Here is a 288358-nt window from a genome sequence, read left to right as displayed (position 1 = left end):
TCCCCTCTCCAGTCCACCATTTGTGGGAATTTAGACAGATCTTCTGTTAAGTCTTAATAATGATGGTCACAGCAAGGGAAACACTGTGCAGCTACTCAGTAAAATCTTTGCCCATATAAATATTTAGCTCCATATATAAAAGCTGATTTTAACAAGCCATCTAGAAAAATGGAGGCCTCACCTGCCAAAGAGATGCTTTGCATCTCTGAATCATAATCCCCTGCAGGGTATAAATATAACCACAAAGGAATTAGAACAAAAACAGTGTTGCCACAAGAATTGGCACAAATTGGTCTTTAATACATTTTGGCTGAAATCGTGTAAGATTGTTAAAAATGTTGCCTGCTTAGTTTCTGACAGGTGTTATGTGGTGTGATTGCCTCCAGCAGCAGCACAGTCCTGCCCTATCTATTCGGCACACCCTGGGGACAGAGCACGTACCCCGTGTGCAGTGAAGGGATGAAGGGGTCTCACTATGCAGTGATCTCACTTCTGCACTGGCATTTGGTCACAGTAACTGCTGTGAGTTGTGGAAAACTAAAAACCTCCAAGTTCAGAAGGGGATTTTCTGTAAGTCTTCATGACTGAGCTGGAATTTAGCAACCCTGATAAAGTCCTGTTAGTAACTTTCAATTTATATAATCCTGAAGCACTTTGTGTTCTGATATTTAACATACTTGATATCATTTTAGGTTTTAGGTTTGCACTTCTAGCGTGGGATATCACCTTCTTTTGCCTTTTTCATTAGTCACAGGATATTATTTTTTATTATTGAACTTTTTTTTTTCAGAAAGACATCAGAAAAATGTGAGGGGTCAACAGATACCGTTTTGATTCCTTCTCCCTACTGTCACACTCTTTCAGAAATGGCTGCAAATGTTTGTGTCAAAATAACATCTGGATTAACTGAATAAAAGTACAAAATAGTTTTAGTTTATGTTGAATGACCCACAGCATGAAAGGATGCATTTTCTAGGCTATGAGAAAGTTAACTGCTACTGTGTAAATGTTGGCCTTACTTCTGGAAGCTCTGTTGTCTTCAAAAATATCATCTCATGCTGAGAACTGCCTTTAAATGACAATTTTCTTGCATGGAGCAGACTGTCTTTTCTCATCCTTTCTAGTTTTGTCCTTGTGGTTTCAGAAGCAGGAAATCTCTATGTTCTTTATGTATGTCTATTTTTCCTTCTAATTTTACTAAACCACTTTTAAAAATAACATTCTAAAACAGGGAGATGGTTTTGTTATTTGCATGAATAGTATATTAAGCTCACTATTCTTTATCTGGTGCCTTTTAATTATTTTTCATTCTTTAAATTTTGGAAAGACTACATTGCTTTCTGGCTATTGTTATTTTTCATTCTTTAAATTTTGGAAAGACTACATTGCTTTCTGGCTATTGTTATTTTTAATTCTGATGCCCTAGTTCCTTTTACTTTCCAAACAAAATAGTCATAGCATATTTAATCTTTCCTCATATTGAGGTCTCTCCAGTTCCCATGACTTTAATTATTTTTGTTATTTTTCCTTTGGATATAATCTGCGTATTAGGCTTAAACTCTGAAAAATCAACCATTGCCTCACTAACCTCTACTAAGTTTCCAGTCCTTCTGTAGATGTTTTCTCACACTTCAATAGCCTAAATCTGGACGCACAAACTTCAGAGGAAGATTCTCCAAGCAGAGCTTTTCTTTTTTTCATATTGACCTTTTTTTCTACAGCTGAGCAACATACTCCGTACTCATATATCTATTCCTCCAACCCACCCTGTTCCCTTCTTTATCTCTGCATTCCACTCTTACTCAGCAATGTACAGGCAGCACTGCTATTTTTAGCTCACTAATACATCATTTAACATTTTCTCACATTGAAACTCATCAACCTTTTCTTCAGCCATTCCCTTAATGTGTTTAAATATCACATAGAACAATCTATACCACTTAAAGTATTAATGTTACTTTAGATTTTGCTTTCATCAGCAAAGTTTGTCAGTGTATAGAAAGATCATTAGTATCTGCTGACACCTCTTCCCTGACTTAATACAGAAGTGATGGGCTCAGAAATGTATTAACAAGAGATATCTGATTTATAAAACTAAAAAAGAACAATTAGCTCTATCATGAGAAACAAATGCATCAAAAATTTATTATAGCCACAAAAGCAAGATGGAAATACCTCCAGTTCTATCTAGCTTTATAATTGCATTCAACAAAGTTTCTCAGCAGGTTATTGGGACACAAGCAGAACTAACTCTGGTTTGTTTGTTGACCAAAAGGATTAAAGCTGTATCCAGCTGCATGTAAAACAGGAGCATAGGAAGTTAATGTTCTGTAGGCAAAATCTGAATTAAAGGATAGTGTGTGTGATATACAAATATCTACATGTACACAAAGTAACTTTTATTTTTCCTATCCTAGAACTCTACACACTGCTGACTGAGGAGACTCCTTCATTTGTTTTGTGTAAAGCAGTTTCTTGCAGAGAGTATGCACAAACACAGTTGTCTCTTGTCAGTGTTACATAAGTGCATCTTTCTTTTCGTCCTTTAGAAGTGGATGCAGAATCTCACATAGGTGATGCAACACTGAATGCCTTGTGCTTGCTCCAGAGCACCTGCTCCCAGATGTGTTCCAGCTGTCTGTTCAGGTGATGAATTTTCAGAGGAGACAGACACCTGTCGTTGTTATGAGCAGGCACTAAATTAGAGCAAGCTTTGAGAAGCATTTTAAATCTCACCCTCTTCCAACATGATTTGCCCTCTACATGGGATCCTGGTGCAAAATCTTCTCCCAAAGGTGACTTCTTACTTGCCTTAAAGTCAAATGGAACAATGTAATAGTTATTCTGAAAACTGATCAGGTGAAAGAAAAGAGATGGACACAGCTCACAGTTAATATTCTAGCTATGAAGACATCATGCATGGTGTGAGTGGTCCAGATGCCTGGATCCACCCTTCTCAGCTCTCTCTCTCTCACCTCTCTGAAAAGTTTCCTGGACCCAGAGGGTATTCTGGAGCTCATCTCTCGTTTCTTCCAGCCAGTGCATAGAAAATACTGAAGGGGGCCAGAACAAACTTGTAAGAGAAAGAGTACATGATCTGCTAAGAAGAGTGGAAAGTATCAGAATGCCAGACTTTTTATAAGGTTGTTTTATTTCCAATAGAGATTTAACATGAAATCAGAAATAATCCCCAAATAGTTGTAGGAGAAGTAGACCCAGAACCAGGGCTTCTCTACTATGCACATTCTGAGTGACCTAACCTCTAAGTTGTGAGGTCAGAGAGATCTCTCTGCTTTAAGGCAGATCTCCTTGTCTCTATACAATTTTTTATGGATGAGGAATATCATTTATGCCCACTTATGTATTCCTACAAGATATGCAGTGACCTCATGTCTAAGGTTCCTTCTGTTGAAGCTTGGATTTTTACATTATTGAAGATAACAGAATTTGGGTGACTGGTCTGGACGTTAGTTGTTTAAGCCCAAAAACAGTACAGAGGAAAACTGATTCCTTCTCAGTTAACCTCTGTTAAAAAAAAAAACAAAACCAAAAACAAACAAAAAACCCAAACAAACCAGTAACTGCTAAGATAATTCCTGCAAAACTTTCATTTATTAAATATGCTTAGAAAACTCTTACTGGCTTGTCTTCTTGAAGGGAGTTAAGCAGATAAGCTCCTTGTGTATAAATACCTACCAAGTGTCAGTAAGTAATTGGAGTGGTGATAACTGAGGAGGTTTTGAGCATTAGAGTGAGAACATGAAGAACTTGAGGTGCCTGCAGAGCTGTGATGAGTCTTTATGGTCTCCCATCCAGATTTATCTTCAACACAATTTACAAGATCAACTGATGTACTTCTCCTGCATTAACAGCTTTACATTAATAAATACAAATCTGTTTTCCAAACAGTGAGCAAAATTACCGGACTTTCCCATGCAATTCACACAGAATTCAGTGTGAATTCACCGTGGATTCAGTGCTGACTATTGCAAATTGATTAGTAGACTCTTAATGGCTATTAAGTTATGAACAAAGCACGTATTGATTTAAACAGCAGCTTGAATTTTGAAGGCTGCATGCATGAAAACAAATACAGTATGCCATGATGCAGAGAAGCAGGGCAATTAATAACGTGACCTGGGAGAGTAAAATCTACCTTGAAACAGCTAAACACATAAGCACTATTAAATCAAGGCCTTTATTTTACTGCCTTTATCTTTCCAATGTTTAGTTTCACAGTAAATGAAAGGGGCTATTTGAAGTGAGGGAGAGGAGAAGACAGGTCTGTGACCTCCAGATAGACTGTGGAGATCAAAGGCAGTCTCCATATGTGTTAGATATTATCTTTTTGAGGCAAGTGGGCATGATGTTTTGTGATGCAGCAGTGTGGAAACACACAAATAACCTGGCTAGTGACCGCTGAGAGAAGAATGATTGACATTGTGCTGGAGAAGCAGTAGTAAAACCATGAAAAAGAGATTTAGTTCAGTTTGCAGGAGAGTTCTTCAAAGCTCTGTAGTGCTCAAATACTGGTTTAATAAAAAATTTCTGAGCTTACAGAAATACTGTAACTTACATGTGAAAAAGAACAGGTTGCAAAAAGTAACAACCTCTGAAAGTCAATGCCCTATATAAAACTGTTAATTTAAGGTATGTATGAAATTACTGTTTCAGCACATATATCTTTTTGTCAGTTCATTTTTTCCTTTTAAATATATGCATGATTTAGACTGCCTTGATTACTTGAGTGCAGTTTAATCGTTGCATTGCAAAAGGAACACTTTTAGTAGAAAATTACAGAACTACAGGGGAAAATGTGACTTTTATGGTCAGAACAGTGTATCAACACAGCAAAATCCCTCCTGTTCCATTGCTGTCAACACAGCAAAGCATTTTAGCAGGGACGTCATGTTAGGCACATGTGTCTTACTGCATAGAGAAGTGAGCATGGTAAGGGCTTTACCTGCATAAGGCTCTAGCTCAAACAAATGACCAATATATTTAACTTATCTCTATTGAGGTTTCCTCTCTGTTTAGGGATACATAGCAATAGTATTCTCTTGGAAAGACCATGAAAATTCCTTTGCATAAGCTCCCAAGTCTTGATTGAAAGGAGAGAATTAAAAGTGAAAATGATTACTTCTCAGGATATTATATTAGACTGAAAACATCAACACCAGCCCAGGAAGCCATGCTGTAAAAAAAACACTTTGGTTTTGTTCTGATTGCCAAACATGTAGGCAGGAGAATGTTGTCAAATAGCTGAATATCATCAAAATCAGCTTAAGAAGCCTTAATGTCCCTCTGTCTGCCTAATGTCAATCATCAGTCTGCTCTTTTGAAGTTCTCAATTTAAAGAGCAAACATAAGCAAAGGTGAATATGGTTACAGCTCCAAAGCTGAACTTGACCTTTAAGTAACTCTTTCACTTTTCCCCACTTTCCAATTTATCATTCACTTGGCAAAGCTGAAAAATGTATTTGTTCCTTTTATTATTGCAAAGTTTTTTCCTGTTAATATCTTTTTTGTTTGTGCTGTACTTAACTTGCATTTTATCATTTTATTTTTCTTTAAAATACATATATTTTTAATTCATAACACCAGACAGGTTTAGTTGATTATCCAATTTATTATTTTCTTAAGTATACTCAAGCTGCCCAAACACCTGCAAATTCCTTTGCTGTAATACCAGAGAATTCTGAGGTCTTTTTTACATTGTATTACAATACCTGGAAAGTATATTTCTTCTTAGTATTTCTCAAAATGAACATTGAGGTCCTCTTAATAACTTACAGTGAGATGGAAAACACAGAACACTGAAACCATGACTTACGTAGCATGCAACACATTCTTTAGTAAAACCAAATATAAATAAGAACAGTTCCTAATCTTTTTACACTGAGGCATGTCCAGTACTTTGCTGCTTTTGTTGACCTGAGCTTTAAAAGGCTGCAGCATCCGCATTTTGCAATGTTCAGCCAAAATTTATGTGTAGAACATGCCTACAGAATATGCTTGGCTATACATCAACTCCTTTTTCTGTTATGCACTTTGGCCAAGGTCAGGACCATCTGCAAGCAAAAATCACATGCCTGTACAAACCTGTCTAACCCACAGAGGGGAAGTATGTTCCCTCCCTAAAGACTATGTGGATGGAAAATAATAGAGTAAGCCATGCAGAAACTCAGCCTGTACTCAGACGCTCACTTGCAGAAGAGCAGTAGCCTTTTAAGAGGTTGCTGCCTCTCTTCAGTTCATTATAATCCTTCACATGAGATGAATTGCATGTCCCCACGACAGCTCTTTGTCTATGTCAGCACAGAGTAAAAAAGATTACATTAATTCATTGCTGAAAGAGATTTGAGCTGACTGATACTGTTTCCACTGAAACAGAGACAGGTTGTACTTTGTTGGAAGAGTGTTAATTAACAAATAAAGAATGTAAAAGCCTTCATCAGTGACATGGTTTTGTGGAGAACTTGGCAATCCCAGGGTAAGAGTTGAACTTGATCTTAAAGATATTGTCCAGCCTAGCTGATTCTATGATTCTATAATCTGACAGACCTTTAGTACCGAAATCTTGATTCTTGAAATCTTGGTTTTATGGGAAGTGACAGTAGCTCTTGTGAGAAATGACAGTGCTCAATTTATTCTTTGTGGGACCAGGGGTGTCCCCTGAGAGAGTTTCAAATACAAATACAAATGGACATCGGCAAGTCAGGCCTTGGTAGCAGTCCAAAGTTTAAATAACAGTGAAGATATGATCTTGGTTGCATCCTCTGATTAAAAATACACAACAGAAAGACTGGGAGGGAGAATGGCCATGTACTCCAGCACTAAGCATTGTAACTAATGCATGGGAAATCATCATTCTGCCAGCTGTTCACTAGAGGTACAGATATTTCCTAGCTTACATTGTTCAAAAACGTTGTTGCCAGTTGATTAATGAGACACATCAACAAATTCTCAAGGGAGGGAGCTCAACCAGCGCTTAGCAACCACAAGGATGATTGTCACAATATAGAAATGTTAGAACTGAAAAACAGAGTAAACTATGTTCCCATCAGTGAGAAAATAACTTTATAGATACACATATATATATACACCTACTTCAGTATTGAGCTTCATTCTGTGCAATATCTTTCTAAAGTATGGATAGAACACAGAATTGTTTTAATTAGATGTCAAAAAGGACTATTTTACTTTCTGTGAAAATATTTACATTATATCCATTCAGTCTTTACAAGCAACAATAAATAGCTCACAGAACAGCAACATGTGAATAAACACTTCAGCTGGTCTTTAGAACCATAGAGAAATAGACTTCTCTGAGTTAGATATACAGGAAAGACTACAGTAAATTAGAAACAGTCCCTAGGTACTGCAAAGTTTCTTTTTTTCAGCAGAAGCAACTGGGGATTTTCTAACCAGGAGCATGATGCTTCAAATTCATTAGTAGAGTCAGTCTCACACTTAACAATAAAATTGAAATACAGCCTACCAGCAAGGAGGTCAATAATAAATTTGCAGAGAATATTCTCTTGCCATACGCAGAAATAATCCATCCTTTTCCCATCATGTTACAATTTTACAGAATGACAGCTATGCTCCAAACCATTAAATCACCTTCATTTAAACACCTGAAGATATCTTGCTTGTTGCTGCATATTCAGCATATTCACAAGAACTATGTTCTATTGCTGTATATCCTGAATAACTGCACCGAAATCAGTGGATTAATTCACATTTATGTTTAGGTGAGTGTGAATATCTTTAATATAAAGTGTCTAATATCTCTAGGCAAGATGTCTTTGACAGTTGATCTTATAAAAGATGCTTGGATTGAGGCAAAGAGAGAAACAGCTACCAAACTTCCCACTTTACTAAAGCACCTAGCTAAATGTCATCAAAGAAATTATGGGGAATAGGGAAAATCCCAAGCAATTCAAGTAAGCAGTTTAAGAATAAGACAGAGGGTGAATGAGTTTTATGTTCTACAATTTGACATAAATCCTTAATTAACATGCAAAGGAAAATATCTGGGTGCAGAAATTAAGGAACTGGTGAGAATGGGTTTCAAATTTCCACATTGTCAGTTGAAAGACTGCTTAATAATTTGGTGTGATCATCTCTCTGATGACATTGATTATGTTTTGGTCCTTCTGTACTTGTAGTTATTTTAGGGAGTTCATGCAGGGCAATTCTGACAGAGGGCATACCACAACCTGTCTCTAAGCTGAATTGCTATGGGGAGTTGTGGCCTTAGCCCTTTGCTGCCACAGAGAAAAATCTTCTGACACAGATTTGGTAGCCCTCTAACCCCTCCAAGGAAGAGGGATTGTGAAGCTGGTTGCACTCAGCACAGGCTGTAGCCAACATGTTTGCAATGAGCATGCAAAATAAGGCAGTCGGAGTTCACAATCCCCCTGTTCCCATACTAGAGTCCATAACTCTACTAGTAAGAGTGATTCACCCTTGTTCTGTAGCCCACTAGAGATTAAAATAACCAAATATAATTCCTACTGTATAAAAAATCAATGTAAAAAAGGTATTTAAAAGAGGACAACCTATTCCTGCAAAGAATCCTTACAGCTGTAACAGGCTTCCCCTCCTCCACCTAATTTGCTTCCCTCATGTCTCTATTTTTCAGTCCTTTGGTCACACTGGAATACCTTTTTCTCTATGCTGTTGGGGTGCATTAAGGGGTTGTGTGGGCTTTTTTCATAAATATGTCTGCTGTGGGAAGAATTCAGTCTCTCCAAATAAATGGTTATTCATCAAAGCAGGTGTGATAGTCCTCTCTCTGTATCTAAGATATCCCAGTAGTTCATAAACAAGGTAAATGTGCCCAGAGCATCAGTATATGAAGAGATGGAAATCTGCTCTAGCTACAATAAACTCTTACTTGTAAATAGCTTCTCCCTCTGAGTCTTCTTTCACAGGTTCTCTCCTATGAAAACACTGCAGTTTGGCAAACCTGCATTCTTGGACAAGCCCTTAATTAACAGAGAGTTAGGCATGTCCTTTCCCAAAGCCTGGAATGTGGTATTATTGGCCTGCCGCAAAAAATAGCCACATAACTTAATGAGCCATTGGCACTTTAATTTTATAACACACTTCCCCAATTAAGCTCTCTAGACCCCAGACTTAAACAGCTGTCCACAGCTGTTGGAGAGTGATTTATCACTGTCAGCATTCACAGCCAAAACATTCAAAGGTGCAAGTTTTCAATATCACTCAGCAGATAAACATTTGTCTGTTTTCATCCAGTTTAATGCTGTTTCAATAAACCGAAAAGTTATGTGCATCAATTTGTACAGCTATTTGTACCTATTCTACAGTATGAAGATTTATGTTAATTCTGCATTCTCTTCAAGTGTGCTCAATGGACTGGTCAGGGAATACAGAAAAAAAACTTTCTGACACTTTCCTGTTACTGTGAAAGACATAAATGTGAACAGAAATCCTCCAAAACACTCTGTTTGGTTGTTCATACTAAGAAATGTACTCTTAAATGTGTTAAGAGTACACAAACATTGTGGCTCTAAAGTTATACAAATGAAGTTAGGCTTTAAAGTATACTTGCCTGACCCTTCCTTTTTAAAGGAATTTTCAAGCTGTGTGACACTCTTACACAGTGGGTTGTAGAGCCTCATGAAGAACAAACCTAATAAATGGACTTAAGAATCCCAACAGCAGAATTCACAGCTGAAATATTCAAAGGGGCAAGTTTCCTGGATAATTGATAAGACAAACATTCAACTCATCTTGTCCATTTCAATACCATTTCAGTGAACAGAAACTTTATGAGCATTTACCTCACATTTTTATTCATACATATCTTACCTTTCAACTTCAAACAGTATCTTTTATTTTGTATTCTTGCACACTCTACTTTGGTATAATTGGTGAATTGATTTAGAATCATAAACTACACCTTACTTTAGGGTAAAGTAGTAGTAACTTTGGTTGGAGCAGGAGATAAGTAAAAGAGACTATTTTATCTGGCTGCCAGAGATTAACACAAACATTAAAAAAAAAAAGACTTGTGTTGATTTTAGCAGGAAACTTTATTGGAGATAGTATTGATTGTTCTATAACTTAATTTGCTCCTCCAATACAGGTGCCAATACGTTGATGGTGAGGAGTCACATTATCTTACTCTATTCCACTTATGTGACTTTCCTTAAATGCCTATTGCCTTCAAATTCAGAAACAACAAAACATATACACCTGTAGAAGGAGAAAATCCTTACACTCAGCACTGCCAATACAGCTGAAAGCATTAGTAAAAAATGCTTTGAATATCTGCAGAGAGAAACAAGGCTTCTTATTTGCATGTCTCTGTCAGTCACTCAGTGGCCTATGTGGAATTAGTGGATGATCTTGTCTCAGTTCTAGCTAATCATTTACCAGGGCCAGATTACAGAGGATGTTCATAAATGAAAGGTTTTATTTCAACTCATTTACAGTAGAATTTCTAAAACAGTACCTGGAGACAGAGATTACTTATACTCTTACATTCCTTACTGTGAGGGACATAGTTGACAAATCAGTGTTTAAAATGTAGCAGCAGTAGAGTTTTTTCCCTATGGAAAGACACATTCAATTCAGTCAGAGGGGGTGAGGTCAAAAAGAGAGATTTAATGCAGTGAAGTTTACCAGCAAAATGGCACAAGCAAATCAAAATCTGGTTCAACCATATTTTCGTTCTGCAAAAAAAAAACCCCACATAGAACAAGCCAAGCAGAACCAAAAACTTCAGGTCCCACAAGCCTGAGCTGTCACAAAAGCATTGCTTGCCTTCAGGGGTGGTACAGCCTTGGAAAGTGGGAAGGGGTTGTCTTATTCCCCATCCACTTTTCAACCAAGAAACCTGGGGAGAGGTCTTAATTTCTTTCTCTCTGATATCTATTTGTCATTAGGAGGATGCTCTGCCTTCCAGATGATCTGGAATAAATTCATTGCTGCAAGAGGTTTCAATCATGGTTTATGATCTTGTGAGTTCAAGGATGGATCATTTAATCCATCTATGATCACAAAGGATTAGAGAGTTTGTTTAAAGCAGCTCTCTGTGCTACTCTTTAAATTGAGGACTGAGCAACATAAACTTCTCCTTTCATTTGCATATGGTTATAGCCCCTTCTCTGCTAATTTATAGGTCTGTGCTAGGGCTATGTGAATCATGCGCTAATTAAAACCAAATGCAGAACTCTAGAGTACAGCTTTCAAGCAACAATAGCTGATATAAGCACATCAGGTTTGTTTAATGCTTTCCAGAGTGCCTTCCATATGCAAAAAAATAGGACACATCAAGAAAAATAACCAGTCAGAAGTTTTAAAAGAAGCAATTTCAAAAGTAACTTTTTGTACTCAATTACCTCAGAACATAATAAGTATCAAAAATACGTACTGCTTAATAAGAAGACGGAACGAATATACATCAACAGAAGTCTGACAACAGTTACTAAGCAGAGCAACGCAGGTTCAACTTTCAGCTCAGGAAGTTCCCAAGTAGTAAATTGCCAGGAGCCATAAGAGACAGCATGATACTTCTGAAGTAGCACTTTATACCTGTGCCATTCCTAAGCATTCAGCTCTTGATATTTTCTGGAAAGCTAGAGGACCCAGCAGCCACAGCCACTAGTAAATTTGACATATCTTTGGTGTGACCCTGTACAGACATTAAGTTCCCACAGACAACAGAAAACCACAGATATTAATTGGTTCAAATGTTCAGCACATATCTTTAAGGTTTTGAGTAGGCTTGTTTCCCCATATCTCAAGCACTGCTTCACAAAAGATAGTTACCAGTACAGCTACACCTCAGAACTACATAATTTCCTACATAGGTGTAAAACTTGTCTGCAGGGAGAAAAAAAATCCTTCCAAGACTACAAACTAAGGTTCTGTACTACTCTCCTTACCTGCAATGCAAGTTCCTTCAACCTTGCCACCATTAACATCAGACAGTCTTGTGCACATTGAAACAGATAAAACTATACCCGCAAAACTCTTCTGTGCCCAAACTTACTTTCTTGGGGAAAAGCTGAGAAGGCAAAGCGAACATAATGAAAGTCAGTCAGGGCACACAGCACACTGCTGGGAACCATTTTGTTTACTGCTGGAATGACTTGATCAGTGAACTTTGTTGAACAGTTGTGTTCCAAGTAAGGAAAAAGCCCTGGTTTGAGCAAGGTTTTTTGTCCTGTCTCCAAGAAAGATACAATCCATTGGTCCATCAGCTAAAGTGTGGAAGCCTCATTCCTAAAAGGGGGGAAGATTTGTTCTGGAAAGTTTCAATAGACAGCACTTACAATGTTTAATGTCATAAGGGTCGTGATCTCATGTGCTAGAAGGGGATACAGTGTGGTGTTCTACTAAAAAGAGTATTGCTTTAAATATACCTCTAACCCAAAGACTACGAGAGTGAGGGTCAGACTGCATTGAATTTGGTGCCTTTTCAGTGTGCCTCACTGTAAAGTCACCGTGAAAAGAATGGACCTTGGTAGACAAAACTAAAATAAATCTGCTATGTTTTTCCAGTTTTAAAAACAGCCTGTCCAACAAAATTTTACTCTGCTGGAGCATTAAAAGGAATCGTAACAACATTTTATCGTACATACTTCCTTGCATGTAAAATTTAACATGCTCCACCAGGAGTAGCAGAATAATATAAAAATTTAATTTTCAGTTCTACTCTGTGCTTTATGAGATGTTATCCTTTTTCTTCTTTACTCAGCTGGCACCTCTGAATGACATTTTCCCACTGAACTATTTTTAACTGAAGCAAAATCAATATTAGTTTGAAAGACTGGGAAAGGAAAAAAAGACTTCTGCAGTTACAATTAGCAGATGATAGAGAGATAGGGGGAAAGTTTCTTGCTAACAAAGTGTTTTTCAAGGATAAGCAATGATTTAATAACAATTTGACCTAAAGTATGTTCTGCTTAGGCATTCAGAGTATCTGAGGTGAGACACTGTGATCAAGTATTTGTGACTACCCTGGGCAGGAGGAACCTCACTGCAGACCTGCATTCAGTTTTCTACAGCTTTAGCCTGGCTTTTCATGGAGACAAAGTTTGAAAGCTCTCAACAGTGACTGAGTGGATGAATGGCTAACGCAGGAGCATAGCTGCTAAACTTGTCTTGAGCTGGAGGTGGTCACACAGCTAGATACTACAGAAGCACAGCCCTGTAGTATCTGAGCCCTTACATCCTCTTAAATCTGGTACGTAACCTTCATCTAACATGGCTACCATAGATTTAATTGCTTTGCTTTTTTTTTTTTTTATTTTTCACTTGGGAAGAAGGATGTAATAACAGGATCCAGTGCTTTCTGTTCACTTCCAAAGAGTAAGTAAAATCCCTTATCCTTGCAGGCAAGAGCCAAAGAGAAAAGGTTTTTTTTTGCAGGAAACTGTACTTTTTGAACCATCATCTAACTGAAAAACTCCCTCTTCAAACTTTTCCTCATTTGCAGGGCTTAATCCAGTTTTCTCTCCTGGCCTCACAAGTTTCTCTTCTCTTTCACACACAAAATGCTACCGAACTAATATACACACATGCTGCCTATACCCTCTTTGTTTTTTACTTAGAATTCAGTGGAATTTATCAATATAAAAATGTGTTTTAATCATTATATTACAATTCTTTGCACATTTGTAAAGAAGTGTGGAAAGGGCTGCTGCAATAGTCAGGCACTGATGGGGTAAGACTGTATTAATCTAAATTAGAAAATTATTAACCAACATTTCTGTATCCTGAATCTAGACTGGAACAGCTCAAAACTTCTTACAGCCTGACGCAAAAGGAATAAAATAAAAAGGCATTTTGAATTCATGCGAATTGTCCAAAATTTAGGAATGATATATCAAGTCCTTTATATTAAATAAAGGCTCTACACTAGTTATTGCATTAATGAATATTTAACTACACTTGATCAAATTAAATATGTTAATAATGTAAAATATTGCAACATGTGAGACTTTTCTTGATTTGCAGAGTGATGTGCATAAGCATGTAAACAACTTTATGCATGGGTTATATTCTTCTGCGTAAATACTCACTTGCATGAACGTTTGTGGTATTTGAGCTTTTCCTTGTAGATTTTGGCTATTCATGAAATCCATAAACTGGGATTCCAATAATGCAAACACTTGCATATCTGACTTAACACTGTGCATACGAATAATGTAATTGAACTCATATGCACAAAATTATTCACATATGTTTGTAGGATTGTGGCCAAAAGAATATTGATTACTATGACATATATTTATTCATTTCACTTCATTTCAGATGAGCCTGAGCCACAAAGTGCTGGCCTAACGCTGCATCTTCTTGAAGTGTGGGAGTGTTCTGAGCAAGATCTTGGTCCCAGTCCATTTCTCGCACAATTAACCTTTTATATATTTCATTTGATTGTCTATTCGTATTTCATTCATCAGACCAAAATGTTGGACTCCAATCACTAAACAATACCTGGATTATTCATCTCATCTCACTATGGTTAAAGAAAACATGAATGTACATACCCCAATATAATAGGAAGCTCAATTTAGTAACTTACTACCTTAATGTAATGACCCTTTTCCTCTGAGAACTGGCTTTGACTCCAACCCAAACTAAGGCAGAGGAAACTCATTTTGACTGTAATGGCTACAAGCATAATGAGATTAGCCTGACAAAATCCTGTTCTCTCTTTGCAACCCAAAGGTATTAAATTCAAAACCTCCTTTGCTTGGAGGTGGAAGGTGCTAATACTGGACCTGCTGGCCACTTACCAGCCTCCCCAAAACATACTTCTATTTTACTTTATCAAGCTGACTTCTGTAATGAAAAGTACTGTACAAAACATGATATCTAATGCTATATCTCTAGATAAAGTTGTCTCCTTACCAAATAAACTCTGACAAGCCCTCGAAGAAACCACAAAGAACATGCTGTTGTATGGCATATGAAATTAGGGTCATAATCTTTCATTTCCCAGCATTCATGTATGCTTAATTAACTTATTAATTTGGTAGTTTCTACCTACCCCAGCTAACGTGAACATAAGAAGAAAAGGTTTTCCCTTTAAGATTGGAGAGAGAGTACCTACCTTTCAAAGGAGCCACCATAAGCAGGATGTAACATTTTAAGCTTCTGCAAACTGCTTTAGGGAAGGGAGTTGAAGAGATGCTGGTAAGTAGCACAGCAGCCAGGCATTGTGCTGATACACAGGATAAAACTCTCCCTTTTGCACTGTCCCTGCCTAATGTTTTGTTCCCCTCTAAAAAACAACACATTTTGAGACAAGAGGGACCCATTTTTGAATTTCAATTCTACTCTTTCACCTATTTTTTTTTTTTTTTTGCTCTAAAACCATCCTTCTAGTTTTAGTGACAGCCTCACTTTCTGAAAGACAATTTACCCCTCAATTAAAACTCCTGTACTGATGAATCAGCCATGCTTTGAGAGAGGTTGTTTTAATTCCTCCACTTTGAAAAATAAGATGCATCTTTTTGACTCAACTATTAGAAATAATTGGGCCTTTTCTGTGAGATTAAATAGCTATCTGTAGGAGATATGTTTTCGACATCAATATGTGTACATTGTTGCCAAGCACTGTATGTGAGGACCTGTGAACCGGTATAGCAGCAAACCAGTGAACCGGTACAGTGGTCAGTGCATCTCTTGGGACAAAGGCTGACTGTCACACACTACTGGAATGGACTTTTCAACTTTAGGACCAGCTATTTTAGCAGATTGCTATTACATCCCTTATAGTATTTAACTAACATAATTTTTTTCAGTGGTTTTAACGTATTTAAAAAACACTCATCAGAAAAGCGTGTACTCTTTCTGCATGAAAATGGTTTTGTTATTTCAGTGGAAGGCAGAGCATTTCTATGAACTTAAAATAATAACTACACATTTTCAGAAGGAAAAAAATGCGACAAATTAAAGGACTACAAGCTTCCATAATTTCTTTCAGGAAGTACCATGCACAACATTTGCCTAATTTGTCTGTGAAACAAATAGGAGTATTGTTCCACGTAGAAATTCTCCAAGCACTAAATCCATCAGACAGAGCTTATTATTCACAGGTTCATATTTAACATGTCATGAATCTCCTTATACTTCCTAACATTTTTGTTTCTGATCTCCTGTGATCCGTGCTGCTTATTAACATGGCCTGTGGCGCACCACAGACACTATTACAAACCTGCTGTTAAATCAATCACTGGGTGGCACCCAAGAGCCAGCTAAGAGATGTATTGAATTGCAGACACTCTCTAATACACATATTTTAACAATTTCCTCCGTCTTCAGTGAAATTATGCTAATATTTTAGTTGAGTTTCCTTAAGTCTGGAACTCAAATTAAGTCTGTCTGTTTCGTTTTTATGATAGTGCTTGAAATCACTTGCAGACAAGGGGTTGTTGGACCATGAGATTTATAGTGGCAATGCCACAAAGGTGAAACACATCCTGAGGAAGAGGAAAGCAATCTGTATAGTCAGTGTTTTCACTGCAATAAAGTTTATAGCAGTATTAAGGGAATAGTTACAAATCAGTTTGATGGTGTTGATTTCATTGAGAATAAGTGTATTTACACTTGCAAGCTTTCTCTTAATAATTTTCAGTATGTTTTACACAATGGGATTAGTGAAGGTTGAATCTGAGCATATTTCGTGAGTGACAAAATCTGTTTTTCTTTTTCCCACCCATCCTTCTACTTTATTTTGCAAAAATGGTTTTATAACAACTCCTAAGGGGCCGAGTCAAGGTTCAGCTATTTTACTGAGGCTTGCTGATGTGTCTGAAGATGCTGCAGAATCTTTTATGTTCAGATGCTTTTGGTTATGATGTAGACCTGTGGGAAGTAAAATACAGTGTATGAGTACCAAAAACCATTCACTTCCTCCACTGGCTCTATACTGCCAGTTAATTACCTGGAAGGCTGGGGTTAGAGTATATGATTTCCAAATATAAAGCTTTATAAACCATGCAGGTTATAATAATTTTTCTTCCCCGCTGGCAATTGAACTGTTCACACTTCATTGTGCCTCTCTGGTGTGTGAACTTATCACCTGTGGAAAATCCCAAAATTCAGCCACCTCGGGGCTGGGGGAGGAACCCTTAAAACATAAATAGGCAACAGATTTGCAAGTGTTCTTGGGGGCAATTATATGAGGTAAGGATGATAAACCAGCTGTCTTCTTCAGATAATATTACAGTTGAGAGATCATATTTCTTGAAGGACACTTGGGTTGGAAAACCTTTTCTAGAGTGAATGGAGGGAGAGAAGCAGCAAAACCTGAACCAGAGAGAAAAAGAAGAAAAGATAGACTCTTGGAGGGAGTTTATGAGTATTTCCAGTGCTGGCAAGAGAAGGATGATAATGGTGAATTAAGCAAAAACAGCTGCATCCAGAACAAATAGGCAACTGGAGAATGGTGCTGGGATGCTGGTCAGTAGACAGAAAAAAGGGAGCAGGGATGATCTATCAGGTACCCATTTCAAAGGTGTTTTATCTAAAAACACAGTAGAGGGTGGGAGCTTGTGTGATCTGATCCATGATGAACATAAGCCCATTCTCTCTCTCCTTCTTCTCTCTTCAAACCTATCCGGAATTGTTCTGCACCCAAACATTTTGCACTGTCAGCCCTTCAAAAATTTGGTTAAATGTTGTTAAATGTGTTGTCCTAGCTCATCATGTTCTAAGTCCGTCCTCACCACAGCCCTGAACAGCACAGACATTACACTCGGAGTTTCTCACTAACCTGCCTACCCCCACTGGCTTTCCCTTTCACTTTTCTTTCTGCTTCCTTCACATACACCCAATTTTTGTGTCTTTCCTTTTCTAACTAAAACAGGCTTCCAATTAATGTTTGCTTTTGGGATGGCGTACCCTCCACAGTGCGGAGCAAGGCAGGGTCAGAGACCTCACTTCCTTCCTTAAACTAAGTAAGTGCAATTGTACAGGCCACACAAAGAGGACTGTCCTTGTTCCTCCCTGCCTTTGTTCATCCATGTAAAAAATTCCTACAATCCAGCCCTAAAGTAATAAAGCAAACTCTAGCTATACAGCTGAAAATATGACAAACTCATCTTTGACACTCCTGAAAGCTTTGCTTTAAGATGTAAGCCATCACATGCCTGACTTCTGTCCCCAAATAATGTATAATAAAAGCTAATAAGCCTGCTTGTACATACCCAGTCTGTTGGAGTATATGAAACAGAGCATCAATACTTGAGAAATGAGAATTCTCTAGAGATGAAAAGTTTAAGTCTTTTCATATGACAAATTAAGCTCCTATATAATTCTTGAGCTTTTTTATTTCAAGAGGCAGGAAAATGGTCTAGTTTTGTCAATTAAAATAGTTTAAGTTAAATCCTCACAGTGATTTTCTTTATAATGAAAAAAAAATTTTACTTTTATAGACAGCAATGAATAGCTATGATAGTTACTTTTTGCTCTCATTTTAAACAATAGGTCTATTCAATAAATGTGGGGTTTTTCTTTTTAGTGAGTACTTTAAATTTTCTAGTTTCCAGTTTCCTTAGTATAATGTTTGCTCATTCTTTGGAGTAGGAAATTAATATAAATCACTTATACCAATGCCACAATTTGGGGTATTTTTTTCCTCAGATAATCTTTTAAGAGCAGAGCAATCATAATGTCTTCATATGGAAGAGATTTCTTCCTGTCCCAGTTCTTAGAAAAATATATTTCATAATAGCATGATATATGTCAGCCTCTATAACTTCCATGCCTCTGTGCAATGCACACCTGAGGCTGGGTTCCTATTGGTAAAACTGTACTGAAATAAGACATAAAACATAGTAGTAAATTTCTAGAAAACGTGTTTGAACCTCAGGGATATGAATGTCAATTTGCATGCTTGTCTGAGGAAAAGTAACCTTGCTCTTATCCTCGTAGAACCGTGTACTGTGTTTGGGTTTATTTCTGTTTTATACCCTTGTGAGTGAGACCAGAGCCAGTACAAGTAACTTCAGAAGTGAATTGGAACAAGGATAGCAGAGCCTGATTATAGCCTATCAGTTCTCCATCATACATGTGTTGTGTGACAATGTGTGCTGGTGTGCAGGTCACCTCTTCCCTCCCAGTGAAATCATGAACGCATCCAGGTCTGCATATAGCTCCCAGCTAAACTGCAGCTAATGGAACTCCTCTCACTGAGGTTGCTCTCAGTAGTTCACACAGCAATTCAAAAAGTCCTCTTGCAGATTTTTCTTATTGGCATGTTGCAAATGATTCTTTTTTACATTAGTGATATTTCAGTGTAAAACTATAATTTGAGATTAACCTGATACCCTCACTACACAGTCTTGGTGGCCAATTAACATTAGGGATTCAGAAATATGAAGGACCCATTGTCCTTCAAATGCTTAACTTGAGTGTGTAAATGCTCCTTATCAAGGCATGATAATACCAATTTGCTCATATATGGACTCTGCAGACAGAAGTTGAATGCCATTACATTTTTCTACATGATTAACTTCAATTTTGATGCTGGTCACAGTAGATATGTATCCCTAATTCAAGTATCAGAATGTAACAGTTTTCTGCAGCTGAGAAACTCGTTTGTTTCCCCCAAATACACGCTTGCAATGTGACAGAGTGGTGAATAATGTATAAATGACATAAAAGTCTGTTATACTGCTTTAGTTTAACTTATATTAGCCATTGGCCTAAAGTTATCATGATTTCTGAACCTAAGTAAGTTCTTTGCTTGAAATGACTACTGTGATAGCTTAAAGAGTTGGAAGTCAAATGGACAAAAATGCAAGGATTAATTTTTTGAAAGCTTACAAGAAATTTTTAACCTGACTTTAATGCAGTATAAAAAAAATTACTGAAATCAAAAGAGAGGGTTTCGGGGTTTTTATGTTCTTTTTTTGAGTTGTTGGGTTTTTTGAGCTTTTGTTTTGTTTGGGGGTGGTTTTTGGTTTTGGTTTTGTTTTGGGGGGGGGTGGTTTTTTGTTAGACTACAAGCTTTTAAGCACAGGAGCTCAATGTGTTAGTTCAAATGCAGTGCAAGTAAATATCCCAATGACCAAACAAACTGCAACCTCATCCATAGGTCCAGCTGCCTTTTCAGCACATTAACAGAACCCTCAGACCTTCTCTCCAACTCTGCTTCATTCTGCACTAGATACAGCATTAGCTTTGATCTTTTCCTCTTTTAAGTAGGTGGGCATTTTTCTTATCTCATTTCTGTCTATTTGAAGAGTCTGGCAGAAGCATAAAGGTCCTTTCTCCCTTAGGAAACCTAATCCGTAAAGTCACCAGCCATCTCCATGCTGAGAAGTCACATACGCTATACCTTTAGCCTAAATTGAAACTGTAGTTACTCTGCCATTTGCTAACACCTACATAACTAGCTCTAGGCCAGTTATATGGAGAAGTTCCAAGGCTACCACAATAGTTCAAATCTCAGATTGCAAATTATCTTCTTTGCTAGTAAGCCAAAATAGCAAAGCAATAATAACCAGTTAGTAGGCAACCAAAGAAAATCTTGTTCCTCTTCTCACTGAGCAGCATAGCACACCTATCCTGCTCTGAAAGCCCACTTCCCACCTTAGAGCTCCCACTTAGTTTAGAAGAGCTTTAAACTGCTGCTTCCCAGGCATCAGAATTCATTTTTGATCTATATCACCTGTATGTACCTTAGCAAGATAGCTTTTTCCAGGACTTTAAAAGGAACCACATGCTTCATTTTATCTGCCAGTCACACTCAATAAAGTTAAGGGAAATAGTACAATACCCTTTGATTGCTGTAGAGGCTACTGCTCCTTGATCTAAGTTGCACTTTCTAATGGAAACTCTCACTCAAGCTCATCTGTGACTTTACTGCTTTGTGTGGAGATTCTAATGGCCTTTCAAATTTAGCCAGACAGCTAAAGAGTCATTCAAGCTCTCTTTTTGGTTGCTACAATTATCCCCTCTCTAGCCTTGACAAATAACCTGTAGTAGCATCATAACTTTTGGCAATACCTTGATGTGATAATCTGCTTAGATTTCATGATCCCCTTGATTTCATAAACTGCTCTATGGAGTCCCTCACTTCTATTTTATATATTGAATAAAAAATACTTACCTTCACTTTCAAGGCCATCATACCCTATTTCCAGCCTACTTATACCTCTCCCTTACCACTAGATTGAGTTACTGAGCAGTATGCAGTTGCAATCTCATCTGCTGGGGACATTTTGAAATTAATAATTCTATGCTTCTTAAAGTAACAGCAAAATTTTCTCTTCTGCTCCCCATGAAGGTATCTCACCATTTTTCCTCAAAGCTGGGACGGCTCCAGGAGTGAGGCCTGTGGCCAGACCTCACTCATGTATAGTTTTCTTGCAGTTGGACTGTGAGCTCTTTGGGGCACAGGCTGTACTTCAGGGGCAGGGAAGAAGATGAAGGACTCCTCACATACTGCAGTCACAGTTAGTCATTGTTCCTAATTGTTTTGGTAACACAAATAATTATTCCTAATAACAGCTGCAACAGCAGTAAGGAGTTACAGCTGTGTAATTTATCTAATAGATTAAAGACAAGGAGTTTTCAGTAAGGCTTTTCCAGTTGTAGCATTTATCTTTAGTCATCACATTGTAAGTCTCTCATTGTTCTGGTCACACAACAAAACCGTTTGATCCACTGGGCTTTAGAAAGTCAGATGTGCTGATATGATGGCTTTATGCTCAGGTTGGTCAACAAGTTATGGAAAATCTGTCTCGTTTGCATCTTTTAATCTTAAATGTTTGAAACTTTCATAAATGGCTTCACCTTGGCTGGAGCAGTCATTTCACACTTTAAAGGAAAACAGAAGTGATAGCAATTGAAATAAAAGCTTTTTTCATTCAGATAGAATGGATGCCACATATGATGCTTCAAACATTTCTAGAGAACTCAGATGGAAAATATACACTGAAGAGTAAGTGTGCTAAACCTAAAGCCATAGCAGTTTTAGTAGTTTTTTATGCTGGCATTCAATCTGTATTACCAGTTTTCCATTCCTAATATAGACATTTCCATAATAAGTTTTACAAAAGAATGTGAAAAGGTTCTACATTGAAATACTAGATTATTATATTTTAAATTTACCTTGCATATCTCAATACAGTGTAGATACAATGTTCTTTCCACATCACTGAAGCTGTCATTTTACATTATGACAAAAATCTAAGGGTTTTTTATTGATACTCTTGAAACGTGATGTTTCTGATGGGACCTTATATAACCTGCTGGGAAAAAAAGCCAATGAAGTAGTACGATATCAACTTTCAGGGAGCTAGTAGTGCTCTCTTTCTCTTCTCTGAGTGCTCATCCAACCTTTCTCATCTCATAGGAGAGCTCAGACCTATCCCTGTAAGATCTTACCCTGTGGTGGACACTGCAAATGAAGGTGGTGCTAAAGTCCCCCATCTCTCCTGGAGAGAGAGCTGTCACTCCCCTTACCTGTCCCTCCCACCAGACCCACAGATCGTCACAGTTTCTGCATGTAAGAATAACTGGAAATAGTGATTCTCCACTATTTCATTTGTGGAAAAAATTAAGGGGGAAAAAAAATCATAGAACCATATCACAGAATCATATAATGGTTTGTGTTGGAAGGGAGCTAAAGGATCATCTAGTTCCAACTAGATGTCCCCTGCTATGGACAGGGGCACCTTCTGCTAGACCAGTTTGCTCAAATCCCCATCTAAGCTGAAATCACAAGCTGCAAGCTCTGATTTTTCAAGATGAAGTAAAAGCCACAAGTAAGTCTACAAGTTATAATCCTGATTGTAACCCTGAAGACCTTCAAACCTACCATTCTTTCCAACTCCAAGGAAAGAGCATTTCTCTCTAAAAATGAAATCTTCTTTTCTCAGAGCTAATGTCGCCTGCTCCCTACATCCTCTAGGGACTTGCCATGCAACACACTCAGGAAAGTAACTGTGACTGGTATTTGTACAAGCTAAGCAAACTGACTTAGCCTCCTTCTCACACTTGCATCTGTTGTGGACAGGAGTGTCTGCCATGTACATTTGGGTCTTTCAAATTTACAGGACAAAGCATTCTGTGAATGCAAATACTGAATACATACACTGTAACCAAATAGTTCCGTATTGTTTAGGCAGAAGACTGATGCCTGACAGCAGTTTGAGTCAGTAAGTTATATTTTACATTGCATTTCTGCTCATTTTGGAAGCTAAGCAGCAGTTTGAATAGTAACAATTAAAGCAACAACATGGTGAAAAATATTATCCACTTCAGATCTACTTAAACTTGTCACATTCAGTAAACATAGTATCAAAAGGACAGCTAGGAAATGTAAATTACTCTGCAGTAAATTTATATTAGTCAAAACAGCTATTTCAAATGAGGTCAGTAGGGTGCATTTTCCATTTAAGAGAGTCATCCAGACTTAACAGAAGGCATTATACACATATTGGATCCCTCAAAGAAGAACAAAACACAGTTGGCAGGCAATTTAAACAAATACTAGGTTGCCAGTTAATCCTTGTAACTGCATGGCAGATATTTATTGTAAAGTAGGGATCACTTTAGTTCATATTGTTTATATCTGGTTTGATATCATTGCTTTTAATATCCAAGTAGCATTGAAACACAAACTGAAGGGTATATGCAGTACATATCTACATCAGTATCTGTGTCAATTTTGGGGCTAGGAAATACGCCACCACTTCGATTCTTCTGTGAACAGTGGGTGGTCAAACGAAAGGGTTGGTGATATTAATGCATTTAAAACTAAACTGTGCCTAACAATCATGAATAAACATGCAAAGTTAAGATACCCTTGTAGTAATGTAAATTTCAAATAGCTCCACTGGTTTAAATGCATGGCTCAAACTTACACCACTAGGAAGAGTAAATGAATGCAGTCCTGGTCTTATCATAAGTAAATGAAGATATTATATACCTTCTCCTTACCACAAATCATTCCAAAATGATGCCTTCTGTGCTCTTAAAACAAATGAAAATTTAAGCTGCCAAGTCTCCCCTCATAGCTGGACTAAGTACTCACTGCCCCCTCCTCTGTGGCTTCAGGGGGTTGCAGACAGTGAGAATAACTTTATTAAGCAATGCAAAGTGGAATAAAATACATGGAGGAGAAGACGCAGCAGAGGTGATCACCTCTGATATGGCAGAGAGAGGAAAGACTAAGTGTTCAGGAAGAAGAAATGCACTGTTTGGATGTGGGGATTTGTGTTCTTCCTCTCTGTCTAATCCTACACATGCCATGTGTGTGGAGAGGAAAGTCAAGATGAAGGGTGCTGCTGGGGCACAGGGCTCCAGGAGAGGATGGGGGACACTGAGGCTATGTCCTGGGGCTGGACGCTGGAGTTTGCAGCCTCTGGACACTCAAAGAATTTCTCACAGTGCAGGAATTTAAAAGTAAGGAATTCTGGCATTCATTTGAACTCAGTAGTTCAGGGAAGCACTTTCACAAGATATCCTTCGGGGCTCTGCAGATCTTCCTTCTGTAGGGGCAGCTGCAAACCAATTGCTGTCTCTTCTCTATATTCCTAAAGCCTCCACTGAGAGCCTTTATATTTAAAGAGTTTTCCAACCATGTTTAGTCTCATCTTGCTTTAAACAGAGGAGCGAAAAGTGATGTGAACTATGCTTCCACAGGAATTCCCACAGTGAGAGAGCGATCATTGCGATCATTGCTGCATAACTGTCTTTTCATGCTTTGTTAACAGATATTTATATTCCGTAAATACCATCTCAGACTCTGCCCCTGTCCTACAATGCTACCACTTTACTGAGAAACCTAAAGCCCCATAGGTCCTTCAACTCCTTTTTTACTCTGAATCCAAAGTAAATAGCACTGCATTGAGAAAGATTGTTTGAAAGATTAGGTTACTCAATTAGAGGGATTTATTCTACCTTACCAACTTCCTTATAAACATTTTTATTTTAATTTTCAAGGACAGGAGTCCATTCTCATAAAGACATGGGTCAGGCTCCACATACCATCTGACATTTCTTTCTGGGGCTTGTCTTAACCAAAGTTGAAAGCTTCTTTTGTCAAGTCAAGCACCAACATGGACATAGGCCGTCATGGAAAGCTCAGAAAGCCTAAGTCTCTGTCAACACATTTAGATATCAGCTAGGTCTCCACCAATGACATGTTTTACATAAATGGGAAGAGTGGATGCTGCTACTATCCAGGAAGGTAATAGATAACTATTGCTACTCAGAGACAAAGATACAATATCATCTGGAGAACAGTGACACAAGCATCACAAAGTCACTTACTATATTTGTTCATGGGAGATGGCCATCATAGCCTAGAAATGGCAGCGTTCAAAACTCAAGATAGCTCTCATCTGCCCAGTATTGTGCATTCAGAGCTCTTTACACTGGTTAAGACTCCTAATACTGTTAAGTGGGGCTCCTTTATAAGTCTCAAATATTTGCAGATTTCAAGGTAGAAGGAATCACTGTGGTTCTGTCGTCTGACTTCCTGGGGCTACTGGCTACTGTCCAGTAGTGTGTAATGTGGGCTACTGGCCTCCCCTGAACTAATAGCTGGAGTTAAGTGGCAGTAGAAGAAACTCTGTTTGTGCAGCTAGAACTCAATAAAGAATAGAATGCAATATCTACAGTAGATGAAGAGGAGCGAGAGTCTCATGCCTGACACAGGAGCCAGCAGACCTGAGCTCTATCCTACTCCTCACTGCTGTGACCCTCCTATGTGCCCATCCTGTGCAGGTGGGACCTTTCTTTCTCTTTATTTCAAGTTACTGCAGTACTTCCCCTATCACAGAACTCTTGCACACTTGAAAATCGCATTTCAGACTCCAGAAAGAAGATAACATAGAGTCACAGGGCACTCATTTTCAGATGGTGTTTCTTTTAGCATAAACAACCTCATTCAACAGGCTTCCAGTTGAAGATCTGAAACTTCAGAAAGAAACAATGTACTTTCATTTAAATAATGACCCTTTCTTGTCACTTGCATATTACTGTAATGTAAAGTAGCTACTCATAGAAAAGGGTCAGAAGAATCTTGGCTCCCAGGGTTCTGCCTAATCCAGGGGTCTGAAACTTCATGAATTTGTCTATCTGTGAAAGAAAAGACAGAAAGACAGAAAAGACAGGCAAAGAGAAATGGAAAATAAAGAAAATCCTTTTCCATTGCCAACCAGCTCAATAGTTAAACAAAGCTTGCATTTGGGTCCCCAAAAATCCCAACCTTTTTTGTTCTATCAATCAAATAAATAACACTATATGAGTTCACTGCTGCTTCAGTATTAACTATCCTGGAGCGACTAATAAGAAATACTTTTGAGATTTTTGTCAGAAAAATTTGTAGTAAATTTCTTACCCACTGAAAGAGTGCTGCATAGTGGCCATCTACATGTGAGATACACCCACTTCACTCAACTTGGAAAGGGAAACCAGTGGACATCATGTCAACACAGCGCAGGAGAAAGATACGTGGCTCTCAAGGGGGCACTCACACACTTAGAGGTAAGCATGTGTATAAGGTTTGCATAGTCAGAAGCTTATAGAGGCAAAACAGTTATTTTAGAGTTAAGAGAGGTCACCTATTCAAGGTTAAGTTTACCTACCAGAAGGGAAAACCAGTTTTTCATGTTATGTTGGCAAGAGCAGAGTTCTCCATGACAGCATGTCCAATTTTTGCTTATTCACAAAAATTGCTTGTTTAAAATTGCAGTTGTTTTTTCATTTTCTGTTCATGACCTATTTGGCCAGTTCATTCTTGCGCTCCATCTCCCACTCAGAAAAAGAAGTTTTTCTCTTTTTGTTTTTTGTACCAGAAGTCCACTTAGCCCAGCATAGTCTTAATGGTGTCAGTTGCAATAGAGAAGAGTATAAAATACAAATTACAGGAAGCAATCCATCCCTTAGTACATTTTCATAGTTTACAGCAATTAATTAGTTTCAACCTGCTTAGTAAGGTTAACCTGCTTAGTGAGGTTCCATGGGATATAGCCCTAGAGGGCAGGGGGGCCCAAGACTCTTGGGTGGTATTCAAGGATCACCTGATACAAGCTCAGGAGTGTTGCATCCCAACTAGAAGGAAGTGCAGCAGGAGGGCCAGGAAACCTCCTTGGATGGATAAGGAGCTGCTGAGGAAAATTCAAAGGAAAAAAGAGGCTTATAATATGTGGAAGCAAGGACAGGTGGCATGGGAAGAGTACAGGGATGTTGTTTGGGAAGCTAGGGACCAGGTTAGGAAAGCTAAGGTCCAGTTAGAATTAAACTTGTCTGGGGATATAAAGGATAACAGGAAGGGATTCTACAGGTACATAGCAAATAAAAAACAGACTAGGGAGAACATAGGCCCCCTCAGGAAGCTCTCAGGAGAACTGGCTACACAGGATTTGGAGAAGGCTGAGGTTCTGAATGACTTCTTTGCCTCGGTCTTCACTGGCAAAGGCTCTGACCACACCACCCAAGTATTGGAAGGCAGATGCAGGGACTGTGAGAATGAAGACCTTAGGCCCACTGTAGGAGAGGATCTGGTTCAAGAGCATCTTAAGAACCTGAACGTGCACAAGTCCATGGGACCTGATGAAATCCATCTGTGGGGCCTGAAGGAGCTGGAGAATGAAGTTGCTAAGCCACTGTCCATCATATTTGAAAAATCATGGCAGTCCGGTGAAGTTCCCGATGACTGGAAAAAGGGAAATATAACCCCCATTTTCAAGAAGGGGAAAATGGATGACCCAGGGAATTACAGACCAGTCAGTCTCACCTCTGTGCCTGGCAAAATCTTGGAGCAGATTCTCCTGGAAGGCATGCTAAGGCACATGATAAACAACAAGGTGCTTGGTGACAGCCAGCATGGCTTCACTAAGGGGAAATCCTGCCTGACCAATTTGGTGGCCTTCTATGATGGGGCTACAGAACTGGTGGATAAGGGTAGAGCAGTTGATGTCATCTACCTGGACTTGTGCAAAGCGTTCAACACTGTCCCACATGACGTCCTTGTCTCTAAATTGGAGAGACATCAATTTGATGGATGGACCACTCGGTGGATAAAGAACTGGTTGGACGGCCGCACGCAAAGGGTTGTGGTCAATGGCTCAATGTCCAGCTGGAGACCAGTAACGAGTGGTGTCCCTCAGGGATCTGTGTTGGGGCCGGTCTTGTTCAACATCTTTGTTGCTGACATGGACAGTGGGATTGAGTGCGCCCTCAGCAAGTTTGCCGATGACACCAAGCTGTGCGGTTCGGTTGATACCCTGGAGGGAAGGAATGCCATCCAGAGGGACCTTGACACGCTTGTGAGGTGGGCTGATGCCAACCTTATGAAGTATAACCATGACAAGTGCAAGGTCCTACACCCGGGTTGGAGCAATTCCAGGCACAGCTACAGGTTGGGCAGAGAAGAGATTCAGAGCAGCCCTGTGGGGAAGGACTTGGGGGTGTCGGTTGATGAGAAAATGAACATGAGCCGGCAGTGTGCGCTTGCAGCCCAGAAAGCCAACCGTATCCTGGGCTGCATCAAACGGAGCGTGACCAGCAGGTCAAAGGAGGTGATCCTGCCCCTCTACTCTGCTCTTGTGAGACCTCACCTGGAGTATTGTGTGAAGTTCTGGTGTCCTCAACATAAAAAGGACATGGAAAACTGTTGGAACAAGTCCAGAGAAGGGCCACGAGGATGATCAGGGGACTGGAGCACCTCCTGTATGAAGATAGGCTGAGAAAGTTGGGGCTGTTCAGCCTGGAGAAGAGAAGGCTGTGTGGAGACCTCATAGCAGCCTTCCAGTATCTGAAGTGGGGGTTTATAATAATGCTGGGAAGGGACTCTTCATTAGGGACTGTAGTGATAGGACAAGGGGTAATGGGTTAAAACTTAAACAGGGGAAGTTTAGATTGGATATAAGGAAGAAGTTCGTTAGGGTGGTGAGGCACCGGAATGGGTTGCCCACGGAAGTTGTGAATGCTCCATCCCTGGCAGCGTTCAAGACCAAGTTGGACAAGGCCTTGGGTGATATGGTTTAGTGTGAGGTGTTCCTGCCCATGCAGGGGGGTTGGAACTTGATGATCTTAAGGTCCTTTCCAACCCTAACTATTCTATGATTCTATGAAGAGTTTAGGGGTTTCCAGGTCTGTGGCTAAATATGAGCAATTCTATTGATGAGTCTATCATCTCGGAACTTGTCTCGTCCCTTTGTGAACCTATTCAGGTCTCTGACCTTCTCAACATCCCATCCCAATGGTTTACATAATTTAACTATATGCTGGGTCAAAGCATTCCTCCTTAGATTTTCTTTAAATGCAATGTCTAATAATTGCATTGAGTGCATTGTTATTATAGAAAATAATCATCCTCTGTTTACTTTCTAAACAATATTTGTTAATCTTGCAGACCTCTGTCAAACTCTCCTATTGTATTTTATGGGAATTCACAGACAACCCTCTTCCCAGAAGAGTCCTACCCTACTTTACCCTTCACTACATGGCAGTTGGTGTATGCCTCTAGCCACCCTTGTCTAGTTTAAAGGGCTGCCAGTATGCAAAGTATTCAAAAGATGGGAGCATCAGATTTAGCATAATTGTGTTTTCTGTTCCTAATTCTTTCTCCGCAATTGTTAATGTTATACGGCATTAAAACCAGTCCTGGACACTAAGCTGGTGTATTCATCTAGGAAATGATAACTCCCAAATTTCTCTCTTGACTGGTCAAACCTAGTTTAGAGCTTTTGTATGCACCATTCAGATTGTCTGTTTGGGTACAGACAGCCTTTACAATGTTGGTTTTAAGAGCCTTGTTACCAGGCGTAAGACCATGATTAAGGGTTGAGGCCTTACTACTGTAGGAACTAGGCCCACAACTCAGGAAAACAAGGAAAAATCTTCTGATTCAAGAAGAGGGGATACATGATAGTTACCTGTCTGATCTACTATTTCTGAGACTTAAGATGAAACAGCACTTTGAAGACATTTTAAGATATCAAAATGGGTCTAAATGACCTCTCTGTCCCAGTCACTCTGACATGCCATCCTACGGGGACTTTTTTACTGCAACATTGGGCTTGCATAGTCAAAGTCCATTGATCTTTGGGACAAACTACAAACCTACTTTCTTCCTCAGTCAGCTGTAGCTTTCTGGGAAGCTGAGAGTGGTTTGGATGGTAGGAATGAGGAGTATTAGTGGGTTGCCTGCTATATTTTTTAATGTGGATCTTGGTTGCTTGGATCTGGATTTTGGCGGGGGGATGCTATTTATAGAGGGTGTCTGAAAAATGTCTGAATTGCTTGGAATGTCACAGAGGCCTCTTTCAGGCTAGAAGAGTAGGAATAAATGAATAAACAGAATCTAGTCTGCTGCTTCCATCCCTTCTTTAACACCTGCAGTTGGAGTCAGCAGGTACTGCACCAAGTGCCTGTCCATGCTGGGCCACCCCTCTGCCACCAGAGCCAGCATGTTGTTTCAGGGCCTGTGCCAGCAGAACTGGTGTCAGGCACCATTTACAATCCCTGCTATCCCATGTCCCTGAGCGGTTCCTGACAAGAGTCCAAAAATACAGTACTTTAGTAATACATTGGCATGGCGACGAGTGTAAAGACATTTTTTCTTGAACACTGTCATGGTTTAAAGTCCAGTCAGTAATTCAGAATCACGTAGTCGCTCTCTCACTCCCCACCTTCCTCCCCGCCCCGGGCTCCCAGAGGGATGGGGAGGAGCATCAAAAGAATGTAACTCCCACTAGTTGAGGGAAGAACAGTCCAGTAACTAAGGTATAACACAAACCACTGCTACCACTAATAATAATAATGATAAGGGGAACAACAAGGGAAGAGAATACAACTGCTCACCACCTGTCGACCAGTGCCCAGCCTGACTCAGCAGTGATCTAACCCTTCCAGGTAACTGCCCCCAGTTTATATACTGGGCATGGCGTGCTGTGGTATGGAATACCTCTTTGGTTAGTTTGGGTCAGGTGTCCTGTCTCTGCTTCCTCCTGGCTTTCCCTCCTCCCTGGCAGAGCATGAGACTCAGAAAGTCCTTGGTCAGGCACAACATTTGAGCAGTAACTAAAAACATCGGTGTTATCAGTGCTGTTCCCAGGCCGAAAGTCAAAAACACAGCACTGCACCAGCTACTAAGAAGGAATTAAAATGACTGCTACTGCTGAACCCAGGACAAACACTTAATTGATTATCTAAAAGCTCCATATTAAAAAGAAGTATTTGTCTTGATGAAAAAAACATTTTACCATTTGTCATCTGTTTTTACAAATCCACACTTACTCTGGCAAAGATATCAGCTGTCATTTTAAATGAAAACTGACTGAATGTTACATCAGTTTAAAATTAACTTATACTGCAGCTAGAATTTATTGTAAGGCAGCTGGTTTTTATTCCTATTTTTTGAAGAAAACATATGGATTATGACAGAACCTATTAAATATCTCTGGAGTGTATCTGGGAAGCTGTGTCTCTTTACCCTGAGCTCCATCATCGAATTTCTGTCTGAACATCTTGGTCTCCTGTAGGCTCCCATCAAGTCACAAGAAGGTAGAAAGCAAAAGAGGCTTTCTTAAGCATGCTTGAAAATATATCTGGGTGAATGGCAGAGTTTCCTTGCTAATTCTTTGCCTTACTGAATAGGTGACTTTTGAAATTAGTACAGGCTCTTGTTTGTCTTGCCCCAATTAATACAGATGAAATGTGTACACTTAAATGTGTGAACTGGGGATCATCAACTTTTCACCTTACTTCTGTGTTATCTGGTACAGAGGACAACCTACTACACAGCAGAATCTTTTGTAAAGATTAATGGCCTGGTTTACAAATGCTTTTATTAGATTATTTGCTATTCCTAAAGTTTATGGCAAAAGTATTTCTGTCACTTTGTTCATTTTATTGTGTTATGGTAGCAGTGTTTTCATATTCAGCAAAGCGAGAGAGCATTAAGACAGAACACAGCTGTCAGCCCCCACATGCAATGCCCTCCAGCAGTTTCAGTAAGAGGGTGAGTGAAAAGAGCTTACTCAGTGGAAGCTGGATGGGTGATTTCTAGGCAGGCTGAGTGCAATTACCTGGCTGGGAATTTGTGGAGGAAACTGTGGTTAGTGCCCCTCCTCTCCTGAAAAGTGCATGGGATCTTTAGCAACCACAATGGTCAAGATTTCAGGGTTTAGTTTAATTACTGTGAGACGCTCTGTACCATTAACACGGGGGGGGGAATGAGAGGCAGAGTTTGGTGTGTAGAGTGTGTGTGTGTTTCAAATGCCATTTGATAGCCTTTAAAAGCTCTATGCTGGAGAAGCTCAGATGCTTTCTTGTTTAGAAAACTTATGAAGCAGAAATTCTGTTGAAAGAAACTTCACTGGAATACATTAAGATCTTTCATTTGTTGGCAACTGGCATTATGAATGTTACTGGTCTTTACAAAGAAGCAAACGTAATATTTCATTTTATTAAATTGCAAAATTACTTGTTGCACTGTTGCAAACTTCTCAAATGTTTCTCTCTGTTTTACTTTATAGTATACTTTGTATTGCTACCTGGTAATTAAGACACTGATTCTGTAAACACTGCACCTGTGAGTTGCCACTACTCCTTGCCTGTGCATTTTAAACACAGTGTCTGCTGACGTTAAAGGCAAATATTTATTATTATGAATGTATCATTTTTGACTCATAACAATTTACAGAATTCCTAGTGTATGAGAAGAAAAAAGCACAGTGTGATTGTTATGTTCCAGGTTATTTGCAAAACTGGCAGTAAAAAATATTTTCAGACTTAACATCATGAGCACCTTTATTAGGTATATTTCCAACAATAAATACACCATTTCCAAAGGGGGGAAAAGAACAGTTTTCTAGCACTGAATTTTAGGAGAGTAGATAGCTGATAGCAGAACAAATCATCAATTCATCTTAAGAAAAGAGATTGTTAGAGAAACGTGAAGCAGTCAGAAGAAAATTAGGTTATTTGAATGCATGAAGCTTCTCTAAAGGTGAGGCATTAGCAAAAGATTTCATCACACTGACCTATCAACCACCACTTTTTAGCACTGATTACAGGTTTGTGACTTGAACAGGAGACATAAATCAGACTCCTGCTGACAAATCCAATTAATTTTGTGATCACAGAAAAGCAGCATGTCTTTCTGGCACAATTTGCACTTGCTAACAGGAAGGCAGAGAACCAGCATGTCAGGAAACTTACTTTTACAAATGTAGGAACATGCTTCTGAAGGTCTACAAAGTGGTAATAATCCTTAACTTGCATGAAAAATAGCTGTAAAGAAAGATTTCCAAGGAAAAAAAAAAAACATCATAGGAATGGTAGTCTAGGAAGCTGGTGTGCTAAAAAAGACATAAGGGTCCAGTGTGCGAACCTATAGTCAGTGGGATTTCTGCAGTAGGCTGAAGTATCTAAACTGCACTATTCACTTTAACGGTAATACAGTTCAGATATCTGTTCATATTGTCTCAATATTTAACCGTGGTGAAAATAACTTTTTTTGTTATGTCTGCAGAGGAAGCTCATTTTCCACAAAGATTCCAAAAGTCAGTTTTATCCTTAAAATATTTCCTACTGTACACCTTTCTTCTCATTTATCAGCAATCCAGCAGTTTGAATGAAGGTCCAACAGACCAAGTTTTGCCATGAATACAACTGTTGGTGATCCCCTCCCCACACAGTCAAGTGACAGAAAAGCATCAGAACCTCTGTAATTATAAATCTCATGGCTCTTTGAAGAGGCAAGGAGACCACTGCATGCGATACAGAAGCATAAAGGGTGTGTTTCACTTTGCATTTTTCAGACTGCAAATACATTCTGCATTACCCAGAGTAGAACATCTGCTCTCACACCAACTTCCTCTCAAATTAGTCCAGCCATAGTGTAAAAACCTCACACTTCAAAAAAGCAACAAGTTTTTTTGAGTTTTCTTTTCAATAAATCCAAAAGACCTAAAGTATTTTAGAACTCTATCAACTAATCCAGCCACCAAATGTATCTCCAATCCAAGATCCAGGCTTTTTGCATTCACAGCTCTTCTTGTTCTCTCTTCCATCGAGTGAGGGTGAAGACAACTTCAGAAACATAGGGAAAAAATATATCACTGCTCTCTTGAGTTGCCTTTGGTCCAGTAAGGAATAAGGGGTTTGAAAACCTACTTTGCTTCATCCAAAGTCACATATGGCCAATCATATTCTTCTTCATTCTTTGCGACTTGGCTTCCAGAAGTTTTTTAGTTTATTGGAATATAAAGACAGAAATAGAACAAGATTGAGTGGAGCTACCTATTAGAATATAGATGAAGGAGAATTTTCTTTCCTCAATAAATATATAAGCAGCTTGAGTTGTTGATCTTTATTCCACTCTAGCTGTCTCTGAGTGGCTGTCCATACCAAGATGGATGAGCAAGCAACAGTTAAAAAGGAATAACAAATCCTACTCTCTCCTTACTAGTAACATGAAGTTCTATTGTTCTGTCTGTGGGTCCCTACACGTCTAATGAATCTGATGGTCCCTTCCCCACTTCAGCTTTAGGGCTCTAGTTGAGTATTTTTGTAAGTGAACAGTGTGCTTATCAGATGCAATCCATCTCCCAGACTGCCTTCTCTACATGTGGATTATTGTGAATCTCAGGAACTGCTCTGAATAGTGGCTGTGAATGAGAAAAACAGACTTTTTGCTTGTAGGCTACTTTACACAAATTCTCCTCTTTTTTAAAGCACAGTGGATTTTTAAAAACTGGATCAATAGGGCTCTTAGGAGTTTTTGTCTCAATCCAACTTTAAGCCTAGCTGTTGTACTTGCTAATTCTCAGGGTAAAATCTCATTTGTTCCACAAGACTCTTTTTCTTGTTTGACATGTGTTCTCCAGTGGGCATTCCATCACTCTTTGATTTAATTCTTCCAGATGTTTCATGCATCCTATTATGAGCCTCTTCAAAGAAAGAGTAGTCACTGGTCTAGAAAGCAGTCTCATTTTCATTGTTCCAGGGAAGGTAATAATTTTATGCTGGGAAACAGAAGCAAAAAAGTGTATGGGTTGTTGAACATATATGTGTCTGTATGTATATACATAAATCAGTAATAAAGAACTCCCTAAAATCTTGTCAGTTAAACCCAATGGAAATATACTACATTTAAGCAGTAAATACATACATAAAAAATACATTCTATCTGAAGGTAACAGTATCCTTGGGAATGGAAGATTTAGGGCTTTTAACTTCTCCCCTTTCCACATAATGATTTGCTTTGTGTTTATAAAGGGGTGTTGTTACAAAGAGGGGTAGTTTATTGCACCTGAAAGCCTTAATGCCCTCATGAAAGACTGTAACAAAATGGACATTTGTAAAACAGATTTTATATTTTGGCATTTAAAGCACTATAATACTTCAAATAAGAAAAGTCAAAAATGTGGCTGAATCCCTGCACTCACTCAGAACTTAAAGGTAGCTCCTATACTGATTATTTTGTGCATGTTTCCATATTGGCTGCTTGTATCACTTACCATGAGCAAATTCACTGCACATACCATTCCTCTCCTAGCACAACACTTTTTCCATATTGCCATATAACCAGGGGTTTAGGGAACCCTTTTTCTAATTCATTCATGACCTCTAGGCTTGGGAGGAAGGATTAATTAGCTGCATTCTCAAATAATTTTGAACATCATGTTGTACCTTTACTATTCCTTCAAATAGAAATCACAGCTTAATTTCTCCTAAATCTTTATAGAGTACATCCAACTAACACCCCCTCATAAATCACTGGCCTAAACAAGCTTATCTCATTGGGTTATTGATTCATCTTTTTTCAAGGAGCTCTTCAATTCAAGCTACTCTTCCCTTCAGGAATCTTGGAAAGGAACAGGTGTTCTCAGGAAACACCAAAATTTCTGCCCAAATTACATGTTATAACAAACAATCTGAAAATAGCCTTTTTTGGTTTGGTTTTTTTTTTTTTTCTTTAAAAAAAAAAAACAACAAAACCCAAACAAACAAAAAAAAAAAGCCAAAACCAAACCAAACAAACAAAAAAAAACCCACCACCAAAACCAAGGAGGGTGGATATTCAACATCATAATCTGTTACCAAGCCCCTCTGTACCTTTCTAGTTTCAGCATTTTATTTCCAATAACTTTGTCTCCAGAATGCAATAGGGCAGATTTTGCTGTCCTGGAGTTTCACCAGTAAATCAGGAGAAATTGTACTGCTTGCATGACATCACAATTAATTAGTCTTTGGTTCAGCATTCCTCAAGACTTGACTACTCTAAAAGCAGAAAATGCTTCCTTCACTTATACATGGCACTGTGAGAGGGACCTAACTTGTAATGACTGTAGAAAGGACATGCTGGAACAGCTCTGCTAAGCCTCCATGCTGCTACATACAGGGCACTTAGATCCTTTTCTCTTGTGTACAAGGAGGACCCACCTTTCAAATAGCAATGTAAGAAGTACAGAAGACCTGAAAACCCCAAGTATGAATAACCCACACTGGAAAAAACACCCTCAAACCTAAAACACAGGTGGAAGCACACTGATTAGGCCCACACAAACTTTGTCACTTTAGTGCCACAAATGTGTTGAAAATTGAACTTGACAGTTTTTGTTCTAAGTGTTTTGAATTACATTTATCAACACTTCCGTGAGCTTCGTGTTATGAATATCGATCTTTTCTCAATGTAGTATATGTGCCAGGCATGTATTTGTCCCTGTAGAAATACAGCAGAAAGAAACATTTGGATTTAACTAACTTGAGAAAGCTTTCCAAAAGCAGCAGCTGGACACAGCATCTTCACACAACCACATCTAAAATAGTGTGCTCCTGTTCTCCCCCCCAGCAGCAACTACCCCTGCAAGTGTCAGCATTTTTTTTTTCACCTGTGAAGATCTTAGTCACTGAAAGTAAGACCTGAAGGTGTTTGTTTTTTTTTTCCTTACAAACTCTTTTGTAGCAGACAAAAGTGGAAACCTTTTAGAAAACCTGAGTGAGTCTGCACTGTGCCTCAGCACAGTGGTTTGTCAAGTGATTTGACAATTTCTTACTTAGGTACAGGAGGATATAACTGAAATCTTCTATGTGTAACTGGCATTTAGGAGGTTATGGATTATTAGGCTCACAAAACAACTAGATTACAATATGTCATTATTTACATATGGCCATAGGAGCCTCTTTGTTCTCCAAAACTAGACCATACTGCTATCCAATGGCTACAGGTGGGACTAAAATTATGTTTTAAGTTGCTCCCTGAAGCAAAATAATTTCTTACGATCTTTGTCACTTGAAGCCTTTCAGCTGAACATCTTTCATCTTCAGTCACAAGTTACTGAGTGTGATAATGTTCAGTAATTTGGGTGCTGATCTAATCACTGTCAATAAGGTTGATGCAAAGCAGAGCAATTCTTTAACAGAAAAGAATGAAAACCTGTTATCTGGAGGGAGCTGCCAATTAGGCTGAGTTACACATTAGTCCCTCTTGAATGTGAAATTTATGGCTGCATTCCATATTCCCATTTACCAATCCGAAGCCAAGTCTACCCCATGAGTCTTTTAAAATACAGCTTATGTTCACTATATGTGTGTTTGCATGGATATGTTTAATATACTCATATTTAGACAGGAGTATGATACAGCATTACAAGTAATGTTACTTTTCAGCTCTGATGTTTTCACCTCTGTTCCAGAATATGAACATTGATATGTTAGTGCTCAGTGGTGGCACAACTGTGATGATCCAAATGTCTAATTGGGGTACAACCTATAATTAGTTTTCCTTGCTAACCTTGCTTCATTGTTCACTCTTCACATCTTTGACGCTGATGTTGCTTTTATTATTTTGCTCTTAGGAAATTGATGAGATATACCTTGAAGGGATGTTTTGGTTTGATATTGAGTATCACATATTTCTTCTTCTGGCAATATCTGTTTATTCCCCTTGTCCATATTTCCCTGTGTTTTGAAGAAAGAAGCACTTATCCCAGAACCCCAACCTCTCTGAATGACTTGAAATATTATCAGTTACAGCTTAGAGATGCTACCACTTATAGCTTAGTAATTTCCTTAAGGCAAAAATATGTTGGGGTTCCATTTTACAAGAATATTTTTTTTGTTTTAAAGAAAGGTGATAGGCTAAATATTGAGTGAGTGTAACACACACAGATACAGTAAGAGGGGAGGGAGCAACACTTAGAAGGAGAATGTTCCTAGATGGAAATTTGTATCTGTATCTAGAAATTTGTATCTGTTGCGAGAATGGATGGGTTTTTTCTTGAGAATGATGAGCAGGTCAGTAGAAGTAGTACTCAGTCATCACCTGCCCATGTGTACTCAAGCTGGTGACTCCTACTTGCTCCTTATTTGTCAGCAGAGATTTTACTCTAGCTCAGAAATAAGTGGGATGACCCAGTGTGAACTGAGTAGGGGGTAAAATGAGTGACAGAGGGATTCAGCAGTAATTCTGCATTTCCTTGATTTTGTCAGTTTAAAGTTGACCTCTTAACATTATTGTACATTTTGTCATTTATTTTTTATGCCTGGTGTACCTACCTTAGTACAGGGACAACAGTTCATGCTGCGTGTTTTATACATAATTTATATCCAATACTAAAACACTTTGTACTGCTTTAAGGGGTTATAAATTCAGTGTAGGCTAGCAGATATGTTAATGCAAAACTCCTGGCCTGCACATTTTGCTTGATGTGAATTGTCCACAATTTTCCACCCTAGACATTCCGCCAGCAATATATAAAAGAGTTACAGAATGTATCCATGAGCAATAATAAAGGCTGCCCTCCTGGGAATATTCGCATCTCTAATAATAATATCCACCAAAGTTTGGATCCGATAGTCATTGTCCATATTATTATCCATGAAGCAGTGCTATTCCAAGACTTGTACAACATCCAAAGTTGTGGTTGTAGAGAAGTGTAACAACATTATACCCAATTTTACTGCACTCTGTTATATGAAATTAACAACATACTTAGAGCTCTGTTGTATTTTCTCTTGTTTGTTTACGCTTTGGTTAAGATGAGATAAATCTGCTACAATGATGCGTAAAAGCCATCCTAAGGGTATTCCATTGTGTCCTGTGAAATTAATGCTATAAAATACATCCACTTCATCTTCAGTGCTCTATTTATTATTAGCCTTCCTATCTTTGCACAATGATATTAGTGTTTTAGATGCTTTCTAGATGTGACAAGCATAGTCCTTTCTCATAAGAACTTGTACTTTTGAGGTACTATTCTACACACTGTGCCCTTCATACATTTTGGTTTTCAGTAGTTTGCAGGACTAAACATTGAATTAAGATGTGACATAACAAAATAGAAAAAAAAAAAAAAGAAGCAATTGTGCAGAGCCAAGGCAGAGCAGTGTGCGCTAAGAGAGTCATATTTGTATCTTTAGAGTTCTAGAGTGGGTGTTGTCACACATCAATGTGCTCGTATTGAAAATACTATTTCTGTCATGGATAGATAATAAAAAGAAGAGGCAATGGGGCTGGATGTTTGATTGGAACCCATTAGTATTTCACTGCTTTATATGTGTGCAAACATGATCCCTCTATCACATAGACGGTGCTTTCTCTTCATACAATCCCTATTCTTTTGGTCCTTATAATGGAGTCCTTTCATGGAGAACTTCACAGGTGGAGACAGTCGTGTTGCAGATCTGGCATGGACCTAGAGAGGTGAAGGGGCAGATATCAAATATAGGATGGGGTAGGAGCAACGAAAGATATGGAAAACGAAGCTGTATGTAGCCATTTTGATTGCATTAAGACTCTCCTTTTGTAGCAGGAGCTGGAAGAGCTGGACCTCCTGCTACTCTAGCTCCTCCTGTGGCTAGGCAGATGAGGATCAGAGTGCTGCTATTAAATCTCTGAATCTATCAATTTCCCTCTTCTCCAAGAGCTTCTCAATGCTGCATAGGATCATGGCCTCTCTGAGTCCCTGAGGGTGGCTTGCTCCCCACTAAAACCCCAGGGGCATTCGTTCTGTACCACAGAGCTAACTTTCGTCTCTTTGAGAGGGAAAAATAATGAATCCAAGAAAAATGCAAGGGAAATTCAGGAAGCCAGAGTATCATTACTGATGTTATAGTTTCTTATGAAAAGCTGCAAGAGATCTTTAAGGTTTAAAATAAGCTTTCAGAGCTTTGAGTTTATGTTCAAATGAAATAATTTAAGGAAAAAAAAAAAAAGAAATGAAAAAGGGATTTCCTTATAGACACAGCTTCTCCCAAAACCACACAGGAGCTTTGATCAAACACAGAGCCTTGAGAAAGCGTATTGTATTATGTACAACATTTCCAGCAGGCCCCAAACTTCACTTGGCAGCCTTTCGTTCAGGTGCTTACCAAACCAAACACACCTTTCTTTCATTCAGTCTCGTAGGCTCTCATTTCATCATGTTAAGGATACAAGCCCTTAAGAAATATATAAATCTACTCTGTAAGTAGTATGGAAACATGTCCTATGTGCTAGGTATTGTGTCTCATAGTAATATGTACACAGAAACTGTCATCCCTTGTAGGGTTAAAATAATACTGCCTTGTTTGCCAGGAAAATTGTTTGTTTGTTTTTCTGAAGGGGAGCACAATTGTTCAGGCTGTTGTAAACTGAGTCAAAATAGATTTCAGCAAAGAGTTACGTTTTATTGAATTATTTGTGACAACTTTGATTAATCGCAGATGTGCTAATCAGATTTTTTCAATTCCTTATTAACTACAGTACCTTTTTTTTCTTCAGGACCTGATTTTTCTTCTTTGCTGGCAATAATGTAAACCTGACCTGAAGGCTGGCTTCAGTCCAGCCTTGGCAGCTTGCAGCTTTGCAGTCACTGTGCAAATGAACAGGTAGCCTCTGGGTTTTTGTTTATTTTAAAGTTTCTGTGATGATTGCTATCTGGCAGCTAGAAGACAGATTCAGGTCTTGTTTTATGTAATTGTTATAATGGGGAAATTTTGCAAAATCCCTCGAAGCCAGTATAAAACAAGATGACGTTCCTCTCTCATTACACCCTACTAAATGCCAAAGAAGATCAGAATCTGTCCTGTGTGTTTAGGAAGAACTCCCCCTGAAAATTAATTAAGACCTAGGGTTTTAAAATGTCACCAATAGATATATGTTTAAGAGATAAAAGGAAAAAAATACTTTGAGGTTACAATCAACAATTAATTTAAGTCAATTCTGTTTATTTTACTTGCAGGCAGTGAGAGGTATCAGATTTCAACACATCACACACCTGCATCTTCAGGGTTTGTTTGCTTTCCATCCCATGCCTGCATGCAGTAGACAATAGTAACAGTCAGTAAGAGCACAATATTTTCTAAGCTAAAAGGAATGAAAATCCTCATCTCAGTTTCTAGAGTTTAAGTACACATTTAGAGACCATGGGGGAAATCTGGCATATTCAAAAAGCCCATAGTTATGACCTCAGGTTGCACAGAAACCGCATTAGTTAATAGGGCATGATCAGCAAGCACTGATGATCACCTTTGGACTGCTGTTGCTGAAAGTCAAGTTGTCACCTTTAGGTTTGCATACTTTTACTTTAATGTGGAATTAATAGAGAATTCAAATTTCTTTTCCAGGGCACAAAATATGTCAGCAAGTACTAATAGGGTTTTGTTTCTTTTTCCTGAAGTTGCTTATACATGAGGCATGACTTCCTGAAGTCAGTAAAAGAACTTTGTTTTTACGAAACTTCAAATATGCCAGTTGCGTGCGCAAGGGCTTTGAAACAGGAGGGCAGAGCACAAAGGTTGACATGTGTGGACATCTCCACAACTGTGTGTGTGTACATGCAGGAGGCTAGAGGGAGAGCATGCAGAAATGTTCTTGGGTTTTGTTTTCATTTTGGATTTTCCTTCAAGGCGAGGGAGCTCTGCACCTCAGTCTGAATGTAACTCTTCTGTTCAGCTTAAGGAAAGCTACATAAAGGATAATGAAGCTTGGGATAAAACCCATAAGGTTTCCAATGCATCTTTGGACTATTTGTAAGTAATTGAGGTCTACTGGGAAAAGACTTCCTTCTATTTATCTTACCTTTTTAACTTGAGTTTAAGAATCTAATAAATCTCTCCAAGTAGTCCCCCTTCACATCATAGACATCTTGAGAAGTACCACTGAGGTTCTGTGGCATGCAGGTAGCGAATACCACCCATTATAGCTCCTTAATAAAATTACCTGAATGCTGTTTTTCTGCTTTTACTGTTTTCCTATAAATCAGTTAGGGGAAAAAAAAATTAATAAAAAATGCTGAAAATTGAAAGAGAAGGTGCTGTAAAAATGCTGATTATAGGGAGCTCCCCAGGTACTGGAAAGAATTTCCAAAAAGATACATAGGAAACTTACCCTGTTGGGATTTTATTTTTCTTTAATTTATTTAAGTTGTGGGTTTTATGAGTATATCCTTAGAAGAGAAAGGTTTGTTTTCTTGGCATGAAGGGCAGGAGAGCAAGTCCTCTAACACCCATGAAGTTCAGGGATCAGTAGGGAGAAGCAGCTTGAAGTCTTCCCTGGCCTCCACATGAAAAGCTGCCTGACTGGATTCCCCTGGCTGTTGCAACCATGGTTTTCCTCAGAGCCATGCTGCCACCAGCAGCTAATGGTCTGGAACAGGAGCTGCTATTCCCATCAATTGTCTGAGAGATGCAGTTGGAGTTTTCCACTACTCCTGCTCTAAAATACTGCCTCCTCTCCCTGCCTCAGGCTCATTGCTTTATGGAGCTGCTACAGGCATCCTGGAAGAGGGCACATGTTCAAGAGAGGTCTTTCCCACATCTCCTCCTGTGAGGGGTGTTCAGAGCTTTCCTTTTCCTCTAACTATCATGTATTCGTCAGTCCAAGGCTATAAGGCCCAAAGAGGGAATACAATTACACAGAAGTGAACTTCAAAAGCTGAATTGTTAAACTCTTTTTTTTTTTTTTTATTCTATATGAACTTGCCATGACTTGTATGCAAGGTATTTTCATTTCCCAAAATGGAGAGCAAAGGAGAGAAGAATGTTTGCAGTAGAAAAATGAAATACATTTTCTTATGTTTCAGTTTAAAAACACACCAGAAAGGAAATAGTTACCTTGGCTACAGTAATTTCTCAGTCTTCTCACCATAGCCAATGAGTATTGCATTGTTCTGAAATTTGGCACAGGGTTTGGTTTGTGTGTTTCCAAACGAGAGTGGGGATTCAGATTTGAATATTTTAAATTCATTAGAAAGACAGAGCTGTGAATACCTGTGGCTGCCTTTCTGTAAAACTGAAACTTTCGAGAGACTGATGTTTTCTGTCTCTCTTTTTCCCTTTCTCTTTGATTCTGTTGTTTAAGTCTCTTTATTTTTTGCAGTTTGGCTGGAATTTAGCATTTCTTTCACAGACAATCTTTTCTTTATCCAATAGCAAGCGCACTTTCCCCTCTTTCCCATTATGTTGTAGTAATGAAATGTCTTCTGCAAGGTCAGACCTGGCTCCTTTTAGCTAACACCAGTTGTTAGCAAGCAAAAAGGAGTTCCCAGGTGAGATGTGGCAGATTTCAGCATTGTGTTTTAGATCTAGAACAAGTATTGGACCCTGGTATTCTGTCAAAGATGCTCAAAATAGAAGGTTAAATAGGTCCATTTATCTAAACAGGAAATAATTACAATATTCAAATGCAGGATTTGATTTTAGTCATCCTCACTTGAAAGCTTTGAGTTTTATGCTGGTAATGAAAAAAATCATTTAGGCCTCATCTTTAAGATTTTACCTTTGGCAGAAGAGAAAAATAAACATTCTAAACTTTTTTCTCACCTGTTCCACAGTTTTTCATGTTAGAAGTTACCTGAGTGGTCATGTGGGAAGATTTAAAAAGAAAAAGGAAGAGCAAGGCTATCGGAGGATGCTAAAAATATTGAGATGTTTGCAGAAAGGCAATTTTTTTGTTGCCTTTATTGCTTGATTACCACATGATTATTAGTCTTCTATTTTTACCCCTTGATTACCTGAATGCTTTAGTACCATCAGTGATGGATGATATTTTTCTGAATCTCTTTTGCCTCTGCTATGCGGTGAAGTTCAGCCACTCTGTACAAAGGTTATACCCAGTTAAAACAGCCTGTTAATTATTTATGAGACAGCAAGAAGACCAATGGGACTTCCACTTGTCCTTCTGGTGGAATAATGAGACCATTACAGTCTATTTAACACCATGAAAAACAATATCAGCAGGTGACCTTTCAGAATCATTGCCAAGTTGGATTTATGGCCATCATGTACTCTCATCAAGTAAGAATATCAAAGAGGAGCTTCAAGTTAAACTGGAAATTCAAATGGCAACAGTGTCTTGAGGTTTGATGCTAATAAAATCTCTTTCTTTTCCTTTATTTTATTTAAGTGAGTGAATGTTTCTCACAGACCAGATCTGATAGCTAGTGTTGGGGTTCTTTTCAAGTTCTGGGAGCCTACTTTGAGTATGTGCTGTGATGTGACATAAAGATAATGGCTGAGATACTGCCACATCTGTTAAAATGGTCAAAGCATCTGTACTTGGAGAAAAACTTTGCCACTCCATTCCTTCAGCAGCACAGTCCCTGAAACCAAGGCTGAAAGCATTTTTAGTAGTGCTTGAGCCCTTGATATAAAAAATTGAATGCCACCATCACCCCCTAGGGCTGAGAAATAGCTTTAAAATACATAAAACTTTGGTTTTAATTAGTGACCAATGCAAAGGAAAAAATGTGTTTTTCTGGTCCTCTATGGTAGCAGATTGTTTTAAGGTAGATAAAATTTCAATCCTGATCTCTAGGTGAGTTTGAACAGACACGGACATCTATCAGAATGGTGACTAAAGGAAGAAATAATAACTTAACCTAAATGCTGTCACTGAACAAAACAGCAGCATGTAGGACACATGCAGCTGTGAAACTGAAGATGGAATGCCAAGGAAACAGAAGCTAACTGCATGTCTTGAAACAGATGTGAAGCAGAAGAGGCATATTCCAAGCAGCTGACAAAAAAAAAAAAGAAAAAAGAAATAGAAAAATTTGCACTGGACTAATTATAATTGATTGCTTAGCTTTAAAAAGTGCAATAATTGGTACAAGTTTCAAGAGGATCACTCAGACCTTGTCTAAATGATGGCATAACAGAATTGTGATTAAAGAGCATGATCCACACGAACCAGTGCCATGGGAACTGCTGGGGAAGAAAAAGCTGGCATTCAATGAAAGCTGAGTGGAGGCAGAAGGCACAAAAGTTACAAGATGTCTATTCATCTTCTGTCATGAGCATCACATTCATGTGCTTTTCTTGGCCAAAGACATAACATCTTCTACCATCAGTTTTGTCTATCCCTTCCTTCTACACCAAAGCACTGGTAGCAATTTTTTCCTCCCTTTACAAGCAAGGGAATAGTAAGGGAAAAGTTTTCTTCATTATAAGCCTCTGGTTATAAGAATTGTTTCTCCTTTGATGTTAGAAGAGATTTCTTCACATTGTCTCAGACTGCAGGTGTGAGCAACACTGACTTTTTTGAGGAGCCCAACTCAAGCATTCTCCTCTTCTGTGTTAAGCAAGCCACGTGCCTGTGCAACTGCAGCTCCAGCTCTCTGCTTCTGGCCATGGTGTTCCCAACTTGCCACCCTACCTGCCTCCTGCATCACCACTTACATCTGCCTCTGACCAGTTCCATTCAATCACCAGAAAGAGCTGTAAAATCTCAGCATTTTATTTCTCAATAGTGCCAGAGCCCTGACCAGCTCCACAAATTCCTGTTTGTGCTGCCTGATCTGTAATAGCAATGGCTACATCTGTAAATAACAACACAAAGTTCCCAATGCTTAAACAACTGCAGATCCAGCAGACATTTTGGTGTCTCTTTTATATATTGAGTAGTTTCAAGACCATCACACCTTCTGGAAAAGAGGTGTTTATTGAACTCCCAGTCAGAAGGGGCTTCACAAAGAACATTCTGAGGATAGAATTACCAGATTTTGCTTAAGGGCAACAGAACCTGAATTCCTGTTTGCCCTTTACAGTTCAGAAGCTAGAAAAACTGTATATCCTCCCATAACTCATTAGCAGTAAGGAAATTGTAGGATTAAGCATGGTATAATCTTCTCCTTCCTCTGCTTACTTTTAAAATCCTTTAACTCTGTATTCTGGATTCTTTTTTTCTTTTCCATTTTTTGGGGGGTTTTTTGACTCCCACAGTAAATGAACTGGAGATTATTCAAAAATCAAATATTAAATGCTCTAATGTCCAAGATCACCTAAATCCTGCGAACAATGTTGGCCACTTTCCAACTCAACAGCCCATAATCGGTATGTTTTATTCCAGTTCGCTTTCAGAGCTCTATTAAACTCAGTGTAGTTTAGTGGTCTTCTACAATTCAGTATTCTAAGTAGTCATCAGGCATTTTGAAAAAGCAACATGAAGTAAAATGCTGCCTATTCATTTCTTTGTCATCAACAGTGTCCAAAGGCCTCCCACATTCATCCTCTCTTTTCTACCCCCCTGAAGAATCTGAGACACCATGTCAAAAGCAGAGCCAAAGTTTGAGGAATGGAATATCTCTCAAAATGGTTTCATCTGAGTTTTCACTTTGGGTCTGTAGAGTACCTGCTGACAGGGAGCAGATTCCTCATTTCCTGCTGTTCAACATACAACTGGATCGTAAATGAAGCGCTTGACATTGCCTCTGTTACTAAAATCCGGCTGCATCCTCCCATCAAGTGATCTCTTCCTCAAGTCCTCATTTATCACTTTCGTATTCCACTTTGACAGGAACAAAACTTCCAGGGAGCAAAATACCAGAAGGGAACCATTAGGAAAGGATGTTTGGGGAGCAAATTTTCCACACAGACCATCAAGTTTTGTCTATTCATTTTTATAGGTTCAAAACAAACCTTGATCAAAGACTGCTTCCTTCCTACCCTCAAACCCTAAACTACAGCACAAGCAATTTACAGGCAGAAACTGATTTTTGGAAAATTTTGCTTGTTTCTTTTAAAGGGACCACCACAACATGTAAGTTCTTCAGAGGTCATCCTTCTTCAAGGTTCAGGAAAGTATAATTTCAACAACTTGTATTTTAGAGTCTAAACAGATAACTGGCATTCTTTAAAAGAAGGTCTTCCAAAAGTGGAATAGCCTCCTGGTCTCTTGGATGGAGATGTCAAATTCTTTTGTCAGCTAAATAATGCATATGGAAAAGACCTCTATAGGTATCTATAGACACCTTATCTATTACCTGTCAGAACATCTGCCCTCATAGATATGTCCAGGAAGCAGAAGCAGGGGAGTTCTCAATGATAGGTCCTTAGGTCTAAGTGGTCTCTCCTGTGCTATCATAAAATTATTAATGTAGGTGAGCCGCTCAATACAGCCATAAAAGAAAAAGATTTAAATGAACTTTAAAATTTACTGTTAGTTGTAATGTCCCCAGTAAACATAATTTTATGTTTATACTTTCACATTTAGATGAGACTGTAATGTGGACATTGGGCTTTCATAGGCAAATACATATTTCAGCATTGCAAATTTTGGGAAAGTGCTTTTAGAACAAAAGATAGATTTCCTATAAATAGAAATGAATATACAGTGACAGCTAATGGAAAGTGCAAAATTAATATCAGTTATTGTGTCTCAGGAGAGTTAATACTAACTATAGCAGGCCTTCAATTAATTAAAAGCTGTACTCAAATTGTGCGATTCTTGCTAGATATGCCAATGCAAGCCTGAGTGACAAGGGCAGTGGAAGTGCTCTAACTTCTTAAAATGGATCTTAAATTAAGCAGATAGTTTCATTCTCTCAGGCTACAGACACAGGATCCAGTAGATAATGCTCAAGGTATAAGCACAGATCAAATCTCACTGCAACAGCAGTATACAAAGGAGGAGAAAATAAGCAGTCAAAAGCATGCTGACCATGCATTAAAGAAAAGGCACTTGAAAGCCCCCATTTACCCTCGTTTCAGCCGGGAGTACTGTTCTCAGCGTACAGGTGATGCAAAAATAACTCCTGAGGATTGCGTCAAGCATCCATCCACAGTATTTTAGATAAAGGTGAGCTGATGTGCTAGAGGTTAACTGCACTGTAGGCATGCCTGCAGTGCTCTGTGGAGTGAGGTATCCTGAGGTGTGTCTTGAGGCAGGGAAGAAAAAGTCATTACTTCCGCAAAATGGCACATCACCCAATCTAGTGAACTAGGATGCCCAGAATTTTGTAACACTGAGGTAGGTCTGGCTCAGGCACATCATATTAATTGATTGATGGTTTGGCATCACATCATATAGGCATTAGCTGTTCTACATATGCAACAGATGTCTGTAGTCCTAAAGAAAAATTCTTTCGCATGTAGTTACTGATAGTTTTACTAGATTAAAATCAGCCAGGTGTCTTACCTCACTGCTGACAGAGTTTTGCCCCCTGAATATGGAAGCAAACTCTTCCTTAATTAGAAATCCAGGAAGAATTTAGAGCAGCCTCAAACATAAAAGCTTGAGGACAGCTTTCACAGCAGCTGCCCTCAAGCTTTTATGGACATCAGTGAGACTGCACAGCTCTAGGTGAGGATAGATCACAGCTCTTGAACACTTGTTTATGGGAAGAGAGGGAGAATTTGTGAATATAACAGTGATGCTTGGCCTTTGCTAAAACAAATGTTCTCAATGGCTGAGGAGAACAACAAATCACAGAAGCGAGAATTTCTTCTGGAGAAATAAACATTTTTCAGTTGGGTGGGGGGTAATATTTTTTTTTTTTAATCAACCTTTGAGAATCTTCTGGGTGCAGCAGCAAAACTGTCTACAGGAAAAAATAAATCACTGTCCTACAGTTTACACTCTGGCACAAACTTTTTAAACTTTGACTCTCTTTATTACGTTCTGAATTAAAACATTTCTGCTGAATGTAGTGATTTATTTATATTTTTGCTGTTTCTGTTGGCATTTTATGTTCAGACATTTTTTGAAGTACTTAACACAAAATAAACTCACATGCAGATAACTTTGGAGCAGCGCAGTACTTTAAAAACCACATGTTTACAATAAAAGAGTGAGAGCTTTGAAATCAAAGTTAAGCTCAGGGTAAAACTAGGAAGAAAGTTAGAGATGTTTTTGTGTTCATGAGTGTGATTCTTCCCAAGTAGGGCCAAAATTCTTTTCTCATCAAAAATGACTTAAATCTGGACTTTCCCCAGTAAGTCAGTGAAGATACTTCATGTACGGTCATCTCAAGAAAAGCAGAATCTGAGCCTCTGTTCCCACTCTTGGTTTAGGTAATGGAAAATCCCAAATGCTGAAGAAATTGAGCCCTATGGATAAAAGACAGCTACCTAAGACCCGAGGTTTTCATCTTTTCACTCAAAATGTGTTCACTGCCTCTATCCGTGATTTCTGTACATTCTGACTTTGTAGTATATTGCAAGGCAGTTTTGTAAGTGAAGGGAAACTTTAAATAAATGTCTTTTACCAGCTGCATTAAAAATGTGAAATACGCGATATCATATCAAGTCTAGGCTGATATGGAACAACATTTTTCCCCCTTACATTTTTGGCAGATTTGTATTATGTTTTCATGGTGGGAAAATGACTGATGAATGGTAAAAACAAAAACATCATTCGTTGGTAGCCAGATCTTTTCTGGAAAAATATAAACTAAGCTAGTGTTCTCTGAAGATTTCATCTTGCTTTAATTATACCTTGAGAAAGTTAAAAAAGTTAGGCAGGTATCAGCTTTAAAGATGCCCCACATTTTTTAAACTCTGACCGAATAACTAAGAGGCATATTTAGTGTGTAACTCACCTCATTTGTAGTTACCCTCGTCTGGTTCGTTCCATTCAGAACTCAGTGACTGGAAGCTTTGCCTGCGTTTTCTGTTCTGGCCACTTGAGGGAATCAGTCTGTAGCTGTGGTCCATAATTCTTGTTTTTACACTAAGGAAGTAAGAAAAATTATATTTGTTGCAGAAGTTTTCCAACTTTACTTCAACATGAAAGACATCACAAAGCACCGGCTCAGAAATAAATTACTCCCTACATACTAAATATCCAGGAAGGGGGAAAAAAGGTTGATAAATGAGAGTCTTGGGAGTTGCTAAGTGAGGTCCCTGCACACAATTTATGATCATGCACTCTTGGACTTCAGAATGATTAATACAGCTAATTCTCAGTAGAATAAGAGCTGTTTTAGCCCAGGAGAGAACTGTACGCTGTTGTTTATAGAAGCAGATAACATCAAAGTGGCCCACTGCTTGTGTTAAGCAAATAGAGAATTCTGGGTCAGTGCAAATTAATCCTAAAGGAGTAAGAAAAAGTTCTTAATGACTGTTAGATCAGTGTGTTATCACTTTCCATACTACCAAAAATGGTAGAACTGTTAATGAGAATTACAAATGGCCTCACTCACCACAGTGTGCTGGCAGCCGTCTACTGGCATGGCCACCATCAAGTCATTTGGCAATCTGTACGTATGACATTTGTTAATGAAGTGAAGACGATTTAGGCAATTTTCTGAGATATTTGAGCCACTGCAAAATGGTCTTTTGCAAGAAACATGCAGAGTGTTTTACGCTGCAATTATCTGGGTGAATTGAGACCCTTAAATCCCTTATCTTCTATTCGTACAGTAAGATCCTGTTTACAGAAATAAATTAATGGAATTTACACATGAAGTAACTGGGGGGGGGAAGTCTTGTTGGTTGTGTCTATTAAGCTGTGTTTTCTAGTTCAAAGGCAAGGGAAGCACAGAGTTTAGCTTTGTTTAGAAGAAATAGGTTGCATTTCACATACTGACAGTTCCACGGTTAACTACAAATTGCCTTAGAAGCATTATTTGGTTCCCTTAAAGTACAATTTAACAGCTAGACCACAAGAAGGTCTAGAAAATAAACTTCCTTTATTTGTTTTTAGCAGGTGGTTCGGGTTTTATTGGTAATAATTTGTGCACCTCTGAACATACCCCAGCACATCATAATTCTATTCCAGTCCCTCTGACGTGATCTACTTGCCACATTATGGGATGGGGCAGGGCTGTTGACAGGAAAAAAGTGGGAATAGTCTGTAAGGGTACCATGGCCTTGTAAGCTGTAACCTTGTTAGCTGTGCTGGTGGAATGAAAGGGCAAAAGTCTTCTCAGTCCCTGTTGGCAAATCCATGCCTGTTTACAAGTCACTATAGAACGCTATGAATACACATTAGGTGGGTGATTTAACTCTCCCACTTCAGTTACTGTACAATTATTTTTCCATTAAATTTGTTTTTAAATAAATTGTCTTGTTTCACACAGGATCATTATGCCAAGAAACTATTTACATAATTATTAGGTCCTCTGATATATTGTCCTCCTGTACAGTCATCATCACTCAGCAAAGTTCACAGATACATCTCAGTGCTTCTCGGAATACTTGGCCTCGAAAGCAAACACTTTTCAGAACTGCAAAAGGAGATGCCTCCCTTAACTTACATCTTTCCTGACTACCGCTTTATGCCTGGGGTGCATCTTTGGAGATAGAGACTTCTGCTGATGTAAACCAAGGATGTGAAACACCCCTGTGTGTACACAGTGGGAAAACGTTTGTCCTGCATAGGACACAACCTCTTTTTTTTCCTCTCATTGATACTCTTACTTTGGAGAGTTTTTTGCTCAGGGGATGCAACAAAGTACAGCTGTAGCAGTCTTGCTTTATTCTAGCATCAGACTTCCCCAAAGACCTCCAAGATCTTTTTGTACATATCTGAGTGGGGGGCAACCCAGATCCATACATATGTTGTCTGAAGTAAAAGAGCCAACTCTTTAGCAACACACAGAGGGGTTCGAGCTATTTGCCAAAAAAACTGGTTGGTGGGAAAAGCTGCCTACTTCTGAAATTAATAGTCTCCCAAAGGAGAGTCTATTAAGAAGGGAAGAAATGCCCCCCACACAAAATGAAAATATATCTTTTTTTCCTCTTTTTAGTCCTTCTCACTTAGTTAGTTTGAGGAAGGTAAGCGGCTTTCCCTTTCACCCATGGTAAATCAGTCGCCTGACCAGGAGGGAGGTTACCTGAAATTACATGGGTAAAAACTGCACAGCCTGTGGCCTTTGTCCTAGGGAAAATGCCCGTAGGTGGTTCTAATGCCCACACCCCCATCATTGCTTAACCAAACCATTCCTATTTCATTTTTTTAATCTTCTCAGGGGAGTCTGTCCCTTCTGCCATTTAATCAGCCTTGAGGTTTCCCTCTGAACTCTCTCCAGTATGCCTACATTTTTTGCTGGTATGTATCTGGAACTAAACACAGTGTAATGAGCTCAGAACAGAGCTACAGTGTAATGGGCACACAGAAAAAAAACCTGTGTCTTTGGGCTTGGGTAACCACTGTCTAGCAGGGTTAATTTGTGAAGTTTGTGCTTGAAAAGGCAAACTGTGTTATTTTTCATTTGCAGATAAATTTCTGAAATCTTTCATCTCCACTCTAATTCCTAAGAAAGAGGGGAACAAAAGGAAACTACTGAGTGACTGCTTGTGTTTCGGCTCCATCTGCCTCTCAGAAGACTGTGTGCAGACCCAATAAAATGCTCTGTAGTCTTTCTTGGTCCCTGGCTTGTCCAGTTCACCCTTCCTAGCATCATACAAGTAATATGCTGTGCAACTGGCCACTCTGACAGCTTTCATGATGCCAAAGTTTATGGCAACTGTAAATCTATTAAGCCACAATTTGCACTTAATAAAATGAAACAGCAAGTAGTTAAATGAAAGCTCAATCCTAAACTGGAGAACATTTTTCAGGAAAAGTCATTGAGCCTGCTGTTGCTACTGCTGCCTTCCTTTGAGAAATTCAATAGTGCAGATTGAGGAAACCTGGAGAGAGCTGGCTATTCCTTCCTTCAGTTCGTAATTGCCCCATAGACCATTTAATCATCTGCAGATGAAACAAAGCCTGTGCTGTGGAGTCCCGGAAGGGCAGGCATGCGCTTATCAAACACTTCCTACCCACTGAGCAGAGCTGGGAGCTCATCCCGATGCCTCTGAGCAGCCCTGCTGTCAAAGCAAGGAGCTGAGAGCAGACTGGCTCTTCCTGCTGTCACTACACCAGCCTTCATACTTGCCTTGATTTTATCACACTAAAGTCTGTGCAAGGCAGTTTTTCAGGAATGGGGTTTGGAGCAGAGAAGGAAGCTCTTTTTGCGCAAGAAGGCAGGCAGACACGGAGACACCCACCAGGACAAGAGCTGCTTGATGCTGTCGTGACCAGAAGAGATAAGCACTGAAAGTTAAATAAGAGGAGAGATAACTTACTAGCTCTTGTAAAACACTTTCCTCTGTTAACTTTAAAATGTCATTCTTCATACCCCTGGCTCTGTCTCTGCTCCATACTGTGGCATTTCTGGGTGACCAAGTGGATGGCCCTGTTTCACAGATGAATAGTCTGGTCAGAAACCATATGCCCGGTTTCATTAACTTGAAGAAGTAAAAAAAAAAGCCTGGCCAGGGGAGGCACTGAGAGCTCGAAAACCTGATCCATCATACTAATTGGTTTGGAATATTAGCCTTTAGTTGAGATTTGAAATCCGTTTCCTCCTGAATGTAGGCAATTTGCTTAACATCGCAGACACTATACATAACCACGTAGAGCTTGACACTCTGCTCTCAACACCAAGAGAATGTGGCACTTGAAATAGAGTTACAAGAACTGGCTGTTCCTGGGAGGGCATCTCTGGGCATGTATCTTCCCCCATCCAAAACTTTTGTCTGGAAGAGTTATGAGGATTTTTAATTCACAGAAAAGGCTGAGTGCTGACTAATGCTTGCCAATTAAGTTCAGCCCATTGAATCAACAGTTTCCTGTTACCTGTTCCTTCAGGTAGAACAGCGGCTGATACCCCTGCCCTTTCCCAGGCTTCTGTGCAGGGACCTTTCCTGCCTGAAAACAGTGGGGACACCTGTTTTCCGAGCGTGGAAGGCCAGCACCTGAAATCCTAGGAATGGGCCTTCTATTGAGAAAAGGGTGCTTGATAAGGCAGCCACTGTGATAGGCAGCGGAAATTTGATGATGAAAGGAGATGCCTAATAGATTAATCTGGTGTGATTTGCCAAAACACAGGGTTTTCTGGAAGATTATCCACACTCGCAATAGGAAGCCCTTTGTTTTGTAAAAGTCCCCACTTATCTTGGTATTCTTTATCTCAACAAGAAACATAATGGTTTACTTGTTTACATGCATGGCAGATATATTCAGAGCTGGGCTTAGGAACTGTGAACTCCTTTTCATTCGAAATGGTTCCAGCAGGCAGGTTATTAGCTGAGGGGGAACAAGCAGTTGGACACACATAAAATTTAAATCTGCCTTGCTTAGATTGGCAAAAATGAATGTTATTTCATCCACTGGGAAAATGTTTTACTTCCTGCTCAAATACTTTTGGAAGAAAATCACAAGCTCATTTGTAGCCATCATATATGTATGTATATATTTTTTTAGAGTTAAGTGGTATGTCTACAGAAACGTACTTGTTACTGTATACCTGTTATTTTCCACTAATATTAATTATTTTATTACCTTGTCTTTACTTCTTCAATTTTACTTTGCTTACTATAAAATGTGACTGATGGCTTTACTTTATTTATCCTGAATGTGTGGCTGGAACCTAGCCCTTGATGTGCCTTGGATAGAACTACTTTGGTTTCTGGAATTGATTTTTAAATACCTTACACATCCGGGACTGCAGAACTACCAAAGCACTGTGCTCTTGAACTCTGAAAATAAACAAAAAATATCGTGTTAGAAAACAGCTTTATTAAAGCCTGTTTTAGCAATCTTAAAGCAAAAAGGTTTTTCATAGAGTGCAATACTAAGCTTGCTGGACACACAACATACATGCTGTACAAAGGCATGTGCAGCAAGTATTAGAGGAGCTGGAGCAGGGGGTTTTGACAGGGTTATTTTTCTGTGCTCCTCAGCAGTAAGGATATTGTGTGTACCATACAGATTCTGAATCTCCTGCAAAGGCAGCCAGTTTCCATAGCATAATAAGTAAGTACAAGGCAGGGGCTCCCTTCAAACAAGACTAAAAGAAAGGGAAGGCAAGTAAGCAAGCTCCTCGCTCTGATGCCACTGGATTAGTTGTGTGGACCTACCTCAGCTACCCGCTGCAGCCAGTACAACACTAGGGAAGGAACAGAAACTATAACGAGGAGGGAAATGGGGCTGGAAATCTGATAAATCCATCAAAAAGAATAGATCTCCAAAGATTTGCCTGTCTAGACCAGTGGACGGCTGCGAATGGGAGTTAGTGGCTCATGCAAATGGATACAGTGTAATGAAAAATTACCATGGAGTAATGTTTGGCATAGACAAAGGATTTTATTTTACTTGTAGGACATATTTTATGGTTTATGAAGACATTGGAAATCTACTTTCTGTTTTCATCTTCCATAGTCATAGTTTACATTACTCATTTTACAATGTGTTCGGGCACACATTGTACTTCTTTCTGTCTGCTCCAAACCTTCCTATAGTTCACACTGCACTTAAAGCCAAGTCCTGAAATTCAGCATAGTCAGGGCACAGCTGAAACTGAGAAGTACAGGGAAGATCTTCAGAACTTGCTTGGAATTGGTGTGAAATCAGCATGATCTTTGCAAAATTTCTTCTTCAGGCTTGCAGTGTCCATAAAACCCCTAAGGTAGAATCAGCAAGCAGAATCAAATATGATTCCCCCCAGAAAAAGACAAAAGCTTTCTATTGTCATTTGTTAGTTAGCAGGACTGCTTTCAGAGGAAAGCCCTTAGCAAAACAAGGGCGACAGCTATACTCTTAACTGTAGCAGTAGAGACAAAAAATGGTTTCTTAATGTATTTCTTGGCACTTAGTTTTTTTCTTCACACTTCCTGAGCAATTGCACTTGCAGTACTTAAAAAAACATTAAAATTCAGGGTGGTGATTAAGACATTCTAGCAAAGGTGAGGTGATTAAACATCTCAATGTGCCTTTTAAAGCACAGTGCTTCCACTACAAAAATTAAAACATCTCTCATTAGGGTAAGTATGGTAGGCCTTATACTTCATACCACTTTTTCTCACTCCATTAACGTGAATATAATAGTATAGGTTTCTAAAAGGCTCCTTCATTTTTTTTTGGGGGGAGAGGGTGGGAGATATACCTTTAGAATTGGTTTGTTCATGGGGGGGGAGGGGGGAGGGAATATGTTAGCAAATGCATCACACCCATTTGTTTGTATTGAAATCTTATTATTACATCACCAGACAGTAAAAATAGGGTATTTCGTTTTCTATAGATACTAAATATTATGTCTGACTACAGCTTCTGCTTAAAAAGTACCTTCTGGACTGGGCAAGTTTCTGCATGCACACTTGTAGATGACCCGTGGCATTGTAACCCAGCCTCAGGCATAAAATTTGCCTGGTGATGTTAGAATACTTTCATTATAAGATGAGTTCTAAGAACAACATTTGGTTTTATTATGTTTGTTTTAATGTCAGAAGCAAAAGAGTCTATGCGCATCTCAGGTCTCCCGGAGGAACATGTCCTTCCTTGAGAAAAGGAAATACAATGCTAAACCAAAGAAGTGCTGCTGCACCATGAAGGATGTAGCCTTTCTGATTAGCCATGCTATAGCATGGTGCACTCCAGAGAAATCTACAGCAGTGTTTCAGATAAGACCAGAAGTGCATTTCTGAACAATTCTCCCGGTTGCTCCAATTTGCCATGCAAATCACTGTTCGCAGCACAGAGTGTCCTAAGACCATATTCGATAAGCATTTTTGGGGATGAAACTAAGCCAGATGTGCTCTAGGACTGCACCTAATGCACTCCAACAGCTAACAGGTAGCTAACAGTTCCCAGACCCAGGCACAAACTAGCCCAAAGCAAACCCCCTCTGGGACATGCCTGGTCCTCTGTACCAATGGGTTTGATCCACTAATCTGCTCATACCAGCCTGTACTACCTGCTACTGTATGCATAGCTTCTGTAACCAGCACTAATTTTGCCATATGGAAGAAAGTTTATGTGAGTGAAAACACAGCAGTGGATTTCAGAGCAGATTAAGATCTCCTGGCTCAAATAGAAGTGTTGGAGGCTGAACGGGTGGTTTGCTGAGGGGCAGGGCTTCAGCTGAACCGAAGCATCTTGGTAGACATATGGAGAAAGTCCTGAAGCTTCCACACAGGATTGTTTGCTTCACACTGCTACATCCCATCAAATCTGTCTCTTCTCATTACAACAGACATTTGTGGGTGTGACTGAACAAAAGAAAAGGCTCTGCCTCAAACCAGTACCCTGTGAATGTCCATCACAGTGAAATATCTCTTAAAACTGCACGGAAAGAATAGTGGGGAAAAAATGACATGTATAGCAATAAAGTAGCAGGCGATGGCACATTTCTGGGTAGTGACACAGGCCCTCAGCATTTCTGGTTCGCCATTAGAGAGGGGCAAGACAGTCATTTGCTTCTGGAAGCTCATGGGTTGCTTTTTTGCTTTGTTGCTCCAGTTAGACTAGTAAAAGATACCAGCTCTCCTTACAAGCCTTGAGTCGGCTGTAAACTTAGATCACCCAAGCTACAACAACAACAGGACAAACTCCGCATAGTGCAAATGTAATTTGCAGGGTCAGCATGAAACTGATACCAGCTCTTGGATGAAGACAGAGCTATATATGTTGGGTCACATCCATGGAGCTGCCAGCACCTGCTAAGAACCTTCAAGAGAAGCTGAAGCCAAAGTGAGCTGAGGTCACGCTTCAGGCATGCCAGGATGGATGAAGTCATTGTGTTCAACAACCCTGGCTAAATGTAGTGGCAATGTATACATATTGCAAAAGCACAGTCCTCTGTCCACCCTCTGTTCCAGTCATCCTTGGTCCTGCTTTATGGAGGGTATGCAGGAAAGGTAGACTTTTGGCTGTATGAAACAGCTACAAAGTTTAATTTTTTCTTGTTAGATTAAGTACAGACTTTGTATACATGGCCAGAATTTAGCCCATCATATTTCCAAGGTTTACCAGAAGATATTAAACATGTCTAAATTCACTTTTGAAACAGATGTGTGAAGTGTATGTTGCAACATGCATTTATTTCTACTGACCTCCCAAATGCAAAGACAAACATTGCAGAAATCTTTATGGAACAGACGGATGACTTTAGCATTGTCAGCTCTCCACCAGTGGATCTGAAGAAACAGAACGTTTATTGCTTTTGGGTTGCTGAGATTTTTTTGAAAGAAAATCTTGGATTTTTGGCAGCTGTAAATAAGCCTTCCATTCAGACAAAAGACTTGTTGTTTCTGGTACTCATCCAAAGGATTAAGTACAATATAAAAAGTAATATACTTCTGTCTGTACCTTAATGCCAATGAAGAGTGTATGCTCTAATTTTGTCCTGTTCATCTTTATTTCTGGATAGATTTGTCATCTTTTGCCTCTTTGCTGATCTTCCTTGCACCACAAGAGGACGTGGCACATGACATCTCTTCACTCTCTTATTTGGCTGTACGCATCCAGGAATTGGCACTGTAGCAAAAGGTCATGAGACCTATAAATTAGTGTGATCTTTGTGTAGAAACTCATACTCTTTCATGTTAGAGGGACAGCTTCCATTATCTAGTTAGGTGTCCAGCATACCATAGAAGCAAATGCAGCTGTTTCATTTTGGAGCCAGTAGACTGTTCCCATCATCAGTAGCAAAATGACAACTGTTGGATTTATCTATCTGCTTGTCTCCTCTTTCCTACCCCTGATTTACTGTCCTACCCATGGCTCATCACTACCTGTGAAACTGGATGGAACTATTTTCAGTTATTCTCTGCAGAGGAGTCACCTTCCTAGTTTCAGCCTTGTGAGACTCTTTACTTAAAGCCAAGTCACCACTGGACAAAGAGATCCCTCCGTCTCTTCTCTATCCTTCTATGCAATGCACATAGCAGAAGGATATCAGTTGTCTTCTGCCAGTTCAAACAAAGGCTGTTCAGGAGGAACGAGCATTCCTATTGCCATCTTTCTCTCCCACACAAATGACGATCATTTATAGCAATTTACAATTATACAACTTTGGAAAATATATATTGGAGGAGAAAGTGTTGTTTTAAGAACTATGTGGAATTTTCAACATAAAACTAAGAAAAGCACAGGCAATTTTTAGTGGCAAAATGTTTAAATCCCTACATATTTGACAGATTATTCCACATGAATTACAATGATTTGCTGTAAACGTCACCATAGCAGCTACGTATAAATATATACAGTCTAGTCTGACTTCAGAATAAAGCAAGGTTTGTCTTTGTTACCTGGTACACCACCAAGACTAGAAACATCCCCTTTGTATTCTTGAGGAAGGAGACCCAAGGTTTGCTTTTCTTTCTCTCTTTTTCTTTCCTTTTTTTGAGGTAGGGTTGTTTGGGGTTTTTTATTCATTTTAATAGTGAGAAAATTGCCATGCAAGCTAGCCAGAGAATGTTGGCAGTTGCACATTGGATAAACTTGAGGGGTGAAATCTGAGAATGCCAGAAACAAAAAATAAGTATATTGTCAAAAACACAAACTTAGAATTGGTAGCCACCCTCCTACAGATGGCAAAAAAGACCACTTCAATTATTTAGGTTGCCAAAGGATGAATTAGAAAAGGAGAAAGTGAGCAATGACAAAAGAAAACCTTAAGAAGACACTGAGGGGAAGAGAAGAGGCAGTGAAAGGAGCAGAGGAAAGGAAGTACCGAGCAGCTCCAGAAGCATTAGGAAATCAGAGGTGGACCGCAGAAGGGCAGTGATGGAGAAGCAGAGGGAGAAATTCCTTTGGAGAAGGTGGCAATCATCTTGATGAAAGCACTGCAGGAAAGATGATGCAGTTGGAAGCATATGAAGGGGCAGTCCCCGAGTCAGGGAGTGAAAGGGAGGTGGAAAAGACAGAGGCTGTATGGGAACCTTTCTGCTCTGCACATGGTCATCCCCACCTCTGCCTCTCTGTCACTGGCTGAATGGAGATGTCAGACTGCATGGCTGTTCATATAGCTGAGGTCTTAATCACACTCTTCCACAAAGAAATTATATTTCTTTAGGCACATCCCGAGAGCGAAAGAAACCTTTGTTTATATTATTGTGGCTGTTGATCGCATGCTGAAAGCAGCGTCTGAACAAGCTCCTCCTCCACTTAGGCTGTTAACACTATTCATCTGAAGGCATTTGAAGGTAGTGCCTTAGCTGGGGTTCAGGTCTCTCCAGCTCCCAAACAGTCAGTAGAACAAGAGAGGTTGCTTCAGGCAGCAATTCAAGGCTACCAGCACAAGCTTCTTGTCTTGACTTGCCTCAGAACACCACTTATTTTTCTCTCTGGCCTGTTTAGGGGACCTAAGGAGCCCAATCCCAAGAGGGGCCGTGCTCCACCACCAAGACTCCCAAGCCAGCTCCAGATCTCTTACACTGAAAGCAAAGCCTATAGGTAAAAAGAAGTTTAGAGCTTAACCTCGCATGTCTGTCAGGGTTCTTTTTTTTCCCTTTTTCCTTTTTTGAATGACTCACTTCCAAAGCACTTTTCATTTGAATTAAAAATGGTGTGTACTTCAATCACCTGCAAATTTGAAAATTCTTAAAATACATGTGCAAAATAATAGGAAGAATTGTAAAGCTAACACATGCGTTCAGCAGTGAAGAATATGAACAGAAGTTTAACATGTTGTCCTTTGAAAGAAGTTAATATTGTATGCACTGGTGTGGAAATACCATAGATCCTGTTTCAGATGAATGACTTCATTGAAAGAGCCATAGCATCAAGATCGAATGCTACTATTTATTGAAAGTGATAAATTATCCAAGGATTATAGTTCATAAACATAAGACTCCATGTCTAGGAAAAAATGTATTCCATGTTTAGGAAAAAAATCTAATAACTACTTTAGGTATATTTTAAAAACAAGCTGTTCTGTGAGTAACAGAGCCTCATCCCCTGTATGGTTGTGTCTTATATCGTTTATATGTTACTGCTGTATTAGCCCTAATTCATCTCTCACGTCTCTACTTGATAATCCCTTTTGGCAAGAGGGAGAGCACAGCCTGAAACTATGGGTTTACTGGTGAGCACGCCCATACGTGGCCAGGAGCATATGTCCTGCATTGGGCCATTGCCAGGCAGAAGCAAAAGTGGCTTTGCCAAACAGGGGCAACGCTACCTGGAAGAACAAACGTGTTTTTTTTCTTCCATCCAGCCACAAATTTTCATGGCAGTTATTGGAACTTAACAATGTTGGGAGTTCTCCTCCTCTGTCAAATGTGGTTGAAATTGGCCTGAATTTTTGTGGGGACAGGAGCAAGGAAGGGGGGGAGAAATAGTAAGAAAGAAAACAGGGCTAAAAATAACAATGTTTGGATTTTTCCAGGCCATTTATCCTGGAACATTAAAAAATGTAATGTGTAAAATAATACCTTTTTTTTTTTTCCATTAAAAACGCAGAGTAGCAGACATAAATTGATTATTTTTATTTTGATCCGGCAATATACTTTCATACACATTGACAGCTGCATTTTCTTCAATTCAGACTGCATACACTTTGAGCTCTTTATTTTTCATCTCCCAGAAGGATGTACAACACCCTAGGGAGTCATTTGGCCAGTGGGGAGAAAAACATTTTCTAGTGTGTGGATTATTATGAAGATAAGCCCACAGCTGTGTGAGGAGCACATCGATAGAACCACATCTGTTTACATCAGCTGAGGATCTATCACTTATCTGTAGCAGTGTGCATCCCAAGATAGCTTAACTGATTTGGACTTAATACTTGATTACATGGTTATTTTAAGAACTCTGCAAGGACCCATAACAGAAATCTTAACTGTCTTCAGTAGTTTTGCCTAATATTTGCTGTAGGTCCCACAACTATTACTGATAGTATGTATTAACAAACTAAAAAGGCTGGTTTTAATACTCTGTGCCACTCTGTTCACACTACTCACCAGTGACATTTTAATTTTGGGGGAATTAAGACCCTTTCTCTAAAGTAAACAGGCTCAAAGGCTGGTCCTCAGGCATAACTGGCAGTGCCAGAAGTCGGAAGGATATTCAAGTGTTACATGCTAATGCCAAAACTAAGATTCAGGACAGCCCCCATTGCTTTTGGCATTCTGATGCCATGGCTAAACATCAGTTGTTATTTCTGAGAATATTATCCTCCCTTAAGTTCATATTTTCACACTAGTTTTGATTTGGCTTACTGCATCTTAATTACAATTCTGTTCTCTTTTCCATGTCTGTCTCTTTGCCTATCTCCATGGCATTCGATTAAATGCTAGAGAGGTGCAAGACACCAGAGCAGCATGTGGTGGATGAAATGCAGATGCTTCTAGTAAAGCTTTGCTGTTGTGTAGGTTGTAAGTTATAGTTTTCATCAAGTGTCACTCAAAGGAAATAGGGTTACCCATGTACACATTTATCTCTGACTTTCCTCTTGGACCTCCACCTTTCTTTCTTTTCTTTTTTTTTTCTGTCTCAGTGTATCTCTACTGTTCTGTTGCTCTTGATTCTTTACAGAGTGGCACCATTTTATATATTTAGTTATCTACAGTGAAAAAAGCAAAAGAAAATGGATCACTGTAAATACTCGTTTTGCAGAGACCTGTAATGGGCAAATGGCCAAGGAAATTCACTCCAAAGTCAGCAAAAAAACCAAAACTTTTAAATTTCAAGGCTTCCAATGCACATCCGTTTAATGTTAATTCCACCAGGAAAAACATGGATAACTTAGAAATCTAATTACATTGACTTTCAGGGGTGATTTTTAGTTGCTGTCACTCCAAAGCCAGCAATACATGCTCCCAGAATACAATCTTAATGCTCATAGTTCCTTGTTCTCATTTTTAAAAATTAATGACAGTGCATCTGCCCATAATCCACATCTCAAGATGCCAACATTTTCTCTTCTTTTTTCTTTTTTGTTCCCACAGGAATGTTGGTAGATGCATGGAGGGGGCTTAGAGTTTTGTTCAGATCAGCTTTTTACATAAATACTGTTTCATATTGAAAAAGAAGAATCATATGTATGAAGAATGAAGAATGAATATAGGGGAAAAAACTGTTTTGTCTGTTCTTAATTTATTACACATTCAGTTGCTTTCTGAATATATCATATGGGCTATTGTACTCCAAATACACTTTGCAGACATCTACCAACACAATAATCAGTTGTGTTTACATTACAATCAGACCTGATTCATGCCTGTAAAGTCATCCCATTTGATGTATTTACACACAGACTTTCTTCCTGCTCTTTCTCCAAAAGACCACATAAAATGCAAGGAATGGCTCATAAGTTCTGAAGTAATATCTGCAAAAGATGCAAAACATCAAGGTAAGGCTGCTGCTTAAGACGGAAGAATACTGGTAGTTAGGATTAGGAGGTGGTCATCTGTAATCTGACTCTAGAGGAAAAGATGGGGTACTCTTTAAGTGCATTTTAGCACTAGAAACAGGAGAGAAAATTGAGCAGTGACCCTCAGGCACCCCATGTCTCTTTCAAGGCTGTGAACCATGCACAGAAAAATGGGTTCTTAAGAAATTACAGAAGAGAGCAAGCTCCCACTGCTTTTATGTTTTTCATAGTGGTTTAAAATCACTGCAGACAAATGTAATGCTTGAATGTGCAGGAGCTGAAGCTACCTGTATTCCAAATGTCAGTCAGCTGGATTTCAACATGTGGAAATTATGACTGCAACTGCTGATCTGTGTGAACAGGTTTGCTCTTGTATGTCTTTCAAATATAGGAATTTTTGAACAGGAATTTTTCATGAAATTCAGATGAAATACCATTTCAATGAAAAACGGGATAAAGAGGCAAACAATGAAAACAAAATTACTTCAGGTACAGACAGCATCCAAAGCACTTAAATTGCCTGTCCCTAGTCCTGACACAGTACTTGTGTGGCTGATGTGGAGAAATTGGTATTTTTATTAGACAGCTCTAGAGCAGCCCTATTTAATGACTTGAAAACTGTGGAAAACGTCACCCCCTCAAACACTTCCCAGTCTACCTGGAAGGCCAAGTGACTTGACCCACATTCCAGCAGTGTACTAAAGAGCCTGTGCCATTTGAAGCACAAATGGTCCCCCTGATTTGACTTAAAGCACTAGGAAGAAAAATGAAACAGGCAAAGATCACAAGGGTTCACAGAAGTGTGAATTCAGTGAAAACTACCCAAAGGCTGGATTTAACTGGCAATCACAATGCTGTTTTGTCAAGTCCAATAGCGACTCACCATGCTAAAAATCTAAATGCAACAGTACAGCAAAAAAAAAAAGATGCCGTCAGGAAAAGCATCACCACAACCTCACAAGCAGATATCTGCCATGGAAGCGCTAAAATAAGCACTTTGCCAAATACTTGTTGGCAAAGACAACAAGTTTTCATTCAAGTTTATAAAATGAGGAAAAAAAATCACTAGGACCTATTATTTGTAGCTCTTTCCTCCATAAATTCTGCCTGTATGAATGGTACCATGCACATTGTTTATTAACATTTTCAATTTGTGGAGTTTAGATTTTCTTCCACTCTGATCCTGGAGCATACTCTGCATCAGAAATACTTTAGATGAAAAGTAAGCATACAGAGTTCAATAACAGAAACATCACAAAATTACAATTAATTTATGCAAAAAGCCATAATAAACGCACATCACAATATTGTAGTGTTGGGAAAAACTTAAAAAGAAACATAAAACAATAACACTCTTGCACAGATTGCCTTTTTTCTGTATTCTTTAAATGTTTCAATTTCAAATTTCAAAACGCTTTCCTATGTCAATGACAATCTTAATAAAGTCCAATTAGTTCCACAAGGCACTTTCTGATGCACAAGCCCCCAGCTTGATTGCGGTGAATGGTGGGTATTTCCTGTGTTTAAGTCCACATATGGATTGAGTAAGGCAGTGGCAGAGAGACTACTGTTTTCCTTCACTACATCTTCATTTCTTTTTCACAGGCTAAGCCTTTTTTGTTTTTCCTGGCTCTGTTGTGAAAACACTGACCAGAGTTTTGGCTCATAGTATTGGAATACAAGGCCAAAACAATCCTCTGGAAACCAGTGTGGCAAAATGTATTTTAAATCTATACATTCACCATTCAACCATGGGAGTAACCACGCCCACTGCCCCACTCTGTGGTTTAAAAACAACATGGGTTTGCCCCCAGAACAGTTTGATTTATTTGACAAGCTTTTTCAAGCTGGGTATATCAACATTTAAACTGTTCTGAGGCTTGGCTTCCTACGTCACATGTACAGCAAGTATTAAAACACACTCTAATCATTTTCTGCCTCTATTAAACTAGACAAGGTGAATGCTTTGTGCATTCTGTAGGATTTCTTTGAAAACCTGTCAGTCTCTCCAGACAAGCTACAGTGATCCTGTATTTTTTTCCCCTCAAAAACGTACCTCTGAGATGTTTTAAATATTATCCTTGTTACATCCTTTTTGGAAAATACATCATTATAATAAATCATAGAATTACAGAACGGTTTGGGTTGGAAGGGACCATGAAGATCACCCAGTTCCAACCCCCCTGCCATGGGCAGGGACACCTTCCACTAGACCAGGTTGCTCAAAGCTCCATCCAACCCTGGCCTTGAACATTCAAGGGATGGGGCAGCCACAGCTTCTCTGGGCAACCTGTGCCAGTTCTTCACCACCCACATGGCGAAGGAAAATGTGTAGAGCTAATTTCCATTCCTCACATACAGAAGTCCAACACAAAACAGTAAGAGATGACACTTTCTAAGGATTTCTTCCTAAACCATAGCATAATGCACAAGTACCCTGTGACGCTGCAAATTATTTTGCTACATTGTCAGGTCCCTGAAGGGATTCTCTTTCCTCAGGGTGAAGTAGGAATACAAACAACTCAGCTGTAAAACTGAAATCAGGACAACACCAATTTTGCACACATGATTGGGAAAATTAAAGTACAGAGATGGTGCGTGGTAGTTTAAATGATCTGTCAAAACACAATTTAATAGTTTAAGTATCAGGATGTAACTCCCCTGAACCAGAATTCCTGTATGATTTACTTCCAGCTTTTTTCATCCATTTTTTTGTATTGGGAACTACATCACTGAGCCAGGCCTCTGCTGGTGTATGTCGCATGGACATGATCTATAAAGCAGCCACCTACAGAAATATATGCACAGGCACACAACAATTCGGGGTAAGTGGCTCAAGTGGTTCAAGGTAGAACCACCTATAAATGATCTGTGTGACATTTGAACCAAATTTAAATATCCCACCTGGATTTACTCCCAGACTGCACAGCGGGAATCAAAGAGCAGGCCAGAAAGTGCCTTTCCTCGTTAAATAAAACATAAACTTCTCAGCCAAACCTGTTTCATTGTGCGTGCTGCAGAAAGCTTTACAAGGGGGAGGGGGGAATATATATGTTTGTGGATGTAGCGACACGTTTTACGGTTTCTCTTTTATCTCCCCCAGCCCAGGGCTCTCCTGCCCCTTTTTCCACCCGGGGTGAGAGGGAAGCGCGCCGGCCCTAATTGAAAGAAAAGCACAAGCAATTAGAGCTTGTGGGGGGGGTGGGGGGGCACCTCTCGCTTGATGGGCCGCTGCTGATGGATGTCGCACCGGCCCCGGAGGCCTCCGCCGCCCCGGCCCTGGCGCACCTCGGCGCCCGGGCCGGCGGCTCAGCGGGGAACGGGAGGTCCCTCCCGGGGTTGCTCACCTTGGCACGAAGCCTCCAGCCTCCTCGGGTTTTTTCCTCCTTCAACGTGTTCCCGTCGGCCTTCGCCATAGAAACTGTAAAACCCCGCTGGGGGGTTTCTAGTGGCTAAAATAAAACGGGGGGGGGGGGGGGGGGGGGGGGGAAATTATATGACATTATGTAATATATACCATTTTCCCCCCATATATATACACATATATAGGGGCGAGGAGGGATGATAGGAGTACCGTGAAGCAGCTTTTCGACAAACCCCGCAAAGCCGAGAAGCAAGTACTAGGGAGATGGGAAAGAGGGAAGGGCGGACGAGAAGTATCAGCGGGAGTAGCAAATACCTTGGTTTTTACTCCCAGACACCATAACTTGTTTTACGATTAGTGATCTGTTTAAAGATTTGTCCTGGAAGTACTTGATATTGGGTTACAAAAGGTTACGTTAATTGCATTAAGCCATAATGACCCATGAAGGACTGAAAGGACTTATAAGGAAAACACGCTTCTTCCTCAAAGAAAATAAAAATAAACCAATAAACAATAAAATAATAAAAATGAAACATAATAAAAATAGAAAAGAAATCAAGAAAAAATAATAAAAATAAAGGCTAGAGTAATTAATAAAATACAAATTTAAAATTCCATCATAACAATGAAAACAAAGTAAACTAATAAATAATAAATTTAAATAAAATAATATAAAATATTTTAATAGAATATAATCGATTAAAAAAAAAAAAAGAAAGAAAGAAAAGCAAAAGGTGGAGCGCAGCTGGGAGGGTGGCGCTGCCGAGGCTCCCAGAGGAGGCAGAGAGGGAGAAAGAAGGAGAGAGAGAAAGAAGGGAGGAGGCAGCACCCCAGTCCCAGTGCCCTCCCGGATGCTCCTGGCCCCCGCCTGGCAAGGCCACTCCGTGTGTCGGTCCCGGGAGCAGCTGCCCTTTTTATACATCGGGAATTAAATGTGTCTCCTAATAATCTATAGTCTCATTCGCCGGGGCAGAGCAGACAAACAAAATTGTCATTCCAAATGAAAAGAAAACAGGATTTCTTAACAGTGTTTAGGAGGGTGCACAGCGGGGCATATTTTCTTTCTTACTGGCAAGAGTTTGTAACTAGATCCTTTAACATTACTGAGAACTTGAAAACATGAAACAAAAGTATTGATCCAAGAATTCGCCGAAGAAAAGTATCAAAATACGCACTGGTTTGTTTGAATTTAAGGTTTTTTTTTCAGGTTATATCACACGTTTACGGGGGAAGGTGGAAGCTTGCAACACAGCCCTGGCATGCCCCATTCACACATACGTGGAGGAAAGTGTTATTTGTGTTGTTGAATTTACATTATGGTCCCTTTAATTGTATCAGCTGCCAGGTAGACCTAGGAATAATGGCATTTAAGAGGGAAATAGAAATCATCTTCAGAAGACTGCAACATAATGGAGGAACCTAATTAATTTAACCTTGCAGTCTTCCATAATGGCTGCACTTTATCATTTCCACAGATGGAGCTTGAAGGAATTACCACCGCTATTTATCCCAGCATACATCCCTGCTTGTGGTTAGCCGAGGGCAGATTTCCCACTGAAGATGCATTTCTCCACTTGAGGGAAGCGAACTCGAGCCCTGGCAATAGCGGTGAAACTTGCTGGTATTATATGGGGGGGGGGACGGGGACGACATTGCAGAAAATGCACAATATGTGTCTCTTTATGGTTTTATCAAGTGACACTGGAAGAAGACAGTGTTTCCTTGCTTACCAGAGCCAAGACTTTTCCAACACTATTTCAGTTTCTCTTCCTTAATTTCCTCCTCACTATATTTTTTCTTTAACAGCGTATCTTGCTAACATTTCCTTTTCCCTTTCCTTTCTTTTTCCATTTCCTTTTCCTTCTATTTTCCTTCCCTTTTCCTTTCTTTTTCCTTTCCTTTTCTTTTCCTTCCCCTTTTCATTTTCTTTTTCTTTTCTTTAAAAACGCAATACATGCCTGTTTCTAGATCCGCAGAAATAAACCAAACACTTCTAGATGATTTGCAGTGTTTACAGACTTTTTATGCTGGGGAAACCTGAGCAGACTGGAGGTGAGCACGCCTCCACACACAAAACACAGCAAAAGCCGGATTATTTGGACAAGCTGATTGTTTATTATCTCAGGAAATAATGCATTTTCCACGCTGTAGGATGCTGGGGTGCACACAATCAAGTCAGTCGTGGATGTCGGACCGGAGTCGGGACGGGAGAAATCTGCTGTTTTGCGGCTCCGGGCTGTGAGGGAATCCCTTTATCCCCTTCAGTGAGTGGTACTAACCTAAGAATAAACTACGGCGATTAAATGCTCTGCACTTTTACCTGCATAGCCTGGATCTTTAAGAGTGTTGTTTGGACACTTTGAGGCGGATATTTCTCACCCCGAGCAGCCGGGACCCGAGGCGTTATCACACGAGTACATTTTCGGCATGGTTCTCTCTCCCGCTCTTATCCAAAGAGAAACTTGGTCGGTGGGGCGGGAACAAGGATAGTTCTGCTTTCGGTGTGCAGCAGCTGTGTGAGATGGACCCTAAATAGTATTGCCTTTTTTGCCTATTTTTAGGTTTATTGACATCTGGGGTTTACTGTTTGGGTTTGGGGATTTTTGCACACTTCCGAGTGCTTGGCAAACAAAACTCTCATCCTTACACCCAGACTTTGTCCCTGACCCAAATGATAACTTGATACCGTTCTTATACCCTGCTATAGAAAGTGTTTCTTCTATTCCTCTTCTGCATGGAGCAGAGTGCAAGAGAAGTCAAAGTACGCCCGGAGGAATGAGGGCTGCTCTTAGAATCCGTACCACTATTAGTTGCTACAAAGCGGTGAAGGCGAACGGCAGCCCCGGGCTGTTTGTGCCGTGTCAGTTTAGGAGGGTGGATTTGGATCCAAACTTCCATTTATAAACCTGGCAAGTATGAGCAGCATCAGCTAGCGGTGCGACACCGAATAGCTGTGCGGTACGGAGCCCTTGGGTGTGCTGTCGCCTCTCTCCCTGGCCCTTGGAGCCGGCCCGGAGCTGCACGGCGTCACTGAGAGAGCTGTGATTTGGGCTGATGACGTGCGCCGTGACGGTAACCCAGCTAATAGGGAGCTGATGATGCCGTTGCACTAAACAAAGGAGGTTAACCCTCTTGAAGTCCTAGTCATTGGCCACGCGGAAATAACCCTGTACATCTATGTGTGTATAGTCCCGTGGGACAAAAATATGGAACATGAGGAATAATCGGCACAGAAATTAGTGCAGAGGATTTCAGGCTGCGACGGGCAATAGCTGAAGCCTGGGATTCGGGCAAAAGAGCGAGGCGCAGCATCGCTATCTGCACGGCATGTTAATCTGTCAAAGCAGCTGAAAACGGAGGGAGGGGAATAAATAAAAGAAAAAATCAAAACCACAAACAAATCTAATAATAAAAAACAGAACAATCATGGTCGGTGAAGCCCGCAGAGTCACGGCAGCACCTGCTCCCTCCGCTGCAAACTAGCTCCGCAGCCGGTCCCGCGCGGCTCCACGTAGCCCCTCTCGCTATGGAGCCCGGGGCTGCAGACAGTCTGCCTGTGCCCCTGCGGCACTGGCGAGCAGAGGGAGATCCCTGCGGTGGCCCGGGGAGGCGACGGGGATGCCGACATCTTCTGATGTTAGTGATGCTGTCGCTGAGGAATTTCAAGTTTTGGTTGGTGACTCAGGGAAACGCACCTAAACAAATAAAGTTTTTAAACCAGCAAAGTGTCGCTACTAGAGAGATAGAACACAAACCCCAGAGGGAAGCCCGCACACTGCGGGGTCCCCCTTTCCCTTTCCCCTAGGAGATAAGGGAGGGCCCCCACCGCAGGGCAATGGGCAGGAGGAGAGCGGCCACCCCCTCGCTCCGTGTTCTCCCGCCTCGACCGCTCCTCCTCTCTCCGCATCGAGGAAATCTGTCGGGACCCAGCAAGGACTTTCCTGTTTACCTGGCCCCGGTGGCCTTCGCTGGTGCTGGCGCCCTTGGGAGTGGAAAAGGAGGGGGGGGGGGGCAGAGGACAGGGGAAAATGGTGGCTGTGAACCAGGAGACTGTAAAGCTGCAATTGCAGCTGCTGCAGTCAGGAGCCGGGCTGTGCTTGCCCTGCATCACGGGACAGCGCTGCTCCGCGGGTGCAGCAGCATCCTCCCTCCGCCTTGCGCCTCTCCGTCCTGAAACCCCCTGAGGCTGAAACCTCCTCGGTTCCCCTGCAGAGGTGACCTGCAGCCAAGGCGCGGGCGATGATGCTATCCCCAGACCCCTTTAGCTCCCAGGCCGCACTCAGGCTCATCTGGTCTCTGTTCCCATCACAAGCCGCTTATGCAGAGCGGCGGGGCCAGAGCAGGGTTGGCCTGGCCCCAGGTAGGGAGCGTTGTGGTGCAGAGCGGCTGCGGCTGCGGCAGCGCTGAAGCTGTGAACGTCTCCTCTGGTACTTCTCACCAGGCCAGGCCGGGACGGGCTGCCGCCTGGGATGGGCGCTCCGTCCGGAGGGTGGGCTCCGTTTGTATGGGGGAGATCCCCTAAATCTTCAGATCTCCTGTGAAAATTAATAAAAACGCACGAAATCCTAGACAGTCCATAGCAACTGATTTTTATCTACCGTTTTACGCGCTTCATTATCCACCTAAATATAACAAACCCGTGATTTAATGTAGTTTACGGAGACCACAGGCATTTTTGGCTTCCCTTAGCCTTTTCATTCTAGCACTGGCAATGGGCTGACTTCAGACTTCTCTCAACAGTTGAATATATCTGGGGGTTGGGATAAGACCAAGGAGGGAGAAAAAGGGCTGCGCTCAATGTAATTGTCTCGGTGCTTCTTCCAACCCACTCTGGGAGCCCCAAGCCCTACAGACCCCGTATTTTTGTGCATGTCCCCGGACCCTAGCTCTCGGTCACCGTTCCGCCCCGACGGACAGATTCCCTGGAAGCTGGAGACCGCGACCGGGCTCAGGGGAAGGCGGGAGTTGGCTTTAATCAGCGTTTTCAGAGAACCAGAATCAGGTGTGGATTTGTTTCAGGCCATGTTTACATCAATCAGTATTTTCGTTACAATCTTGTCAACAGTTTTAATTCAAAGCGTATGAGAAAGCCTGAGAAATTGAGCGGTATAAGGGAGAGCGTTATTTTTAGAAAAATATTATTAAACGTGGCTGAAATATTTTGATTGCACTGGAGGTTAAGTTTTTTCTCTTAGCTTTATCGGCAACGAGATGGCTCGGTGCGGGGCGTAAGGCCGGTCTGTGATTTTAGCGACCTTCCTCCTTGGCCTGCCGATACGGAGGAGCACACGGTCTCCGCCTGCCATTTCCCTCTAAATTCAAGTTAGGCGCAGACATAACCACCCGTTTTCCCCAGCACTGGCAGCGTCAACTCTTGCGCGCCTTGGGGTACCCCGCGCGGCGTCCGCGTAATACCCCGCTTGCAACTCCCGGGGGACTCGCGGAACCCTGCGCTCACGCCGTCACCCCTGAGGAGAGGTGCGCAGAGGAGCGCAGAGGAGCGAAGAGTATCTCCGCGAAGCCGGCTCAGCTGCCCTGCTCGGAAGGTTAAATCCGCCGGATTAAAGGCTAACCCGAGAGACAAGCACTCCTACCTGTGCTGCGCTTTGGGTTTAGCTATTTGCGCGGGGCCGGGGAGGTGCGGCTGCGCGGCGCGGTGTGGTGCGCTGCGTGCGTCTCGCCGGCTCTTTTCGCTCCCGCTCTCCGGCATCCCCGGCTCACTTTTCACATCAAATAGGCCATTAACTTTTGATCCTGGCTGTTACATTTCAGGTTTCCCAGTGATGTTTCCTGCACACCGAGCCCCCTCCCCCCCTTCTGTCCCACTTCACGTTTAAACACGACCCGGTAGATCTGAATTTCTGTCGAAAATATAATTTTGAACATATGCACTCATTCGTCTCTTCGCGCTTGGCCTCACATCGAAATCCCCCTCGGAGGAAGGACCTAACGTTTTAGATGTCCCAGAAGAGGCTTGAATTTTTGGCTTGCTTACGTCTTTCAGCAAGCGAGTCAGAATGAGACCTATTAAAATACTGACTAATGCCTGCGAAGACAATTTCCATAACTTCAAAGTCCTTACGCGACTGTTGCCAATGGCTGCGATAAAGCGCTGGGAACAGCCAAAGGGGATCAGAGAGACGTTAGCTACTCGTGTTTAGGACGTTATTAAAGTGAGAGAAGTTGCTCCTGCTTTAATGCAGGATAGGTTTGGGGTTCTCCCCGCATTTGATCTCCCAGTTTCCTCTCTTGGCCGTAGGAAACAGCTGGAGTGACTGAATGTAGGGTCGAATGAGCGCCCAAATGTGCTACAAAAGGTCCCCTCTGCAAGACCATGGGATCAGCAAGGGTGGGTGGAAGGGGGTGTTTTCACACACGACTGCCCCCCCGGTTTCTGCCCACCAGTTGACTCCCCAAACCCCCGTTGCTGGGGGATGGGGCGCGGTACCCCGCTGTAAGTTCCTGGCACGTCCCTCGGAGCATCACTCCAGGACCATGTCCCCGGGGGGACCTCAAGCCGCGGAAGTCCTGTCAAAGCAGTCGGGGAGGGGAGAGTTCTAAACAGAGGCGAGTGGGCTGTGCTCACCACCGGCCTGGCGCAGCTTCGGGCCCGCGGCAGCGGCTGCGCGTCTGCGGAGCGGGGCGGGTGGAGGGCACCACTTCTCCCTCCTCCCTGGCTTGTCCCCAGCACGTCTGCGCGGTCAGATTTGATCGTGGGATAATATTTACTTAAAATTCGCCGTTTCATTAATTTTCTCGATAATAAATTTACTTTATGGAATATTTCCAGACATGTGCTCAGAAGAGGCCTGAACAAATTCGGCGAAGGTAATCTTAGGTTCAAACGTTTTCCCCGAGATATACAAGAACGTGTTTTGGTTTTTTTTTTCCCTTCCAGAAACATGTTGCAATGCCTTCATATCCTTTTGTTCATTAAAGGAATACTATTCTTTTATTTCTTTCATCCTTTCAGCAAGTGTTTCCCACCACACGAGTTGATTTCATTGAAGGCATTTGAACATCCTGTTACAAACACAATTCTTTCTAATATACCAAGTAATTTTTTCTACTGATCTTCATGAGGATATAGCAATGGCAGATAAGCAAGACTTACATTGTCAACAAAATGATTAAATTTGAGGAACCAGCCTCTCAGACTGCTAAGAGTTAAATCGAGCCACAGTATGTTACAGAGAATGAGGAACATCAAATATATACAAGTTTTCTGAGATCCCCAAACAAGACACCTTTGATTAAACTCCTCTGATAAACTGCAGTTCCAAATTTGCAACAGTGACTCTCCACTTCACTACTTCCACAAGTGGCCTAACGCAAAAACAATGCACAAGTTCGTGTTTGCAGTATATGACCTTAAACAAATGGATTGTCCCCCTGAATGGTTGAGCCTCCCACTAATAGCTGTGTTATGTACACTGGCTTCTCCTTCCAGGCCTTTGCTGTTGAAGCACCTTGTTTACAGTTGTAGAAAGACCAAAGCTAAGGATAATATTCCATTTCACATGGAATTACTCAGTTTGGAGGTCTTAATGAACAAAGGCACAACACAAATTATTGGCGAGTTTAAAATATAAATAGGATTTCATTGATAATTTAGTTTATAATCTGGTTTTAGCCTGTTATTTCACGGACGAAACTTATGTAAATCTATGTATTCATAGTTATCTCTGTGAGTAGTTTTAAAATTACAAACAGGAGTGCTTACATTCCTATTAGATCTTAGAAAGTATCAGAGGTGAATTTCCAGATACTGAAAAAAAGTTCTTAAAACTCCTTGGAAGTCAGAGGGACTTCTAACTCTGATCTGGGGAGCATGGGGAAAGTTTCTGTCTGCAGCCATGCAATTACCAGGTGATGAAGCTGGAAGATGATCTTTTTATCTGACCCACACCATGTTAAGTGGCTGCTTTTCCCACATCCCTCCATCTTTATCAGTTTTGGATAAAGATATTGACAATATAACGAAGTACCAGGGAGGTACTGATGAGCAGCATAGCAGAGGGAGAATTATTTAAAGTTTTATTTTCTATGTTAGCATATCATTTGCAAGGTGACAACAAACACTGGAGGTATTGAGAATATAAGTACTACAGATGAAAACGGTTTATTTTGGGAAGTCAAAAAAAACATAACCAAGAGTTAGAAGATTAAACAGATTCACGTTTGAATGGACTATTTGTTACTTGTCCACTCATGGGATCTTCTAAAGGGGTAAGAGAAGGTCTTTTTTTACAGTGGCTCCCCAAGATGTGTTACAGGTGCCAGCTTGTACTGGATCCCAACAGCATCTGTCTCAGAAATGTTTCCATGTCCCATTAGAAACCATTACTGAAAACACTTTCTTTGAATGTGGTATTTTTATCTAGCAATACAAATTTTACTTTTAATGACATCTCGATGTAGCAGAGATGTAGCTCGATGGCAGCCAACTCTGGAACAGCAAAGCTCAAGTTTCATTTGTCCTTCTTTGTGTGGGTGAGTCAGATTTAGGCTCCTGGCAGTGCTTTTGTTCACAATGCTGTGCCCGAGCAACATCTAGCTTGTCTAGCACAGCTGTGTACATTGTGCAAGGGACTAGGGGCCACAATACTAAGAATGCCCATCTGGAACAGAATGAATCCCAAAAGACTCCAAAGCAGAATAGAGGATGTTTACTAAGGAGGTCCCGTTTTATACTCGCCTTCAAGGATGAAACTTCACTTAAGTAACATAATATTTTAGAGACTCAATGTATGCTTGCATCACTTCTAGACAGTTACAAACCACAGTATAGACTGAGTGCTGGATTGTTTCTTACTCATCAGGGCAAAGAAAGCAGCATGCTACAGTAAGACCTGACACAGAAGGAAAAAGCCATGCAGATAGGGCACAACAATGTCTCCTAATGAACTCAAATCCTCGAGTCTGTAAAACCACATTGTATTCTGGAGTGATGAATTTTGTATTTGGACCACTAACTCCATTGAAAGAAGTATAAAGACAGCTCCCTACCGGCAAAATATCTGAGGAGGTTACAGAATGCTGTTTATTCCAGCTAGCGTCTGAAATAAATTATGTTCCAGAAATTGGCTCCTGAGACTTCTATTTCAGATGAGAATTTGTAGAGTGTGCTAAATCCTAACACTTCTGGCTAGACTATAGCCTTCATAAGGATTTGCCATTCATCATACTTGCCAGGGGCTCTCAGATCTGGAAAGGTGCTTGTTTTGAGGAGTGAAAGAATAACAGAAAAGAAACTGCTTACCTTGGAGCTATTGTCAGTTCTCAAAGGCACTGGTATTCCAAATTTCAGGGCTCTGAGCTGTTAGTCCTACTATGTTTTCTTACTACTCTTACTGAAATTCGTTAGCTATACAAGGAAGACCCAAACTGGGTTTAGATAACACTATAGGTCATGTAAACCACTTAAAATCTGCTGCAGATAAGGAGATAATGGCAGCAGGTGATCTGACAGCTCTTGGGGTGGGAGGGAGATTTCACAACTTGCTTTTACTCCAGTGCCAATAGCTGATGCTTGACAACTCATGAGCCTGGACTCAAAGAGGTAGGATGGCAATCTGAATGCTGTTTTAAATGTTTTGTTCTATAAGCCATGTTTATTAATCACTCCTTTTGATTAATATGGTAATTCTGTTAATGTTTTACTCAGTGCTTGAATATTATATAGGCTTTACTTGATTCTTCTCACATCAACAGCACAAAACCCTGCAGAAAGGGAAAGCCAACACAAACACTGCAAATCTAAGACAACCCAAATCACCCATCACTATGGTGTCCAGAGCTTCCTATAAGGTCTGCTCTTTTACTTCCACAACTAGGCTCAGGGCTCTCAGGAGAGCATAGTCCTCCTCGAGACTTTGTTGCCAGCATTCTCACATGCCTGTGCAACATTTACTCTCTGGAGCAGAGTTTATATTTTATTCTGAGGTATCAGCCACATACACCAGTATGGTTTCTGAATATCACTTGCTCAAAACCAGTAAATACCTAGGAAGTATAAATCTTCAATTTTTTACCAGGCAAGATCTCTAGGTGAAAAGGGAAAGAATTTGGAGATAGGCTTAGTCCTACACCTCACTTGGCTTCAAAGCAAAGGCTTCATCAAAGAGTGGATAGTGAGCCACCTGCCCAGTAAAAGACCATGAATTTCTGAAGCAACTGCTCTTGTACAATGTAGAATTTAGGCTGCACATATCTATTCCATGAATTCAAGGGAAAGTATGTTGCAGAGACCCTGTTTTCCTGTTTGTTTCCAGAGATTTTTATGGATCCACATGTGCTCTTCTCCCTTTCATATTGCACTAGAAGGGAGCAAGTGGACCTCTCTTGAGTCTTTCTTATAATCTGTGGACTACGATTTTTATAACCCATGGATCCCATTCTCCCCTCAAGTATGTTAGGACAATTTAATATGCTTCCTTGCAGTATAAAAATGCTCAGCTGTGGTAGTATAATCTGTTATTTCCCAATGTCATGGGTCAAGGTGAGTTTGGCTACTGAATTTAATGGGAATTAGAGTAAGCTCTGCTTAATATCCTAAAATTGTGTTGAACTAGAAATGGTCTAATAAAAATGAAATATATATAGACACGTACATAAATATTCCATAAATCAAAATACAGCCTAAAGGATCAATTTAGCTTCAAAAGGATGTGGAGTCCATTTCAGCTTGCCAGTTTGTATGTAGCCTTGTGCTTGACAGTTTAATTAACTCTCACCCTCTAATTTACAGGACTGTTACACCAGAGAAGAAACAAGTGTGTGTGTGGGGAAAGCCCTTAAAATTGTGAAAAAGCAAGAATGGATTCCAAGTGACTGGGATCCTTCAGGACAAACATCTAGATATTCTAGTGATTCAAGTGGGCTGAAGTACAGGATGTCTGTGGCATCACTGGTGTATCTATGGTTAAGGAAGATTGTTAAGTGCTTGTGGGAACATAACTGCCATTTCTCTAAAGGTAGGTATATTTTTTACTTTCTGAAACCAGCATACAGGCAGACTGTGAAGAGCTGGAAAGGGAAAATAGCAGAAAAGTACGTCCTGAAGACAAGTGTCCAAAATGATGGAAGAGCTTGAGGCAATGGCAACTTTCTTATTTTGACTTCTGGTTTAAGAAAGAAGAAAAGGAGGAGGAGGCCTGGACTACAATGTTCATCTTTACCATACAGGTAAAAAATCAGTGATCGTGCTGCTTCTATGTTGGAGCAGCTTGACAAATTGAGCAGGGCACTCATTGTGTTACACTCAGGAAACCATGCTTCACACTTCATGCAGGGTCTAAGTTCAGACCTCCAGGGTGGGCAAGAAAAGAATGTTCTATCACTGTTTTGCACTGGCTCTGTACCTGAAGCATAACACACACGGAATCATACACATGCTTTCTCTCTTCATAGGTAATGAGGAGGGGATGACGTGCATACGCTCTGATTTTAGTGATGATCCGAGCTCCGTGGGGTCAGGTGCCATTCGCCTAGCACAGCGTCTCCCAGAGCAGCATCCCCATGCTGTCCTTGATGTCTTGACTCATTCTTTGCCCTCCCCATCAAGGGCAGCGCCGGATGACTCCCCACCGCGGTGAGCAGCGGTGTCAGATAACGCCCTGCGGCCGGGACTGCTGCAGGTATCCCCCGGCTGCCCGCCCTGCAGCCCCACGCTGCCGAGGAAGCGGCGGCGCTCCAGCCCGCGTCTTTAACCCGCAGACACCCCACGCATCCCCACAGCACTGCAGGAAGCCGGGATTCCTCAGGGACCATCCATCCCCCCTCCAGCAGTGCTGTCCCTCTTAAAAACAGATAATCTAAGTAAAGGACGGAGGGAAGCTGCCGGAAGAGGTCGGCGGCGCTCTCAGTGGGCCTCGGCGAGCCGGGCGGCGGGCGGTGCGGCCGGGCAGGCGCGGTGTTGCCTCCGGGCGAGGCGGCGGCGGGAGGAGGCGAGGCGGAGCAGGCGGGAGGGCGGGCGAGCGGGCGAGCCGCTCCGGGGAAGTTTCCTCGCCGCCGCCTCCCCGAAACCCCTCCCCGCCCAGCGCGGCTCCGCGCTCCTCGCAACTTACCGCCGGGCGCCGCTCCTGGGGAACCTCCGGGCCCGCGCCGCCGCGCCGGAGGCCCCGCGGAGTAAGTGCGCACAGTGCCGAGCCGGTGCCGGACACGTGGGTGCGGCGGGGACGCGCGGTTCAGCCCCGGGCGTTGCGCAACGGCGCTGGGCTTGAGGTAGAGGGAGGGAGGGGCGAGGCTGCGGGAGCGCCGGGGGTAGGGAAGGGAAGGGGCAGCAGAGCTCGGCTCGCAGGGTGCCGCGGGGTTCCCCTGTGCTGGCCGGGGAACGCCGGGCGCTACGGCTCGTCCTCGGGGGCCTCGGTGCGTCGGGTGTTTTGTGGCAGAGGGTATGAAAGTGCGAGCGCTGAGTGCGGCAAGTGTTCGGGAAGGTGTCCAGGGTCCCCGATGAGGAGCGGGCAGCTCTTCCTCTGATGGAGACAGGCGGCCGATGCCGGGGCACCGATAGCCATCCCAATCCCACTGCCAGCACAGCACTCCGGTGAGCCGGGCACGACCCCCTGGGGCAGCCGCCTCCCCGAAGGGAGCCCGCTGGCTGCTGCCTTCAGGGTGTCTAGGGTAGGCGGGAGGGATGGAGGGATGCGCTCTTCTTCGCACATTCCAGCACCTTGCTCGGGACAAGGAGGGCGCCGAGCATCGGCCGCAGGGAAGTAAGGGGCACACGCACAGGTGTGTGCCTCAGCTCGGCTCTGGGGTTTCCACTTTGCCCGCTGCCACCTAAGCCCTTCACAAGGATTATTTTTATGGCTAATTGTGAGATGATTTTTGTCTGTGTTGGTCTTGGAGGCAAAACTTTTCTGCTGGAAATACTCTGTTCTTTAAAACTGTAACTAAGTAGTCAGTTTTTCTATCACAAAGTCAAATACCAGAGTTTTGTTCAATTATTAAAATATAATATTAGACTTCCCTTCGCCCCTTTCTTTCTTCTTTTGGGCTCTAAGGAACATAGCGTTGCATTTAAATTGCAGAGGAGTTCACACTGAGTCTTAGTAGCAGAGCACTTTCATGGTGACATATGCTTTAGCAAAATGCAGTATGAACCACAGCACTAGGCAGTTGCTACATTTGAAGGCTCACACTTTCCATAGTATTTTAAAATAAAAATATGGTTATATGAAGATAAATCAGTCATTCAGTGCTGTGAGAAGTTCTTAAAAAAAGAGACTGTGGTGTGTGGAAAGTCCCTATGAAACAATTTCCAGATCAGAGCTGTTCATTCTCTGCCAAGAGCTGTGTAAGCATGAACCATAATGAGGGTAGTTGTAGGATCACAGAGTAGTCATGGAGCAGGTAACCTGGCTGCATCAGAAAATAAAGAGACAGGAGAGCAATATGTATGGAAATGTCCCTAATTGAGGACTGCAGCTCATGGAGGTAGCTGGCATATCTTCTAGACTGGTCTGGATGCGGTGTCCCCCCCCCCCCCGAGCTTTGTCCTAGCTTGCAAGCATCATATTCTAGCATAGATTTCTGTGTAAGGTAAAGTGCAAGTATCTGCATCCTTGAACAAACATTTAAAATTTATGGATTAGTCTTTCTGAATGGCTTGGCAATCTTCACAATGGTAGAATTTGTAATAGCATCAATAGAAATGCTTCCAACCCATCTAAGTAGACTCTAAGTCACTGGTTCCTCACAGCTGTTATTCCTCCCAGGCCTGATGTTTCATTCCTGATTTTCTTCTTTACCTACATCTTCCCATGAATTTAATCATTAAAAGGGTAGGAAGAAGAAGGAGGAAGCAAGTTGCTGTTTTCCCTGTTTGTGTCCTGCTTGCGCTGCAAACCCTGTAGTTGTGGACAAGGTGAGGGATAGACCCTGGCAGGAGAATTTGAAAATCTTCAAAGGTCATTTGAACAGTTTCTCCAACTCAGTTGGAAACTGGGAGCCTCTTACATCCTGTGATTTTAGAGATTTGAGGCTATTTTCTTTGTTTCTTTGATTCAGTTACTTAATTACAGAATCCAAAAATACTATTGCTCAAAGTAACCTTTCCTTCTAGATTTAGAGAAAGAAAGGAAGAGCGATACACAATTGAGAGATTAAATTAAATTAAGAGGCTTGAGGATTTTTTCCTTCCTTTAATTTTTACTCCTTTTATCATTTAATCTAATACATTGACCATGATAAGATAATGATTTCTGAAATGTCTGGACACTTTTAATGCTCTTTCACTCTCTTTTTTTAACCTCTTTGTGATACAGCATCTTATCTCACTCTGTCTTGGAGTGCTAATGCTACTGCATGGCCATAGAAAGTAAAATGGGAATTTACTATTGAGTTCTATGATCCAGGCCACATTACAATGAAAAGGCTTTAGTGGTTGGACCAGGGAAGATTTGCCCAGATTTCATGGTGTGACAATGTACAGTGGCTTCCTGGGAGAGGCACCCACAGGAACAATTCTTAGGGAAGCCAGGGGTGCAGCTGCTGCCCATACCCAAGGCAAGACCTGGGTGGGTGCATGGGCCGTGCAGGCAGTACAGGCAGCCAGTGCTCCCTGCCGCAGCCTGCTGTGATGGGCTGCCCTGAACTCCCATCCCTGTGAGGTGGGTCTGCAGTTTTGCACCTCTCCCTATAATGAAATGAGCTAGGAGAAAGCTCTTTTTATTTATAAGAATGGAAATTGCGTGTAAAGTCCTTAAAAATCAAGGAGGCCACAGCTGTCTTTCCTGTGCTGTTTCCATAGCGAGTCGCCACTACAACTGGCCTAATTCCTGACTTTTCTGAATTTTAATTTCTCAGTTCAATAGCTTGAGCTCTTTATCATCTGAATATTGAAGGGGATCCTAAGTTCTGTGTGAATAAAATTTTTTTTTTGGTGTTTAGGTTATACTGTTCTCAAAAGAAAGTGAAACATTATGTTCAGAATATTAGTGGAGTTCACTCTTTATTATGAAATATTATTCATTATAACTTAGTTATAACTTTGACAAATGAAGCAATAATTCATCTTTTGTAAAAAATGAAAAAATAATGTTATATGGATAACATCTGTTGTCTGTTAGATTTTTCACACTTAATATTTTACTATAGCCAGTAATATATAACAATAATCATAGAATCATAGAATAGTTAGGGTTGGAAAGGACCTTAAGATCATCTAGTTCCAACCCCCTGCCATGGGCAGGGACACCCCACACTAAACCATGCCACCCAAGGATCTGTCCAACCTGGCCTTGAACACCGCCAGGTATGGAGCATTCACAACCTCCCTGGGCAACCAGTGCCTCATCACCCTAACAGTAAAGAACTTCCTCGTTATATCCAATCTAAACTTCCCCTGTTTAAGTTTCAACCCATTACCCCTTGTCCTGTCACTACAGCCCCTACAGTTTCATGTTGAGTTGTGATGGTGAAAAAATATTACAAGAGTATTAGGATAAGCAAACTCATAAGAAACATGGCTGTTGCTAGAGGACAGGTTGATTTCGTAACTTCAACTGTGTTTTGCTCTTGTGGGTTTTGTTTGTGTCATAAATGTATATAAGAGTCATTCTCATTGGTGGATATGGTTTGGAGACATGGAGAATTGAAACTAAATACTGCTGTTTGACTAAACTTGGTGCATTTTTTGCTGACAAAGAACACATAATGCATCTTCGTGTAATTGTGTAAGCAGAACCTATTTATCAAGGTTCCCAATCCTGAAGTTTTCTGGTTTTAATATGTGAAAAATGTTGAGTTGCTGAATTCATTTTCATGAAAACAGAGTCTGGCAGAAATCAGAGGAAAAGAATGTCATCTGTCAAGCAAGAGATCTCACAAACCAGCATTTAAAAATGTTTTTTAGCATTGTTTTCCAAGGAACCAAGAGTCTTACAAATGCTCTTACAATCATTTCCCTCTCCTCCCCTATAATATTCACATCAATTGTCCAAATTTGGCAAAGATTTATTGGTGGGTTTTAGTTTCATAAGAAGTGACTGCTGGCTAGAGAAAAGAGGTCCTCGCCAGTGTCTCCTCCCTTGACCATCACAGAGTATGGATAGTGTCACAGGGAGCCAGGCACCACTGTCCCGGGGATTATACCCTGAGAGGCAAGAGTGTGAGGATGTAGCACAGGGACATGAAGGAAAGCTGGCATCATTGTTAAGTAAATTTAGTATCACTCATGGTTTAAAATTATCTTTCAATTAGTGAATTGTTATTTCTGGTCACCATGGGTCAGGCTTCCAAAGGTATTTAGGTGACTAAAGGTGCACCTGGGTGCTTGCTGTAATTCATAAGGGTGCTTGCAGTATAAACAAACAAAAAACAAATAAACAAATATGTGTAAATGGCTATAGATGTTTAACCTGATGTGGTGCCTTTAAATATCCCATTGGACCTCCCATTGATAGCTTTGACAGTTCAGTGATACAGCCTTCTGTTTTTCTCAGGCTTAGGACCATTCATTTTCTTTCATTTGGACTTTAACAGAGTTTGGGAGATAACTGATTCTCATAGATGAGTCCAAATGAAGAAAATAGACTACTTGCATCTACTAGTGAAACTCTCACACCTATGCAAGTAGGTACCTTTGCGTATGATGAGGAACAGAAGCATCTATAGATAGAAAATACGAGTTCTGGCATTTGATCTGCTGTAAGGATTGAAAATAAGATGCTCCTTATACCATGTGAATGTTGTGACTCATCAAAGAAAATTTTGGTTGACCTTAAGAGACGGGGAAGTTTTCATTGTATGGTAGGTAAATAAGCAAGCAGCACCCTTAGCCTTGTTGATGAGGAGGTGAGGAAGGTCACGTGTACACATATTCAGCTGGTGGTTGATCCATTGTGAATCCTGGAAGCACCACTCACGCAGACACACCAGAGCTCTGGCCGTGTGCCACACGAGTGCAGGCACACTGCCACAGCACCAAGGGCAGGGTGAGGCCAGAGGCCATTTGGTGTTTCTCATCAAGCGTGGGACCTCAGCTGACCCAAACACAGTGGTCAGGTTCCCCTGCACCGAGAGATGCCAAGACTTTGGCCTGTGAGTTTCCCAGCTGAGCGTTAGCTTTCAATAGCAAGGATGACTCACTTGGAACCATGCATTCTGTAGCTCATCCTATTTGGGTGTATTTTTCTGCTCTCTGGGATACTGTGGCTTCCCCTGCTGAAAATGCTGCTGGTAGAGCTTCTTACTTGAATGCTTTTACTAGCTTGCGGGAAGCCTAGGCATTAATGAAGGTTATTATAATTTCAGACTCAAACATATCTATTTTTTAATTAATGAAAGTTACAAAAAAACCCTGATTGAAATAAAACATAGTTTCACCTAGAGGAAAATTACTTATAATTGCTCTGTGTAAATTTTAAAACCTTTACATGTGACTTGTATTAATTCTACCTAACAAATTTTGGCTTGTTTGCACTGAATTGTGCAGAAGCAGTACAGTTGTTTGTTGTTAGGCCACAAACTTTTATAGACTGCATATATTTTACAAACTACTTTAAAAGCTCATGTAAAATAATAAGTAATACCTTACCTTTAATCTAAATTTATAATAGGTGTAGAAAGGCTTCCTAGAGCACATATATAATTATTACTCATTATAAATGTTGTATGGAATCACATGGGTTGAAAGTAAGCTTTTTGTAAAGCATCTTACACTTCTTTCCTGAGCTAAGTAAGTATACAGTTGCATGCTATGTTTTGTAGCTCAACATTTTTCTTTGATGCAGTTCATATACTTTATTAACCATGACACTTACTCTAACAGCGTTAACTTGTGGATCCCACATCTTTTGTGGTCTCTCTGATGCATGAAAAGCTAAATAAATTTAAAAAAAATGGCTGTTGCATTCTGGTTTTCTTCTCGTTATTCATGCTACATAAATAACCGAGGGAAACTGGGGATTCTTATAACTTTCAATAATAAAGATCCCATGGAATGCTAAGAGCAAAGCTGTATAATCCTTGGTTGAGGCACAAGAATTCACACTGTAAATGGTCATTTTATTAATTTTTGAAAGCGTAAGTTTCCCTTATGTTTTCACCTTAAAAATATTCTTTATTTTCTGTCCTTTCTTTGCTGAACAGTTTCAACCTATTTTAGATACAAATAAAGTTGATCACACTGGATAGTTTAAACTTCATTCTAATTTTGTAAGTCATTAAAAAAAAAAAAAAAAAAGATGTTGGCAAGCAAGTTGCCAGTATAATTTTAATGATTTTAACGTTGTTCTACAGTTTGACTTCCATGTGTATTTAATATTTAATGAAAAATATGATCTTTTGCTATGTTTGGAGAGCTTTGCTTTTAGAATAACATTATTGCTCTAAAATTATATATAGAACCATAGAATAGTTAGGGTTGGAAAGGACCTAAAGACCGTCTAGTTCCAGCCCCCTTCCATGGGCAGGGACACGTCCCACTAGACCATGTAACCCAAGGCTCTGTCCAACCTGTCCTTGAAAGCTGCCAGCGATGGAGCATTCACCATGTCTTTGAGCAACTTGTTCCAGTGCCTCACTATGCGTGTGTGTCTCCCACTTTGGCCCTTCGTGGAGTTTCCTGACAGAGGCATCCAACTGGGTGCCTTTGCAAGGGAGATGAGCTCGGCAATCTGCCCATTGCTGGCAGCAGATTTCATACGTGATGCACATACTCGCCAGGACCTCATTCCTGTTCACATCTTAAACCATTTGTGACCATGGTAGGTCAAGGAAGCAACACAAAGACTTTACCAACACTGTTTCTGAACCAGTTACATTTCAGTTTTAGAACTTGCAAAAACAGTGATAAATTATTAGCTTAGTTTTTGCAGTTCTCCAGTATGAGAACTTAGCCCTTCTCAGATGCTTTGGGAGTTTTGATCATTACATTGTCAGGTTTCTTTTTCCACCTAAGGAGAGGTTTCTCTCTTTGCGTTTGACCAAGTTCCAAAACTGGGGGATCAGAGAGTTCTTCTGATCTTGCTGAGATTATCAGCTGTCAGACCCCCACTCTCTGATAAACATAGCAACAACTTTTTGCCTTTGTCTATTTCTTCAGGTTGGAATTTTCTGTTATTCTCATTCCACTTTCTTCAAGTGGCTTAGTCTGAATAATTGTGCTAATCAGGCACAAGCATTTTTCAAGGTTGCTTCCACTTGAATGGAAGATATTCCAGGTTAGCAATTTAAATTAGCAAATTGTTCATAAACAACTTGGAGAATGAGGTGAAGAGTAGTGAGGGCAGACCGTGAAGAACTGCACAAGGACCTTACCAGACAAGTCACTAGACAAGAAAATGACAAATGAAATTCTGCAGAGATAAATATAAACTGTTAAACCTTAACCAAATAGTTGTATCTGTACATGGGAAGTGATGGGCACTGAGATGATGCTCACCGTTCAGAAATGAAATCTCAGCATCAAAGAAAATTCCAAGAAAATTTGTTAAGTGCTCAGTAAAGCCCCCCAAAATCGATGTTCAGAATTCTTAGGAATCCCGGAAGTTTGCGTGGGTTCATAAGGAGGATGGACAAGTACTTGAGCGAGCTGTACTGAGGGTTGCTAGCCAGATGGACTCCATAAGTCTGAGGAAATCCTCTGAACTGAAACAGCAGGAAACTGGAAAGATACTGGGGAAATGGCATATGCTTGCTCTGTTCTTGCTCTTCTGTGTCCAGTCATGGCTGTCATTGGAGGCAGCACCAGGAGGCTTGTTGGTCTGAATCACTATTGTGGTCCTTATGTTCTCAGAGCCCCTTTTTTTCTTGTTAGATTTAATTGTATATGGGAGACCTAACACAAACTCTATTGTCACGTCATTTCTTCAAGACATACCTACACTTACAGTGTTGCAGCAATTTTGTAGATATAATCAGGATTCAAAAAGTAGAACAGATATGTTTCCCAGGTTGTCACCAATATTATTTGCTTGCGCTCTTTGCTTTTAAAGTGCTTCCTTCCATCCTTCTTTCTTCTTCCTTGTGCTCTTGAGTCTCCATTGTTGATCTTGTCCAGCACCTAGTGAGATCTCTGGGTAAGTAGAAGCACCTCATGTTTCTTTACCAGAAATACTAGTTTTCAGTGAAATTAAAAACATTAAGGAAACAGTTTAGGTTTAAATTGACTTTTTTTTTTTGTAATCTTTATTTTAAAGTTAAAAGTGATCACATAGCAAAAAAATCTAGATATTTAGTTTGTATTACTGACTTCAAAATAATGAGATTACTTTGTTGCTGACTTTGGTGAGTGTAGGTGCCATGGGTTTTACATATGTCTGTTGAAGACACTGGAGTCCTTGTCCTATATTTATATAAAGGAAAGCTTACCAATAAACCAATAAACTTAAAGTTTTTCAGCCCTCTCTCCCTCATGTTTACTCCAGCCACCAGTTCTGAGACTCCATGCATTTCTGCTCAGTCCTATTGGAAAAAAAATGGTCTGTTGAGGTGGATATGGATGTTTATGGTGATGCAGAAGTGTTGGCCAGTTGTGCAGAGTGCATTACCTGAAGGCTGTGTACGCACAGCAAGGTCTGGGGCTGGCACAGAGTCTGTGTTTAGGTCAGTGTCAGCACTGCAATTGGTGTGGGACATCTTCCAGCAGATGTGCATGTTAGGTCCTGCACATCTGGGCACCTAGCTGTTTTCTGGAGTCCCTGAGGCTTGCTGTAAGTCAGGATGTTGTACAGAATTTGCAGGCATTCCAGGCTGAATCAGAGGTGGTCTTCAGTCACAGAGCTGGAGTTAATTGCTTATAAAGCTGCTGAAAAGTCCCTTCTAAATTTAATTTAAAAAAAAAAAAAAAGCCCACAACCCTCTTCCGTTTTATTTCCTTTCTCTTTTTTTCTTTCTTTTTTTTTTTTCCTTACTTTCCCCATTTTGGTTTTTAGCTGTTACACTTGGCAAGTTTCTTTCCTAGCATTTGGAAATAATTGTTTTCTAAATGCTACCAGGTTATCTGCCAAATTTAACGCCTTAAAAAGGAGCGGGGGTGGGGGAACAAGAGACCTACCTGGGAATGGAGCAAATGTAGGGAGCTTTTAGCAAGTGCTACAAAGGAAACTTCCCAAATATAGCACCTGAAACCAAAACCATTGAGTTCCCTAATTTTAACTGTAAAATACCGCATGCTATCATCTATATGGTAAAAAGAGACCCTTTCACAGAGGGTCTCTTTCTTTCTTTCTCCACCAAATGATAAAGCACGTGTGGATTTTATGTTATTTTTTTTCTTCTAATGAATGTGCATGGTTTGGGGAGATACAGTTTTGTCCAGGTGTTATTAGAAAATCCTGTCAGTTCCTGAGAAAGTGTGGTCAGTCTGACAAACTTTTTTTTTTTTTTAAAAAAGAAAGAAAAAGAAAATAAGAGCAAAGCCGTATCCCTTGTCTTGGAGATTTTGCAATGGCATCATCTACCGTGAGGTTCTAAGACAGAAACATTTTTGCTGGTGGCACAGGAACAGGAAAAATGTCTAATCCTTTCTTCTTGGTGATGGAAAGTGTAAAGTAGTGGAAGATATTGTTGTGTTCCTGCTGTTTCTGATCACGGTGAGCTTTTGCAGGGGCTCACTGCAACTGTGTGCTGCAGCAGCCCTGGGTTGGCTCAAAGATGTGGGTGTTAGTGGTAGAGTAGAGCTTGCATGAGAAATGCAAAGTTTTTATGGAGAACAGCTTGGCAAGTGAAAGAAATCTGGTTCCTTGTCCTTAAACATAGGTTGTAGGTGGAGGGAGCCAGCTATGGCTGGTTACTTGGTCACCCTTGGTCAGTACTGTCTATGAAAGAGACCACCGTCCGCTGTTGCCTCCCAGCCCTGAGAGATTATTTCACAGTGCCTCTGAATGCATTTAACATCCACTTCCCATGTAGTCAGACACTCACTTTTGTCAGGTTTTGAGGTGAGCACTCAGATGGGGACAGCCCTTACAGAAAAGGAGCTTACTGAAGTCCTAGCCACCTTCACAGACCGGCCAGGGAGTGGCTGGCAACTGCCCTGCACCTGGCTCCAAAGGCTCATGTTCAGATCCATGTGTGCAAGGAAAATTGTACGGTGTTGGATGACGTTTCAGAGAGAAGGGAATAAAATCCCCTGTAAACCACTTTCTGGACTTCTTTGGTCTTTGTGTTTTGTTCTTTTATTATTATTATTATTATTGCTATTATTTTAATTCTTTTTAAAATGGTAATAGCTGTTTAGAAAAGGGACTGCAGGTTATCATGCCTGACCCAGCAGCACTTCTTTAGCTGGTGGGACTCTAAGTGCTACCATAGTGTATTTAATAATAATAATATTTAACCAAGCAAATGACTTCCATAGAAGTAGAGGAAAATAAAAGGAGATATGTACTTTCATGACTTCCCCTCAATTTAGATCTTGTCTTTTTCAATCATTTGAAGTTTTTTCCCTCATATTCAATGGCATATTTTGCATATAACAAGTCCTCTGTAATAGATACTCTACGTAATGTAGATGTAATTTTTGATATATTAACAACTCAAGGGAATTCAATTAGTTTTTGTAAAGCTTTACTAAAAGTTAAAAATAACCTAAGATGACAATTATAATAAGGATAACTAAGTTGCTCTTGTTTAAAAGTTGAATTTTTCAAAATTAAAATTACTTAACTACATTGTAAATCAGCTGTTCTGTATTAGCATCTAAGCCCTCATGTTACTGCTAACTTGATTCTGCTGCCCGACATCTCTGGTGTCTGCTGAAGAAAAGTCTCTGCCCCTAACAGAGTGTGTGGGTATATATAGGGCCCCTTCTTAAATTTTTTTTGCAGTGACTTGGAGGGTGGATTATGTCAGAGCACAATATGCAATAGAGGGCTCTTTTGACGCTGGTGTGTTATAGGAATCTCTCCCAGAGAGAGAAAATGTTCGCTACAGCAGCTTTTGCAAGCTAGGATGCCTAATTACGGTTGAACTATGTTATACACTAAAACATATATGCTTTTTCCTTATGGGCTTTAGTAGAAAATGCTTTTTAAATGTAGACAATTACCAGTCTTGGTAAAGTTTTCTTTCCATTAGTAACAAGAGCACTGCTGATCTGAAAAGCTGTCAGGTCATCCACATACCAGCATTACATCAATTGACTTTTGAATATTTTTCCATTAGAAAAGGCTCCATTTTATTCCCTCGCTGAAGTGGCAGACTTTCAGCTTGTGCGGTTTTTCCATTTATTGAATTTTGCAATAAAAGAGTTTTTGAAACAGATGTCAGTCATTGCTTAGGAGTGGGGCATTGTTAGAGAACTATTTTCTTCTGCTTTTTGCTATTATTATTTTTCTTTCAGTGTTAGGAGAAATTCTTGTCCTTCCCCTCCCTAACTTTAATTATCACTTTTTAAAGCCTTAAATAATTTTCAAATATATAATCTGGTGTAAGCACAAATATGAGCACCAAACCCAGAGATTTCATAGAAACAGTTCAGATTGGCCATTGTTCTCAGCAGGAGTGGGACTGGATTTGATCTCTCAATTGTAAACCAGAAAGAAGGGAGTGGATGCATTACAGAAGCATGGTTCATATTAGCATCTTACTCAGGGTGTGGAGTGGACCTGTTAACACTTTCTTAATGTTTAGATTTTATAGAAGTAGCTGATGTGTACAATGAGTAGTGTCCAGTATGGATTTGTTGTGCACAGAGCAACAGGGCTTGAAGGGATTTTAATTTTTTTATTTCTTGCACGAATCCCATTCAGGTAGAAAGATACAGAATAAGATTTCAGGATCCCGATCCTAAAATATACGTGCTTCATATACACAGTGGTTTTAGAACAAATTATCTTCAGGCCATTAGATCTCCGCTTGTCATAGATAAGCAAAATGCTATTCACATTTTTAAGGGGGATGTGCGTATATATACACACACTCCCCCCTAAAATCAGGTTTACATTTTTAGTATTCTTTAGCAGCCTAACAGGTTTTCTAATGAGAATTTCAGTTGGGCTTGTTTGACTTATTTGAATGTTTAATTCTGAACTTTAAGACCATCACAACCTTTTATTCTAAAGAAAGTTGGCTATGTAAGGAAACCATATTTTGAACTGATGTCTGTTTGGGGGGGGTAAACCTTTGTTAATTCATCTCGGCACTTCACTGTTATTTTTAACATCAAAGAACACCATTTTGGAAGGTGAGAGAGCACAAAGCATCCCATATTTATAATTTATAGGAACTAGGACTGTGACCTAATGTAAACTTGGAGAGATTTAATATAAAAATATCTTTAGCTTGAGGGCAACGGTTTGAAAACTTTGTGGATTTTCTTTTTTATCCTGGCTCAATCTACAATCAAATTTCTTTGTTGTTATTTCCTCTTAGCATTAAAGTACAATTGATGTTGATAGATATCAGGGAGAGGCTGAACTTCCCCCCACCCCCCAAAAAAAAAAAAGGGGAAAAAAAAAAGAAAGAAAAAAGAAAAAAAAAAGTAAAGATGTGTTGTTGGCACAGAAAGCAGCGGTAGAAGAGTTTCTGGCTGCCTTTTATTCGTCTGCTGACAGCAAGCACAAGGATCTCGCTGCCTGCTTTTGGCTTGTGTGGATTTGCAATAAACAGCTCAACTATATATTTATTTTCAAGATTGATTCAATTCAGTGAAGATAACTGCTCCCGACTTGTGTATACTTGTTAGTTAATGGAAAATCACAGATGTAAAGATCAGCTCTTCATTTCATGCCAACAAATTAATACGGTGATGTGGTACTGTCTTTTCCACAGGTGTGTGTGTGCTAGGACTGTCTGAACCTCCCTGTAACTAGTACCCCATATATAATTTGGAAGAAGAAATCTTCAATGGAAGACCCCCAGGGAATAAATCAGAAGTCTGTAAGTAAACAACTTGTCAGTCCTGAGGAAAAAAGTCATGGTTTTTAAGTGGTAATGATTTTTGTTGAGACCAAGCAGCTGGAAAATCTTAGAAAACTACATGTGCTTTTAGTGATTTGAAGCAGTGAATGATGAAATTCATTGAGAGGTGGAGGTACTAAAGCTGCAGAAAATATGTATAGATTTAAAAATACTTGTCTTCATCAATTCATGTTACGAAAAGCTGGGTGTTGCTTTCTCCAAGATTCATTTGGCTTGCTGCATTTGTACTGTTAACATTTTGATCTGTTAGAAAGTTTTTGTCTCATTATTTGAAGTTATTTCTCTTTGCCTGTATGAATATATGCAAATATTGCTTCTAGGAGAAGGGGGTACAACTCCCAGCTGCAAAGTCTCATGAACAGTGGCAAAATTTGTGTTTCTTAAAAAAAGATATATTTCCAGCATTGTTGTTTCTTGTAAATGCTTGTTTATAAAGTCAAAATAGAAGAAATTTTGAAAACTATCACATGTGGTTAATAATATTTTAAAATAATACTTCATGTTTGGTCAAATGATTAGTGTGTGTGCTATGGATTTTTTAGTTTTGTTTGTGATATCATTTTTGGCACTTGGTGAAAATCAAAATGCTACATATATGTTTTTATTCTGGATTGTTTTAACAGAAACAGTGCACAATGAAATTGCCTTTTTTTTTACCAGTTATAAAATAACTCCAAAAACTACTATTCAGTAAATTTGATTAGATTTATTTCCTGCATTTTCTTTCTTGTTTATTCTCTACATCTGACAGTATTCTGCATCATTTCAGTCTTCCCCTTGTATATCCAGTTTCCCCAGTGCTTGTGTTAGTTTTTCACATAGCAACAGAGTAGAAAGAACCAACCCACCTAATAATAAGCCTGTTGTGTTGCATGTTTTTCTTACACTTTTGGTCCAGTGTCTTTTTTAACTGTGTGAAGCAATATGGCTTTGATTATTTCCCAATGTTCATTTGTTCCACAGTCTGTCTCTATGTGTACATTTGGGTATTTATCCATTGCTGCTACAGCAATTTGTGGAAAGGACCAATTCACTCCTAGAGAAAGGGGTGGCCATGGTTACTGACTGGTGCTAAACAGGGATGGTCCTGTTTGCAGATGCAGTCCCAGAGCTTTCAGCACCACCCAAGCTCAGTCCTTCTTCTATTCAGGATCAGGCTTTCCTCTGTGCATGAAACGCCTTTCCACAAAGCTGTTGGGATTTTCTGTGGCTTCCACTGCCATACTGCCTCTCTGTACACTCGGCATAGCCTGGGCTTCATGTGCTGCAGTGGGTTTGGGTCTGGTAATTGTATGCTGGAGCTGTATGTAATGACAAATGTAACTGTCATTTAACATAACGGGAGTATTAAGGGAAATATTTGTTCATGGTTTGGCACCACCAGCACTCCTGTTGGGGTTATTCACTCCATTCCTTCTTTTCACCACTTAGTCCAGAGAGCCTGTAAAACACTTCATCTGCTCAGAATTTCCCTTCACGTTACCCAAGTGGGTGGTAGTCATGGATGCTATCAGGATTGTAAAAATTTAAATCAGTAACTGCTGCATTGACAAGCACTCGGGCTTCTGTAACTCAGGCAAGGACTGAACAGCCGAAAGGTATATGACACAGGGCAGAAGTACTACTGTGGGGTATGACTCTTTTGATTGCTGTGTCATCAGATAGGTTTAAAATTGGGCTATTAAACTTGTGAATCAAATCCTGCAATTAGGCATCATTCATAACTGGACCAGTTGCTGTGTTTGCAATAGTGAATTGACCAACACGGGGATTTCTTAAAAGCAGTAGTCAGAAGGCAAAATAATCTCAGTGAAAATAAAGAAGATGGCATGAACACTGTTTTTATTTATTCTGCTCCCTGTGTGCATACAAGAAAGAAAGAAAGAGAGGGTGAGAGAGAGATTAGCACTCTGCAATTACAACACAAAACCCAAAAGCTGTTTGGGATTTAGCAACTCCTAAAACCTGGAGGTTAGGACAAGAGAAAAACTTTTCTCTAAGTGCCAGCTACAAGGTACTTTTATTTTGGAAATGGCCAATGCAAACTATGCTGTGGAAGCAGTTTCAAGTACATGTGGGTAAGGGAGGACCTTTATTCAGCAGCTGAGAGTTGAAGGTGTATAATGTTTTAGGAAAACAGAGCTAGATGGACAACAGAGCAAGTACCAGGAGAAGGAGAAAGGGAAATAAAAAAAAAGTTTATCAGATAACACTATAAGAGAGTCGATGAGTATGTACATTGCCACGGTCTTTGGCCAAGACTTCTCTGTTGAGAAGGAGGATGATGTTTCACATGGGAATGCCTGTTAGTGTCTAGTATGGATTTATTGTGCACTGACAGCCCATCAGAGTTAACACATACAAAGGATACCATAATAAGCCCAGCAGGTAAACGTCTGCACTCCGTTACATTCATACAGCTAAGAGGGGATTTTAGCATCCAAGCAACACTTTCATCACCTGGAGAAATGGTCCAAATGGTGCTGTCACGTGTTTGGTTCACATTCTTTATGAACTGACTTGTAAACTGCTTGCAAACTTGAACACTGCATCTGCCCTCACCTTGCTTTACTGAGAAAAGAAGCATAACACAAATCTGAGGCTGGCTAGACAGAGGATATCAGTGTATTATCCTGCCTGAAAAAGTCACTGATGCTAACTTGCTTTCTTTCGAAGTCCAAAAAAAAAGGCTTTCAAGCTTGTTTTCTAATAATATGTGCACCTATTAAAGATGGTCCATTTGTGTTTTGTCAAACTAAAACAAGTGGTGGGTTATTTTGAACTTGTATTTCTTTATTAATAAATTGGTTGTTAATTTCAACCCAATTTGTCAGTGAAGCAGAGATCTCAGTGATAACAAAGAAGTTATAAATTCCTACAACTGGACTGTCTCAGTGTCTGGGCTGTCCCTTCTAAAAGACTATCAAAATGCCGTGCTGTTCACCTCACTGACCTTTCTGTGGAGGTACGTCTTCATTTGATTGACTTCGGAGCAAAAAACCCATGAAATAGTATTATTTGGCTTGCTGCTGAAATCTGCATGTCTGATACATAGCCAGCATGATTTCACTTTGAAATGCTATGCATAGGGTTGCATAGCTCATGCTCTGATTTCTGAGTTTGTAAACTCTTTTCTTCATCATCCTGAGGAGACTTCTCTGCCTTCTTCACTCATTTGCAATGAGTCCCACCTGTCACACATACCTGAAAAGAAAAAAAACCACATCTTTTAAAAAATATCTTTGAGGTGAAAATGTCAGTTTGGATGTTACAGAAATTCTGATTATAAGGAAACTGAGAATGGGTAGCACTACATCTTATATGAAATTGGTTTTAAGAACTTGGTGAAATTATTGTGGTTTACGTTTGTGGTAGGCTTAATCTCTGCCAGCCCCAAACTTGGCATTGTCATGACTGCATTGCCCTAGAAACCCTCTAGAAGGTTTCTTCATCTACAAACATGACAAACATTGATAATCAGAATATTCTGGTGTGATATGCTTGATGTACATAGTATGTCTGGGTTAGGGGTACCCTGATGACAAATTTTTACAAACCTCCAAAAGGACATTTTAGAGGTAAGCAGGTATTTTATTTAGTTTGATTTGCCTATTGATTTTTTAAAAAATGTATGGATTTTGATTTATTTGCAAGATTCAGCACAAGGAATTTTTCATAAATAAATACTAGGATGTTTTAAGCAATTACCCTCTGGGAATATTTTGGAGAGTATTCCTCCTCCATTAGTCTCTGTTTTGGTAGCAATGTTGGGTTATTATATAGCATAAAATATGTTTCATTTCTACCCTGACCAGGCTTCTAGTTGAAAATTCTCATTGCAAAATTGTACACCAAGAAGTATTTTTCAGCATCGAGTATTTCTGATGATGGACTTTGCCCATCTGGAAAAACAGAGCAAAGACTTTGAGGCCCTCAGCAGTCAAATTAGATCCAAACAGTGTGTACCCAATGAGCCAAGAAAGGATGTGCTCCTAGTCTGCTCCAGCAGTTAATCTTCTCCGATTCCCCCTGCAGTCCCCAAACCTCAGCCTTCGGTTGCCTCTCTGGGCAGCCTGGCTGCATACTTCCAACTTATTGCTCCTCCCAGCTGCCCGTGGGTCACAGCTCTCCTGCTTACCCCATGCCATGTATTGGAGAGCAGGGCTTGCACTGAAAAGTCACCTCATATCTAACGGGAAGATGCAGAGCAAGCAGCTAGCTGGTTTCAGCAAGAAAAGCAGGGGGGAGGTGGGGAGGAGAGGGGGAGGAACCAAACCAGAAAACATCCAGCACCTGGCTGCAGCAAAATAATGAATTTTGCAGCAAACATCCGAGATTCTGTGGAATCTTGGAAAAACGCCAGACTCCACGACCACAGAAATGCTGAGTCCATGGGGCCCAGACAGAGATGGCTGGGGCAGTTCACATCTCTCCCTCTTTGTTTCGAGCTCCTTGCAGTCTTAACTGAGGCATCAGGTTACACTCTTTTCACATTTTCAAGGTTATCTTCACTACCAGAAAGGGTAGAAAGTCCATTCTGTTTCGAGGCGAGCTGGGGTTCAGTGGTGTGGCTCTCCAGCCCAGGAGCCGTTTTAGAGGCCATCATGGCTATGCCCGTGGGCATGGCCAGTGACAGCCGGACACGACTTCCTGCTTTGAACAGTGACATCAATGGCATGTTTGTCATGCTGTCACATTATGTGTTTGTCACATCAGGGGACCAAGTCTATGAGGAAAATGGGTGAAAAAGCAAGCGTTTTACCTCTGGTGAAAACTCATAGCAACCTGTGAAAATCACCTATATTGGTGCTACCTCAGTTTCTCTCAAAGGCTGGCACAGCAGTGTACTCCCTCCTGTGTCCCCTTGCTATTCTAAAGAAATGTATAATGTGCTTCCTTTTTAGAAAGCTCTGCAAGGCAATAACCAACAAGCACCATGCAATTGCAATCTGTAACTCAGCCTGTAAAATGGAATTGTTGCACCCTTCCCACTCCCCTTCCCCTCTCTATCTGCAATTGGTAGGATATTGGAAACATAAGCCACAAAACCTTCTTACAACACTTGGTGTCAATAAGAGTGAAGAGGCAGAACTAGCTGATATATTTAAGATCCTCACATTGAAATGAGCTGTTGATAGGCAGTCTATAACTGCTTAATCAGTAACTATTACTAGATTTTTTTCTTTAAAGATATTTTAGTGAAAATATTCTGGAAAATTGTAAGCTGTTTGTGGACAGTTTGTTATTCACTACAAGCTATTCATTCAGCTGGGCTTGCAATAATACTACGGAGGAACTCTTGATACTTATAATGTGCTTTTCCTAATGGGTGGCAGAAACTGCAGTGATGTAGGCAGTGATGCTTGCAGCACTGACAGAAGTATATCTATCCACAGCATATAGTGTTGGGCACATCAATCTTTGCAGAACCAGAGCCTTTAGGCATCATAGCTCTAATTTTTAATGAGTGTTTATAATTATCTGCCAGTGATTCTAACAACTAATCCTACCGCCAGCATAACTCTCAGTGCATTTTCCGCACACACCCATCTGCACTGGCCTTATGGTCCTGGCTTTAGGATTAGGGCAGAGACCTTGCAGGGATTTTGTTGGGGTCCAACAGATACCACCAATAACCTTATAGCTACAAATCCTCTTTGAGGTGAATCTTTGTCTTTGTTAGGGTGTGAGACATTTTTAGATCACCTTGTAAAATTGGGTGTATAAAAAATACACAGTCCGTCTGACTCTTTCCAGCCTCTATATATAGTTCTGCATGAAGTCTCATGTTGAAAGTCCTGATGAAGTTGTAGCTTAGCCCTTAACAGTAAAAAGCAAACTGCCAGTGAAGTTTATTTTCTTTTTTCTAGGTTTTCTGGACCATTGTTCCTCTCGAGGAGCCATGTTTGTTAGTTTTGGCTCCCTGACTTTTCTTCCTTGAGGATAAACTCTCCTTAGGCAGTTGTACAACTATGCACTAAAAGACTGCATAGCAGTTTATTCACAGCACAAGCTCCAGCAGAATTCTACTGTGTGACTTCCTGGCTTAATAGGGGGTGCATCTGTAATGTAAATGCCTACTTGATTTTGTGGAAAACCAGGAGGTTTTTTGTTTGTTCTTGTAAAAGATTCCTGCTGGAAGCTTGACTTTAAAGTTGGCATCCAGCCTTCTCTGCTGTGACTCGGATACTGATCTGATTTTGTGCTTTCATTGCCATTTTTATATTTTAAAATTTTTAATTCAACATTAGCTTTGCTTACAAGCTACAGAGCAGAATAAAATTGCATTACAAACATTGTAGTATTAGATTTTATCACCATTTATTTCTTCTTGTCTGCCCAGGGATTTCTACATGTTCGGTAGAACTAATTTGCAGTCAGACACTGAGGTCTTCTAGAAGGCCAGCAGGCTCCACAAACTAATTTATCCAAATAACCAATCCCTCATAGGCCAACCATAGAAGGACACCAAAATGGTCTAAGCAGGCAAAGCCCGCTTTTGAAGTCTGGAATGTTTTGACTGACTTGAAACAGGCGGCAGGAATGAAGGGATAATTTTCAGTGACCCGTGGGACTTTTTTGGCATTTTCAAATATTAGGTAAAACAAAGAGAAATTGCTTGTTCTAATTTAGAAAGACTTAGTGATCCGGAAGGTAACCAGACTCAGAATTGAGTACTAAGGTATAGAGCTGAAGTTTACTCAATACATTGAGGGTTTGCATCTGGGTATATAGTATTTACACACCCACACATACACACGCTGCTTTACTTATACATGCACATACCTAAACTGTTTTTTGAATTTCACTTTTATAACAAAGCTTGAGTACAGTGTATATCCATGCAATATTAAGTGAACTACCTGAAACACTGTTCTTATGTACATACTGTTTTTCTTGAAACAATCACTTCTAATTAGTAGGATGTGTTTCTGTTGCTGCCTCAAAAGCTGGGATACTCACTCAGGTGCCAAGACTTACATGCCATACCAGTTTTCTTACACCCCCTGTCCTGGTGCCATTTGAGTAAACGTAGAAATTAATATAATTTTTCAGTTTTCCAGTCTAACGTAGTCTTTCAGACCTGATGCATACAGGAACCCACAATTTTCTATGAACACTTCTAAGGAGAGAAAGAATATGAATAATTAGGAGCAAAATTAAAACGTTACAGATCGGGTTCTTCATATTCAGCTGCAGCTGCTTGAATGTGTGTCTTAAAGACAGTATGGAGCAATCATCTCATGTATTTCAGCAACTCCCTTAGAGACATGCTTTTGTATATTTTGTCTCAAAATTACCAAGCAGATTTATGTGATAGGTCCAATCCAGTAACAACACCAGTGCATCAGTACATCCAGTAGCAACACCAGTGACACAGACCACCTTCAGCTCTTTGCTTCTTCCCCATGATGTTGACTGACAGATAAATTGGAGCTTTCTAGCAGAAAGGACGTTGTCTGTATGGAGGAATCACTAAGCCAGTAGTGATGCTTCCCTACCCATGCTTAATGGAAGTATGTTTCCTTAATGCAGTATTTTGACAAGGATTTTGGTCACCAGCTCACCCTTTTCCATTTGACATCCTTGGTGATTCTTGGGAGCTGTAAAGACACAAAGCTCACAGTTAAGGGAGAGAATAAATGCCATCTCGTGTGCACTCACAGCAGGGTTACAGGTTTAAGGGTCTGTAGAGATCTGTGGGGATCACATGTGTGTCTTGTCAACTTTATGGATAGAAATTTTAAGCTGGCAGTTTAAAGTTGGCACTTAAAGCTCTCTGGTATTTAGTTAGGCTATAGCTGCTGATGGTACTGCTCCTACAGACACATCAAACTCATGGATTTAGTTTGTCGTTTTACATGGGATACTGAAATATAAGTTCCTCCTGATTTCAGATTTCTCTGAAGTATTTGTGCTTAGTATTGTCCTATGGCAATAGACAAATATGATAGGATGACAGAGAAATCCTGTTCAGTGCAGTTTTCAATCTTATATATGCTGACCTCAGATTAGTGGATTTCAGAAACATGATGTTTAAATTAATGTTATTTTGGTGTGAGTGTATATATGTGTGTCTGTGTGTGTCTGTGTGCATGGAATGTATTAGATTAAATTAAGTTATGTTCCAGCTTTTACTTGAGGAATATAATTTTGTTAGTAGTTAATAATGTTAATGCCACGATTTTCTCATATTATGTTTACATATATGGCTACAATAAAATCAAATTATATTTGCTGGGGGTAAGATTAGTCAGTCAAGGACCTATTTACAACAGGAGAAATTAAAATTCAAAGTTTGTAGGAAAGAGATTCTTCTCTCTTTCTGTCTGCCTTGCTTTAGCTGCATTGTCTAGGCTGTCCTAGAAGTCATAGACTTGCTGGTTCTGCAATCTATGTGCGTGGCACAGCATCAGAGTCTGGCAGTGAGCGAGGAGGCTTCGTAGGCATTTCTCATCAATCACATAGAATTTGTCTTTCTGACATTTTTGGCATTCAAACCCTTATATTCTGCCATCAGCATTCACATAGGGTGAACTTTCTATTGTACCAACAATGCACCTAGACAACTGTGCAGGGCAGCAGATGGGAGAAAATTTCTTCCCAGCTCCTATGGTGATCAGCTCATACCCTGAAGCACAGGATCTGATTATCCTGATTTTTTTACAGAGCTATAAATGTTAATGGTCATAAGTCAACGAATGAAATTGCTTGAAGATAAAAAATAGCTAAGTTTTTTCCCAATCTGTTTTAAAATGAGCAAGTAGGAGAAAAAGCAATTTCAGGCACACTTGCACACTCCTTACACAGTGGAGTAATTTAAAAATATAATCTAAGTGTTAGATTTGATCAGAATGAATGGGGATTAAAAAAGAGAGAGCTTTTAGAGTAGGCAACCACTTTTAGGGTGCTTGTAGATTCAGGTATTGCTCTTGCTGAATGTGTGTTTTGTCCTGTAGATATTTTTAGGAAAGTAAGCATGATCTAGTTTTTATTTTATTTTTATTCTTAATAACTGGACATATTTTTCATGTTTGACCACCCTTTTAGGCCTGTAAATAATTTAAAAGATCTAAAAGTATCTCTGTATTCAGAATCAACGAGTTAAATGCTTGTATGCTTTGCTTTCACCTTCAGTTATTTGTACATGAAATAATAATCTAAATTTAGGGATGGCCTGTTTCACTTCTATTTTTCTACCCTTGTTTGAAGTATGTTTTGAGAACAAGGTATATTTAGTGGTAGGCTGATAAGTACATCAGATATGTCATTTGCAACATTTCTGAAAAGGAGAAGGTGTAAGATCTGTTTTATTTTTCTCTGGTTTTAGTAAGTCACTGTAAAAGCTAAGTGCCACATCAAGCAGGTTTATATAGTGCAGACATTGCATAAATCCTCTGCTCAGTCCCTGGAAGGGCTGCATGCTGCCATTATGCTTTCTATAAACAGAAGACAAACACACTGCCAAATCCTTGCAGCACTGGACACCAGCTCTTTCTGTTCTTAGCTTGTCTTGTTTATTGTTACTCAAAGACTCTTATTTGCCAGTACTGCATCTGCTTTTGGTCGTCAGGAGCAAAGAGTATCTTGCACTTCTTGGTACGTGGACTCTCCATCTTCTCAATTTCTTCTCCATCTGCACTTTTAAATAAAATAATTAGATAGTATTTTGGTCTGACTTTGGAGAGTTAAGGACAATAGCTACTCAGGAGCAAACAATTCTGTGGTTCTGGGGCTGGACAAGGAGACAGGAGCCTTGTATAAAAGCTTGGAGAACACTCAGATTTGGACTGGCAGAGAAGAGCAAGAGGTATGTGAATGTGGGTAAATTGAGTTAGACAACCTAGCTTGCTGTTCTGCATCTAACAGGGACCAGGAGCAGACATTTAAAGAGAGCAGGAGAAATAAAACAAATCCTGCTTTTGATAAGATGGAAGATATAGACAAACCATTGTGTTTAATGCTATCCTTCATGAACTTGCTTTTATTTGGACATACTTATACTTTGAACCTTGGTGTTGATGAGTTCCACAAGCTAATTATGTGTTTTTTAAGGAAGTCTTTTTGTTGTTTTACACTTGCTGCCTGCAGTGAAAACATGGGTTTGTTAAGTTTTCCTGACATGAGAAATAATGAATTGTCAATCTCTGTTTGCTTCCTGCAGTCTCTTTCCTGATTCTGTAGACTTCTGTTGTTCTCATGACACAAAGGTGTCTCTTCCAAGCTGAAGAGCCTTTTTTTTTTCCTGAGGCTGCTGGTGAGCTTTGTGTGAGAGATTCAAGATGTGAGCACTCTGGCTTTAGGGTGTTTTCTGTTTTACTCTGTCTTTCCTTCCTAAAAATGCTTAACACTATATGCACCCTTCTGACTGCCATTGGCCACTAAGCTGTTGTTTTTAGATAATTACTGGCAACAATTCCGAAATCTTCTACCTTGGGAACAGGAGTTAATTTAGCACTTATCCGTGCACATCCTCAACTGGAGTTGTCTTTTACTTTGCATTTATTAACAGAGAATTTCTTGTAATTTTCTTGCACTTGTAATGTGTAGTCACCATAATATCAGTTCTTTGTAGGCAGCTTTACTTTGAGCTCACCCAAGTAGCTCAGCAAATTTATAAGCTTACTGTTTGCCATCTTTTCCAGAGCATTTATGTTTAATAAGAGCAGGTCGTTTCGGAATTCCACTGGTAACACTGTGAAAACTGCCCACTTACTCTGTTCCATCCTTTAAATAATAATTCATGACAGACCTTTTATTTTACCTTGTGACAAATTGTTTAAGAGCTTTTGGCTTGTGAGAGCTTTTCAGAAATCTAAATATACTACATTAACCAAATCATCCTTATCCAAATAATCATTAACTCTTTAGAGAAATGATAGTAATCTTGAAGTTATGGCTTCTCTTTACAAAGCCATGCTTTCTCTTCCCCATTACATCATATTCCCGTGTGCCTACCAATTCTTTTGTTTATTATAGCAGCTGATTTGATCATGCTTCCATTGTTTTAGAGCTCTTGAGTGAACTCTTTGGTCTGGATGTTTTGTGCCTCTTCATTTTGTTAATCTTCCCCAAAGCTTCCTCTGTTAATACTTTGGTTTAGAGTTGTCAAGGTTTCTCTTCTTGCATAGTAAGTATCATGCAAATAATTCATTCATTCTGCAATGGTCCTGTCTTTACTGAGCATTCCTTTATTGCCACAGGCAAATGTTGGCTTTTTGCATGTTTTCCATGAAGTCTACATTAATCTGAGCTAACAGCAAATGGTTCTTTAGGGTTTTTTGTTCGGTTGGTTGGTTGGTCGGGTTTTTTGGTTGGTTTGATTGTGGTTTCTTTTTTGTTCTGTTCTGTTTTGTTTTGTTTTGTCCTATCCTGCATTCTCATGGGTTAGCATTTGAATTTACAGAACATAAGCCTTTTCCAGTTTCAGGTATTTAGCTGTAATGTATGGTACTCGGCCTGTATAATGTCTTTGGACCCTCAGCATCTGCTCCAGCAAAGCCTGAGTCTTCTGCAGCTCTGCACATGTCAACTAGTCCTATGCAGGTGTCTAGGACATCTAAAATAGCACTGGAGGCTTTGTCTGAGCACCAGAATTGTTTGCTGTATCTTTTTATTTTATTAGTCTTGTAAAGTAATATTTAGTAAGTTTGTCTTTTTGTAGTCTTGTCATCTTTGCAGAGTACAGAATGAATTCAAGCTCTTACAAGGGTTTTTTGCTATTTTGTATCTATGTGACTTTATGTGTCTCTGCATGTAGACAGACTTTTTGAGGTTATTTCCTTACAGCATAGATAACTACAGAAATGAAGCTGCAAAACAAGCAGAGTACACTTTTTGTTATGATTTGAAGCAACAAGTTCTCTTTATGAATCTCCCTTATCTGTTTCCCAGTTTGTTGGGATTTTTTCTTTGTTGTTGCTGGTTTGGTTTGGTTTGGTTTGGTTTTCTCAGAAGTGTTCCGCTTGGGACCAGAGCATCCTGTGGTGATGTGTAAAGCTTTTGTATGATGTGTCAGTGAGAACATGTATGATGTGTCAGTGAGAACATGTATGATGTGTCAGTGAGAACATGTATGATGTGCCAATGAGAACATGTATGATGTTCTGTGAGAACAGAATTTACTACCCTGTGGTAATATTTTCAGTGGGAGATTTTATAACCTGTGCAGACAGGACAGTACCACACTAGGTGAGATCTGAGTAAAGCTTTTTGTTATTGTTAGGGTTGTTTGAATAGTTAACCCAAACAGACTGTCACCAGAAAGAGCTCCCTTCTCCAGGTGAGAACTGAGGTGACAAAAGTTTGCTTTTCACGCAGTGTGCAACACATTTGATGCATGAGCTGAGTAGCAGAGCTCATTACAGTGAGCAGTGGAAGTGTTGATATAGCTGTGGTGAACTAAAAGAGGTAAACGAGGTAAGATTTGCAGTAATCTTACTAAAAATAAAAGTGATGAATAAGAAGTTGGAAAATCAAAATCAATTTTAGGTGCAAAAGCGTTCAGAACTTTTCTCACTGAATGTATTCACTAAAAGGAAATGGCTTTGAAACTGAAACTCTGTGAATTTGTGTTGAATTTGGGTCAATAGTTTTGACCAAAAAAGCCCAGAAACTGAGGGTGCTGTCATCACTTGTTGCTTGGGAAGATGTGCTTCCATCCCCTCTTCACTCTGTTCTCTGGTAACAGTGCTTTGGGATGTGGTCATGACTTACAGTGTGTGTTGGAGCAGAGAGGAGAACGAACACCTTACCCTTGCAAGCGAGTGTCCTACCCACTTGACTGCAGGTATTCTGAGGGAAAGGTTTGAGAGCAACTTGTTCCAGCAAAACAAGAAGGAAGATGCTTTCATGGAGGAGTTCTAGCTCTAATCAGGCAGAAGTGGGGTTTGAGTCTTATTTTGCCTTATGCTTTATGCTTTAAAGAATAACGGTTTTAAGCTGAAAGAAGGTAGATTTAGATTAGGTATTAGGAAAAAATTCTTCACTGTTGGGTGGTGTGGCACTGGCACAGGTTGCCCAGAGAAGTTGTGGCTGCCCCATCCCCAGAAGTGTTCAAGGCCATGTTGAATAGGGTTTTGAACAACCTTGTCTTGTGAAGGCATCCCCTGCCCATAGCAGGAGTTTGTAACTAGATGGATCTTTAAAGTCTGCTCCAACCCAAGCCATTCTATTATTCTATGATTCTTTGGGTCGTAGGATAGTCAAGGATGTAAGAAACATGTGCTCCAGCTACCTGTTCACCCTTCTTTTGTGATCTAATCTTTTTGTTAAAATCTCTTTCTTCAAAATTTTATTCTCCCCTGGCTAGTGAAAAATTCTGTTAAAGTTCTGATTTTTGGAATGAAGGGTTTGACAGATAGGTTTTGGGAGAGTAAGGACATAGCCTTCCAGTAAAACTCTATTCTGAGCTGTTTATTTCACATTCTTTTTGGAACCTGTATCTCACTGGGAAATAAAAGTCAATTTTTGGAGACATTCCATTATTTATGTAATATTATTTTAAAGTCAGTAGTCTTGAGATTTAAATAAAAATATTTATTATTATCCTTTATATATAGGGAATGGTCAAAGACCCATTCTGAGGGGCACAAAGAGAAAGAGAAAAGCATGTTGCCACACAAAGAACTTGCAAATTTAGTTTATAGCAAGATATGATGGAAGAGTAAATGTTAGACTTGTAAGTCCATCTGTTCTAAAAGCAGCTTCTGAGAGCTGAATGACAATTTAAAAAAAAAAGATTAATATTTTTTATGAAAAATAAATATAATTAATACTGTTTAATAAGTAAGCCAGTGACTTTCTTTTCTTTTAGTTGAACAGATGTGCTAACTGAAGATTTGCTCTAATACAGGGCTTTATTCTGTTGTTAAAGATCATTAACCAGTAAGATCCCAGGTAGTTCAGCCACCCTGGCTTCAGTGTGCACTTGGAGCCAGTGCCTGCTGCAATGTTGCTGGATAAATCCTAGAGCCTGGGACAGAAAAGCAGAGTCTGCATCACCGTTCCTACCCTCTGTAGCTAGGTTCAAAGCAAATCACTTAGAGTGCAAGATACGGGGTTCTGCTCTTACCTTGTCCACTTTATTCCTTGTCTTTCCCATCTCTGTTGACTTCTGTTAAAAAAACCCATATCCTAAATAACCAGCATGATTCTTTTAGCAAGTCATATATGAACCCTCAACTGCAAAGCTGCTAAAATCTAAGTCTTACATTATCTTTTGGTAGCATAGTTTGGTAGATCTGACAGTGGCAGATCATAAGATCAGCTTGGTCAGCAAATTACATTTAAAAGTGTGCAGCAGACACAGAAGGTGTTTTTATTTTAATTGTGGTTCCTTCTCCTTTTGTGTTTTCTTATTTTAGCTTGAAGAAGGGGAGACTAGACACCAGCAACACAGCAGCTCCAAATCCCTTTTCTGCCTCTTCCTGGGCTTTTTACAGAAAGGAGTTAATCCCATGACAGTTGGATTATAATGACACCACAAAAAGATTTTTTGTACCCACCCCTCTTGACCTCCCTGATGAAATGTTTTGGCATATAAGTGGGAAGAGAGTAAGAAGTGTTAGCAAAAGGAAAGCAGCATGTAGTATCTTAATATTTGTGTTAACTTTGCTTAAAGGTTTAGACAGTCTGTGTGGGGATTGATGTTGGGGCGGGGGTGTGTGATGGCTTCTCTGTCCTTGCAATGCCAAGATGTATTGACTGCTTGTCACTGTGTAGTGAGAAGGGTCACACTAACACCTTTGACTCCCTGCATCTACTACGTTTTACAGCTGTTATCTGCATGTTATGACATTCAAAGTGTTGTGCAGGACGAGGGTAGGGTGAGCAAGTTTTAAGGGGGAGGAGGAAGGTGGGAACTGCACTGTGTGGTGCAGTGGTTGAGTGGGTAGTAAAACGCTGTGGAAGAAGACTCCAAACTGTCAGAGAGGCAAATAAGTTTGGAAGAAAGTAGGACAAGTCATTTGCTTCTGCCTTTTACCTCTAGATGAAGGTGCTCCTCTACACACCTGCCTTTACTAGCCTTTGTCATCTATGTTTTCACATTTACTAGCACAGGACAGTAATTTTTTTTCAGTTGAGGTCAACATATGACCAAGGAATACACCAGCCAGTGCCTGAAAAGTTATTTATGCCTCTGAGCTCCCAACTCTTACACAAAAATGCATGTTAAGCATTTTCCCAGAATGACTTTGAGAGATATCAGTTATATACCCACCTTCTGCTGATGAGTCTTATATCTACTTGCTTTCTTCACCCCAATGTCAAATTTACACTGACGCTTTTTAGGTCATCCTAAATCCTTTCCTTAAGCACTGGTACACCTTTGGCTTTCTTCCCATTCACTGTCAGCTTGTGCTAATAATAATCTGTGGATCTCAGCTGTTTTTGTCAAAAGACCAGTGCTCTTTTGCCTTTTTTTTTTTTCCTTTCTGCGCTCATTTTATTCAACTGCTGATGTTTTGTACTACTCTTGTCTCTCATTGTCAGTGGCTAAGTATGAAAATGTTATTCCCTCCAAAGTGTGCACATGGTGTTCAGCATTAGGGACAGCTGCTAGAAATAGAAGTTGTGTCCTTCTTGGTTTTGCTGAGCAGTTGTAGATAGTTCTGTGTCAAACAAACGCGGTGGGAGATTTTATGTAGTTGTTACTGCTGTTACCCAGAGAGGATTACAAACTTTTGTTATGTTTTTTATTACAGATGACATTTACTGTCACAGTGTTTTTGTCTTAATATTTTTTCTTTTTATGGGGTTTTACTTGGCAAATGTTTCACTCTTAAGTATCTTTAATCCCAGATCCTTGCATGATATTAATTTAGAGGTGTTAATATTCTGCCTGCAGTTCTTGCACCAGGCTGAGTAACTGTGACGGTTAAATTTATAAATCAAAAGGAACTGTCAGAAACAAGTGGTGCTGACAAATCCAATGTATTTTGTACTTTAACATTTGTTTTCTGCAAGTCATTTGTAGGTATAAAAGCAACATTTGAGTGAATTAAGTGCTAGGACCTCTTACACAGGACCTGTGTTAGTCTGCCAAGAAAAATAAACATGTCTGTGATGAAGTGTGTGATGGTGGTGTTAGCCGAGCAGTAGAGGCTCTTGGAGGGACGCTGAACAAGTACTGCTGGGATCACAAACAGGCTGACCATGGGGAGCGCAGGGGCTGGGCTTCTGAACCAGATATTATCTTTATTAAGCGCAGCCTTTAATTTTAATGATTATAAAAGAGTTTAAAACATTGTTATTTTTAAAGAGTCCTGAATCTGTTGAAACTGAAGGACTAGATTAACTGGCTGTAACATCCAATGTGTTTAATCCCAAATCTTTGTTATCCCAGTGTGCCCAAACTGTCACTAGAGTTTCATGATTGCTCTGCTGGCACTTTTTAAAGATATAAGACTTCAGGGAGGAGCAAATTAAAATTCTCTCTTTTTTTTTTTTTTTTTTAATTGTCCTCGTCTATTTGGATACAATGTTTAGGTGGCAAGGAGAGTTTTGTCAGTAAGACCCTGACCTGACATTGGGATGTATGAATTCTCTCAATGGCTGTCCTGCAAGCTGTTTGCATGACTGCAATGATGTTATGTAGTCTGTCTCTGTATATTCTTTATCTGCAAATCTGAATAGTAATGCTTTCCCTCTCGTCATATTTGGCTAATTAATTTGAGCTAGTTGTAGTAAACTTGTGTTAGGTATAGAAGTTGCACTAAATATTGTCTTGCAGTCCTGAGTATTGAATTTGTGTTTCCTTTTGAAAGTCAAGTGAGAGAGTGCCAGACATTAAAGATGAAGCTTTTGCTTTCAGTAACAAAAATGATGAAGCTAAAAATATTCCTATCGAAATCTCTGTGTAAATGCTTACAGTAACTATATTCCAGTGGACAAACCCAAAACACAAAGGGACTGACCCCTACGCGTTTGTAGTGAAAAAGATCTGAAGTCCAGATTTGAACACTGTATAATCTCTCCCTTTGAGGGGAGTGGGAGTTATGTGTGCACAGCTAAAGCTTGAATTTGATCCAGAATTTTCTCCTACACTCTGTAAATGCAGTAATTTCTCCAAAATCACATTCTTCTGTATGTTTTCTCCCTCTGTAAGTACACACCCATTTTATCATAAGAATGTTACATACAGTCTACAAAAAATGTATGCTTTTGAAGTATTTCAATTCTAGAGCAATAATTTTCTACAGCAGACTTCAACATTTTTAAATACTAAGTACATATTTAAATGGCACTGTTCAATGCTTTCACATTTCTTTGTTCTCATCTGGTCAGAATATAGAGTGGTAATATTTTGTGATAACCTAAACTGTAGAATATGTTTAGTAATTTTTAGTCTGTTGAGTAGCTCAATTAATTAATGTGACGTGGTACTGAGAGGCAAATGAAGGAAATGCCAGGATAAAAAAAGCAAATTTTGAACTTGTTCTTTAACTCTTTCTTTCTAACATAGGACAAAGTTAGGAGACTTAATTTTAGACATCTGCTCCTGCTACTGTGCACAGATGATACTGTATGAACAGAGAGTTACGTGATACAATTTTAATAGCAGCAAGAATCTTTTATCTTGTAACTTGATGGTTTTTTAAACAATGCAAATTTTAGATCAAATATTTTAAAGTGGTAAATATAAAGGTAGTTGCCACATGTATTTCTTATATTTATTTTATATTTAGCTGTGGTTCCTCTATTAATCTTTGTTTCAGACATTAAATGCCTTCCTCATGACAGCTGTCCATTCACTCGTACCATGACTACTGGCATGTTAAGTTCAAAGTGGAATGTCATGGAGAATGTGGATAATATATTTAGTTCCTGTCACCAGACAGCACAAGGCACCAGTGCGTCTCATTCTCAGAGGGGGAAGCCAGCTACTTTCACTGCAATATTCCCCTTCAGTTAATATAATTTGGGGTTTTCTTAGAGGAAGCAACAAGTCTATCAGCATTGTTTTTGCTGTAATCTTGTGTTATGAGTACCTGAAAGAAATGTTAAAAAAAAAAAAAATTTAAAAGCAGTGCCAGAAAGAATATGTACAAGAATGTATGTTTGTTTTTCAATGCTTTTGATATGTGCATGCCAAAAAATAAGCTGTAGCTGGAGCAGATGCAGGAGAACTCTGGGTCTGAATGATCAGAAGCAAGCCATTTTAAAACAAATTATAGAAGCTTATGGAAGAGAAAACTTTCCCAAGAGCATAGTGAAAGGCTTAATCCATATTTCTATAAAATTGCAGCTGTCAGGGTTTCTTTTATTACCCTAGAAAAATGCTGTGTCAGGTGTTACGAAGAAGTTTGGCCATGCATTCAGAAAATTAATAGCTTCCTTACATCAGATGTGTTAAATAGAAACATGTCTGGTTGTGTAGCCAGTTGTCACATTTTGATGTTCCTATTGAAAGTTATTTCTTTTACTGTATAATTTATGTTCAGTAATTAAGCTGTGAGGAAAGAGACATTTTATTGGAACAGTGATCTTCATGCACATAAAAAACATTTATAGGATGAGATCAATGTTTGCTATGCCAGTCTTGCTGTATATCATGTCAGGTGCCCCTGAGAGCAGTTGCCATTCAGTCACACAGAATTCCAGTGTGGAACAATAACAAATTGCAAATTTGCCTCAAAGAAAAAAAAATGGTATTGAGAAATTAATTTGTATCCCTGATAGATTGTCTTCATTTTGTCAGAAGAACAAAGGGGTCAGTAGAAATATCTTACACTTATGCTCTGAATTTCAGTAAGTTCTTCCATGTCCTAACATGCTTTCAAGCTTTCCAGAGCTTTCATCTAACCATTAGATGGTTACAATTTACATTAACAGCTTAAACCTCTGGTTTTATGGGGCTGGTTTCTTCATTCTCTGTTGTGATTAGCATACTGAAAGCTGGTGCTGCACTACTCTCACGGGGAAATATTTTTTCTCTTGTGTGTAATTTTCTATGCTGAACGTGGTGTTTGCTGTCTCTTATTCTGTCACTGCACACCTCCAAGGTGAATCAGGCTTTATCTTCTCCTTATCTTCCCACTAGGAAGACAAAAAGAGCAACGATTTCCTATTAGCCTTCTCCAGACTGATCGAACCCAGTTCTACCAGCCTCTCCTCATATAGCATGTGCCTCTAATTGTCTTGATAGCCTTCCTGTTGAGCTTATTCCAGTATATACTGGGACATCCAAAACTAGGCAGAGTACTCAAGATGCATTCTCCCAAATGCCAAATAGAGGGGAAAAATATTCTCTGACCCACTGCTTGCACTTTTGCTAATACAGCCTGATATGCTTTAGTCTTACTTTTGCTGTTTTGTGTTCAAATGCTCCACCCAGTATCCCCATCTTTTTATGCAAATCTGCTATTCTCCCAGTCAGCCCCAACCTGTGCTGTCACATGGAGTTATTCTCTCCAGGCATGGGACTTGGCTTTTCCTTTTGTTGAACTCCACAAGGTTCCTGTAGGCCCGTATCTCCAGCCTGTCAGGGTCCCTCTGATGAATAGCAGCCCTGTCCTACCACTCTGGGGGGTTGCAAACCTGCGAACTTTGCAGTCTATAAGCTTGCTGAGGGTGCAATACCATCCATCTCCCTGCTTAGTAAAGATAACAAACAGTATTGGCTGTATTATCAATCCCTGACAGATGACATTGGCAACCGGCTGCCAGCTGGCCTTTATATGGCTGATCACAAACTTTAAACCCAAAGGTTCAGCCAGTTTTTCCACCTGCTTCTACTTATTTGTCTGAAAGGATACAGTGGGAGACTTGTGGACTCTTGTCCACAGAGCCAGTCATTTCATCATGAAGGCAGTCATGTCAGTTAAGCACAAATTGCCCTTGCTAAAACCGTGCTGACTGTTCCTAATTATCTTCTTGTCCATTGTGTGCCTGGAAATGGCTTCTGAGATTTGTTCCATAATCTTTCTGGAGACTGAGGTTAGGCTGACTGGCCTGTATTTTCCAACAATCCCCTTGTTCTTCTTGAAGATGGTGTGACATTTGCCCTTTTCCAGTCTTCAGGAATCTTCTCTGATCATTATGACTTCTCAAAAATGGTCAGTGGTGCTGCTTTTCTAACTCTTCTGCAAACTTAGGCCATGCTTGTATTACTCCTCGTGAGTAGCCTGTCCCTGCCTTCACCCTCTATGTGCTTCATTTTTGTGGTTAAGCTTAATCAGGAGTGTCTTTTTCATCCATGCTGTCCTTCTGCCCTTCCTGCTCAGCTTCCTACATGTTGGAAAGGACGTTGCTTTGGGGATGTTGCCACGGAGGGTCAGCCAGCTTTCTTGGACCCTTCTACCCCTGTTGAATCATGCCGAGCAGGTCCCATCTACTGTTCTGAATGATAAGATTTGGATAGATGACAGAGTGGGCCTCAGTCATAGTCTGTAGGATGAAAGTGTTCACGGTAACTTCATGTTTGCTTCTTTGTGTGGGATAGGTCAGAAGAGAAGGGAGAAGATTGTAGATCTGGTCTCCAAGCTGGAAGTAACTGTGAGGGAATGTGGAGAGGAAGAAATGGAGGTACATGATTTTCATTGAGGATGACTATTGATGATAACAGCTGATGATGATATTAGCTAACGGTGTTAGCAAAATGAATTATAGAGCTGAGATTTGGACAATCAAACACAGAGAAGAGGGTTGCTACAAAGAGCACATGGGATTTGTAATGTTTTTGAAAAGTCCTTTAGCACTGGAATCCACAGGCTCATAGATCAAATCTAAAAAAAGGTAATGATGAAAGATCTGCCAAAATGCCCCCTCCTCTTGTCTCTTTTCTTCAGAATAATTTATTCTGTAATACTCCACAAAGACAAGAATGTATTGAGTTGTTATTAAGTTCTATATAACTAAGGTAATTGCATATTATAAAGCAGTAGCCTACATTATCGCTGTTAATTTCCTTACACAACGATGGCATACTAGACCCCAACATCAATTAATATTTCTAATCTGTCAATTCTTCATTCACATTACAACACTTCTTTAAAACAATCAAAAAACAACAGAGGAGTGTGTAGATACTCTTATGCTTATTCTATCAGTATTTTTGGAACAATATGTATATGATTTTTCCTCACTTTAATGTGATGCTGAATCCAAATGCATGTTTTCCATAGAGCAATATAGGATGGAAAGCTCTGGGTCTTCCAACAAAACAGGACCTCACATTATTTTTAATTTAGCGCTTAAATCAGGAGACACTCTAAGCTTTAGGAAGTAATGGGTTTGTTTCTCTGAGTGCAAACTGGCTAGGAAAACATTGCATTAGAGTCTAAAGACAGTAACAGAAGAAACTGGAGTTTGTGTTTTAGTTACTGCTGTGGAATTATTATGTCAGGAAGAAAAGCAAAGAAGCATTTACAAGCACTATTTATGTTTTGACTATAATAGTATGCATTGTGAAAAATCTTCATATTTCATTTTTATACACTCCCTAATTTCCTGGTTTACCACATGCATAAGACTTGATTCTGGCAGCTCTTCTGAATGTGCAGCTATTTAGGCAGCTCTTCAGTTAGTAGCCTGAAGCTATTGTATCACAAGCTGAGGAAGAAAAAGGCTGTATACAAGGAATATTTGTAATAAGCAATCAAACTTTCTCAGTGTTAGGATAAATCCAGATTTATTGGAATCCGAAAGATCTCGTTAGAAAATGCAGTAATAGGGAACTGTTTGAGGTGCCAAAACAAATGGGAGCTACTCCAGAGAGCAGGCTGCACTACAGGTACAGAAGTACAACTGGGAAGAGCAGACGTGTGGCACTACGAATTGGAGGGGTCAGGTGTCTGTGAAAGTTGGAACCAGAGCAGTGAGGTGTAGCTCACCTGAACAGCCATGGTAGCCGTGATTTGGCTTTGCCATATTTTTGATCTTGTCCATAACTGTATGTTACCTGTCTCTGTCAAGAGACTCTATCAAGGCTGCACTGCATTCAAATCAGAGGGACACTCCCTACACTGCTAACAAGTTGAAGACATACTCCTTTCTCACAAGATGAGAACATACTTTCAAGGCCGTTTTTATCTGTAAGCTTCCAAGGAGATAGCTTTAAATAAGTGGGCATTTGCATAGAAACTGACAATATTTAAAGCTGGGTGAGTGCCCATTTACATAGAAAAGAAATCAAATAGTAAAACATGAGCGTGGATTGCCATGTAAACCATGGCTGGTTAGGTTGAAAGAGGAAATTGATTTACATGTGCTTTTTAATTTTTTTTAATTTTTCTTACAGAAGAATGCAAAGTAATTATTATATTTTGAATGACTATTGTTTCCGTGTAATGCCGAAGGCATAAACACAGCCCTTGACTTCTGAGAGCATGATAGAATTTTATCAATTCCCATGGGAAGTTCTCGCTTTTGAATGACTAGCAATTTTATGTCAGTTTATCTAATTGATAATGTTTATGCCTGTAGAGTATACAAAACAGAAAACCGCTTTTGTGGCAACTTTTGAAAGCTGAAGCTAGGCTACAAAATTTGATAACCACAAAAACTATTTAATGCATCTAAATGCCGGGGCCCAAATATTTTCCCATTATGTAGCGTACAAAACAAATTCAATACCCACAACATTACAACAGCGCTTTTCCCTACTTGCTGGGAGGCTTACAGTTCTCTGCCTTTTGAAGATTTTTTTAAGTACCCCATTTGTTGCCCTTGTCTGCAGAGAAGGAAAATAATCACTAAATGAGTAAATTTACTGGCAAGTTGACAAAAAGCAGTTACTCTTCAGTAACTGTCAGTGGACTTATACATTGTGAAATGAGTTATAATGAGCAACATTGAGTTCATGATTGAAACTTGAAAAGATTGAGTGTCGAAGAGATTGAGTTATATAGATACAGAAGTTAAAATGGTAGCAGTTCCTCTGCCTTTTCCACCTTATAAACCTCAGTTTATGCTACTGAATGCTGAAGGCAACACAGTTAATTCTGAAATTGCTAGAGACTTCAAGAACAATTACCAGCAACTAGTTTAAATTCTGTAGTCCCTTCCGACTTGCAGTCAGGTTTCCGGCAAGTAAACTGCTGCCCTGCTGACCTTAAGCCTGGGGATATCCTTAACACAGAATGCTATTTGTACTAAGATATGAAATCTTAGTTTTATAATGTAGCTTGTGTTATCTCGGGACTAAATGGAGACCATCATAGATGCTTCCCTTAAGGTCCCAAATTTGTTGAACCTAGATGTTAAGTATCAAAATATCTTTTCCTTATTTTCTAAAACATACAGATAATAATAACAACAACAATAACAACAATAATAATACAGATAATAGGCCTGATGTTTATATGTATATACTGATGTGGTATAAATACAAGTATGTTATATATGTTAACTGAACTAGGAAGATGTATAGAAAGCTTTTCAGGAGTATTGTAAGTATAACTATCACCAGTTGTGAATGGATTTCAAGTTTACATACATGAAAAATGATCCGTTAAAGTACATTTTGTTCTAAATGCTAATTGGATTTTTTAAATATTTATATTTAATTCCTTCTGTATTTTCTTTTAATCTCTGCAGAAGCAAAATACTACAATCAGAAAAAATCTAAAAGTCTTGACTTAATAGATCACTTCTCCCAGAAGCAAACCTGTAAGAAGGAATTTTTTGCATAACTTTTCTAAGTATCTGATTGAAAGAAAATTATTGAGAAAACTCCGCTAGTGCCAAGGCTCATTTTTAAGGTAACTGACATTGCTGAACCCTGGCCAAGGTGATGATTAGGTGGGTCATTTGTCATGCTGTTTGATTTTCCATTGTTGGTTGATTTTTGATAGTGAACTTTCCAGTTCACAAGGAAGATCTTCAGTATGAACCAAGTGTAAGTAAGTAGAACATTTTGGTGCTACTATAATTAGTCCTACCAACAAAGAGTGCTTTTACAGACCTTCTGTTTCTATATTTATGAACTATTATTAGTTTGTCATAATACACACAAAATACAAATAGTGCACTATAGTGTCTAGGAGCCTAATCAGAGACTATGTATTCCTAGGTGAATGATGAAATACATAATTATTTTTAATGATTGGACATAATACAAAGATCATGAGAGAAACTATTACCATGTTGAAGTCAGCAAGAGGATTACCAGTGTTTTCAGGGGACTAGCCTCCCATGCTTTTTGCAAGCGTAATTTTTTCTTACTTGAGAAAATTCCATGGACCAAATTCCTCCCTTTGTATAATGCCAGTTTCTACCAGTTGATAATTAGTCTGTAGTGGATTAGTCTATTAGTCTTTGGTGCATTTCAAAGACTGTTATTTTGAATTATATCAGATTAAAAGTAGACCTTTGGTGAAATTTATGAAGCTCAGTTTTCAGTAGCGGTCTCCTGTGTGGATTTTCTATCATCTAAAATCTGGCTGAGGTTATGAGGCAGTCTTTCCCTTTATCGGGAAAAGCTAATCAGGATCTCTCTTCTAGTTAGGCTTCTCTGACTGTTAGCACTGTAGGAGCTGCCCACTGTCCGATGGGTTCAAATGCTATCAAGCAAAGAGTGAGAGACACATGGCCTGCACAACAGTAAATACTTAGCATCTTTTATTTTTATGTGAAAATGGATTTTTATTTGCTGTGAGGGGAAAAAAAAACAAACCAAAATTAAAAAAAAAGGTAATTTTTAAGCATATCTTCACCTTTTGCTTATGTAAATATAAAATATAAATATTAGGTATGTCATTGTGCAAGGTAAACTCTTCAACATCATTGTGTGTTGAAAAATGCTTCCTAGTAAATTAAATTAGATGCCAAGTAGCATTCCGCAGGAATTTTTAAAAGTCAGCTCACATGTTAAAGTTTCAAATCTTTTGCACAGTCTTGTTATAAAACTGATAACTTGGATAACACATCTTGGGAAAGCAATTGGAAGTTATTTCAGATCCTGAAAGAAGTGAGATGGGGACTGTGGAGAAGACAAGTGTTAACTTCTACTTTTGACTCCTGTGTCCTACATGTTTTAGTACAAACTCATGTAGTTCGCTTATGGGTGCCACATCATCCGCTGGAAGTGAATTACCTATGTAATAGCTAGATAGTAGATGAAATTTCATGTTACTTGCTGAAAAGTGACTAAGAGCAGGACTACTCTTAATTGAAAAAAAAAAAAAAGGAAATAAAAAGAATAGGTCCTGGCCAACACAGAAATTGTACAGAACCATAAAACTTTTTATATGCCTTTTAATATTTGTTTCCCTTTTTGTTATACTAAAGAGTGCTAATAGACCAACACACTTTTAAAATTCGTCTGCAAGTATCTATAACTCTCAGATGATTAAAACTGATCACACCTTATCCAGATATTTGTGAGCCATATTCTCACTTGTCAACTGCTGTGTTTCATCACATACATTCCTGAAAAGGAGTATACAATATGATTGATCTTGTTTGGTAATAGTTTATATTCCTTTATAAACACTCTCTTTGTATGTAAATGACAATGCAAAGTCAGAGGGACTTCGATGAATGAACCAGAGGGGACAGGCTGACTGTCTTTGAGGACTAGAAAAAGTTTCTATGTCTAGTCAAGACAGAAATTTAGAGGGATCAGTGACCTAATTAAAGAACATGAATTCTTCTAGTGTTGACGCCTAAAGTTCAGATGTTCTTTTTATACAGGAAACTCGCCTGCCTGGCTGCTACACAAATATTAAAACAACTCTGTGTGAGACAAGATTTTTCAGCATTTGGTCTGCAGCACCATGAGACAGTAACTAAATCTTTGCTATGCAAGACCTCCTCATCCATCTTAAGCCTAAACATAGTAGCCAGTGTAATACAATGTTTATTAGGGGAAACAAATCATTAACGTGTTGTGATAAGCACCTAACAGAGACCATATTCCTCCTGCAAGTTACTGTAAAATGACCACAGTGTTTTCTTCTTAACTATATTCCTTTCAGGAAGAGTGCATGTCTGCTAAAGTCATTTGTAGCCTTGTCCTCCATATAAATGAATGTCAAGGTTGAATAAGATAACTAATGAGTTGGACAACTTCATACTTGAACACCAGAAGAGAGGTAGCTCCAAGTTTCCTTCCTTTAATCCTTGGTGGGTCACTCTCATTCTCGTATTTTTTTTCTCCTGGCAAACTTCTTACTCTGTGTTTCTGGAAAAAAAATACCGTATCTAGGGATTATCCAAATCACATCTACTTCATTACCATATTCACCTTGGGACGAAAGCCCTTAATGTGGGACAGGGGTAAAATATGAAAACAGCGGTCTCCAAGTGTTCTAAACCTTTACATTTTTATAACTAAATATTTTCGTGTCAAGAATGTAACTAATAAATTGAAGGCTTTCAAAATCACAACCAGGAGGTACACTGTACCCACAGCACATGTTTTAAAAAGGAAATGACTGAATAAATTAAAACATGGGAAGACAATCTGAGTTACATAATAGCTATATGTATTAAATCATTCAGGAGAAGTTGCAGCTGAACTAACACTCTGTAAAAATGAACTCTCTGTGGTGGACTCTTCACTCACTGAACTTATTTAAATGTAACAGAGAGGAGTGAATGGTTGTACAAAATGGAAAATTGCTGCCATGGAAGAGAGATGTTCAGATTTATTCCTTCCAGAGGAGAAGATGATGATTCAGTTACATACAAGGGAGAAGCTATTAACTATATCTTTCAGTTTAAATCTGATGCTTATTTGAAATGATGTTTAACCCCAAACCAATTCTGGCCCTCTTATCTAAATGCTCATCTATAAAAGAAAGAAGACATAATCTATTCATAGAGAAGACATCATGGATGTAATTAGAAATTGTTTACAGTCTGCATAAACACCAGGTCTAAATGCTTTCCCCATAAATGCTTATAAGCACCCCACTGACTATTTTTTTCTTAAGATGTTTAATCATGTTTTCACTTCAAGTACATGGCATAACTATAGCCTGGCTAAAATTAAAGTCTTAATAGCCTAATGTACAGTCCCTTACAGGGGGCCCCTTACAGACCAACCAGCCTTATGAATTCAGATCTTCCTGTTTTATCTAAATTAGGAGCCAATGAGCTGGAACATATAATTTAATTTTATGATGCACTGAAAATATTTCAGTAAGTAGTCATACCAGACTGCTATAAAACACAATCTCGCAGGGTATTTTACAGGTTGTCTCTCTAATAGATTTTAAAGAACAGAAATTATCTTTTCAGCAAATATAGGAACATTTCTGATCTGTCAGAAGGGTGCCTTTATTGGTTTTTTAAAGAACTAAGTTTAAAGAATACTTTGGTATGTATCAGACCAAAATCCCGCAGTTAGTACGCAAATGAACTCTCTTCCTTTCTTCCATTGCTTTTTCAAAAACGGTTACTTGCCAGAGCTGCCTTCTAGTGATCTTCCTTTTGTAGCTGCTATGAAATCATCAGGTTTTAGTTTGTCAAAGAAAGAAGCATATACTTATAGCCAGCCCCCTATACTCATATCCTAAAAGCATTAGTATTTTGGTTTTGCACCTAGAACTTAACAGTTCAAGGGATTGTCTACTCATTCATCCTGGAAAAAGAGTGAATTCCCCCTTGAAGAAGCACACAACTGGTAACTTTATAATGTATAAAACTTTTGCTACAAAAATTATTTTAGCTAAATTTATTTATTTAGGAGAAATGCACAGAAAGCAGTAATATTATTTGAAAGAATGCCACTGTATTTCCTGGCATATTTTCTAATCAGTGCTTTAAATAAAATCAGAGAGATTGTGCTGAAATTTCAGGGAAGAATTTTATTATGTGAGAATGCTTCAGTCTTTTCTCAGCTGTATGCCACAGCAGCTTGGGCAACTGCAGTGAAAGAAGATAGCACAAATTCAGTGTGCTTCCTGTTGTCTTTGAAGAAGCAACTGATTTGAATCCCTTCTACTCAGGCTGGTGAGGACTTAGAAGTTGGTCAACTGTGAATACGTAAGTTCATTTCATTCAAGAGGTCTGCAAGTTTTAAACCATTGGTGAACATACATACCTCTTCACTCTAAAAGCCCCATCCTAAAGTCCCTGTAGACAAGAAGCTACGTGGGGTCCATCGCATGCTTAGGAAAATCAAGGATAGAAGAGCTTGATTTCCCAATAAAAAGTGACAGAAGAGTCCCTCTCCTCTGTAGAACTGACCTGCCTTTCTTCTGGGTCCCAAAGCATCTAAGGGATGTCATCTTTAGCAATCTGAACCTTCCTGGCTGTATGGTTTCCCTGGCAGCCTAAAACCTTGCTGCTGGCCTTTCTATTTAGCATCACTGTAAGGAAATCCCTTTGAACATCCACTTCTGCCTAGCACCACATTTTGGCCAGCCTTATCTGATTGCTTTAAGAATCTGAATCAGTTTAAATATTAACCTCAGGAGTAAATGGTCTCATTATAATCAGTGCAGCTACCAACAAGTTAAACTTATGGTTCATGATTTAGGACCCTCCATTTAGTAGATGAATAGAGTGGATTCTAGTGGTTCCATATGTCCACTCATTTTTCATTTATTAAAGGTACTGCACCAGCCACAACTCAGACCAAGCTGTTTTACAGCACAGTATTATAATCTATTTGGGAAGGGAGTATACAGCATGTAGTGAGGTTAGACACAAGCCTTGTTGATTTGAAAAGATACAGTTTGTATAGCAATGAAGTGAAAACATGTTCATTTCGTTTGAAACTCCTGTATAGTCCATTCAGGGATCACAGCTTATTTCTTCTGCTAAATTTCTGGGAGTTTATTCTATGAAAACCAGTGCTTGAAGCTGAGAGTTTCTAGAGTTCTAGAAGAATGTTTTTCAGAGACACTTACCAGGAATGGGACTACTTTGTATTGTAGAACTCCAAGGAGGATAAAGTCCATAACGATACATTTGTCTAAGTGGTAATACTAAAAATGATGCAAGACAACTCCTACTCTTGTTATGAATAGTTGCTTTACCATTTATCTATAAAGAACATCTCTTTTACATACATGTATTTGAGGCCCCTTTGAGACTAATTTTCATTGATCTATGAATACGAATAAAATCAGCCTTTTTAAACTTTTAAGGGATTTTTTCTTTCCTGCTGGCATCTTTACTCATTGCATATCACCAAAATATTTTACATATATTGACTGTAAATTGAACAATGTAGTAGAAGCATAAAGGAGAGAGAACTTACTTCAACATACTGTTTCATCTGTCACCATCTCTGAAGCAGGATCAAACACCTTAATTACCACTGTACCAGTGAATGCTTATTTAACATAATGGTGGAGTTTGCTCCATTCCAGTTTTACAGAGGGTAATTCACTGCCCGGTTTGTGAGAGACTTCTAGGAATCAGTAGTGACTTAGCATACCCCTTCTCAATTTTGTCCTTTCTAGATCCACCAACAAAAGATCCACTAAACTCAGTTCTTATGTTTCCTTAATTTGAACATCTCTGTTGCTCCTTGAGGTTCAACATTTTTACTGTGGTATTACCTAAAAAGCTGAAGCTATATTGGAGTAGAGATGTGTGGGAGGATTACTTTGCATGTCTTGCATTTGACTTGCAGTTGATCTGTTACAATAGGATGAACAGTTTTGGGTTGGCTTTTTTTTTTTTTTCACATAGTTTGCTTTGACTCATTTTGTGATCTGCTCCAAAGCCATTTCTCCAGAACTGCTATTTATCCAATAGTTTTTTTTCTCCTATCTGTTCAGCTGCCTGTTTAGATGCTGCAGTTGTTTCACATATTAAGTATCATTTTAGTTCATTATAATTAAAAGAAACTAAAAATACAGGCTTGTATTTTCTTGTCTCTCTGACAGGGAAGAGAATTCTAGAAACTTTCAGTGAGCATTTTTAATTCCAACTTTTGATTTTATTTCACTGATTTTTATATTTTAGCCTCACTGATCTTGAAGTTAATCTTCAGTACATATTAAATTAGAGCTAGAGTGAAATCAACTCGGTCTGTATTTCAGATGGTTAAAACTCATGGGTTTTTTAATTGTCAGGGTCTTTTAGCTATAATATTATCAGACCTTTTTTTCTTGAATTTTTAGTGCAAGTCTTGGAAGCACATTTATCTTTATTGGTAACTTCTGAAAAGTAACTTTTTATTTTTTTGTCAAGTGCTCAGACATAAACCGCTGGCTTTGATCCTGTAGTGCTGCTTTCCTAGACCATATCCTTGCAGAAGTGCATTTGCATGTAACTAATGTGGCTTAAGTTGAGGCATCTGCTTGCAGGGAATATACTTACACATGTGTTTACATCTTTTGAGTACTGAGTCTTTACTTTAAGGTCTTCAGGGAAGCAACTTAGTCTGCTTTCCTTCCTGGAGAGTGTCTCATGAATTATAATAACAGCAAATAGTATGAGAATAGGTATATTTTCTTATTCCAGCATACTCCTATACACAAAGAAAACTAGGTTCTTCCAATTTTTCAAATGCCTGCAGATTTCTTTTGCAAATACTTTTGTTGTCTGATGACCTTTCCTTCATTAGTATGAATTTCCCTTCAAGGCAGGCATTTTTCAATCAACAGTAATTTGCATATAATTTATCAAGAGAAAAGAAAAGCAAAATAATTTTATTTAAAGATTTCCCTTTGTTTTAAGTGTCATTAGCAGTTCTGACTAATCAGATTTTTACAATCTCATCAGGCGCTTTTAGAAAATCTCTATGAACTCATCTAGAGGATGCATTTATTCCTAAGTGTCCTGTATTGCATTACAGCACAGTAACGAGTCACTGACTGCTACAGATGTTTATGTGAAATGCAATTAACACTCTGCCAATTTAGTTTTTATAGGGACACAATCAATTTTTATTCATTTTAAAGCTAGAATGCTTTCTTTTATTGTGTGCTGCCTCTCTGCTGATTATATAGCTAAACAAATTATTCTTCTGTTTGTAGTAAATGGGAGTGTTTAAGCAGACAGTACCATGGCATATTGCATGGATCACATATAAGACAGGAATTAAATATCTGGATTATGTAGAACTTGGAAGAACTGAAAGCTAGCTTAAAAATATAGCTAAGTTTGGTTTATTTAAAAAATATCACATAAAAACGTGTTTGATTGTATTTACAGATGTTTGTTTAGTCACAAGCTTGGTCCTGTGATGTGCTTAGTGTCCACAGCAACTGCGGCTTTCATTATTAGGGGAATGGAAAACTTAACTTGTTTGGGATCTACTTTAATAATGTAATTTTCTTGGGTATTTGACTTAGTTAAAGTAATTGCAGTGAATAATCCTAAATTTTCATATTCTAATCTTTGCTGCATAAAGAGACCCTAAGTGGTATGTTCAAAAACCATAGGGATGCAATTGTAAGGGCTATTATTGTAAGGGCTGACAAAGACTTGAGAAGAACAGAGATTTCTGGATGGTCCCTGTTGAATAATGTTTTCTTGATATTAAGGATGATATTAATTTGAGTAAAAAGTAAGAAGGCAAAAAGAAGACTGGAGGTGGCATAAACGTGAAGTATTAGGAAAAAAATTGCTTAGAAGGAACCACCTTCTGCATTTAGCAAAATTATTGGTAAAATTGGCTTGTTCTTATACAGAAACCCTCTTTTTTTTTTTCCTCTAGGAAGTGGTGCCACCTTAAATAATTATCTATTATTCTGACTTGAATGACATGCAGAATCTTTAAATAGGGCTTCTGATCATTATTCTTTCTTCCTTTAGAAGCATGCCTATATAATTTCCTATCCCTTCCTTATGCATTTGTTTGTTCGATTTCCTGTCTTTTTTGATTGTTGGGCTATGTTTATCTGCTTTAATCAAAGCTTATCAGAGTTGCTCCCTGCCTGTCCTTAGCGTATATAACGGTATCATCAGGCTGGCGAGGGAAACACTTGTACGTGACTGCATATAGGCCATCTGCTGGCATCTTCTGTTTGGGAAGGCTGTGGTTGACCCCCATCCTGTTCTCCTGGAGTATTTTTTCTCCTGGAGTATATTTCATACTCCAGCAACAAGTCTCAGCACTGTCTGTCTGCCTGCCAATACTGATGTGGTGGGTACTTCTGGTCACTTTTCTTTCTCATGGGCTGTTCTAGTGATTGTTCCTGTGGTGTTCACACTTCTTTCCATCCTCCAAACCTTCCCCTGGTCCTGCATTGCTCCTTACATCCCTCCATCCCTTACATCCTCTCTCACCAGTCCTAGCTTTCTTCTTCCTCCCTTTGCTCCCCTCTCTGTCTATTCTACATGCTTTTCTCAGCCCCAGAGCTTCTTTTCTCTCTCATCTGCTCCTTCCCTGCATTTGAATCAATCTCTTTTTGGTTTTTGTGGGTACAATACAGCAAATAAAGAGAAGGAAAATATCACTGAAAAAAAGGAAGATAAAAAATACATTCACTCAGAACTCCCCAAAGCATGCTAAGTGTGGGCAGATTGGTCCATAGCATTCACCTGCTAAAATGTCTCATGGTCTCTTGCCATGATCTGCAGTTTTCCAAAGTCAGTTATTTTTCACCAGATTAATTTGCTGCTCTGAAAGAAATTTCATGTTCCTGATGTATATTTCATCTTTAAAAATAATATATTTTAAATGTAGGTGGAATTGGTTTCTCCTTTATCATTCTCAGAAACATCTGAACAATTTTGATCAACATTTTGTATCAATCAGCTTGATATCAGGGCACTGTACACTTGCCTGTCAAGTGTCATGAGTTCTTATAGTTTTGTTATCCTCACCGATGTTATTTTACTTAGGATGCAATTACAGTACACTGCTGAATTTTCTTGACCTCAAGCATTGAGACAGAAGCTTAACTTAAAGCCCGTAAGTAGCTTCCTTAAACTGTGACTATAAATAACTCAAACACTTTTGTGTAATGAAATAATTAATAATTCCCCCAAATCTAGTTATGAACTACTAAAGTTAAAATTAAGTTCAGAGTTCTATGAGATGCATCTAGTAACTTTATAGAGCAACACAACAGAAATCTAAAGACAATATCTAGAGAATAACAAACCCTTCCATTTTAAATTGATCATGTAAGGATTACCATGTATTCAAAGAAAATGTACAAAGTTTTTTTTTTATTTTTCAGATGCTTTTTACCTGATCTGGCTTTCTGTGGCAAGTAACAAAGTATTAGCACCTTTGGTGCTAATACTAATAACTCACGACCTAGTGCAGAGGCCTCCCTGCAGATAGTATGAGGGCTTCTTGTTTCACTGCTTAAAATTTATTAGTATTCAAGTTCAGGGAAGCCTAGATGAATAATTGCAGAAAATAAACACCCCTAGGAAGTATGAATAAGGTGAGCTATAGAAGCTGCTCTTACACTGAATTGAGATGAGATCCACATTTGGTTCTCTTTCATGTTTCTCTTGAGATATTTCAAAGGAAACGGTACAATGACAATGACCATTTTTAGTAACACGCCATAATTGCCACAGTGTTAGGACACAAAACATTGTGAAGCCGGGGAAAAAAGACTGGAAATGACCAGCAAGGACACTTTAATGAACACTTGAATGCACCTCAAATGAAAACCAGATGTTCTTTGTTAACTTCAGCAGTAAGCCTCCTGTTCTGATTGAGGAAACTGTACCTTCATCAAGGACAGAGAATAAGGACAGAGAGCTCTTTCCCACATATTTTTTTGTATGTTTAATAGATAATACTGCAGAGGTATGTTTCTTTACCCTTTTTAAACCTTTATAGCATTTTTGACATCACTGATACAAATAACAACCCATGGCGCCATAACTTTAGGATTTGAACAGTACAGTTCTTTCTTTAAGAAGCTCTATAACATAATTTGCTTAGCAAATGGAAAATATTTCTACAAAGTAACTACTGAAAACTACAAAGAAGAACTATTTTCTTACCATTTCATTGCACCAGAAGGAATGCTGCAAATAAAGTGATGCCATAAATAGATTTTCAGCACAGTTTTAATTTAATAAATCGTAAATACTATTTTTTAGCTATCCATTCTCTGAGTTCTAGTGGGACTGCCTAGGTCTGGCAAATCAACCGCTGACAGGAAACTAAAAATTCCTTGGAGAATTAGTCACAGAATTTATGTGCATATGTGTATTTATATCGATACATACCTAGACATTGCAGCGTTGTATATGAACTCTAGACCCTAAAACCATGTTGGCTTGTAGAACAGCTACAGGGGCTAATTCGGGTACCAAGTACTTCAGTTTCCCCTGTAGACCTGGCAGTTCTACTGCAAGTACAATTTCATGAACACTGCTGGTGTGTAGCAATGGTACTTTGTCTATTCAGACTTTAAGGAAAGGGTTTAATCAGAGATGCTCAGAACTAATTCTGGAAACCTATAACATTTTATAGGTTTAGCACTGATTTCTCCAGGTCATCAGGTTCTGCAGCACATGGTTTATAGCCAGCTGAATCCTTAGTATTTAGGTATCCTTAGGTATTGGTCAGCAGGTGGTGAGTACATTGTTTCTTCATCTTGCTTCATCTTTCTTGCCTCTTAGGGGGTTGCCCCCCCTCGTACAGAGGCAACTGATATTGGTATGAATTGGTCCTCTGGTTTAGCTGCAGTGATTATCACTGTGATTTGAGTAGCGACTGTACTTCTTGCTGGGGGTGGTGCAGCTGCTGTGCTTGGAGCTGGGGTAGCTGCACTGTCTGTTGCAGTCAAAGTTTGGGTAGCTGCTGTACTTGTCGCTGGGGGTGGTGTAGCTGCTGTGCTTGGAGCTGGAGTAGCTGCGCTGACTGTTGCTTTGCCCTCAGATCCAGGGACATTCTTTTCCTTTTGAAGGTGCTGGATAGTGTTGAACAAGGCCCTGTAAGCATAGGCCAAGCCCCAGCACGTTGCCATGATTTGTCCATCTCTGGTATGGCCAGAATGACCACACACCTCATTTAAGTGTTTTACTAATTCTGGATTTTGCAGTTGTTCGGTGGTGAAATTCCAAAGCACTGGAGGGGCCCACTGACCTAGATACTTGCCCATACTATCCCACACACCCTGCCACTCATGGCTGTCCAGCCTTGGAGAAAATCTCTTGGTCCTCCTATATTGTCACCTAACCTCAGAAAAGGCCCAAACCTGACTCTGCTTAACTCTCCAGACCAGATGAAATCAGTCGTGGGCAAAATACACTCTGTATGCGTGCTAACATGGTGATCCCCATCACAATCAGCAAACAGGTCTCAAGGGTATTTAAAGGCCATTCAAAACCTTCAGAACTCTCAAACAATGCTGTAAACGGTCTGGGGGAGGGGGTGCTGGGAGTGTAAGAGAATGTTTCCTTCACAGGTTGACCACCCGAGAAGGAGAAAAAAGATGTGTAATTGCTAAGCACTTCTATTATATACCTCCCAAAGTACAAAGTGGTGACCACACTGGGAACATAAGCCAGATCAGTTTCATTATCAATGATTCTATTGTATTACAAATCATTACCATAAAGTACAATGAGACAAGAACCTTAGCCCAAGCCCCACACTTCATAAACACTAACACAGCAAATACCGGCTGTAAGTAAGGTACAATACTGAAACTGTGAGATCAGGAACAACAACTTTGAGAGCCAATAAATCAGCATTGTGACGAGTGATTATTAATCCAAAACAATGAATGCTTATCACAAATATATTTAGACAAACTCTTGTCAGATCTGTCATTATCTCAATCCTCCGTGCCCCACACTGGGCACCAAAAAGAACTGTCATGGTTTAAGCCCAAGCCATAAGTCAATAAGTCAGCCACACAGCCCTCTCATTCAATCCCCCTCTTTCTTCCCCCCCCCCCCCCCCCCCCCACCGAGGGATGGGGAGGAGAATCGAAAGAATGTAACTCCCATGGGTTGAGACAGGAACAGTCCAGTAACTAAGGCATAACACAAACCCACTATGGCTACTACCAATAATAATGATAAGGGAAATAACAAGGGAAGAGAATACAATACCACCCATCGATACCCAGCCTGACCGAGCAGTGAACCAGCCCTTCTGGGTAACTCTCAGTTACATCCTGGGCATGACGTGCTGTGGTATGGAATACCTCTTTGGCTAGTTTGGGTCAGGTGTCCTGTCTCTGCTTCCTCCTGGCTTCCCCTCCTCCCTGGCAGAGCATGAGACTCAGCAAGTCCTTGGTCAGACTAAACATCTGAGCAGTAACTAAAAACATCGGTGTTATCAGTTCTGTTCCCAGGTCGAAAGTAAAAAACACAGCACTGCACCAGCTACTAAGAAGGAATAAAAATGACTGCTACTGCTGAACCCAGGACAACTGTGAATTCTGTCTCTGCCCTGGAACGAATACATGTAATTTGCCATCTGTCCCCCTTCCTGCTGGGAGAAATGGAACTGGAGGCAGACAGGTCATAGTGTAGCTAGCTGCTCTGTGCTTCATCACTTATTATACTGTTAATAGAAGTACAGGTGGGCTCCTGTTTTATTTTTTTTTTTTTGCTGGAGGTAATGAATGCACAGGAATAGCCACCTTCTTGTAGCTGTCCCTCTCCACTATGTCTGAACATAGTTTTAGGATTATGTATATGGTGTTATTTCATGAATTACTAATGTAACATGAATCATTACAATTGGCCAAGTCAGGGCCTACTGAATGGAAATGTAATGTATCGTGCCAAGATCTACTTGGAGACAATTTAATTTATGGCTTATTGACTAAAATTAGTGACCATTTTTTACCGAGCTTTTAATATATGCTGCATAAGGATATATCAAGGCACTTGTTCTATAATAAGTGATGGAGGTGATCTGAAAGAATAGCATACACTGGCTAAATGCTAAGCAATACACTAGAGCTACAAGTTCTTTATGCATTAATTCTGCTGTAATTAATATTTAAATATTTAGCCATTTATCTCTTTAGATAGTAAATAAATTAGGATTATAGGAAAATTCATTTTGGAAGCAACCCAAGAGGTCCCTTGTCTAACCTCCTGCTCAAAACAGGATCACCTAAAAGGTCAGACCAGGTTGCTCAGAGCATTGCCTTGTCCAGTCCTGAAAACCTTCGAAGTTTTTCACTTCAGGGTGAAAAAGGTTTTCCTATTGTGCACTGTGAAACTCTTGTGTTTCAATTTATGCCAATTGTCCCTCATTCCCGCACCATTCACCACTGTAAAGAGCCTGGCTCTTGTCTTCTTGATGACCTCCTTGCAGGTACTGGAAGGCTGCTATTAGGTTCCCTTTAAACCTACTAAACTTGGTAGGGTTTGCCTGATTTAATCCACTGGCTGAGCCACATATTACTTTGAGGAAAAAAGGCTGGTTTTAACCTTTAAACAACTCCCAACAGCTCACTGTTGGCACATGTTTAGGTCCTTCAGACTTTTTGCCCTTGCCTTTGCCTATTAGTACTGTGCCTATCTGCTCAGTATGATTGCTGGTCTGACATCAGTGAGCAGCTGTGAGTGTTGTGCCCAGAGTTCCAGTGTGAGGAGAAGTAAAATGCTGGGGGGGATGTTTAGGGCGTGGATGCTCAGTATTCTTTGTTGGCTGCAGACAAGTTTTGGTTTCAAGTGCCTCTTCGCATAATAGGAGTAATGTGCTATTTACATTAGCCTCTCAAGGTTCCTCCAAAAGTCAGTGGATCTCTCCTCTCTTGTGCTGTTTCCACTTAATCTATTCAGAAGGACATACCTTCTTTGCAACCTTTTTGCTTTCTGCCCTTTTGTGGGGATTTTAAGCTCTAAAATGAAAGTCAGATCCACAAAGCTACTGGGAACACCAGTTCATCTTCAGAGAACTTCTGTTTAGCTCATCTACACCAGATTATATGACTATTTTACTACTCAGTATTTCATAAAACTCTTAGGACATCCACTCCTTTTCCTCTATTATCTGCTTTGCTCTGCATTTCTTTAGCACATTTAATTTTCAACACAGGGTGTTTGGAAATGTTCATACAATGAAAAGTTGTTAGTATGTTTTTATAAACAGCTTTTCTTTTACAAATGAATGAATCTCAGCTTCTGAGAATGTGCTTCGAAGTTGCCATTAGCTGTCTTCATTACTTTGCATTCAAAATTGTTTTGTTCCTGTGGCTGGATTGAGACTGGACAGGAGGGAGTAGGTGGGGATGTTCCCATATGTCCTCAAAGGGAATTCAAGGGTGTGTCTTACATTTGTTTCAAAGAAAAATGCCAAAATTGACCAAAAATAAGCATTGTCTATATCAATCCTGTTTTTCACATTTTCCATGTGAAAGAAGAAATCCTGCATATGCCTAGAGATAAAAGTGAAAATCTGTTACTGGCCAGCAGTTTAAGAGTACAGAACTGACTTGTACAGCTGTATTAACAAGTTTGCATACATCAGTTACAGCATACCAGAGATTACTGCATGTAAGATGTTGGAAAGACCAGATTCATAGATATTTTAGGAGTCTTGCTCATCTGTCACAACTTTCTGCTTGGCTCCAAAGTTTCTATCCTTCCAGGATTGCTTCAGACTTGTAGCTGGGTTGTGTGAAGCTGAAGTTTTCATAAAGCCTTAGTGAAGTATATCCAACAGGTTCTGAGCACAAACTGTTGGCAGGAAATATGAGAAATTCCTTGAAATTCTCTGATAGGGTTTTTTTTGTAGATTTTTTTTTCTCCTCAATATGTAGTATTTCTAATGTAAAGTCTTAGTTTACTGTGGCTAGATGTAGAGGCAGAAAGCTTTTCTTTTTGATTTCTGCTTTCATGGAAATAATTGGCAGGTTAGGATTTTGCACTCATATTCAGAAGACTTGTAGATGTAATGCCACATGAGACTGGAGATACGTATGTGATGGATGGGTAGAAAAGCATGAGAAAGGAGGGGAACAGGTCACCAATATTCTGAATACCAGAAATTGTGATAATTCAGATTTGGTGATAGCTACTGATGAACAATATCTATGTATGGATAGATGCGCAGTTTGCTCTTTTTGCAGACTTTTTGACTTCTGTTTGATAGCATTGAAGGCTTTAGTTAGCAACATGTACCCAGTCCAAGTTCTACAGATTTTGACCGATTCTATCAGAGCATCCCTCCTATGCTGCAAGCAGGAAAAAATCTTAGTGTTTTTATTTCTTTCTATTTTAAGTAGACTTTTTCTTCAGTGTAACTGAAGTTTTGTTGTTCATTATGCCAACGGGATGTCTCATGGAGAACTGAGGTCATGGAAATCATCAGGGAAAGGACTTCACAGCAGCAGGAAGGAGTCCAGAAATGGCAGTAAAACTGGGTTTTTCATTTGGTTATTGAGGCCTATTAAATTTATGTTTAAGTGAGCAAACTTCTGAGATATGAATTGGTACCCTGAAAAGAAAAATTTGGGGTTCTTCCTGTATTTTGATCTTTAGCAACTGGAAGTATAAATTCAGGTGCTGTTGCTTGTTGTTTTGTGTAAAAGCCAGGCTTGGATGCCGGTTCATGTGATTTGTGAAAATGCTAAAAATATATACTTATTTGGGAAGTAATTTTCAGGTTTAATTTGTATATTGTGCATAGGTCTTGCAAAGTTTATCCCAATGTCATCATAAAATAGATTCACTCCTGCTTTAAGTGATAGTAGTACAACAAAGTTTTGTTTACAGAAGTAGATTTCAAAAGAAATACCAGGTAAACCAAATAATGGGCAAATGCACAATAACTTAGGTACAAATTCAGTTTTAAAAATGAGTTTGAGGATGCATTTAATAGGAAAAATATTACATGTATTTCTTCTCCTTCCTTCTAGTTCCTGTGCATTGAGAGTCAGTAATGCATGCAAAAAGCAGAGCTTTATGAAAGTATTAACTGGTATACTCAATGCCAGATACTGACTTTTTACTAGATGTTGGCATGTTAAAAGCATGTTTTCTACATTTCACTAGTTAGAAAAAAAATGGATTTTCAAGCTCAAGTTACAATATTTCCATACTATACTATGATGATTTTAGTGTTTTAGAATACATGGAGACACTATTCAGCCACATGGCAATGTTAAATTTTGCATAGCGTGGCTATTGCATGAAAACTCTTGATTGCCAAAGTTTGGAATTTCAGGTGTTTGATGGGAATTTCATGAAGAAGAGAAACTGTGAAAGAGGGAATTCTACTTGCTAGATGTACTTTTGATTCCCACCCAAATATTTCCATGCTATTTTCTCATTTGAGTCTTTTATCCTCTCTTATGGCTTACTGGAATTTTCTCTTACAGTCTGGGAAAGCATTGTGAGAGGGAGTAGAAATCACAAGATTATAATTTAAATCTATGGTATGGTCTCTATTGCAGTGTTGGTTATAGCTGTCTGTTGAGGTTTTGGTATAATAATACTAGTTCCTGGGGGACAGCAGAAATACAGATTTTGTAACTTAATAGGAAAAATAAATAGAAGGTCCCACTCTTAAACAAACAAAGTCCTTCTGCCCCTAACCTCTTAAAGTTTGGACACCATTCAATGTAATTCAGAATTGAAGTTTTACTCCTACAAGCCATAGTGGAAATGCAACGTGCAAAAGGTAGAAATAAGAGTCTTATGTATTTGTCCTGTATTTTATATGAAGCAGGGAAAGTTTTTGTTTTATAATGCCTCATGTATATTTAGTTTCATTTAGCGGAGGTCTCCTTAGAGAAGCAGAGATGTGGATGGAGAACTTCATTAGTTCTTGAAGGACAGAAAAGATTATTGAATAATCAGCAGAGATCTTGCTTCCCAGCTGTATGAATTAAATAAGCTGTAATAAAATGTACACAAATCCTCAAAGAGATTTAAATAGATGACTGTGCCTGAGGAAGTTGAATTATAGAAAAGAATATCTTAATTTCAGTCCACTGTCCCTGAAGCTCATTTCATAGGCACTGAGAGTATTTAACTCTCATAGAAATCAGGCTATTGAATTCTGGGCACCCAAGTCAGAAAATACAGCTCCTTGTATTTTCCCAGGACTTGTAGGAAGAGTTTCTCTTATAAATATAAAAAAAAACCTTTGTAATAATTTTTCTTAGGATCCTTATGGTAATCCCCACTAGAATAAAAAACCCATCCAATTATTCCTTTTGTTAAAACCAAAACATTAATCAGTCAGGCTATTAAACTGTAAGAAGCTAAATATGATAGTGGAGAAGGGAAGAGGCACTACATTACTGTAGTGACAGGACAAGGGGTAACGGGTTAAAACTCAAACAGGGGAGGTTCAGATTGGCTATAAGGAGGAAATTCTTTCCTGTTAGGGTGGTGAGGCACTGGAATGGGTTGCCAGGGAGGCTGTGAATGCTCCATCCCTGGCAGTGTTCAAAGCCAGGTTGGATGAAGCCTTGGGTGACATGGTTTAGTGTGAGGTGCCCCTGCCCATGGCAGGGGGGTTGGAACTAGATGATCTTAAGGTCCTTTCCAACCCTAACTATTCTATGATTCTATTCTATCTCTGTAATGACTCATGAAGTATTCATTTATGTTAGTGTAAAATTGAACACCTACTTTTCATACAAGGTTGAGGAACTGTTTGTGTTTACAGTGCTGAAGGAGGTGATAAACCAAATAACAGAACAGCAGCAAGAAAGCCAAATGGCATTGTATTTGTTCAGCTTAAAAAAGGTTTGGTTAAAAAAATGAGTAGCAATACTGGAAAGCGTTGAGACATATTTTTGTATGAGGTAACCGGTGAGTGTGGAGGTGTAAATCCCTTGGAGAACATATATGAGACACAATGAGGCTTCCATGTTCTTCATGTGGGTCACTGAGACAGTGAGAAAAAGCAGACAGATATGGTTTATTTGGGTTGTCAAAAAACCTTTTGATTCTCACAAGAAGCAATTCAGGAAAGGCATTACTGCAAAATTTCTGTGTGGATTGAAAAGTAGCTGGTATAATAAAGAGCGTATAGAAATAAGAGGTTGATATTCATCATGCAAAAACTTCAGCAGCTATACTACAAGTATTTTTATAAATACACCTAAAAATAGGATGAGTCGAGCGATGGCAGATTTAAGACAAGATAATTTAGGTGAAGAAGACTGAAAAAGGCTGAAGAACTCCTGTGGGACCTGATATAACTGGCAAATATGTTGCAATCTATTTGAAAAGTCTGTGTGAGCTGCTGTAGCCAAATCTCCTAGAAAGATTCAAGCATCCTTTTGTGTAGCTCATTGCCACTTCTGCTCAGAGCATGACGCCAATAAAAAATTAAAGTGGTTTCATTCATACTAGAAAATCTTTTCTTTGTGCAAGTAGTAAGCCTGTGCTATCCATTGAAGAAAAATTACTTTTTAAGTTCAGAAAGATTTAAAAGAATATTGATACAGATAACAAGAGCAATGATAAAAAGATTAATTTTTTTAATGCTACATAATCCTTATGCTTCAGAAGGCAAAACCATGGGCAACTGTATCCCTTTGTTATTGTTCTAGAAGAGCAATCGACATCTCTGATGAAAATGTCTGGTACCATCAGATGGGTGAGACCCCCTGGAAGGGACACACCACAAGGCTGCAACAGGATAGCAGTCATTGTCTTCAGAGTTCACCAGTAAAGAGAAAAGTTTCTAAATGAGAAAATGCTTGTGCGTGTACAGGTCATTAGAAAGCAGTTCAGACTGCAAACCCACTCCATTTAGCTTTTGGTTCTTGCACATTTACTGTGTGCAAGATGATGCTTTTGTCTTATCTGAAAAGATGAAACCTTCACTATTCATATTAATTCATGACTGATCACCTGCAAATGAGCTAACTACTTAGACTTGTATGGTTTTAGTATCCGAGCCTAGCTAAGTGCTTCTGGAGACTTAAAGCTCAAAAGTCAGCCCACTCAAAAAGCTTGTTAATAGGTCCCACATGACACAGCTATCAATTTTTTAGTATCAGATATACATGCTGTATCCATTATAACTTTCACTTAGGGGGAGGCTTGCCCTAACTGTATGGGAGCTTCTAAGGCTTTGCTCGTATTTTTTGGTCTGAAAGAAGAAAAAAATTAATAACATTAGATGAGGGTGAAACGGTGTAGTGCAAAACACAATCCTCACTATGTGTCTGGCAGAGGGAGGCCTTCTGCATTGCAAAGGGTTGCAAGATTCTCTCTGTTTTTAACATTTCCCAGGTTGTTTAAATGTGCATTGTAAGCAATGATAAAATGACAAGTTATCATTGATCTGTCCTTTCCTCCATCTCAGAGGGATTCATTAAATAATGCATGCACCCATGTGAATTACCCTTCTTCGCTATACTATCCCCAGACCATTAGCCAAATATAGCAACAGCAGCATCTTTCAACCCCTAGAAACCCTTTGGCTTTCATTTAATTAAATTATCCCATTATGAAAACTCTTATAATGAGATTAAATTTAATTATTTATTAGACACTTATTTGCACTGGGGAACCTATCAATTATGCATGGTTGTGCTAAACATTTTTCAATCCATCACCTTTTCTTTTCATGGAAGGTGCAATTTATTAAGTGCAACTGAAGTACTGTAACAGAAGAGCTCTAGCAGAAATGTGCCTGCCATCCTAGTTCAATTAATTGCAAAGGTAATAGGAAAACAGAAATATGAAAATTTATTCTCTCCCTTTGAAATGCAGCACACTGACAGAATTGAACGTTTTGCAGTTATTTGGTGCATCTCCTTTTTACGTCCTACCTAGTAAAGCTCATGGCCAGCCACTTTAATCCATAGTTTAATCCATAGACTAATATTCTCTTAACATAAATGAGTGGATCATAAAGATTAATTTTAGGTAAATTGTTAATGCATATAACCATAAAATGCCAGTCATACATCTTCTTGATAAGAATTTTGTTTTGAAGGCAAAAACATATAAACTACCAATAATTGTTTCCAGCAGAATGACATTTTCTGATGAATGTTAAGATGAAGATATAAACGTCAATACAGCTCTGAGCTATTCTTTTATAAGACCTTGTCAATATGTAATTAATTATTCAACTGGAGATCTGTGTGGCTCAGGGCAGCATTTCAAAGGTCTTTCTTTTATAAATTGCAAAGTCATCATAAGATTGCTTTTACGTTTTTCCTTTCCTTTTTTTCAAATTTAGAAATACTATGTGAAGAAAAGCTCATAGACACCTGCAAGGTGGAATATGCAGTGCAGAGATAAAGTGAGGAGCAGTAGGCTTTTTAGAAGCAGTAGGCTTTAGCAGATGCTTTAAATACATTACAAAAAATTCTCCCTTGCTTTAAATGTGATCATGTTTCATGTTCAGATGTGAATGGGGGTCAAATGGGAAGATTTATGTCCCTTTATTCCTCACTTATGCATGTAAGAGGATGTTTGCTTCATTAAGTTTGAAATTCACTGGCCAAATAGACTGCACATTTTGGAGGATTTAAGCAAATGTGCCCTGAAGTTCACACAAATTACTATAGATTATTTCAATCCGCAATTTGAAGGAATGAGACATGATGCATCTGTTAATACAAACAAAGGAGTACTGCTTGTTCTTGGCAAATCAGTTATATATTGTACTTACGGCTTTATCGATGTCACTGGATGTTGGACTGTTAATTAAATCTCAGTGTACCCTAGTGGGCTTGGTAGGACGGTTTTATTCCTGTAAGGGAGACTACATGCATTGGGACAGCTCTCCAGACGATATTCAGAACTGAAGTTTACTTTTTGGTATGCTGCTTCTGCCAGCCAAGAATCTAGCTCTCATTTTCCAGAATACCCACGGATCTTCCACTTGGGTAGATATATGTAATCCCCATATGTAAGATTTGTACATGGTCACACAAAAGTTATGTTTCTTCTATTGGAAGTTCCATGATCAGATATAAAGTGAGTGGTGGTATTCTAACTAGTAATTTTGGTCTCTGACACTTCCTCTGCAGAATCAAACCTCTGAGTGAAGCTAAAGAATAGTATCTAGACCAAAACCTTTGCAACATCATACTGCAATGAGATTACCATCTGCAAACTCTTGAATGGTGAAAGGGTGAGTTACATTCGAAATCTTCTCAGCCTAAACCCAGCAATTTAACATATTTTTCAGTAAGCTACAGCACAAACTTCATTTTGATTTTGGCAAAGATGCAATGATGCTGTATTTTTCATTCTGGAACCTCAGTGCTGCAGTTAGCTGTGGAGCAGTCCATCTTAGTTTGGTAAACTGGCAAGGGTTATTCTAATTTTTCCCATTGTATAACCAGTTGGCAGCTTTGACCTCTACTTTGAAATCTCCTTTAAGGATCATATAGGCTATATACTACAATATGTTAGCAAATAATTTTAAATGCATACTTGAGACATGAAAATGAGATTAAAATAAAAATGAAGATGAAAAAGTATGCTTGAGACATGATATCTGTCAGTCACCTGCTTACACGATAGCTATCCAGTGAGGCTAGATGCACTGGTAGGTGTACAAAATTTTTACACCTACATTACATGAAGGTTTCAGTGTTTGCAAATTGGCTGTGGGAGCAAGTCTCCATATGCTCCTCTCTTCTTTTTCCTTGTGATAATATCTTTTTTCCAAAGTGGTACAAGAAAGGTGAGCCTTCTAAAAGCTTCAGATGCAGAAACATTAAAGGAACTCTATCGCCAGCTTATATTGTAGGGCAGGTTTCTGATACAGCTTTTCAATACTTTGGATAGAAATTTTGACAGTTTCATCTGGGCAGATACATGATCTATGAGGAAAACCAGAATGGCAGTGGTGATTTCATCACTGGTGTCAAAACTTGTAGGCAGGCTTTTCATTTACAGCTTGCTAACAGCTAGTTAACTTTCATTAACATCCTTTTGCTTTCTAATTTAATAAAAAACAACAATTAATAGGATACTGCATAGGTAAAAAAGCTATGTTAAAAAGCTATGTTAAAAAGCTACATGTTAAAAAGCTACTAATTTCAGCTGTGTACCTTCTGAGCTTTACTTTTAATTCCGATGGTGAAAACATGTGATGTGATCCAGTCTAACTTGTTATAATCTTTGGTCTCACATCTTTATTAATAAAGAACAGCATGAACTTTGTATGGTTCTGAATTAATAGGATTTAAGAATGTTTAAAAAAAAAAATACTGAGTTTAGTAACAATATTATAGAGAGGCATAGGGTTTCCACCTTTTTGCATGTTTATTGCTTTCCACTTCCAAAACTGCTTAACTAGAATCAGGTTTCTATGGAAGAATGAAAATAGGGGTGAAAATAATGTTGTATCAGGGAAATCATGTTAAAAAAGGAAAAGCTTGTTAAAAACGGAGGGAAGTGTGGGTTTTCAGAAAATTGCAGGATGCAGTAAAATTTTTTGGACACTTTAAATGCAAAGGTTTTTTTTTATTCTTAGAGTTTTTAAAATCTTTTCAGACAAGTGAGACTTCGTTTAGTTTCGGTGAAAAGGCCTCTGATTTGAGATTGGCTTGTTTCAGGAAAAGATTCCTTTTCACCAGAACATTGACAATTTTCTAAAAACAGATAACCAAGGCTGGAAATCATCAAGCTATCAGGTCATTAAGCCAGAGAGAAAGACTTGATTCCCCTATCCCTAATGCAAAGCTTTTTTCCCATCATGTGAGGCCCTCAGGTTACCAACGATTCCCTTTTCCCTCAAAACAAGCTGACATCCTAAGGCTTTCCAGCATGCTGTTGTAACAAAGCCCTTTCAAGACTTACTTGATGTAAAATCAGGTTCACCATGAGCTCATACATGGTGTCCATTCTTGTGGCTTTTACTTCTAGTGGTCTCATCCCTCACTACACTGCTATGCTGCCTTTGATATTATTTTCTGGTATTCATCAAAGCAGACCAAACAAATGCGCGGAAAAGGAAGATCCTTTTCCCTGATATCACTCTTACTCATGACCTGCCGCTGCATGGTGAAGAAGACAAAGTCAAGCTGGCCTATGCATGAAGTGGGGCAGTCCAGCTGTGTGCAGCATCAGGTCTGAGATGGAAAAAAGTTCAGGTGAACCATAATATGGAAGAAGTGACTTCTTGATCACAGCTGTAGCTGGGCTTTGATAGCAGGCAATGCACAACCAAACTGGGGAAGGATTTTGTGTCTGTAGTATTGTTTTCTTTCCTTCAGCAGCTCTATAGGGTGAACTTGATTTCTTGAGGTACAGCTTTGCTTGTATAGATAGGGACTGAAAGGATTTCCTGTGACAACTGACAGATCTCACCCTCTGGGGAACTGTCTTTCTACGTAAAATGAAGTTGCTTTGTCAGCAAAATAAAAAAGTTCATTAAAATAACTGAACAGAACTGTAAATGGAGTTTGGGCAGCTTCTTGTTATAACCTAGTTTCCTAAAGAAAAAAAAAGCTTTTGCAACCACATTCTTTGTACATGTCTGTCTAGCTGTATGTCTCCTAATAATAACTTTTCAATTTGCTGGGAAATCTCAATCAGTCTGACAGAGAGCTAGCGGCCTCAAAAATATCACACTCCTTCAAGTTTTATGAAAACAGGCAAATGGACTGTGGGGAATGTGTGTAGATGTCCTTGGCTGATGAAAGGCTACAGACAAATCTATCTTCAATAGGCACATCTGTACGGTAGGACTGCCAGGTACTGATGATGCCAAGGTTGGAGGGGTGTGGGTCTTCAGTACAGGCTAGCTGCCTTTTGGCCCTAGGGGGGCTGTTGGTGGGCGCAGCTAGTTGTGTGTCCCTCTCCCCAGGCTGGGGTTTTGGTAAGAGATGCATGCTTGGTCTGTGCCACCCCTAAGCCATACACTCATCCTCAGTGCTCCCAAGCCCAGAAACTGCACATTTAAGCAACTTGCACCCCAAAAGCCAGACCCTTTCCTCTTAGGAGCTACAGCGATCTCATCAGAAAACCTCCCCTTCTTCCCTGTCTCCCAATTCCTTTCACTTAAGCCACACGATAATCTTCTTTTCATGTTTTCCAGCATGGAGCCTTCCAACCCATTGTATCTGCTTCACCACTAGATTTCAGACTGTTTTAAGGTGCTGCTTTGAGCTAGTTGTGCTCCTACTGGCTGTCCATGTTCACTGCCCCCACTTCCATGGCTGCTGAATCTTTTGAGGTTATCTGTGTAGGGAAAAAAAGACTTCTCTTCCCCCACTCTTGGCTTCCCGTAGATGTAAAAAAAGCTGGTTAGCAGCAGCAACTGTGAAAAGTGAAGCCTATGAGCTATAAAACAGAGGGCATCTCTGGCAAGAGAGTAACTCTAAGCCTGTAATTCTCTCTCCTCACAGCCTTGCTTGAAAATACCCTGGCCGACCTTCTTGGCACACTGTGGGGAAAGTTCAAATCTAGTCAAATGACAAAAATCTTTCATTTATAACTTGCTGTCATTAGCTTCTGGGGGAGGAATGTCAAAGCGCAGTTTCTGGGACTGTTTGATGGGTTACCAGGTTGATTATGTCTTATTCTGGTTTTAGTGGTTCTTTTGATCCTATATTTTTTGGTAATTGTGCTTTTAATTATGTCAGAGGTTCCCAGGATATTAATTTTCTGTGTATCTAAATAGGCATTTCAGCAAAAGAATTAATGGAAGCATCTTTAGAGATGAGGATTGGGAGCAGCAAGAGGAGTTTAGTAACTGATTAGGCTGGAGACTTTTTCCTTTGGGTATAAAATGCCACCGGAGCATCCTGAAGTATCTATGTGAAAAGACTGCATGTCCCTTGTGTATTTATAGATTGTAGAGTGGGAGATGCAGACAGTGCATACTTGGAATTAGTTATGTCAGATGGTGGAAAGCAGGAGGGAAATTTTCAAATTAGAGTGTGAGAACGTAACCATGTGACTCTTATTAAAATTAATAGCAAGTGCATAGTGTGGTCTCTATGTACCACTTTGAAAATTTCCCTGGGTGTTTCTCTATGAATATTTATGCAATCAGTAATAATATGCAGACAATGAAGCAAAAGCCAGTATAAAAACAAAGTGATCACGTAATTTACATGGTTTTAATTATTGACATAAACTCTACATTTGTCCGGTAATAAAAAATGCATAGGAATGAAGAAAGTAGTTAAACACCAAAGAAAAGAGTTTCAGCAATTATTTAGAAAGGAAATACTTCTCTGATTTAGTTTCTAAAGAAGTCACTAAACCTGTTTTCACTTTTAACAAAGATGCTTAAAATCTGTAGTCCAGAATATGTTTAGGTGCTTTTTTAAAAAAAAACAGATGAGTGCATCACTCAAGAGGAGAGGTTTATGTCAATCAGATCACCAGGTATCAACCAACCTTCTAGTAGTGTACCAAGAGTCTTAATTTGATCTCACCATTGGGTTAAACTACTTTTTATTCTGAAGACTGTACCTGCACTGAAGGATATGGGAAAGGTGTAGGAGGTAAAAGGAAAGGGGTATGCATTTGCTTAAGAACCCACCTAGGTACAGTGCCTTCTGATCAATTACTACTGGCTTACTAAAAGACACATGGTGTTTATCTTTAATTAACTCATGAAGAGTGTAAATTTTACCATCCACTGATCTTTTAGTTAACAGCAGAAATTCAAAGGAAGGTTCATGGTTCCTGATCACCAGTTCAGGCAAAGAATGAAAGATGAAGCAGTTAGGTCTGAAAAAAATTATTGTATGGTGCCTGCACCCCATCCAAAACTCAAGACCCTCAGAACCAATTTCAGCTCTTAACGTTACTGTCCTACTGTTGCTTTTCCAAGACAGATGCAACAGATAAAAGAATAGCAACACCTGAAAGATAAGAATAATTCTGAATCAATAGAACCTTTAAAAAAACTGTCAGGAAAAGCAGATATTCTGCAGCTTTCTCTGTGCTTCACTGTCTGCCAAGTGTTTTCTACATTTTGAAGTCTTGTCAAGCCAAGCAGCAATCTTCTGCCAAACAATTCCATCACCAATTAGTCTGTCATAGGCTTTGTCAGTTTATCTTAATTTCTCTGCCCTATGGACAATACTGGATAGCAAACAAAGATCAAGAGAAAAGAAATGTTATACTTTCTGTCTGTAAAACACTGACTTAATCCAAGCATCCTCCTCCCCTGAATTTGTGAAGCAGTGAAATTCCAACCCAGGACCCCAATCTGAAAAAGGAAACAGTCACATCTCTGGTAGGACTGAGCTGCTCCCAGTGAGACATAGTGTAGGAAGAGTTAAAGGGTAGAAATATATAATAAAATTATCTGTATCAGTGATCCCTTATGTGTCACAAAAGAAAATATAAGCACCCTCTCTATCCTATGGAACATCTAAGAGATAGATTCCCATGGGAAATACATGTGGTTCTTCCAGAAGAGGAGAGTTCAACTGGCTTGTGTAAAGAAAGACAAATTGTGTAAACCAAAGGGTAAATTAAGAGAGGGCTGGAAAATCATTCTGAGTGAATGTGGGCATCCTCAGCTGTTGACAGCAGCTCAAGAACAGCTGGGTAGCAGAACCTGCTATGAAAAAATGCCAGCCAGCTTGTGTTGCCACAGGACTGTCCTTGCTGCCAATCTGATTCAGAATATCTGTGATTCCTACTTCAGTGGTTCAGATCAAGAGAGCTGATAGAGTGAACACAGAGATATAGTAAATACACGCACTCCCTTCTCTCATCTTCAAAGTCAAGAAAAGGGAAATAAGCTTCTGACACACAGTAAGGCAGTCACCCTTGTGTGGTTGAATGGACTCCTCAAAAGTATTTATAACGTGGTTAGGGGTGAGACTGGCATGTTGGGCAACACATTGGCTTCTCTGACAAACATTTTCTGAAAAGTAATTTCCAGAGCTAACAAGGAATTATGTAAACGGAGAAATAATCAGGTAAGGTGATAAAGACTGAAGAAATAAAGCACTCTCTCAGGGTGCAGTTATGAAAAGATGATTGCATTGCATTTAGGGGATTTCAGCTAATGAAGTCAGAGTTGTGATTGCAGGCAGGCGAGGAAGCTGATAGATTTGTAAATCATAAATCAGTATTTATGTTTTCTAGACTTGCAGGAAGTTGGAGTTTCATTTGTTTCAGCTCAAATGTTTGAAAAAAAAAGGGAAATTTTGAAAATGCTCTTTTTAGGAATAGCTTTTTTTTTTTTTCTGGGGGAGAGGGTTCCCTAAAAAAAATAGTTTTATTTTCACCATCAAGCCAAGCTGTTCTGCTGTGCTGCAAGAGATGAGGTGTCTGGCCCTGACAAATCTCATTTGCATAAGGGTGTGGGTGTTGTGATGTCTTCTGAATCTTGGCAGGCTTTAGGCAGCAGAGAATGGTAATCTTGATGCAGTGCTCAGCTCTTCGAGGGGAGAAATGGCACTCAGTAGGACAATTTAAGCACGAGTTCTTATCTGACATTATTAATCACTTAATTTGTCTTAGATGATGTCCAGCACAGTATTTGGGTAGTGTTGTAAGTTAGGTTGCAAGCTAAGGCCAGTTCATGGAGGTGGAAGGAGTCTGGGAATATTGGTGTTTTTTTTTCAAGTAAACTAGAAAAAAATATTCCTTTCACTTTGTTGATCCAGGTCATAATTACCCAGGATATTTACACCAGTGTTTAGGTATTATAAACCAGTTTTAAAAGCTAAACATCAGTTTGAACATTTCGAAGCATACTTGTTTCTGTCAAGCTTTCATAAAAGGATTTTCAAAAGTCATTTTTTTAATTCTATTTTGGGAATTTGTACATTTCAGAAAGTAGGCAGAATAAGGAGTAAATTTTGGGGGATTTTCAAATCATGGAGCTAATCCAAGAGCCATTCAAGTGAACAAAATTTACTGGGTTTACTTCTTATTTCAGTAGAATTTACCCTATGGAGATGTTAGTTTGGACATCATTGCATTTGATGTTAGGCAGAAAAGGATGCTGTGGCTTATTAGTTCTTCTAGGGTGGGATGAAAGAAACACATTTTCATATGTTAAAGGAGATATTAAATGAGTTAGTCATTCTCCTGAGCAAATGGCACCTATGTTCTTGTGGCATGTTGATATGTGGAAATCTTATAAAGTCTGGATGTCAATATTTTTATTATTTATTAGGTTGTCCCATTTCTACTGATGTCTTCACATGTACTTTCATGTCTGTTGACTGTTAAATGACAGCACTGCTTTCTGATTGCCAATAGTTCTCATCACCATTAGCTCTCAGCTATTTGAAGAAAGGTTTATTGGTATTATCCACGGTTCTTTCCAGCAAGAGAAAAGCCATATCTTTGTTTAAACAGTGCTAACATTGGAAATTTGGCAAGTATCTTTAAGCTCTGCTGTGCAGTTTTACTAAAACAAAGATACTTATGTCTTTCAAAGTTATAAACAAACTTAGGAGAGTGTGAAGATTTATCAAATCACTGTCTCAAACCAATCTCTTAAATCACTGTGATTTATTTTTTTTATTCATAGTCATGAATTTCTAAATCAACTGTAAACAGCACTCTTCAAATCTCTTATTCAGGGTCTCTAAAGTCCACTTTTCTCAATAGATTAATAGGAAACGTTTTTACTGTGTATTAACTTTCAGCTATTTTTCATTGTCATTCGCTTCAAGTCATTTTATGGTACGCATTCAAATTTTGAGACTCTGGTTTCATGGCAGACTTCAGTGCATCCAAACATGAAGAGATAACTGGATCTGGATCCTGCAACCTGGGCTGCGAGGATTGAGTAGACTCCAACATTGGTACACAGCCCTTTTCAGGTCAGAAGGACTATTAATGTGTACCACAGTCCTCCTTTGGACCAGACTGCAGGACGGTGGCCTGGGCTGAAACAGACCCCAGCACTGCCTGACAGGAACCTCATAACATAGGACCTGATGAAACATATTTCATCCTGCATGTTCATCATATGTCAAAAAGAATTTTATGCTGCCCCATGTTAGTTTGATGTAAAAAATAGTTGACCTACCAGTTGTTACTTTATGATGCATACTGCATAATTATTTACTATTATTTACTTACTGACCAGCAAAACCAAGAGCCAAATTTATCAACTAATAGAGAAAGATTTGTCTAAAGCTCCTGCTGTGCTTGGTATACCACATATGTCTGAGGCCAATTCCAAAAAAACAAACTTAACATGAAGTTAATCCTATTTAATTCAAGCTTTAGAGATGCATACACAATATTTTATAGTATTCTGGAGCTGAAAATATTAGTAATATTTTCTTATCTAAAAAAAAAAGGCTTAGAACTAACAATAATGGGGATTTTATGAGAGGGTAGACAGAAGGAAAGGGAAGAGAAATGCACTATAGGGATATTATTGTGGCAGCTTTCTGAGGTCTTACAAAGGAATGAAAGCTTTATAGTGCCCAAACTGTACACAACTGAGGGGCAGCCACTCTCCATGCCTTGGGTTTCCCCCTTCTCAACTGTAGGCAGCATGCAGTTCCTAAGACTCTTTCTGAATCCAAATGCCTTTCTAGACATGAATTAAGGTTCAGGAGGGGAAGCCTTTATTCTGGATGCTTGTTTTCCTTTGCAATGAGTGGAGAAGCAATTAATCAGTAACTGTAGGAGCTGGGGATGCTTTCCTGTATGGCCACAACCTGTTGCAGCTTGGTGGAGCAGGCAGCAGCACCACTGGTGTCCTCAGCCAGGGCAATGGAGCCCTTGTTTGTGTCTCAAACACCATAAGGCATCACCTGAAACATTCAGTCTCCAGCAGTATGATTTTGACTTTATTTCAATAAATAGTCATCTGTGATGGAGTACATTGGTGGAGAATGTTTCAAGCAAAATCTACCAAGTTTTCCTAGATGCCTCTAATTGCAGGTGCCTCTAATTGCTGCTTTCCAGAAGACCTATTAAAAATCAGCCTAGATACACAAAGGCACCCTGCTTATGAATATAAGGAAAGTGGCACCAGATGCACCCAAGATAAATATGCATTTCTTTACACATTCCTTATACTGATAGCTGCCAAATCACAATTTAAGAAAAGAAAATCAAATCATGAGCGTTAAAAACTCTTGATGAATCTCTGCTCACGCACCTCTGTTTTGAGTTCTTCATACTGTTGTCTTCTGTTGTCTGCATTTTTCTGTCCTCTTCTCCCTATGTTACTGCATTCTCCCAGTATCACTGTGTGAAAAGCATTCTGCCTCTGCTCAGTGCAGTAGCCGTGCTGCGTCTTTCAGCACATAATTTGGCAACCAGTGCAAGGTGTGTTTTCATTTGTCTGTGTCTAGTTTAGCAGCATTATTTAATGGAGGTTGTTGTGTATAGGGATTCCTGGATTATAAAAGGCAAGGCATCTTTAAAGACACATTTTCAGAACTTCATCAGGTGATTCACTCAGGTGGATATGAATGCTCCAGTCTTTTGTGCATGCAAATGTGGTACAAGACAGAAGGGTAAAGTATATGCTTTGGGTTTTTAGATACTGAAATAAAACTTTTGTTTGTTCCTAATTCTTGTGAGACCCTCTTGAAATCCTTATTTTAACCTATTTCCCCCTAAATTAATGACAGGTTTGACTGCCCTCTGTGATTTTTTTTCACCTTGAACCTAGGTTTTAAAGAGATCTGTCATCTTATGTTTGTGGGTTGAAAAGGTAGCTGTAATTATGAATAATTGGTTTAGGAATTAAATATTTCTTTGGGAAGGTAGATTGTTAAGCCAGAAATATATGTAGAAAATCTGTATAATGCACTTAATTAAAAAAAAAGTCTGTATTAGTAGCCTGGAAGTATCCAAGCAGCAAAAGGAGTTTAAGCTTTGTTTACATTTTGGCTGCAAGAGGTGCCTCTCTTTAAGTATTTAGATAAACAAACCAAAGCTGCTGCTTTCATTAGCATGTAACACAGAGCCCAGTTCCCTTACCTTGGAGAACATTAAACTAAAAGCAATTTGATCTCTTGCAAGTATGAGTCCTGGTAAACCTTACAGTATAGGAAAAAAAAGCCAACCAACCTTCAAATTTTGTACCTATTGACACTGCCTCATAAAAACATCTAGATCGCTGGTGCTTCTGGGTGTGTTTCCAATAGCAATGTGATTGCAAGGCTCTGTGGATAAAGTTACCAATCCTTTGAATTCTGACCTTCAGTCTAAAACAGCTTTAGAGGTTACTCTTTTTCCGATTTGTGAGATTGCAGAGAAAAAGTTAATGCTGCTGGAAGGAAGCGGGGGAGGGAGCTGGGCTCGGAGATGAGAACTGGGACTTTGAAGCCATCTGAGAAGTCTTCCCCTGGCCTTGATTTGTAACAACAAATATCGGCAGTCTGACTCTCTGGGTAATTACGCGAAGTTTCAAAATAGAGCATGCGGCAGTTGAAATTTCTGCGAATACAATTGCTATTGAGTCCTAATTGATTTTTAAGGGAAATTATATTGTTGGGTTCAGCAATGTTTGGATTTCTGGGGAAGCTGTAGCAATCAAAAGCTGGGAGCTACCTTGAGCCCATCATCTGTGTCTATGTGGAGGGGAAACCTCAAAATCGAGCCCCCTCGAGACACATTGACTGGAGGTCTCCCTCCCTCAACTGAAGATGAGGGTTGGGATGATCATCTTAAGCTAAATGCTTAATTTTGAATGGTTACAGTTAGGTGAGAATCTAACCTCTGCTGAACAAATGAGGGCCATGGTATAATTACTGTAAGGTTCAAAAGAATTTATTGTAGTAAATTTTTAAAAACTGGTTTACAGGAAAAGCAATTAATGCAAATATAAAATAAATTGCCCTTGTAATGATTATTTTAACTCAGACTTCCGCTTTTTCCTTTTCATTACAAGGCCCAAAATGTGGAATGTTTATGAACTTCACTTTTAGAAGATACTTCACCCTTCCTGATCGTGACAATGTTTGAAGGTTAAGGACGTACATATTTACTGTATTCAACTAATGCAAGGTTTGTGATCTGAATGTGTGTTTATGAATCACATATATTAGTCATAAATGCAGGCTTACGTTAATTATTTGTCAAAATAATTGATAATTCTAAATGCTTTAACTAATAGTTATATATTGTTTTTTATTGGCCTGTTCAGTCCTACAAGTCAGCAGCTGAAAAATTATGCTATAATTGACACAAATAACTAAAATACAGTAATGTTCCACTGCTCCATCTACTGTTGAACAGTAACGTGAATAATGCTCCAGGAAAAAAATATGGAACACATTTAGGAAATAATAACAAAATGGAGTTTGCAATAAATAAACCTATTGTTTCTGTGGTTAGCAAACAAACATATTTTTCTTGCAGAATTAAGAATTCTGAGTACAACTTTAATTCAGAACTGAAAAGCAAAGAGGAACTCCCTTTTCACCTTGGAAGTGCTGACAAAAGTGGTTTTGTTCATGTTAATGGAAAATACTTGGAGAAAAGACAGTCTAGTATTACTGAGCTGACTAATGTTATACAGTGCACTGTATTTATATCACCGGCAAAATGTAAGTTATTGCTGTGAAAAAAATTTGCAATGGTTTGTAAATTCTAACTTTTTTCTAGTAGCACTAAATGAAAGATGAGGAAGGATTAAGTAGTCATGGGAGGACGAATTACAGAAAGATGGTGTGTGTGTGAATTGCTGTGTTTTATAGTCTTTAAAGAACAACAGGACTTGATTATTTTGTCAGCTCCCTGGTAATTTCTCATTTGTACTGCGTTCTTTGTGCAACTTCATCTTCTTAGGAACTACCAAGTATAGCTTTTATCGCCTGTTAAGAGTGCTAGCAAGCTGCTCATCATCATCCCTGGTGCCTTTGATTTGACTTCTTCATTTTTTGTAGGCAAATTATTATTCACACATCACAGCGAAGGATGATTATTTTCAGTTTTTAGGCAGTTATGTTTCCATGCTGAGCTGGAGTAAAAGCTTGAATGTAAATTAGAAAAATCAGCTCTTTCTCAAAGATGCTCACAGGTTGCAATTTACTCCTTTCATTTCACCCCCTATCTTGCAAACAGCTAATTCTCCAAATAACTTTGTTCGAAGATAATTACATTGCCTTCAGCAGGACTACTTTTATGAACAGTTACTAACATGTTTATGAATCTTCTGAGCTGAGGTTTTTATGGAAAAAAAAAAAAAAGTGGCATTCTTACTGGTTCTTAGGTACCATAGACGGTATTAAAAAAAAACCCTTGTAAAACTATTGAACCTTATTAGAAAATGGAAAGTAATTTAAAGTCATTTAAATTTTAATAGTTAAGGCATTGCTTCAATGAAAGCTACTGTAGTTAGAAAAGCTACAACACTACTCTTAAATCAAGAGATCTTAGAGCTCTCTCTCCTCAGAGTGTCACAGACTGGTGGCTCAGTCTTTAGGGAAGAGGAACGCCATCACTTTTGGGTAGAGCGTCTACTCCAGAAGGTCTGGACTCCTAAATATATCAGTATTCTTTGTGGTGATCATAAACATAATTAACTTCATAAGATTTCTAGAAGAGAAAAGTGATGTAGGAGGTTTTCAGTTGGGTCTTACAAAGTACCAAAAGAGAGGTGACAGTATTAGATGCATTTAAAACTTACCTTCATGTTGGAAATCTTCCCTTCACCTCACCCAGTTTGGCTCCATAAGTGCCAAACTACATATTTATTTTGCAGTTTGAGTATTGAAAATATTTATATTTTACACTGTGTCTGTAAACATATGTATATATGAAATATATTTTCTCCTGTTACATAATGCTCTTAAGATGCAATGAATGTACTGAAAACAACATGATTTGGTGAAAAACTGAGAAACTCTAAGGTATTTGCTAACAAACTAGACTTTGATCACCATATATATATATATATAATCATAGAATCATGGAATCGTTATTTATATCACAGTTGTCAAGGGTGATTTCAGAACATATGAAGTTATGTGTTCTTTCAAAAAGCTAAAGCAGTATCTACTGAAGATTAATAAAGACTACTATTTTGAAGTATACAAAATGATCCTGAAGTTCATACTGAAGTTGCTGAGTAAAAACAAGTGCAATTGCACATAAACTGGCAAGGAAGTCATTGGGGCCAGCAGTTTATACACATTTTGACTAAGGATGATGGTTAACAGCATGTACCTTTTCTTATAACGTATTACACATAGACCTTAATTCATTATTAATTTTATCCAGTGTATCTTAAAAGAACAGAATTAAACTGGCCTTCTCAATCACGCTAATAAACAAAGCAGGTAAAATGGTAGATTTCTGTCACTTTTTTTTTGGTTGTATCCACCAAGGTTTTTCTACTTTTGCTCACGTGAGCAGCATGAGACAATAAGGGCTCCTGTCAAATGCTGCAAACTTCTGCTCCAGCCAGGGATGTCTCTAGGCAACAGCTGCTGTGTGTAAGATAAAACTTGTGTGGAGACATAGGAGGGATATTGCCGGCTTCATAGAGTTCTGACGTTGCATTGCAGTTGTTACGGGAAGAGCCGGGGGTGGCTTTCGGGAGCTATGGGGTGCATCTTCTGCTTTAGTGAAGTGTGGTCTTTAGGACCTATTTCTAATGTTGAATATTTCAGTAGCATTTACTGTTTGGAGACAAATGTGCAAACAGTCTACTGTTCCATATCCGTCTTGTATCTATTTTTTCTTAATTGTTAGCACAACTGATAATAGTTGCATCTAAGCAGCCAGTAAATACTGTGTTCAAGATAGACACACTTTTCTTGTTCTACAGCAAGTGTGTGACACTGCACATAGAGTTAAAAAATATGTTGCATGAGTAATAGTTATAAAAATATACCCAATATCTTGTTGTGCATTTGATATTACATATTAGTCCTGTCCTTTTCTTCTTATGACTCTTGAGATGCCAGCAGCATCAGCAGGAATGCAGAATCAGGGCAGATTCAGGCATGACACTAACATATACAAATCCCACTGAAATCTCTGTTCCAAACCCAGTGTTAGTGCAATTGTGGTTTAAAATTGATGTTGGGTGCCAGTGATCAACAATGCAGACTTCACTGATTTGGTATGCAGTTTGTTGGAAGAACAAAACCAAAAAGCTAAGTAAACAAAGCTCTTTCAAACAGGTTTTAAATAGGTGCGGTGTTCAGCTGGCATTATTAGATTAGCTATTGAAATAAAAAAAAACTGTACTCACTTAAACCAAACGAGGATCTGGTCCATGGTATCAGCTGTAGGATAAGTTCATAGGTTAGACCATACCATGGGGTAATGATATACACTAATCTGAAGTCAAATCTTCAGACATCAGATAAAGAACTTTAAGACACTGTTTGATGGCTGTATAAACACAGAGCACCCCACTTTATCTTATATCCCTTATCTGGATCATTTATATGGCTTCAGTTCCCATACTGCCTACATGCCATATTACAGAAGAGATTAAAAATTCAAAGCCGATTCTTTTCTTGCAATGCATCATCAACACCCTTTTCCTGATCATCTTAGCCTCTGTGTAATTTATCCTGTGTTTATCATCACATCATCAAGCCCTGTTATGTGTGTGGGGGGATCTGTTTTAGTTTAATTAAATACAGACTGGGCACACTCCTGAAGTTATTACTCAGACAAAACTGCCATTAGGGACTAAAACCTCTGACCAACAGTAAACCTGTTTCAGTAAGCTTTACATTTAAAACAAGAAAATTTATTCATCTATTTGTGCTATTTTTGGGTTGTTTTGGTTTGGGTGTTTTTTGTTTTTTTTTTTTTCAAATATGGAATGAAATAGGTTCCTGCAGGAATGCACATGCATCACTGGAAGTTGCAGTTATATTTTTTTAAAAGTCATTCTTTGATTTCCTTAGCATCATTTAAGTGTCACTGTTTTTGAGTGACACTTGAGAAAGTGTTTTGAGTTACAACAATATGATATTTTTCTATTTTTTTTTTTTTTGAAAGAAATAGAGCTTCTGCTTCCTGAAATTATGTGCTTGATCTTTTTCATCTAACAGATGGGGCTTCTAAAGACAGTGAAGCAAGATATGTGTCTTTATCTAGGATTCAGTAGGGGTTTTAAAATGATCTTATTAACACTGGTAAAGACTTCAGTGGTAAGCATTTTCCAGAGGATCATGGCTATTCCAAAAAGCACATAGTTCAGAATGATTGCATCACCTTTTATTTCAGGATTTCAGTGAATTTTACCTGACAAAACTGCATGTCTTTGGAATGAGTAATTTATATTTCGTTCACAGTTTAATGTGGAACATCATAAATAGTTTTCTTGGTGCAAGACGTGGTCTGTGACTACAGAGAAGCAAAGGGATTGTGTTTGTGCCGGCGACGAGGACGGGCCCAATGGAAAGCTGTTTATTTTGACCCGGTCTCCCATATATGGTGTGTGGCTGTCCCGAGATCCCTTTTCTCCACTAAACAAGATGAAATCCTAGGTGTCTTTTTAGCTCGAGGTTCATTTGTAGCTTTGCAAACTGATCTGCTTTCCTGAAGTATTCCCCATGTACTTGCTACAAAATAATGTCTCGCTTACTGGGATGTAGTAGCCAGAAGACATTTCTCCTCTAGAAGTATTGCTTTCATTCACAGATTAGTTAATTGAAGGTAAGGATATACTAGTAGTGAATAACCACGGATTTTTGTAAAGAAAAAAAGTACTGTTTCAATCTATTTTTACAGTATTTTTTTCATTTAGTGCTGTAGATCTGGCATAGTATTAAGACTTCTTTTTTTTTTTTTTTGTACTGCAAACCATGATGCTGTTTTCCTCATCATATTTGTATTACGTATACTGAAAAAGTGTAGAAAAATCAGTGTTACATGAATTGAAAGATACTGCCTAGAGAGTGGAACTGCTCCAGAGAACCCTGGTCAAATTTAGCTATTGTGTACGTTAGGATGTTTTGTAGCATAATGTATATATCTTTAAAAGAGTTTTTTTTGAATTATGAGCAACTGAAAGTGCTGTAATAGAAATGTATCATAAACCCATTTCAGTTTAATGGTGTACTAATTAAATTACTTAATTACTTATTGATTCTTAAAAGCTAAGCTTTGAAGAGTTACTGTTACTTAATGCAACTGCTGCTGTCTTCTTTAGGAGTGTTTGGAAGGTCTGTGAAAAGGGCCTTTCCACAGTTATAAATTTGAAAACTTCAGTGGGTGTGTAGTAATAATTTAAAATGCAAATTTTACCATCTTTACAGTTGGTTTTAAGGGCACAGATACTTAACATATCTGCATGTTTTAAACCGTTTAAAAAGTTCCAGATACTTTATTTAATAAATAATTTAAATCGGAGAAGGCTGGCTTAAATTGTTTTAGCAGACCCTTTCTTTACAAAGTTGCAAGAATCTCAGATATTTAAGAACAAAACTGTTACATATCCAATCAAAACTGCGTGTCCGGACATGCATGCCGATTGTATGCCTAAGAGCCTCTGTGAGTATCCTTATTTAGCTTCTCTCATTGATAGAATGTTGGTTTAATTCCAGTTATTCTGTTAGTACGGCTTTTGTTTAAACTCAGTTTTCTAGAGGGGACGCATCTACGCACAATTAAGCTTTTTAAATGAGGGAGGACCCGAGGGATTCATTAATTGTTCTGGGGTGAGGCTGAAGAAGGCGCAGAAAAACAGGGGGTTTTCCTTGCGGGCTGGGGGCAACCGGCGGCCAGGGGCGCTCAGCTCCCGCGCTGGTTCCGAGCCGCCGGCGGAGCGCGGCAGCGTTTAGCCCAAGCAGGAAGGTTGACTTCAGATCGCGCAAGCCTCATTGCAGTTGTTGATTTTAAGCCAATAAGGTTGGGACAAGAGAATAGCTGCGGTTTGCATTACAAAAACAAAAACAAAACCCAGAGAAGAAGGGGGGGTGGGGGGGAAGGAAAGGAGGAAAAAAAAGGCGAAGAAGGGGAGTGAGGCGCGGAGCGGCGGCGTGCCCCCAGGCGCTCCTGGTCAGACCCACGAGGCTGAGCGAACAGGCGGCGGGCTTGGGGGCAGCCTCCTCCGCCGCGGCTTTGTCTGCTCGCCCGCCCCGCTCCTCTCCGGCTCCGGCCCCAGTCCCGGCCCTCGCCCCGGGGCGCGCCTGCCCCGCCGCGACATGGGAGGCGCCGCCGCCGCCGCCCTGTGAGCCCGCGAGCGCGGAGACTGCGCGGCGCGGAGACGGCGCGCCCCGGCATCGTGAGTACAGGCGGGCGGCGCGGGGCAGAGGGAGAGGAGGACAGGGGAGGAAACGAGAAGGAAAAGCCCGGTGGCAGAACAGCCCCGAGCGGGTTCCGCAGCCGTAGGGACTCTCTGCCGTCCCAGTATAAATCAATGGGTGCAGGAGTTAATTTTGGCTGTGTTTCAGGCCGGGGTTTGCAGGCTTCCCACCAAGCAGACATTAGGCGTTTCTGCTTACTGTGATCAGCCGGGTTTGGGGATTCCTCCGGTTTGATTTCCTAGAGTGCTAATGGCTCGGCAGATAGGAGCGACGTGACGGTGAGATGTTAAATGGGGAACTGGAGCGGGGAGGAATAGGCACGTAGAGTCAGAAACCTTTCTGAAAGAGACAGGAGAGCGTGAGAAAAAGAAAGAAAAAATTGGGAGGAAGAATGCCCGACAGAGATTTTGACAGCGCTTTCTGAAGCAGGAAATCCTTTCGCTTAATATGTTTAAATTTCCCAAACACCAAGGAAAACACACAGATCCCCACAGGAGAACTCTTCAAGATGACAGAATAAACATCTATACAACTGAAATATTTGACGTTTATTGACATTTTAGGTGGCTTAGATAGAACGACGGTCTTAGAACGGGGAAGTTAAAGACCTTTTGAAATCTCATTTACCTCTTGCTTTTGAGCAACCGAGCCCCACAGAACATCCCTACGTGTGTATTTCTCTCGGTGTTTCTGACAAAACACCAGCAAGAGCGAGGACTGTACCTTGCACCAAAAGGTTTGTTCTGGAGAAGTAAAGGTGTTAGTGCATTTAAAAGTGCTTCTTAGAAGGTGGTTGGGATTGTTAGTTTGTTTTTAATAAACATTTAATAACCAGGCAAGCAGAAGAAATAAAAATTTTCAGGGAAAAAAAAAAAACAACAAAAAGGATAGTGTATTTCATGTAGTTTGCTTCAATTTAGAAGTGACTACAGAGAGAAATTTGGGATAAGAAATGCCGTGCAGTGTACCACTGGAAGACTTTATCGTTAGATACCATGTATAACGAATCTTTTCCATGCCATACTGAGATGGTTTGCAAAGCATCTGCCGGAACATAGACTGCTGGGTTGGGGTGTAGAAGAGATTCATAATGCATAGATATATCTGAAAATATGTATATGTGTGCTTATAGACATTATATGCTTTTGTGTATATAAACAGACATGCACCCAGCATTTTACATGTTGCTCACAAACCCAAAGCATGTAGTCTTTAGCCAAGCACTTCGCTGCCGTCTGAGTTTTCCCAAGGCCTGGTAGGGTCTGGAAATGAGCAGCCATACTCTCTCAGCAATTCCATGCAGTGACAGGCAGCTGGAGTCATGCTCTGCCTTTGGAGAGCAGAGAGAAAAAAGAATGAGTAATCATTTTGTTTAAATTGCAATAAGTATTAAATATTTCTCGGGAGCCAAAAAAGTCTTGGAAAAGGAGAAAGACATTCTTAAATGGCTGGTCATAATAGGAGCATTGTCACATTGTAGTACTTCTTTCTTAAAGGGAAGAAAGTGTTGGGGTTTCGGAATGTTTCATTCATAAGTGTATGAAATGAGCATGCAGGATAGCACTTTTAAAAGAATATAAACTAGTAATTAAAAATGAAATAACTGTAATTGCCTGCTTCTGCTTTAATAAGTGCAATTTGTCTTTGATGTATTTAGTGAAAAAGCCCTACCTCTTCACTTAGAACCCAGCAGCAGGATTATTGGAAGAGTGAAAGTATTACCAAGTTTTATGTGTTGCCAGCAAGGTGCCTTTTTGTAGCCAATTTGCATTTTAGTTTTGTAACGTTTTGGCTGTTGAAGCCATTATGTCTGTAGATACTGATGGTAGGGCTTTTAAGGAGGCAAAGAGTGCTGCTCTAGGAGAAATTCCTTTTCTCTTGTTCCCTCCACCCCTCGCTAAAAATGACAGATATATATATATATATGTATCTCCTAAGGAGAAACACTGATTTGAAAACTGCCATTGTCTTTGAAATGTGCTCCTTTAAAGTAGAACCGTACTTTAAGAAGAAGCGCGTGTGTTGGCTGTAGTTTTCTGGGTTAACTTCTTATTTTCACTTAGAAAATTTCTTTTCAGCTGGAAAAATGTTTTAAATTATAGCCATTAAAAAAAAAAAAAATTGCTCATAGCAAGCAAAAATGCTGTGGAAAACCTGTAATTTAGACAAGTACCTACATTTTATTTGCTTTGTGCTGCTGAAATTTAGAATCCCTTCCCATTTACAGTTTACTTTTCACAGAACATTATTAACTTTTTGGCTTCATACATGATCTTCTGTCAGATGCTTTTGATTTGTAATTTAGCAAAGTATAATAAACAGTGCAAAAGTCATGAATTTTCCTCCGCATCCTGAGCTCTGTGGTAGGGAAAATGTGATAAAATGTGTACCTTAAGTCTTGTTTGATGATCTCTCAAAGCAAGTTTGCCTTCTGGAAATAATTTCTGGGGTTGAAGAGCATGGTATTAACAGATTTAATGTGGCTATTCAATGGATTGGTGGAGTACTATGTGAGGTTTAACAAAATGAGAGAGACAAATTGAACATCAACAAAACCTACATCTGTGAAGAATTATAAATTTAATTAGGAAAAAGGCAAACTTAAAAGACCTCATTAACTAATCAGAATTTGATGTTACTGATTTAAGATTCTTAACTGGATGAATTTTAAGTAGCTTTGCTGTCATTGTCCTTTTTTTCTCGCCATGTAGTGCCCAGATTTGCAATATGTATTAAGGAGAATGATGGGAATGTTACTTACAACAATCAAATTATGCACAGTAATGTTTTTGAGGTATCAAGGAGAATGTGTATGTCATTTAGCATACAAAGCATTTCTTAGTTTTAGCAGAGTGCAGAGTATGAAGGGTGAGTGACAGCTCCTTTTTTCTCCTCTTGATTTTATTTATTTATTTATTTAATGTGCCCCTTTGGCTGACTGGGTAAGGCCATTTAATTTTATTTTTTTCTTTCATTTTTTTGTTTGATATGTGAGTTATGTTGCAGTTATCCAGAAATCTGTTGGCAAAGTGGGAGAGTATATGAGAGCAAGCACACGCCACCCAGAAATGTTTTTATTCTATGAACTGGTCGTCATAAGTGTGGTTCCTTACTATGTTGTAATTTTGCACTACACATAAAAAACTGAAAGCATGTGAAGTGTAGCATTTTGTAAACTGTAACTAATTTCACTCACATCTGTGTCTAATTGTTGTCTGCATTCGCATTCTTGAGAGTAGATTTATTTTTCCTGGACCACTCTGTGGATTCAGCTGACCAGCCTAAGTGAGGATTAGTTGTTTTAAAGTTATTTTGATTAAAGAGTCATTTTTAAATATGGTAACGTGCAACACATGGTTTAAATAATCCTTGAGACACAAAGGAATATATCTGAAGTATGTCTAATGAAAATGAAGATTGTGGATATGAACTTTCACAAATCATGGAGTGTTAGCGGACAAATAAGGTATATATTTAATTCACTTTGAATGAGCTGCATTATTTTTTTTTTTGCCCTTTCCCATGAATCTGTAAATGAAATCTCTCTCATCATATACACACATGCACGTGTGTGTATATATATTTGTAAGTGTACAGAAGTTATTATTGGCTTTAATTTGGGTAAATAAAATAGGATTAAATGTATTTTAGGGGTTAGTGAAGAACAAATAAAACTGTAGGGTACTTTGGAAAATATCAATGAATTAAAGCTTCTATTTGAAAAAGAAAGATTTTTACTATCATAAAAGATATGTTTTTAAGGATCTTGTGCAAAAGGGAGTGAAGATAGCTCTGTAAGCAAACTTAGTTCTCACCTATAATTTTTTCCAGGTGTTTAGAAGTAGCAGCAGAAATATATCCTAAGGCACTCTGCTGCAGTTTCTGGGGTAAAGAACTGGGAAAAAAAAATCTTTAGAACAAAATGCACAGTTTTGAATGTATCTGCTCATCTAGTTTGATTTGGCATGCAATGATGTATTGAAAAGCATGTTATGCAGTACTTTAAGTACCCAGTTATAAAAAGATTGATGTTTTTCAGCATGCATTATTGTATGCTTCTTGACATCATTTGTAATGTTCTGCATTGCTTGGCTGCCCCTAGGAGTTGTTTACTCTTGCTAGTAGTAATTCTGTCTGTGATTAAAAATAACAAAAAAAAAAACCAACAAAAACCCTACAGACACATAAGTAGGATTTGCTTGGATGATTTTTATGGCACTTAAAATGCCTCATCTCTCTTGTCTTTGCTCTGTGATCATTTAGGAGATGTCAGTTCAGGTCGAATGCAAACGCACATGAAGGATTCTCAGTGCAGACATTAAGAGAATATATACCTTGCGTGGAGAAACTTTTGTGTGCTTTTAAGTTAACAGCGTCTAGCAGAGGACCTTTACCTGAATTTTATCATCTGCTGACAATCGTTACTGGGTACAGAGAAGAGTCTGTTAGCAAAGCAATGGTGTTTTTCTAATAGGATATGAAAATCTATTACTCACCTGAGTTATAAAAGGAGTCATTTTATTAAGCTGGAAAATTATTGCTGGGCTTCCCAGTGGAACCAGATTCCTTTCCTTGATGAGTGACCTCAGAGGTAAATGCTACAGCTTCCTCCTATTTATTTAGCCAGAAATGTTCTTTCAAGTCATTTTATCAGAAATCTCATTAGCGACTGGAATTTTTACAAGTACAACTTTGTGCAGTAATGTGTGGGGTTTTTGTTTTAATTCACCCCAGCTGGAGATGGGCTCATTTTGGAGATAATTGTGTAATACTGTTTGTCACAGATTGAAGATCTTTACCATAGGTAGATCTGCCCCTTGTTGTCCCCCCACCCCCCCAAATTAATGTCAGCCGCTCTGGCTTTCTTCACCCCTCACCTTTGGGGTGAGCTGACTTGTGGGTTCCCTGTTGCCCAGGTGCAGAGGACGGATGGCAAAGAGCGTAGGAAGAGGAAAGCCAATGAGATGAGGGCAAGAAGCTGTCAAGAGTTAAGGGGATGGGAGGAAAAGATAGCTAGCAATAGCAAAAGGCAAGAGGGGTGGAGGATGGTGGGGAGCTCAGGGCTGGAGTGGCGTGGTGGGGTTACCTTTGTGGGGGTGCGTGGCAGAGCCGTGCCGTGCCGTTCTGTGCCATGGGAGGAGTGAGCGCCTCTGCAGCTGTCACGGGCCCCTGATGAATCACTATCCCGTCACTTGGCCGCCGTCCCCCGGCACGGGGAGGAGGGAGAGAGACCTGCCGGGGAAACAACAGTTGAGCCTTCAATTTAAAGACAATATGCCTTTCACGGGCACTGCGCCCTCCTCCTCTCCTTTTGGCTTTAAAGGACAGAGTTGTCATCCGCAGTAATATCCTTCCTTTAAATTAAGTCCTCATAGTAAAGTGGAGTAATAGAGGCTTCTGTTTCTTTCCCTGGTTTACAGGTGCGGAAGTCCCAAACCAGTTCAGATGTTGCTGTTTCGACAAGCTGCAGGTAAGCATTTGATTGACATTTGCTATTTTTCTGCAAGGCTTTTGTTCCCTTTTTTAACTTCAGGTGACAAGTAAATATTTATCCATGTTTTCCACATTAAGCAGATGAGTAAGTGCTCGAGCTTCGCTTTTAGTCTGTAAACCTGGAGCACGTCCACTTCTTTACTAAATTGTTTGATTTTATGTTAGATACTGGCTTTTCAAAGTCATTGTGATATCATCCTTCTTTATGTGTAGGTTGGTTTAGGTAATTAAATGCAAAATGAAGGATTTGTGTGTAGAGCTTGTGATAAAATCTCAAAATGTGAAAGCTTCATAGCTGAAATGACACTTAGGCTTAAGGATATTTATACATTACGGTGGGAGGAATTTTTTTATATAATTTTATAGTCTTTAAAAGAGCCTAAGCATTTTTTTAAAAAATGAAAAATTACTGATTCAAATGCCTTGGAGGCAGAATAACCTATGAAACTTCTACAGGGAGCAATTACTTAGACTGAGTACATCAAATAACATTAGCAAAAGTTTTAGGTATAAAGAAATGAAAGGTTTGGGCACTTCAATCATAAGCTTCCCCAACATATGTCATGGTGGCCACGGCTCTGGGCTTTTTTATATAAGGCTGTTGAAAACACAAATCGGAAATATTCAGCTGTTTGTGTGCTTTATAAATGTGTAATTTTTGCTTTGAATCGGAATTGCTCTCTGACTAAGCGACAGCTGTAGAGATACAGCAGAGTGCTAAGGCATACTAACGCCTATATGGATCCACTGTATGTTGGTCATATCCCTTTTCAATTGGGCACGCTTTATGTAATCCACAAAGCAAACAAGTGAGCAGACATAATAATGTTTTAATGCTGCATTTGTTTCAACGGAAACAGAGGAACAATTAAGTAGTTTGCCAGAGTAAACACATACATCAGGAATATCTCATTCCCTGTCAGTAGATGATAGGTTTCCACAATTGCTTCAAGTGTTTTATTTGGTTTGGAGGCCCATTATATTGCCACTGAGTGGTTAATCTTGAAAAAGCAGAGTGTTAATTTGTTTTTAAGAGGATGTACGTCTTCATATATTGGTGATTCTGTCTTTTCACGTACCTTAAAAATACAAGGTGACACAACTGTTTAAAGTACAGTACTTCATATCTAAGGTTTATTCTGTTTGAAGCTGCAAAAATAATTATGGTAACTGGTCAGTCACATTTTGGAGGGCTACAAATGCGTTTTGCAGTAGAAATAACCAAGTTAAGAGAAGCTGTTCATTTTTTGCTGTTTTCAGGATGTTGATTAATAGCAAGCTGCATCTCATATAGGTAATTCATATTGAATATGTCACTAAAACTAGCTGCATATTATTTTCAGGTCTATGGAAATGCAGGATCTAGCCAGCCCACATAGACGACTAAGTGGTAGTAGTGAATCCCCCAGTGGTCCAAAACTTGATAACTCCCATATAAATAATAATTCCATGACACCCAATGGCACAGAAGGTGAGCCACCATTATTTTTAGTCTTTCATAGTTTATTTTTTCTTCTTGTTGCATTGATGTTCTTGCAGTAAGTAAGCTACATAGAGAAAATGTTTTACTATTTTAGGTGTTCTGTGCTTATGTAATATTGTGTGGAAAGCCGATGATCAATGTTTATCAGTAGTTACTCTTATCAAGTTTCAGCAATAGCTTTCATTCCAGGTTTATCTTCCTTCCATTTAGTTTGAATGGACTGAGCAGGTAGTATGTGCGGAGCTTGAAAAAACCTCCAAAAAAACCTGAAAGGGTAGCTTAGTCATGAGAAAAAAGAGCGTTTACAGTTGTACTACAAAACTCAGTCTTTCAGTGTTTTTCACTAGATGGGTATTTCTTGATGTTCTCCCTTTTTTCAAGCTCCTAAGGCTATGAAGTTTTCTCAAGTAGGCTAATAAAACTAAGTGTTGAAATTTCCTCGGGCTAGCTTGCTGCTCTGATGGAGTGGCCAAAATTCAAACAGGTGTAGTAATTCAATGGGTAAACTGATACCTATTTTTCAAGAAGCAGTCAGGCAGTTTATAAGTTATGTTTGTTCTCAATAGAATACTAACAGCAGAACAACCTAACAGCTTGGCCAGTAGTACAATAGATATATAATACATACAATAATACATATAATGAAACACAGAAGGCTTTATATAATAAGCAGCAAAAAATACTCTTTCCTGTAACATTTCTATGGTTATAATAGGAAAGATTGTACATGACATTTAGATAGCTATGTCAATAGAGATTTTAATGCATTACGAGAAAAGTCACACAGCTTCAATATTACTGTTCAGTATAAATGTATAGTTAAACAACTGTTGTAGCAAAGATAGGCCTTTTTTTCCTAAGAACTGGGTCATATTAGTGCTGTCAGACTGTTTAGGATTATGGACATGCGTTGCATTCTTCCAGGAAAGGCACATGTCAATCAAACAGATGTCATCCCCCTTCAATTCCCCAAACATCTCTGTTATTCATTCTAATTGGAGTCCTCTGTAGTGGGGAGGGTTTATGGGTTATCAGATTAACAGGCATTTGTGCCAGTTGTGTATAATTTACTTTTTGTTATTGCTGTAAAAGTATTGCAGCAAGCAAATTTTAAGTCATTTTGGAAAAAAACAAAACAAAACACCAACCCCCAAAACTTGCTTTTTAAGGAATAAATAAAGTGTTTAATGTGTTAAGTAGTTCAAGCAAAACAATATTTCATCTCCTTAGATGAGTCTTCTTCCTTTTAAATACCCAGTTATATTACCATATTTTAATATTAAATTATCAGGGGTATACTATTTTGGTATAGGATAAAATTGCTTGACCCTTTCAAATTAAAATTCCTCTAGGTCACAAAAGCCTTTTGCTGTAAATTTGACCAGCTTTCGTACCTTCTGTGTTACTTGAAGGTTCTTTATTAGCATAGAAATAAGGAGTGTTCCTTGAAACACTGAAAGGCGCTCATCAACTGGCTTGACTTTGTTCTAAGTAGTTGTTGTGTGTAAGCATGCACCCTGAAAAATGGGGTGCTTAATATTAGATTGACAGGAAGCAAGCTGTATGTTGTATCTAGTCATTCACTGACCTCAGGTAGCAAATAATTTTGGAAGTAATATCCCAACTTCTAGGTGGGTATCAGAGTCTATTGAAGGAAGTAAATTAAGCCACAGTAACTAATTTATCTGACACAAGAATCTTAAAGTTCATGTTTATTAATTTGGAGTGAATTCTACCCAGAAAGCTGTAACTTGCAATCTGTGTTTCCCTTCTGAGTCGAAGCCAAACGGTTTTCTTTTGTTTGCAATTTTCCCTCAGGTGACATGACCCTCCTCAGCACTGCAGACTGGTTGCTAAGCCCTAGCACACAGAGCCCTGCAGGTTTGGGGGGCTGTGGTGGGCACAGCAGGCGTGGGCATTCAGCATGTGGTTTCAGATGTTGTCCAGATAGCGTCCTGAGAAATAGCTTGTGCTTGGCGATTCTGGTCTAAACTTTCTAAATTGAAAATTCCTGTCTCTGATTGCTCTTAAGTGGCAAATAAGGAAAAGTTTGTGAAAGAAACAGAATAATTTATTTCTGAATTAAATGTGTGCCAAGAGACAAAATTTGTGAGTGAAGCAGATGCCTAAGAATCTGAAGATGGAATTTTTACTGTTAATCTGTTTTATCTTAAGAAAATGCTTGGTTTGGGTTCCTTGAGCTGCTAAACAGGCTTAAGGAAAAATGGAGTGAATGAAGTAAGGGTTTCATGTATTTTTTTTAATGAAGGGTGAAGTAAATTTTTTTTTTTCCGAGATTCTTGAAGCAGAATCCTGCTGAGGCACAAGTGGCAGGTTGTAAGGATGCGGTTGTAAGGGCTTGCCAAGCACCTTTCTTAAAATGCTGCAGTGTGGTTTGCTTGCTTTTTGCATGTGGAGTGGAGATGTGGGTTGCTGAACATTCACATGTTAAATATAGTATGTGAAACTGGCTTCTAGTCTACTACGCGCTCATACTCACTAACAGGAAAACCCTTCTTTTCTGGCATAAGGTACCTTCATGTGAACAAGAAATAGGGCCTCTAGGTATTTGCATGTTATAAATATCTTGTAAAGATATGTTAAATTTGATTTGACTATGGGTGTGATTTCGGCAGGTTTCCATACCCTGAAGTGCAGGATATGTTCACTAGATGAGGAGGAGGTAAAAAAGAAACAAGGAAGAAAAAAACAAAACCCTGTCCCAAAGTGAAATGGCCCTGTTTCAAACAAATGTTCATTAATTCCTCTAAGGCACATTTTCAGACTTGTCTCTTATTGATGTTCTGTGAGAGGATGTGGTTGGAAGATAGCTCACTGTTATTAGCTAATATTTTTAGCTTCACACTTAGTGGTAAATTTTCAAAGCACTGAATAGGGATTTAGTTGTGTGATTGAGTCTGAGTTTAATCTCTGCATGCAGCTTTTATATAATAACTCTTTGTGTGCTTAATTTCACTTTGGTAAGCAACATTCCTCTTCTCCGGGCCAGGCAGCATGGTCTTCAAACCAGTGATGGGGAAGTAACAATGAAATTATAGACCTTGACCAGTCGGAAATTTCCCAGGATCAAATGCAGAGTAATAACACTAAAATGTCTGGCTAAAGGCACTCAGAAAAATCAGTCCTGGCATGCCAAAGTGGTGCCAATGATACAAATACTGCAGTATTTGACTTTTCCATGTCCTTTTTAAGTGTTTTTCCACAAAATCCCCTCCTTTGTAGGGAGCAGCAGACACTGGACACCTTTAAAATATTGGTCCTGTATGACTTGCCTGAGAAAATATGTTAAAGTGAAAAAAAAAAAAAAATATATATATATATATAATTGAAGTAGGGACCAAAATGTTCGTAGTCGTGCCTTATCTCTAATCTTCCTTTGTCAGAGAATTGCTGTGGTGGCTTGATGCTGAAGGAGTTAAAGAAACAATAACAACAGAAGCTAATAAAATTGTCATTCGTTAAGTTTTATCAGACAGCTAGTGGCTATTCCAATAACAGTGCCCACTTTGCTAGATATACTTCAGAGGTGAAAGGCTGAGAGTAATTAATAAATTTGAAAGGAGTAGCAAAGGTGTTTTCCATAGTGGACAACTGCATCCAGTTTCTGCCTACAGTGATCTTGCCTTTTATCTAAATAATGTAAATCAGTTCTGATGGAAACACAGAGTGAGAAACAGATGCCTGTGGCCCATCATGGTGATCTTTTATGCATCTGGAATGGAAAAGAATAGGTGAAGATGGGGAGAGAAGAAGCTGTGGTTTTCCAAGCAACTACTCTTCATTCATGTTAGGAGTAGGGAGCTACTTCTGCCCTCATTTTTGAGTGTTCAGAAGGAAGAAGAGAAGGCATTTTCTTACCAAGCAGTAAGGGAAAATGGATAACAAATTGAAGATCAGATTTTCAAAGATACGTAGGAAGGGAGGCTTCAAAGGGAGTTGGACATCAAAATTCCTTTGGGAAAAAGTTCTTGCTCTTTAAGTACGTGCTGCAACATGAGAATGAGATCCCACACAAAGGCAGTCAGAACTCCCCACTACATGACTATCTGATGGGTGGCCATTAGAAAGGCTGTTTAAAGTCTGGTGAACATAAATCCATCTTCAGGGTTTCAAAAGGCAGTGCTGTGTAGTATGTTTGCTGTCAGGCTGCAATATTATAGAATGAAGAAAAAGTTAGTTTCAGTATTTTCTGAAATAATGGTGGAGTAAAATGTTGAAACCTATAGAGAAAGTATGAGTTGGTCATTGTTATGGCGCATTATGTAGGTTTCTGTAAGTAAACGTTATGTTAAGAATTCATTGTAATTCTAACAATAAGTTATTTGTAGTTTTTAATATTCATAATTTTGTGTACTTTGGCGTAAGAAGTTGCAGTAGGTGATGGCAATCAGAATGATTCTCCTTTGGGAGATGTTTGGGTTCTGCTACTTTTAATTGCTCATTTCTGGAGTTTCTGCCAATTATGTATGCTGAAGTTTCTACACTTGTGTTTGTGATGAAGAGCTTGATGGTATGAATGTAACTGAGGTGGGGATGCCTCCATATTTACACATCCTCAAATAATAGTGCAGTAAAGTTGAATCTAGTATTTTCATTTCAGAAGGGTGTGAGTATCAATAACTATTGATGCTAACTTCTTTACTCAGCCCCAGAAGAGCACAAAAGGACAGTTGTGTGGCCAGAGGCAAAGAATGCATTGGTCCCAGGCCCCAGGCTGGTAAAAGCAACCTGGGGCTCTGTAGGTCCTAGTAATAATCTTCAACCTGCTGCCACTTCTGGAGGATAAAAATCAGATACACATCACTGCCCATTTGTGTGAAGGCAAGGGGCTGACTTGGACTATTTTTTTCTTCTCTCCTCCTTACCTTTTTCTTCTTGCTGTATTACATTGGCTTCCTTCCAGACTCTTTGTCTTATCTGTGCTTTTATTCTCCTGCTTCCCCAAGAGTCGTTCTGTCTGTTCTGAGCACATGTAGCATAATGCTCTATTATTCCTCTTTCATAGGTTTCTGGCCACTGAAATAACTATTTGTCTACTCCTCTGTTGGCTCAGTTCAGCAACTCATGTTGCAAGGTCTTGAGGAGGAGACTGGCTAATAAACATTTCTGTATTTATTGTCTTTTCTGTGTGTTTGTGCATCTGTTTGTGAAAGCCTCACCATTTTGTTTTCTCCCACAACATTTTCCTGAAAGGACGGACCTCATTAAAGGGAAAAGTTAGTAGCAATACTAGTTCCCACAGACATTCAAGGGAAACAAAATACTGTAAATGACAAATGACTTAAAAAGAAAGGAACATCTTGGAAGCACCATTTATTTTAATACCACTTACTTTTGCAGCTTCTCATAACCCTTTTCACAGCGCATGCTGTTCCAGACCCTGGATGCAGAGCATGGTGTTGTGGAAGTACTCTCTGAGTGTGTCTGAGGGTCGCAGAGCCCTGCTGGCACAGTGGCTTTGCACAGGCTGTGGGATGTCAAGGACCTGTAAAGTTATACACTGCTTTACTGAAAACTGTAACTGCAACACTTCGTGCTAGGTGCAATGTCTCTCCAGTGGGACCAACCCGTTACGCACAATCTGCGTGTGTGCAATCGTGTGACTGCACTGCATAAGATAAAAATATCATGCACCTGGCCAGTAATACAAATGAAAAGGAAATCCAGCCCCTGCTGTCCATGTGCACCAGCAGAAACTCCAGGGAACAGGAGTAGAACATCTTGATCTAAATGCACACGTAAATAGACAATAGGGTGGTATTTGAAGAGCCTTTGCATCTTCAGAGACTTGTGAGTTGATGTTTTAGCACTTGTATTTGCATCTTGTAATCTTCAGAGGGGTTTTGCTTATCACAGGTAAATAAAAAAGCATAAAACTTGGTTACACTTCAGGGTTAGCAGTGTCTCCCTGGTCATTGAAGAAAGTACTTGTGCCACCTGGTTTGGTGAGACAAGCTGAGGAGTTTGCTGCTGCTGGGTGGAGGGGAGTGCAAGCTGCTTATCCCACTTTGTCCAGATGAATTTGACTTTAAGTCTGATGGTCCTGGAGTTCAGACCCTGGCCAAAAGTAAGGAATATTATTTCCCACTTGTGGAAGGTCCCACCCACTTTATCATTCTGCTTCTGTCTTCATGTCTTAGTCTTGTGTCTTGTACACCTTACTGACAGAGTGGGCTTGACTTCTCCACGATGCTCTCTGTTCACTTGAAGCCCTCCAAGTTCCCAGAAATAAGCTGAAGGCAACCTTTTTTTGCCGTCAGTATCTGGGGTTATGATGCTATGTGGTCATCCTGCCTGGCTTTAGTTAAAGAGTACAGATATTTCACACGGATGCCTTGCAGACTGTTGTACTGGGCAGTTACCATGGTCAGATTCCCAATCAAGGATCTAAGAAGAAAAAAAAAAGGAAATAGTTCATAACATCTTAAATAGGAGTGTTTCTGGATTCATGCTGCCTCTTTTGTGATAGAAGAGATACAATCATCAGGTATGAATTGACGAGTGAGTGTGAAGGGGTAAGAACATAAGTTTGACCCAGATATTCTCACCTTCAACTGCAATGAATGAGACTGTTTTAACCCATGACTGTACTTGTCAGGTGAATATCCAGGTTAAATCTTGATTACCAGCTACAGATACAATCAAAGCTTGACTCCACCCAACTAGTTTTGAATTTTCTTCCTGATTTTGCACTGTAGTGATGATGCCATTTCTTTGTAAATTCAAGGTTTTTACTGCTGGATGAGCAGGTTCAAGAATGTTAAAAGATTTTTCAGTTGTAATGCTTAACAGAAAAGGAGGATGAGGGTTGTGGGGTAACTGTGTATGCAGTGAAAGCTAGGCGTTAGTCACAGCCCCAATACTCAGAAGGTTTGAAGCCTCCTCACATCAGTGGAGGGGACAACAGGAAACAGTCTGGGCTTGAACTAGAATGTGCTGCTTTGAGCAGGGACTTTCTTTCAAAACAAAACATAAATTTAGGCTGGAAATTACCTTGTAGTGATTACCATCTGGTAATTTCCAGACAATGAGATTCAGAAAGTGTCCTCTGCTTTGAGAAGCAGGAGCAAGTAAGTTTATCAGGCTTCATGCTCATGAGCTAATGATTTGATAGTCTGATAAAAAAAGAGAATGTTCTGAATAGAAATTAGTGTAATTGAGTAACCTGTTTTATAAGTAGCTTGTAACCTTTATTACCTGTTTATATGTGCAAGATTCTTCAGTACAGAGGAGATATGGAAAATACCGTCAGCTTAGAGATTCAAGGTGGAATTTTTGTCCCATTGTTAATGACAATTGTCTTTGAACTTTCAGGGTGAGCTCTGTGCTTCTAGTGGGCAGAGAAAGAGCAACAGTGTATGAATAGTAATGGGTACGTAATCAAGATACCTACCTGGTGTTTAGCTGCTAACATTATTTTAAGGCATCACCTTGAGACAAACCAAAATAGGGCTAGAGATTGTATTTATGTATGTCTATAAAACTAACAGCCTTGCTTACTTTGTTCACTCTTTGTGTCCCATGGACACTGAAAGCTGTCAGCCACAAATGACTTCATTTTGCCCGCTTAGTTATATAATACAAAGAATGTAATATTACAGTGTTATCTGTTATCCAGTCTTAAAACTGCAAAATTAAAAAATATGTTGTAAGTCAGCCATGCTTACAATATTTTTATTCTGATTTAATGTCTATGGCATAGCTGTTAACAAAGACTGTTCAGTAGATCAAGGCATATCTATTTTAGATAACGTAATTTTTAAAAGATATTTTAAAAACTTTTGCATGCTTGCAGTTGCAGTCTTTAAGAGGTTTTCATATGACTTTTGTATTAACAATGGCCAAATATTAGGTCTCTAAATCCATATTTAAGATAATCAGCATCTCATTCCTCATAGCACTCTTACTGCTATATACACCAGTGACTGCATGACAAGCTGTGAACTCGGGAAGTTGTTATTTGGCCAATGAACCACATGAACTTGTAGGTTCCAGTCTGAAGTTCTTTCTTTTCGTGGAGTTCTGAAACTGCCATTTAAGTCATTTTTAACCATGTTTTGTTTTATGGCTGACAAAACAAGGCACATTGCACTTGCAATCTCTGGGTGTCTTAGGAAGAAATATCTTGACAATTGATGTAACATTAGATCAGCAATTGTGCTATCTCAGAATTTTGTGCCTTTTTTTCTCAGTGCTAGCATGTGCGTTATCTGATAATTAATTTTTTTCTATTATTCTGTTGTGGGTTTTTTTCTTGCACATTTTCTTTTTAAATCTTGCTTTTAGAATCTCATAAATGACTAGACAAGAAAACGAGGGAGGAAAAATGTCTCTCTGTTGACATAGCTTCTTAAGCTCCTAGGTATATAAACCAAATCTGTATCAGTAATTCTAAATGTTGAATTTTTGCAGCATATTAGGAATATGTTAGATTTCTTCTTGAACTTCTTACTGGTAATCTGTTTTATTACATGAGTGATTTTGCTGGCACTAAAACTTAGCAGCATATTACTGAATCAGTCAGTCTCTATAATGTAAGTCTGATAATTCTGCACCTCAGTAAAAGTCTGTTTTGATAAAGGAGCAGCAGAAATGGGAACTCTCCCGTTTCTGCAGTCTCTGCCACGACTGAGCACGCTGTTGGTAGTTACAGACAAGCTTGCAACGTGTTCTGTGTAGATGTGTCAATATTCCCACTCATTGCCCAGTGTCATCCTGTGAAAGCTTAGGACATGTTGCAGAAATGTTAATTGTCACGGAAAATGCGGAGAGCTGAAATCCTGAGTATGCTGAAGGAGCACGTGACAGGGTCAGATCCGTGACTGTCCAAAGCCTTGCTTCCTTGGACAGCTCCATATGCCTCTCATCATAGACATGGATTGCTGATGTGCTACTGCGATAGACTGGCAGACTTTTAACCTCAAGCAATCCCTTCACAGCTCTCTTTCCTGTGATTCTGGGGTGAAATATGCTCCACTGCGGGTCAGTTTTTGCCTTGGGAAAATTAAAGACATTCCTTTGTGGTGAGAATACACGTGGTAAATATTTCCAGTGGGTAAAACCATGGCTGTTCTCAGTTTATTTCTTTGTATAGCAAGCTTTCATTCTCTTGAAATATGTTTAGGCTCAGATACAAGAAAATATGCTGTCATTTTCTGCATTTTAATTCAAATGCATGGGTAATGGATGGCTTTTCAGTTCCTGTCCATCTTTAGTACATTCCCAACTAGCTCTGGTGCCAAGGTCCGTCAAAAACTTTAACTGTAACAAATGATGCTATAGGTCTTTATATTGTGTGAGGTGGCTCAGCATTGTCCTTGGCTGCTACTTTGCTATGATCCAAAAAATGATATTTTCTTTTTTTTTTAAGAATTATAGATAAATTGTTTCTCTGGAAAAGTGGGGAAATGTTTGGAGAAAGCATATACTGAAATCTTCCACCCTGTACCCCAAGTTAGTTTGATCTCTCTCATCTTCCTCTCTTTCCCTCCCCCACAGCTGTCAGCTGTAGAAAAAAAGCATGTTTTCTTGGTCTTTCCAAATGTATAATTGCATTATGGAAATTAGGTTCAGAATACTTGCATATTTTTGGGAAAGCTGGAGTAATCTACGAGGGAAATATTAGTCTGACTGTAAAATATAGCTGTGATAAACATCTAAGAAAAAGGAGAAGATAACGTAGGTGCTACAATTATTTGCATCTAGATTAACAAACTAGAATTTGATGTAAAAATCTGGTCATTTCTGGAATTACTTGAGATAGACACTGCAACAACTATTTTGTTGTATTCTGTGTGTTAGACATTCAGTATTTAGTTATAAAATGGATGTTGGATATGTTATATGCTGTGATTTTAAGAAATACGTTTGTATTGGAGTTGAAGTTCAGATCATGAGTGAACTTTTGAAGTGAACTTGCTGGCCACCCTTTCTTACCACACATAAATTCACATTGAATAAATTCACCTTGGAGTGGTTTCTCCATAATGGAGTCTCTCAGACTTCACTTCTTTCAGAAAAGGTGCTCTGCAGAGGTGCAGCTAATGTTCCCCAGCTGCTGATGGGTGCTCACTCCTTGGGCAAGTCTAAACGTAGCATGTGTAACCCCCCATAAAATGCCTAAACTGTGGATAGTGGATGCTCTGCACCAACCATTTCATTCCATGAAACTTCTTACTGTGCTGCGCTGCTTGCTAATACAGATGTAGCAGAGTTTTGTTTGGAGCTAGCATGGATCTGTGTAAGTGTGTGCAGACAGAGCACCCTGCATGAGAATCAAAAGAAAATAGTGGCTGATTAGGAAAGTCTTAAGAGGTTGCATATAAATCCTGTGGATGACATAGTGTGAAGGAAATACTTTGGCATGCAGAAATAAGAGTTTGGATTGACAAGGAAAGGAAAGGTCCTTTGTCAGAAGGGAAAAGTGCCTCTCCCTTGCCCTTTCTGAGCCTGGTACCAGGAGGGTTTCTGCTAGTGATGGTTGCAATTTGTGAACACACAAGTATAGTCAAACATACATACATTTATGTACACCTATGTCAAGATGACACTAAGGCTTTACATGTCAAATGAGGTATGGTTTACCTTAGTTATCTCCGACTCATGTTCTGCAGTGTTGCTGAATTGCCTTGCTGAAAGGTCAGGTACGCGCTAGTGCTGGTGCATGGGCAGTGGTGGCTGTGTGTGTCAATAGAAGCGAAAGTGGTGGGATGTTGGTAGTAAGATCAGCTCCATTGTTTTCTGAAACATCATCCTCCATTGCTTTTGGTGTGCTGTGACTCCAAAGGCTAGGGGTGTAAAAATGGGTTTGAGAAATTGCTGTACTGATCTGATAACTCCCTGGGAGTAGGTATTGTGCCTGTTTGCATCCATGCCAGGTCAGTCCCATCCTTATGCCGTGGATTGGAATACTGATGTTACTGACATTGTGCTGGAATAAGAAAGGGAAATCTGTTTATTTATTTCAGGCTTTATTAAAAGTTATTAATTAATAATAAATTATGAAGCAGTATGAGCCAAGAGAGAATCTCTCATGCTTTTTTACTCTCTGACAGCCGTGTTGGGTTGCAGAGGAAATAAAATGTAAAAACATTCTCTGATGGATCTGGTTCAGGCTGTTTCCCCTTTGTTTATTCAGGGTTGATGAGTATAAAGTTGGTTTCCATTCTGAGAGGAGAAATTCACCACAAGGAAGGTGTTTTACTTCATCACAAATTCTTATTATTCCTCTGAAAAATTATTTGGATGGAAAAAAAATACTGAACAGCACTCAAAGAAACCCATTTGAAAATTATTTCCTTTTTTTGTCTTACTCAGATTGATGTCTTTCAAGCCTTTAAATGTCTGCATGATCTAATCTAAATGTGTACCCTTATTGTTGGGTCTGCAGGATTAAGAGGAATCAGGACAGGTGCAGCAAGTTGCATGGGGACTTCTGGTTTGTTACAGTGGCTCTTATTCCCTGGGGACAGAAATAACCCTCCCGATCATTTCATATGTATGTGTAAATCATAGCTGCCAGTAATTTGCATTGTTTGTATACAAAAATACATAAATGCAAAATGTTGATAGCCATGATTTAAAACATTTTTGGAAGACTTCTGTTTTATTGAATTTGTGGCTGTAGTGAGTGTGTGCATGTGTGTGCCAGAATATTAGGTGCAAATAGAATATATTTTGTTTATATTTCTGTAGTTAAAACAGAACCAATGAACAGCAGTGAGATTGCTACTACTACTACCACAGACGGGTCTTTAGAGAATTTCTCAGGATCAGGTAAGTAAAAAGCAAAGATTTAAAGCTCAGCTTTTTTTCATTTGCTATTTTCTTATCCCACGTGGTCTAAACCTGTGCACAGCTGTTAAAAAGCCTTGTGCACTTTGCAGTTTATGCCTCTTTCTGTTCATCTGATGCAGACAGTATAAGTCAATAGGCGTTTTCCCCAAGTAAGGAGAATTACAGCATCAGGCTTATTAATGTCCATTGGTGTCTTCAGTGGGAGTCTCACTGGGGAGTATTCTGGCCCAGAGTAATTACTATTTTGTTTTCTGTAAGTAAACATACCTGCCTCTGTGATTAGTGTTGCAATTGAGGGGTAGGTCTTCCTCATTTATTATAATTTATTATTACCAAGGTATGCATTCTTTTGTCAGGCTTTTTTTTTCTTTCTGGAAGCCAAACACAGCTTTTAACATACAGGAGACAAACACTGTGAGAAAAATCCTAGTATGTCTGCACTGTTTTGCGTACCTATGGGTTAACTGTGGTATTTCCAGCACATGGTTTTTATGGCGCAAATCAAATAAAAAAGGATCTCTGCCATGTCATGGGATTATATTTTCAGAGTAGCAAAATTCGACATCTCGCAACCAGTCAGGCTCCAAGTAGGCGACCCTTTTCTGGTCTTGTCACATCCTCCATTTTCTGCACACGCTGTTGAATATGCAAGTATCAAACTTGAAAGCCAAAAAGTTTCCAGAATATTTTAGATCTCTGAAAGAGGAAAAGGTAGTGTGTTTAATAGTAGCTTTATATGTCTGTGGTGGTCTCACTAAAAGTCAGACTAGTATTGGATATATCTGCAGCCTCACAGGCCACAGGAAAGAAAAATTTATCAGGTGTGGAAGGCATGGAAAGGGATTCCCGGCTTCCCTCCACGCTTCACAAGTGCTCCTGGAGTGTAAAGATGATGGATTTTCCCTGTAGTTGGCCAGGAAAAGGGTAGCTGGTGAAGGGTAATTATCCGTGCCTTGTTTATTTCCAAGTACTTAGCAATAGGGCCTGTTGTTTCTCTGGCTGTCTGATTTTACAGTAGTCTCATAACCTGCCGCTGACCCCTTCCTGGCAGAGGCTTCAAAACCCACCTTGGGACGTAGAGAAGAAGTGGCACCCAAACGGTAACCAGAGAGGGAAGAGCTCCCGAACATAACCCCTAGAGCAGAGCATGCCAGCACATCTGCCACGCTCTCAGCAGCACCCAAAAATACCGAAAGAAATTGGTATGGATTGGCTTAAAGCTCTGTGTTAACAGTAGCTGGGCTGCAGGGGAGGAGCTCACTATTTAGCCTCCTAGGCTCCGTTGTTTCACTAAGACCATTTACACATTGGACATCTTTATGCAATGCTGACTGTTTTGATGGTCTGAAAGCATTTTAGAAAGCAGATAAGATGGGGCAAAAGAGAAGGAAGTGTAATATGTTAATACATCATCTGTATTATGGATAATTAAAAAAAAAAGGAAGCATGTGCTCTGAAGCTGGCCATATGTTTTCAATTGAGGCATGCATAAAGCTCCTTCATAAAATGTAGGTCTTAAAAATTCTAAAAGTTAATAAAATGTTGCACTTGAGATATCAACAATCCTTTGAAAATATGAAGGGAAATGTTTCCATTCGGAAATAGGTTGTTTGCATTGAAAATGTTGTCTGAGTGTGAGCAAAGAATAAACTATTGCTCAGGAGTTGTACAAAGGGGCAATTTAGTATTTGAGATTTGTAATCAAGATTTTAATGTTAAGCATTCTTGCATAGTTCCTGATAAAATATTATTTTCTATCTAAGGTATCAATGATATTTGAATTTAATTAAAATCTTGTTAATACTCTGAAATTCTATTAGGAAGAATAATATTTATCTTTGGTGTGTGTATTTACACTTCTGTGTGCTTTCTTTTCTCCTTGGTGCAGCAATTGGAAGCAGTGGTTTCAGCCCAAGACAAACACACCAGTTCTCCCCACCACAGATTTACCCTTCCAAGTATGATATCTTTTAAAAATAATAATAGTAGTAATAATAATAACTGAAAAAAGCAGATTTTAACCTCATTTAAAACAATAATTGGGTCCATCTGTTAAGTCATAATTTAAACTACAGCAGCTTCTGGGGGGAAAAATATTTTTTTTTAAATGGTAAGAATGTATTTGAAAAATATTTTGAAAGTTCTTATTTTATTTATTCTTTTATTATTGATTTCTTATTGTTTTGTCTTTGAGAGGTTCTGCTGTTTAGCACAGGCTATAATTATGTGTTAATGAAGTAGTGGGATTATAATAAGGCTAAAAATAAGTACACAAATGTCCATCTAATGCAGCGTCTGTCTTATTTTCTGTCATTTGTAATCAATAGCAGAGCGTACCCTCATATTCTTCCTACCCCTTCTTCACAAACAATGGCTGCATATGGGCAGACACAGTTTACAACAGGGATGCAACAAGCTACAGCATATGCCACTTACCCGCAGCCAGGCCAACCCTATGGAATCCCTTCATATGGTAAGAAATCACATCCGTGTTATTTTATTCCTGAATTAAATGGTTTTTAGTTCAAGATTATGTGATCCTTGCATTACTGCTTAGTGGGACAGCTGTGCTCTCTAGTGTTTCTTGTGGAAGACTGGTAATTTCCCCATTGGAGACAGTAATGCTTATTTTATGTATTAAAGAGCTAAGAAGCTACTCAGGAGGATGACTCTGTTTTGGGATCAAGGGGAGAGATTCATTAGGATTTTAATGATAATGTTAAAAAAACAAAATGGGAAAAGAAGTCTAGAGACTTCCTTTACACAGGCACAGCTCCTGGTGACTTGCTGGGGAGCTCTGTTCTCCAGCAATGCAGTAGGGTACATTGGTACATAAAGCACTGAGTATCAGCTGATCCAAATTACTGAAACCCAAATGAACCAGTGAAGCTGTGCTGATTTTCAGCAGGTGAAAAACTGATTCACAAAGACCCCCTCAAAAGAGAAAATAAATCTGACTTCCAGTGTTTTGAAACTCCCTGGAGGTGAAAATTGAGGTAAATCGCCACTAAAGCCCTGTCTGCCTGATGAAGGAGATAGCACTAAGTAGAAAGATTTAAAAAAAAATTTAATTTAAAAACAAGTGTCTGTGGGTGAGACCATTTTGCTGCCAGACTGTCTGCTGGCAGACCACTGAGCAGTTCAGCAGCAAGGATGCATTATTAGAAAATAGGTCTTATATTCCTCTGGTGGAACATATTGAAAATATACAATCCACATGCTTTTAGCAGTATATTTTGTAAAGCTACATTCAGGTAATGTAAATTTTATACCAAAAGAACAGAACTTACAGTACAAGCTGTACCCCTAAAAATCATTAAGACTTTCCAAGTTCAAAACCGGTGAATCTTTCATCATGAAATCCACAGTTGAAACCAATGGGTCTCAAGTATATCCTACAGCAGGCTATTGTGAACAGTAGGTACAAGAAATAGATTATTATTCCCCCTTACTTTAAAAAAAGTGTTTCATTAGTATATCATCAATAATTACAATCCAAGGAAACATTCTTTCTGTGGCTACAGCCTTGATTATTTACTGCCAAAGGTATGGTTATAAACATGAATTGCATGTTTCAGTTTCACTTCAAATCCACATATTTTAGATGTAGAAAGTACTTTAAGGATATTCAAACTACATTTTCAAGGCTACAAAAATGGAGGTTCTTGCCCACACCCTCCCCTGCAAGCTCATGCTGCTGATGAGAGCTTCTCTGCTCTTTCCCGCTGGATCAGGTGGTGTGATAACAGACAACTCCTTTCCCCACCATGGTTTTCTTGACCTGTTTCTCCTGTGGACACCTCATGCTCATACTTGGCTGGCTGTGGTGGCTTGAGCAGCCCAAACAGTGACTTTTTGTTTTTTGCTTGGTTCCTCTGGATGAAATCCTGACCTCACTGAAGTCAACTATAAAATTCCCACTGACTTCAGCAAGGCCTTGATTTCAAGATTTCAGTACTTGAGTTCAGCTGTCTCACTGTCGTCTGAGCTATAATTGAGAGTTGTTTTACTTGGCAACTGCTCACCGGGGGTTAACATGCCTGCCTCCTCTTTTGTTTTGTTTTCTTGCCCGTCCATCCCTGTGCCTAGGACCTCAGGTAATTTTTGCCTAACTTTTTACTGCTTTTGAGCTGATTTTGACCACTGAAACCCCTAGCTCCTAAGCTAAGCGGATTTTAACATGTTTTGTTCTTTTCAGATAGTGTGTCATGACTGGGGCTAGGATGCTCCTTCCTGATGTGCTTTATAGGAGTCATATTTAAAAGTAAATAGCTATTAAAAAGTTTTGGGACCTAACACCATATATATTTTTATATAGTTAAGGCACATCATACAATCCGTGCTCCCAAAATAAATTACATGGGGAACACTGGAATGCTCATTTGCCACAGTCAAGCCTGTTTAGAGCCAAAATTCTCGTCTCTGGTCTGAATCTTAGACCCCATGTTCCATCTGCCTCTCCTTTCTCTCATCTAGGCAGAAAGCTTCCAGCAGGTATAAAGAGAGGAGGCTTATGACATATGTGAAAGGAAAAATTGAGTTGGAGTGGGAAACTTCTTTCTTTTTGTTTCTTTACTCTGGAGCTCACTGGAAGAGAAAATATTCATGAATTCCCGTATCAGCCTTCCTCAAGTTTTCTGTCTAGGGCAGAGTTTGGAAAGATGCTGTCTCAAACGCTCCTCTAGCCTTTTCATTTTTCCACTCCCCCAGGTCCACTGTGGTGCAGCCATGCAGGCAGGAAGGGGGGTGGAAGGGAATGCCACTGACAGCTGCCTCCCAGGGGCTTCTGGCCCTGGTTCATCTGCAAAGCCCCTGAGGAGGCTGGAGAATTTCCTGAAGCTCCTTCTTCCTGCCTGCTCCGGTACCAGCATCTAGCAAAAACTTTGCTTACCAACTTTTTTCTTCCCAGATTTTGGCAGTCCCCTTACGTTTTCTCACTGTCCCTTTCCACATCCTTGCATAAATTAGACTTGGGAGAAGAAGAAGGGAGCATCAGGGTATGATGAGTGAAGGCCTTCTGGATGAGAGCAGGTGGGAGGAGTAAGTCCTAGGAGATAAAAGGCTCTTCATAGCATGGAGGTTTGCAAAAGGGCATGTTGGTGCCAAGTTGTCTTCACTCAAGTGGCATCCTCCTGCTGCTGCCTTTGATTGTCTCCTCCTGCTTTGTCTGAGATGGAGAGTTGAATCAGGCTGTTAAAACTGGACTAGAAATTTAATGCTTGATTTAGTTAACCTTTCTCTAAGCAATATTTAATCAGCATTTTAGAAGTCCTTAAACAGGACAAATAGAACACTGATACCAAAACATCCATAGCAGGAGTTTCCCCTTGGAAACGAGGTGTCAGATTCGTCACTGGGATTGTTTAATTGTAACATGAAACAGAAGAAGCAAGCAAACAGGGTCAGTCTGGCAGTTAGCAGGTCTGGCAGAAGGAATTAAGGGTAATTAATGACAGCAGTTGAAAAATAATGGTTTAAATGGCAGAAGAAAACATGCTGCCAGTTGTATACAGGGAGATATTGAAGCTCTGCAAACACAGTGACTTCTCAGACCTCTCCTACCTTCAAGCATTGAATATTGTTTAAAAAAATAATCCAACCAGGAAATGGACTTAGGTTAACAGTAATTTTCAAAGGAATGTTACTAATTCACACTTAGTTAATTCAGTTCAAATAACGGTGGTTTCTGAACAATGAGATATCACTGAATGCCACAGTGAAACCTAAGAGTATTGTATTACTTTTCCATTGCTTTGGCTATAATTATTTTTAAATGGTAGTTCATGTTGGGAAAACCTTATAATTAAAACTAAGAGACAGAGGCTGAATTGTGTGTGTTTCCTCAGTGTTTCGCTTGCTGATACTTACTTGCTTGTTGCCTTACAAATTGGGGGAAGAATCACTGAAGTTGGGAGGCAAGTCATTCATTTAGTCAGACTTTGGATTCTTTTATTACAAAATTTGGAAATGAGAGGGTAATGTGATGTGTAATGGATTTCCCTGTCAGTGCAGATTAATGACTCTCTGCTATGTTTTTCCCAGTTTGGGAGATCGCTTCAGGAATAGTTCCTCTCTATTACGTGTTTATTTGTTAAAAGACTGAATGCCTCCTATAGTGTTTAATTAGCTTTGAAAATCATCGTTATACTTAATACTGCTAGTTCTCTTTATCCACTTCCAATTCCTTAGAAAGCCTTTGCACTCACAGCCACGTAATTTTCATGTAGGAATATTACACAATGCAAAGCTCAGTTATGTCAGTAATGGGTAGATGGCAGGAGGGCTTGGCTATGCTATGCTTCATTAAAATCTTATAAAGTTGCTGATCTGCCTCTGTGAAATGTCATGAATATATGGAAAAGTTAGCCTCTGGCAGGAAAGGAAAAAAGGAATAATGCAACTTCCTGTTCATGTATAAATTTCTTTTGCAGTTATTGGAAACACAGTTTTGAATTTAACCTTTCCCTGGTGAACTTCAGTTTTATGTGTGCATTTAGACTGCCCTTACGCTGTTCATTTGTGTATGTTCTCGATATTTGTTCTGTCATGCATGCAATAATACTTAATATGTTAAAAATGCTGCTAATTAAGTGATTTTATTTTCCATCCCTGTTTGAATATGAACAAATAGATTTGCTGTCACTAACTGATTTAGGTGCATTGTGGGCAGGCATCAAGACAGAAGGTGGATTGGCACAGTCACAGTCACCTGGACAGACAGGATTTCTAAGCTATGGTGCCAGCTTTAGCACACCTCAACCTGGACAGGCTCCCTATAGCTACCAGATGCAAGGTCTGTATAAAAAGATATTACTGTTAATTAGATGTAGTTAATATGATGTTTGGGTTTTTTCCCTTATTTCTTTACATTCCTAGGATAAAAGTGAATGTTTGCTTGAGCACTTACCTCGAATGTTATTGCAGTTGGCATTGCAATGATTATTGCCTTTACTGAGAGCAGCGACGGGCCAGTTCTCAGTAATTTCAAAGATCACTCACTTCATTAATTTTTAAATAGTGAAGTATTGTAGTGTTATTACAGTAAAAATGTATCTCTGAATAGTAATAGTTCAACAAGTGAATGTGACAAAGGAAGCCCTGGAAAACGTGTCAGGATTATGAATTGAGGAAGTGCCAAATATAATTTGACACCTGAGTGTGTTTGGGGAGGGAGAGGAAGATAAAAATACTTACTGCAGCTGTGGAGGTAGCTAAATAATGATTGAAGTCTGTCTCTTTGAAGTCTATTTAAAAGCTGTAAGCCTCTGTATGTGCGGGCTATTATTATCAATTATATTTTGTAGCCTTACTTGCCTGTTTAGTTTACTTAATATCTTTTCACCTTATTCTCCCAATTCCTTTTTCCCCTTCTGTATCGGGAAGTCTCTGAGTGTGCTGGGTTTCCACCACTTAAAGGGATATTTTAAAAAAATCTTTGATTACTACAAATAGCTAATTTTGGGTGTCTGCTGCAGGACTTTTCACCCCTGAATCTGGCAGTTGAAATCAGGTGTATTTCAGATTTTAGGACTGTTGAAATACATGATCGCTCACAGAATCAGACCACATTTTTTAAAAAGTTCGGTCCTTCTCTTTATTGTTATCATGTTCCATTTAAACTGTGCACCATCATGTAAATGCTTCATGGTATGTCTTGAGGCAGAAGTGCTTTCAGAGACCAAATGAATGATGTTTTGCTTTTGTTACATGGATTTAGAGGTATATTGATCCAGTTCTTTGCTCAGATGGGAGATGTTTTTTGCTTGGGTTTGTTTGGGGTTTTTTTAATCCCTTTTTGAACTATGTGTGGAGTAGCTCCGTAGGGCAGAAGCTACCATCTGACATCTGAAGTGCTGCTTACTTCTAGTGAGTTCTGACAAGTGAGAGGAAGATAGTATGAGTAGTATGCAAACTTTCTTCTGCATGCCGAGTAGTGGTGATCTACTCATCAGAGTAAATATAACCCTAATCAGGTTATTGGTTTTGCTTTCTGCAGATAGCCACAATAAAAAAGCTAAACACACATATCCCCCTGTAAAACACAACCTGTCTGTAGGACAGAGCTCAGAATGCTTGCCAGGAGCAGCAGCTATGAGTAGCTTCTGAATCAACATTCCAGCTTTTAAGGAACTGATAATTCATGGTCGCTAGGAAATAGAGATATTGAAAAAATCGTATCTCTGTTGCCTATAATTTCTACTGCAGTAGTGCCTTCATGCCACAGTCATGTATCAGGATCTTGTTATGCCAATTTATACAGCCAAATGAAAATATAGTTCCCACAGAAGTTGGAGGCTAAAATAAAACACATGGGCTAAGAAAGCCTAATGTAACAATAAAGCTGACACTGTAGGCATAATAAACAGTCATCACCCCATACTGGTTATCTAGCAGCTCCAAAGGTGGGGGGTTTGTAAGATACAGAGCAGAGAGATGTCAATAAAAAGTGATTTTAGGGAGGACAATGAAGTAGTTTTGCATATGTCAATGGGAAACTTATTTGATGGAGGGAGGAAAGGGCAAACAGCATGGGGTAATGTGAGAGTGCTTGTTAGAAAATTTAAGTGAATTCTGGTATTAGTAGAGCAAAACTAGGGCTTGGTCAATGGACTACATAGAGGTCTGTCATAAAGGTTGTTGCTTTGTTTTCTGCAATATGCAAAATGTGCATAAGACTGGAATTGTCAAGGTCATGGCAGTTGTCAAGAAACGGAACAGTAAGATCTTGGAAAGCATTTCAGCTGCACACTGAAAGGCAAAGATCTAAAAATATTCTGCAAAAGAAATGTGTTAAAGATGACCCAGTTGTGAAGCTCTAATGAGAGAAGGGTCAGAGGCATTGATTTCACGACAGTATTGTCTACAGGGATGAGAGAGGAGGGGTTCTGAGCCTGGGTTCTGCTCCAGCTGTGATGTGCTTAGGCTGAGAGCTCCCCTCCCATGGAAGGCAGAAGAAGAGCTGTGCTTGGGCAGAAGAGACAGAGAGTTTGGGAATCTCTGTGGCGGCTATGTCATTTTTGTTGTGCTCAGAAACAGCATGTCGTGTGGATGAGGGAAGGATTGGTCTCCTACAGAAAACTTAGAGGCCATAAGTATGGAAATAAGGAGAATATTTCAAATTAAAAACAAGTTATTAGAAGCTAAGTAGAAAATAATCACATTGCTGAACTTCTTGCAGTTGAATGTTGACAGTATATATCTATACTGTACATGAGAATAAATATCTTTTTAACGTTCTCATTGGGCTACATTTTGAATTTGAAACAACTTTAGATTAACTTAATTTTTCTGTTGGATTGAACAGATGTTAAAAGTAAACAGGAACATTTGTTTCCCTTTCCTCATTCAATTTTGGAAGGAGAACCTATTCATAGTTTCAACTATTATTTAAGGACGAAATTGATTCTCTTGACAGAAGACGGGGGTAGTGCTGCTGCCGTTCGCTGTTCAGTTGTTTGTGCAGAAACCTCCAAAGGGAAATGAGTTTATTCTCCCTTTCCCCTCCAGCACTAGATGGGCAGGCTGCAGCCTCAGCCTTGTCACAGCCTGCAATAGCCGTTCTTCATTTCCCGCGTGCGGCTGCTGAGCTGCTAAATGAGGATAATGGATCCCACAACCTCCTTCACAACCAAGCGTTACATGACAGTGTGCTTGGGGCCCTGCTGGCATTCCTGCTTGCAGTAGAGGGGATTTCCTAGCAGCCTTGCAGTTGCCATGGCTGTGCTTTCTGAGTGGGGTTACCTTGTGCTCCAAAGCCTAGGAGTCCTTCAGGTTCCTCTCCCTGGGGTGAATGTCTCCCTGCAATGTAAAGGCACTGCCTTGCAGTGCGTGTGCAGCCAATTAAACCAGCGCTTTTTCTGACCCTGCTAAAATTACAGTGTGATTAGTCACAAAACAATAGTGGAGGGAGAGACTGCCAACTTCTGAAAATGATGAGGAAAATTGCTGCCTGTGACTCCTTGCTAAGGTTATTCTGGTAATTGGATTTTTGTTTGTTCCAAATTTATAATTCCTATAACAGGGGGTGTGGAGAGGAGAGGGTGGGAAGAGGACCTAGATAGTTCTGCCACCCCATCTTCCCACTCCGTCCTCCCTTACTTTAATATGTTCCTTAAGATGTTTTTCATATAAGTTGCCTCATAGATGTTGAAAGACCACTTACATGGCTAACGGCTGTGGGAATGGGCCGTTGTTCCTATATTGGCAGAGGTGTAAGGGTTGCTCAGGGAGGATAAATGAAGTGGAGAAGGCCTTGGGGAAATGCCAATAGATGATCTCCATTTGCAACTCTCTTCTTGGGTATCCCTTGATTGTGATAGAAGTGTGGCTTTTACCCTGCACCCACCACTGGAAAGGTACTAGACCTGTGATGAGCACCAGCATTGTTTTAGTTACCACGACTCTGATGTTTGAGAATATACTAACCAATTGGTTTGGGAATTCTACCATTAAAAAGTAAATGTTAAGGTATTTAGTTATTATTATGCAGTATAAAAATATTGTGCTGGATGGCTAAGCAGTTACTAGGACAACAAGGGGGAGTTTGCCAAGGATTTTTAAACACTGTAAGTAAACGGAAGAAACCTTGAGCTTAAATAGCCCATCTGGCCGTCTTAGGCTTTCCCAGGAGAGCTGCACTAAACTTCTGCCACATACATTGTACCCTGATGATAGACATAGCCCATGGCAAGGAGTCTGAGCTAGAAAAGCAAATGGACTCTTGTGGCAAATACCCAGGGGAGGACCGCATCCCGCTCCTCACAGCAGCAAGGGGGCAAGCCCTGCGCCCTGATCCCAGCAGGGTCCGGCCATCTTCCAACACTGACTGGGATTCCCAGCTTTAATGTGAGTCTGCACTCTTTGCAAAATAGACCTTTGACCTGCAATTTACAGCTTTTATCACATTTTAAAGCTACGTAGCTGGCCAACTTGGGGCAATAAATCTTGTGCGTTTTGTAGAGGTTCTTATTTTTGTGTTTGCTCAGCTAAAGCAGGACAGCAGCCCTATGCTGCTCTGCGGCTGAGTATTTAAAAAACAAATGGCAAAATTGGAGTTTTTTAAAAACAGCTTTAGGCCAGTAGTTCTGGGTGGCCCACAGAGCTGCTTCATGTTTGTTACGGTCTAGGAGACCCCTACCCCTCCTCCATAGGAGCCAGTGCTGACCATGAGATGAAAGAGAGAGATCTGCATGTTAGTATGTGTGTGTCTTTGTCTGAGAGGGAGAGATGCTGGCTAGCATGTAATTACTTTTTTCATTTGCTCTTGCAAATTATTTGCCAGACTTTCTGTGGGAAGATAATGTATTCCTCAAAAAAAGTTGTGGTTTTTTTTGTTATTTTTTTAAGTCTTCTTACAAGAGGCCTGTTACATCTTTTTAGAATGGCTCAAACCGTGCACCTATAAAACCTGTCTTTGAATGCATTAGTGCGTCACTCAGAAATAACTATAGAAATAGACACAGTGACTTACATTCTTCCAGCCAAAGCGCTATTAGAAATAAAATAGTATTTCAAAGTGTTGCAATTTAAAATATTTTCAGCTGTATTTTGGCTCTGGGGTTTGTTATAATAAAAAATAACATCTGTTTTCCAATTTTAAATTAAACTTAACATGTTTTTCTCATTAGTACTGTTTATCTGTGCTATCTGCTAAACTTGGATGTCAGCTCTTCTGCTGAAGTAATCTTATTTTAGTTCACAGGATTAGTGGCATCTATCAACAATCACAGAGCTTTTGCACTAATAGCAAATACAAGGGAAATGTTTACAGTCATTATCACACGTTAAGTTTAAGCTTCATCTTTTGCTCCCACTGCTGTTGGACTTCAAATCTACTTTTAGGCTTAACTTCTATGTGGTTTTGGTATCTTTTGCAATCAAATCATTTAAATATTTTTCCTTCTGACTTCTTATGGCTAGGATAACTATTGGTTTGGGGTTTTTTGTTTAAAAATGTAAATAGCTCACAAATGCCCTTGAGGGGTTGTACTAAGCATGCAGCCCTGCCTGCATTCCTCACTGTTTGGAGCTGCAGGAAAAGTCACCTTTTCCTATGAGTAGTCACTGCATAGGATTTGGTTGTTAATTGGGTCATGTTGGGGATATCAGAGGATCAGTGCCTCTGCACCTAGCGCCCTGATGATTTCCATCCCTTCTTGCCTCCTCTGCTCACCTGCAAGTTTTTGCTCCCAAGGTCTATCTTTGCACGGAGGCAGGTTTCGGTGGTGAGGGAGGCTGTAAACATCCTGCGCGCTGGTGCTCTCCCGCTGGACGAGTTCAATAGGTTGCCTCATTACAGACTTTCTGGTGGCTTATGTAGCTTCACCCTGTGCATCCATATGTCTCAGCTGGTGGCTGTGTGACTCCCGGGTTATAACCAGCAAGGGAAAAACAGCTGAAAGGGGGTTGCTGCCCTTTTAGTGGAAGAGCTTCTCAGGTTAGGTATTAAGAGCCCCATCTGTCTATTTTTGGTGGCTCATGAAGGGAGGGGGGAGCGAGGTGAAGGTGGTAATTCAGTCCCTGGGCTAAATTCAATCTGTCTTGGGTCTCCCTTCTCAGAGAGGTACTTCTTTCCCTTGTGACATGCCCGGTAGACTATCAAAAAAGAAAAAGGTTTTCAGCCCAAGGTTGTCTATGATCAATTAGTGAATCCTAATGGCTTGGCAGTCTTGCTGAGCTTTGGAGTAGGAAGCTGTGGCTTTTGCCGTTCCTGTGAGGAGCAGGCTTGGGGAGAGGAGAGGACCCAATTCTCAAAGGTGGTAGGAGAAATGGATCCAGTGGGCTTCAGTGAGGGGAGATGGCATTCTCAAGACAAAGGCTCGCAGTTACTGTTCAACAGAAGCAGAAAGTAAAGAAACCCTCATTACTTCCAGTGATAGGTATTATTTTGAGGGTTGGGATAGCCTAATAATCAGATCTGAGTTAGCTGCAAATTCCTGTCTAAATTTCAAGTTTCTCTTTTTATTGCAATAATGAAGCACAGGGTATAGCAGCGATGAATTACCACTTTCCGTATATTAACATGTTACAGAGATGTTGACAACCAAATCGTTCAACATATGGGAAAAATTACAAATATGCCAAATCCTTATGATATAATCACATGATGGAAGTTATTTTCTGATACTGTGTTTTAGTAATTCACATAATTTTTCATTTCATTTCAGGCAGCAGTTTTACAACATCATCAGGAATATATGCAGGAAATAATTCACTCACAAATTCTACTGGATTTAATAGTTCACAGCAGGTAAATTTGTAAATATGAGTTGAGGAAACTTAAAATTCTCAAACACTGAAAAAATTAAGCCCTTAAATAGCTTTTTGAAAGAAGTTTACATCCTTCCAAGTTAAACTAATGTTTATAAATGTTTTCCTTCAATTTGTCATCTTCCAGTAGAAGAACTAATTGTCTGGGGTTGGTGTTCTTACTTATGTACCTTCTGCAATGTATCTAATAAACTATTTGCATGAGAAGATTACATGTAATTTAGATTTCATTTTTATGCCTCACAATTTTAGGACCTACAGCATCTAGTCCAGGAAGCATACGTGCTGAAAGTCTGACATGTGTTTGTAGTTATATTTTGGAATTTGTACTAAAAAGTAGCAAACCTTTGATGGACTATTCAGTTGCTTTTTTTTTTTTTTTTCATTCTTGCAGGAATATCCCTCTTATCCCAGTTTTGGCCAGGGCCAATATGCACAGTATTATAATAGCTCACCATATCCTTCACATTACATGACAAACAGCAACACCAGCCCAACGACACCCTCCACAAATGCAACATACCAGCTTCAAGAACCACCATCTGGCATCACCAGTCAAGCGGTTACAGATCCTGCAGCAGGTAATTACATAGATTTTATGGTCCCTATGAGGGACGTTTTTGTAAGTTAAAAGGGGATTGAATTGGATTTATTTTTTTTCGGTGTAGTCATTGATTTTTTTTTTTTAAATTATTATTTCTTAATCCTGAGCCTGTGGCACATCTTGCACAGATTCTAACAGAAAATAGACTAAAGAAAAACCAGGATCAGTACCAGTTTTAAAGTTTGTGTGAAATACAAATTGTTTGTATTTTTTTGTAAAATGCTTGTGTTAAAAATTGCAAGATATGGGAAAGTCTTTACACTAAACTGAAACCTGGTGCTTTTAAGCTCTGTCATTATTAAGATAAACTCCCTCAGTAAGACTGAAATCAGGCAGCCTTCAGACCAGAGCCCAACTGTCCACTTGAAAGAGAACTTTTGTGCTTTTCACTTTCAGGGAACATAATAATCCATGTAGTAGGGAGTTGAAATGGCACAAGTGTTTCCATTTTGAGGAAAGATTTTCAGTGGCTTGTCCTTTTTCCCAGTCATTTTACCTTTCTTGCTGGAATTTGGCAGTCCTTTACAAGTTGAGATATTTTTTGAACATTTATACCAAACTGCTCCAGCTGGTTTTGGAAATGAGGGGTGAAAAATACTTTTCCCATTATTAAAAAAAAACATTTTTTAGCAGTTCAAGCATGTCAGTAGTTACTAGATGGCAGAAGTTTGAAATCTGTCAGAGAGAAAATCCAATGTTGCAGATATGTTTTTCAGTAATGCAGTAAAAAACAGCTATGATTTGGCAATGTTATCAGGAGGTTTTGTTTCGAAGTTTTGTTGGGGAAGGTTGTTTTCAGTTTTCTTAATGTACTTGATGGGATCAGTCTTGCATGTACAATGTGAGTTTAAATTTGCTAGGATTCTTGGTTTTCTGCATGTTTATACCTAAAGAAAATGTATGCAGTGTTGTCTCTTTTGATACATTTGCTGAAAGTAAGTAGGGAAAAAAATACAGTTGGTGTGTGTGTTTATATGGAGAAGATCACGTGTGTGCAATGTATTTGAGAAATGAATCTTTCTAAATATATAAGTGAATATTGGCGTGCAGCTTTTAGAATATATGGATGCATATTGGAGTCTACATAATTACTCTGCTTTTTACTTTGTTGTTAATTCTTTTTTTGTTTGTTTTCTTGTGGGTTTGTTTGCTTTTCGTTTTAAGTTGGAAACACTAAGTTCCTCTTACCCCCAAAACCAAACGCGATCAAGTTTTAGCTTTTAGGAAGATACTGAAGTTGCACCGTTGTGTCATCTGGGTCTTGATCTTTTGCAAAATCTCCGCGTATATTTTTTAAAAGTAGTTGATACTTGCTAAAAGCAATAGTAAACACACATACAAAGAAGAGAAGGTATATTTTTCCCAAGCTTAAACTGGGTGGCTTAAAGGCTGCTTTCCTGTTTAGATCTCTGCGCTCTATAAGCCTGGACAAAACGTTTCTATCAGTTCCTTTTAAAGAACTCTTTTTTTTTTTTTTTCCCTTCAAATCTTCCACACTCTTATTAACAAAGTTTTGTCTAAACATTTGAAAGAGTCAGGTAGGCACCTTAGAATTTGTCTTGCACTAAGCCCTCTTCTAGTTTATGCTTTCATGTATTGAAAGCTGCACATCCATGGTTCTGTTTCTTAGCCGTTCCTTCGACATGTCCTCCTGTGGCATTGCTGGGACAGTTGGCTCTTTCCGTGAGATATTTATGTTACTGATTTAACAGTTCTGAAAAAGTTAATTCAAATGGTTTGCAAATAAGAATTCAGTGTGGCTATGGGGTTATCTTGGGCTGGCTGCTTGTACTGCAGGCAGGGACACTTTTGGGAAAGTACCTACTGTGGGCCAGTCTTTATTAGAAGGAAGCCATCTTTCTGTTCCCCTTCACCAGCAAGGTCGCAGTTGGCAGAAGGTATAGAGCTAGACCTAGATTTCTCCATTTATCTTTATGCATTCAAGTTAGGATCAAGCCCATTTAGACTCCTCCTATATTGAGTGGAGAAGGATGAGTACCTCTGTTGAGTGTTCAGTTTAATACAGCCTTAATCCTGCTTGCCATTTCTCCTTGGACAGTGTAAATTTTTTTTACTTTCTTCTTTCTGAGGGGTATTGCAGAGCCTCAGTTGAGCTCATACACAGTATGCTTGGAAGACAGAGCAAGTTTGGGGTCAAAGCAAAGAGGGATCAGCATGGAAGAAGGGAATTCTGGTGGAGTGGGGACAAATGAAAGGCATATTAGAGAGAAGGAAATTCATAGTTGTGTCAAAAACATGGAACAAAGGTGCAAATTAACCAAATTTTAATTACAAGTAGTCAAATTTCTGTAGGGTATTTTGCCACATCTGGGCAAATTAGGTTGCTGATTCTCTACCACAAGAGGAACTTCGCATATGAGGGATGGTCAGGAGCAGTGCAGAGCCATCGTATTAGGCTACTTTACCCCTTTAGCAGGATGGACTCCAGCTGCTGGATTGCAGCTGTTCTTACTTGGATGTTCATATCCCTGCATATCTTCTATATTTAAAAACCTCTTGTAATCCATGTGGTTCTGAACTATGCCAGGACAAGCACAGAAGAACCTTCAGACTTTATAAAGGCACCAGAATAATTTGAAAGATATAGGTGGTTCCTAAGAATTTGGGCCAGTGAGTGAAGCAGAAGAGTCTGGTAAGAAACGTGTGAAAAGAAAGAAAGTAATTAGGTGCTCTTGTAACATTTTTAGTAGAGTTTTGCAGACTTAAAAAGCTCAAATAATTCCACTTTAAAAATGCTGAATTCTTGTCTAAATATAAAATAACCCTCTTATAGTTTCCCACAGTTCCTAGTTACATAGGCAAGTTTTTTTTTCATGCAATCCATGAAGAAGCTAAGAATTTCCATGCTCAGTGTTTCTTCTTTCTCTTCCCTTCAGGGATCTGAAAAATTTCTTATAACAGTCTGACAAAACCTTTTGATTGAGCAGAGGCTGATAGTCCCAGTTTCCATAAAACAGACATGCAAATTAATGTTATTTTGTCGTTAATAGAAGGCTGTACTTTTCCTAGTGACATAATGAGAAAATTATTAAACAAACAAAAAAAAAGTCAGTATGATATTTTAATTTTTTAATGTGCTTTGCTTCAGATTTAATTGGAAATTTTGTTTCAATTCAAAAGTAAGAATTTTTGAAGTTTGGTTTTGGTGTTTTTTTTTCCCATTTGTAGGATTCTGACACTTTACAGAAAACAATGTTTTTCATCAAAATAACAACAGAATAGTAGGTTCCTTCTGGGATGAGCTTTCAGTTCATACATGAGTAGATATTCCAGGTATGAACAGCAAGTTGGCGATTTTTGTGAGCTGTATTATGTAAGAGAAGAAATAATAATTAAAATTATAAAAAAATAAAAAAAGTAGAGTAGTGAGCAAAAATTCATTCTCACTTCCAATATTCCAATTCATTGAAGCAGGGTCAGAGTGAACAAAAGGAAATATTTCTCTATGTTGCCTCTAGGTAAGCTGTGCAGCTCCTTCCTGCAGGATGTTGTGGATGCAAAAAGTTTATGCCAGTTCAAGCACTGCCTAGACAATCCCAAAGATTGGATTTACACAGACACCAACATCAGCTCAGGAAATTCTTGACATTAAAAAATTACTGGAGACAGTGGATGATTTAGCACTGTGCGTAGGTGTCCTTTTTACGCTCTCTCAACTGTTCACCTGCTGTTGGCCGGTACTGAAATTTATCCTGGACAGAAGGAGTTTTGCCCCAGTCAATTATGCCTACCCTGACGTTCTAAAATAACTACAGGAACATTCATAATATATTTCTTAGAGTTAATGTAGAAAAGGACTACTTTTTCTAAAGCTTTATTAATTTTCTCTTGCAGTATGTCAATTCTATCATCACAGCTGGAAAAAAGTCTTGATTTGTGCAGACTTTTGTTTAGAAATTCAGTCAGCAGAGTTGAATTTATCCTTCTATTTTATAAGATGCTGTATTTATAATTTATTAAGCAGTGTTTCTCACAAGAGAGACCTGCATTGTTCTTGAGATTTGATCTCTTTCAGTTTTCTTGGTTTCTGCAATAAGTATGTTTAAAATATTACTGGAAGAGATTTTTTTGTATTACTCATATACTTCACAATGCAGATTAAAAACCCCACAAGGACCGTGCTAGCCAAAAAAAATTGTTCTCAGCCATGGGTCACCATTTTGCTCTTAAAGACTAAACTTCTTTTTCCTTGAACACTATATCACATGTAGTATTGCAAAAGGCAAAGCCATTTTTACAGTTACTCCTTATCATATTTCATAACAGTAAATTAGACATAACTCTGAAAGCTGGAGAAAAAAAAAACAGCCACTGCAGGGCTTATTAATATAGTTGTTGCCATACATAGTTAAGGTATACTATTATATGTAAGATATACTGCTAGTATGACATTTTGTCATTATTTTGAGTATACAGTCCTGAATCAAAAAGTCACCTAAGCCTTGAAATAAATAGGTATTTTTACCAATATTTTTAACAGACTGTTGAGGGTTTCTGCGTATAATAATATGGTTATGGTCATGTAAAGGTAAACACTGGATTTGTTTTTCCTGTGAAGATTTTGACATTTTGTCAAAACAGCACTAAATACATCCATCTATGATCCTGTCAGCAGGCATTGTTGTACTTCTTGAAATATTTATTTAGCACTTTTACTTACTACTAATGGTGCAGTCATACTATTTTTAGGGGAATGTAAAGAAAAAAATAAATCTTCAACTACCTAAGTTATTCTGCTGCATTGTTTAATCATGGGCCAGTTTTATGTAAACACTAAAAGGATAAGTTTGCATAGTGCTCATGGAATTTTGTGTTTAGCTTTATTTATGCAAAAGTAAACTTTATGCAAAAGTAAGAAAATCATAGCATGAGACTGACATATTCAAACTACTTGAATCTTATATTTTTATTTTGGTATACAGGAGTTGAAATAACACTGGCCTGAGGATCTAAGGTCTTTATTCAAACTTAAGTATAAGATTTGAGGGGAAACCTTTGCTCTTGGCACAATCTAAATGGAAAATATTTCTACATACCTGCTTGAACAGACATTTGACTATACTGGTCGTCCTCAGCCCATCTCATCCATGTGATTTACATTGTGACATGAGATATGATTACTTTGCTAATGTGTATTTACTCTTTTTTGCATACTCCTTCAACATAGTATGGAAAAAGTCTGTTGAAATTTGCAATGCCTTTGTCAACAGCAAGAGCTCTACCCACCACTCACCAGTTGGATTTACCTGGAAACAGACTTGATCTGGGGATTTCTGAGTTAGCTAGTTTTCCCCAGATTTGTCATTTGATACTGCTGCTGTATAGTACATTGAAATCTATAGTAAGAAAAATCAGTAATTACTTAGGGGGGAATTCCATAACAAACAAAAAGGAATTACAGAATATAGTGTTGCAAACAGTATATCTGTAGCTTTGTTGTCTATTCATAAGTAATCAAAGTATTTTTTTTTTATGAGATGGCGAAAAATTGTCTACTGTGACAAAAGCATTGAAACTGCCCATAATAATGTAACAGGGAAGCATATGCTTACAAAATATTCTGTCAAGTTCCAATAATACAGTGCCTTGAAGCACAGGGGGAAGGTCTGCTACAGTATAGTTCATGTATTTTAGGTAAACTAGAAAGTAAACATATTTTATTCCTTGCAGTTTTGTGTAGTTTTTATCTGTCTTAGTGTTACCATACACTACAGGGATACTACCAGGGGTCAGGAGCAGGAGGTACCAGTCACAACTGATGAAGGAGGCGTAAAATTATAGAATCTGAATTCAAAATATTTTTCTGATGATTGGGTCTGTTATGCTTGGTCAAGGTTTGAAGAAGTTGCGCAGAGTGTGTGAAGCAGAAACAAGCAGTGTTTTTTAATGAATGTCGAAAAAGAACTGTTGTTACATTAATGTAATTTTGTGAAGGCATATGCAACACACAGAAATGTCTGTAGTGGTCCTGACTGATGGATCAACTGGCCCCGTATCCTGCCTCCACAGTGGCTCTCAGCAGACACCTCAGGAGCAGGCTAAGTTTGGATAAGACTTGCCCTAAGCACTTTTCCAGTTTCCAGATATTTTCATCTCAGGTGATTTCCAAAGCTGATGTTGTTTGTGTGTTTGTATGTTGCATTAGCATTTTAATTTGGAGCAGGAGTCTTGATGAAAAGCTTTGGCTCAGCAGAGTGGTCCAAGAGCACCTGGCTGGAGTCCTTCCAGTCAAAACTGTCCTGCAAGATAGCTCCTAATTGTTCCAGGCCCCATTTGGGAAGATAAGAGACTAGATCAGGTGGGACATGCACTGAAATGACCTCCCAGAAACAGGCAGGGAAGTCTGGGGTCATTGCCACCACTTGTTTGGTCCCACAGAACCAACTTGACAATGTGGCAGGGCTGTAGCACTCCTAATGCTTTCCCCATATCATCTTCCAGCAGTGTCTTCAGAATCCTCTTGAACCTTTGTAATCCTTTGAAAGCCTGGCATTTTCTGGCAAAATGTGCCACGATTCTTCTAGGTTTTATCTGAACTCTTCCTTTGTATGTTTAATATGGCTGCTGCCGGATTTCCTTTGGTGATCTTGCTGTAGTACTGGGACAAGCAGTGGAGAGCTCATCCTCACCCCCTTTTCCACTTACAGTTTTGTGGAGGGCTGGGTTTTCTCCTGTGCTTCCTTGTGTTTGTGATGCTCAAGAACAGGATAAAAATAAATTCAGTGATTTAGAAACAATAATTTCCCTTGCCTAATACTACAATATATCTGATACCATGAAGCCAGCTGAGGTTGAACAAATTGACCTCCTCGTATCAATGAATGTAGAATAATGGGTATAGCAATAACATGTTTTGTGGATATATAGCTTGACTTCATCAAGGCTTTTGCTGCCCTGACAGTTAAACCTTTTCACTTAACAACTGATAAACAAACTAGGCTAAAGCAGCCTAGCAGAAACTACAGCAGAATGATATAAAACTGTTTAGGAAACCATGTCCAGAGAGAAGTTAGTGAGAGCTCACTGTTAAAATAGAAAGATGGCTACAGAAACATTCCTCAGTGTCTGCCTTGGGCCTAGCACCAGACTGCATTTTCATTAATCATTTAGATGACGGAACAGAATGTGTTTGCCTATTAAATATGTAGATGACACCATGCTGAGAGGGGCTGTGAGTTCTTTGGAGACAGGATGAGAACTCAAAAAATGGAGATGTGATCTGAATAGGAGCAGGTGTGAGGTATAGATTTAGGCAGGAATGATGAACTGCACAAATGTGGGATGGGGAATGTTGGCAGCTCCTTCCAGGCTTTACCTTTCCCTGCAAACTGCTCTGAGTACTACAGATATTAGTGGCACACTGAGTACCCTCAGCCGCTGTTGTTTATCTTGCTTCAGAATTTGTCAGGGCTTGGGCTTGTCGAGGCGCAGGGCTCAGCTGGATACTGGATTCTTTAGTTAGGTTTCCTTATGAGGACCTGAGAGCAACCATTGGGCAGGGAGCTGGTAACCCAGCTGTGCACACAGAGCCTTAATCCAAAGAGTACATGCTATGGTTTCCTTTTACATACATGGAGTGAGTTTCTTGCACACGATGTCATGTTTTTCCCCATTGGTTGTTGCCATCTGTCACACTGTTCATAACTGACTGCTCTCCTGAGTAGGCTCAGAAGCTCCAGGTAGGCTCAGAAGCTCCAGGTATTAGCAATGTTGTGTATCCATGTGCAATATTTGGCCAGGTCTTTGAGAAATTACCACGTAGGTGTTGTTTCCTCCTCTGAAGATGGCCTAGGAATCCTGAAACTAGCATTTACGGGAAGTATTGTGAAAATGGATTGTCTTCTGCCAAGTGGTAGCCAGGAAGAGTAGGCTGTGGGACGTGGGAAATAAAGCTTTGCTCAACTTTGCTGTGTATTACTGTGTACAGTTAGGAGAGACTACAGAGAGCATTAATCATAACCTAGAAAGCAAGATCAACAGGGAGGGTTAACCTAGCAACAAAGAGTATCTAAGAACAGTCCTTGAATGCGTGCAGATACAACGAAGGGAATATTTTTGTCCTTCGCTTTCACAGATTTAAGTTATATTGCTGTAATGAATGCTGAAGTTGTGGGTTCTGTTTCTAGTGGCATGGCTGTTAAAACAGCCGAGTGGATTTCCTGAAAAGCACTACAGACAAATCTGGGAATGATGCAGGTACAGTGGTCCCAAAAAGGGTGGGCTAAGGTGTTGCACAGCCAACCTTGGGGTCCCGAAGTAGGGTTGGGAGTCTTTCTGTCAGGTGAGGGTCTGGCCTGTCCAAGTAGATGGTTTGCACACTTGAAGGAGGGAGAGAAATGAGCCTCCACTCAAACTTGTGGCCCTCTGTTTGAAATTTTGAATGCAGGATGCTTAAATGAAGGTGCTTCCAAAAAATGGAAGCTGGATGGCTCTTACAGACTTTCTTCCCTGCTCTCACCATGCTCTGCTCTGTGTGCTCACTCTTTTACATTTACCTGGTTTTATTCATCATGAAGTTTTCTATATACTTTTTCCATGCTCTCTGTTCCCTATTTCACTCAGCATTATTATTACTGTCTCAAATTAGTGCTTAAACTTTTTAGGCATATCATTTCTGTGAGAAGAATTTAAAAAAATGGTATGTAAAACCAAACTCGTAAAATCTTGTCAGGCATCAAGAGCAACCCTAATTTAAACTAGTCGATAGGAAATGCAATTTTTCATTACATCTGAATTTTAGAGCAAATATTTGGAACATCATTGGGCAATATGCCAGTTGAAGAAATTCTGGTCTGTTTATTTTCCAAGTTACAATATATTTCAATGCTTTTGTGTGTTTTGCTTTCTTTTCATGTTCCTTTTTTATAGGTTTTTTTTTGTTTGATTTTTTTTTCTTAAGGACTTTAATAATTAAATAATGTATAGCAGATAAACTCATTAAGTTTAAAAGATTAGGAAATTAGTACTAGTTGAGTTATGATTTCTTATCTGTGTTTAAGTACAGTAGGTGAAAGAGCAATCTGCATTCAAAGTTTAAATAGTTTAGATACATATTCTGAAGAATACATTTTCATAGGAAAAATGCATATTGGAACATACATGAACATCAACATTTAAAACTCTCTCTTTAGTTATGTAGGTTGATGTGGCTGAGTGGTTTTTGTTGTTAGGCACATGCACAGAATCACTCTTTTATGTATCTGTTGAGTCTCTTTTGAAGATTCTTTATTTTACCTTGAGTTACATCTTAACTTGTTATTCTGCTTTGCTTAATGTAGCCTGAGATACTTAGGTAAAAGTACAATGTGAAAGATATAATATATACTGATTTCCATGAAGTGTAGATTTAAATGCTGAACATGAGAATTTGAAGGCATTTTTCTTTCATTCAGCACAAGCAACCTTATTATTTTGAGTAATTGTGCATATATGGTGTTACACAGATGTCCAGAGTCTCCTTCTTAATCTAACCTTTGACCTTTACAGGATGTTATTTTTAGGAGAAAGAATCACTTGTGTGAGAAGTATACCTGTCTGTTCAAACTGGAATGCCACAGTCTAGGCTGATTAAAAAGAAAATTAATATTGATAACAAATATCCACATCTAATGAACTCTAACAGCAGTTAATTTTGGTAGAATCAAGGACAGGCGGCCTGGGAAGGATACAGGGATGTTGTCCGTGAAGCTAGGGACCAGGTTAGGAAAGCTAAGGCCCAGTTAGAATACTATGATTTGAATGTTAACTGAGAAGTGAAATTGATAAATATATTGTATCCTGAAAATTTCAGCTGCCTTCACAAAAATAAGGGTTGGTTGGTTTTTTTTTTTGTAAGAAAAAATCATCAGTAACCATCAAAATAAAAGTCTTTTCTCCGTGAACTTCAGATTGTGAAAGAAAGTCTTGAAAAGAGATTTTAAAATGTGTTGCATTTCTGAGGAATATGGTACTTCTAGTTAAATGACTTAGGAAGGATAGTCTCTGCTCAGTGTCTGCTTCGTTAATGTTCAAGCACTTAACTGTTACTAGGCCTATGAGTGTTAAGAATAGCAAAACATCTTCCAACTATCCTGTTTTTGGGAAAAATTGTATCTTGTCTGGAAGTTACACATTGGAAGAATTCAGTGTTGAGTAGGTCTTTGAAGAATACTATAAATTTATTCTTCATAGTTAATGCTTATTTAAAACTTATTAATTGAATTTACCCTGGGAAAATAAGGACTCTATTTTATGCCATATTTAGAACTTCTGTTAATCTGGCTCAAATGCAGAGATCTAAGGAAACTGCCTGAAACCAGGCAATTTAGAAAAGTTTACAGTTTCTGTGTGTGGGTTTTTTTTCACACCTGGATGGTTTTTTTTCTTACCAGCCACCACAGTGGTTATCTCAAATCATGCTCAAATACTTAGAATTAGACCAATGTGCTTTAAAAAAGAGCTGGTATACCTTAAAATTGTTCATTTAGAGTTTAAGTTTCTCTATGAAGTGATACACTCTATGATTTGAAGGAATACACATAGAGTGTATTTGTTTAATGAAATAGTTTATAGCTCTGGTTTTGCATTTATCTTGATTGAATTAATTTCTGTATCAGTATTTCCGGTTATCATGTAGATTTAATTATTTTAGTTAGGACGCTTTAGTGAACATCCTGGGTTTAGTGTCACATGTCACATAAAAAGCAAGTAAGTTGAACATTTTTAAGTTTAAACTGGAAGTTAAAATTGTCGTTTCTTTACCACAGCAGAATACAGTACAATCCACAGTCCATCAACGCCCATTAAGGATTCAGATTCGGATAGATTGCGTCGTAGTTCAGATGGGAAATCACGTGGCCGTGGCAGAAGAAACAATAATCCTTCACCACCACCTGACTCTGATCTAGAGGTACATTATATTAGATGTCTTTGACCTGTTACAGACTGTATTTTCATCTTTTTTTTTTTTGCACAGAGAAGTAATATTTACACATAAAAAATAAAGTAGCATTGTCACTCTCTTTTATTTTCTAATAGCATTTTTGTAGAAGATAGAGTTTTTCTTCTAAAGAATCTTCTCCATGAAGAGCACATACTTTGTCTGAAAAATACTGGGAGGTTCTTTCCCTTTTTTGGTCAAAAAAGATATGAAAAGGCAAGCTTTTCCCATGTCAAAGGAAGGTTTGAGTTTCGACAGGAGACACTTCCAGCACAATAGTGGGTTTTATTCTCTCAAGCTATGTTCACATTCCTCCCAGTGGCCTATGCTTTATGTTGAGAGCACATCTTCAATGACACACCACAGCTATGAGTGTCTACACTGCATTACTTTTCCTTTCCAAAATCTTAGCCCACTTATCATCAGGGGAAATACAATCTCACCAGGACTTAAAGTACTTCTATTTGAACACTGTATTTTTTAGTAAAATATCATTTTGTGTGTGGTCAGAGGACAAATTTAAAACACATACATTCCATTGGTTGTAAGTGAAACAATTATTTACTGATACCATAAATTCTTACACATGCAGCATCTAAGTCTGTAATTTTCATTCTTCAGGTGCCTAAAAATCCATTAAAAATGAACATAGATAGGTTAAGGGGATTTAAGTGCTTAGCAGCAATTTGATTTATTTTGGTTTTAGAGGTAATTTCCAAGAGCAGTTATATTAACTTTGTTTTATAAGACTTGCAGAAATATAGAATTCAAACTCCAAAGATTTAATTTTCAGAGGCCTCTCTTTTATTTTCTGTTTCTATCTCACATCTGGCATTAAAATAATGCATTGTACAATCTCATTTTCTGTGTGTATTTAAAATAGCTATAATTCTATTCTAAAAAGAATAATTTGATATAATAGCAGCTGTAGTACAAACCTAACAGATTGTATTACCTTATTCTGGAAAAACTTGTTAGTTCTAAAAAAAAAATAAATGAGGAAACAAAGGTTTTAATACATAACCATTTCAATACAATTTTCTCATTTGTGCACTTACTGATTCAGATTTTAACTTTCCATTTCAAGTATTGGCTTCACAAAAGAACACATTGATTTGATTCTCTTTTTACAGAGAGTATTCATTTGGGATTTGGATGAGACAATCATCATTTTCCATTCCTTGCTTACAGGGTCCTATGCTAACAGATACGGAAGGGTAAGTGTCACGAAAATGATGGAATTTCTCAATAATATTTGTTGGTTTACAGTTGATGCACAGAGAAACAGAACATTAGTTGATTTTCTAGAGGCAAACTGGTACTGGTGTTTCAAGACAAAAAATCAAGGAGTAAGGCTGTTTCATGTGTCCATTCTTTGCACTTAGCTCTTATATTCAGTAAATAATTAAATTAAATACGTTGACCACTTGAGGTTTGGTTTGTAGGTACAGAGTGTCTGAAACCTGTTGATATCATCAAAATCTGCAAAGGTTTACCTCCCCTCAGAGAGTGAAGAACTTCCAAGAGTGATTGCTAAAATAACATTTTAGTTCTGAGCAATCAGCAATGAGCTGTGCTCTATATTGAGAAGGCAAGAGGAAGCATACTTTTGGACACAGACAGATTAGTCTAAATTTTTTTGTCTTAAGTTTTTTTAAGTCTACATATTGACTGATGTTTTTGAAAGTCTGTCTGTGAGTCAAATATTATGCACAGTCTGTAAATCATAACTGAACTAATGAATGTATCTACAGGCTGCGGGTTTCCTCAGTAACTCTCAGAAGAAAAACAGACTTAGGTGAATAAGAATAGTTTATGAATGGAATGCCCTTGTGAGATCAAACTTCATTTTTCCAGGATTGTATTTGAAAGCTAATGTCTCGGCTTGTGCTAAAATCTGTCATGCCGTTTCATGTTCACCTCATGTGAGGCATAACTAGAATGTGAGGTTTTGGTAAACTTAAAGTCTACATACAAAGAATAACCAGGAGTTTTGTCTGGCTTTATGTAATCACTCTGTTTTCTTGTAAAGCTTATATTTATCGCTGAAAGATTTCATCCCACACCCAGTTAAGTGAAGAGCAAAGCTGCTACTGATTCAGTCCATGCCTGAGTCAGGTTCTGAATTCCTCATAACAGCTTTATGCACTGTGAAAGTCTAAAGCAGGACTGCTTGCAACCTTTCATGCTTGTTAAGGTGCAGTGTGTTTTCGGAAGTGTTTGCTGTAATAGCAGGTTACCTGTTTGAGGACTATAATTAGCTTTTCTTCATTATGTGGTAGAAAAGCAAGTTAATTCAGCAACCTTGGTTTCCTTGGTGTTATTAGTTTATATTTACCTTGTAAAAAGACACTAAAACTTTAAATGCTCCAACAATTATTGTATGGATAATATAGATGACAGCTTTATAAACATTCACTGAAAGTTATTTTCCTTTTTTTGGGCCAAAACCTGCTTTTGCATGGCATCCCAAAATGACCAAATCTATGACGGTTCAGTTCAGAATGAGGAGAACAAATCCCAGTGCTGACAAAAAGAACTCAGTGCCAACAGAATCTCACCACTTGCTTTTGGGCAGAAGAACCCTGCTGGAAAAACCTAATTAGTCATTGCTGTAGAAGTACTTGTGTGAGCATATTTTTTTCCCATTTGTTACTAGTTCCCTAGAATGGTTTCATTAATTGAGGCCTGAACATAAACCTTTCTTGCTGGATGCTTGAGGCTGAGGCAAGTGGCTAGTACTGAGCTGCAGGGAGATATAAATATGTATGCTGCCAGGAGGTGGGTGACTCTCGATGGTAGCGCCATCACTGCAGACACTGTTTACTTGAGATGTATCTTTCACCCAGCTGGCTTTTGTTGCATGGCATGCGGCAGGATACTTCTTCATTGCTAAATGACAATCAGCCGTTGCTCTTGAGAAGAATGACGGCATTACTGCTTATTCTCTGCATAAATATTAGATCTTTTTGGTGAGGGGTAGGATTGTGCATGTCTTTGGCTCTGAAAGTCATGGAAGTGTGCCATTTTTGCTTTATTTTCTTAAAAATTCATTCATATCGTGATTTTTCTTGGTTTATTGGTAGCTTCAGACAACAGTTAGCAATTTCCAGAGACATTAGAGAAAGATAGTGTCAAATGTTCAAAGCAGACATGCTAAAACCTGCATCTGTCATATGATAATTGTAGGGTTTATTTGCAGCAATGGGAGGTGCACAGTTTTCAAAAGAGTGTTTTCTAATGATTTCTGGCCTTAAAATCAGAAATCCAGATCATAAGCCAATCTGTAGAAAAAAAAATAGTTGTGGGGAATTTCTGTTCATTTCACCTGTATTCTGCTTTTTGAGCAGTCTGACATCACCTTCTCATACGTTTCTGCACTGTGATGAGGGCTAGAAATGCTCTTTTAAAAAATTAAATCTAAGCTTCTCACATAATCATTAAAATACAAAAGCTGAATCTTCAAACAAGCAAAAATATCCTCATTAAATAATAGAGGATTTGGCAAGTTGGTGTTCATCTCTTTTCATAATGCCTGAGTGAGTTTCATGGTGAATGACTATGAATGATGAGCAGTCCTGCTGCTGAAGGGATTGATTTTCTTTTCCTTATTCTCTTTTTCCTCATAACTTCTTGCTTGTGCCACCCTTTTCTGTATATTCTTACTTTCTCATCTTTTTTTATCACCCGCTCTCCTTTTGCTGTTATTGTGCTCTGCTTTCTCCCTGCTTTTGTCCTTCAGCATTGTTGGAACAAAATCATGCCTCTGCTTTTCCTTTTGCACAGGCATGGTATAAACTGCTACATTTTTTTTTAAAGGTGATTTCATTTTTGTGAACATGAAATGTATGCAACCAGTATAGGAATATAATATGTCCTTCCAGAAGAAAAAAAATAAAGAAACAAAACTAATTTCCATTTGCATTTGGATTTTGTATTTGTTTATGTACAGTGAGAGACCTATTGATCAAATATAAAGTTATCTGTTACTTTAATTGGCATTAGGGCTTCTAAGACCTCAAAAAATATGTTTTGAGATAGATATCAAATGATTAAGTTTTAGAATTTGGAAAAAGTTGGAGCCCTTCTTTAGTCTCTTAGAGCAGGTGGAAATATGTCTCAGTATTGGCACTAGAATACTGTGGTCCTTATGTACATTTCCATTCTCCATGAAAGCATTTATATTCAGAGGCTTTAAAGGAATTTTCCTTTAAATTATAAGCTATTTTAATGTGGTTTAATATATTTTAGAGATTGATAAAAACAAAGCCTGGTTTCACTTAGCCCTTCATTTGTGACCTGTAGGCTTAAGTGGAAAATAAGCCTTGTACCCCAAAGTGAACTTTCCTGTTTTTCAGCTTCTTGTTTCTCCACAAAACAAAGAAATCAAGTGGGTAGAATTTAGAAATGACATACAGACAATGTTTTGGCTCCAGTACCAGTATTCAAAACAAAGGCCCGCTTAAGCAGTTTGACATTGGTATTTCTTTTCTTCAGCTAAACTGTACCTCCCTCAGAGATTTGTACCTAATTTTGACCATACCTGAAAAGACACTCCAACCGAACCTGCAAATCCCAATCAACAAGGAGAGATTGTTAGCTTTCCTCCTCATTGTGTGACACCTCACAATAATTAGTTAGCAATTAGTGGCTTAAAATTGCAAAAGAAGGTTCACTATGGGATTATTTTTAAAAAAAACTTATTCTAGCCTTGTCTTTTTTTTAAGTTTTCAGTCCCCACTGTAATGTCTGACATCAGGGTTTAATCTGCTGCAGTGCCTTAAACCCAAGCTCTTGTGCTTTTTACTAGGGCAGTTGCAAGTTTGTGACTATGCAGGCATTTATAATACTAATGCAGATAAGACTTTTGCCTCTGTTAAACATGTGGGTATCCAGAGCTGCAGCTTAACATGGTTTCTATGCTATGTGGAACTTTCTATAGAAAAAGATTGATTTCAGTCAAGTCAATTAAGTCAAGGAATTAAAAGCTACCTGTTTTGTTTCTTCTCTTAGCTCCTATGGTATTTAATCTGACATTTTCAGTAGGTGCCAATGATTTTCTTATTTGTTTTTCTCCCAAGTAAATTAACCTAATAAATGCATTATTTTAGCATTACTTCAGAGAAATACCCATTCTGTTTTGTCTGCCATTTAAAAAATACCTTGGAGTGAGATGGTTCACAGAAAGCTTTACAAAAAAACATTTTTTCAGACTCAGAAATGTGATTAAAAGTTTAATAAAAATATTTAAGTTGTGTGTACATTGAAACTTAGAATATATATTCACAGCCATCTCTTTAAAAATAACCATTTGGGTCATAACCAGTATCATGCTCCATCTGCCCATTTATTCTGCTTTTGAAAATGATGTTCCTATTTATGGATGGAAACTCAGAATGGGATTAGTTCTGCTCTGTTACATTAGCAGTTGATCATCAAGGTGTAGCTAGTGATCTTCATTTGCATCTTAGACCTTTAGTCCATCTAACTCCTTTTAATAACTAAAGCAGAGACTTTTGTGGGATGACTCCTGTTAGGGCTCAGGCACAAGAGGAATCATTGTCTGGTTTAAAACAAAAAGACTGATGAGCTATGAAGGATGGTGGGGTGGAAACTGGGAACAGAGATCAACAGGAATGTCAGAGGGAAAAGTAGCCTCAGGTCTAGCTGGAGAGCAAATCTCACCTGCTTTCCACCTCACATGCCTGCAAAAGTAAAAGAAAGGAAGACATAGGTCTACAAATAGACCAGTATTAAAACAGAGGGACAGAATACTTCTATTCATATTTTAAAGTCTTTCCATTTGAATTAGGAAGCCAACTATTCTTTTTTTGGCGTTGCCAGTTTAAATAGAAAGCTTATTTTTGAGGGCAAAGGTTATCAAAATAGTATGATGCAATTTTTCTTTCCCATTTTTTAGGGTTTTTTTTGGTGTTTTTTTTTTATATATACTTGATTACCTGTTTGCTTTTAAATGTATGTGAGTTCAAAAAAAAGATGTTTTGTCTGTTCTATGTAGCTTTGTTTCTAAATGCTTCTTTCCAAAATACTTTTTCTGGTTAGTTTTATTTGGGTTTTTACATTTCCAGAAAGCAAACAGGTTGCCAAATCACCATTCTTTTTGAGCTCTTTGCTACTGACACATTTTGGTTTTTAGCTAGTAGTTACAGAAAAAAAAAGTTTTAAAGTTTCATGTTGAAACACCTATTAATTTTATTGAGAGGTGGAAAAAGAAACTAGGGACTAAATCTCTTGTTTTTTAACTTTGAGTTGTCATCAGGTTTAGAGTATTAACTTATTTCAAGTAAAATATGAGTTGTCACTTCTGCAGTTCTATTTAAAATATAATTCCTAACAAACTAACATTGTTAATAGAGGGTGTCATGAGATGATGTAACATGTTCTTTCAAACTGATGCTTCTGTGTGCTTGGATATACTTGGCATTATAAAGGAGAAACTCTATATCAAGTGTATATATCAGGCTTTCATTTCAATTTTTCAGGTTGAAAATATATAAAACATAAAAAAATCACAACAAGGCAAACATCTGCAATGCGTTTGGTAACCACAATGCCGAACATGCTTTTTGAGTTTATTAGCTCAGTAAGGAATAAGTTGTTATAGTAATTTCTGTAGAGAAGTTAAAGTGTGTTATGTATTAATAACAGACAATAGATTTGTTCACTCTGCATGGGTGGGCCAAGCTGAAAGCATAATTAAAGCATCTTTTTGTGGAGAATCAAGGAGTGTTTTTTAATATAATTGCCATTTGCAAATAAAACATTAACAGTGATTTGCTTTCAAGTCACTAGGTATTCCCAGGACTGAATCCTTTCACTTGTGACGAGGGAGAGTTTATTTTGAGTAACAATAGCATTATCATGCCCTTGGTTGATCGTAAAATTTGTAAACAACTGTAAAATCTGCAGAAATTTTAAGTGAAATCGATTTGGCCTTTCTGCACAGAGGGCAGAGAGCCCATGCCAGGGGTGCACACGGGTGACCACAGAGGTCCTGCTGCAGGATCATGGTATCACTCAAGTTAAATTTGTATTTTTGAGTGTTACTGGTAAGTGTTATAGTACAGGATTAGAGAGTTACTGATGTTAAACTGAAGAAGCAGATGTTGCATTTGATACATCATGTAATCTACCTTGAAAAATAGTTCCTTCAGTTTATATTCTGGTATGTATGTTAGGCATGGTATTGATGGTGTGCTCAATTTCTTCTTTAAGGATCCACCCACTTCTGTGTCTCTTGGACTCCGAATGGAAGAGATGATTTTCAATTTGGCGGACACTCATCTATTCTTTAATGATTTAGAAGTAAGTGTTCATTTTTTTGAAAGACATAAAGGTGATTTAATATTTGTCTCTTTTTATGTGTTGTTAGATGGCTTGGCAGTTATTTTTGGTTTCACAGTTTTAATATGAAAACATTTAGAAAATATCTGTGTTGTTTTGTCATTAGGATATATAGTAATATTTACAATAAATGGCCGCACTGGCATTCAAAGGTTACAGTAGTTTAAATGGTGGAGTTTTGTCCTCACAGGTCTTAGTTTTCATGACCACAGTAGACAGGTTTGAGAAGTGGATGCACCAAATGCATCTATAAACTTTAGAATTCAGTAGTCTGCACAGGCCATTAAATATTAATCCTCAGCTTCTATAAACAGTTAATGGCTGGGTACAGATTTCTCACCTACGTCATGCTGTGGGCAAGTATTACCTTAACCCCAAGGGAAGTCATTAATGTTGTATATGCTGTCTGTCTCCATGGGCTGTTTACTGGGGGTCCTCTGCCTTTTCTGGGGGCAGGTACTATTTGTTACGTGCTAGGGTTTCTCTGCTGTGTGTGCCTCAATCCTGCGGCATGTGGCAAGGAGCTGGTGTCGTCTTGCCAAGGGTTTTTTCAGCCTATGCAGGCTCTAGTTTGGTAATGCTTGTGAGATGGTTCCAAAAGTATCCAAACTGCTGAAAGAGACTGTCACCATAATGCCTGGCTCTTTCATCTTAAAAGGGAAAAAAACATTTTCTGATCATATTTTAACAGCGCAAAAACATGAAAACAGTCAGATTTCTTTCCCATCATAGTGAAGACAGCTGTTTATTTAAAATCCAGCTGTTAAGCAAGCTTGTGGTGGGGCTGCCAACACACATTAATCATCAAGTTGTTGTTTTGCTGGATTTTAGAATAGTGTGTTATTCCAGACAGGCAAAAGAATCTAAAAGATTCAAATGCAACTTTTGCTGATCAAAGTTAATTGGCAGCAATTGGCCTTTAAATATTTCCTGATGTTTCCCTTTTCAAAATCAAGCAAAATACACCTTATTTAATAGATGAGCCAAAATCATTTGAAAAATACCAGTGTGTGATAGACCTCAAATGTGGTTTATCCAACATCTGTCCTATATTTTGATTTCTTTTCATCTAAAAAGAAACCACTCACAGATGATTTGGCATCTTAGAATGTAATGAAATTATTTAATGTGCTTTATTTTTTCTTCCATTCCTTAGTGGAGTATTTATTTTTTATACTTACAATAGAATAGAATATTTCTTTACATTTTAAAACAGCAGTTTCTTTCATTAAGGTAGCTATATGTAAAGATATCATTGTTTGGGATGTAAGAAGCGCCATCAGTGAGTTTCATGTATAGGACTGATTTTTCAGATTTTAGAAAAGTACAACAATGCTATTTATTTTCCAAATCTGTTTCTGATTTCTGGTTATATTTCATTTTCTCCAAAGCAGAAAGAGAAAGTACTACTGTATCTTACCAGCATATTCAACAGAGTTCTCTGTGTTCATTTGCTGTGTGTAGCCAGTAGACTTGTTGCTACTTCCTTATATGTTTGTCAGCGTCACTGACTTTAATGGAAGCTAAACAATTGACCACATTTTAGGGGTAGTAGATTATCTTCTGATAGTTGGCATGTTACAGCCTTAACAATACAGCATAGCAGTTTATTCACTGAAGAACTTTGAAGCTGTGTCTGAAAAAAATACTGATTCACATGGTTCATGAAAGCAGAGTAGCTCACTGGATTAGCTTGGTTCTTTGCATTCCCCTATAACAAGCCGGTTTGTCTTGTGTCTTCAGACTCAAGTGTCACAGTATGTCTATACCCCTCTTCATACACAGAGGCATTTAGAAGTGAGCAGTTGTGTTCATGTTCTTGCATGAGTTTTGAGTCCTTATTTCTGAGGAACCCAAGCTCAAATCTGAAAGACCTTGCCCTGTCCAAGGGAGTGAAGAGCATGTTCAGTGTGCCAAGGAGTAGGTTTGTGCTTGTGGATTGCCAGTGAAATCTTCAGAGAAGTACACAGGGAAGGGGCATAAGAGAGCCTGTACTTTGTGGGAAGCAGCATGTAGGGACTAGACTTGGCCACAGACTGATCTTTCAGTTCACCAGGAATGTCAGGGGTTTTGAAACGTATCACAGACACATACTGTTTTTGCAAGAATATGCCATCCTGGACCTGCAGTTGTTCTTGTGAGCATCACCATTATTAGCAGGGCCTCCCTGGTTCCCAAGGCTGCAACCTCAGGGCAGATTCCTTGCATTCGTCTCAGAAACCTAAAGCTCTTGCTTGGTGGTTTGGAAGATCAGGCTGGCCTGAAGCTTGACAGACTTCCATGAAAACTGTGGGCAATTTGGCTTGGCTGTGACTCAGGCTTAAAGCATCTGTTCTTGCCGATGCAGGACTGAGTCTGGAAGATCTAGTGGTGACCCTGCTCACTCATAAGCTTTCCAGTTCATGTGCACAAGCATCTGAGCTGTTAGGAATCATAAAGTTTGTGTGCAACATTTCCAGTGAGCCACAGAGCCTGGGCATCCTTGCCCAGAAATAGCATGAAGACAGGCAAAGCTGGACTTGGAGCTTGTCTAACCCACAGTGTAGACATGTCTTTGAGTCTAGGCATAATTCAAAGTGGGAAACTGAAAGCTGATGCTCTCTGGCTCACCCAGGCTCAGGGGGAACCCTTCCTGGCATAGAGAGAGGCTGGGTTTATGGGCAGGCAGTTGTCTGCTATAACTTTGGCATATGATGCACATTTTTCGAGATACCTCAAGTTAATGATTTTTAGTAAAAATCTTCTTTTCATCAGATGTGTTCCAGAAAGCTCTAATCAGAACAGCTCTCTTCCTACCCAAGTTAAGGAGAAAGTATTTTGTCCTCTTTTAAACTGCTGAAGACTGGTTTAACATTTTGAATGCAAAGGGAAGAGTTGCAACAGTGATCTCTGAAGCACTGCTTGAGCTCAACCTAGAGTTTTATTTAATGTTATTAGGTTAAATTCTAAATTTCAGCAGTTATTTTTTAGTCTGTATAAAGTGAATCAATGCCAGTGCATATCAGTTGCAAACTAGTTTACCCATTCTAATTTATTAGGGGACACAGCCAGGTAAACGAATCATCTAATTTTCTATTTGTTGCTCTTTATGTAATACTACTACTATTACTATTAATAATAGTAGTACTATTTGTAATTGACATTGTTCAAATTCAATGAAAAAAAATCAGTCAGGTCTTACTGTCTAGCTCTGAATGTGTGAACTCCACTTAGATTTACAGTTAGTTACTGCACCCTCAGTTTGTACTAGTTTTTAGTTTATTGTTTTGAGAAAAACTAGAAGAGATGCTTTATTTCCTTCACTTTACGCAGATTTATTTGAAGTAATTAATTCCAAACTGATATAATAGTAAATATCAGATCTTGAAGGAACATTTCTTAAACATCATGTTGAAGAGGCATGGCAGGTTTTTTAAAATCCTTAAAAGAAAATATTAATGTTTACTAACGTATAATTTGATCTAAGTGCCATCATAAAGAATATTTTCTTGTGTTAATAGTAATTTCATAATGAAATTATAGAAGTACACTAAGACAAATAGAAAATAGTGCAGTGATGTCAAAATTTAGATTCCAAAATCTAACTTCAAATTAGGAAGTATAGGTTTTCAGTATTGAAAATCTTCCTTTAAATATCTCATACTATGTTCTATGGTAGAAATTTAATTGCATGCAGGAGGGAATAGCTACACTGATGTAACGCTCTCAAGAGAGACGGTTATCTCATCAGAAAAGAATGCGTGATTTTACATGCTAATTATGTTGTGATAGGGATAATAAGGTATAATATTTTAATGGTATATATGGAGCAATTACACATATGAGGTATTTTAGGATGTATGCCCCAGTGTTTTAGGGAAATTAGCAACTTGATGATGTGACTGAAACATGACATTTACCTATCTCGTCACTTGCCAAGGCAATCAGCTCCAGTGCAGGTGCATTCCAGAGCACAGTGGGGGATTGCAGTGTACGTGGGTCATTCTTGAGCCAGGGAAACCCCAGGGGAGCATTGAGACCCACCAGGAGCCAGCAGCTCTCATGAGAGGGTGGGCAAGGCCATGAGTAACGGTAGCCACAAAGGCAGCCCTAGGGACTAGCGACGAGGAGCACTGTGACCAGGATGGACAAACGTGGCATGGCACAGAAGTCCACGCAGGAGGGCACCTCTTCAAAGGGGATTCCACCAGGCAAGTGGAGAGACTTGAAGTCCAGTAACCTAGCAACTGGGCACCATTCTGTAACCATCTCCATAGGTCAAGGGCACTCATCCTACCTGACCCTAAGTCTGAATGGTGGACACTTGTCTAAGAGCAAAGGCTGCAGCTCCAGCTGGGGGGTCTGCACCATCTACCGCAGCAGTGGCTAATGCTTCTACCCAGACAGAGGTGCTGAAGGGAGAGGCTGCAGTCCAAACCTCAGGCAGCTAAGGTGGTGAAGAGAGCTTTAAACTAAAGTTGCAGGGGGAAGGGAACCTCAATCCATCCAGCTCCTACCAGTTTTATGCCAGTACCAGCAAGAGTTGCCCAGAGCCTGGAGAGGGGTTGCAGGTCAGGAGGAGAGCATCTGAGGGACAGCACAAATTAATTCCAGGCTTCATCAGGGGCCCAACTTAAATGCCTCTATGGAAACAAACATAGCATGGGGATAAACAAGAGGAGTTAGTGTGTACACATCTGCGGGGCTATGATCCAACTGACATCAGGGAGACTGGTGGGACGCCTCCTATGAGCGGAGTTTTGGAATGGAAGGATACAGGCTCTTTAGGAGAGGCAGGAGAGATGAGGAGGAAGTGTTGCCCTCTGTGTCAATGACCATCTGGAGTGCATGGAGCTCTGCCTGGGGGTGGATGGACTGGCTAAGCCACCATCCATCATATTTGAGAAGTCATGACAGTCCATTAAAGTTCCCATTAACTGCAAAAAGGGAAACATAATACCCATTTTTAAAAAGTGAAAAAAAGGAAGACCTGGGGAACTACAGGCCAGTCAGTCTCACCTCTCTGCCTGGCAAGATCATGGAGCAGATCCTCCTGGAAACTGTGCTGAGTCACATGAGGAAAAAGGAAGTTATTGGTGACAGCCAATATGACTTCACTAGGGGCAAGTCATGCCTGACAAACTTGGTGTACTTCTATGATGGAGTTACAGCTTTGGTAGAAAGGGAAGAGTGACTGACATCGTCTACCTGGACTTGTCGTGTTAAATGCTTTGTACATCTTTGTCTCTGATTTGGAGGAGCATAGATTTGACACAGACCACCTGGTGGATAAAGAATTGACTGGGTGGTCACACTTCAAGAATGGCAGTCAACAGCTCAATGTCCAAGAGGAGAGCAGTGACGAGTGGTGTTCCTCAGGGGCTGGTATTGGGATCAGGCCTCCCATGCTGAGGAGCAGCACAAGAGCAGCTGTCTGTGTTGCTCAAATTCTTCTGCCTCTTTACTCCGTTAAGTTAGAATAGAAAACATTTTACAAATCCCACACTTTACACATATGGGAACATACCTGGCTCTCATGAGGCATGAAGATACTGACTTACCTGTATGCATGTGTTCACAGTTTAAAGCAAAGAATAAACAGCGTTTACATCCTTGCACTCTCACACTCTATGTTTGCCCTGTAAACCTCCTTCTTTCACCCATATGGCAATAAATCCTTCCAGGACTCCTACAAGTCTGTAACTTCTGTAACTGCTTGCTTGGATTTACTCAGATCTAGATGTTGATAGGGAGGAATTAACTGCCAGGTATTTTTTATGAAAACTGAGTTTTGTGGGTTGTTTCCTGCATCATTTACTATGTGAATGTGCCTGCTCTCCTTGTTTGTATCTCCCAGTCACTGGACCATCAGTATTTATCAACACTATGTCTCCCTCATATTCCCTTGCAATCTCAGGGCTGTGTGGAGGGCAGCTTTTCTACTTGAAATGTGACCAGGATGTCTGACACCCAGCGGTGTGCAGGGCCTTTCTGCTCTCTGAGGAAATATAAAGGACCTCTAAGATCCACATTGCAGTGCAGCCTCATGGCACTAAGGCACTTAGTTATACCTTCTGTGCTAACACCAGGCACTAAAGGGATTGCTCCAAGAGGTGTTCCTTCATAGTGAAAGCTCAGGCCTAAGAAAGGGAGCAACTAAAATCCAGCACAGCAACTGTGAAGCCTGATCACAGAGCAGAACTTCCTTAACATTAGTCCCTTTTTGGCCTTTGCCTTCAGTTCTTACAGGTGAAACTAGGCTGCCTCCCTGCTGCTGGAAGCAAATGCACCATATAAATCACTTCTAGGCCTCAAGGAGTGCTTTTCTTCATGACAGGGACACATATATTCTTCTTTTCATCAGCCTGAAAATTTTCTTCTTTGTAGGTATCAGTAACACCACAGGAGACTAAGTGACTTTCCTCCCAGGTCCTTCAGTGACCGTGCACACAGCTATGGCCCCAGCGAACCATGCAGTGCCCTTTAGGAATGCCTTTGAAGCAATACAGCCATATGTTCTGTTTCTTTAATCTGAAGGAGAAAGGGAAACTATTTCCCTTCAGACCTTAGTACTTTAATATGCCACAGACTCAGGCTGGTAACTTTTAGCACAGTAGCACTCTGAAGCATGATTTGGGATCATGGGCATTATCATAATACACATTATTGAATAATAACATTCAGCAGACTTACTGTGTGCAGGTTACTGCACATCTCAAAGAACCATGACCACTGTAGGGTAAAATGCTCCTCTTTCTGAAAGCACTACAGCACATCTGGTCCTAGAGTCAAGTAATCTAACAAATGAAGTGCTTGGATGCAAGCCAGCCCTTAAGTGCAGGCTTCAAGCAAGCTCCAGAGCAAGCTGGGAGAGCAGGTTGCCCACTCTTAGCAGTGTGGAAGTCCATCATTTATTCTCATACCTTGCGGAAATGTCATGGAGCCAGCTTTGGGCAGGTGTGACAGGTATGATGTTGCCTAGATTTAAACTTAGTTAAGTTGTATGAAGGTCCAGTCAGTGATGGATGTCGGGGGAGCTGCAGAGGCACAGCCAGGCAGACCAAGGAGGTAGAGGAGGAAGACTGAAAATTAAATCACCAGAGAGAAAAGCTTGCTCAACTTCTCAGCATACTGAAAATTGGATTATTTTGTGTCTGAACCCTGCTTCAAGCTTTGAACATTTACAGGGTAAGCCTTTGCTGGCATTATGTACTAATCACTTTTCTAATGCATGTATTTTACATGCATATTTGTGTTGACAAAATGACATAACAGCCCATATTTGTGATTGCCACTACTTTGTAATTCCTGATCACTTGCCTTAGTCCCCTTATCTACAGATAAGGATGGTAATGGTGAGAAGGATGATAATTCTATCATAAAGTACTCAAGAGGGAAAAGAGACAGCCAAATCTGGTGACTAGTAGTTGTTACTGTGTACAGCTGTAGTTGGCTTTTTAACAATGCTTCAGCTTGGTCTCTTGAATGTCTTAGTCCTCAGGAACACCCTGGCATGAATGTTCTCTCTGCTGACACAATTAGAAAATGTGTGTATTCAAACAAGTTTAAAAAATACTAGGACAAAAAAACCATTGCGAATAGTCATCCAAGAATACTTTCCAGTTTTCCATTGTATTTGTTACTTTGTTTTCTATTGGTTTTTGTTTTGTATTATTTTTGTAAATTGTAATTGTTCCAGTTTGAGTTACTCATACATTTCAAGTAAAGTCAATTTTTTAAAACCACAGGTTAAAAAAACAATATAGCATTTAGAGCACAAGGGCATATCAGTCATCACAAATCATGGCAGTGTTTCAGATGTCTGTACTTGTGAACTAGTAACCAGTATGAACTCCACCCACTATTTTGCTCTTTGGTACCAGGGCTTCTGTTTGGGATGACTGGATTTTGCTTTAGTACAGGTGGGCCAAAGAGTAGGCTGGAATGATTTGTGAAGAAATACATTGACACACAAACTGCCCAGTGTAGTAAAGAGCATTTCATAGAATCGTAGAATGTTTTGGGTTGAAAGGAACCTTAAAGACCATCTGGTTCCAACCCCCTGCCATGGGCAGGGAATCCTTCCACCAGACCAGGTTGCTCAAAGCCCCATCCAACCTGGCCTTGAACATTGACAGGGATGGAGCATCCACAGGTTCCCTGAGCAACCTGTTTAGTGTCTCACCAACCTCACAATAAAGAATTTCTTCCTCTTATCTAATGTAAATCTTTCCGTTCAGATCTGTTACCCATTGTCCTACTTCTACAGGCCTTAGTAAAAATGTCTGTCCCCATCTTTCTTCTAAACCCTCTTTACATATTGAAAAGTCACAATAAGGTCTTCCCAGAGTCTTCTTCAGGCTGAACAACCTCAATTCTCTCAGCCTTTCCTCATAGGAGAAGTTTTCCAACTCTCTGAGAATTTCTGTGGTCCTCTGGAGCTGCTCTGACAGATCCAAACCTTTCTTGTGCTGGTGACCCCAGTGCTAGATGCAGAACTCCAGGTCGGGTCTCAAGGGAGCAGAGTAGAGGGGTGGGATCACTTCCTTCAACCTGCTGGTCACGCTTCTTTTAATGCAGCCCAGGATACGGTTGGCATTCTGGGCTGGAAGAGTACATTGCTGGCTCATGTCCAATTATTTATCCACCAGTATGCCCAAGTCCTTCTTGGCAGGGCTGCTTGCAATCAATTCACCATCCAGCCTGTACTGATACAGGTGATTGTCCCAACCCAGGTGCAGAACCTTGCACTTGGCTTTATTGAACTTTATGAGGATCACACTGGCCACTCCTCAAGCCTCTCAAGGTCCCTCTGGATGGTATCCCATTTGTTCAGCGGCATGCATGCTAGCCAAAAAAGTTTTGTCATAGAAAGCAAGCTAACTGTTAGTCGTATTAAACCCATCTCAAAGATGGTACCCTAAAAGTAATTTCTATCAGTTACAAACATGTTTTGTCTACATACTCTCTCAAATTACACATTCAGAGGTATTCCTTCCAGTGACAGAATTAAAGTTCTTGTCCCCTTCCCAGGAAATAAAATGCCAAATGCTTACATATTTTTCACTAGAACAATTGTACCTGCCCGTTACCCCCAGGTTCTGCAGAGCCTGAAAAAACAGATTTAAGGATTGGCCAGTACAGAAGATAGTGTATTGAAGGGCAGCTTGTACCTGGAAGTCGTTGTAATATCTGCATTAAAGCAGTGTATAGACAGGGTCTGTTACTGGAATCACAGCTCTACACCAGGTATGGCAGCTTTAATTGCAACAGAAACCTCAGTGTTGTGCTGCCATGGCAGTCTCTGAAGGGTACCATAAAGACTGCTATATAATGAATTACATGAGACAGCACTTAAAAATTCTGTTATAAAGAATAATGAAACAATACAGTTATAAAAAAATTGTCTAAGGCTTGATGGAAATTAAGAGTTGCAAAACTGTAAGAAATATAACAGACTGAGAAGTTTGCAGTCTATTTTCGTACTTTTCCTGTCAATCCATTAACAGATTTCAAAATCCTGACTTACGTTATATTGCTGATGCATATAAACACCTGCCCTTAATGAATTTTTACTTATGAGGGTTTGCAAAGTCCATATATGTACCACAGAGCTCTTTCACCAATGCAGGTCATGTCCTAAGCACAGATGCAATACACTGTTTGATGGTTTAGCGTGTAAGGTCCAAACCTAGGTAATGATGTGATTCATCTTGAAGGCCTCTTAGTGCCAGAATTGTCATTTCAGATATGAATACGCCTTTTTTATTATTTCATCCAAGAAGTCTCAAATAATAGAACAGTGAGGCCAAATAGTTGAATAAATAATAATAATGTAAAAGCAGTTAATATTGCTATTAATTTATATACTGCTTTCCATTTATTCTTGCATATAGAGGCTTCTCTTTGGCTTTTGATATTTCACAGAACTGATGTGAAGAAAATTTTTTTATATTTTTTTTTAAATATTATGGTTGCCACTGAACAAAAGCCTATTTACTGCTACAGATGTCAATACTGTAGTTATGACTTGTTCATAACACTTTCATAAGTTTCCTAAGCAGCCCCTTATTAGTTTATAACCTAAAAATCTGAAAAGTTTCACAAATTCAAACAGCATTCCCGAGCTGTAGATTTTGAGTTTTAGTCTCTGATTAAGCTGAGAGATGTGTAAAATCTCATACAGCCAGTGAAGTCTGTGGTGCAGCTACAAGTGGGAAAGAGTATAAGTTATTCCAGCTAAGATCAACATTAATTTACACTCAAATATCTTTCTCAACCCATCCTTTCTGTTCACACAATGCAGTTATTTTGTGCTGATTCCTCTGCTTTGAGGCAAACAATATTTTTTCTCACTGGACTCTTACAATGCAAACTGAAGAGAACACGATAGTCACTTTTAAAAAGTACTCTCTTTGTTGGTTTGGGTACCATCTTAAACTCAGATTTGCATTATTCAGGTTCGTGTTTTAAGTGGATTAGTCTCTGAAAATAATATACTTCTATTTTAGAAAAGCAAGTGAAACTAAGTGTTATCCTTACATGCTGTTTTGTAGGATGGGAGCACATTAGCTAGTCCTTGGGCAAGTACGAAGATTTTAAACCATAGTATAGATATCTTAGGAATATGCATGGTAGGTAATTTCTATCAGCTGCTTCAACCTAGGTTTCATTTTAGCATGAATTTACAATGTTATTATTTACAAGTTGTCTGGTATCTTCAGAGCCACCATGCAGTTTGTGCTCTTGTGGTTGAGTGCAATGATTGTAGCTTAAATTTTAAGAAAAGATGCATATGCATGCATTTTAAACAAATATGTTTATGCTGGGTTGTTTAGTTGGTTTGTTTTGGGTTTGTTTTTTTATTTTTGTAGGAATTATATTAAAATGTTGCTGCAGGGAGAAAAATTAAGAAGTGTCTTTCATTCATTTTCTTTTAAAAGCACGGAAGGAGTGCTTGAAGTTGGTTCCCAAAATGTTTGAGTTTCATGGTCTCGGGAGATTTCTACTGTTTCAGTCTGGTTACAATAAGGCCTCTATCTGAATTTCATCCAGTTCAATGGTCTAATGAGACTGTAAAGAAAGGGGGAGGGGGTTATGCCCTTTATTCATTGCTGTATCACTTTTATTTTTGTGTGGTTTAAAATAAATTTTGACTGCTGTTAGTTGCATTTTTAAAATTTTACTTTAGATACAGTCAAGAATCTGGGTGTTTCTGTAGCAGACTAAAGTGATCTTAATGTGTGCTGTTAAAACATGAGGTTTTAATGATTTTTTTTAAAGTAAATTAAAAATTTAACAAAAAAATAACAATGAGGTATTGAAGGAATGGAGTATTTGTTTTAATTTATTTCCCCCTTCCCCCCCCAATATTCTTATTCTGTCAGAATATGGCAGTCCAGGCACTTCCTGAATGTTACCTGCAGTACTGTATAAGATGATAGTTCCTACACGTTCAGTGACAGCAAAGTACAGGCTGCTGACATGAGTGCTGAGCCCAGCTTAAATATTATTGTCACAGGAAAGATCAGCAATATCTAAGCAAGTGATCTCTTCTGAACTGTAGAAAATCATTTCAATCAGTTGAAAGAACTCCTCTTTTTCTTCTGCATATTTGTATACCTCACATTGCAAATGTGAAGTATGGATACCCAGGGGAATAATGACTTCCCTAACATTAGTAGGCAAAGGGAGAGCCAGTTGTAGCAGCAGTTATAACTCAAGTAAGAGGCTTACTAAGAATTTTCTTTGACTGAAAAGTTTAAAAATACAGGTCAAATATTTCAACTAATTTATTTTCTTTAAAAGTGTGTTTACAAGTCCAAAACTTCCATTATGGCCTTGGTCAAATGAATAAGGCATAAATCAAGCCATAATTACCCACAAGTAAAAGTTGATGAGCAGAGCAAAAATGGCAGAGAAAACATACCCTGACTTTTTTGTTTCATCACTTTAATAAATTCAGACAGAAATTTGAATACAAGCAACCTCTAACTCCCAAACTGTCAAGAGGCAAACTAATGTCTGTTTCCTGAATCTAATCTCCACTACTTTGGTCTTTAACAAAACAAATATAATGACTAACAGAAGTATCTTCCACAAAGCATCATAAAGCAAAAGGGATTTTTCTAATTGTTCTTTTACATTGTAAATTTATACATCTTTCTTTATCTTAGGAAGGTAGGAAAAATAGAGAGGAAAAATCTTTCATATGAGTTTACATTTTTAGTTTATAATCAAAGCCACACTCAACCATCTGTACTAATGTGTTGTTGTATATATTGGGAAAGAGTCTGTAATTTTAAATGCAACATTCTAAATTATAAGGAAAAAAAATTATAAGAAAAAAACAACCAACCAAATACTGCTTGATTGATTCCAATTCAGTCTTTTTATTTTTCCTTTTTAGTTTAAAGAAGTACGGTGAAGAAATAAATCTAAAAACTTACAAATAACAAAAATGCCTTTGCTAAAGCATTAAATCAGCTGTGTGGTAATGCAAGTTTTATGTATAAACTTCATATGGTCATGCAAAGGGTTAAGCTATGTGATTTCAGGATAAAAGGTTTCCTGAGTTGACCATTATTCCTATAGTCTGCCAACAACTTTGCAATAAATGGAATGATTTTTATGGGAATGTGGTTATTCACAGCAAGACTACAGTTGGTGTCAGTATGAAAAATTCTTCTTTAGTAGATTCTCTCAGCAGGGATAACAGATCTGAAAGAAAGGGAAAAAGTAGTTACAGGGAACTCTGGCTGGTGTTGGTGACAAATTATGTTTACAAAATGATGGGGTAACCCATTGAAAAAGAAGAAATCAGACAACAGTAAATCAGTCTTGCTCCTCCAAGTACTGCTGTTCCAAAACAAGTTACTTGTGGTTGTGTATTATTTAATAGCTTCCGTTTCTCTTGTCCATAAAGCAAGTGATACTTTTAGGCTTTCAGCTGCAGGGGTGTGAAATAATGCTTCAGAAATCAGTATAATTACTGCAAAGGTATGTCATTGTCCTTGAGATAACATAAAACACTGATAGGTATGAATTAAAATAATTCAGGAGAAAAAAATTGTCCTTTTTTTAGATTTAAATATTATTTAAATAACATATATACTAGTTGTAATTGCAATCTTTATAAAATTTATTATTTCTTAGTATCACTTGTCTATTTTTTACTTTATGTTTTTTGAAGTAATATTATAAGGAAAATGTGGAGGAGAAAGCATTAAAATATCAATGAAATTAGTTGGTATTAACAGTAATTCCATCTAAGTTTGGTTTGTGATAAGCTGTCAGAATGCTTTAAACTACTGATTAAATCTGTATCACTGCCATTAGAGATGGTATTATCTTCCACTCAAGATGAGGAGAAAAATTGCATAGAATTTAACGATTATCCCCAAACCATACAGCAGCTTTATGGTTTTTAATTGTTTGATCTTTCATAAAGAAAGTTGTTGGAGGATGAAGGGGTTTTGTTACGATTTTGGTTGGGATTTCTTTTTTAAGCAATACGTAGTGGCTATTTAAACGTAAACACAGCAGGTTTGAGTGCTTCCTGCTCTTTGTTTTCCTCATGCACAATTAACCCAGCTCTATTTAAAACATTGCATTTGCAAACTTGTCTCAGAGCGCTGCAAGACCTCGGAGTAGCCTTGTGGCATCAATTTCCTTTGTTGTGCTGGGATCACCACTAATGTACCAGCAAGGAAGAAAAATCAACCTAGCTGTGTCAATGTCAGGAAAAAACACTGTTTGTCCAGATCAGAGCAATAGTGTTGTTGAGGTGAAGTGGTAGCTTTACTGACCCAAAAATAAATATTGACTAATATGATGCCAAAGAAAACAAAATCCTTAAGAACGTTACATTTTGTATTCTCTCAAACCAGAAAAATACCATGTGCATTCGTTGATATTCTAAGCAATATTTCTTCACTAGAAATATTTAAAAAGTAATCTATGAAATAAATGTTTTTTGTTTGAAAATAATTTTCAGAAGAGTGTGATACTTAAAGGTGCAGCTGAAAGCAGAATCAGCTCTCGGTGACTGTTGGATGTAATCATTCCTTTTAGCCATGTGAATGTTTATTGCTGGTGGTATAAAAAATGAGAATATATAAAATATAAGAGTATAAGATTTGGCTGTGTTTGGAGGATGGATCCTGGAAAGTCTTAGTGAACCTTTGGCCCTCTACATCCTAATTGGTTAGCTCGACATCAAATGAGAAACAACTGTAGTCACTTACAGCAAAAACAGGTAGAAAAATAGATTGATGGGCAATCAAACTAAAAAAAAAAAAAAAAAAGCAATTATGTGAAAGGCTGCTGAATAAGCTTGTTGAATAAGAATCTCCCACACACTTCCAAATATCATAAGGATGGCAACTCAGCTAATCCCTGGTCACCCAGAGTAGAGTCATCCGTGCCCCAACAGAGGAATATCTATTCAAAAAATGCCTTTTCTCATTTGGCTGAAACAAGAGTTCCCCTGCTCTTGATGTTTGTAATGTCTGTAATGAGAACCTCCTGACCAGACTGTGGCTAAGGGTGCTTTAGGAAGAGCCTGTGATTCAACTTCTGATAGTTCACCTTCAACAACAGAGAGTTCTTGGAAAGCTGAACATGATTATTCCGAAATCATCAGTAGAGCCTTTTTTCTACAGCACTCATTTATTTGTAGATGTAAACCTAACTTTTAAGGTACTTTAAGTCCTATGAAGAGTTCAGTTTATAATGACCCATCAACAGATATGGACTCCCAGCAGGCATTGCAGCAGTCATCTTAGCACATTCAGACTGAGACACAAAGCCCATCTATTTGCATTTCGTTTTCCACAGTAGCAATCCAGGAACAGCTCAGTTCACTGCAGGAAGGAAGGAAAGAAAGGAAAGGAAATACAAATCATGGTAAGGAATTTTCCCTGATATGTACATGATGGAATGACTGGAAATAGTTTCTCATCTCCATGATACTACAACCATGGGTGACTTGCAGAAAGCCCATACAGTTCCACTTCATGAATGTGAGACTAAATTATGGTACATATAGTTGTAGGTATATGAACAGAAATGCAAAACAAAGTCTTCATTCATAGGCAGAACTGTGGCTTTGCTGGTGTGTGCAAAACCCAGCGAAAAGCTTTGACCCATCCAAAATGCATGATGCCTGACTGTTGTGGAATGTGCTACTGTGGTTCCGTGAGTCTTAGAGATACAAAAACTAATACCTCCTTAGTTTACTTGAGATCATTCCTATAGGCTTATGAAACTTATTAACCACTTAATTTCTTTCATGTTGCCAGTCATAAGTACCTTCAAACTAGGTGCTTCTGAAAATAGATCCTGTATGATTTCCTTTCTCAAGAAAATCAGATGGAGTAGTCTTTGTACACGTGCAGCTCAGCTGAAACACATGGGAGCCTACCAAGCTCATAGCATCACTAACACTATTTATCTTCCTGTTGCTTCCTCTTTCTCTAAATGTCAGGCTGTAAGGCACAAAAACTCTTGCCTATCCAGTTGGCACTGTCCTGCTTTCAGTTCCCAGAGCTCTGGCAAAGCAGGCAGTCTCCTCTGTTCCATCTGCGCAGGGCAGTGGTGCCTCAGCTCACTCCCTAGTTCTGCTACTGTGAAGTGGCAAAGGGGTCAACAACCACCCCACAACACTGAGGGGGGAAAGAAAAGGAAGGAGAAAAATGCAGTTGTGCAAAGGTCTACCCATAGGAGCAAACATTTTAGATGTCTGCATTGCCGAGGTTAGCAGAGAGAATTTTAATCCTTGTCTTCGCCCCATTAGCAGATAATTACAAGGATGGGAGACTTGGTAGCCCAAAGCACTGTAGTTTTCATTTAAACACATACATTTAGGAGATCATCAACAGCACCAAGGCAAGGCAAGTTTAAATTAATTGGTTGCACAGGACTGAAATACAGAGTTCACATCTTCTTGTGAAAATTTCCATGTGATCCTCTCATTTCCTGAGATGTGAGATGGTTTCAGGCTTTTGTGGAAAAATCATTCTTTTAATAAGTTTAATTTTGAAATTGTCTAAAATTTAAATATATTTGAACAACCTTTGGTATATAAATAAAATGTGTATGTTCTAAAAGTATACTTTCAAGTTAATACATTTGGGAATAATTCATTACATGCTGACCAGGTTCATGGCTTTTGTTACTTCTTTAAACACATTCGTATTTTATTTTCACTGGCTTTCATTAGTCATAGAATTTTTTTCTTTTTATGAAAGTATATATCCACAGATAACATGAATCATGTTGTAAAGAAGGTATTTACAATGTGAAGTGCTGAACTTTTAAAATAAAGTGAATTTGACATTTTGAACTTAACACTGTCCTTTCCAGGAGTGACACAGATTCTTTAAACAGATAAACTTGAGTCTTATTTAGCCATTTCTATCTATGGGCAAAATGCTTTCTCTGACACCCTCCTCTTCCATTCTCTTTTTCTGCAAACTATACAGAAATAGAACAACAAATTATTCTGTCAGAGCTATAGCAAGAATTGTTTGTTAGAGAGGCACTCTCTAACACTTCCCTGAGTAAGATTATACCTTACTGAAATAGAATAGTTTCATTTTTTATCTTTTCTGAACAACTGGAATGCAATGAGTGTATTTAGAACCACAGGGAGTATCTCTGAACTGGAACCTGAATAACTAATTTACACCCTAGATCAAGCAAGAAGGCTCTGGGGTTTGGAGCACTGCACTTACTGTGATTATCCTGAGCTTTTCTGACCCTTTTCTAGCAGTAGAGTTTTACATTTTCATCTTCCTTTTCAATAGAAAGATTTCAATGTATCAAGTAAAATATACCGAGACACTGTCGGTCCTTGAAATATCTGCTTCGTGACACTCACGAGGAAAAGAAAAGTAGAAAAAGAGAGTTTTCTTTTGCTGTGGGAATGTAACTGGCATGTTAAGGTGCAGCTGAAATGAAAATGTAAACCTTGATTTTGGTGCAGCTACTTCAATAAACAGAAGTTGCAGAATAAGAGCTGTGTTTATTTTGGAACAAACACTGTTTACTTTAGTAGTATCATATTTAATCCAAATGCACTTGTTCGTGTGACCAAACGAAATAGGATTTTAATCACTTTTTCTGTTAGAAAAGAATGGCATCCACTGAGCATTCTAAAAGCGTTATGTGTTCAGTGCAAGAGAGCACTCCAAAGTCATTTGCTATGAAAATGAGTTTGTTAAATAAATTCAGTTCTTAGTCCTCAGTGTTTATAATAGCTAATAGTATATATAACTAATAGCTTTAAATTGCCTTTTTAGTTTTGATGTGCTATTTTAACAGTAAAAGGTGGGGTTTGATTTTGGGAGGTGTTTTTTTTTTGTTTTGGGGCGGGGGGGACGTAATTTTTTTTTTTACACTATAAGCTTCACTTTATAGTCTTTAAGTTTAAAAAGGGAGTGTTTTGAAAGCCTTCACAGCCCGATTTAATTCCCTGACTGTTCATCCACAAATTGTCAGACAGAATGAAGTGGATTTCAAGAACCCTTTGTTCTTCATATCCTGTGCCTGACCCACAGGTAATCTGCACCTTTTTTCTTCAGTGCTGAATAATTGTGGTGGGAAAGAAGAGAAAATGTTAGGGTCACAAAGTGCAGGCTAGACAGAGATGACAGGTCCTGCCAATTGAGTGCCAGTGCTGAGAACCTGCGAACAGTAGTCTCTGCTCTTTCACATGGATTTGTGTTGTATTTTAACAGGCTCTGTGTGATGATGGGCTAGGAAGTTCAGAACTTCAGCATTTGTTTTCTTGGCTTGAAAGGAAGTGCAGAGGGTTTTGTATTTTTAGCAAGTACAGAAGTATAGTAGAAGAGCATTTGGCACAGGCCATACATGTATGTCTGTATACGTACACAGGATATAGGTGGGCTGTTGTTCTGTGTAGTTCAGTTTTCTAACCTGTACACATACCACAGATTTTGATACCCTTCTAGTCAAGTGAAAAACAGAGATTTATTTGTCAAGTTTAATGACTACTGTTAAATAATTTTGGAATCCTTGTATGTTATTTTTCTGCAATTAGAATAGTGAATAGTTGAAGCAGTCTGCTTTATATTTTGCAGCAAGATAATCCCAACTATAAGTAAAAATATGTAGAAAGCAGCAGATTTATAATCAAAAATGGTAATTCACAAATCGTCATTTCAGCTTTGGAATATATAATTTTTGCCTGGAAAACCAATCTCTGACAATCTGTAAGCCCATGCCTTCTGAAAAAGCACACTGCGGTGGCTTATAGAAGTGAAGAGTATTTGTGGAGTAGATACCTTAAAGGGTGCATATCTTATTTCTGGAAAAGACATAAACAGAGGTACTGCTGTCATAAAACTGCATTAAAAGCACAAAAGTGTACACTTCAGGATATTTTTATTTTTTTTTTTTAGTTACTTTTTTTTCAGATACATCACATTTATAAAGGATTGCAGCTTTGACTTGTTATGCCAGATCTGTTCTCACATGTACATGACCAGATTTCTCTACTGTTCAGTAGGGAAAATGAAGCAGTGGATATAATTGCATAATGACAGATATGAGAGGAACAGAGAATACCAGCAACCATTTCCTGAGAGTTGGCCAGCTTCCAGGCTGTCTCAATGGGCATGCTGATGTAAAGGCAAAATGAAATTAGCTTCTTCTAAAGGGTGGTTGTTGGTTGGGGGTGGGTTTCACTCCCATTTGGCTTTGCAGACTAAGGTATTGAAACAATTAGTTGACAGTGTAGTGTTAGTTTTCTCACGGTAAATTAGGATGATTAACCAAACGTGGAAATGTATTTTAGCTGTAGTCAGCAGATTTGGGACTGTATTACTTTGGCATCCTCCGAGGTTATGATCATAATATTATTCACGTTGTTCCTTTTCATAATGTGCAAACTTGTCCAGAGTTATCTTACAGTCAGTGATTATTCAAAGACAGCAGAATTATTAGGTTTATTTTTGTTGGGTTTGTAACAAGAAATGTAGAGGATCAGCACGCTAGCCATTGCGTCACTCCACTTGGCATGTAGTATTGGCACAGATAAGAGGAACTCTTGTAGCAGCCTTAATATCTTTTTTTATTATTATTAATTTTCCTACAGTAAATTGAGTAGTGAGGCATATTTTACATAATTATGGCAGAAGTGCACAACTTGACGGATGGTAGTGAAGGAGCAAAGTAATATAAATATTTGTAGAACTTTTCTGCCATAACTTAATGCTTTGCATATGAATCTTTATGGAGATCTTAAGTTAGTTTAAAAGAATTATTCCAGAAGACTGCATAGGTCCAGGCATTTTAGGAGCTGTGAATGATGACTGTGGAGCATCTCTGGGAGTTTTTGTCTCATTACACAAAAACAGAAATGAGAAGGAGGAAAAGTGAGCAGGAAGGATTTAGCAAATGCTTTGGGAATGGAGAAGGGAGAAGACACAAGCTTTCCATGTATAAGTCTTAAGCTAGACTCATCTAGTAATTCATTTTTGATTGTTGTTTTTCTTTGGCTTACTGCATTTCACTGGAGACATATTTTCACTTAGCAAAGGATTGCAGCAGTTTTAAGGAGCTCCTGCAAGCATTGTCTCCTGCTGCTTCAAGCCCCAGAGCAGAGCTGATGGGAGGGAACATAGCAACAAGTCTCAGTTAATCCATGCAATGTCTGTTGGTTTAATTGAGCTGCTGCAGGAGATTTGTTTCAAGCTAAGCTACCAGTTGTAGCACTGGAAGGTCTGAGGGACGCAAACACATGGATCCATGCAAGCCAGATGTGACAGATCTGCAAAGAACAGCATGGACACTAACTTCTTAAAGTATTGTAGGTAGGCTTGCTGACTTGTACGTGCTGACTCTCTCATTTTCCCTGAGGCAAATTGGCAAGTCCATAGACAACCCTCCAATATCACCATTAATAATGTTGCTCTAAGTATGCTTTGGGCATATTACTAATATTTTATATCACCTATATAATGTCCTGCCTCATCCAAACTTGTAATTTAAAATTATATAGGAGATGTCACCTTTCTCTCCCTTGACAATAGTTTTTGCTGGGGTCTCCCAGCTTTTAAATCCTCCTGCATTTCACAGCTTGCTCTCTTCCATGCTGCTGTTCCAAGACTCGCTCTCTCCCTTTGCAGAAGATGAATTTTCTCTCTGCCTCGAATTCTTTCTTAAAATGTAAATCCCCATGAAACCTTTTGAACAAACCTCCCCAGCTTCCAGACACCACTTATTTGACAGCTTTAGGGGTGCTGCCTTGGGCAGCTGCCAGGCTGCTGCCAGGAGAACCAGTCCCACTCCCATTGCTCAGCCCCATTCTCCTGTCGTTTCCCACAGCGCCTATCAAGCTAGTGTGCTGACTGTAGGAAACCCCAATTGATTCAGGTTTCTGACCAGCATGCCCTATGATATCTGGCCATGGCTGCAAGAGATCTGCAGCGGAGATCTGAAATAGAGCAGCGCCACTTCCCTGCCCTAAATTGCCCTTTGTGAATACTTGCCCTATCCTATGTGTGCCCCCATACACAGAACATGCATATGACACTATGAGGCCTTTTAAAACTTCTGTATGTTTTAGTAGCCTAACTCTCATTTTCAAATTAAAATTAAGCACTCTGGGAATGGTTTCATTAAAATCAGTGCAAATTAGGTAGACCTGTATGAGAACAGAATTTAGACATTTAAGATGCTTTGCCCTTCTGAAAGTACTGTCTCTGAACTATACCAAGTGCATTTTGCTTTCCAGGGATTGATCCCAAAGTGCAGAGCTGCATCTTAGCCTGTCTGACTGAAATCCAATCCTTCAGTACAAACATGTCATCACTTGTAGCCCCTCATGAAGGTTTCAAACTGGATATACTAAAGCTGCAAGGTCAACACCTTTAAGAGCAAAACACAGCTAGCTGCATAATCTTTATACATAAACCACAGGATATTTTGCTCCTTACTTGCCAATTCAGCCTATTTTAAAAAAGAATCCAGCAATTCTAATATTCTTCTCTGGAGCTGACTGCTGAAAGATTCTATCATAATAAAATACACATGCATAAATAACATTTATTTATAGTGCTTCTACAGGGATTTTCAGTATTAATTTCAGGAATTGCTTTATCAAAGAAATTGGGGGGAAGATACCAGTACTGTATTTCCTATGAAAATTTTACAAAAATATCAAATATATCTGGTAAACCTGCTGTTTAGCTCTAAATTGGCTCTTGTCACAGCTTTTTAGGGAAGTACTTGAAGACTTTATGAGTCTTTATATTTTATTAAAATACATCTTTTCAAAAAGGTACTTGTTGAAGTGCATACTTTATTTGTTGGTCAAATTTCATTTTAGCATATCCCCGATTATGATGCATATTGAGTTAACTGCAATTTTAAAATGTTGAACACACGGGTGCTTGCTTATAGCTAATCAGGGGACTGAACAGTGTCTCAGGTAGTTTTTGCTCATAAACAAAACGCTACACAAAAAGCAAGCAGGTAAAAACAAATATAAGGTGTTCTGAAGGAACATTGGACCAGGTCAATTAGTGGTGGGCAGGTAACTGGCTTCTTTGAAGAGTTATTTCTTAATAACTTTACTGCTAAAAGAGCAATTGCTAAATGAGTGGTTTTCCTTCCTGTGTTCAGGGTTAAAAAATGCACCCGTCACTCATTAGCCTAAAGTCTGAGTCAGCTAGACAGTGTGAAAAATACCTGGCACTCAGAGCTCGTATTTAGCCTCAAAGCTGTGTCCTGCCACTCAAGAAGAACAAAACAGCCGTGCACTGTTTGTGACCTTCCTTTAGTTGTAACATAGTGTCAATCACGTTGGTCTTTAATCCTTTCCAAATTATAATATGTATCTCCTATGCTTTAATTTTACCTCGTTCCCCTCCTCACTCGATTTTTAGTTCTTTTATTCCTGACAAAAGGGGATACTATCTCTTTCCATTATATTCAGTATTTCACCTGAGATTTGTGATGTTCGTGAGCTTTTCTTCACTTTGCTTGTTTCCTTTACACTATTTCTATACCTTTACCCACCAATATTTAGTCTCTGATTTCTCTTCTGGGTTTTTGTCTCCAAAATCCCTCTTTCTTTCACTACCATGATTTTTATTTCTAGTGTATCATTTCAGTTCTGGCTTTCTACCCACCAAGCAGATGGTTAGACAAAAGGGGAGGACGTCTGTGATGTCCCAGGGCTTGTGATGGTCACAAGACCTTACACTGTAAATTAAAGTTCTAAGTCCTCAGGTTGTCTTGAATTGTGGGATCTAAAATGTAGTGGTCTTATCCTCCCTGCCTCTGTCTTTTGCCTGAGAGAGTTAAATTTGGAATTTTGTTCAGAAGGTGAGCTTCTGCTCTTTGGGAAGATCAGCTTCTATTTCTTCCTTTAGTTTTGTGGTTACTAAACAAATTGTTTCTTTTTCCCAGATTTCTATTTTGAATCCTCTTCTGTAACATTTTTTTCCAGTTGTCATTCATAGTTTCCAAGCTGGGAAGAAGTCTATTGACTTGATAATTTTCACTGCTATATTGACAACTCGAGCTTAAGTTTTCTATCCATGAAGAATTTCAGAAGTCACTGAGCAGTGGAAAAAATAACTAGAGTGGAAACTCATTAGCTTATACTCAGTTCATATTTGAATTGTTAATTTTATAGGCATTTAGGTGGGCAGTTGCTTTCAGTTTTAAACAAAAAATTTCTGTGAATTTGATAACTTGCTGAAGAAGCTTCCATCTTTTTTCTTTTTTCCTCTTTTTTTTTTTTTTTAGGTAAGTTGATTTTCAAAGCCTGGCAACATGTGTTCACACTTGTAGTTTCAGCTGTGTCTGTACATCTAATACATTTTGTCTGCCTGAGGAGGAAATTCACTATATGGTAGTTAAATATGAGCAAATGTAGTGTTGTCTTTCCTGTGCTGGTTGTCACTCTTACATCTCTTTCCAGCATAAGCTTCCTATGCATAAAACAGAAAAGAGTACATATTACAGTAAGAAGAACTATATGTGCAAAAGACTATACGCAATTATTCAAAGTATTAGAAAAGTTTCTGAGGTGTTTTTTGTAGACCTATGCTTTAAAAAGCTAGAATCCACAGCCATCATGTGAGGCCAAAGAGACTTCTTCAGCTTTTTTCTTATCTGAGGTTGTTGACCTCAGGAGAGGAGGAGAAGGTTACAGGGTCAAAGTCTTTTCCTCCTTGGAGCTTGCTGCTTGCTGGGAGAGGGTTGGCTGGAAAATAGATGTTTTAGAAAAAGGGTTGAGGGTCATGATTTTAATTCTGTTTGGGAACAGCTGGTTTGAGTTTCTTTCCACTTCTGTCTTCCCTCCCTTCCTCACAAATCCATGGAGAGAGAAAAATTTGTTCAGAGGAAAGCAGTAACACAAAAATAAAGGATTGCAGTATTTTCATGTTTAAAATACATCATGTTTGTTATAGGACTTCAATTAAAAGAGAGAAGAGGAAATTATTAAAATAATTGAAATCCATTATTGTTTCAAGCACTGAATTGAGATTGATCTGGAGTGCCAGAGGTTTATTTGTTTTCCTGCCAAAAGTTAAATTGTTAATAGTAATGTTCTAATGGGGTTTTTCTTTTTTGTGGATAAACTGTGCATTACAATTTTTAATTTAATGACGGACAAAGCTAATTAGGAGTATGCTGTGTTAGACTGCATATAGTCACTGAAGAAAGAGGGTTTGATTTGGCTATTTCTGTACAGGTTTTCTTCATCTTGGCATGCTGCTTTCATGCACTAAGACCAAAGAGAGAGAAGGAAACTCACAACTCTCAAATGAATGGCAAACTAGGAACAGATTTTTCATCTGTGCTCCTCTGAAACACTGGCCTCAGGCTGTGTTGGTGTGTGGCTCAACAGCAATCAGAGGTCATAATTTCATTGGCGGTTAGCATCAGGTTTAATTTTTCTAATATGTTACATTTACCAAAATGTCTGGTTTCAGTTACACTTATGCACTGACTGAATCAGCTTTGAGCAGCATGATGTTTTAAGGTATCTGAAAGGCTACAAGAACGTTTATGGAACACATATGCTAATTGTTTTTAACCACTTTCCTTTCTAAACACAAAAATGTGTTTTTGGAAAGCCATTTAACAGTAGTAGCTAATGATGGTGTGCATTTATTCCAAGAAATGAGCACAAGGAATAGGTAAAATAGTTGTTTTAACAAGACTGCCATCTACTGATTTCCACAATTAAAAATATTCCTGATGAGTAGATTGTTCACAGTGTTTTATAGCTTTACTTTTGTGATTTGCAAGATCAAGAAAATTATAAAGTCTTTCTTTTGCCTTAGGAATGTGACCAGGTTCACATTGACGATGTGTCTTCAGACGACAACGGTCAAGATTTAAGGTACAAGAGAACTGAACAAGATAAAACATTGCTTTGCAAGTTCCTTCCTGGGAAAGTGATGAACTGCTGTAACACAGTAGCCCTCTCTCCTTTTAGCTGTCCTAGCCTTTGCAACCCAGCAAAGTGGTGGTTGCATATAGCTCGTTGCCTTTTGTTAATCTGGGGGTTTTCTTATCTCTGACTAGCACCTACAACTTTGGAACAGACGGCTTTCCTGCAGCTGCCACAAGTGCAAATTTGTGCCTTGCAACAGGGGTGCGTGGAGGAGTGGACTGGATGAGAAAATTGGCTTTCCGCTACAGACGAGTAAAAGAAATATATAATACCTACAAAAATAATGTTGGAGGCAAGTGACTCTGGAGTATCTAACAAATATGGAAGTAGCAAAAGGGAAGGACTTCTGCTTCCTGTTCCTTTTTTAACATGGTAGTATTCAGCAAGCTGTTTAGTTTGCAGTGTATGGAAAATTGTATATGAGCTAATGAAAGCAAAGTAAAATGACAGAATGTTACTTAATTTCAGTGCAGACATGCCCTTATCTACTCTACAGGTCTTCTTGGTCCAGCAAAAAGAGAGGCTTGGTTACAACTAAGAGCAGAAATTGAAGCTTTGACGGATTCTTGGTTAACACTTGCATTGAAAGCACTCACTCTTATTCATTCTAGGTGAGTACAAAGTGTACGGGGTAGTTAGGAAACTGTGGGATGTCTGATGATGATCTAGGAAAAGCTGCCTGGCCAGGTGGGCAAAATGCTGAACCTGAAGGACCTCCTAACTCCTTGTTCTAGTGTGGTCATGCCACTACCTTGCTTTCCTGTAAGATGGAAAAAAAATAACCTTCTTTGAAAGTGGAAGTAATAATAGTGAGGGTTTCTAATGGGAGGCATAAGGTTTTCCTTTTTCTCTTTTTGGTTTGGTTTGGCTTTTTTTCTGTGTTGCTTTGTTAAAAAAGGATGTTCCCTTTTTCTCTTCCATAGGACAAACTGTGTGAACATTCTTGTGACAACTACTCAGCTAATTCCAGCTCTGGCAAAAGTCTTGTTATATGGACTAGGGGTTGTATTTCCCATAGAGAATATTTACAGTGCAACTAAAATAGGTGAGCTATTTTTATAATGTGATACACTTGAAGCTATAATTCTAAATAAAAATATATTATAGTGTATGTTTATTTATTACATGCATTCATTAAGAGTTACTGACATCAGTAATACCTGATCTTAAGAAACACTTTTCATGCTAAAGCATCCTAAAAGTACTTTTCAAATGTCTGTCATGATCCAGCACAGAAAGCTTCTATAGCTCTATTAACACTGATGCAGCACCTGTTAAGAGGAAGTATAATTGCTTTGTGTCATCATTTCTCAAAACTGGGAGGCTGTGTAGCAGTTGAGAAGGCTTTTTAGTAGGCTGTAAGTACAGAACACTAAAGTCTGCCTGTATTAGCAGAAGAAATTCTATAAAGGTAAGCCCTGGCTCCATTCGTTGTCATGGGCTCTGGCACAAATTTTAGTAAACAATTTACCAGAAGCAGAAATGTTTTGCTGCAGAATGTGATTATTTAAGTTCATTCATACTGGCTCTAACAGGCTTCAGCCAGGCAAATGTTTATTTCTGTTTTCTGGTTCAATATAAAAGATGTTATTCTGAGTATGTAGAAGTACATAGGACCAGATGGCAATGGTGCTTGTAGTTCTTAACGTGATTATGACAAATCTGCTCTGTCTCAGATTCCCTCAAAACTGTGGGCTGCATGAAAACATTTTTCATGTGTTCTTAAGTGTCTACATACAGGAAGCTTAAATGGCTGAGAAAAAATGGTTGGTTATTTTGTTTGGTTTTTTTTGAAAAAAAGCCAACAAAACTTGGTTGGGAGTTTTATGTAGAAATTTGAAAGCAATACTATAAAAGATTTAAAACTGTACCCTGGATAGAAATATTATGGTACTGTCTGTCAAAACTTTAAATTAAAACTTTGAATTATAATACTCTAAATACACATTTTAATTAAAACGTATTTTAATAAATATTCACTTGTGACAGGATGACAGGTTTGTTTTTAAAAAAAAATGCATTCAATCACTAACCTTCACAGGAAATCATGAGAATTTTGTAACATGACATGATTCATAATTGTCAAGCACCTTTTCAACCTACTTAGTGTTTGAGGTTTCTTATGCCTGGCATTGTTATTAAAAGTTGTCATTTAGTAGTTTGACTTCTCTGCTGGCTCAAAACCTTTAATTTCCAGCCTATTTGCCCTTACACTGGTGTTGTTCTGTAGCTGAAATAACTACTTTGAAAAATGCAATTTTTCCCATCGGTTGCTGTAGGCACACAGGTAAGCATGTACCGTGACCACACTGAAGTGATCTTTCAGAATGGGGACGTTAGAGAAAACTCAACTGTAAGCATTTACTTTCCTTCTGGCTTACCAATACCTGAAGCTTACCAGTATCAATACCTGTGTGTAGAACTGGAGTACTGGGATCATTTCCCTAGGTTTGTGCAGTGAAGCAGCGAACTGCATTAATGGATCCCAGTGCAGTGACCATGTATTGGATTACAGGCATTTAAATCTAAATTTTTTGGGTGACATTCTAAGTCAGGATACTACTGTTTCAGGAGCTGTGATTAATCTTGTCACAGGTTGTGGAGAAAAAAGCTAGAATTTCAACTCAGATTCAATCAAATTCTCGGTTTGGGATACTGGCCGTAAACAGCGAGTACAGAATTCTCCTGGTATGGAAATTCCAGAAACCTGTCTCAGATTAGGGAAGGAGACAAGAAAGGTGATACTGTAGACCTCTAGTATGCTATGTCTACCATAGCGTGTCTACTAAAGGGCCTCACGGAGCAGATTTTAAGGATGCTTATTTGTTGCTGTGACAGCAGGAAAGCTTCAATCAGCCTTGATACACCATCCCATGGGAGAGGCTCTTCTCTCCCATTAGCTCTGCTTGTATATTCAAAGTGTTGGAGAGATCATGCTAAAAAGTGATTTATTTGATGTCATCCCATCACCACCTATCCTAAATAGCCTGATCTTTTTCTTTCAGGAAAGGAAAGTTGTTTTGAGCGAATAATTCAAAGATTTGGGAGAAAAGTAGTGTATGTCGTTATAGGGGATGGTGTCGAAGAAGAACAAGGCGCAAAAAAGGTAACAGCCCTTTTTCAGTGTGGGTTGATATCAAGAGTCTGAAAGCAAAATTGTCTTTTCTTTGATATAGGACAGTATGCATTGATTTGGGTTTTGTATCTTTGCTTTATGAAATATGTTTTGACTGGTAGAAAGCAGCATAAAAATGTAGATGATGACGTGCCCTGCTGTTCTCCGAAAGACACATTAAGCTAGCTATGTATGTTTGATGTATTTCAAAAAGGAGCCAGAAAATGGACCCCAGCTTTTGTGCCAAGAACTAGTAGTTCTGTTTTCATTGGCATCCCAAAATGCCATATAGGATGAGTGTAAGCAAAAAATGGCAGTTCTTACTGGTCAAAGGCAATATGCAAATTGACTATTCCGAAATATTTATATGCCGCACCTTGAAAAGATATGTAGGCCTGGAGTAGGTATACATGAATTTCAGTTTTCTTAGAATGATAGAGTAGTTAGGGTTGGAAAGGACCTTAAGATCATCTAGTTCCAACCCCCAAGTGGGTCAATAATTTGGATTCTGCATTGCGGTAACTACTTGTGGCTTGTCCTGTTCATAACCTTATTTAACTGAGCAGAGGATACTCTTTGACTATGTCTTCTTTATTTTTTTGCTTTCCTCCTGTAAGAAGGAAAAAATTCACTTTTTTATCCCAGTATGGTGTAAGCTTCATAAAAAGCTCCAGTAAACTCCACTACTTTCCACTTACGAATAGGCAGTATTCCTGGTCTTGCTTTTCTACCCAAGTACAGCAGATACAGACTCTGCTTGGAAGAATGAGGCATAATATTGGCTATGTGAACAGTAAGAGAAAGAAAATGGGCATTTCTGTTCTTGCTTCCTTTTACAGGTATTGCTTTCACACAGCTGCTTTTTTTACAATGAAATGCTCTGTGGTACTTCTATATCTGTTTCCACTATAACTTCCTAAATTGGAGAAGTGAAACTAATTAGTCTGCGTGGTGTTTTAACAACCATTGACTGGTTCTGCTTCACGAAATCTGGGTTTTGTGCCTCCGAAGCATTGTGGTTAGGTTCCCGGCTCGTCCCAGCACTTCATAGAGTCTCAGTTTCATATATCCCTTTGGCGGATTGAGGGGAACAGTTTGCTCCTTTCCCCTTCAGAAGTGCCTTTCATCTTTGTGGAGAAATGTTTTCCCGCTGTAAGTGATTACATTTTAAAAGCTGCATTTAAGATCAGGGAGGGGGGAAAATTCTTCTCTTTGTTCCTTTTCTGGTGGTCGGTGAAATAGTGTTGTATATGATAACGGCAGGAGTAGTCCTTTCAGTAACATTATCTAATTCACTGCTTTTTTTCAACAGGAAACGTGATTCAGAAAAGCCTCTCCAGTTGCTAAGACAAGTGGCAGTATAGAAAGTTCCTTTGTGCCATTAGTTCTGTGTATTCTTACTCAGTGGAAGGAATTTTCAGATTCAAAGCATGTTAGATGCTCTGGATTAAATTATCTGCTGCAGCAATGCCAGAGAAGTCAATAAGTAGACCAGCAGCCCTGCCTTCCTGTAGAAACTATTAATGTGATTGAGGAAAATGCTTATTTGATTCTTGTCCTGCTCATTACTCCACTGAAAAAAGAAGCCACCCTATCACACTGTGAAAGCAGTATTTGCCTCTTAAATTTGGGCCTTGCATCTTGCAAGAGCAAGAACCACATGATGCCCTGCAGTTCTAGGAACTGCTCCCAACTCAGATGATGCCTTTTTGGTTGTCACCCCCTCAGGTTATTTTTAGAGTTATTAGGAGGAGTCAGCATGGGAATGCTCCTTAGTGTAGGCTGTGCTTCAGTTTAAAGATGTATGCCCTGTTTTAGGAATAAATTGTATTGGTGTATTAGAAAACAGTAAAAACCTAGACCTTCTGTGGAGAGTGTGCAAACAAAACAGGAAATTTCCCTCCCCAAAACCATGCAAACCCCAGCCATCCAAAGTGGTATGATGTACATATCCATTGCATTGCTTATCTCCTAATAAGCACTTTGCTGAAAGGATCTGGCCTGAGGTGAAGCTCTTAGTATATGTATGTTTCTTTACACTACTTAGTAAACAATGCACCCTTCTTTAAATAGCATTTCTTTGATAACATGTAAACTATAATGACTATTTTTAAGTGAGCATGTAAATTCAAGTGTATTTAATTTGAGATATTTTTTAATTCTGTGTTTGTGTAATAAAATGAGCTGAACTTCCAGCTTAGGAGGTAAGAAAGTTAAGGTTTGATATTTACCAATTATTTATCAGTTGCTTCATCATAAAACAAGATTTTCATTTATGTCCTTCATTCAGAGAAAGTCCTGATCAATACAACAGTAGGAAAAATAAAGAAAACATTTAAAATCTCCTTTTTTATTGGCATTATTGTAAAACTCAATAGTAGAACTTTTCAATAGCGTTTAATATCTCATTGATGTTTTGAGAAACATTTTCATGACAGACTGGGGTTTTGTCACAGAATGCCCCTTTTGATTGACGAAAGCAAATACAATCCACGGAGGAAACCACACGCTCTTACATTTCACATAGCACGGGACAAGCCATGGTATCAACACCTTTGTTTAACTGTTCACCGCCAGCAAAATATTTTATAAGACAATTAAAATTCTCAGGACGTTTGCGCTGTAGACTGAGGAATAATCGTACCCTTCTGGATCAGTTCAGCAACCAGCCAGCTTGGCTGTAATGCCAGGGTTCACACGGAGGTTGCTACCTTTGGGTGAGCTTCCCTGGGAAAAGAGGGAGAGGAGGGGAGAGAGAAACTGGTGTGGGAGCCAAGTGGTGCTTGGGATGGCTGCCGACATCCCTGTGGGTGCTGTGTGGGTCAGAGCCACTGCATCTGAGTGCCACTGTGGTGAGACACAGCTATTAGCAGAATAAATTTCTGGTGTTTTCTGCCAGAGACTCCAATGTCTTGGCATTTTGTTTTGCCTTGTTTTGGTTTGTGTTTTGTGATTTTTTTGTTTTGTTTAGTTGTGTTTTGTTTTGTTTAGTTGTGTTTTGTTTTGTTTTGTTTTGTTTTGCTTTGTTTGAGCTCATCTTTTGCCTTTGCCTTTGGAGACACGGTAGGGAAATACTCATAAGGCAGAAAAACACCCCTCAACTCCTGAGTTTTTCTACTTAAGAGAATACTCCAAAGGATTTCTAATTTGCAAGAGGAGACAAAGAAGGAGGCTCTTTGCACTGTGAAGCTGGATTTTACATCAGGTGATTCAGGAGAGCCTGGGCAAATCGGTTTCTCCCTTTGTCTCCAAAATGGTCCTGCTGCCTAGGAGGGAAATTGGGAGGAAAAATCATAAATCTTTGTGGAGCAATAAATAGAATATAAATGGGTATCCAATATGCCACTGCTTTTAAGCTCACAGTCATACTGTGCTGGTCAGGTTTAGGGTAGGAAGTAAAGACGACCGCTCAGCACATCTGGCAGGAACACAACAAAAATACTGTGAAAGATGACAGAAACTGATGAGTTTTCTATTGAAATCCATCACAAATCTCAGGAGTAGAGTTTTTGTACAAATATGTATTCATTTAAGGGAAGGAGTATGGTCTGCACTTTTTGAAGTTGCTGTCAAAAAATGGCATTATTTTGTATCTGTAATTACAGAAACACTATTTTGTTGAAGAAAATAGTTGAAGTTTGGTTCTTTTAGTAATACACACTGAAAAATAATATTGCTTCTATGTCAGAAATAAAATATCTTATTTTCTGAGTTAATAATATTGCAGTTATTAGATTTATGAAATTAATAATTTCACTCTTCATGTTTTTTACACCAAACCCAAATTCAATCTTTTGCCACTATATTTCATTTCAAAATGCCATCACAATGAAATTGTTAAAAGTTTCATAAATATATTTATTACCAAGTATCATCTACAAAGCAATGAATGTTTTTTTTAAAGACGAAAGCTTCATATTTACTTGGAAGATATTAAGATAGTACACAATACCAGTCTAGATACATATTCCAATATGCAATAAGAAAAGCTTTCCTATAGTTTCATTAGATAGCATAGCATCCAGTTACACCACCTATTTGTTAGTGGTTAGCATTTGTCATCCATTCTCCCACAGCAGCAAATGAGATATTAGCATTTTTCAGTGTGCTCAGAAGACACACATTGTACATGACATGTGTGCTAAGTGCTGGCAGGCATGGCTTTCTAAAGGCAACATTAAATATATATACAAAGGAACTCTTGCCCAGTCACTCTGTAAGAAAAAATGTACTTATGTCCTTCTGTCTCATGGGTGTATTGCCACTTTTGACAGGGCTGAATACTTGTGGATACATGGAGCATGTTAATACAAGAATAATGTGTAAGGAAGGTTTATTATGATAATTTTGTTACTTTAAATGTTTTAGTTTTGTACAGTCAGATAAGGTGAAAATTACCTTATATGCCTCGTGAACATATATGCATATATATGGACATATACGTGTGTGAGACTGCACATACATACACAAACATATACATAAAGATATATAGATAGATAGATCTGTACAAGTTTTTTATTTGTGAAGCTCCTTTTAGATATGAAGGCTGTGCTATAGGGTCAGACTGATAGAGATCTGAATCGGCTGTGTTCAGCCATGCACAGAGCACCAGTGCAGATTCCAGCCCTGTGCAGCCACCGCGTTCCTGCCGTGCTTTGTTTCTCGGGAGTGTGCTGCTTGTCTTTTGACCTATATGCAGGAGAACTGAAAATAATTATGATCCTGAGTTTTACACAACCTCTTTGTTTTCATGGAACTCTCCAGAATCATTCCATACCTCACTCCTGTAACTGTATGGAGTAAGTGGACATATGCTCCTTTTCACAGATGGGCATAAATAAAGCAGAGGACACTTAAGTGAATTTGGAATAGAAAGATACAGCCAAAATAACAATCACTTAAAGTTTTGGTTTAAAATCTGACCATAAACAGCTGAAGGTAATCCAAAACTCGATATTGCATATGGCATCTAGCAAGAGTCACTGTAATTTGATTTAGCAGAAGCTAAACCTTCTGTTAAATCAATCAGGGTCTTTAACTGCCGTAGCTGCCTGGTGTGTGTATGCTCTGTGATGCTGAGGTTGTTACTAGGGAAGCAGTATAATGCTGGAGCTGCATGAAGTGGGAACTGGAAGCCAAGAATTTATTACTGCAATTCTCCCTATTCATTAGTTTGCTGTATGACCTTGGAGGGCATCCATGTCATTGGCTCCTGGCTTCTGCAGACACATTATGCAATGGCAGGTGTCCACCAAACTCTTGACCACACCATGTCTTAGGCTGAATACACCTCTCTGAGCCAGTGGTTGTGGCAGAGCTGGTGCCAAGCTGACTAGGAGAAGCAGGGAGCTATGGTTGGCTGGCAAGGGAGAACAGGTAGGTCCTACCTGGCTGGGGGCTTGTGAGAGAAGAAGGAAACTGCAGTGTGCAAGGAAGGGAGGCAGCACTGCTGAGCACTGCTGGCCAAGTGCAGTTGGCTGACAAACACTGCACGGACCTGCTGCAAGCACAAACCTGTGCCTGTTTGTCCTTGATGTAATACCCCTATCAGATGCTATAAATTGCGCCAGAGAGATCTCCCAGCCTAAATAAGAGATAGGTGCATAAAAGCTTTTGGAAAGTCTGGAGGACTTGAGGTATTTTTATTTTGCTTTGCTCTTGCTGTTTCGTTTCCTGATCATGGTGAGAGAAATTAATCTTTAGGAAAGATTTGAGTTGGAAAGCAGCAGTGTCTGACCTGACAGAGCACAGAGGATAAACTGTCTATAATGTAGCAGGGAAGAGACACTGGGACGTGGAGTTGTGAATGAGCTAATTGCATCTAGTTTCTTTTGCTGGTGAAGTGTAGAGACAGTACAATGGAAGTCTGTAGCAATTGTTGGTGTCATAGTCAGTGTTTAACACTTCCTTCGTAAGGAAAGGGTTATTCTGTAAAAGTGTTTTGGAAATATAAACTTTTTTTTTCAACAGCATCTGAATTGCCTCCGAATTTGTTTTGTTCTCTCCAGAAGCAGCTATTGCTCATGCATTTATCGTCAAGCTGAGATTTACTCATCTGTTTCTTAAGGCTTTGTAACAATCCAGAGTAAAGTGAAGCAGAACAGAAACTCTTCCAGAGATGCTTCCTTGTGGGTCATTTTATTTTATTCCTAAAGTAATTTCTTTGGTGTGAAAGCTTGGCATACTCTGAATGTGGGCATCTGTTGATGCATCAATGTTGCATTGTAATTTAGATCAGGAGTGTCATATCAAAGTGGACCTTCCAGTCATTCCCCCTCATTATCCTTTGATTAACGTCCTGGACTGGTTTTAGGGGAAAAACAAACAAAAACACAGATTTCTTTTGGATAGAACTAAAGAACAGTATACTGCCCAGGAGCTCATCAAATGCTCTCCAGCTGCTAATGGAAACTTTTTTCTATGTTGGCAGACTAGAGCTATACTGAAGTGAAAGCCACTTCCTTCACTCTGCCATCCTTCTAATTGTGCAACTCTACTTGATAACATTTGTCCTTCACTGGGTGCACATTTTCCAGATTCCTTACAGCGCTCATTTGCTGATCATGTGTGACTCTTTTGCCTTGCTTATTAATAATTAATTCAGTAATATCTGCTCTGACTCTCACAAGAGCAACAGTTGATTATTGCACAGTTGCCGTTTGACTTCAGGGAGACTTGCCATTACTAAATGGTTGCATTTCTTTTTAAAATCTCTTCTTTATTCTATCAATTCAACCCAATTCATCATCACACCATTATCGGATAGAAGCAGCATTCTTCAAAATAATAGTTCTTTATAAACTGACAGTTGTTTACCTGAGTTTCTAAAGACAAATTTATGATAGCCTCTGTGCTAAGGTGTCTGCCTTCTGTGGTAAGTATAAGGTCATATTACAGGGCTTACAGTAAATATGCGGTTGGAAAGAGGGAGTTTCACATTGTTTTCAGATTTGTTCTCTAACTTAAAATTTGAGAAGACATGAGTAGAAAAAGGAGGTCAATGTCGAAGTGATAATTGGAAGAGATGGAGTTTTGCCACCAGTTTTAATAGAATTAGGAATTTACCCAGGAGGTGCTGAAGCAGGATGAAGAAAGCCTCACTGAGAAGTGGTAGATAAAATGTCTGGGGAACTCAGAACCTACTGTGGTAATACTGCTTGTGGTTTGCCTCCTGAAGATGCCAGGACACAAGCTGAACCAGTGAAAAGATTAACATGATAGTTCTAGCCTTCAGAACATTGTTGAATTGAAATGGTTTTCCCATGGGATTTATAGAATATTTTCCTGACGGAAGTTGATGGTTATCTTTTTTGTTATTATCACTTATGCGAAGTTCTTGCTGACACTATAATTCCTGGCTTAGAATATAAAAATGGTTCTTAATCAGATTTTTACCCTTCATGGATGAGGTGATTTGTGTTCTTTCCCAGTATTTGTGTTTTTGGTTTATTCAGGTTCTTTATGAACATCTTTGTGCTCCAGACATATTTTATTACAGCTATTAGGGGGAAAAAATGCATTTATTTTAAAATTATCCCATATGGAAAGTATATTTTAAGATCAGTGCTAACAATGAGTGATGTTATACAAACCACTCGGGTAAAATTCCTTTCAAAGTGATGTGAGCAACACATGAGCTATTCTGAATCACCATGGCTATGTTCTTAACTCACCTGCCAGGGATAGTTCCACAAGGAACAAACAGATTTTGATAGTAAATAATACTTTCTCTTCCTCTATTTTTTTAAGCAGGTTTTGTTCCCTTCCTCAAACTACCCACATGCTTCATGTATAGGTTATTTTTCTTCTCTTTTTCTAGAAACAGTATTTTCTTCTGCAACATTCTAAAATCTGTTTTTCCTATAAAGAGATGAGAACCCCCTCCCTTCCTTATGATTTCTTCACGTTTGCCATTGTTCCTGTTGGTAAATAGATTTGCTGTTACTGAGAATTGATGCTGAGGGGGTGGGTCAAAGTAACCAGAGATAAATGTGAAGGGCTTGAGGGTTTTAAGAGCTCTTTATCTCTCCTTGCAGCATTCCCTTATACTTGCGAAAGACAATGGGTGGGTCTAAATACCAGAATGCTTGGGGTTATTTTTACATGTTGTCTGTGCTGTTCGCAGCATGCTATGCCATTTTGGAGGATCTCGAGCCACTCTGACCTTATGGCCCTTCACCATGCCTTGGAACTGGAGTACTTGTAGCAGCTCAGCAGCACTTTCAAACCTCAGAGCCTCCTTCTGCCCGTGGATGGGATGCCTGTGTCTTGTGTCAGCATTGGACTGCAGAACTTCGTGATTTCAACATGTTGACGTACAGCTGCAATTGGTCTTAACCCTTGCCCTTTCAGTAAATGGAGGAGCATGTCTTTTTCTTCAGAACAGCTGTTGACTCTGGTACTGCGAGTCCAACGAAAATAAGCCATGCGAGTGTTTGAACAACTCATCTTTACTGTATTTGCTACCAAAAAGAAATAGAGAAGGAAAGGAAAGAAAATAAAAAAAAAAGGAAATAAAAGGTTCATACCTGTGAAGAAAAAAAAAATGACCTGCAAACGCCTTCTAGCTTTTAGACTTTTCAATGTGACACACACCGATTCTTCAACACAGCAAACTTGATTGCACAATGAAGACTGAGATTTCTCAGAAATACCAGTGGAGTAATTTTCTTGTAAAGAAGGTTTACTTTATGGTTTCTCATACCCAGGGTACTCTGTACATCTTTACTTATTTATGAACAGACTATATTTTGACATCATATAACTGAGGATATGTATAATAGGATTGAAGGCTATTATAAGCCTTCGCCTTATGGTACAGCAACTACTTTTGATTTTAGCACATTACAGAGTAGTTTAAAATATGTCTAATTTAAACTAATAGGTACATCACTGAGACAATCATGTACAGGAAGAATTTTTTGTGTAAATTTGTAATAATGATTCTTTTACATATTGTTAAGGTAAATGCTATTGAAAGATAGTAATGCCTTGTTGGTGAAGAATGAGGCCACATGTGCGCAAACTGTTGTGCAGTGCCTTATCAATGTGTTGGATATAAATATGTAGATAATGGATTTTTTTAGATAAATTTGTCAAGACCAAAAGCATGGATGTCAAGTGTCAATAGGAATTGGGTTTTGTTCTTTCAGCTGTTTCTCTACCTTTTTCTTCTCACCTACTCTGATTATTAAACGATTGATTTCTCCCCCCTAACCTTACCCCCCCAGCACAAAGGAAATACAGATAAAACACAACTGAAGAGAAGTCCTTTGCTGTCTTCTGTTTCCTCTTTTCAAGTTAACATATTAACCCTTTTTTAGAGTATTGAAAAGTGAATTAGGATATTCATTCCATAAAGAAAAAGAGAAAGAACACAGATATATTTTAAGATGTGACTTAAACTGGAATCTTGGTACTGATTAGTTTTTGTCTCATCAAAAATGAAGGGAACTATCATCATCATTATTTTTAGAAATTAAAAATTAAAATGTTTTGAAGAAATTGAACAAAAATACTTGTATAAATTTAAGTTTTTTAATCCTCTTCCACCAGGAGTCAGATTTTCCTAAGATATAACATCCATTGCCGGCAATGGAAATACTGAAATACTTATCTCCAAGGAGTTAAAATTTGCTTTTGTCTATACCTATTTACAGGACAAACCTAGACTCTGTCTGTGACTTGTGGCTTTCTAGTCTTCAAGGCCATGAGCTACTTGGTCAGATAAACTGTTAGTCTGACTTTTTGGTTTGAATTGTACCAATTCCCTTTGCCTGATTTAAATCTCTTCCTTATAAAGAAGCCTCAGCTTTGTTGGATCATTCTCCATCTTTTCTTCTTGTTTTCTTTTGCTAAGAACACCAGCCTTGAAACAGCTACCTGCAAAGCTACAAAGCACCAACGTAGCTACAAAACAACACCCCTCTCTAATGGAGGAATCATATTGCTGCTAGAATTCAATGTTTGTGGATTGCTTTATTACTAACAGAGAGGTTTCTGCCCTGCCAAGACTTGCACATGTGCTTTACTTTACCCTGTATGAGTGCTGGAGTTCATGCAGTACTCACATACATGCATAAAGCACATTGTGGGTAGTTTTTAGAACTGAGAGTAAGATTAGTCTTTGTTTCCTCAAACAAAGTAGACAGTGATGGGGTGTTGGTTGTCTTTTTTTTTTTTTTTGGCTTTTTTCTATTTTTAGTCACTTGCGGACTGAAAAATCAAAGTTGATCTGGGCCTTATTGTACAAAAGTGTGTTGTGTCCACAATTGTGTACAGAATTCTTCTTCAGTAATTTTGTTTTAAATTAATAAAATTGATTTGTGAACGTATTAAATCTTGTCTTGTATGCAAGTCTGTGATATTTCTGCTCTCTAGGTCAGGAACAAGGAGACATCTCTCATCTCAGTGCTGTTCCAAGGCAGTTGTTCACCTGCTTGTGCTCAGCTGAGACATTCAATAGAATAAAAAGTATATCTAGTTTGTATCTATCTAGACTACAGAAGGCCCAGTTCGATGGGCAGCATTTGTTTTGCTTATCAGCAGGAGCTGGGTGAGATCAGTGCAGAACAGGGACTTGGTGCACAGTGTCCTACAAATGCGTGCCTAAGTGACTCAGAAGTAAATGCCTGAAAGTTAGGTACCTCTGAATGTCATCCAAAGCAATCCATGTGCTGAATGGATGAGTCCATCATTCTCTGGGCTACATGAATTCTCTCATCCTCTGAGGACCAAGAGGCTTGAACATCTCTGGGAACTGATGCACTGAGTGCAGTGCTGAGGTGTGTTCCTTGGCTGTCCGTAAAGAAACACTGATTATTCTACTGAAATAATTTTGGAGGTCTTGGTGTTTAGGCTGGTGGATGATGACCAGGATTTAGGGACATCCTCTTTCATCATTGCTTCTGATCTCAGAGCAGTCTCAAACCAAGAGCAAGAAAGTGCAAGTTTTTCTTAGCTCCAAACATTTGCTTCCAGAACACTGGCAGGCCTGTAGCTAAACATTACCCTATGCTTATATTAGGCATGTAACCTAAATATGCTGCACTGTGAATCAGCTACTTTGATATGTGAACCTGTTTTAAAAAAAGTTGCCTCCAGTCCCTCATGTATTTTAAACTTTTGCATCTTAAAATGATTATATGTACAGTACTGTGGATGTTTTTGAGGTAAAAGAAGCCAGATGCAATATATTATTCTGCTGTAATCCATTAGAGCATTGAGTTTACAGTGGCAAATCACAATTACAGCTTTACAAACTTTTGCTTATACTGTGAAGATGAAATTGAGTTTTTTGTTTGTATTTCCATCCCTTTCTTTTAAAGCTGACCACCTAATAAATGGATGCAAAACAAGACCAAGAAACTGCTTTTATGTATGTGACACCACCATTGAAGTTGGATGCTCAGAGTTAAAATTATGTCTATATGTTTTTAGTACAGCACCAATGATGTTGGGAATTAGTCCAGTGAAGTAGTCGCTTAAATCCCTTCTGAAGTCTCTTAAGGCTCAGGAAACTAGTTATTTTTTAAGGAACTTCATATGAAGACCCTACTTAAATTGAAATCTTGTAAGAAAGCAGAGATCTCTGCAGAGTGAAGGGCATCATGTTATGATGTATGTACCTCATAAGCTTGGGGTCTGCTTTTTGGAACGTATCAGTACTCCTAGAAGTCTCCATTTCTCAGATGCTCACTTATAACAATGTTCAGCTATGATAGCTTTAGTTCTAAGAATATAATGCATCAAAATCATTAGACCTATGTAACTTTGAGGTAGTGACAAGAAAGTGAAATTAATAATTATTATTCATGGCTTTCATGACTGGAAATCACACTCAGTGAGTGGTATCTTTGCCTCAAAAATGCTTGCAATGCAAGCCAATAAAATATTGTTAGAAATTGTCCCTTGCCTTTTCCTTCAAATTTCTGCTTTTCTCAGTGTTGTGATTCTTGAATTCTTCCCTGCAACATGAGTAGAGGATGGGTGCCAAGAGGCGTGTTGCTTTGTGTCATATGTCAAGGGAGAGGCACAGTACTGCATGAGTCTTCCTCTGTTCTTTGACAATGGCAAGGATGCACAGCTGCCACTTTTGTTGTTCTCCTCTCAGCCAGGGACTGGCTCTAACAAAACCATCAAGTTCCTCTCTGTAGGAAAGGGCTAGAAGAAAAAGGGAAAAGGAAGAGGAAAACAGTGAGGTCCCAGGCTGAAAAAAAAGGGGAGAAGTGTGAGGGTTGCAAGTCTCCAAAGAGGATCTGTAGGTAATCAGGAAGGGTCACTGGGCAGATCATCCAGCACTCCCAGATGACCTCCCAGCAGCTGCCTAATGCTCTGCCCAGGCATGTGATGGGGCAAGGGACTGGTGAGAGACCCCACAGTCTCTTGGCTACTCCATCCCACCATCTTCATAGTGTGGATGGCCAGCATGGCCACAGCAAGGAGGACAACAGGGTGCTGTAACAGTGTGGGCCTGAGATGAGGATGGTATAAATCAAGAAGGGGCTGGTCACAATCCCTTTTCTGACTCCCCCTGAAAATCTTGTGCTGTCCCCATTACCTCTGCACAGTTGGGGTGCAGCCTCTCGGTGTGCCAGGAACACCACAGTAGAAAATGGAAATCTGGGGGGTACATGTCCTGGAGTCCCTCCACAGCCTGTTAACTGTATGAACCTCCCTGTAATATATATCTGTACACACACGCATATATATATGTTGCCAAGCTTGGTTATGACACCAGATTTTAAATGGTGTGTTATTGAGCCTGTTGCCTGCCTGACTTTAAAGCAAATGGTTTGCAATAGAAAATGCCCCTTACTCTCATTCTCCAGCAGAGCAGGGATAAATAAAACTCTTACATTTGACTACTCAAATCATCCATCTCTATAACTGTCTGTCAGCATTTCTTTTTGTGTCAGTGCAAATAAACTTTCATATTCAGATACATTAGGGAAAACTATATTTTTCATATTTTACTAATATTTTGCATTGCCATTTCTGGATTTTACGTGGCTATTAGTTCCTACTAATGGTGTTAGAATAACAGCAGAAGGAAAACAAAAGGTTTGGATTTATCCAAAGGAAAATACAGCTCTGCCAGCTCCCATGGAAGCCACACGATACTGCCAGCTAACACCTTGTGGAAGTCAGCCCAAGGCACAAGTATGTATGTTATTAGCGATCTGCCCTTTCCATTGCTTCACCGCCACTGGCGGGTTTTTTTTCGCTGGGAAGAGGCGTTTGTGGCTTTGTTTCTCACCCACTCCTTGAAATATTTTGCATGGACTGCTGTCTACTGCTCCCTGAAGGGCTGGCCTTTGACACTGTGCTATTTCCAATCTCATGTATAGATGCAGCAGCATTTTCCAGAGTGGGAATTGAACCATTTGCAAAGGAAGCCCCAGTCTGCTTCATTTTCTTCATTGCCAACACATGTCAGAATTGACATGGAAGTGAGGTGAGAGTTAAAGATTGCATTAAACTGAGTCCCTGGGAGTGCAGAGACAGGAAAGATAATGCAGAGGAGGTAGGGAGTGGTTATAAAGAGAAAGAAAAAATATGATTTGGTTTGAAAAATATGGGATAAAAAATCTTGGGTAAAATAATCCAAAGCAAGGAGTAAGGAAGAATGATGAGTTGTCCAGCATAGAGGGAATTGGCTTTATGTTTAGGAAACCAAATTTCACTTCTTGGCTCTGCCACAGAATGACCCAGGTACATTGCTAGAGCCCCATCCAGCAAAAGGCTTGGGCTCAGCAAAGCTGTGTCCCAGTGGCTGGCCACCATCCAGAGATTCAGCTGCTCATGTGTGCTCTCAATGAAGAGAGCTGGGAGCCTAAGAGAGTAGCTGCTGAAGCCAGCTGCCAGCACCAGAGCTGTGCATGATATCCTGCCCTCACCAAGAGCCTGGGTACCACCTCTCACCCTTTGGCTGACAACTGTGAGCCCTTTCCCATGCAGGAGCAGAGGCTGCCTGTCCTAAGACACATGGCGGGAGGTGCCCCGTGTCCTGCGCAGCTCCTGCTGCTCACTCCATCTGCAGAAACAGTGATTAGTGACCACTCGCACAGGATACCAGTGACTTTAAGCCAAGTTGGTTTTCAACCTTATCCAGATGTATATGTTCTACTCTTGGGAATCTGCCTGTTGTTAATACTCTCAGAGGGTCAGAGAAATTTTGTGGGAGCAGAAGATGGTAGAGAGGGAGCAAGTGAGCGAGCAGGCTGTCAGAGAAGCACACAAGGATTGTGTTTGCAGAGCAAGAATATTTTGCCTCTGTATAGCTGCTAAATGCAAAATAGAGAAGGTTCTGGGAGCTGGCACTGAAATCTGGGCTCCTGACCCTGAGGCATCACTCACACTGCAGAATTACAGTGGTGCACTTTGCTTAGCTCAGCAAAATCCGCTGAGTGGACTGAAACAGATTCAGCAGGAGAGAGAAACGATACCCGTTTTCCCTCCTGTTGTGGTTTAACCCCAGCTGGCAACTGTGCATCACACAGCCACTTCCTCACTTCCCCTGTGTCAGGATGAGGGAGAGAACTGGAAAGGTAAAAGTGAGAAAACTCAGGGGTTGAGATAAAGACAGTTAAACAGGTAAAGCAAAAGCTCCACACGCAAGCAAAGAAAATTAATTCATTCACCACTTCCCACCACAGCAGGTATAGAATACATATCCCTGTGGTCAGTTGGGGTCAGCTGTCCCAGCTGTGTCCCCTCCCAGCTCCTTGTGCACCCCCAGCCTACTTGCTATTGGGGTGGTTTGAGGGGCAGAAAAGGCTATGTCTCTGTGTAAGCACTGCTCAGCAGTACTGAACACCTCCCTGTGTTATCAACAGTTTTCAGCACACATCCAAAACGTAGCCCCACACCAGCTACTATGAAGAAAATTAACTCTACCCCAGCCAAAACCTGCACACCACCTCTCCAGAGTAAACAAATGCAGTTCTCGGTACAAAGATGAGCAACTGAATAGAAACAAAATCATGACATTCCCTTTTACCTCAGTAAATGCTGTCATTCCAGAAGGGATTATTAATTTTGCATTAAATTTATGTTCCAGCTCCTAAATCTATCTATGCAGTCATTATTTATATGTGACTCACTAAACATTGAGTAGAGCATCTGTCACAGATATCAGAGGTCTACTTACATGTCACTTGGTGCTTGTCATTAATTTGGGGTCACAGGAGGTTAGTCCAGTAATATCTCTGCTACACAGCACTCCACTACGCTACGCTGAGACACACTCTAGGACTTCTCCTGATGTTTTCTCATAAAACGAGAGTTTGAAGTTCAATTAAACAGGCACAGATTTATCCTCTGTAACAGCCTTCCTGAAGCATTTTTGTTTTAAGACAGAAAGTATTTGAATAGGAGTTGAAAAGAAAAACTAAACTGTACAGTTAGTTCTCCAAAAGACAAGGAAAATAAAATGAAATCAGAAGTAACCAAGAATGCAATATCCCTTTTAAATGGCAAATGCATGGGAAAAAAATAAACTATGTGATTGTTAGCAATTCTTTCTTGTGTTCCTACAGTCCAGTTGAAATCCACCTTTCCGTAAACTTTTGGTCCATCATTCTCAAACACTTGCTCTTGTGCCACCTGATTTCTCTCCCTATTGCTCCAGTTGCTGTGTGAACCAGCGGATTTTGTTGAGTGTCTTTGGGCATTTCCCTGCAGAAGATCAAAACCAGGAGATGCATGCGCAGAGCAGGTTAAGAGAGCCAATGTTAACATCTTCTTGGGAGGGAAGGTGTTCTTATTACCATTGGCTGTTCTTGCTTACCATAGGCAACAAGCTAATATATTTGCACATTAGATAACATCTGAGTAGTTCAGCTTTCGAACTGTTTTTTTGTGATTTTGTTTCTTACAGATAAGCAGAATTGGAATTCATTTATAATGCCTATAAATTCACTTCCATTGAAGTCAAAGACTAAATTTCCATCAAAACCTGAACATAAACTGACTATTACAAATCCCAGACATTGGGTCACCCATTGGTTTCTATAAAAGCTATGGGCATCTGTGCAGATCTGTAACTGTAGCAGATCCTGGAAGCTTATTGGTATTTTTGCTTAGTATTTGCTCTTTTTTCCACTAGGAATAGAAACAAGACAAACCTGATGATTGCTATGGCAACCCCGAACCAGAGATTTTTCTGAAGACTTCATTTTGGTTCTTGAACCTTGTTTTCCTTGGGAATGTGGTTTGATGTTATTTCCTCCTTCCTGCTGAGCAGTCCAAATCCTGAGCTGGGCTGCTGGGTGATGAGAGAAGACGCTGACCTCATGCTCCTTTTTATTATTTTTTTTTTTTTATTAACCATCTTTTCTCCCACATTTGTCTGTAAAGAACTGATCTTCTATGATCCTGTTCTTGCCACTTAAACTTCTTCCTACTGGGTGCAATATCCTCCTCCATATACTATGATACCCCAATGTTTTAAACATCGACATCTGTGACAGAAGCTATTCAATGCTTCCATAATCGTATATAATACATTTCCTTCTGTTCCGAGTTGGAGGTTACCATACCTGAAATGTGCAGAAAAGTTACAGTTCAGATACTAATATTTTCCACAGGCTTCTAATTACTCTTTCATCTGTACCAAATATAGTCTGATGTTCAAACCTTGTGTAGAACTCTGGCAGGACTTTGAACGCTTATGTTGTCTCTGGTCAGGTTTCTAAAACCATTCTAGTAATTTTGAAAACATGCTGGCAAAAGGAGTCTGCTCCACAAGACACTGGTTTAATTCTTAGACAGTGGCTTTCTGCTGAATATTTGTGGCATCATTTTAAAGTGTGGAAGTACATGGGATTTCTAAACCCTCAGTTTCCTGGTGGGAATAGTTCTGGACAGATGTTTTTACTATCCAGATGACAAACTAATTGAGAGTAATTTTGTAGAAATAAAAATCATATTTGAAATTATGACCTAATTGTTATTGAAAAGAATAGACCATTGTAAATGTTTCATTGTGTAACATAAATCTAAAAATGAGTTATGAATGCTGCTTTCAAATCAATCTGTTAATTGCACTTTATTAAACTTGTAGGTGAGATTCAGGGGATTCTGTTCATTCAAAAGCATAAAATATAGTGAGATTTTGGCCCTCATATATGGAAAAAATAATTTAATCCACTCCTGTCTAACTGGAAATGGAAAGTAGACCCCCTTCAATCATACTTTGAATCAGAAAGGAGGGACAGCTGCAGTCTGAGATGAAATCAAATTATCCCCGCAATTCAGTAGAGATTGAGATTTGGATTTCATCCCTTTGATTTACAAATTCGCCTCAATAGCCAAATGACATTGCTTTTAATCTATAACAAGGTAAGTGAGAAAAGCTAACTAAAATGCAGTACGGCTGTGGCTGAACTGGTTCATGAACATGCTTAAACGCATTCAACGAGTATGCCCTAGATCTCTAATCCATGTGTTTCCATTCCCAGTCACTCAGATTTCACTTCCAGCATCAATTGCAGAGTTAGTGTGTGTATACAGAGTTCCCAAGTGGATCCAGGGCCACCATGTGTCCTTCCCACGCATCTTCAGAAAGACTGCTGTCAATCTGCATTTACGCAGAAACCAGTATCAACCACCTTCTTCTTCTATCATTTGTGTGATACCACAAATCAGGAAGCAGAGGCAGCATCTTATGGGTCCATGCCCATCTTACACTTTAACAGCCTCGGTACTGCATATGCAGGGACTGGTCTGCCATGGCTAGGTTCAAGCTATTCCATATACAACCCTATTTCATGTATCTACAGTGTAAATTCTTTAGCTGCTTTGGTCTTGGTCTTTTAGTATTACAAAGTAGTAATTTCCTGTGTTTCCAGTTAGTATAGTAATGCTGCAAGAATGTGAGTTGTGAAATGGGAAAGCTGTGACTTGTTGTCATGGAATATTGGCTCTTCTGTACAGGTTGGATTTCTGTTTATTGTATGCAAGTCAAGTCACTGAGTCACATGTCAGGTCCTCGTGTCTCACTCATACTTTCACTTGAAAGAGAATTTTCTGTTTTATCTTAAGTTCAGGGTTTTCCAAAGGAGGCCTGTTTAAAATAAACAGAATATCAGGTATTTATGTCTATAGCTAGAAGAAAGGCTTTGTTTCAAACTCATCACAACACTCTTTAACAACAGTGGGCAAAATGTAAGCCCATCTAAAAAATGCCAGGAGGAAACAACTGCATTAATTGCATAAATAAAATTGATCACTGGTTTTCCAAAACACAGATTAAGCATGCTGTGATATAGCCCATGAAAAAATAAACTATGGAACCGTAGTGGTCAGACTATAACCTAGTCTGCCATCCTTATATATTCTTGTAAACCTACAGTGGTTTATAGTTTTCTTTGCTGCAAAGAGGAAGGCAAACAAATATAAACCAAAAGGCAGTGCTATGATTCAAAATTACCCAGTCAAAAGTTGAGCCTATGCAACTGTGTCATTTTATTTATCCATCAGCGCTGATGTTGTGTTGTGCCAGAACTCCCGAAATCCTCACTCTGTAGCAGACAGTAAATCCTAAAGAACCATGTTTTAGTAGCATTAATTGGCACAGCTGCTGAAAAGACCAAAGACCCAAAAAAACCCAAATAGGATAATGGTAAAAGCCTCTGCCCACAAACCTAGCTTGTGGTCTCTGCAACTTTTCCACAGCATTTCAGCTTACCAGATGCTGGCTGCATCAGTCTGCAAATACTCTGCTATTCCTGCAAATACTGTGCTATTCCTTCATTTAAGAGCTGATGAGAAGGCTTGATCGATAACAACCATTCTGGATCTTTAAAAATAAAAGGTTAGAATAGGATAGGATTAAAAACAGAAAAATAAATTAATTGTTTTGATTGAATAATACAACTGATGGAAAAACAGTAATTATTTATCTCCCAGAAACTAAAAGGCAGCAATTTGGGAGAAATGATAAGCCAGGCTAGGAGAAATTATTTGGCTTAGAGAGCATGCTGCATGACATGCCAGCACCTGTGGTTAATTTTAGAGTTCATGTTAGCTGAAATATCTTTTAATAGTTTGGCTGGGGCTTAACCCACCTCTTTCCATAGTGGGAAGGAGAGCAGGAAGTGCTGCACAGTGGGAGCAGCTGGGCCTCCTGGTCAGGGATCTTCACTTGTGCCTTTGTTGCACTTGTAGGGGCAGCTGAGCCCCTTCAGAGCTACACCTACGATAATGAGCACTGTGAAGAGTTCTACAGCATGTGCATCCTCCACACACTGCCTTAAGTCCCATAGGAAAGCAAAGCATGAATATGCCCAGCAGCAAAAAGCCCCTATCCTTGTCAACTGTTGTCTTCCAACCAATGCACATAATGGAACTACACTTTCCAGGCTGACACCTTTCATGAGCCAACAGTAGTTTATTGGAAGGAGAATGAGCACTGATGAAGCTCTAGTATCTAAGCTGGCTGGGTTATATCTTCTGATTCCCCATGTCATACTAAGTAAGTGACTTACTAACTCTATCTAACAGCTCTTAGCAAAGAAAATACCATACACAAAGTAGTTGCTGGAGCACTGGCACGATTGTGAAACATTGTGTCCTCTGACATACAAAAAGGTCAAATGTTTTCAGTGATGTCAGTATTTTATTGTATGTACATTTCCATTTTAATGATAGTGTTTTTTCTATTTCAATTGTTTTATTTCCTTTACTACCCACAGATCCCAGTGGATCAATCAGACGTCTTAAAGTTTATGAGACAGTCCACCTCCTTCTCTTCCTCTCCTGCTGTATTTTTGAGATCCTTGGGCGTGTGCCATTGCGGCCTGGCTCTGTCTTGCCATGTTGTGTTTAGGGTGCAGTAATAGGTAGAGAAAATGGTCATCCTTGGTGATCACACAGGAAAAATACCACATGGACATGAGATTTCCTGCTCTCCCTCCCCCTAGGCTAGCGGCTCTGCAGGGAGGAACTTCATCTCTTGTTGAATTTGGTAAGATATTCGTAGGAAAAATCCTCCTACAAGCAAAGCTTGTAATTCCACCTCTGCCCCTGGCTGTGGCTCCCACGTTGGCTAGTCAAGGTGTGCGTGCCAGATAATTACAGCCCAGTGGCTTTTCACATTTCATGAAATTTGAACTGGAATTGAATCCTAAAGTTACTGTGCCAGCTAAATGTAAGGGTGTTGTGAAATGTTTGCTTTTGTCTGAAGAAAATGACCTGAGTGTGGTGGACAAATTAAAAAATAATTATACAGAAATAGCTGCTTCAATTCCACTATCCATTATCTTCATAAATGTCTTTTTCTTCCTCATATTTTTCATGCCTTATTGGCTACCCAGTAATTAGGATTGCTGGACAAGGAGTGGTGGAGCTGATTCCCCCGCCCCCCCAGTATTTGTTATTTTACAAACCATGAGGTGAAGTGGGAAGGAAGCCTTGACAATATGAGCATTTGATGAAACGATTGTTAGAAATAATATGTAAACAGTTTTCCGTAATATTTGTTCTAAAATATAGTATCTAGCAAGTCAGCTACTTCCAAAGCTGTGAGTCTTAGTGATGTATATCAGCAAGAGCTAGTGCTTTGGAGGTTCTTCTGAATGATGCAAACTTGCTTAATAAGGGATTTATTCATTAAATAAATGTAAACCTTTAAAGACCAGCCAGGAGCCAGCAGAGATTACAAACTCCATGAGCAAAAGGGAAGACGTTACCCCTTCTACCAGCTGACCTCCATGTGTTGAAGGATATGCTGCCAGAGCAGCAGTGTCTAAGGAAAAGATTTAGTTTAGAAATTCTTCTCTCTCTTGGTTTTATTGTCAGATTATTTGTGTGTGCAACACAGCGTGGGTCTTTCAAGGAGGCTGGGATGACAATACCTGTTTCACTCAGGATGATGTTTATCCAATTGTCTAATGCCTATTCTGCCTATGTAATTTCCAATAGTTTCAGTTTAAATCACACATTTAATTTGATTTTGTTAAATGTAATATTCCTATGCTATTCCTACACTATTTTGCTTCTTACACTTCAGGAGTCCAAGTTCTTCTGCTTGCTGTAGAACTTAATTCTACTGGTATCTACACTTTTCAGCTGGGGAAAACAAAATGCCTCCTATACCAGGTGAAATTTTGCATTCCCATCTACTCACCTGCTCTAGGTGCCTGCAGTCACTGTCTGTCACTGCCCATCATACCTCTACTAGTCCCACTTTTCTCTAGGCAAGCTCTTGCCCACCCCAGATGCTGCTTTGGTGCATCCCTTCTTTCAGAGCATTCACGAGCAGCAGCAAGGGGAGAAGCTCTTGGTCTGTTGTTTGCACCTGTGGTAGGGTACTAGGAATGCATTTTTGGTTTTGGAAAGCATCTAGTCAAGCTAAATCATGTCAGCTATTTTAATTTATACTCAGAAATTGATGATTTTTAGAAGGAAAGCACATAAATCAGGTGGAAGTTGCTAGAAATGTTTTATTCTTATCAGCATGAAGTAAGAAAATTTGTGGCCTGATGTTGACAGAACATGGCTTTCCTGAGTTAAAATACACATTTACCTCTGCTACTGGTTTAGAAATGCTTTAGGAATACACAAAGGATTTTTAAAAATAAAAGCGTGGTACCTCAGGGAGTACCGCTAGTTTAAATAACACATGAAAAATATTTATGAGCCTTTTTTTATGAGGTGGTCAAAGCAAAGACCATTCAGCATGTAACATAAGACTGGCTAAAGAAGAAAGGTTTTTCAAAACCACATTGGAAGGTTGAGCATGAATGGAATTTTATTTCAGTCTCTATTGCTTATTTAAATAAATGATGTTTTCAGGTGGAGTCTAAATGATAATACAGATCAAAGTGAGTTTTGCCAGGGAGCTGGACACTAGTCTATTGTTCAAAGAATGTTACTGACTAATGTTGAAATAATCCTGAACAGATAATAGGTTTAGTGAAAGGAAACTTTTAAATAGTTTCAAACATTTTCAAATGTACTGGAATCATGTCAACCCATTCTTTAGCAATGGAGATTAGCACTCCTGAATACATACCTTAACAGCAGATCTCCCAGTATTTATCCAGCTTGTCCAACCACAGCAAAAGGCAAAATAAAGGTCATTCTATCTTCTTTGGTCAGGCAGTATGACCTCAGTAGCTCCTGCTGTGTTGTTTTAAAGTTAATAAGGTCTTCCCTACTACAGGAAGAAGCTCCCGTGCATCCCCATGTCAAAGGATCATCTCCAGGTTTAATTCCTGAGATGTACCAAACCCTGGCCCATTTCATGGGGCTCACAAAGAGTTTTAAAGTGCCACAGATCTGGAGTGGTCTCTCACACACTTTCCTTCCACTTTGTACACACTCGCACTCTGGTTCCAACTTTTGTCTTCCTGTCCCTAACTTTCTTACAGATCTCTGAGCTAGAACACCGGTTACAGAAACTTGCCATCCCAGGTGTTTTCTGAGGCGTTAAAAATCTAAGGTACCTACTGACCAAACACACCAATCTCAGTAAGATGAGCTTTATACTTCTTGAACTATACCTCACTAACCAGGGAGACTGTGCCACCTTCACGTTATTCCTTGATTCTGCATTAAGCTTCACTGCAACTGTGCAAGTACTTAAAAGGATTTTGAGAATGGCTTGATGAGGAAAACTGGTGAATGGACATCTTTTGTTTCTGCCTTAACTATGCATGTACATATTTAGCTAATTAGGACATTCATTTGCAATTATTTTTGCAACAGCTATGCTAGTAAGTAGGGCAGAATTCAAGAAGGTTGATTACTATGGAACTAGCCTTAACTGCTTAAAGTAAAACATGGACATAATGCCTCAGCGTATCCAGAACAGACTTTATCTGAAAAAAATTGAGACTTTCTAGCATGTTACTTTTGTGATTTCATTGTGAATAAGATTGGTTTACCCATTTGGGTGCAAAATAAGATACAAAAAAATATTTTTTACCATGTTTTCTATTCTTCCTTTTAGCTGGGGAAACTTCTATAAAGCTGGCATCACTGTTGACCATTTTGTAACTTCAAACCACAGCCTCCTACAGGAAATGTAAATAAATCCTGCCAAGGGTGGCATGGAACTTCAATAACCTTAAACCATTTTACACCTAAATGAGAGCATCTGTGAAAGGGATTAGCATGCTGTAATTTATGTGCAGTGACTTCCCAGCTTGTCTTAACTTTCCCCTGTGTTCCTAGTCAGATAAGCAGGCATGGAAAGAACCTGGGCTGTGCTGGTTCAGTCACTTCATGGAATGATTGCATGGATCTGTGTGTTTGAAAGCAATCCTGCACGGAGACTCCTTGATTTTGGTGGAGTAGCTTCACTGGATAGACTCGCAAGGCTCATGGCAACATTGCAGCTGAATAGGTTTTTCAGCAATTTATCCTTAGTGATGAGGACAGTATGTCTGTCTTGGTAACTATTGTTGCTCAAGAGCATGCTGTTGGCTATGGTAATGGAGATTAAAAGCATCTTAAGATGAAACAGCTGCAGTCTCTCAGTTGTTATTCATTAACATTTCATTGTTCAATCTGTTTTATTGATTTTCATAGTACATAAAATACACAAAATGTGCAGAAAATCCGATATGAAATGAAATAGCTATGCATAGAGGGAATCATGCAGTCTAAGGAATGGGTACAGTGAAACAGGCAGTCTGAAACAGGCTGAGCATGAATTCACTGAAGGAAGTAGACTAAGCTGCCACCCTTCATTTAAAAAGGCTGAAAAAACTATTAAGCGCCTCTGTGGAAGTATGTATCTGAAATGGTAGCAGCCTCCTAAACCTCAGCACAAGCCTGTGCCTTCAGTCAAAGAGATGTAAAGTCCTGCTCAAAAATGTAAACCGTTTGGACAGAAAGACCTTGGCCCAGCATTAAGCGGGGTGTCACTGGACACACACATGGACTTGTGTGTGTGTGCTCCTTGTAGAAAGGGCTGTGCCTAGGCAGGAAGCTCGAAAGCAGAAAGGAAGCTGAAGAATGGCCTGATCCAGTAGAGTCATCAAGAGGAAAAAGAGCTTTTGTGGAGAAGCTGCCCTAAAAATTTTGCTGCTTAAACCACATTTGTCTCCCATTGCTTAATATTACCTGAGTTCAAGAACACAGGGCTTGTAGCCAGAGACAGCTATATACAAGACTCCCTCATAAATTTCTCTTCTTAAAGAGAATAACCTTCAAGTCTCCAGCTTTTTGGCATAGCTACTCAAGTTGAAAAGGGTAACAGTATAATCTGAATGAACAGTACAAACTGTGCCTGGTGGTCAGGGAGCCAAACTGGCATCATCCAAATCCTAGGGAGGCCAATGGAATGACTCTGATTTCACCCAAAATGTGCTTTGGGTCGAGTCCAGCAGTAGCATATGTATTGCCTAAGTGTATATTGCTTCCCTTGCAGGGTAGCCATTGTTTTAAGTGGTTACGAAACAGCAGCACTCTGATAGAAAAATGTTACCCTGTCGCTATGCTGGTAGTTAGAGAAGATGTTTTATATCAGTGAAGCACTTTATCCTGTCAAGGACCACTCCTGCTTTGCAAAGCAGAGGTTGTATCCAGGTCAGGGCCATGAATGTACACAGACAGCATGTGCCCCAACAGGGATGGGAGCATCTAAGGCCTCCGGGCAAACCTCATGAAGTTCCATAATGTGATTCCCAGATCATTTTGGACACTCTTTTCCCTTGGACTTCATGCACAACAAAGCCATAATGGGATTCTCAGTGTGCCTGGGCTCAGTGCCACATGAACAGCAGTTGTATCCTGGCAAAGGAGTTGTCTAGCCCTGGGCATTGCTTTTCTGTACTTTGGGAGTATTTCAGGTCTGGCACCTTCATGAAATTGGTCAGAGAATAAGATTTGGCTAGGTCACCCTTGCTGAACACATTAATTAACATTCTTGTTAAAGTGCCTGACTTTTTCTGTAGCCATGCATTGTTAGTTGCAATAAAGACTATCAGCTTTTCTGTATGGGAGCGAAACTCTGACCCTCTTCTATTTCATTCTCCTGGAGCCCTTTTTGCTGTGATTTTCATTTATGCTGCTAAATACTCCAAGCATACATAGGCAACTATCTGTCTCTCTCTAGAATACAACAGGCACTTATCTGGCACTATAAATCTAACAATGATATTAACAGAGTTTTCTCTAAGTGTTTATTTGAACACACCTGGTAAAACCAAAGGAAAGGCTGAATGCAGCAACTTATTTCATTAAAAGACAACTGATATTTTATTTAACTCAATAATTAAAAGTTTTACAAAGATCACCTCAGGGTTTTTTATTTTAATAGCTAGGTTTCAATTGAATGCCCAAATCAACAGGTACATAATTGTCCAAGAGAATAATTTTAATATAAGCAATAAAGTTTCTTAGAGATTCAGATGCTTCCCTTAGGTGTTTCTATAGAGATTATGATTACAGTATAAATTAGTCCATCATTCTTCTGAGCACAAACTAAGGCTCCCAAATCATTTGAATAGACAGTTTACTGCAGCAGGTCAGTAATGATATGGAGCTGTAAACCAATGGTACTCATCTGGTTTAGCTCCCATTCAGAGAGGATTTTTGCCTATTGGAAGGGCAATACGTTGCTTAAAGTAGAACATGAAAAGGAAAGAAATGCCAGCTGCACAGCTGTCAGATTGCTTTTCTTGTTTTTTCTTTTTAAATAAGTTAATTTTTACAAACTGAGGATATTTGGAGGGACACCAGAAAATAAGTTAGCTTAGGGCAATGCCTTGGGAGCAGTTAGTTCTTGAGAACATAACATGAAAGAGGGATTAAACTCTCTCTTTTTCTTGATGGAATAGATGCTAGCTCCTGCATGGTCTATTCCCAGCCTAGTGCAGAAGCTTGACAGCTCTTCTCATGCTGCCCCTCCCATTTCTGGCATTAACTTTTCCCCTCCCAATCTTAGCTTTTTTTCCCCCTCCATGCTGCTATTTTCTAGATTAAATAGTTCTTATGCCTTTTGTGGCAAAATCACTTCTCCTTTCTGTATCCCTAAGGGAAGAACGAGTTGTTATGGTGGGGCCCATTTCTCTTATGCATGACACATTTACCTTGCAAACCTTGTGGTGCCAGAAGATGTTATTCACCATGACAGATGTTTTCCATGCCAACAGAGCCTTAGCAGTAAACATGGCACATGTTTCCTGATCCATTTCAGCACAGGGTTAGTGGATTAGCTCAAACCATACCGAGTTTTGAAGTTTATCTGGCCACATTTACCCTGAGCAACCTGGATAACATGGAGATGAAGTCTAGGAGAAAGCCCAGTGATCTGGCAATGGAGAAATGAGGATGGTTAGGTCTTCGGGTGCTCTGGTTTGATCTGGCAGAAGACACTGTTCCGTGCCCCAAACTTAACTTTACAAGCAAACCTTGATCGCTTAATATTTTATGCCTCATCTTGTATATATTTAAGTATGGCTTAAAATAACTGCAAGGCAGGGATCTCATGTAAGTAAATGAGCTCCACGTGGCATCAGTTACACCAGTATTGACCGAGTAAGAGCTTTTGTAATTTAGACATGTGTGATGATATACATATGTTAGTGACTACATGTGAACACTGCAGGGTAAAGGGGAGCAATCATAACCTTAGTAAAATATGAACATGGATTGTTACAGAATTACCATAATAGTGTTTATAGTAGTAGGTATAAATGGTACCATGAGGCTGATTAAAGCTAAAGAGCTACTTTTCCTGCTTGCTGATTACAATTAGCTCTTCGCTAAGATGCTTGCCAAAGGACTCCATTAAACTACAGTCAATTGACCTTACAGGCTGTATTTTTAGTATGCTTTGAATGTACAGCTGAAGTTTTTCACAAGGAGAACTACACATACTCTGACCACAAGTATAGTGACACGAGTGGAATAATCTACCTGCAACAGCAGAAATAGATGAGGCTTTGTACATATTGTTATGTTACACATTTATGAGCATGCATGTGCTTTTAAAAGTCCAAATCTATCAACTGTTTAGCTTGTGGATAAGTCCCTGTCACTCTGCTCTCTTATTTAGGTATGTCATAGGATTACATTTCAGGAGTTTGAGGGGAGGGAATAATTTCTGTATCCCTAAGGGACACCAATTGAAAATGTGATCTGGGTGTCCAGATTCTGAAAGCTCATACGCTACTCATGGTAATTTTTAAGACACTGTACTTGTACTTGATCAGTCCTTATTTTCAGTATAAGATCAGAGCCTTTCACCTCACAAGTCTCACTTTCTCTGCTTCTCTCCTCCAAACAAAACCTCCTCCCCCCATTCCAGTAACAAACCCCAATACTGTAGCTGATATATAGCCAGCTCTGCACTTTGCTGGTATCTGCTTTTGCTTTTGTAACTCAGCAGGGTCTACTGCTATCTCCTAGCTCCACCTAAACTTAACATAAATTTTCACACCTCCTCTTTGTTTTAGTATTTGATACTCCTCAAAACGGTCTTCTCTGCTGATTTCCTTAAAGAACCATGAAGGCTGATTTTGATCTTGCTGTGAATCTGACCAAATAAGATTAGCATTTAATAAAAAACTCTTTTAGAAACAAAACCCTCAAGACTAAATGCAATCATGCTCATTCTGAGAGCTGCAGTCATTTGTCCTTGGCTTGTTTTTCCCAGAAATGGCTGGCACAGTCATATTTTTTCATAAGGGTAGTTGGCTCTGCTCTCACTTGGCTGGTCTTGGGAGATGATTTCAGTTACTGTTTCATCTGCCAAGTCCCATATTCCCTCGTGACCTAGTTTGGATTTTAGTTTTCCAGCTAGGCCACCTGCCTAGTGTTAATTAGTTATGGTTTCCTTTTTATATGCAAAATTGTTTTAACTTCATGAGTTGGCACAGATTTGCATGGGTTTCCCTCCTAGTCCTACTGTACAAGCAGCACTGCCTGCCTAGTCCTGTCATCTGCATTATAAAATCAGCCAGGCTCAATCAGATATGACAAATTGTTCAAGGGGAATGTGTAGGAGAGGAGAAGCAGCAATTAACTTTTGTGTTTCCCACTTTGAGGCTGTTGTGCTCTCTGGTCTTAGAAAATCCTCATCTGACTGAGTTGCTGGTCTTTCTTCTAAAAAGTTGCCAGTTTTAATCCAAAACTGAAGGAGAGGTAAAATATCTTTAATATGCACTAGAAGTCCATGTGCCCAGCTATTTATAATCAAGCTATACAGCACTGGCAGGGCTGTTCTTTCACACCCAGACTCTTTGCTGTCTACTTGTTACTATATCAGGCTGGACCGATTATCCTGTTTCTCTGATAGGTAGTCCCAGCAATCTGTGCATCTTTCCCAATCTGTCCCTGTTGTAACTGGTGTTATGGGAACTGTTACAGGCACACACCATGGAAGAACCCTCCCAGACAAGCTGCATGTTACTGAGGCTAGCCACCAGCCTGGTCCTCACAAGGATGCTACACAGGATTCTGGGTTTACTCTGATCTGAATAAACAGCCAGACTCTCATTTTCTCAGTGTCTTTTTCTTGGCATTGCTTTACTGTCTGTTCTCCCTTCATAGCAGCCTTTTGCCTCTGGATCTGACCAACAGATTTCCCTACAGGTTATACAGAACTTATTTCCCTGGATTTTGTTTCTCCACTTTTCGGACTCAAGATTTACAATTCACTTGTTCGAGGTTTGTCATTGTTGGTAAATGGTGGTAAAGGTGGTAAAAAAGTGTTTATCTTTTTTAATGTCCTGTCAGCTTCCTCAAATGCCTTCTAATTCATCCTAGCAGAAAATGCCTCTTTCTTGGTCAGAGCTGTATTACTTAGTTATTTCAGTTAGTGCATGTTTACCCTGAGTCTGCTAGAATCGTCACCGCATCCAGAGTCTCATGTGAATAACTAATCATCAAAGCTCTGTTATATACCTGGGAAACCCTTTGTGTTATGGCAAAGTTTCTGCTAACACTTCTTGCAAGCAGCGACAAAGGGAACCAAGACCCGCACTGAAAACAACATTGTTTAAGCTGTTTGGCACAAATGCTGTTTAATACCAAATGATACCATGTCATATACTGATGCTGAATATGTACCTTTGGATTCTGGTAGCAACAAACATGCATATATGTGTGCATAGTATACCTATTTATGTGTCTTTCTTGTTTCATTCAGTGCATGTGGTCTCTGCAAAATTTCATTAGCCAGTAGCTTAGAAACCCAGAGGTACTGTTAAGTTCCACTCCTATGAACCACACAGTTTCACTGAATAACTCCAGACTCATTATATCTAACTGAAACAACAACTGTTTTCAGAAAGATATTCAAATCCTCACATAAGGATTTAAAGTAGAATTTACTTCTAGCTATGTAAGAGTCAGATCCGTATGGTACAACAACCTCAAGGTATACTCAAAAGCTTTCCATTTTAAGACCACTTTTTGAGTTACTAAAACTTCCCTTAAGTGTACTTTGTTTCTCAAATGAAACCTAAGCTAGGTTAGATTAGAGATCTAGTTTTCACATGGTTAAAATGAAGTGAAACAAATTTTCTCTCAGTGCAAATGTACTACCTTTTCTGGTTTATCATTTAAGATGGAAATGACAAATGTCAGTTTCGAGTCAGCTATGTTAGTCTTCATCTATATGGGCCCTGTCCCTAAACTGTGCAGTTTTGAAGATGTTAATTTGGGTGAATGTCATCAGTCTGCTGGGACAGGTGACAGCAAGGCACCAACTGATGCCTTTTTTTTCTTCCATACTGTGCAAGTTAGATCTAGAGTAACAGTACAGGTGGCCAGAAACCAAGTGTTTCACTGTAGAGAGAGCAGTTGTACTACAAAGGGCCTCATTTCTGAATTTGGGTTAAATTTGTCTTGGTTTTCCTCAGATACTTTTCACATTGTAACAAGAGACCATCCTGTGAAGAACCAAAGTCAGTAAGGCCAGACAGTTCAAAGCTTACACACTTTAAGCTCCAACCCAGAGATGTGACAAGGATGGAGCTGACCTCAAGCGTATGAGTTACACTGCTGACTGTCACAGAACTACTTACTTGGTTAAGTGTCCTGATACATCAAAGTGTCTGTAGGTCCATTAACCGTTCCCTTGAAATGAGAGGGGTATTTTATAGGTCCTTCAAATATCAAAGAGGTAGAGGTCCCCCAATACCGCTCAAATTGTGTCTGAACTAATAAACTAAACATGCTTGGAACCACTCTCTGGCAGTGAACACAACTGGCACATGGGTTCACATTGTCACACTTTTGGCCTCCAAAGCAGGGTCTGTGCATTTAGCTTGACCACTGGGAAGACTTTCTGTCCCCTGCTCACCCTCAGACCATGCCTGGCTATTGTTCAGGAGACTGTTATCTGACATGAGCCAAAATCATCCCTGGGATCCTCTTAAAAATTTAGGAGTACAGGCAATTGAAGCCCAGGGCCTGGGAACATTCCTTGCCACTTTTTAATTTACTAGAATAGTTGTAGCCTCAGAGGCTGAACGCTCTTCTCAGGTTACTTACACAAGCATGAACAGAGGCAGGAGAAAATTGAGAGGCAGATAGTTAGGAAAACAATTGTGCTTTCTACAAAAGCCACATATACTTAACTGTGATAATCTGGACAAAAGAAAATAGATTTTTGCTAGGTTGTTGAAATGCTGAAAGATTTCAGGCCATGGAAGTATCTGTGTCCAAATTTAAATCTTTGCCTAAAAAGTACTTAGAAGCTACAGATATTGGGGGAAAAAAAAAAAAAGGCAATATTTCTTATAAAATTAAAAATTGTGCACTTAAAAATTAATAAAGCACATTTTGTAAAATAACAGAAAAAGGATAAATTAATGGTTGCAAAATGAAACAAACAAAAAAAAACACAATAAACCAAAGCAAAACAGCCCTTCAGGAGTCTACTTCAGCTTGGAAGGTGAAAAGAAAAAGGAGAAAATTCCTAGGCAGCTGTAAGGGCCTGTTAAATCAGTAGCATTACTGTTCTTATCATATAGCATTGACAATACACCCACTTCCATGGGGTTACAACTGTACAATCATGAAGGAAGACCATCTGCACTGAAGACCCTCCATTCTAAACAGATCAAGTGAATCATCTTTCTTCAAAGGCAGCAAATCCCTGCAAACAATTTACTGTAGGGTACACAACAAGCCAAACTGCAGGCTGTGAAACCTGTACAACTTACTCTTTTCAGAGCACCTCAGAGAGCAGAATACGACCAGTTTCAGCATATGGCCTCATTTTTGAATTTTCACAGAAACAGTGTCCTTGTTCTAAAATTATGGCTTCCCTTCTCCATCAGTTCTCTCATTGCGCTTTCAGGCAGTATAAATAATTTGCTGATGTGAAAGCTACAAACACAGCCCTGCTACCTGCTGGCCCTGAGGCCGTTGCCTGAGTCTTTGCTTTTTTCAATCAATTTACGTATGCTTTTGTGAAACTCAATACATTCATCTGTACATGCTCTAAGAGTACCAGTTCTTTTGAAAACTGCTCAGAAAAGACACCGGAGCTGATGTACCTTACAGTATATGACTCTATTGAGAATAAATGAAGGGGGAGTAAAGAAGGGAAGGAGGATAGCTGGGAGTCCCAGCAACAGCAGAAAGCTGCAGGAAGTGGCTAATGAAACCTAATCCGACAGCAGCTGTGCTGTGTTGCATACGGTGTCTAGCAAAGATTTCACTGGACTGTCCAGAGCATAATAGGAGGATGTACAGCCTGGCATGCACATTACAGTTTGCAATTAAAAAACAGTTACAGAACTTTTCTTAAAGGGACTACTCCACTGGAAAAAAAAACAAACAACAAAACAGAAGCAAAAAACAAAAAACACCCTCAAAGCAACAAACAAACAAAAAAACCCAAGGTGACAAGGTTTGTTTGAAAAAAGTAAGCATCTACTTGCAATTTGTGCAAGTTCTGGTAGAGCATTTTCAATAAAGATCTTTTCAGAAGGGTTTCCCCTTCTCAGTATTCATGCTGACACAGAAGATATTCAGTTGGTATGGTTGAATTATGAGAAATGTAGTTACATTATTTTACCAGCTAAGATCAAATAAGTGGTCTTTGAAATTCCAGAAGCGGTGAAAACAATCTGAGGCATACTTCAGGAATTAAAAGTGGGGAACAGTGTGACTTTCAAAACTGACCAGTTCTTGAGAGTTACCAAACTATCACGTGAACAGGATAGGCTTTGAAATGGTTTCCAGGTCTCTGGGTTGAAAAGGAGGAATTTTTCACAAAGAAAAGTAAAATGAAACCTGTAGTGTAAAGAGCAACCATTCCACTTTCTAATTCATCATACATAAAAGCCAAGCGCTGGCCACAAATTGAGCTGGGATTACTGTGGGTCTTTTAATAAACTACAGCCTTTCTAGGGCAAAGTCTTTGTCAAAGGCTATCTGGAGCCTCATTTGGGGCTGACAGGGAGAAAGATCATGCACATTTCATTACTATGTAGGTAACTTGTGTGTTACAGCCTTAGGTTTTGAGTAGCTACTGGATACTGCTGTGGGTGCAGCCCTATTTGAATGGAGTGCTGGCTTGAGAATTTGTTATTTTTTCTTTATTAAGACAGGTTTTTCAGCTTCAGCTGAGCTCCCTTCTGCTGTAGCTACTTGCTAATGTTCTCTAAGATAACTAAAGACAATGTGGCCATGTTTATGCCACGTTTCCTTTTTAAAAGCCAGTGTAGCCATGTTTGTACCATATTTTCCTTTAAAAGTCCAATTTCTTTCCTTAGATTTTAACCATCCGATGTTAGATTGTTTAATCTAGCCATCTGGGGTAGGGCAGCTTGACTCTAAACAGAGACCTAATGGCTATAATGGGAATGGCAAATATGGCAGGGATCATGGGGGGCAGAAAATCTCCTGTCCTGCTGCAAGTTTAAAATTAATAAGGGGGTCTAAGATTCATACAAAGGAGGAAGACATATCCCAGGTGAATCCCTTGCAGGGCATTCACTAGTGTTACCAGATTCTGGACAAGATAAAAGCTTTCTCAGATCCCTGGATATCCCAGACCAACCCCTATAGCCTGGCTGTCCTAATCTGTGCTTTCATCATCATCCAGAGACACAGATTCAGATGAGCTGCTCTGAAAGCACCTAAGAAACTTCTTTCTAGAGGTGCTTGTTGCTTTTCTATACCAAAGGGACCTTAGCTCATGAGCTAGGTCAACCTCATAACATTTAGCTGGGTAGAGGTATGTGAACTCATTCCAGTGTAATTAAACACTTCCAGTTCATTGTTGCAACAAGCTAAAGCCAGTTGTAGGCAAATTAAGTCAACTACTACTGATGCCCAGCTGCTTGTTCTTACCCTCCTCCCTGAGGCTATTGCCTCCCCAGTTCTGCTGATGTTACTAGCTGTCAGTGAACCTAGGGTTTGTGAAAGAACCAGGGGTAAAAATGGCTGGACAGAGTGACCTGGAGTGCAAACCACACAATGTGAATCAGCAGCAGCTGGGCTACATCATCTATCCGTTACTGAAGCTTTAATTCTGTGGGCTTGAGCCTCAGCCCTGCATGGCCAAGTAGTATTTTGTATATTGTGGAGGTCTTCTTTTCTAAGGAAAGAGGGAGAACATTTCTCTCCTGCATGTTAGTGCACAAGAGAAGTAGAGAAAGCTGGTGGTAGCTTCTCAGGCAGGCAGCAGGAAACAGTGACCCCGTAAGGGTTCTTCAATGGCAAATCTGAGAAATCAGTTGTGTGGCCACACCGATGACTCTGCGCAACATGGTAACAAAAGGCTGGGCTAAACAATTTTTAATTCCAGCTAGTTGTGTGGTGACAGATTTCCAGAAATATCTTCCTCTCATCGGTAGAGAAAATGCTCAGTGGTAGGTCATGAAAGAAAAGCAGTATATGTGCATATTCAGCTTCAGCTGAACAGCTCTTATTTTTTTACTAGGTTCTTCCATACACAAGATGCTACAAGTAATATTCAGATGATATTATGTCACTCCTGGTCCCCCGAATCCCTCGTGGGTTAAAAGCTGTAAGCTCTGTTCAATTACATCCCCTGGAAGAACTATAGTAATATGCAAATGGCTCATGTCATCACTAATTCAGGGGAACGATAGAGAAAATATACAAAAAGTTTAATGAACGGAAGAAGAAAGAGAAGTGGTAACTGACATTTCTAGCTAGGGAATATGACAATCAACAGCAGGACTACCAGCCAAATCCTCTTATAGGCCCGAAAATGCTAAAAGCTTTAGCTGAGTGTAAACAAATGCCATGTTCAGCGAAAAGCAGTCTTGAGGGACAGATCTGTTAACTATCAGTGGGCATGTTTTCATCTCACCGCTCCTTTCGAGCCGGTTAAAGGGAGCTTTGTGTACCTGCCTACAGACAGGAGCTGTGGCTCTGTAATGCAGGAAACCATTGCCTTCCCCTTAGGCCTAAAAGTGGAGACTGTAGCTGCTGCCTACATATATAAAATATAATACAGACCATTTATAAACACAGAATTCTTCAAACGCCTTCCCTTAGGCTACCACTTTGCAATATATACACAAAGAGAACAAGGGAAATGTCAAATTCAGATGAAAACTGAGGACAGATTTATTTTTTATTTTGTGTATATAGTGATCCTGTCTTGTTATATTAGCCTGCAATAGCATGAAGTATTGCTTAGTGTTTAAAAAGTTGAACCATATCTCTGCCTTAAAAATCTGCCTTAAAATCATGACTTAAAAATCTGTGCAAGGTAAAGCACAAACCCAGGAAAGCATTTAACTGTTGGTTTCACCCTCAGCTCGGGAGCAGTACCTCTGAAGTCAATGGCTCTCCTCAGGTAGTTGATACCCTGCCCATGCTTTGACGTACCTTTGCCTCAGGCCTCAATGACCTTCCTTCATAAGAGAAGCCAGTCTTCCCCCTTTTGAGTAAATATGTTCTTCATGCCTGCACAAGCCAAAAGTTAAGTCATTCAGATCATCCCGAGTTTCCAAAAGGTTTATTCAATTGTCACTTGTTTATAGTCAGTGAGCTGTTCAGCTGGGAATCAAAGCATCTCAAAGCAGATATTTACAGAAAGGGACAGTGAAGTCTGACTTGCAGGGGAGGTTGGACTTTTGCTCCCTACAACTACCTGAAAGGAGGTTGTAGTGAGGTGGATGTCAGTCTCTTCTCCTAAGTAACAAGCAATAGGGCAAGAGGAAATGGCCTCAAGTTACAGCAGGGGAGATTCAGATTGGATGTTAGGAAAAACTTCTTCGCCAAAAGAGTTGTCAATCATTGGAATAGGGAAGTGGTTGAGCCACCATCTCTGAAGGCATGTAGATGTGTAGATGTGGTGCTTAGGCACATGGTTTAATGGTGGACTTGGCAGTGCTAGGTTAACAGTTGAACTAAACAATTTTAAAGGTCTTTTCCAACCTAAATAATCCTATGATTCTATAACTTGGCAATCTCCAGAGAGGTCCCTTCCAACCTCAGCTATTTCGTGAACCTCTAAAAAAAAAAATCTGAAAAAAGCTGCAGCAATGGTAAGAATCTCTCACAAGGAATTGCTCAGACTGTGCTTGCTCTCGTAGGAAGTCTCCTTCCTGAAGAAGAAACTCACTGGGATTGACCCACTGCCATGGAGCCCTACTACATCAGTAGGGACCCACATAGGCACAGAGGTCAAGCAACAGGAAGTGGTTTGTTGTGGCATTACTTTACTGTAGTGAAGGGAGCATCCTGGCTGCAAACCAGTTCCAGGGATAGCAGAATCCACTGGAAGCTGATGCTCTTGATTTACTTGCTTATCACAGTAATAAATCTGTCATTAACCTAGTGGTGTTAAATGTTAAAAAAAATTTCAATTTGATGAATAAACTCCTGAAAAACTGTTTTCAGCAAGAAAAGATATGATTGAAAAATAACACAGTGATACAGTCAGGTCAAACTGATTTAATTTTCTGAGGCTGTCTGGCAATGCTAAAGAGGTACAGGAGTCACACAGAGCCATTCTTTAATTTTTACACTGTAATTTGAGTGGAGTTCTTCATAGCTGTGCTTTTATTCAACCAAAAGGTGAGTTTGGGGATATCTCACCTGCAGACTAGGAGTGTTCACAGGTATTTGCCAATTTATTTTTCTCTTGATAATTTCCCAGCACTAAAAAACTAACCTTGCTAATTCTTCTCTACAGTGGAAAATTTTCATGTAATACCTAAAGGTAGTACATTAATTATTACTGACATAATCTGTGCCCTGAAACACAATCTCTGCTGATATTTACTGCTTGAAGAAATCATTTTATACTTTTTAATCTCAGCCAGTTGTGTCGTAAGGATATATCTGTGGGTTACCCACAAGGCAGAGCTACTTACCTAAGAAGTTGCCCAGATGGATGAATTTAAATCAAACCGTCAGTGGTGGTCTGTGTCTGCAGGGTCTTTGACCTTGCTGCCGCATAGTCAGCAGTCCCTGGGTGGGATTCCCAGGTTGTTGCATCCCGGTCCTAAGCACATGCTGCTTCCCACCTTCCCACAGCACAACCTTACCTTTTTACCAAATCTTACGCCTTCTGGGGCAGGAGATGTGTGAGCCATCACTGCTTCTTGCCAGAAAAACAAAAATGCAGTGCTTTCCTGGCTCAGCCTAGCTGGAATAGGTGCATTTTTTCCTGCTGAGCATCCTTCAGGAGAATTACACTGGGCCTCTGTTACAAAAATAAAAATGAAAACCCAGCCCCACCTGCCTAACCTCCACCCAAACCCAAGTAGCCCTACTACAGGTATTTTCTTACATGAAAGCCATGAGTTCGTCTTCCTTTTCTGTTTGACAGGACTCTGAAATCAGGCCAAACGAATTTACTTTCAGAGTCATATCCACATGCAGAAGAAGTGATTCAGGTTTAAGGTGTTATCACCTATAAACATACATTTACTTTGTTAAGTTTTAGACCTACCTCAGGGATAAAGTACAGTTTGGATCAGTTATTACCTTGGTTACATCCACTAACCTGTCTTTTCTAAAACTCCTTTTAACAACTGAAACCACTCTGAGAAATTTCAAACAAACTTTTTCATGTACAAGAATGATTAAGTGGCCAAAAGAGGCATCTCTCCTTTCACCTTCAGAGCTGAACTTTTGGTATAGCAACACAGGCATAAGCCCTCTGGTCCCACTGAACATCTGGCATAACACTATGCATGGGATGTCACGCAACTGTATGGGCAGTTTCTGGAATGGGTGGGGTGGTAACAAACTATTATGCATGCACAGTCCAGTGACTGTAGACATTCCAGTGACATTCAAGAAAAGTTCTGAGGTATATCAGTAGTGTGAATAATGTTGCAATTTTTCTTTCCTATATAAAAGCTCAGGAGCTCTAGAGACTTGATATGAATTGCATTGCATTACAGTAATAGCCAGGGGATGTAGGACAGTAGTGACACAAATATTCAGTGAATCGAAAAGTGGCAAGGCAGGGTATGAGACCTAAAGAATTTGGGAAACTGTCATGAGCTCTGATACTTGACTGGACTCAAGTTCTGATTGTAGGCGCCAAACTTGAATAAGACATAACCAATACCTGTAGTCCAAGGGACTACATTCCAAATTATGAAGTGATCCTAAAAAGAAATATTTATTTCAGCAGAGCTCTGCTTTAAAAGCTGTAAAGGAAAATACAATATATGTTGGCAAATTGTCATGAAATGCGTACAAGTATGAACTGGCTTTTCTCTGCATACTTTCCAAGTACCTTATGCTTTCAGCAATCATTCTTGGAATGTATTGTTAGATTAAAACTATGTATTTAACAAACAGAATAAGTATTTGAAGATGTCTGTCAAATGTAAGGAAATATCTAAGAGTCCATAGCCAAAAGGAAAGCACTTGCCTGTTGTTCAGTAATAGGTGTGTATGGGATTCAAAATATATCATTAAGGTAACACAATACCATACAGCATATGACTTGCAAAACCATAGAATTAAACTGCTACTGGTCTAGTTATAATCATAGAATAGTTAGGGTTGGAAAGGACCTTAAGATCATCTAGTTCCAACCTCCTTGCCATGGGCAGGAACACCTCACACTAAACCATGCCACCCAAGGATCTGTCCAACCTGCCCTTGAACACTGCCAGGGATGGAGCATTCACAACTTCCTTGGACAACCCATTCCAGTGCCTCACCACCCTTACAGTAAAGAACTTCTTCCTTATATCCAATCTAAACTTCCCCTGTTTAAGTTTTAACCCATTACCCCTTGTCCTATCACTACAGTCTCTAATGAAGAGTCCCTCTCCAGCATCCCTATAGGCCCCCTTCAGACACTGGAAGGCTGCTATGAGGTCTCCACACAGACTTCTCTTCTCCAGGCTGAACAGCCCCAACTTTCTCAGCCTATCTTCATACAGGAGGTGCTCCAGTGCCCTGATCATCTTCGTGGCCCTCCTCTGGACTTGTTCCAACAGTTCCATGTCCTTTTTATGTTGAGGACACCAGAACTGTACACAATACTCCAGGTGAGGTCTCACGAGAGCAGAGTAGAGGGGCAGGATCACCTCCTTCGACCTGCTGGTCACGCTCCTTTTGATGCAGCCCAGGATACGGTTGGCTTTCTGGGCTGCAAGCGCACACTGCCAGCCCATGTTCATTTTCTCATCAACCAACACCCCCAAGTCCTTCTCCGCAGGGCTGATCTGAATCTCTTTCTGCCCAACCTGTAGCTGTCCCTGGCATTGCTATGACCCATGTGTAGGACCTTGCACTTGTCATGGTTGAACTTCATAAGGCTGGCATCAACCCACCTCACAAGCATGTCAAGGTCCCTCTGGATGGCATTCCTTCCCTCCAGGGTATCAACCGAACCACACAGCTTGGTGTCATCGGAAAACTTGCTGAGGGCGCACTCAATCCCACTGTCCATATCACCAACAAAGTGTTGAACAAGACCAGTCCCAACACCGATCCCTGAGGGACACCACTCGTTACTGGTCTCCAGCTGGACATTGAGCCATTGACCACAACTCTTTGCATGCGGCCGTCCAGCTAGTTCTTTACCCACCGAGTGGTCCATCCATCAAATTGATGTCTCTCCAATTTAGAGACAAGGATATCGTGTGGGACAGTGTCAAATGCTTTGCACAAGTCCAGGTAGATGACATCAACTGCTCCACCCCTGTTCACCAGTTCTGTAGCCCCACCATAGACGGCCACCAAATTGGTCAGGCAGGATTTCCCCTTTGTGAAGCCATGCTGGCTGTCACCAAGCACCTTGTTGTTTTTCATGTGCCTTAGCATGCCTTCCAGGAGAATCTGCTCCAAGATTTTGCCAGGCACAGAGGTGAGACTGACTGCTCTGTAATTCACTGGGTCATCCATTTTCCCCTTCTTGAAAATGGGGGTTATATTTCCCTTTTTCCACTCATCTGGAACTTCACCTGGCTGCCATGATTCTTCAAATATGATGGACAGTGGCTTAGCAACCTCATTTGCCAGCTCCTTCAGGCCCCGCAGATGGATTTCATCCGGTCCCATGGACTTGTGCACGTTCAGGTTCTTAAGATGGTCTCAGACCAGATCCTCTCCTACAGTGGGCCTAAGGTCTTCATTCTCACAGTCCCTGTGTCTGCCTTCCAAGATTTATCTCTTGTTTCCTGGCCACCTGGAAACAACAGTTCTGCTGTACTTTCTGTTCTTTCCCATCCCAGTAGATGGGGGAACAGGAACTGCAAAGCTAAAATTATTGTTGAATTTAGGATTTCTGAAGGCAATGCTGAAGACTTAAGTTTTATTAGCAATTGACACATATGCAAATTATTCTCATTGTGTTACAGTAATTAAGTGTCTTGCCAGACAGAGCGATAATGGATACCAACCCTCAGTACTTTTCTGTGGTGATCCTGTAAACTGATGACTCCTGAGGCACTGTCAAGTCCGAGAACTTAATCAGATTACCTTAAAGGACGCCTGGAGGCATGATAAATGAAGGTAATTAGTCACTGTCCTTGCAGGTCTGCCTGGTTTGTGAAGTGTAGGACAGTCTGCTGCTCCTGCAAATGGGAAATTGCAGGGAATCCCAGCCTCCTGCAAATGGGGCTTTTAATGCATCACCTACAAAATTAAACATCATCAGGGCAACACTGAGAATAGATGAGGGAGAAATAAGGAGAAACATTTTAATGCCTTGATATTTTTCCTCATTCAGAAAAACACATTTTCTTTCAACACAGGCAATTTAGTTTATTTTTTTTCTAAATAACACCTACCTATGCCCTTGATTTTTCCATACAGCATGCACAGAGGCAGATGAAGATGGAAATAGGCCTGACCTATTGGCTTAGACTGAAAACTGGATCCAGCCTCTTTCAGAGTTTTGGGGTGTTCAGACTGATCCCATTGCTAATAGCTATATTATTACAAAGGTACTTACAAAGCCACTGCTGGTATAAGACATGTATACCCACAGTTATAAGCTTATACATAAAGGAACATTTCCCATAGATCAAGTTACAATTGCGAATTGTACATGCTTTTCTATATATTTAAATTCCTGCTAACTGGGAGGTGAGAGTAAGCAGTAACCACTCTGCTGATCCAGCTGTCCCTTTATGGTTATCAAGCCATAAAGTTCTCACATGAAAAAGGTGTCAGTATACCTAAAGACAGCAAATCATGTGGAGGTGTGGAAGAAGGTGAAGATTTACTGCAGGCATATGCAGCTGGGCACTAACTTGGCTGGAAGTCACTGGTGCCGTTGAAGGAGAAAGGATTTCCTTGTCCCACAGGCTGTGGTATTTTACGCATTTTCCAACATACATTTTCATAGCAGAAAACCATATGTAAATCTCCCTAAAAAACACAGTAAACATAACTGCGGCTATTCATTCTAGCCTAAAAAGGGGTAGTTGGAGGCTATCCCCTCACCTGTGATTTTATTTTGGATCAAGATGTTAGAGCAAATTGTAAGCCCTGGTGCTTTCCTTTCCCTTCTGTCCCTGGGAGAGAAGGTGCTCTGAAAGAGAGGACATGTGTTTGCCCAGGGAGGGCAAAAGTTTATGAATGAGCTAGCAGCTCTTTTCTGTCTCTGTGAAGTTGTGCCAGAGTTTCAGTGACACCATCACCAGTTCCTTTACAAGGTCCCTGACACTGCAGGGAGGTGCAGGGAGGAAAAGTGGTCCCTTGTCTGCAGTTAATAATTTAATGCTGAAAATGGCTGGAAAATGAACAAATCAGGACAACAAAGTTCCTTGTGATCCCCACTAAAATGCCTTCCCATTGCCCTGCACATGTCTTAGAGGTGCGGGAAAGCTCTAAGGGGCAGGATGCAAGATGCTTGCACAATCACCCCAATGGGATGGTGTGGTGTTGGAGAGAAGTTGGGTGATGATTTTGTCCAGGGACAGAGATGGTTACACAAAGAGACTGTAGAGCAGAGCAGATAGAGGTTTTCAAGCCCTTTGCAGATGAACCGTGGCTGCAAAACCGCAGCAATGCTCCTCCCAGTCTCTGAAGGGTTCAGGTGTAAGCAAAACCCAAAGGAGTTCTGAACCTCCGGCAGCAGAGATCTCCCTGTGTCATAAGTAAGGTGGTTTAGACATGTTACGTGATCTGATAAATTAATATGTGGGGAGGCTGGAAGAGTTCAGATTTGAGATTTATAACTTACGTATGTAGATATAGCAAAGAAGCTCAGGCAAATGTTTCTCTTTCTTAGTAATAGTGTAAATCCTTATGAACTCCCTGGAAGTCAGTGAATCTTGTTCCAGACTTGTGCAGGCTTGTCCCACTATGCTTGTTAATGTGTTTAATCAAATATTGTTCTAGTTTGAGTAACATACCATGCTGGAAAATTATAATGAAAGCTAGCCACAGAGTTATAGATATGCAGTTACTAGGCACAGAATAAGCCCAAATTGGCATCTCATTTTGTGGGAAATGTGCTAAATGCAAAGTTTTCAGCCAATCCATTTGCTCCACAGAATACAGTGCTTTGCTGAAATGAAAAATACTAGGAAAATGAAATTTACTAGGAAATACTGAAACTCATAATGTTTAAATGGTGTTTTTACTGAGCAAATTCAAGACAATATGTTCTGTTTGCAACTAAAGGTTTGAATTACAATATTTTAAGTCAATGTTAACCAAAATGTGGTCTTAATATAAATTTGAGATGTGATATTTGTATATCACAGAATCACAGACTGGCTTGTGTTGGAAGAGACCTCAAAGATCATGTAGTTCAGCCCCTCTGCGATGGCCAGGGACACCTTCTACTAGACCAAGTTCCTCAGAGCCTTGTCCAACCTGGCCTTGAACATTTTCCACCGGTGGGGCATCCGCAGCTTCTCTGAGCAACCTGTGCCAGTGCCTCACCACCATCACAGTGAAGAACTTCTTAATACCTAATATAAATCTCCCTCTGTCAGTTTAAAGCCATTTCTCCTTGTCTTATTTCTACATGCCCTTGGAAAAAGTCCCTCTCCAGATTTCTTGTAGGTAGACAAAACAGTCAGGAGACCATAATGCCCAGCACTTTTTATACCATTAAATACTTCAGGTACTTATTGTCCAGCAACAAATAATGAGATATCACTAATGAACCTGTTGTAACAAACAGGTAAATATTACCTCTCTCCACTCTGGTCGTGGCATGCTCAGAATCAAAGCGAGCTGCATGTGTACTATAGGAAAAGTAGAGCATTAGAGCACAGTTTATGTTACTTATTTCTACAAGTAACTGAGCATTTATCACTGAGCATTTATCACTGTAGTTTTGGATTTCCTCTCATAAAAGATGGCACAGAGTATATTTCATTCCAAAAAAATCCATGATGCCTGTTGCTTTTTCCTCTCAATATTTTTAGGTGAAAATAACATTCCTGACATATTTTTTTGCATTTCACTAATGCCACCTATTTTAATAAATCCTTTATGTAAAAACACATCAGTGGTACTGAGGGAAAGTAATACCCACACCAATTTAGATATAGTCAAATCAAAACCATTTTAACAAATGAGTAGCAGAATTTTGCATTTGGTTTACATGATTGGATATATTTGTTTTTGTTACTCAGCTGTTCATAATGAGTAAATTTGTTTAGACTATGGGGAACTTAAAATAATTGTAAATATTTTCTGGCTGGATATTGAAAGAACTCGAATACTTTTCTGCATTGATATATAAAAATAATAGCAGTCTTTATTTTTTCTTTTCTATAGGCTCCAATATATATGAATATCACATGTTTTTTGTAAACCAAACCTCCAGGGCTTTTCTGTAGAAGCCCCAGTTGAAGACAAAGGATATAGCTGGAAAATCTGTGAGCAACTCTGATCCACCATTCTAGCTTCCAGCTCAGTCTGGACACAGGAACTCAGGGATTATTTCAACATATTCCGGAGACAGTAAGTAAGTTTTATAAGGAATTTCCAGCAGTTGTGAGGATGAAGTTGTCTTGGCCTGGTCCTGTTTTCTCATCTTGTAATGAATGTAGCTTCATAGGACTGAATCTAATTTATTTGCCACAACAAAATTATCACACGCACAAAATCTGTCAGACCGGTTTTCAAACCTTTACTCAGATGTAATTAGACAAAATCCTAGCTCTAATTAGAAAAAATATCACATACTCCCAATTCACCTACAATACTTCACAAAGAACAAAATTATGTTCTTCAGTGGAAATAAATTTTAGTCTTCTACTGCAAATACGAAAACCCACCATGTGAAAGGTGATCTGTTGAAATGAAGAACTCTTCAAACTATTTGAGTTTTAAACTAACACAAATATTCTCAATATTAGATTTTATGTAAGAAGTAAGATTTCTAAACTGTTTAACTAAGAGCATATGCCTGAGAATTCTTGTGGTTATACACCATATTTCTGATGCTTGTCCTATCCACCAGGTTTCCCATTAATTTCATTGGAACCAGGATTTCCCTGGTAGTACCCTTTGTGGTACTTAGCCAGTTTCACTAAGTTCACCTCCCAGTTTTGCAGCATGTCACATTCATTCATAACAAATCTAATAAAAACTCAAGTCTCAATTTTTGCTAATACTCGTCCACTATGCCTATAAAAATTATCTCATTGAAATTAATTGAAGTGCTCGTATGAGTAAAAATTTGGCCTCCAGATTTGTGTCAGATGTGCAGAAGATGACCTCAACCTTTCTTCACTCTTGTCATTTAATAAAATTTTCTATATGCTGAAAAGAAAAGGATGAAGACAAGAGATTCCTCTGCCAGACTGCAGAATCTTAGAGCAAGTGTACGGATTTAGACTGAAGAAACACACAGGCACTTGTGCCATGCTTCAGTTCATCTGGTATGTGCAAGGAACCATAATTACAAACACAGGAATGTCTGACATGTACTTGCCCACATAGCACTCTTGTATCTCTGCCAGAAGAGGCAGTAAATATATCACTGTAGAGTTACAGTAGAGATAATATGAAAACAATTATCATGGGTAATTTCAGGCACTTCTGCAGGGCAGTCATGTTTGCTGGCCTGTATCAACTCATTTTCCCCAAATTCAAACCAATTCAAACATGGTGGGTTTGAAAATTTAGCTTAAACACAAATATCCCATTTTTCTGCTGCTGAGGAATGATTAAAAGAAGAGAGGGATGAAGAAAAAAAGGCAATAATACAGATTGTTAATCAGAAATTTGCTACAACTGTAAGTCTGTAAGTCGGCTTCAGTTGATTGAAAACTTTTTCAAAGGAGCTAAGCTATACCACAGGAAAAATGAGCTGGAGAGCCATTCATTGCATTATTAAACAGCCACTACAGAAATAAAGCTCACCAATTTGTGTGAGCTCACCCCTGTTTTTCTGAAAACTGGAAGAATGTTATTCTATCACAAAACCATGACATAGGCTTCGTCTGAGTTAGAAATCCATCTTCTTCACTGGAAGTGAATTGCCATGAGTAATGAACAGCACAAGATGTTGTCAAATCTGAGGTATGGTGGGAGGATGGAAGGTTTGTAAAACTTTCTAGCTTATTGAAGTTATGAAGAAACACATAAAAGTTCTCAAATATAAAGTTCCAAGGCCCTTGACTTATCTTAATACTCACCCTTCACATGCACATAAAAGTTAATATTCAGAATACTCACCAGTGCAAATCTAAATGAGAAAGCTGCTGAATAATTGCAGCTGTCTCTCCAAATATACGAGCATATACATAGACAGAATTGTATGTTACCACCACCACAGCAGTAACTAGCTAGAAAATACCCCCCAAAAATGGGGGAGGGAGAGAAGCCTTCCTCTTTTCACAAGATTAAGAAGTACTAGCATACGGTTTACAGTAACTGAGCGTCAGTACTCAGTATCCAATCCTCAATACTGGCTACTCTAGATTCAGAGGATGATTGAAAAATACACATATCTGAAATTCATACATGTGTTCTGGGTAGTAAACTGCCTCCTATAAGAAACTTTTTGGGAATATTTATGGCTACAGTCAAATTATGCTGTCAGTAGCCTGGCCCACTTTTCAGCACGTGATTGCAAAACCTGAGTTATTTGATGCAGAAGTGTGAACCTTTATGTACCTTGTACTGAAAAGTAACACAGTGAGTGCAGCTCTAAAACCACCATGTAGTCAATTCTTTTCCAACTTTATTGAACAGAGATTTAAGGTTTGTGGCACTGGTCAGTTTGGTGGCCATTTCTCGCATCCTCTGCATAGTTACTGAACAGAGTGAGTAATACGCATGTATATACATATATATATAAATTATTTAAATACGTTGGGTTTTGAGGCATTACAGAAAACCGCCAGAGATAAGCAGACCTGAAAAGATGAGTAGAGTGCTAGTGTAGGTTTTTCCATGAAGCCACCACTGCCATGCAACAGTCACTTGCAGCAGCAGGGTGGGGTGCAGCGGAAGATCTCCAGTTATGCAGCAGCACTTGCCCTGGGAGAGTGGGTGGCACGCAGCCCCCACGGGGCTCTTCTGGCACCCGGCAGCTGCAGCAGAGTGTGGTGGGGTGAGGGGAGTCACCTCTCCCAAGAGGGAGACACTGGCCATGCTAGCCGCCTGCTCGGCTGGCGCTACTGAAGAACTGAAATGAGTGGTGTCCCTCAGGGATCGGTGTTGTGACCGATCTTGTTTAACGTCTTTGTTGGTGACATGGAGAGTGGGATTGAGTGCGCCCTCAGCAAGTTTGCCGATGACACCAAGCTGTGTGGTTCGGTTGATACCCTGGAGGGAAGGAATGCCATCCAGAGGGACCTCGACACGCCTGTGAGGTGGGCTGGTGCCAACCTCATGAAGTTTAACCATGCCAAGTGCAAGGTCCTGCACCTGAGCCGGAGCAATCCCAGGCACAACTACAGGTTGGGCAGAAAGAGATTCAGATCAGCCCTGTGGAGAAGGACTTGGGGGTGTTGGTCGATGAGAAAATGAACATGAGCCAGCTTCAGTGTGCGCTTGCAGCCCAGAAAGCCAACTGTATCCTGGGCTGCATCAAAAGGAGCATGACCAGCAGGTCGAAGGAGGTGATCCTGCCCCTCTACTCTGCTCTTGTGAGACCTCACTTGGAGTATTGTGTGCAGTTCTGGTGTCCTCAACATAAAAAGGACATGGAACTGTTGGAACAAGTCCAGAGAAGGGCCACGAGGATGATCAAGGGACTGGAGCACTTCCCGTATGAAGACAGGCTGAGAAAGTTGGGGCTGTTCAGCCTGGAGAAGAGAAGGCTGCGTGGAGACCTCATAGCAGCCTTCCAGTGTCTGAAGGGGGCCTATAGGGATGCTGGAGAGGGGCTCTTCATTAGGGACTGCAGTGATAGGACAAGGGGTAACGGGTTAAAACTTAAACAGGGAAGTTTAGATTGGATATAAGAAGGAAATTCTTTCCTGTTAGGGTGATGAGGCACTGGAATGGGCTGCCCAGGGAGGTTGTGAATGCTCCATCCCTGGCGGTGTTCAAGACCAGCTTGGATGAGGCCTTGGGTGATATGATTTAGTGTAAAATGTCCCTGCCCATGGCAAGGGGGGGTGGAACTTGATGATCTTAAGGTCCTTTCCAACCCTAACTATTCTATGATTCTATGAAAAGTGACCTGAAATTAGTCTTTCCAGTACTTTTGTTTAATTTTCTGTTCAAAGCATATTGCTGAGCAGATGCAAGAATACGCACTGTGATCCATATTTTCAGCTGTTTCGGGATCTGCTGCTGGATGCAGAAGCTCATGTTCAGACACACAGGTTTTTACAAAAGCTCAAAGAAGCCTACAGCCCTGCCATACCATGTTTGCACTTGGGCTGTCACATGAACTCAGCATACAACACACCCTCTTCCTTGGGGGTGCAGAATGGAAACTGCTTTATTGAAAATTGTCCCCCTGTGGATAGCAGGATAGGAGAAGGAGGAAGGCATACTGCAGCCAAGAACTGACCATGAAGAAATACGTGTGCATAGGCTGTTAAGTACTGTGTGAAGGAGCATACTGTTTTAAATAAGCATCATACACATAATATGTGCACATGTGCAATAGGTCTAATGTGACATAGAAGTATTAGATTTACCGTGTACATGCTGTAAAGCTCATCTATGTGCATGGAGTGGAAATGTTTGGCATTTGGGCAGCAGAACTTGGAGAAAGAACTGAGGCTGGGAAAGCAAGTCTAGAAGAAAAGCAAGGGCAAAACCGGGAACACACAGCCCTCGTGTCAAACCTTTCCGTGACCCAAGTAGCAAAAAATACCCACTGAAAATCTAAATACTCTGCTTGCTCCTAACTACCAGATGGATCCCACCAGGGCAGTCATTCTATAAATGGAGGTTGTTAGAAGCTTTTAGAAGGAAATACGACACCTTAATAGCACCTCCCATACTGAAGGATATATCACTACCGCAGTGATTAAACACTCCCAGGGTTGACAGTGACAGTTGACAACTCTGTTGAAACTAACCCCAATTGTCTTTCTGGCATAGACATGTCTGTTCACACTGGAAATGGCTTTTCCGTTTCCTTCTCCTCTATTTGGCAAAAAACATTTTTTTTTTTTTTTTAGCATACTTTTCAAGTTTGGGATAATTAGAGCATTGATCCTGAAATCTGAGACATTGTGGGGTGAATACAGGGCTGTAGTTTGTGTAGAACCTTGTTGAGTTTCAGGCTTCATACCCCCAGATGTGTTTGGAGATTTGGGACCTTTTATTGCAAGTTCACACAAGAATAATCATTTGGGGAAAATCATAACAAATGCTAGCAAATGCTTTCACATTTTATAAGGAAGGGAAGATTCCTATTTTTATCAGCTGCAGTCCAGATTATAAAACTCTGCCTGATGTACACACCAGCAAAAAAAATGGAAATCTGGCTTCCAGGGGAATTGTTGTACCCTCTGTAGTTGCCTTTTGAACTGGGGATTGCTTGCAGTTCCCTCCAAGATACTGTAATTCAAGAACGGAAGAGAATCCAGGAAAGCACACACAGAAATCATATTACAGGCAACGTTTGCTTCCCGAATTTATTTTCCTTCACAAATTCATATAACTGTGCAAAACTGGTACATGACCTATGATATGTGAAAAGCAACACACCACATCTTTGCTTATGTTTGTTTTTTTTTCAATGGATGGTCTTTCTATAAGTTGCTGTTTTACTCATAAGCAAATGATTTCTGCAAAAGGAACTGTTTCAATTCATCAATCATAAATATCGTATATGATTTTTGGTCCACTGCATTTAAAAACCTGACACCTTTGTCAAAACAGTTTGACACATTCCTGTACATTAAGGGTCAGTGGATTCCTACAGCTCACATGAATAATCTGGATTAAGTAAGAGGAAGAAAACTGATGCAAAATGGACTGTGTAGGACACAGGGTGTGAGCTGAAAAGGCCAAGCAAGTCTGAGTGCATTTATTTTGGGGTTTGGTTCTGCAGACTGCTAAAGTGAATTTGGAGGTGAAGGACAAGGTCATGAAACATCCTGACCAGTATGTGCTTTTGGGTGTTGAGTCTGCAGCAAGAGATACAATTCTGTTCATGTAAGTCAGACCATACTTAGGAATTCAGAACAAAATGTGACTGTAAACTCACAAAATATTTACCCCTAAATATATGTGATTTGGCTTTCAATCGGTAAACCTTAGAGGGGAAAAACAATGCACAAACTGAAACGTAAGAGTAAATTTTGCCTTCATGACAGAATTGCTTTTCAGCTGAAAATTTAACAAAAGGGATACGTAAAACAAAAGCTTCTACAAGTCATCTTGATCAGAGCTATTAAGTTTTTGCCTGGGGCATCCCCATCAAAGGCAGATTTAATAGCTGTTGGAGACAACTCTTCTTTATAAGATTTCATTTATACAATCTATATAAATCTGACATCCTACCTGTGACTTATTCACAGGAAACTGTCTTAAGTACTATGGAAGTACCTCGGAAAATGGAACTGGGAAATCTAGGATAGATTTTGAGGCTGCTTTGAACATGCAAAATCACTGCTGGAAGTTGCACTGCAGTCATATGGGGTGAGTCTCTGTGGGTGCTTATTTAGTGGATCAGGCTCTGCACTGATCAAGTAACTTTGAATACCCTAAAATTTATAGAAATTTTCTTTTTTAATTGAAAACTTCCTATAGCGTAGGCATGTTTTTCAAAACAGTGTTCATTTTTGCATGGGAAAATGTTGGTAAAAGCTTCAGTCAATTAGCAAGGTCATAACAAGAGTGATTCTGGGCTTACAAAATCTCATCAGCTGAATTGCTTCAAAACCAGAAGCTGAGCCAGCTTGTCACAAGACACCACATCTCTGCATCTTACTGCTCAGATTGCAAACAGGCTGTAAAACATTTGGGGTTTGGTGAGGCTCCAGCTAGCATTTCCAACACAAAGCTTACCAACCATGCAATTTTGATGCACCTGGAGTCCCCTAATTTATTTCACTAAGTAGCAGCTATGCTGAGATGTAGCAGCAAGTCCTGAGAGGCCTGAAACATGGAGCACTCCCCAAATCCAGCTCTATGGGTTTACCCGGGCTGTGGTGAGCAGAGAAACATTAGGCTGTGATGGATCAGATTTGCTGGCAGTGCTGGTACCCTCCTGAGAAAAGCTGGAGCTATTTTGTCTGCCCAGCACCCTCTGCCACTGCAAAGGCTTCAAACCATCCCTGAGCTCTTCCTTAAAAACCAGAGCTGCCCCAAAGCTACCAGTTTGACATACCTGGAGTGTAATTGACCCTCTGGCACCAGAAGCTGCAGCTGGAGTTTAAAGAACTTGTAGGAGGCCTAATCCCTTCCTTGTAGTCATGCAGCACACCTGTGGAGTGTTCCCTCTCAAAGTCGCAGTTCCCACAAGTGCAGCTCTTTGAATACATCCAGTTTTTAGGATGAGGGATGTAGAGTCTCGGAACAGGCCAGTGCAGCCATTTTATTTCACACTTCCCCACCTCTATGACTGTCTTCATACCACTGAAATCCCTTCTGAAAATGTCTCCTTTTTTCACTGTTCAAGCACTCTTCTTCCAGCATACCCTCTGTTAGGTCTGCTCATTGCTAATTTGGTTCTTACACACAGTTATTTCCAGGTTTCTGTGCTCTCTGCCCACCAAAATATAGTGAAGGTATTCAAGACATTCCCATTACCCTTGACACCCAATTTCCTTCAAAACTCAACTCATATTCTTTCCTTTTGCTCTCAAACCTAATTCAGACGTGCTGACCAAATAGGTCAAAAGTAAAGAAAACAACTGGCCCACAAAATCCAGCAGCTGAAATGAACTTTCCACCTTTCCACAATAAAGCATTCATACACATGGTAGCTAGATACTCCCATTATTAATGATTCACCAGCAGCGTATTCATTAGTAATAAGCACTAGTGTCATGTCAACAGTGCATCTAAATTGAGCTAATTACATTACCTGATGCCTCATATTTTATGCGTATAATTTCTTCCCCATGGGATAAACCCTTGGCTTTTCTCCAAAGTCAGCCAAATAGGCCTGGCAGTTTACTCACCATTGGAACAAGAACAGAGAAAAACCCTTTATATTCCATCTTGGTCGGCACCCTCAGGTCTGTCCCATGGCCCACAGTTTGCTGGAGCTGTGACATTTCCCAGCTTTAATGTGCACAAGGCTGTGAATGATGCTTTTTTCCTCATGTTTGCTCTGTGCCCTCACTCCTTAGCTTGAATCTCTGTGGGAGCTGCAAGCCATGGCATCTCACCCTCAGTGGGAGAGAGGCCACCACACACATGCCATTTGCCACAAACACCTCTGGGAGGGAGGTAGTATTGCTCTTGCTCAGTATTTCTGGGTTGCTTTAATATTACCCTAGGTCTCTGCAAGCTGGTGTACCCTTTGAAGGGTTTCCAGGCATTCAAAAACATATGAAACTTTCTGAGGTGTCATCCTGCTTTGGGTTAACCCCAAGCCTTTTCATGTCCTCAGTAAATTGAAGTTTCCAGAAGCAACACACAATTTCCAGAAGCAATGTCCTTCTCTAGGGAGTATGAAGAAATTGCTCCCAGTAGGGAAGATCTTCAAAACATTTTCAAAAGATTTTTTTATTAAAAATAGGGGCATGCCCCTTTGTAAATATTTTGTCTTAATTTCTTCACTCTTTGACCAGATATGATTGCTTGTGTCTTTTCATCCCCATCTGCTAGTTACCCACTTTTAGTAGTCAAATTAAGATAAGAAACATGGGATATAGAGACTGTCATACTGTCTCTAAGTTCAGGAACCTAACTTTAGTGAATAATTTATCCCAGACAATTACCCTAGACTTTTTCTGTTGTCTGTGGAAAAAGATACTTCCAGGCGTATATTCAAATCACTTAAATCAGGTTCCTAAGGTGACACATCAGATGCAACCTTCTTATTTGCATTTGAGGCGGTGGTTTGCTTTCAAAGGAAAATTGAGAGATCACATGTACACAAACATCCTTGTGCATAGTTTGACTTTTTTTTTTTCTACAGTGCCTTGACAGATATAAGTCTTAACAGAGTACCCTTTGCTTAGTTTATTAAAAATGGTTCATTTACTATAAAACTATGGACTTGCATTTCTGGAAACATGCAACATCACATGCCCCAAATAGAAATACATACTCCAGAGAGTATAATATGACATAGCTGTGAGGATTTCAGGGCTAGCCATGTAGCTAGGAGATCACTTAGAGTTTATCCATCTCCTGCCGGCACAGCTTTTGAAAAGGGCTCCTGTGAAGCAGTATGTCCACGTAGACAGAAGACTACATTTGCCTAAAGGCTCCTTTCTCCCCACCTGTTTCTGCAGATCTCTTAACTACATGACAGAACTGTTCTGATTTACCACACATGTATTGAACTTTCATTGGTGAAGCTCTCCTGGGGCTCTGAGTGGGACTTTATGCTCTCCTGAATTAGCAGAAACTCTGTGAGGGACAAATTGCTCATCAAGGCAGGGTGATGATTAGAAATTCAGCTATGCTAAAAGGAATGAATCCTGGGAACAGATAATACTGTGTGACTCAGACACCTGGGTATTTTGCAAGTGTTCAAGAAACACCCTCCTCAGTAGCATGCTTTGTGATACAAACATCAACTTCAGTAGTGGAAAGAACATCAAAGGGCAAATTTCCTCAGTTGCTGCCAGCTGCCTACTGCACATTCCAGAAGTTTATACTCTTGAGCCCTGAAAACTAAGGGGGTTTTGGTGTTGTCTACAGTGAGTGTCCTCTCCTCTTGGGTTATGCTTCTCCAAGTGCTGGAAACAAAGGTACAAAGTACTTAGAGTAAGTGACTCAACACACAGGAGAGGTTCAATCAGCAGCCAATCTATGGAAAAAATCTGAAGGAAGCCTTGACATAAACCAAATCCAATACCTATCCCTACCAGGGTTTCATATTACAGTTGTACTGACTGACATACTAGAGCTGGCAAAGACTAGTGCTACTGTAAAAAAATCCATGATGTTAGTTTTACAGTGCAAATGCTCATAAAAATGATTTTGAAAACCTTTCTGTTCAAATTTGACTACAAACAATATAATTAAATTAATACTTATTTTTACTTTAAAATATTATCACCATTCTAGAAGTGAATAAATTACTTTTCCACTTTAATTGAAATAATAGCAAAATTCCTAAACTGGGGAATAAAAGCATATTGTTGTAGAGAAACAGTTTCAAATATAGTTTAATTGTGTCTGTTTTGCTGTCAATTTAGCAACTTTTGAGACCTCATAATAAAAATATTGTATGTGATTTATTCATTCTACTTGAGACTGCGAATCTTGAGTTAATACTGCAAGGTCAAGGAAGTTTAGGAATCCAATGGTCTCAAATGAATGTCAGCTAAGTAAGAGGTGCACAAGGAGAGTCTATTAATAATGAAAGCTCCAGGCAAATGTATAATGCAAGCCCTTCAGATCACAATACAGAGTTCATATTCTCTTGAGAGTCATCTGCAGAAGAAATGTTTTGTTATAATGAACAATATAATATACAGTAACAGAAAGAACAATCTATATTGTTCATTCTATGTGTGTGATTTTATGTGACAGTATAGCTATTGCTACATAAATAATAGCAAGAGGGACCCATAACAACAGAGATAGCGAAGAGTTTGAAAAAAATCACCATTTTCTAATCTGCATATTTTAATATTTTAAAATAGCGAAACATAGAAAAAAGAAATAGATGTTGTAGGTTTGGTCAATATCTAAATACAGAAAATACAGTTTCATTACAGCCTAATCCTTCATCTGAGTTGTATCAAAACTGACTTCCAAAGGAGGCATAAATATAAGTGCTTAATCACCAGTGTAATAAGCTCAAAGCAATTTAAAAACATTTAAGAATAGCCCTTGTGGTTTTACTAGTTAGGAAAATAAAAAAAAAAAAAATGTATTTTCTGTATTTTATGAATGCAGTGTATCAGAGTAACATCACAAATTACTAGGATAGTAGGATTAAAGTACAGGGTTTGCTGGTTCCTAAGCCAACACTCAGACTAGTGTCAAATTATTACATTCATTTAGGATGAATATCAAGAAATGAAGTGTTTTTCGTTTAAGGACATGCAACTCTGCACTTTCTCAAGACCCCTGTTTTCCAAGACCATGGATGGGTCCTCTAACTGCTTGACTAGACTGAGCCAACTATGGCCACAGGTACAGAACAAATTCAACCAGGGTTGTATACAGAGGCAGCTCCCACATTCCAAGGATGTGGTGGACTGTACTCCTTCCCTTCCCCTCCTGGGAAGATGCTTCTGTTTTACATGCAGGGTGAATGGCACAGGTGTGCAGTGTGGTCAGCACCTAAAGGCTTGCCCATGATACCAGGCTGAGCTCAGGAGTAATCATTGCTGGTGGAAGTAGGCTTAGGCTGCCATGGTTGAGGGATTTAAATAGTGTGGATTAATGGGGATGAGACCTTGGCAGACATGTCAGTTCTCACGTTTTATGCATCCAGCTCACACATCTGACCCTTATTTCCACCAGCTGCATCTGGTGTGTGGGCTTCAGGAGCAGGAGGATGGCTGCAGTGCTCAGCTGTAGCCCAGGACCATGCACAACTTTTTGGTCGTGGCCCAGCACCTGAGCTGGCATGGGCCAGCATACCTGTTTCTTGTGGCACATTGTGCAGGGATAAATGCATCTGTGCTGCGTAAGAAAACTGCAGCTGTCATGATGTTCAGAGCAGTCATCCCTCCTCTGTCTTCTCCCATCATTTCCACAGGTCACTTTGCTCTGTGGGTCACATCAGTTACATCATCTTTGCCTGTGACAAACTGATTTTTTTTCCTGGGGCCCTGCTGAAAGTTTGGTTGGTTTTGCAGTATGAAGGAGGGGTGTAATGATCACTTTTGGCAAAAAACTGTTAAGTTCCGTCATTTGTATCCCAAGATAAGAATGCATTTTTCGTTCTCTGTGCCAACTTTCAAGAAGGCTGAGAGGTACTTTAGGTGAAGATCTGAATACGCTCAGAGAAATTGGGCAAATCCATTTGGGTGTTTTTCAGAAAAATTGTATTGCATGTGAACACTTATCATTTCATTTTCCAAATACACCAAATAGTAAAAGCATTTCTTAAGTACTAAGCAACAAATATTTGTTATTATTATTTCCTATTACTCTTTTTAATAAAAATCCCCAAGAAGAAAGAGTGCTAGTTACTAAGGATGCTGTTCGTCAAAACAAGTTATCTTAAGTCAGTCAGAATTACTTAAGTCTCACTTCAGTTCTTGCCCTGGACTTCTGAACCCACACAGCATTTTCTTGGGCAACAGTTAAAACTTTCTATTTAGAAAGTTACACCCGTCTCCTATCTTATCAACTTAGTATGTTAAGCAGAGAAAGTCATGGATATATCTTTTAAGACAATCCTAAGAGCTTTTAGCCCTGTACAGGAAAGGATGCTGAGAGGCTGTATTTGACAAAGCACAGGAAGGGTCACCTTCTCAAGCCCCATGTGATTTGTCTGCTGGCTGGCCTTTAAAGAAAGGCTGCAGTCCTGGTTTTAGGAAAAATAAAGTGTTTCTCTCCTGGGATCTAGTAAGGGGCTCATGATACGTTTATGTCACAGGGATCAGAACAAAGCAAAGAACAAATGTTTTTAGCCTGGATCAAATGCTTGGGGAACATCCAGACCAGCAAGATATCCAAGAAAGACTGCTTTGAAAGCTATATCTTTTCCTTTACCAGCTTGTGGAAGAAGGCCAAACATTTGTCATCTAACTTTGTATGATATTTTAAGATTTTTATGCTGTTAGTTATTAGAGCCGGTCTTAACATGAACTTGTGAGATCGGACTTCATCTAGGCATGGCAGCTGGGGAACGTACCTGTCATCTTACATCTGCTGTTACAGAAACCATGGTTTCTATAAAAGCAAAAATACAATATAACCATAATCCTAGTCAAGGGCCTATGTAAGTGCACAAAATCTAGCATAGAGAGACTACATAGACAAGAGGTCCATGTAAATCTGCAGGATTATGAGGTTTTCATAGAACATGGTAATATATTTACTTCATTAACAGTAGTGACAGTGTCAGCCAGACCCTTGCACCTGATTTGTCCTGACAATCAAATGGATTACAGCTGTCAAAATGCCGACAGTACTGATAAACAACTGATTTGGATGTTGCAATGTTCTAAGGAAACTGGTTAAATTGGCATCTCACAGCATTTGGGATTATAATTTACTTCTTCCCTACCTCATTTCAAAACTCTTGAGGCTTTCACCTACTAATCCCTCGTGTACACTTTGAATCTGATGGCATGTGCACTAGCGAAAAGTACTAAAGGTTTAGTCATTTGCTAGTAAGGCTGTGGAAAGGCAGTTCTTTGTTTGAAATGCAACATGGTTTTTGGAAGTGTTTAATGTTCCTGCTTGCAGCCGTTAAAAGTTTTAAATGTCATACTTCAATTATGACTGCTCTGGGGGACCCCAGGAGCACTTCCATGATCTGAATGCTTTGGGCTGCATGTGGCAAATCCATTTCAGAAGATCTGAGCAGATATAAACCTTCTTCCCATGTCCTGATCTTCACAGGTGCTGAGCCCA

At 39.3% G+C, this 288358-nt stretch overlaps 1 protein-coding gene across 1 annotated transcript; it reads left to right on the top strand.

The window, feature by feature from the left end:
• The first annotated feature begins 78685 nt into the window (after positions 1–78685).
• Positions 78686–242273, top strand: EYA1 (EYA transcriptional coactivator and phosphatase 1). Its single transcript, XM_057426199.1, has 20 exons — positions 78686–78810; positions 91405–91512; positions 158837–158886; positions 160253–160380; positions 162211–162273; positions 172108–172188; positions 174098–174167; positions 174537–174682; positions 178865–179002; positions 185376–185458; positions 185873–186059; positions 196849–196991; positions 198155–198238; positions 204258–204347; positions 228695–228753; positions 228939–229099; positions 229304–229418; positions 229731–229852; positions 231813–231913; positions 240048–242273. Exons 2-20 carry the CDS (start codon positions 91480–91482, stop codon positions 240126–240128), a joined length of 1935 nt encoding a protein of 644 aa, XP_057282182.1. The 5' UTR covers positions 78686–78810; positions 91405–91479; the 3' UTR covers positions 240129–242273.
• The last annotated feature ends 46085 nt before the right edge of the window (positions 242274–288358 follow it).

The sequence above is a fragment of the Pezoporus wallicus genome, unplaced genomic scaffold (assembly GCF_028554395.1).
Source record: "Pezoporus wallicus isolate ANWC-B61680 ecotype Strahan unplaced genomic scaffold, APGP_CSIRO_Pwel_v1 contig_4131, whole genome shotgun sequence".
Classification (NCBI taxonomy): Eukaryota; Metazoa; Chordata; class Aves; order Psittaciformes; family Psittacidae; genus Pezoporus; species Pezoporus wallicus.
This window is presented reverse-complemented; position numbering and strand designations above follow the sequence as displayed.

Coding starts and splice junctions, on each gene's coding strand:
- EYA1 (XM_057426199.1), top strand. CDS start 91,480: ATGGAAGACCCCCAGGGAATAAATCAGAAGTCT. Junction 162,274..172,107: donor TAGCACACAGAGCCCTGCAG/GTTTGGGGGGCT, acceptor ATATTTCTGTAG/TTAAAACAGAACCAATGAAC. Junction 229,100..229,303: donor CTACAAAAATAATGTTGGAG/GCAAGTGACTCT, acceptor TCTACTCTACAG/GTCTTCTTGGTCCAGCAAAA.